General features: G+C 36.5%; 4 protein-coding genes and 1 pseudogene across 14 annotated transcripts in view; 3 read left to right on the plus strand and 2 right to left on the minus strand.

Moving 5' to 3' along the window:
- Nucleotides 1-42,723: 42,723 nt before the first annotated feature.
- LCORL (ligand dependent nuclear receptor corepressor like) lies at nucleotides 42,724-195,144 on the plus strand. Of its 8 annotated transcripts, none has more exons than XM_070613090.1 (8): nucleotides 42,724-44,400; nucleotides 81,340-81,405; nucleotides 91,536-91,615; nucleotides 92,551-92,680; nucleotides 136,049-136,300; nucleotides 157,504-157,597; nucleotides 165,604-170,423; nucleotides 192,354-195,144. In XM_070613090.1, the coding sequence occupies exons 1-8, from the start codon at nucleotides 44,241-44,243 to the stop codon at nucleotides 192,365-192,367; spliced, it is 5,616 nt and encodes a 1,871-aa protein (XP_070469191.1). In that variant the 5' UTR covers nucleotides 42,724-44,240; the 3' UTR covers nucleotides 192,368-195,144. The 8 variants fall into 8 exon arrangements, with proteins under 8 accessions (XP_070469191.1, XP_070469196.1, XP_070469197.1 ...); XM_070613095.1 differs by lacking the exons at nucleotides 165,604-170,423; nucleotides 192,354-195,144 and adding exons at nucleotides 158,930-159,251; nucleotides 159,329-159,557; XM_070613096.1 differs by lacking the exon at nucleotides 165,604-170,423.
- NCAPG (non-SMC condensin I complex subunit G) lies at nucleotides 194,834-233,709 on the minus strand. Of its 3 annotated transcripts, none has more exons than XM_070613102.1 (21): nucleotides 233,358-233,709; nucleotides 232,209-232,412; nucleotides 231,498-231,726; nucleotides 229,646-229,791; nucleotides 229,272-229,356; nucleotides 227,977-228,169; nucleotides 227,346-227,495; nucleotides 222,973-223,113; nucleotides 222,112-222,235; nucleotides 220,816-220,905; nucleotides 220,269-220,382; nucleotides 217,901-218,011; nucleotides 214,937-215,056; nucleotides 209,423-209,641; nucleotides 202,702-202,883; nucleotides 202,246-202,420; nucleotides 199,774-199,935; nucleotides 199,400-199,538; nucleotides 197,712-197,798; nucleotides 196,020-196,095; nucleotides 194,834-195,056 (listed from the first exon to the last, which is right to left on the minus strand). In XM_070613102.1, exons 1-21 carry the CDS (start codon nucleotides 233,466-233,468, stop codon nucleotides 194,933-194,935), a joined length of 2,982 nt encoding a protein of 993 aa, XP_070469203.1. In that variant the 5' UTR covers nucleotides 233,469-233,709; the 3' UTR covers nucleotides 194,834-194,932. The 3 variants fall into 3 exon arrangements, with proteins under 3 accessions (XP_070469203.1, XP_070469202.1, XP_070469204.1); XM_070613101.1 differs by having other exon boundaries at nucleotides 220,269-220,448; XM_070613103.1 differs by having other exon boundaries at nucleotides 220,269-220,448; nucleotides 232,779-233,488.
- On the minus strand, nucleotides 223,603-223,703 carry LOC139082694 (U6 spliceosomal RNA; annotated as a pseudogene).
- An 8,819-nt stretch (nucleotides 233,710-242,528) lies between the features above and the next one.
- FAM184B (family with sequence similarity 184 member B) overlaps nucleotides 242,529-274,564 on the plus strand; it is a 138,830-nt gene continuing 106,794 nt past the window's right edge. The window contains exons 1-3 of one of the 2 annotated variants that reach the window (XM_070613100.1): nucleotides 242,529-242,558; nucleotides 245,151-245,258; nucleotides 249,997-250,097. Coding sequence is in view for 1 of the 2 variants with exons in the window: in XM_070613099.1 (XP_070469200.1) it covers nucleotides 260,274-260,420 (147 nt within the window). In the remaining variant the exon portion in view is untranslated. Of the gene's footprint in view, nucleotides 242,559-245,150; nucleotides 245,259-249,996; nucleotides 250,098-259,522; nucleotides 260,421-274,564 lie in introns of those variants that run through there. The other variant, XM_070613099.1, reaches the window with a different exon arrangement.
- DCAF16 (DDB1 and CUL4 associated factor 16) lies at nucleotides 242,553-245,201 on the plus strand. Its single transcript, XM_008509388.2, has one exon. It carries the CDS (start codon nucleotides 242,826-242,828, stop codon nucleotides 243,474-243,476), a length of 651 nt encoding a protein of 216 aa, XP_008507610.1. The 5' UTR covers nucleotides 242,553-242,825; the 3' UTR covers nucleotides 243,477-245,201.

The following is a 274,564-nucleotide window of genomic DNA, read 5'->3' on the forward strand; positions in this document are numbered from 1 at the left end:
TTTACTCATCCCCTAATATGAGTCAAGCACTGAGCTAGGTGCTAAGGATAAACAGAGGAATTATACCCTGAGATCTCAAAACTCACATCCCAAGAAATGGAGAAGGAGGGTGAGGGATCACAAACATATCACATGCAATTACAATACCTAAGTCGATAGATGACAACAGGCGAGACAGAATAAGAACTGCTCAGGCTAGGAGGCAAAGGAAGGCAGTGTGGACAAGGAGGCATCTAAGCAGAGTCTTAAAGGATGACAATTAACCCTCCAATTCCGCTCCTTGACCGTTCTTCATACGATCTATTACAATATTACCATTTTCTTCTCTTTCCTTTACTCAGCTACTTTTTTCTCCTTAATTTCTCTTATAGACACATTTTTGACTTGCTCACTGTATCAGTCAAGGTGCCACCAGAAAAACAGAACCAGTAGGATATATATAAAGGGATAGAAGGTATATATAGAGAGAGATGAAGATACAGAGAGAAAGATTTATTGCAAGGAATTGGCATATGCAATTGTAGGAGTTGGCTAGGCAAGTCTGAAATCCTTGAGGCAGGCTGTCGGGGAGGAAGGCTGGAAACCCTCCTGCAGGAGCCGATGCTGCAGTCCACAGGTGGAATTCCTTCTTCCTCTGGGAAACCTTAGTTCTGTTCTTAAGGCCTTGCAACTGATTAGATCAGACCTACACAGATTTTATGCCCCATAGTCATTTAGAAAGATGGTAAATGCAAGGCACATTTGTTTAGAAATTAATGAAAGATGAAAACATGGGACTTTTGGACCCCAGAAAACCAAAAAGCAACTTCCATTCCTAACCTTTCCTTCCTTTCTCCTTTAAGTGTACAGAAAAATAATTAAATACTCAAGCCCTGTAATCAACTAGATTTGAAATCTAGGTTATGTAGCCTTTGGCAATTTCATAACCACTGTGAACCTCAGTCTCTTCATCTACAGCATGGGAAAATAATAAACCTTACCTCAGACAGTTGCTGTGAGGATAAAATGAGAAATACATGCAAAAGCACTTAGCACAAAGACAAGTATATTATGAATTTTTTTAAGTTGGCTATTATTATCATTAAGTCCCTACTATGTGGCAGACAGAGCAGGGGATAGGGAGATAAGTAAGATCCTTGACTTTGAGGACCATAAAATCAAATAAGAAATGTCAGACATATAAAAAATTTCAATAAATGTGTAAATTATATAGGAGAGGGGGAAGCAGAGAAAGGAGTAAGTATTCCAGCCTGGGGATAAGAAAGATTTCACAGGGGAAATTCCACATGAGTTGGGCTTCCAAGGACCAGCAGTGCCTTCCTGAGCACAAAAGCAGAGAAGGGCATTGCAGGCGTAAGGAATAGCATGTGTAAAGGACAGAGGCATGGAAGAGCACAGTGTGCCTAGAGGAGAGCAGGAAGTCCTGTGTGAGTGGAGCATGGGGGAGTGTGGAGAGGGGAGGAGGGGTTGGGGAAAGAAGGGGAAGTGGAGAAGTGGGAAGATGGCAAGAAACAAAGCCATATAATGAAGGATGATAGGGCATGCTAAGGAGTTTGGCCTCTATCCTGAAGGAAGTTGGAGGCAGACTTCTCACTCTGCTTTTGGCCACAGAGAAATTGTACTGTAAATTGATAAAGCAGCATTTGTATTTACTTGTCTATAAGCCAGACATAGCAAATGCACACATCCCCGTGGAAACGTTCCTCGCCAGGATCATCATAGCAAATGCACACATCCCCGTGGAAACGTTCCTCGCCAGGATCATCATAGCAAATGCACACATCCCCGTGGAAACATTCCTCGCCAGAATCATCAGTAACTGGGGCAGAGGAGGGACAGGGGGATTACACATACTAAAAACAAGTCAACCATGGCGCCCAACCCAGCCCATCACCTTACATCACCACATGGCTGAGCTTACAGAGGATTTGGGGATGAAGAAAAGTTTCTTAGCTGAAACAAATGGAAATATCCCCAACTATTTCTCTCCCTCCTCTCCAGTCCACACACATCAGTTCTGGATCATCTTACACAGTTGGGTATCCCCGCCTCCTTTCAGCACTTGCTTCTCTTGGCTTCCAGAAAGCTCCATTCTCCTGGTTGTCTTTCCACCTTGCAAGATGCTCCTTCTCAGTCTCGTTTGCTGGCTTTTAATGTTGAGCCCCAGATTTCAATCTTTGGACCTCTTCCCCATCTTCACTCATTCCCTAGGTGCTTTCATGCAAACATATTAAATACCATCAATGTGCTGACAATTTCCAAATTTATATCTTCAGTTCAGACCTCTCCCTTGGACTCCAGACTCTATATCCGATTGCCTGCTCAATATTTCTACTTGAGATGTCAGGCATCTCAAACTTAAGATGGATAAAACTAAACTTTGGTCTTTCAAGCCAAACCTGTTCAGTAAACATAAATCACATGAATTCTTTTAAAACATAAATCATATCACGTGACTCCTCTGCTCAAAACTGTCCGATAGCTCCTCATTTTATTCACCATAAAAGTCAAAGTCCTTAAAACCTCCTACAAAGCCCTAACTGTCTAATTCCCTCCCCTCTACTTGCCTGGCATTGATCTCCTACTACTCTGCGTCTTGGTCATTCCACTTCAGCCACACTAGCATCCTTGTTTTTCCTCAAATATATCAAGCACACGGTAGCCTCAGAGCCTTTGCACCTGCCGTCCCCCAACTAAGGATGTTCTTTCCCGAGATGATTGCAGCTCAGATGTCATTTTCTCAGTGAAGTATTCCCTAAATACCTTATTTAAAAAGCTAATTCTACCATCATCAATACTCTTTCCAGAACCCCCAGCTCCTTCTCTGCTTCATTTTCTCCATAGCACTAGTCACCATCTCATCAGGCATCTCATACACTTTTTACTTGCCAATTTATCATTGTTTTTCTGTCTCCCTTGCCACCACCACCAGAGTGTAACAAAGTATGAGGATTTTTTTTCTGTTTTGCTCGTTGCTGTATCCCTGCTGCATAAACAGAGCCTGGCACAGAGTACGTGCTCAATAAATATTTTTTAAATCACTGAATTAATCTAGGGAGAAAGCACTAGACTCAGAGTTTGAGGACCTAGGTTCAAATCCAGACCCTATGACTTACTTCTTTGTACCGTTGGCCGAATGGTTTATCCTCCTTGGCCTCACTTCCTCATCTGAAAATTAGGGATAATAATCTCTGTTTCACTTGTACGTAGCAAAGATTAATTAAGATTATGTATAAAAACACAATATAGTAGGCACTTAACAAATAATAATATACTCATTTACCTTATTTAATTTTTCTTGCAATTCAAAAAGCCAACCCTGAAATAGGATGAGAACTTCATCCACTGCTAGCAATTCTTAAGCAAAATATAATTTGTAAAACCTAAGTTTAAAAATCTACATTTTAAATATTATTTCCAGACTCCATACTAACTCCTTAAACTTCATAAGAAGTTAGGGTCCAGATAAACTTTGTTAAGTAAAATGAGAGGCTAAAATAACAGGTTGCCTGTTTTATTTTAGATAGTCATTCATACATTTATTTAACAAACATTTATGAAGTACCTGCTATGTGCCAGGCACTGTTCTAGATCCTGAAGATAGAGCAGTTAAGAAGACAAAGTCGGGGGCCAGTCCCGTGGCCGAGTGGTTAAGTTCACAGGCTCCGCTTCGGTGGCCCACGATTTCACCGGTTCGGATCCTGGGTGCGGACCCAGCACTTCTCATCACGCCACGCTCAGGCAGCGTTCCACATAGCACAACCCGAAGGACCTACAACTAGAGTATACAACTACTTGCTGGGGGCCTTCGGGGAGAAGAACAAGGGGGAAAAAAAGAAGATTGGCAACAGATGTTAGCTCAGGTGCCAATCTTAAAAAAAAAAGAAAAAGACAACAAAAGTTGCTGCTTTCATGGCATTCATATTCTAGTGGGGGAGGAAATAAAAAAATATACTAAGATAGCAATTTGCTATAAAGAAAAAACAGTGTGGGGGGGCAGAGAGTGATAGTGAAGACAAAGATGCTATTTTTATAAGATAGTCTGATAAGATGAAGTCAGATCAGAAGCCTGAACGAAATAAGGGACTAAGCCATGGGACTGCCTGGGGAAATAGTGTACCACGCTCAGGAAACCATAAAGGGAGAGGTCCTGGGGTAGAAGCAAGTTTGATGTGTTCAAGGAACAAAAAGGAAGCCAGTGTGGCTGTAGCTGAGTGAAGAAAAAGGAAAATAGACCACAACGAAGGGACAGATTACCTGGGGACCACAGCACGCAAGGAGTTACAGGCAGCGGCTGAGCCACTAGCCGTTAGCCTGTAAGGGATAGGACACATATTTTACAATTACATGACTGATATTTGATTAATATTTTGGCATATTAGACCCAGTTTTTTCCCTAGGAACTTAGTAATGCTTTCTTTTGTTTTTTATTGTGATCGTACTATAAATACAGTCTCAAGTTTTGCTTTTTATACTTAATGAATCACATACTTTGCAGGGATGAAGCATTCTTCAAACATAAATATTTAATGGTTGTATGATGTGTCACTCTGTTGGTGTACTGCAAATTAATCATTCTTCATTTTAGTTTTTTCTCATATTTCACTATTATACATAGTGCTCAGACTTAGATTAAGATGATGGGCCGGGCCAACTTCCCTTCCTATCTGCCCCAAATTTCTAGAAATGAAGGAGAAATATATAAGAAGAAGAGGGGGAAAGGAAGAGGAGAAAGCGGGGATGAAGAAGAAACAGAGAACAATGACAAGGGAGCAAAAAAAGAAAAAAAGAAAGAAAGAATTTTGTTATTTAGATCAGAAGTAAACACATTATCAGTTGATGAGAAATTTGGAGGAATCACTGGAAGATAAAAAGCAAAGGGAACAGATGGACAGATAGAATCACAACACAAATTATACTCAGAAGAATGTTGTGGAAGTCCTACCGGTGTTCCGGGTCAGCTACAATTAGTACAAAGAGCAAGAGAAGACCTTCAGTTCTCATCAGTTGTGAGTTGGGGAACTGCAATCAGAGCAACCATGAAAGCCAGCCCTTCTTCCAGGCCTCTTCACACTGAATAACGAACAGTAGATCCATTCCATTGGCCTATGGAAATGCCTGGGATGGAGAGTCAGGGCAGTGTTCCAGATACCTAGTTCCGCCCAAGCCTCCACACCCATAAGTCCAGCATAACCTATCTGTGTAAACATCTCGCCTTTCATCCATAATCATCAAATTTTGTAACCAAAATTGTCATTTCACACTGAAGCAAAGAGGATTTCTCAAACACAAAAATGAACAAGAGTCTCTAAACACCACAAACAAACTCAAAAAACAGAAGAGAAGGGAAAAGAGTGCTAGAATAAAAGATAAGGATCACTGAAAATTTGTTTGGAGTTAGTGCGGTCCAATCAATTCTGACTCCTAGGGAGCCTGTGTACAACAGAGTGGGACCCTGCTGGGTCTTTTTGCATCATCCTTTTACCTTCCTGTGCTACATCAGACAATGCTCGGCTGCTATTTACAGGGTTTTCATGGCCAATTTTATCGGATGTGGGTGGCCAGGTCCTTCTTCCTAGTCTGTCTTAGTCTGAAGGCTCTGCTGAAAACTGTCCACCATGGGGGACCCTGCTATTATTTGAAATACCCATGGCATAGCTTTCAGCACCAGAGCAACAGGCAGCTGCCACAGTATGACAACCGACAGAAGGGCGGTGTGGTTCCCTGACTGGAAACGAACCTGGGCTGCTTCGATGAAAGCGCCAAATCTTAACCACTAGAACACCAGGGCTGGCTCTGAAAATCTGCTCCTCCATAAAAACAGTGGGCACACTGGCAAATATTGCCTAAATCAACATTTCGGAACTCTGGAAATTAACAAAAAGCTTAAAATAATCCAAGGAGTGTTTAGTAAAGAAAAATGACTGATTCTCACTAAGAACAGTGAGCTTTGTGGTGTTTTAATTTACTCTATCCCCATCCCCTCTCCCCAGCTCCATAGCAGCCTTGAAAACCAACAGCCCTGTAACTATAACACTTGTGAAAAGCAGCAGCCTACAGCCAATGAAAGGGGCAGAACACACTTGGAATCCTCCAACAGTCTCCATTACAAGAAAGTTATCATTATTTGACCTGTCTGGCAGCTCAATGATGTTTTAACTGGGTGTTCAAAGATGGTATATGTCTGTTTGGCATCCATTAATGACAGGACCAAACTCTCACTAGTCTCCTGCAAGTCAGCTTGCCTAGACTCGCCTTTCATGTGCAGATCCAAGGCTGTGCCTCTACCCACCTTGTTCTCTGACTCACACACCAAGCCAACATTTGCCCACCCTAAATCATCATAGGGCCAGGTACCAGGCAACTAGAGACCACTCCTATAGCCCAGAATTATTCAAACTGGCCAATCCTAAACTGTTTATTCTGCCCTACCTTGCCTTTCCCTTAGAAACCCCAATAAAAGTCCCAGCCTAGGGCTTCCTCTCATCCCTGCTTCTGTCTAACCAAACCTGGTATTTCCCCTACGGCCCTACGTGGTGTAGTGTGTCTCTTTTTCTTAAGAAATATAAGTAAAAAATTCTTCCTTCAGTGGCATCGGCCTCTCCACGTCCTCACTCAGTCTGATCCCTATAAATTAAATCCTAGGTATGATTTTAAAACATCTGGAAATCCCCACTCATAGGTCTTGTCTTTGTTTGACCTGGCTCAGAGCTCAATCAGTGTGAACAACCTTTCATCCGAGGCATTTGTTGAAAAACATCAATGGTAATTATTTAACGTCAGAGTATCTGAGTTAAGATTAACAGCTGGGACAGACAAAAAGCTAACTAAAAATCTTAATTTTTTTTTAATTAAGTAATGAGATATCCATGGAAAGCTTTGAGAAAGCTCCAACAGATACCCGGAAATCTAGAAGGCAAAGTGCATACACAGGACTGTGCACATGCCTGGGAAAGACCTGAGAAGGCCCTTCTCTCTGACCTCTGATTGAACTTGAGGCCATGAGCAAGCAGGAAGTGAAGGCTAAAGCAGAGCTGTAACTACCAGGATGTGGAAAGTGTGCCAAACATGCACACAGAACCCTTTGGCAAAGGCTGGGAGGGTTATCAGTTCAAAGCATTCAAGAAAATCTCTCTCTAATCGTCAGCTGACCACTAAGCTAACTGAGCAGAGACTTAGGCGCCACACATGACAAACAATACTAACTTTACAGAATTTGTTCAGGAAAACCACTAAGCAGACAAACTATAACAACAGCATGAGGCCATGGGGAAGGGGGAAAATCTGGCTTCCAAAATTGCCACATTATATTTTTTAAAATGTCCAATTTTGAACAAAACTATAAGACATGAAAAGAAACAGGAAAGTATGGCCATACACAAGAGGGGGGGAAAAAAAGCAGTTAATAAACATTGTTCCTGAGGAAGTCTGAACATTGCACTTACTAAATAAAAATTTTAAATCAGCTTGTGTTGAGGGTCCCCAAGACCACCCTGAAGTTCATGATTCACTAGAAGGGCTCACAGAGCTCAGAAAAGCTGTTATACTCACAATTATGTTTTATTACAGAGAAAAAATACAGATTAAAGTCAGGAATGGAAAAAAGCACAGAAGGCAGCGTCCAAAGAGACAAGGTGTAAGCTTCCAGCTGTCTTCCCCCAGTGGAGTCATCTGGACAGTGCTTAATCCTCCTGACAATGATTGTGACAACATGCACTGAGTATTGCCAATCAGGGAAGCTCACCCAAGGCTTGGAGTATCAGGTTTTTGTGTTTTTATTTTTTGAGGAAGATTAGCCCTGAGCTAACATCTGCTGCCAATCCTCCTCTTTTTGCTAAGGAAGACTGGCCCTGAGCTAACATCCGTGCCCATCTTCCTCTGCTTTATATGTGGGACGCCTACCACAGCATGGCTTGACAAGTGGTGCCATGTCTTCACCCAGGATCCGGGCCGGGAAACCCCAAACCGCCAAAGCAGAATGTGCGCACTTAATGGCTGCACCACCAGGCCAGCCCCAGAGTCTCAAGTTTTTCTTGCGATTAGTCATGTCCTCTCAATAGATGTGGAAAAAGCATTTGACAAAATCATGGTAAAACACTCAACAAACTAGGAATAGAGAGGAACTTCCTCAAACTGATAAAGGAACTCTACCAAAAAAACCCAGAGTTAACCTCACACTTAATGGTAAAAGATTGAGTGTTTCCCCCCTAAGATCAGGAATGAGACAAAGATGTCCAAACTCACCATTTATATTCCACATTGTACTGGAGGTTCTAGCCAGGAATATTAAACAAGAAAAATAAATAAAAGGTATCCAGGTTGGAAAGAAAGAATTAAAGTTATCTCTATTCACAGATCACATGATCTTGTATATACAAAGTCCTAAGGAAGACACAGGCACACACACACAAACTATTAGAACTAATAAACAAGTTCAGCAAGGCTATAGGATACAAGATCAGTATGTGAAAATCACTTAGATTTCTATATACTAGCAATGAACAATCCAAAATGAAATTGAGAAAATAATCCCATTGCGGCCAGCCCAGTGGCATAGTGGTTGGGTTCATGCGCTCCACTTTCACAGCCCGGGGTTTGTCAGTTCAGATCCTGGGTGCAGATGTACACACTACTCGTCAAGCCATGCTGTGGTGTCGTCCCACATATAAAATAGAGGAAGATTGGCACAAGGTTAGCTCAGAGGCAATCTTCTTCAAGCAAAGAGAGAAAGATTAGCAACAGATGTTAGCTCAGGGCAAATCTTCCTCACCACAGAAAAAAGAAAAGAAAAAAGTAAAGAATCCCAATTATAATAGCATTCAAATGAATAGAACGCTTAGGAATAAATTTAACAAAAGAACTGCAAGACCTGTACACTGAAAACTGCAAAACATTGTTGAAAGTACTTAAATAAGATCTAAACAAATGAAAAAACATCACACATCTATGGACTTAGAAGGCTTGGTATTATTAACATTGTAATACTCCCCCATCTTGATCTACACATTTAGTGCAATTCCTATCAAAATCCCAGATGAATTTGCGGAAATTGATAAGCTGATTCTAAAATATGTACGGAAATGCAAGGGACCCAGAAAAGCCGAATCGATCTTGAAAAAGAACAAAGTTGGAAACTTTGCTGATTTTAAAACTTAATACAAATCTCCGGTAATCAAGACAATGTGATACTGACATAAGAATAGATATATAAATCAATGGAATAGAATTGAGAGTCCAGAAAGAAATGCTTCCATTTATGGCCAACCGATTTTTAACAAGGGTGCCCAGACAATTCAATGGTAAAGAATAATTATTCAACAAATGATGCTGGAACAACTGGATATCTGCATGCGAAAGAATGAGGTTGTACCCTACCCTTCATACCATATGTAAAAATCAACTCAAAATGAATATATCTGTAATTTTTTTTAAACTCAGCATATGGACTAAACAGCATAACAGACATGACTCAAGATAAATATGTGAGTTGGAAATTTAAGCCAACTTACGCTCCCAAAACACAGGACAAAGGGACAAGGAAGGAATGTATAAAAGAGACTTCAAGAAATAGTCAACTAGATTCAGAAGTTTAGAACTCATTTAATAGGATCTCTGTAAATAATAGCAGAGATAATGGAGGCAATGAAATAAAAAAATAAAATTCCCCAGAACTAAAGAAAGATATAAATGTTCCAATTCAAAGAGTCTAAACAGATATGAATTTTCAGAATCCCAAGGAAAGGAAAAAATTCCTAAAAACTTCCAAAGGTGCGCAGATTAACAGGTACACTACAAAGGACTGAGATCTAGGTTGGCATCCAAATTTTCATCAATTTTAGATGCCAGACATCAGGGAGAAATATCTTTAAAGTTCCAAGAGGAAGCAGTTACGAGGCTAACCAAAAGAGCATTCATATTATTATAAAATGTTCACTTTTACAAAAGTAGTATACCAAAAATTTCTTAAGGGCATAAAACAAAATAAGAGAATACAATTGGGATTCACTGAAAAATTAAGGAGCACTATCTCATTTCAACATATATGTAGTGACTTCCTAGTACATGCAAGGCAACACTGTAGTAACCAGTGACGTAAAGATGAACAAGATACAGTCCTTTCTCATTATACATGGATTTTGTATTTGCAAATTTGCCTCCTCACTAAAATTTATTTGTAACCCCAAAATCAATACTCACAGGTCTTTCATGTCGTTTGTAAGCACAGACTGGAAAAATTTGAGTCCCCTGCTGTGTACCTTCCCACTGAGGTCAAACAAGAAGACACTCTGCCTTATATCAGCTCTCATACTGTTATCGTATGTCTATTTCATGGTCTGTTTAGCACCACATTTTTCTCATTTTTGTGCCACTTTTTGGGGGGGTTGCTGTTTAAAATGGTCCCCAAGCATAATGCTGTAGGACTGTTGAGTGTTCCTAAGAGTAAGGAGGCCATGATGTGCCTCGTGGGGATGTGTGTTAGATAGACTTTGTTCAGGAAGGAGATATGGTGCTGTTGGCCATGAGATCAATGTTAATGAATCAACAATATGTATTAAATAAGGTACATTTAAATAGAAACACACAGTGAAAACAAAGTTGTGCCTTGATCAGTTGCTGAAAATGTTTGGCCAGAGGTCAACAGGAACCTAACATCGTATTTCCCGTAGGAGCAAATCTTCAATACTGACTAATTCAGTGTTCACAGTGACTTTATAGAAATAACCACCCTAAGTAATGAGAATGGTCTGAATACTCTTTGCCCTCAAGTAGAACACAAATTTTTAAAAATATATATATGATTTTGAGCAAATAAAAAACAACTTAAACTATCTAAAAGCCTGAAAAATAATTCCAACTATATTCTTTAAACCTTACCAGCTGCTTTCCCTCTTCTTTCAATATCAAAAAGGTTCTAAACATAATCTACAGTTCTGGCCTCCTTCAGTGTCTGAGAAGATGGTCAGGAATGCTTATGTGATTACATCAGCTGTCTTTTCTGGTATCAAAGCACATTGTATTTTTTCTTTATTGAAAAGTCACTAGGGGGCCAGACCCATGGACGAGCGGTTAAGTTTGCATGCTCTGCTTCTGTAGCCCTGGGTTTCGCCAGTTAGGATCCTTGGCGTGGACATGGCACGGCTCATGGAGCCATGCTGAAGTAGCATCCCACATAGCACAACCAGAAGCACTTATAACTAGAATATCCAGCTATTACTGGAGGGCTCTGAGGAGAAAAAGAAGAGAGAAAAAAGGAAGATTGGTGACAGATGTTAACTCACGTGCCAATCTAAAAAAAACCATTATAAATTATTTTCTTGGATGCTTTTTGAATTTCTGTAGGACGCTCAGCATATCATTCACTTTATGAGGGGGAAAAGTTCTCTGTGTTTTAATCTTTAGAATAGTCAACCATTTTCATCTTTTTCTATAAATTACCCAAAAATTAACCAGTAAGAAGTGGGAATGCACGAACAAATGAAATTAAAACAAAAGCAAGTACAAGACGCGGTGTGCTTAGTGAAGACAAACTGGGAAAAGATGTGAAATGCTTTGAAAAATTATATTCATGCTAATTCTTATAAAAAATATTTTTTAAATTAAATTTCTTTTTTACGTCCTTAAGAAATAGACAACACACTCATTTTTAAGTAGAAATAACATTTTATTGTAATTATTCTCCCTTATTTGCATATTTGGTAAGACTTGCTTCTGTCAACCACTTATCTGTAGCACTAAGACATGAAAGAGCTAAAACACAAGGATTAATGGGAGTATCATTATAACATATTTTGAAGGCATTTCTATTCTTGCTGACTTTGAACAATAAAGTAACTAAGCTTGCATACTATTTTGCTAATACAGGGAGTGAGAGTTCAAGCATGAGACTGTGGAAAAGAAATTCTAAAATCTTCAACTGTTTTAAAATGTAGCTTACTTAAGTCAATTCCTACTTATTTGTCTCCCCTGGGATAAGTAAGGAGACCATGATTCCCAGTTTGCTACAGGGGCCTGTCCCATATATACCAGCATAATTAATAGCGCTTCTTTCATTGTCAAAAGTGTTGTAGCAATGAGGGACGTGTGGGAAGTGGCATGGAAAAAAGGGGCTGATAGGCTTCCCTTTCCTATTTTATTATTCTTTTGTGTGATTTTCTTCCCTATGGTCTACCATTGCTATTTTCTGGCCCAAGATAACACAGATTTTTTTTTAAACCCCAATTCAAAAGCTACTTCTTTTTATTAAGGAGATAAATGGAAAGATTTTACCATTTCACATAACAATAGCAGAACTCATTTTTTGTTTAATCTGATGTAAAATTATAAGATGAAGTTTTTGTTTTCTGGATCACCTAATCATAAATATTCTAATATCTCATAAGAGCAGTGGTAAAAATGAAGGTAGAAACAGACTTCTGTATCCTGTCTGATCAACAGCTTCATCAAAAGGAAAATTTGGTCATTTGTGTCAATATGAGAATTCCAGGCCCTTGGGTGCAGACTAAAAATAGCACTTTGGACTACAAAGAAACCACAGGCTTCCAAAGCATTAGCCAGCAGGAAGTTGTTTTTTTAAAAAAAAAGAAGAAGAAGAAGAAAAGAAAGAAAAAAGCTATCTCTGCAATGTTGCTTTCCGTTAACTGACTTGCATTTTATTTAAAATAGGAGAATAGTTCCTTCTGGAGAAGTATGCACCAAGGATTCCTTTCCCATGTTAATAATAATAATAATAATGGACATTCTATATGATAGTTGAAGAAAATGCATAACAACAAAAAAGTATTAATTAATTACATTCTTAAATGAGATTAAATCCATCACAATAGCATCTTTACTGCATGGAGAAATAATAGTAATATATGTGTGAGAATGTATTTCTTGAGTCGATGGTTAATTTTTGGTGTAAATTTGGATTCACTAATCTCTTGCAATAAATTTGTAGCCTTTCGAAGACTCTGAAGCCCAACAACTAGAAAACCACAGTCTGTAAGAAAGAACACAGGAATTGGAAAAAATAAGATAGTATCTATCTTACTACATCTAATTGTTATGAGGAACAAATGAGAAAATAGATGTGAAAGCAAGTTGAAACTTAGAAAGTACTATACAAATTATTCAAATTGTTTATTAGTAAAAATGGCATTAACGGTTTAACTAATTAACTGGTTTTGATATGTTTGGCAAAAAAATATTTTTTAAGAAATTAGATCCACTGTGATACAGTCTTCAGATGCTAATGAGAGGCTCTCACTATTTCAAATGAATGAAATTATAAACTGAAAATATAGGGTTAATTAGCACTTCGTAGTACTCTTATGAACCTTGTTCATTTTCTACTTCTATCATGGGTAAAAGTACATGTCTTATCTTCCATTCAAATCATAAGCTTTTTGAGGACAAAGTTCTTGTTTGTTCCATCTTCATAACCTTCATTGAGTCTTTGCACATAGTTGAGAGCATAATAATTATCAGTCACAGGCACTCAATAGAAAATGAAGCAGCTTAGTTTCAAATCCAAGTCTATCTAAGACCAAAAGGCTTGTTCTTTCCTGATACCATCCCAGTACCATAAACTAGTCACTCATTTTGTAAAGCAGTGTTGAGGCTTCTATGGGCAGCAGGTCTTACGCTTATATATAAGATACAGTTGGCTTTAGGTTGGAAATAATTTCAGCTTCCCAAGTTGGGTTTCTGACTCATGTTCTTCTTGCAACCACCACCATTGCTCTCATCTTCTCAATCCTTTGCCTCTTTGGTTCTTCTCCACAAAGAAGAGATATCCAGAGCCCTTTAATCCTATGAGCACAAAGTAGTCTCCTGGCGGCATCTCCCTACCCCTAGACAGGAAAGAAGATGTTGCACTCACACATTCCCTCTGATTAGAATTCAAATTGATAATTAACATTCCAAAAACTTCCAAATATAAATGTTGTTTATCAGCATCCCTATTGATAGTAAACCACTGAAAAACTCCACTGCTTTGAAGTACTGGCTTCCCATCTTGTCCCTGTGTTCCCAGTGCTGACCTCACTGTGGCTGGGTGCGCTCAGGGAACACTGGTGTGTAAAGTCATCAGTTGGGTCTATCTCATTGCTTGCTCATCCTGGCCTTATTTTCTAGCATATGGACTTCTTAGGGAAAACACTGAGAAAAGTAATCTCCAGGGAATCTATTAATAAGCATGGTCCTACACTTTTCCAAAGCATGTTCCTCAGAAAAATAGTCCCCAGAGATGCTCCACCAAAAAAAGAAAGAAGGAAGGAAGGAAGGGAGGGAGGGAGGAAGGAAGGAAAATATTGTTATGGTCAAAAAAAGTGAGAGAAACTGCAAACCTTGCATTAGCTTGCAGATTGACAAGAGATCTCAGCAGCCCTTAATTCCCTAAGGGAAGGAAGGATGTCTCTACTGTGCCCTGAAGGCTAGTATGGTGTCTGGCCTGTGGAAGATGCTTAACAAATATTTGTTGATTGCTTTGTTTCAGGGGTCAAAATTATGCTCAGAGACTGAGTTTGTCTTGGGCAGCAATTTATTTAACACAAGTTCACTGAGAGAATTATAACAATTTCACAAGCCAAGAGCATACAGGATAATGTTTCTCAATAAGCCAATAAAGAAATAACGTACTCCAAACCAATGATAGATTAATCATACTATTGTTCCAGGCAAAGGGAGATAAAAGAAAGAAAGTCCAAATTTACTTGGGTGGACCTTTTCAACAAGTTGGTTCTTGGGAGAGACAGCTTGACCAACTGAGCTGACGTCCTGCTGCCAGCACAAAAGTGAAAAGTCCCCTGTTGCTAGAGCACGTTGCTAGGGAACAACGGTGTCGGTGTTGGCGGGCAAGATGATCTAGGCAGCTGCATGGCTTGCCCAGCTGCCAGTAAGAGTTGCCTTTACCATGGCAGAAGCTAATGCTCCAAGGTCTTTGGCGAACTATTTAGATGAACAAAGGGCCACCTTGCCCAGATGGAACACTCTCGAATGATCCTCACAAACTTGCCATGTTATTGTCTAACTGTCCCCTCACCATAGTTGCTTCCCCACATTTTCTTTTTGAGAGGCCCCCAGCAGGGCCCCTCAGCACCTGAGCTACCGCGTGCTTCTCAACAACCACAGATGAGAAGAAGACATCCTGGCACAGCTTACTGCATTCCTGCATCAAAACACCTTTACTTATAAAAACTCCATTCCTTGATCAAAACAACTTTACTCTTAAAAACAACTTCATTTTTGTCATAAACGAGTGGATTTGAAAAACTCCTATCAAACCGATACACAACATTGATCAAAAAAATGAAGTGCATTTTCAATACTAAATACTCTGAGAACTACAATTTAGAACATTTTTTTTCAGTTTTGCTTCACCCAGAGTTCCCCAAATGTGTCTGAACACAGAATCCTTTTTTCAAAGAAATAGCATTTTGTGGATCACATTCTGGGAAATGTTGACTGGCAGAGTGAATCAAGCAGAAGAAAACCCATTTTGCCCTAAAGGTTAGGGAATATTTTGTTTGAATTCCTCAGAATCTTGACTATCCCTGAAGGCACTTATATTCTTATCCAGTGGTCTGAATAATTCCCATTAGAGAGGGGCGTGCAAAAAGGGAGGAGAGACCTTACTTTTAAATTTTGTTCAGTTTCCTGACATTTTGGGAAAATTAACCAGTTCAATTACAGAATAGTCAGTTCTGTGTTCTCCACTGGTCTATTCTCCTTGGACTGTCTAAATACCAATTTATCATCTTTATCAGATTTTTGAGATTAAATTACAACTCTTTATCCCAATGTCAGCATAATTTCTTAAAGGTTAAGAACAAAAAATTTCTTAAACATTACTCAGTGTCCTAGTTCTACAAGCTTAGAAAGAACTGAGAATCTCCAAAGAATTTTGAATTCAAAAGTCTGTTTTATATTTTTTAAAGCTTTTTGAAACCAAATGTTAAAAAAAAAATTAGTTGCATTTTTTCTAAGATGTTGATAGTGATCTTATGCATATATCAGGTTTGGTTTTGTTTTTTAGCTTACCCAAAGTTTGGTTAGCTCCAGTTGCTCAAAGCAGCCCTACACACTTTTAGCTTTCAAGTGGATAGGTAATCAAGACTATTGGCCCCGCTTTGTACAAAAATTATATTTTAAAAGATGCACAAAGAAAGAAAAAAACCAAACAGAATATCAGTCTAGGTTCCAAGAAGTTCATTACCTTCTAGGGTCATTAGAGATATAAAAGTATAAACTCAAATGTTAAGCAGACCTGGCTCAGCTGAAGCAAATTAGCCAGCAGTCTGACCCTCAGCTGCCTCATTGCAAAATGAGCATCATTATAAAGCTTCCTTCATAGCTTATTGTAAAACTGTTGGAAAAGTACCCAGCAGACAGAAGTCACTCAATGTTAGCTTTTATTATAAACTCAATCCCCTATTTTCCAAAAGTTAAAAATGAGGTCTAAATAGCATAAAGGATATGTGCAAAGCAACACAGCTGGTTAGTACCAGAGCAGGAATTGTAACTCAAGTCTCCCAACACTGGTTCAGTTACCTTTCCACAACATTATAACAATATAAAATAAAAGTGGGAAAAATTAACTTGAAAACTACCTAAAACTCGAGGTTCAAAGGAACTGTAAATTGATAGAATGGTGAGAAACAATTGACTTAAAAGATGAGAAAACACTTGAGTGGATGAAATGGTCATATTCAAAACGTTAGTCAAGATGGTCACACAAGAATACTCTTAAGTCATACTTTGATGAAAAGTGGGAAACACGGAATGATGGAGAGGAGAAGGCAGCTGGTGGGAAAGAGAGATGATAACAGACATTTGAAGGCTCTAAACAAACCACATGCCAAGACTAGCAAACAAGTTTTCCTGCCCACTACACTAAGATTGAGGCAACCTGGAATAATGATTATCAGCGTTCAACGAGGACTCCCTATGTGTCAGGCACTATTCTTAGGTCTACCCCACATATGTCTTTCAGTCCTCACAGGAACCCGATAAAGTAGGTACTATTATAACCTTCACTTCCGGGTGATAAATGGAGCCTCAAAGTGGTTGAATATCTTGCCTACAGCCAAATACTTAATAAGTGACACAGCCAAGTGTTAAAACCCAAGCAGCCTAACATTCAGTCCAGAACTAATTATTATGCTAGAGTGGAAGGGAGAGAGAGGAAAAAGACAAGGGAAATGATGACTTCTGAATGTTTTTTCTCTTTGTAGGTTTAAAATTCAAATGTTGTATTAAAGATAGAGTAGAGATATATTTTGAATATATATAAATATATGTGCATCCATGTAAATCATTACATGCTTGATTTTTCTCAATTTCCTGATAAATTTTAAGGAAACTGTCAAAAGTATTATACAAATTATTTGGGATTTTTTTAAGTCAAAACAACCAAATTATGAGGGGAGAGGCTTCCATGTTTTACAAAAGTTCAATAGACTTTCTGGTACTAAGAATCATTCAAACCCAAAGATTCTGAGTATAATCACAGCTTATTTTTAAGACTAGTGCTTGTCTGACTGCATTTCTAAGTGGCAAAGATCCAACAGTACAAAACCATAAAATAGTACAAGGTGCAAATGAATTGACAGCAAAGGGAATGAGAGATTAATATGTTATATCAAAAGGTTTAACAGGGCTGGAAAACTCACTTTAAGTTGTGTATTAAGATATGTTCACCTTGCCATGCTTAGTAACTATAGTGGTGTGAGCAAGAACATGGCCTCTGGAATCCTACAACCTGTTTTTATCCCAGATCTACAACTTATTTGCCACACGAACCCAGGCATATTACTTCATTTCACTAAGTTTCAGTTTCTTTATATATGTAAAGCAGATAATAATATTATCTATTTCACACAGAGTGCTTATCACAGGACTGCCACATAGTAGGCATTCAAATGAATGTTAGCTCTATGTGGGTTATGTTTTGCTTTGATATTTATCAGTTTTACATGCTACAAATGGCAAATTGAATAAATTATATTTAGTTCACATTCTCTTTGAACGCTTCATGACCCATCTGACCCTTCGTCTTCTCCTTGAACTTCTCTCCTTCCTTCTATATGATCGAACTATATTGTCTTTCCACCCACCTCTGTGATTGCTGTTATTCATCTCTTTTTTCTCCTATTCTGTCACTGTGGGATAGCCCAAAGATTAGCCCTTGGCATTCTTTTCTGTCTTCATATTCTCTCTCCACAGCAAACTCATCCACTGTCATAACTGTCTTAATCACATCTAGGTAGACAGCAACCCACTCTACCTCCAAACTGACTCCGTGCATGCACTCCTTGTACTTATCCAGCTGACTCTGGACATTTCTATGTGACTGTCATGCTATTTACTTTCACTCATCATGACTAAAATGCCAGTCGCTGTCAACTCCGCTGTGGCCTCTGAACATTATCATCCATCTTTCCAAACAAAAGGAACAAACTTTCAACATAAGTAGAAAATGAATTGATTGGAAGTCTATGTGGGCTAGTTCACAGGATTGGTGCAGGGCCAGAGAACCAGCCTCAGAAAACAGGCAGAAACCAAGAGGAGCGGAGACATACCCACAACCCACCCACAGACCCAGGCTGCTGAGGATGCTGTCTTTATGTCATCACCACCAAACACTCTCATGCTGCTAGACTCACAACTCTGCCAGAAAAATATAATCTCTGACCATCAACTGCTCTCTTCCATCACTCCAACAAGAACCAAAGCTCCAGATGGGAACATCTAGACACGCCTAGGTGACATACCAACAATTTAGCTACTGTATGTAGAAGCTTAGAGAGAGACTATCTGCTCCTGCACACACAGTTTTGGCTCCCATGGTAGAAGGTAGTACTCTGCCTTCTTATTTTAGGATGCTTAAAATACAAAGAATATTTGGGTGCTGGGCTGTCAAAAAGCACAAATGTTTCTACACCTTCCTGTAAAACCAGTTGCCCCTCATGACCACATACTGTTTTTTATTGTTGTTGTTTGTTTTGTTTTGCTGAGGAAAATTCATCCTGAGCTAACATCTGTTGTCAATCTTCCTCTTTTTTTTCTTGAGGAAGATTAGCCCTGAGTTAACATCTGTGCCAATCCTCCTCTATTTTGTATGTAGGTTGTCACCACAGCATGGCTGATGAGTGGTGTAGGTCAGAGTCCAGGATCCGAACCCACAAACCCGGGCTGCCAAAGCAGAGCATACCAAACTTAACCACTACATTACAGGGTTGGCCCCCACATATTGTTTTTGTCATCACCCTCAAGTCATTATGTGCTTATCCCATGCTCCCTCATCATCAATCAGGTTTTGGCTACTAAAAACCTTTCCTCATAGTATCTCCTCACCCTAGTCCAGGACCTCATCACCTCATATGGCACTTTTGAAATGATCTTCTCACTAGCCCCTGCCTCTGTGTTCTTTCTTTATGCATTTCTTGTGGACATTTGCTCTTTTAGCACCAATGCTTCACTTTTCTTTTAGATAATTACCTCTCCTGCGTTGCATCTGGGGCTGTTAATCAGGGTGACCTGAACTCCAACCCCCAAAAGCAGATCTACAACCCAAGGTAGATCATCACATGCTTCCTCTTGGAATACAAATACTGACCAGATATAACACAAAGACTGAAGACTGAAAATGGTCAGATCTAAGCTATTTCAGGCAAGGCGTCATGACAATTCTGTAGAGTAATTCCTTTTACTTAGACCCCTGGAGTAGACTTGGTCCTGTGTTTTTCCAAATCAGATTTTCTAGGTTTCCCATCTATGAGTTCCCCTAAAAATGACTTTTGAGCTTAAGTTGCCTTTCTGATAAATAACTCTCTTAAAACACTACTATCAAATCAACTTTTCTGAAATAGCTCTTTAATCATATCACTACTCTATTCAAAAACTTTCAAAAGCTTCCCACAGGACAAAAATGAAACTCTTTTAAATGTTCTCCAAGGCCCTCCACATCATGGTCTCAAACTATCTGTTATGGGTTGAATTGTGCTCCCCTAGAACCCGTCTGTTGAATTCCTAACCTCCCCCAGAACCTTGGAATGTGACCTTGTTTGGAAATAGGGCCATTGCAATGTAATCAGTTAAGATGAAGTCATACTAGAATAGGATAGGCCACTGATAAAATATGATCATTTTCCTTATGAAAAGAACATTTGAAGAGAGACACATAACAGAGGCAGACGATGTGAAGACACAGGGAGAATGCCATCTGCAAGGAATACCAAAGATTTCCAGCAAACCGCCATAAGCTAGGAGAGAGGCACGGCACAGCCTTCAGAAGGAACCAACCCTGCCAACACCTTGATCTCTGACATTTAGTCTCCAAAACTTTACACAATAAATTTCTTTTGTTTAAGCCACCCAAGTTTGTGGTACTTGTTTTGGCAGCCCTAGCAAACTAACTATACACTATCTTTCTAGGTTTAGCCCCCACACTGCCTTACAAAAATAATTTTCTCCACTAGAATAATGAATCACTATACCATTCTCTTTATTTTTATGTACACTTATTTTTCGTAATAAAAAATTTTTTCTCAATCCCAACAAATTTCTTATAGGAACTTAACAAGCTGATTCTAAAATGTATTTGGCCAAACAGAGGCCCAAACAACCTGGAGAAGAAAAATAAACTGTGGGAAATTGCCCTATCAAAGATCAAGGTTTATTATGAAGTTATTTTAATTAATACAGTGTCTTATGAGCAGAGATAAACAAATTGATCAATGGAACAGAATTAGAGTGCCAAAAACAGAACCATGCACGTTTGGAAACTTGATATCTGTCAGAGACAACTCTATAGGTAGGTAATTGGAAGAAGAACAAATTTTCAAAAAATGATGCTGGGACAACTGGTTGTCCATAAGGAAAAAGTAAAAGTAAAACTTAATCCCCACTTTATGCTTTATATAAAAATTAAATTCTAATGGATTAAAAACATCCAGGTGATGATAAAACTTTAAAACTTTCAGAATAAAATATAGGAGACTATTTTACGACCTTGGGATAACAAAGGATTTCTTAAATGAGATACAAACTATTAAGGAAAAGACTTACAAATTCTACTATGATAAGATGAAGAACTTTTTTTAATCCAAAACCACGATAAAGAAAGTGAAAAGACAAACCACAGAATATTTAGGCTAATTATAGCACAAATGACTGACAAATGATTGGTTTCCAGAACACATCAAGAAGTTCTCTAAATCAATAAAAAGTTAAGTAACTCAGTAGAAAAACATCCAAAAGACAATCATTGCACTTGAAAAGGAAAGTTAACAGTCCAGTAAACATGAAAATGCCCTCAACTCCATTAATAACAGAGAAACGTAAACTAAGACCACAAGGAAGCTCATGATATACCAACGAAGTCAACAGAAATTAGGAAATATAACAATAAGTATTGACAAAATGCTGCTAGTGGGATTACAATTTTATACAATTACTTTAGAAAAGAATTTGGCATTATCTTGTAAATTTGAACATGCACATACCTACAACTCAGCAATTTAGCTACTAGGTACACATCCTAGAGGAACCAGGAAAAATACTAAAGAATATTCATAGAAGTATTGCCTCTAATAGGAAAAACAGTGGATGTAACCAAAATGTCCAACGACAGAAGACTGGATAAGTTATAATATGTTGACACATTGGATTATTACACAGCAGTAAAATTGAATGAACTAAAGCTATGTGCAACAATAGGAATAAAACATTAAAAACATAACCTTGAATGGGAAAAAGGCCACAGAAGGCTACCATTGAGCATATTTTATAAAGCTGATAACCAAGCAAAACTGAACAATATCTTGTCTAAGAATATATCCTTATATGGAATTTATTGCTACTCAAACACAAGCAAAGGAAGAATAAACATAAACTTCAGGGTGGAGTCTATCTGGTTGGGATAGCAAAGGAGATGCCCAGAATAACAAAGGAAGAGTCCTAAAGGAACCCAGATAGTTTCAATAGCATTGGTAATATTCTATTTCTTAAATTTATTGGTGGGCTCAAGAGTGTTCATTCTTTGATTATGCATCAAATCTTACGTATATATTCCATAAATCCTCTTTTGTAACTAACATTACATAATAAAAATTTAACAAAAATGTCACTACATTCCGAGATGAGATAGGTTAATATTATGGTTTCATTTCATGCATTGAAATCATTAATATTTATGGGATTTATTTTGATGTATTACAAAGAGGGGATTCTCTATTTTTACTTTTGTTCCCCCAAAGTTAATATATTGGTTTTCTATTGCTGCATAACACATGACCACAAACTTAGTAGCTTAAAACAACATCCATTTCTTAGCTCATGGTTCTGTAGGTCAGAAGTCCAATCATGATGTACTGAGTTCTTTGCTCAGGGTCTCAGGGAGCTGAAATCAAATGGTTGAGTGAGCTGCCTTTCTTTCTGGAGGCTCTGGGGAAGAATCTTCCAAGCTCATTCAGATTTTGGCTGAATTCTGATCCTTGTAGTTGTAGGACTGAGGTCCACATTTACTATCAGCTGGGGACCACTTTTAGCTTATGGAGGCTGCCTATATCTTCAAAGTCAGCAAAGGAGAATCTACTTCACAAGGAATCCCTCTCACACTTCAAATCTCCTTCCAGAATGAGCTTATCCCTCTCAAGGACTCATGTGATCAGGTCAAGCCCTTCTGGATCCTCTCCCTTTTTTTAAGGCCAACTGATTTGGGACCTTAATTACATCTGTAAAATCCCTTCACAGCAGCTCCTAGATTAGTGCTTAACTGAATACCTGGGAGAATGTGTGTGAACACCAGGGGCTGGGAGGTCATGTCGGAATTCTGCTTACCATTGCTATCTAATTATCAAACTTAATTTATTCAATAATTCCTCCCATTGCCACTTAGTTTTTTATGCCATCTTAATTATTTTGTATATGTCTGTATGTACACCAAAATCCTGTTTCTAGGCTATTTATACTTTGATATTGATCAGCCTATCTATTCATGTAGCATTTCCATGCAATAATTTTTCATTATAATATTTATAAGGTAATTTAATATCTGATATGGCAAGTAACTCTCTATTACTTCTCCTTTTCTATATTTTTGGCTGTTTTGATATTTCATGTTTCCCTAAAATTAAAGAAATAAAAATAAATTAAATAATTCCTTTGGAATTTTTATTGTAATTATGTATTTTACAGATTTTGGAAATTAAATTTGATGAAACTGGGAATGTGATTGAAACTGAATTTGGGAACAATTGATATTTGTGCTAATCTGAATGCTTTCCATTGCTGGTGAAAGAAATCTGGTGCAAACTAACTATTAAGTACTTGTAAATCATATTAAACAGCATCTGACGTATGATCAAGGTGTCTGTTTAATACATAAATAAGCTATTATTTTGGTCTCAGTTTAAATATTTTCTCATCAGAGAGGCCTTTCCTGACATTCCACGCTAAAGTAGTTCTCTCATCACTTTCCATTTCATCATCCCTTTTAATATTCATCACAGCCCTATCTCTACTTAGTATTTTCTCATTTATTTGTTTATAGCCTGTCACCACCCATTACAATGAATATAAGTTCTAAGAGCATAAGGAGACTTGTTCTGTATGTGTTAGATATTTGATAAGTGTTGCAAAAAATAAAAACAAAGACATGAGGGTTTACGGAAAGGATGCTGAAGTAGTCACAGAATGAAAGCAATAGTAGTAACATAAGGGGTAAAGTAGCTCTGGAGAGCTCAGCAACTACAATCAGGGACTTGATACCTCCAGGACATTGCTGATTTTAAGTCTCACACTGCTTGCCTCTCTGGGATTCATTGTCTTCTACTACAGATGGATTTCCTCCAAGTGGTAGGAAACACGGCTCCCAGGAGTCCCAGATTTATTCTTGCAGCTCCAAGACCTGAAAGCCAGTGGAATATCTCTCTTAGGTTCAATTTTTTTTAATCCCAAGAAGGTTTCTTAATGCCTCAGTTTGGTTTGAGCACTTAACTTTTGGACCAGCTACTCTAGCAAGGGAAATAAAGTATTACATTTGACTCAGACTTGGTTAGACACCCACCTCTGCATGCCTCACAAATTTCTATCTACTGCAGCCATCTCATCCATGAACATGGTACATCTCTCTACTTATTTAAGTCTTCTTTCTATTATCTCTCAACAGAGTTTTGTAGTTTTCTAGATATTACACTTTCTTGTTAACATTACTCTTAGGTCTATTTATTATTGCTGTTGTGAATTGCATTTTTCTTTCTTCTCCTTTCAGTAATTATTGCTGGTAATATGGAAAACATATTAATTAATTTATATTTTTAATTTATTGGTTATCTTTCTGAACTCTCTTATTTGGAATGCCATAATAAAAATTCTCCTGTTTTCAATACTACAAAATAATGAATGTGCACGTACTGCTATGATTTTGTAAGAATTCTCCCTCAAATACTTAATTTACCCCACCTTCTTACAGTTTTCTATGAATTGTTTGCACATTAACTGTCTGTCAAAATGCCACATATTATAAAGATGAGGCATTGATAAAGAAATTAAACTGACTTTCTCAAGTAAACACTCAAGAACTTACACTTTTACATGAGTGGCATTCTCCCCCAAGGTTATCACCTTGAAAGTCACAGTAAACACTTCTGGGACATATGCCCAGTTCCTGCTCCCCTTCTCTAAGGACTTCTCCCAAACCCATACCCCTTCACCCAAAGTATTCGGCCTTTGTGCTGGGTCAATTTTGTTGCCCAACCATAGTCAGTTAGACCAGAGTTGACAGTGAGACAAGGTGGATTACTGAGCTCTCTTTCCTGGGAATTTGTAATTGAGAAGCTGAGATAAGGAGCACACATCAGTTATCTGCAGGTACTGAGATTATATACTGAGGGCTGGCACTCCATTTTTTGATCAGCTATCTTCTCCTCTTTGCCCCATCATCATGTGCCCGGAAAAGCAGAAAAACTAAAGAGGAAGGGGAAATGAGAATTAAGGATTGAGATATGAAAATGATAATTGACTCTGTCACTCCAGAAGGAGAAAGAAAGAAATAGAGAAAGAGTGAATTTTGATTGCTTGTCAATTCCTGCTTTCGGATTTACAAAACACAGTTCTACTTCTTGTATTTGGATTTCTCCAAGATATCCTTGTTTACTTCAGATAAATTGCCCCTTATGTTAAGCTATTTTGTGTAGGTTTCTGCTGCTTGTGAATAAAGAAATTCTGACTAAGAAAAGGAACTAAATTCCATTCTAATTATTCTTTCATTGTGCAAGACATCTTTGAGATAATTACTCTAAAATTGGCCTCTGAGCTTGGTCATGATCTTCCATTTGATGACATATCTTAATCCCTCAAACAAATTTTAACAACCAAAAGTCTTTCAAAGATGCATAACTTACAAAAGTGTAGACTTAAAGAACACTCACTGAATACTCATTAAATGTTAAGTAATCGGCTTAATTGTTTTATAGTAACAACTTGCTTCTTGAGCGCATATTCCTGAAGTTAGTATACGATTGAGATTGAGAAGATAGGTTCAGGAATTATATTTCCTTTGTTCAATTTCTGGCCCAGTCACTTATTTACTGAGTGATTGTGAGTAAGTTATAGAGTTGCTGTGAGATGTGCATAAGATAATGTATAAAAACACTTAAAACAGACTGTGTCATGTAATAAGGGCTCAATAAATGATAGCTATTATTATTATTACTATTACTACTAATAACACTATTATATTCTTACTATGTGCAATGTGCAAAGCAATGTGATACACACTACAAGGGAATGCCTACTGAATGTTAGAAGGCATTTCAGCCTTTATGAATGCAAAATCTATAAAAAGTTGTTGGAACTCAAGAGGAATAGAAAGTCATGATCTCCTTAATGGTTTGACTGTGTGAATTTGTACTCAGTAATGTTTTAAATAAATCAGTTAAATATAAGTGACTTACATAATATAATAATTTTCTTAGAAGAATCATTTGATGTTGAAAACATCTGACCACCTTTAGGTAAATAACCTTTTAGTGCTCTTGTCAGGAGAAGTGTTTCTCTATTCCTGAATTCCATCTATTCTTATAGTCATTTTCAAATATTTATTGAGCATTTACTATGTGCTATGTTCTAGCTGCTGTGAATAGAGCTATGAAGAAGACAAACAAGGCCCTGCTTACATGTAGCTTGAGTTTTACTATATGAAATCAGGCAATAAACAAATAATGTAATAACTTTCGTTATTGTGTGCTATGAAAAAAATAAAACAAGAAAGTGACTGGGGTGACAGAATACTCAACATGTCCCAGATCTCTGGGGAAGTGACACTGAGTGAGGTCTACTTGATGAGAAGGACCAGCCTAGAGTACTACATGCAGCTCTCAGCAGTGAAATCTCTTTTGGCCATACACTTGGCCAAAGTTTATGTTTATTTTCTTAGTTTTTAATTGCTGACACTTCAAATCTAATTTTTTTTAAAGTAGAATTTGAGTACAGAGTACAGAAAAAACATCTGAATGTGAAAAGCTTGTAGCCAGTTTACACTGACTATTTTTAAAGACATCTACTTTTCTTGTTGCATCTTAAACCTCAAATGTAATGATACAAAACTGGAAGAGGGTAGTAATCAGTCAATGTAATTTCATTTTAACTATTTTGGTATCCAGTATCCTGCCTGGATTGTGGCCAGTTCTGGATGCCCACGATGTGGGGAACTTTGTGTGAACATATCAAGCACAAATCCATCCTCAGTTTTGCTTCCAGAGATTTTGGCATCTGATCCCAGTTCTGGGAGAATCGTTGAGCCTCATAGGAAATCTAGATGGCTCCAGCTCTCTAAGGAAATAGAACTCTTGAATAATAACGTGTACATTTCATAATTGCTGTGAATTTTGAACTGATAAAGCTAAATTGAGCCGTATTTATGAAATTATATTTAATGTGAGAGTCTACTAAAAACTCAGCAAAATAATGAATTCTATTAATCATAGAAGATAGAAGTAATATAAAAAGGCTAAACTGAAAAAGATACAAAGAAACATAAAGTGAATCAGCCCCAGAATTTTTAGGTTGGGTATCTTTTGTGTCCCACTCAACCAGATCCAGCTTTAACTAATATCGCCCCTAAGTCTTATTCTTTAGGTCTCCATTTAAATGTCACTTTGAGGTGCTGTTTCCTGACCACTCTATCCAAAAAAAGGTTATCTACTCCATTCCCCTATTTTCTGCTCTCATTATAATCCCTTTATTTCTTTCAGAACGCTTTCCACTATTTACAATAATGTGCTTGCTATCTGCTTGTTCATTATCTGTCTATACTAGACCATAAGTTCCTAAGGGCCGAGAAGATGACTACTCCATTCTGTTCTGTGCTGTGTATCAAGAACCTTCAGAGCAGTTAGTATGTAGCAGATACTCAATAAATACTGGTCGAATTAGTCAATGAATGCTGTCTTTTCTCCATAATCTGCTCCAACGCCATCAAAATAGTCTATTTTCATCAACTTGTCCTTGCCAACATTCTTACCGCCCACTTCTCACCATCAGCATGATCTTCCAATCTCAGGACAACTGTTAGTTTGGGCTGTTTGTGCACTGCATGAAGACGCTATGCCGAGGGGATAAGGGGACATGAAATCCAGTTTGTGTTCTGTCTCCAGCTGTGAACCTTGGCATGGTGACTGTGTCCACCCAGAGGGAGCATTTTTCCTAATTTACAGAGACTCTATACAGGCTAACATAGGCCTTTTCCTGACTAGATTCATTTCTATGCTTGAGGCCACCCTCAGCTTTATTCTCTGTTATGGGTTGAATTGTGTCCCTCCAAAAAAGATACGTTGAAGTCCTAACCCCTAGCACTTGAAAATGTGAACTTATTCAGAAATAGAGTCATTGCAGATGTAAATAGCTAATTTAAAATGAGGTCATACTGCAGTAGGTAGCCCCTACTCCAAAATGACTGGTGTCCTTGTAAGGAAGGGGCCATGTAAAGACAGGGACACAGGGAGAATGCCATGTGACAACAAAGGCAGAGATTGGAGTGATGCAACTGCAAGCAGGGATCTCCAAAGATTGCCAGAAAGCCACCAGAAGCTAGGAAGAGGCAAGGAAGAATTCTCCTACAGGTTTTGGAAAGAGAATGGCTCTGCCAACACCTTGATTTCTGACTTCTGGCCTCCAGTACTGTGGGATAATACATTCATGTTGTTTTAGGCCACCTAGTTGATGGTACTTTATCATGGCAGCCCCAGGAAACTAATATACATGCCTAGTATCGTCTCACTTTGCCAAGTGAGGTTGATAAAACAGAGAGCAAAAAACTGAGTACCCTGCCTACTGTCAACTTAGCAGGTACCTTTTCTCCTGCTTCATCCTTTTTTCTCCCTAGTTGGATGGAAGTCTATTACTCCAAGGCTAAGAAGTTATAGTTCAATTAAAAGAGGTCCTCTTTACACAACCAGTGATAGCCAACTCGGCGCCAGAGCTTGCACAAAAAACATATTGCGGAATCATTTTTTTTAAGCTTACAAATTTGACTTTATTCAAAGTTCCTTTGCTGCCTACTACATAGAACTACTGTTTCCAAATAAATCCTGAGATTAGATACTAATGGCTGTCACAAATACACTTTGGCAAGTAGTGAATAGCAAGCTTATTCCTAAGATCTAAACTCTTAAGAATAGAAGCTTCCTAAACCTGAAACGTGTCATGACAACATAAACTTTCTTCACCTGTCTCTATGGTCTTTCCGCATCTTTATCATAGGCCCTCTGGGGAAAAAAAAAAGTAACTGGGTGGAAATACAAAGATATTAACGGCGAAAGAAACAATGAGATATATTCAGACTAAAACGTGAATGTAGATCTCATGGGTCATCCACTATACTCCCCATCAGTAGACAGAGCAAGGTATTTAAATAAAGTAAACAAGATGGTGAAGCCAAATCATGCATTTTAGAATGGGTTTGTTACCACTGAGGTATAAACTTGCATTTCATTAACATTACAGAGATTGCTGAAGCACCAAATTCATCATTTTACAATAAGAAACTTTGAGAAAGAAATCAAACCAAGGTTATTAAAGCAGCCATTCAGTTGGCCGTATTTCATGAATGGAATCTATGGTGCTGGCCAAATGGCTTTTTTATTTTTCATCTTTGCCAAAGAGTTTAATTAAATAAGCTATTTTTAATAAAATTTACTAGTTAATAATCATTGCTTTTAAACTTTTTAGAAAAGAAAATCATTGTGCAAATACTTTCGAATTCTAGAAGATTTGCAAACCCAGGCTTAAATTGAAGCCTATAGATGCAGTCCTACAAGAATTGGAAAAAGTCATCTTTGCGGCTGAATTTTTCCATATATTTCAGATCACTCCTTCTTCTTTCAAAGTGAGATAGTTAATAAAAATTTATTTTTTAGAACCTTGACAATATGAAATATTTTCCATTTAAATTCTAAAGCAGCTATACTATGAAATCCTAAAATATTCAGGCAAATTATCCTGCATGGTAGTATTTTTTAATGAAGCAAGCAACTTTAAATTAGCCTTGTATGTATTTTAATGATGAAAATTAACCATATTCACTGATCAACTTCTCTGATCACACTATTTTCATGCATGACTCTGAAACGATCTCAGTTATATGCGAAAAAAAAAGGTAAATACTTTTAAAACTTCCTGATCCTTCCAAGTGCTCCTTTTTTAAAAACTAGTTTCTTTTTATTCATTCATTCATTTACTTATTCATTCAAATATTTCCTGAGTGCTTGCTTTATATAAGACACTGCTAGATGCTATTGCTTTATTATTCCATATACATGGGCTATATTCTTAAATGTATATATCTTTAACAAAAGCCAGGGGTTTGCCTGGAAAGACAAAAAAGTAGTGTTCCTCTCTAAAGGACTTAAGCAAAGCCCTTTCCCTAGATTAATTAATTAATCTAGCGAAAATTATGGCAAGTAACCATAGCCATTGTTGCCTGTGGTACATGGTATGATTAGCTCATGGTTCTTCCTTCCCTCCCCACAATCCTTGCCAAGGTTTATCATGGGCAAAATATATATCCCATCCCACAGACTTTGGACTTGACTGTATGACTTGGTTTTACCAATGCAATGTTAGCTGATATGATGACATGATATAAGGAGAGGCTTTAAATGTTTTATGTTGTCTTGCTTGCCCTCATGCACTTCTGCCATCTTCATGATGAGAACATGCCCCAAGTAGCCACAGATCCTGGAATGAGTCATGCAGAGGAGACACAAACCTGACCTGCAGCCTTGAGCCAAGTCTGCCTAAACTCAGAAAACCCATCGGCCCATCAAGATGGTAGAGGGAAAGAGAGAGAGGGAGAGAAAAAAGGAAAATAAAAAACAGGCTATTCAGTGAGCATAGTCATAACATGCAGACAACTTTTACTGATTATCCATTTTTAGAATGGATCTATAGATAAAGCATGGAAGATTTAAACATGGTTACAGAATAGATTGTAAATGCTATCAAATGATGTGAAAGCACAGATGATGAAAAGTAGAAACTGAAAGGGAAAGAGAGCAAATGGAAAGATAAGGATGCTAAAAATCGTCATCTTGAGAAATGGAGAATCAATATGCTGTCTATGGTCAAGGAAACAAGCAAGAAAAGTATAATATGTATTTTAACGTTTAGTCACTGTATTAGTTCGCTAGGGCTGCTGTAACAAAATACCACAGACTGGGTGGCTTACACAATGGATATTTATTTTCTCACAGCTCTGGAGGCTAGAAGTCTGAGATGAAGGTATCAGCAGAGTTGATTTCATTCTGAGGCCTCCCTCCTTGGCTTGCAGATGGCCGCCTTCTCACGTGTCCTCACCCAGTCTTTTCACTGTGCACTCATTCCTGGTGTCTCTTTGTGTAAATTTCCTCTTGTAAGCACACCAGTCAGATTGGATTAGGGCATGACCTAATAGACTCATTTTAACTTAATCACCTATTTAAGGTCCCTGTCTCCAAATAAGACACGTGCTAAGGTACTGGGGGTTAGGACTTCAACATATGAATTTTGGGTGGACACATAATACAATAACAATACCACAACAAGCACAAATGCATTTAAAAACATGAATTAACATAGTAATATCACTATATTGAGAGGTAGGAGGTGGGGAAATGGATAGTTTGATAATGTATAAAACTGAAGTCAGGAAATAGTGGTAAACATATTATTTAGAGACATGGAGCTAATTCAGGGCTGCCACATACCGTTGTGCAAGTTGTCCAGGGTACAATTGAATATGGCAATCCTGACTGACCACAATAATAACTATTAACATAAACAGTTAAAAAATTTAACTGCTTTTGGGGAACGGGTCTGGGCTGAGGAAGGGTGAGGTAGACTGTTGTTTTTTCATTAAAAAACCACTCGGTACTAATGTATTCTTAAATTGCATGCACCTATTACTTTAATAAAAGAAAATTTAAACTCTAATTTAATTACATAAATAAGTAAATATTTCATTTCTCCTTTGCCTTGTCCTCACCACTGCCCTATTTCCAAAGCTTATTGGCTCTTCAATGGGCTATGGAAGTCTTCTAAATGGTTTCCGTGCCTCCTGTACCCTCCAACCCATCCTACAATGCCTTTAGAGTGTACTGTCTCAAAAAAAATATGACCATGTCACTCCTCTGCTTAAAATATTTCAGTTATCCTGCCACCCTCTGTGTGATGTTCCTTAACATGGAGGATAAGATCTTCCGTGATCTGTCCCTTGCCTCTCTCTCCAGTCTCTTCTTTGATCACTCTATTATTGTCATTTTATGCCCTCCCCAAACTAATTGTTTGAGGTTTTCCCCATTCCTCATGGTGTATTTGCCTTTAGTCTTTCATTATCTGATTGGAATGCTCTTTCCTCTTCTAAACTTCAATATCTCCCCTTCCACCCCAACTCGTTGTCTTCATTGGGCTTACTCTCTTCTTCTCATCCTTTCGTCCAAAGTTATTGGCTTTAGACAGACAGAGCTCATTACAGGACTTGGTTTCCCTCTCTCCTTTTGTGAGCTCTGTTTCTTGGTGTTGGCTTCATTCTCAAACTCCATGTAGTTAGTTGCAAGTTCGTTGTAGCACATTTAGTGGAAAAGAGCAAGGGTATCTCCCAAATCTCATTGTGCCTCATTGGCCATGAATAGGTAATGTGCCCATCCTTGGGCCAACACGATGCCAGGGAGACGCCATGTTCTGATTGGCCAGTCCTGAGTCAGTCTGCAGTCAGGAGATGGAATCAATTCCACAGGAAGCAGATAAATCGAGAATAGGAGAGGGAATGGTCTTCAGGGAAAAATCAAGATAGAATTTCTAAAAAGAAGGTCTACAGATACTGTGCAACAAACACTATAGACAAAACCATGATCACAAGAGCAGATTCTGTGACTTATCACTGGAGACTCAGCACCTAGCACAGCACTTGGCAAACATTAGGTGCCCAAAATGCTGAGTTTTTATGTGTGGGGTACTGCTTTCTGACTACAAGACATATTTTATGATAAAGCATATAAGTTAAATATTGACATTTTAAAATTCAAGCACCCACTTTATACAAATGCAAGTTAAGATATTTCTGTGAAAAATAAACAGTATTTTTAAAGCTGTATATAAATTCTAATCATACTGAATTTGCAAAATAAAATTCTGTCACATTTTTATATATACTGCAGTTTTGTTTGAACTGAGAAAATCATGAAAACTCCATCCCAAAGTAGTTGACATTTTGGAGGGCTTTTTATTATATTTTGCTTTTTAATCTTTCTTAACTTCAAGAGTGCTTGGAAACCAATGCTTTAAAAGAAAATGCTGCTTCAGCAGTAAGTTTTACATAATCCTCAAGGTGCCAAGATAAACCCTTGGATCAAGGGATTCATAAAAGAAAAAGAGCCTGTTTTTTAAACGTACAAAAAAGCACATCTGAAGATTTATTCTCAGAAGTGAGTATGTGCAAACCAGACCTCTTTGAGGCATAAAGGTGTGCTGAAAGGCATTCTATCTTAGCAATCGAGATTCTCCCAACAGCATGATGCAACTATTTCATTAGCTGCATGTGGGTAACTTGATTCTTCTCACTCTCCCTATTCCTTGTAGAACCTAACTGGGCAGCTATTTAATGTTACCAGGCCAAATTCTTTCTTCACTTCTTCTTGCCAAGCAGTACCATAATTGTCATCAAGATGTGATCATCTGTTTCATATAGCTTTAACTCATGCTGAATGAAAGCACCAGTGTGATTTGCCATTTTATTTCAGCTCTTATTCTTGAAAAGTAGAAAATATGTGAACACTTCTTTTTATTCCCTGTTCCAAATCATAAGATTGTGAATAAATTAACATTGTCCTATTTGACACATTGTACTATTTGATTGGAGGAAGAAAGATGACTAGAATGGAAAGAAAAGGTTTTTAAGGGAGGTAATTGATTGGGGGAGGGAGAGAACAAAGAATCTACTTAATAGCCTATAAAAGCTTTCACAGTCCAGAAATATTCTGCCCAATATGGTAGCCTCTATCCACATGTGACTACGAAATGTGGCTAATCTGAATCGAAATGGGCTGCAAGTATAAAATACACATAGAATTTCAAAGACAGTACAGAAAAAAGAATGGAAAATATCTCATTAATAATTTTTATATTGATTATATGTTGAAATGATAATGTTTTAGATGTACTGGATTAAATAAAATATATTCTTAAATTTAATTTCCCTTTGCTTTTTAAATACGGCTACTAGAAAATTTAGAAATTCACATGTGGCTTACATGTGTGTCTCACATTATCTTTCTATTGAACAGAGCTGGTCCACAATTTACATGCCAAGAAGTGAAAATGGTCAGGGATGAGATATAAAGTCATATTTAACAAGCATTCTCAAATGCAATTTTCTGTTTTGAAAGGCTTATTTGGAGGAATATTCATCTCTCTAATAGACATCAGGGTAGAGTAGGTGAATTTTTTTCAATTAAGTGGCTATTTGTTTTTGCCTGTCTGGATATCTATATTCCCTTTTTCTGGTAATAGTGCCTTGGTGTTCCTTTGAGGAAACATCTCTCCTTGATTTTGAGTCCATGTGGTTTGGATGAGGCTGACCCATGATTCCAGAGTCAGTCACGTCACTCGAGCCTGACCAATAGGAATATTCCATTCCCCTGGCCAGAATAATTGGCTCAGGAGATTGGCAAATGTTGTTCAACTGGGAATCAGCTCTGGATTTTAGAGTAACTACTAAAAAACGAGGTGCTGCTAATCTGGGGGATTAAGTGTGTAAGTACTCAGGGCCACCTTGGCCAGCACTTGGGGAGATCTGATCTAAGAATGAAAAGAGCAAAGAGAAAAGCAGTGATAAGAGATAGAAACAGATTATTTTTAAGTAACTGGATTCATTCTGTGACTAAAGTTACCAAGTGGAATTTTTCAGAATTCCAATAAATTCCCTTCTTTGATCAGACAAATTTAAATTTAATCTCTATGCTTCAAAACTAAGAAATCTGACATATAAAGAGATCAACAAATAAGTAAACAACCTGCATTCATACAATTCAATAAATGTTCGCAGAGGTTTGTCTATGTTCAAGTAACTGTTGAGTGCTGGTGGAGGAAGGCAGAAAGTTGTTTGTTATTATTTATTCATTCATCCATCCATCCATCCACCCATTAAGTAAGCACTCATTGAGATCCTTTTCTGTGCCAGGCACTATCTTAGACACTGGAGAAGCAAAGATAAAAACGCAAAGTCACAGACATTGAGGATCTTTCTGTTTTCTAAGTTATCTATGTATAATCATACTAGTTCTTTTTGCTCTCTCCAATATCCTTCCAATTTCCAATTTTCCACAAGTCAAATCTGTTATCTCAGGAAATTCTTTCCTGAATCCCTCCAACATTCTACTCACATTTGGACTTTCTTTCTGTATCTGCTGCCGGCATTCATCTATAACCGCTCTTCCTCACTTTAGGAATTTCTTTGACGTATCTATTAGGTTGGATTCTCTGTTTCTTCAATTACTTGTCCCTTTTGTTATAAGGAAGCACATCCCCCAGTAGCATCCTGAAAAGGAATATATGGGAGGTAAATGTTTTGAGACATTGCAAGCCTGAAAATCTCTACTCTATTCCCATAATTGACTGATGTGACAGATTTTAGAATTCTATGTTTTTAGTTATAATTTTGAAGATGTTGCTCCATTATCATTTCTTGAGAAGTCCAATACTATTCTAATTCCTTATCCATTGTGCATGGTCTACTTTTTCTCTCTAGAAGTTTTTAGAATTTTCTCATTGTTCCTAGGATCCTGAAATTTCATGATTATGTGCCTTGGAGTGAAACCACTAAATCTGGAGGCTCATTTCTGTCAGTTCTGCGAACTTTTCTTTTATATTTCTTTGATAATACCCTTCCCTCAACTTGCTCTATAGTCTCTTTCTGGAACTCATGTTGGTCAGATGTTGGACTTCCTGGATTGATCTTGAAATGTTCTTATCTCTCATTGTTTGTCTCTACATATTTTTGGTTTTTTGATGCAAATTTGAAGACATTATCTGTCTTCATCTATCAACACTTCTATTGAAGTGTTGTCTTAATATCATCTGACATATTTTTAATTTCCAAGAGCTCTTTCTTGATTTCTCACTGTTCTCTGTCTCCATAGCATCTTGTTTCAAAGTAATTCTTGTTTTAATGATGCAATATCTTCTCTTTTCTCTTTGAGGATGTTAATTATAATTAATTGGAAATTTTCTTCTACTCCTTGCATTGTCTTTGTTTTTCTTTGAATTCCTTTTATGTGCTTGTTTTGGTCTCTGTCTTTCAAGTTGGATGTTTTCCTCAAATGTCTAAGGACTGTTAGCAGCCGATGCACATTTATGAGTGAAACTCGTAAACATTTATTATCTTTTGTGTCCATGGGTGGGTCTTATGATTGGTGGTCTTTACTGAAGAGTGAGCCAGCAGAAGGCCAGCTTTTCACTGGGGAGGTCATCAGATGTCAGTATCTATAAGTCTTTCCTGTGAGACTTTCGAGTTTCTCTTGAAAAAAATCTCTAAGTCCCTGCTAACAGGTATGAATCTGGTTATAGATGATCTAGAAGTAAGTAGGGGGAAATTTAGCAAACTTTTACTTCATAATCTGTGTTCAGTCTGCAATTTAACTACTCCCTCTGGCATGCTTGGTGTCTTCAAATCCATAATTTCTCTAGTCCACTTTCTCCAAAGAATACATTTCCGATCTCTTGCAGGAATTGGGATAAAAATGCCTGGCCACATGTGGTGGACAGGGAGTCTAGAGGCGGAAGAGGCGGTTGTCATAGCTCCTTATGCAATCTTTCCACCAATCCCCAGGCTTTTAGCCCTGCCTCTCACCTCTACCTTCTGCTTTGCAATTCTTCTATTTCCTGGGAACAACAGAAAAAAAGAGATTGGGGGAGATCAATAATATTCAAAACAGTTTCTGAGTTTTATATTTAGATTTCTTTTCCTTTCAAGTTTCTAGTTTAGAGCTTAATGAATTTAGTATATAAGAAAAGATCAGGTGATTTTGCCTATTAAATTTGAAAGCCTATAATAGGATAATATTAGACTGTTCTTTACCATTCACTGTTGCATAAGTTATTATTAATTATAATTTAAATCTTATTACTATAATTTAAATTTTCAAATATTATATAATTTTGACAGATTGACTAAGTTAAAACGTACCAAAGCTATAACAACTTCACATTTTTATTTATATCTCTTCTTTATAAAGGTGAATCATTGTATAATTTAACTGCTTCATTCTCTTCTATCTTTATTTCACATTTGTTCTGTAGGTGAATATTAATATGGGCCACTATCATATTTCTCTGTTTAAATGGTAATATTTTAAAATAAACTTCCTCAGTCCACTGGATTTCACTTTAGAGCTTTATTACTGGTCCTTTTTGCCATGAAATGTTGGTATTTTTACTATTTTCATATCAAAATAAATATTTTCTATATGTTTCAACTGAGAACCAAATCCAAGCTATTGTCAATAGCATGGAAAAACAATTTTCAAATTCATAAATTGTTCATATTTATGTTCCCTAAGGTATTTTAGTAAGTAAAGTGAGATGCTTTATTCATATAAGACATTATGGTTTATTTTGTATCAGGAGTTTCAATGTGCAGAAAGGCCAAATGATGTTAATTTCGTGAAATGTAACTCCTGTAAAATGCAAGTGTGCCACCTCCCTTGTCATTGTCTTGACACCAGGGATAAAAAATAAGTTTGGATTTACGAGTAGGGCTTGAGAATGGTGGTCAGGGTAGGGGTGAAGGAAAATATCTTTCATATTTTCTTTTAAAAATTCCAATTTGTTACCCTTTCATTTCAATTCAACAAAAGTCTCTCTGGTACTAACTAAGCATAGAATGCAGGTATACAGAAGCGATGAATACCCAGGCCTTGACTTCACAATCTACAAGGTAGTAGAGTGGAACAATAAGACAAATCCACAAATAATTATAATACATGGAAAAGTATGATAAGACCCACGAAAAAAGTATAAATAAAGTGTTTTACGAGCACAGAAAGGAGTGATCATCCTTCAGTTGGGAAGTATTGAACAAGCTCCATGAGAGTAGAACAGCATGGAAGTGTCAGATGAGGGGGCAGCAGAAACCCCAGTTTGGCTCAATGATGTATTACACACTGGGGGACCATACTTTTGTGTTTGTGTCACTGTCTTTCCCCAAATCATCGGTAGCCCCCTGTAAAAATCATATAAAGTCTCGGTTCCTCAATTTCTGATTCCTTACAAGGCAGCTTCTTTTCTGCTTCCCAGTGTAAAGGAGCAGATAACTTTGGAAAGACAGAGATTCAAATTCTAGTTCCACACTAACTACCTGAACGATGTTGGACGTGTTCACTTCTCTGAGTCAATATATAATTCTTTCTCTGCAATATGGGGATAATAATAACCATGCTTATTGCATAGGGTTATGGTTAAGGTTAAATGAATTAATAATGTATGTAAGTGCTCAACAAGTAATGGCTATTATTGTAGCAAAAAGAGTCATGATTAGGAATCAGGAAATCTGACGTTTAGTCTGGGAATTGCTGCTTATGAGCTATACAACCTACATAAATTGCTTATCCTCCCTCCCTGGGCCTCAATTTCCCTATCTGCAAAGATAGGGGATTGACCTAGGTGATCTGTACTCTCTCTAAACTGTAATAGTCTAGGTGCTACAGATGACATTTTTATTTGACTTTGATACTGAACTATACAATTGGATTAAATTGGATCAAATTGCTATCATTAAGCATATAATACATCGAAATTTTATTAAAAGGCTGAAAATGAAAGTGATAATAATGAATTAGGCTAGGGAGTGATTTCAAGTGGACACAAAAAGAGTAGTGATAGATCAGGTCCGATTATCATCTGCCTAGATGTAAGAGAAAATAGACAGTAAATGGTATTAAATTCAGATACCACGCTCAAATGTGTATGATATTGCTGAAAAAAAAACACACAAAAACTACAAAACACGCTCACCCTAATTTTGGTATTGGTTATCCTGACGTTTAGGGCCTGAGTTTTCCTACTACAGTGAAAATTGTGTCCAACTATAAGATATACAATATGAAGATGGTAACAGGATGTAATAGTAATGTTTTTAAAATACCCAATGGTTGAACTAAACAAAGAACATAAAAAGCAAGAATCTGAGATACCACCATAAGACCAGTGTCAGTGTTGGACCAACTCTCATGCCCATTTTTATGTACACTAAGGACAGTCTTGGAATAGGAAATTGGTAGAGATTACAGTTTAAGAAATGAAATACACCACCATTATATTTCTGCTTCTTCGATTTTTATTCACTCCTGTGAAATTTTATCTTTGTTCCCTAAAAAATGTATAGAAAAGATGATGATATTTGTAAATACATCAAGAAGACTAAATCGTTCATCTGCTTTAATATCCCTAATTATTTAACTGCAATATTGAAATTACATGCATCAGCATGCATATCTGAGGTGATGGTATCCTTTGAGTCCATACTCTCATAAGAAAAAGAATGCTCAGAAATCTTTGGCTCATAAACCCGGATAAATCTAAGATATGTGCATAAAACTTAGCATAATATGATTATGTGGCTGATTGAAAATTTTCTGGAAGGGGGTTATGTTCCATGTCCTAAATAATTGGTTGATCAAATTTGTCTTTGATTTTTAGATCTCTGGTCGCAATGCATTACCGTTCAGAACTAAAGGAAACATAGTAAAGTGTGATCTTTTTAAAGCAGCTAATAAAGTTTACTCAAAAAATGGCTTTTCAGCATTATGAATCATTTTATAGTTAATTAAGGCATCTAACAGCTATACCTAACAATTACAAATATCTACTTCATACAAAAGTGTTTACATTTCATTAAATTATAAAATGCATATTATTCTTGTGTTTCCTGTTGATAATTCATAATTGAATAGGTATTTTATAATCCTACTAGTATACAGGATTGTTTATTTTTGAGGCAAATTAAAAGACTAGCTTTCATTTTCTGTTAGTATCTCCAAAAACATGACTCTAGTCATACCCCTTTGTAATTTTATATTTCTCTACTATGGTAACATGAGCATTTCAAGCTACTCTAATTTATTTGTATGTTTATATCATATTCTCCTAAAATGTACCCCAGATAGGGAATTGACTGCCAAATGGTCATATAAATCAAGAAACTATTAATTTGCCCAGCAGTTTCTATTTATACTTGGTACTGTGTAAGAACTCAATAGATGTGCTTATCAGTTTTAGGTGGATAATAGTGAACTTGGCGCATATTTATAGTGGTTTGAATGAAGTAATGACCCACCTTTCTGATGTTCACACCCTTCTGATCCTTGCCATTTGTTAGTGTCCTCCCACTCAGACTTTGGGCTTCATCATATGATTTGCCTTGGCCAACGGGACAGTAACAAGCAAACAGAACGTAAGCAAAGGCTTGAAGAGCACTTGCACATTAGTGTTTACCCTCTTGTTGTGCTTGACATGCTGCCACTGTGTAAAGAAGCTCTAGCTAGCTTCTGGATGATGAGACACATGAGACACAGCACTCAATCATTCCCATTACCCCAGCAAACAGCGAGCCTAACTCCAGACGAGAGTGAACCCATCCTACATCATGGAGCTTCCAGCATTAGCAATCCCAGCCAAGATCAGCAGAGCCTTGCCAAATCACCAGAAGTGCCCATCTGACCTGTAGACTTTGCAGCAATAACAAATGGTTATTCTTTTAAGCCACTAAGTTATGGATTGGTTGGTTACACAGCAATAAATAAATGATACAATATGTATAGGAAATAGATAGCAGAACAAAAACATCTTTCCAAAGAACATTAACATTTTCATAGCATGTATCTGTCATTATATTAAAATTCCTTAATGGGTAACTAGATTTTCAATGTAGGAGACAATCTTGGATATGACCCTCTTTCTATCCTTGGCTTTATAAACATATCCTAACCATTTGTCAAGTCAATAAATAAATATTAGGCACCAACTAAGTGCCTGGAACAGCACTAGATGCTGAGAATACAAGGATGAATCAGCTAGACTCCTATCTCTATGTTCATTGAGCTTATGCTAAAGTCAAGTTATTGGATTAATATAACATAGTCTGTGATACTTGCCATGGAAAATTCTTTGCTCTTGTAAGTCAAGGTGAGTTCCAAAAATAACTTTATTTGTATATTTCATTATATCTGCCCATGATCTTCCCCTTCTAGAAATTCTAGAGATACAATATTCACTAGTTCTGCATTAATATTTCTATTCTCCCTTTTTTGGGGGAACATGGTACACTTTCCTATCTTCAGTAGACTGCAAAAGTGGCCACAAATTATTTCGTTTCCTCTGTCTACAGTCCTTTACAATGTGACTTGCAGCTCTTCCTTTTAAGAGGTAAAATCTACTTCCCCACATTGGCTTTGGGTTTGGCCATGTGACTTGCTTTAGCCATTGGAACTGGAGCAATTATGACCCAAGCTGAAGCTTAAGAGGTGCTTGTGCATTGGTGCTTGCTCTCTGTGGCTCTTGAGACCCTGTAACTGTCACCATGTGAACAAGCAAGAGCTAGAATTTTGATGGTGAACGACACCCAGCTTGATTGCCCTGTTGTCCCACTGACAGTCGGCTCACCCTCAGAAACAGAGCTGCCTCTCTGACAGGCAACTAATCACAAACACCGGAGTGAGTCTAGCCCAAGCCGGTAGAACTATCCAGCTGAGCCTAACACAAGTTGCCATTCCACAGAATCATGAGCTAAACTAATAGTTGGTGTTTTAAGCTATTACATTTTGAGGTGGTTTGTTATGCCTGCAAAGCACTGTGATATATCACTCCTTTAAAGTTAGGCATGGCCATATGATTCACTCCACCTAAGAAAACATGTCACTTCTAGCAGAAGCCTTTAAGAGCTGGACAGTGATTTAACATCTTTTTCTTGTCCTGATGACTGGTGAGCTACCTGACAGTGAGGCTACGTAAACCCGGGTCCCTGAGTGGACATGGAACACTCTGCTCCACCCTCTCCACATCAACTTTTGGAGGATATGTAGTTTAAGTAAGAAATAAATCTTTGTATTAAACCACCAGGATTTTGGGTTTCTGTCACTGGAGCATAACCTAGCCCATTCTAACTAATGCAGAAATTGGTACCTAGAAGGACAGTTATGACAGAAAAACTAAAATATGTGGCTATGACTTAGAAGCTTGGCGGGGGGTAGCAAGGAAACTGTTGTTGGAGGCTGGAAAGTTGGCGATCCATGCTAGCTGTGGTAAAATATTTGCTAAAACTGTTCCTGTGTGTCTCCTGTTCTTCCCAAGTAAGAATGTTTACCATGGTTATTCTCTCCCTGTCTCACCACCATATGTTGAGTGTGTGTGTGTGTTTAAGTGGGGAGGATAGATATTTTGTCTTTTCAGGTCTCTATAACAAGAGCAGCTTTATTCTGTTCTGATAAGGGGAGTACCAAGCACCACCCAGAGATGCTAGACTTTGAGATTAATGCCATTACTGAATAGAACTTTTGGATTGTCTCACTTGTGATAGGAGTGAATGTATTTTGTAGTGTAAGGACTGTGAACTGTAAAGTGGTGACTAGAAGGATGGATTGCAGTAATCTTTGGTGCTGTTCACGGTAAACTCAGGTTATCTTCCTTATGGGCAAATAGTAGGATTATACTTCCTTGCTCCCTTGAAGATGGGGATGCCCATATGATTTCCTTTTGTCAATAAAATGTGAGTGGAATTGACTTGTATCACTTTCAGGAGGAACCAGCTTGCCATTCATCTTCCTTCTGCCTATCATGCAAGTGGGGAAGTTCCAGAGATTGGAGTGAGCCTCCCTAAGCCATTTGATTGCTTGATGAGAATGTGGAGTGAAGCTCCCTGCCTCCTCCTACCAGAGAAGAACATGCAGATAAGCAGGAAACAAAATTTTTTGTTGCTTTAAGCCACTAAAATTTTTGGATCTTTTGTTACTGCACCATAACCTAGCGCATCCTAACTAATGTAGATTCCTGGAAGCATGATCAGGAAAGCTACAAAGGCTAGTCATCTTAGCAATTATGACTGGAATCAGTAACTGAGACCATCCACTGAAAATTCGCAAACTACCTTCACTAGTGATTTCACTTTCTTCTCCAATTCTGACCATTCTAGAAAAGGTGACTATGAAATTTCAAATTTCTTTTTTTTTATTTGTGAAAATGTAAAACTACATCTTCACTATTGAGAGGTAACAACAAGCAACGAAAGACTTTCTCGTAGGGAAAAAAAAAAAAAAAAGGAAGGTGAATAAGGATAAGCCACAAAGAGGGAGGGCGGAACTGAACTCAGAATTCATAGGAGTTTCCAAGAAGAATCAAAACGTATTTCTCACAGACTTGTGCATACATTTCCAGTAATACACAGTACTTCTCAGCAAACTTTTGAGTGTCTTAGCTTTGGTTGGGCCCTGTGCACATATACAGAAACAGACGCACAACTTCTCTGGTGCAAAAGTAAAAACGTCACTGGAGTTTATATCTAATGAACAGCTTTCTCTCTCTCTAAAGAAGAAATATTTTCTCTATCACAGCGTAGAATTCATTCCATAACATTTGTAAAGTGCTAAATCCAATGCCACGCACTCTACTAGGGTCAGGAAAGTCCAAGATGTCACAGTACAGAAGTCACAATGGGTCGCTGTCCTCCAAGAGTTTCCATTTTGCGAAGCATAAAGTTTCCCCTTTTAAAGTTTTCACCCAGCCACACCCAATCTCCCGTAAATAATTTCCGGTAAAAAGTCCCCGCATCCTTCCCCTAATCCTTACAAATATTCTCACTTTCCGAGATCTCTTCGCCCTGGAAACTGCAATCACTGCGGATCTCTCTCTGGATATTTGGCAGTTTATTTCAGATGCAGCCGAATGACCCGCTTGCTGTTTCCCTGCAGTAGCAAGATGACCGTGACCCCCAAAAGTTTCCAGCACTTAAAGCACACAGCGCAGCCTGAACCCGCAAGGGGCCGACAACTCTTGCGGCTTCCCCCGCCCTTCTATTGCGGAGCCTAGGAAAGCTAGGTCGGAACGCGGGCCACGCACACTCCTGGGCGCAGGGAATTGGAGGCTAAACCCACAGGCAGCGCTGCGCAGAGAAGTCAAAGGCCAGTCTGCAAGTCGAAGCGTGTGAGGAGCACTGAAGAGTGCCCATCCCTGCTATACTACAAGGACCGGCATGCACCGCGCCGCGGCGGCAAGTCCCACTTCGAGACCCCGACGCAACGAAGCCTGGGAAGTGAAGTCTCTGGGCGTCCCGAGTCGCGTCGCGAAGGCAGAAGGGAGGCGTTGCTAGTCCGCTCCATTAGCACGCCGGTTCCTGGCCGGGCTCCGAGCCTCTCGCTCCCGCTCTGGGTTTTCGCGGGCGGCGGGAGCAGTATGGCTCGCTTGAGTAAACTCCGGAGGGAGGGGGGAGAGGGGAGTGGATGGGGAGGCGGGGTCAGCGGAAGCGGCAGGTTGCTTCCTTCTCCTCTCGCTCCCTCCCCGCCTCTCCCTGAGGGAGCGGTGGGAGGGGGAGGGAAGGGCAGAGGGAAGGTAGTGACACGTGTCAATCAACCCCCCTCCGGGGGGCGCGCGCTCCGGGGCTCGCGCCGAGGGCTCGCGCCCCTGCCTCGTGCCTGCGCCGCTCGTATGTAAATGAGGGCGCGTGACGCGGGACGCAGATGGACAAGGGAAGAGAGAGAATGGCCGCTGCCGCCGCCGCTGCTGCCGCCGCCGCCGCCGCCGCCGCTGCTCAGTGCCGGAGCCCTCGGTGCGCGGCGGAGAGGAGAGGATTCCGGCGGGAACTCGACTCTTGGCGCCACCGTCTCATGCACTGTGTAGGTAAGAGAGACACGGGCCGGGGCCCCGGCTCGGCGCAGCGCCGGCTGCCGCAGCCCGAGGAGTTTGGGGCTGAGAGGTTTAGTTGAATCTCCCGTTCGGGTCAGTTCAATGGGCGAGCGAGATGGGAGCGGCGGCGGCGCGGCGGCTCCGGCGCTCGCCTTTTGTCTGGGGGCTCCTCGCCGGCGCAGTCCGCGCTCCTTCCCCTCCTCAGCTCCCGGGCTCCCGGGGAACTGTTAGTTCGGACCCGCTTGCCGAGCCCCCGGGGAAACCGCTCGCTCGCGCGCTCCCCGAAACTCCTCGGCGCCCCTCGCCGCCCGCCGTCCACCCTGTCAGGAGGGAGGAAGCGGCCCGGCGGGTCGGCGCCCGAGCGGAGGGGCGCCGGCGGGCAGGGCCGGCGGGAGGAAGGCGGGCTGGTCCGCGCCCCCGCCGGGCGCACACACACCCCCTTCTCGCCGCCGGGGGCCGGGCCGGCCGACGCGGCGGAGTTCTCGGGGACCCGGGCCCGGGCGACCCCCCGGGCGCTCGCGGGCGGGGGCCGCGGGTGGGCCTGCGGGGGGCGAGGGGCGGCGGGGGCGTCGCCCGAGGGGCGGGGGCGCCCAACTCTGCCCTCTCGCGCTCGGCGGCGGCGCTGTGTGTACCTCTTTAAGAGGGAGCCGCTTGAGCGCTGACGGTTGGGATTTGAAGTTCTTCCTCCCTCTTTGGAAGTCTGGACGGATGGGGGGGTGTTGCTATGGCGACGGCACCCTCCCCCCCCCCCCCGGTCTCCTTGCGGACGCCCCGACGACTCTGGTCCTCTTTTGCTGTCATGTGATGGACCCTTCCCAGCGCACACATGCACATCGCCCTCCCCACCTCCCATCCCGCTCTCCTGCCGTTCCGTCTTCCCCGTTGGTCAGGTCCGAATCATCTTGCTTCAAACTTCTGGGCTCGGGGCTGTCATTCTGCGCGTTGCTCCGGGTGGCAGGAGTGGTGGGAACTCCCCACCTTGCCGCCGTCGCTTTTTTGTCTGAGTGAGACGTGCGCGTGGAGCTGTTAGCCAGCAGGTTGGTTTAGTGGCACCGGAGGGAAAACGCGGGTTCTGGGATGGGGTGTGTTGTGCCTGTTTGTTTTGGAAGGGGGTTATGGGTAGGAGAGTAGGGGAAGAGGTAGAAAGGAAGGTTGCATTGTCTAAGGAGTGGATAAGTGGCACAGCTTGCTCAACTGGCGATTAAATCTTGGCGTTTGGAGTCGAGGAGTAACCTTAGTGCCTTAAGAAAACAACTCTTACCTTGTTTCCATCTGTTCTTGCGCCACCTCGCGCCCCTTCCCCCCGCCCCCAGATTTGTTTGGTTAGCGCCGTAAGATCTTTATTGTTTTTCACTAGTGAAAAGGAGATCGTAGTAGGATAAACTAGTACAACTTCAGCTCAGAGATGTGCACTGCGGAATACGATGGATATAGGAAAACGTACGAGAAGGAAGATTGCTCTGATTAGGGGCATCTAAGTTATATTTAAGCATTTTTCTGTTTTACCCTTAAAAAATATGTTTTGGTTTTGTCTAGGGAAACTTCCTGGGAAACAGCTCTAGTCAAGTATTAATGAGTGATTTTAGTTTTTTAAAAAAGTGTAAAAAAGCCTTACGGTATTCTTCATATAAAATTTTAAGCTGTGTTGCTAGTGTTTCCTGAATACAAAATGGACCCGTTTTTATAATTGCTTATGTAAAGATCTCTTCCACTGACAACCTGTTTAGAAATTGTTGATTTCATTCAGTTAGAATCGGGCAGGAGGACAGCATTGTAACGCTGATTCGCAATATTACTGTTAAGTTTTGCCGAGGCACAAAATGATTTGACGGTTTCTTTGGTCAGTGTTTATGTTTTAGAATATTTGGGCTTCTTTTTTTCTCATCTTCTTGCTTATTTAGATACATTAAATATGGCTCTGTATCACAAAAATATATGTGCTTTTCAAAAATAGATTTTAAAGACAAAATTAATTGGATTTGATGGAAAAAGGGAATTAGAATATCTTTCTGCCGTTCCTACTTGTATACTCAGGTAGGATCGGAAGACGTTGAAAATTGAATAAATACTGTGTGTCTAATATGCAATCTCTACATTATATTTTAAATATATAATTATACTGTATTTGAAAGGGAATTTTTTTCCTGGGCTCTAACTGTATTTAAGAATTGTTTCCCACAGTCCCAGTCCTAGTCAAGAGTCCTAGTAAGACCCATCTCATATTTTGTTTTTGTCATTGTTATTTTTAAATAAACAATAAAACTCTTTAAACAGGATATACACTTGTTGATTGGCTTTTTCCAGTATCCTGTATGTGAAGCACCTTCAGTGTGAATTGGGATTAAATGTAGTTTGTGGTAGTTTGTGTAGTTAGTATGTAAAATGTAGTTTGTGAAGTTACCTTTTGTGGTTAATGTGCTTACACTCAATACTTTACTTTGTAAACATATTTACAAAAAAGCCATGTTCTTTTTTCTTTGCATGAATGCATGTGTGTGAATATATATGTGTATATATATTTCTGTATTGCTTATTGCTTGAAATCATTTTTGTGAAATACTATGCTTTCTATCTTTGAGGAAGAAAGTGATCCAAAAGTCTTATTTAAAAATGAGATATGGAAATTGTAAGCAATGTCTCAGGGTCATACAGCAAATTGGTACTGAGCCAGTAGAGAAGTTTTAAATCTCAGTTCTTAGCCTAAGTCTTTAAAGTAATCTGATTCATTTTTTTATTACTCATATATAATACTCTAATTTTATGGGGGAAAAAGTTGATTTTAGTTGTCGTGACTGCTGGTAGTTAGCTAAGATTTTTAACTCTTGATATGAAAAATGATGTTTACCTTTCTCTATTTGTGGAACTCATCTCTTTAGATTAGATTTGTGACTACTCTGTGATTTACTTTTGGTTTTCCTTTTTAATGATTTAATTGAAGAGTTGTCCTATAAGCTCTGTGTCCCAATTAATAGCTTTATTTACAATGTGGTGCTTTTTATAATTTGATTTTTTTAATAATCATTCTCTACTATGCTATAATTTTGAGTATGCTCATCTAACAAATGTTTGAGTGTTTATTGGATATTGTAAATAGTATCCTAGTACTCAGTATGATATTGAACAAAACACATATAGTCCTGATCTTATGGAATATATAATACAATTAGTATCTGATAAGTCATAAAATTTAAAACAAAGTATAGGGTAAAAGAAATGCATTAGTATATTTTTAAACATTAGCAAGTCTTGTACGGTCTATTAGGATATTTGATCTCAGAGATAGGCCACGTTTTTTGAAGAATAGTGCAAGGACTTCCTGTATACGCTTACCCATATTCACCAGTTGTATTAAATTTTCCTCATTTGCTTTATCGTTCTTGCCTTATATCCATCTGTGTGTGAGTGTGTGTGTGTGTGTGTATGTTTTATTTCTGAACTGTTTGAGTGTGACTTGGAGACATCATACCTCTTTACTTCTAAATCCTTCAGTGTATATTTCATAAAACCAAGGACATGGTCTTACCTAACCACAGTGTAATTATTAAAAGCAGGAGATTTAATATTGACGTAATATTATTATCTAATTTATAATCTATATTCAAATTTTGTCTGTAAGCTTTCCCTGTGCCCCAGGCCGGGATCATGCATTGTATTTGGTCGTCATATCTGTTTAGTGTCTTTTTAATCTAGAACACTTCTTCACCCTTTCTTGTATTTCTTGACCTTGACATTTTTGAAAAGTACAGGACAGTTATTTTGTAGACTGTCCCTCCATTTGAATTTGCCTGTTGTTTTCTCATGATTAGATTGGTTATGCATTTTTGGCAGGAATACCTCTGAAGGGATCTTCTGTTCTTCTTAGTATGTCATATCTTGAGGTTCGTGATGTTGGTTTATTCCAATGTTGGTGATGTTAGCTTTGAAAATATGGTTAAAGTGATATTCTCCTTATTTCTCCCTGACGGTTATTATTTATCCTTTTGTAATTAATGTGTAATTTATGGGAGGATACTTTGAGGAACAGGAAATTTACATAGTCTCATCAAAATTTCACTCACAAGTCTTAACATCCATTTGTGATTCTCTAACTTCATTGTTCCCTCTATAATTAGTAGTTGGTATTCTGTCATAAAGCACTCTTTCCCATCTCCCCATTATTTATTTATTTATTCAGTTATTTCTATCAGTATGAACTGATGGATTCTTATTTTGTTCAATGGTTAAATCCATTACTATCATTATTTTGATTCCCAAATTGTCCCAGGTTTGGTCAATGGGATCCTCATCAAGCTAGTTCCAGTGTTTTTTGACAAATCACACCTCTCCTCAAACTCTCCCACCCCATGATATTTTGAGCACTTCCTTCCTGTCAGATATTCCAGGTTCATCTTGTACTTTACTTGTCCCAGCCCTGACATCAGCCATCCCTCCAAGGAGCCCTTCGTTCTTTTTAGTGGAGAATAAATTTAGGTACCAAAATCTGAACACTAGGTTTCACTATTGTTCTTAAACCCTATTTTTCTGATACAGAAGCTAATAGTCAGTTAACTGATTCACTTAAGGTTGCAACAGTGAAACAAAATGGTGAAGATTTGATTAGAATCTTTCTATAAACTTTCCTACATACTTGTCCAGTGGAAATATAATGGGAGCCGAATATGTAATTTAAAATTTTCTAATAAGCACATTTTATTTAGCCTAATATATTTAAAATATTTTAACATTAATCCATATAAAATTATTAGGTTTACATTCTTTTTTTAATATTAAGTCTTTGAAATCAGGTATTTCATATATATATGCACATCTCAATTTGGACTAGCCACATTTCGGGTGCCTGTAATAGCTACATGTGGCTACCGCGTTGGACAGCACAATTCTGTAGTGTACTGGCTCCAGCCAACTCTTCATAACCATGGTGCCACTTATTTCAAATGTGTTGATAATAAACTATGTTTCCCCAAATCTTTTATTTGGATAGAATAATACAGCAAATAAGAATATAGGCTCTGAAGCTAGACTGCCTGCATTTGAATCTTAGCATTACCACTTACTAGTGTGGACAAGTTACTTAACCTCTCTGTACTTCAGTTTCCTATCTGTAAATTGGAGATAATAAGGTAGTTTGAGAATTAATTGTGTTGATATGTTAATATGTGTCTGCCATATAGAAAGCGTTCCATAAATGTTAGCCATGATTGATATACATAGATTATTAGCAGCTTTGAGCTTTACGTTTTTGCCAGTATATTCCTTCTTGTAGTAATGCTGATGAATAATAGAGACATCATGAGATGTTAGACAAAAGAGTAAGGACTTGAATGGTCTGTATTCTAGGGAATGAATTCATAGAGATTTAAAGTCACGATATTTCACTTAGCCTAATCCTGGCGTTTTATACATGAGGAGATCAAAAGACATTTGATGCCTTCCTAACAGTCTGAGGAATCTTTTGGCTTTGTAGTAACTGAATACAAGAAATTAATTTAAATTCAATTTTAAAAATGTGTATCATACTAGATCATCTTGAAGCTACTCTTTGTTGGTACCTACTCTCTCTTTTACTCTTCCTGGTTATCATGTCTCTGTCTTAGAGCTCTGCACTCTGCAGGTGTTTGTAAAGTGGTCTTTCTTCCAAACTACCTGCCCTGTTTATAATGAGCAGTATCAGTGTCAGAGGATCTTCTCTTTCTCTATTTTTAACCTCTGAGGAAGTTATTGGAGCACTTCATAGAGCTCTAACACTTAGAGATGGGATAGTCCAGGTAAATAAAATTCTAGGTAATCAACTTGACACTTCTTTCTGGTTGCTTCTTCCCTCCTGCTCTTCTGTCTTTCCACTAACTTCTGCCTCATCTTGTTACTATTGCCAGGTAAGTCCCAGATGAGTAGGTTTACTTAGAAATGTGGATTTGATGAGGCCTTGTATGGATGGGTCAACTACCCCCAAACCTTGGCTGTACAACTACTTTTTCAAGCACTAGCAAATTCTTTATCCGATTAAAAAGATGTCAGCTGTGGCACTACCTAATAACATGTGTCAGGCAAATAGAATCTATGATGATAATGAGTAGCTGGGTGGTTAAGACATGTGTCCAGATTTCTCTGTAAAACAGGCATATTGATGAGTTTTGCATGTAAAATTTGAAATTCTTTGTACTCCAGGATTATTTTATACTTGGAAGAGTAAAATTCTGCCATTCTTGGGACTAAGCAGTGGGTGAATTTTGTATTTTTGCAGATGTTAGATATGGCTACAGGCTGGTCTGAGGATATCATAGTTGTCTTTCTGGATGGTGCCGTCTTTTTGTTCCATGCTACTTCCTTTGGCTGGCTGTATGTGTGCACCCTCCCTGCATGGCTGTGCACAGTGATAAGTTGCTGTAATGTGTGCCTCATGTTCCCCTGACTTGTCTGACTTAGTTCTAATCCTAGTCTTCAGTTCTACCACAGTGCAGTCCTGAGAGGAGCAACAAAGCCATGTAGATTTTTGGATATGCAATTTTTTCTTGCTTATCAGTAAATCCAGGCTTTCAGTTATAATATCTTAGATTTTTTGTGTGTGGAGTTCCTTTTTCTTTTTTGATAGTATTCCTTGGAACTTTTTGGTATATACGGCCAGCATTCATGGGTAATGGATAACAGTTGGTTAGAGCACCAAGTTCATAGGTTCAACATTTGGGGGACCTGTGTAATGTTAGAGTCCATACCTAGGGGCTGAATCTATCATGAAGTAGTAATTCTTTCAAAAGTTTCTATTCACCACAGAATGTAGATTAGAGAATGTGAATAGGTCCAGACCAAGCTACTGCCAGCACAGGGAAACAAATTGAGGTAACAGATAATGCTATATTTGTATTTGAAGAATGACACTTTGTTCTTAATTATAGTTAAATAAAAATTTTGTTTTGAGAGTTTTTGTGTTTGCTACAAAACAAAACTTACAGTGAGGAATCACTTTTCTGTATCTCATATCCTTTCTTTTCATATAGTTTCCCCATAATTGGCAGTAATCTTATCTTGCTTACTTATATTTGCTTCTTGTTTTTCTTTTTTCTTTACCTTAATCTGTTGCCAAGTTATTACTTTTCTTTTTTTTTTTTGTTTACAATATCTCATGGATTCAGTTTTTCTGGTGGAGTAATTGGACAGATAACTGATAAGATTCTGGTTTATATCAGTATCTCCGTTGCTGGTTTTACTGTCATTCAGTCTAACTTGTAACCCACATTAAATCATGGTTTGCAGTAGCTGCTTTGATTTTGTAGTTTGCAAAGCAATAGTATCTCCCATTTGTCTTTTTTCATCAAGTAAGAGCTCCTAACCATATTCAGTTAATCATAGTCTACCAGACTGCTTCGTCCCTGTTTGTCTATTTTCTTCTTCAGACAGCCCAACCATTTTCATCTGCTTTTATTTCTCTTTTGTGCGCATTGCTTCAAATTCTTGAGTATCTTGTTAGTCATATCTTCTGCCCTGCATCTTCAGTCACCTTTAAAATTCAGTTGCAACCTACAGTCTTTTCTAAAGTATTTATTGAAAAACAAGTTTGACTTTTCTCCATTAATTCACATTGGCCAATTCTTTTCTGATGGGTATGTGAAGGTGTATATGTAGGAAGTAACTCTGTCTAGTAGTCTTCATATTTAAATAGTAAACCATTTAGGAACAAGGGACTAAGTCTTCACAAAGGGTAGAAAGGACTAAGAATTGAACACAGTTCTGTTCTTAGCCTCTATCATTGTAACCTTCGTCATAAGTCATTTCACCTTTCACAGATGCAAATCTGTCGGACTAGGGTAATATCTGTCCTCAATTGTTCACTACTTTTTGTTTTATGAAAGGTGCTAATACTTATATAGTAATGGCTTCTGTGATAAAGATATAAATTAGGGAATTACCAGCATAAAGATGGTATTTAAATCCATGGAAATGAATGAGATCAGCTAGGGGTGAGGGATAGTATAACTAGAGAGGAATAGACTACTCAGAACCATGCCTTAAGGAATCTTAACATCCCTTGGGTAGAGGAAGAAGAGCCTCAAAGTAAGGCCACTGAACTTTTACACTGAAAAGTAAGGCCATTGTTTGAGTAGGATAACCAGGAAAGAGAAATACTACCAAATCTAAGAGGAGAGAAGTGTTAGAATAAGGAGGGATTGTTACATGTCAGTGAGATGTCAAGTACCGTGAAACAGAGAAGTGTACATTATTTTTGGCAACATGGAGGTTCTAGGTGACCTTGACTAGGTAAATTGCAGCAGTATGGTGGGTGTGGAAGCCATATTGTAGTAGGTTAGAAAGTAATTAAGATGTGTGTAAGCGGAGATAACACTTGTAGTAGACTACTCATTTGAGAAGCTGCATTTTGAGGAAGAACAGATAAATGGAGCAGTAATTAGAAGGATCTGGGGTCTGGGGATATTTGTTTTTTTAGATGGGACATACCATTTACCATACTAAGATGGAGGATACTTTTTTGAATTAATATCCATGATTACTTTATATGTTATTTAGTTAAGCTGAGACTTGATAGCAACAAAATGTTGAGACAGATGAATTAGAGAAATAGAACGGGCCTGGTTTGAATCACTGACTGTAAACTCTAAATTTATTTCTTTTTTTCCTTCAAAAAATGTTGTCCTAATTACAGTCGTCTCTAAGGTATGGTATGTGTGGCATTAGTGTGTTCCACATTTTAAGGGAATGAATTTTTTCCCAGTTAATCTACTGTTGTCAGTCAGTCATCAAATATCTTGACTTCTGCTTTGTGCCACTTGATTGGGGTGTAATTCTCTTTCTTCCTCTACTTGGTTCTGAACTGGAAATAGACTTAGGAATTGGGGATCAAAATATTAGATTTTTAAATGGTAAGATTGTATTGAAGAACTTGGCTTAGAACTGAGGCCAAAATTAGACATCTGACTTTCTACTCCCTGTCTCCCTGAATTGAACTTACCAACCTATCAAAGACAGAGCACTTGGAACTGCAGACCTCCTCTTTTAAGATACAGGGGAGCTCTACTCCAGTGACTTTACCATGCCATTCGCTTATTGGTAGGTATGACCATCTAGGCAGAGTGAGCAAGAGGCTAGGCCGTGCATGAAAAACGACCTTTAAAACATTAATCCGTCCCACTAGGAACAACTATCAGGATGTCGCCAATATTAGTCATTCCTCTTTCCTTTGGGAAGACTGAATAAGGGGTAGAGAAAAGGGCATAAACTTCTTGCAGAATACTTCCCCCAAGAAGGTGAAAAGTGTTGGGAGAGGTAGGATTGGTAGGTTGGGTAAAAAATTTTATTGTCCACACTAGGAATGAATTTAGACTTTGCCTTTAAAGAGCTCACAATTATCAGGGATGTAAGTATTAGAGTTGATATAATATAGTGGAAAGACAGATGAGGGAACAATTGATTTTGATTTGAAGGATCTGAAGTGACTAGGGCTTCAAAGGATTGAGTGAAAGCAGGGGTTGGCAAACTTTTTTTGTAAAGGGCTGGATGGTAAATACCTTAGGCTTTGCGGGCCGTATGGTCTCTGTTGCAGCTACTCAACTCTGCTGTTGTACTGCAAAAGCAGTATATAAATGAATAAGTATAACTGTGTTCCAATAAAAAATTATTCATAAAAATAGGCAGATTTGGCCTACAGGCTGAGTTTGCTGATCCCGGAGTTAAATGATCAGCAGGAGAGTAGGGTGGAGGGAATAGGCAGAGGAATAGTATAAAAACAAAGATGTAGAGTCTAAGTAATGAGATATTCAGAGCTCTTGTGTCATTGGAGTATAGGGTGATAGTAGAAAAATGGGACTGGAAGTATAAATTATGGCCTCTATAAGGAGGAAATTATGAGCCTTTGAAGTTGTTTTTTTTTTAATATGTAATAAGCATGACCAGATAAGTCAGCTTATTTTCATTTTGTTTTTTTTTTTTAAAAAAGGTATTATTTTTTTTTGCTTTGTCTCCCCAAAGCCCCCTGGTACATAGTTGTATATTCTTGGTTGTGGGTCCTCCTGGTTGTGGCATGTGGGACGCTGCCTCAGCGTGGCTCAGCGTGGCTTGATGAGCAGTGCCATGTCCGCGCCCAGGATTCAAACCAACGAAACACTGGGCTGCCTGCAGTGGAGCGCGCAAACTTAACCACTCGGCCATGGGGCCAGCCCCACCTTATTTTCATTTTGAACATTTGCTGTTGGTTCCAGTTTGAGGGGTTTTTTTGTTTGTAATAGTTTTAAGAAGCTCAAGTTGAAGCAGCCCTTTTAAGTAAAAACTGGGAAAATGAGCAGTCTCCACTTTAATATATTAATTAAGATGTTGGATTGCTGAAGTGCTCTCAAATGGCACCCTCCTTTTCTGCTTGTGCTCTGAACAACTTGAAAAATAAAACAAGGAGAAAAATGGAAGCCAGAATATCACTTCTATTACAGACAGAGGCCAGGTTAGAGGAGTAACTTGGTGGGAGAGTCAGGTGATCTGGCATAAGCTAATTTATTGACCCAGTCATAGACATACTAGGGCAGCAGAGCAGAATATGAGCCCTCTGAAGATATGTTCTCCTAAGAGCTCGCTCCCAAGGGGAAAAGGAGCAGAACTGAGCTCTTGTCTACTCAGTTGTTCTTTCCAGAATCACCAATCAGATCAGTCACTTCACTTTCCGAGGGGTGAAGACAGGCTCAGATTGTGCTTATGAAACATTCTTCCTCGTAGAAATAAGGAGCAAGGAAAAGATGTCACTCCTCTAACAATTGAGGCTAATTTTTGCAGAGTTGTATCTGAGGATAAGTGTACAGGAAACAATACAACTGTTATACTGAAAACAAGTCAAACAAACATATTCTGGATATTTTAAAAAAATATTTAATTCTAGTGTTTGAAACAGCCATTCTTGAACTGTCAAAATGGTAGTTTTTTTTTTTTAATGAACTAGATTTTCTATAGGTCTATGTAAGATACTTAAATAAAATGCATGTTTAGCTAGAAAAGAAAGAAAGAAAGATGAGACTTCCTTCTTTATCTGTTTTCAGTTGACTTTTTAAATTTAGAAGAAATTAGTATTGAGGCTGAACTGGTGGCATAGTGGTTAAGTTCACTCACTGCACTTTGGCGGCCTGGGGTTTGCTGGTTCAGATCCCAGGTGCAGACCTACACACCACTCATCAAACCATGCTGTGACAGAGTCCCATATACAAAATAGAGGAAGATTGGCACAGATGTTAGTTCAGGGTCAATCTTCCTCAAGCAAAAAGAGGAAGATTGGCAGCAGACGTTAGCTCAGGGCTAATCTTCCTCACAAAAAAAGAAAAAGAAAAAGAAGTTAGTATCAAACAACAGAGCACTGTTTCTTTAAGTGGAAAAAAGTAGATACTTTGACAAATAGATTATCCTTTTAATTAGCTCTGACTATGGATGCTTATGCAGTTTATTCGTTGGTTTCTCTTTCTTTAAAATGTCATCAGTTGTTCTTCTTTGTCCTTTTCCTCTTCCCTTTTTAAATAATTCAGTTCTAAAACCATCAGGTGGGACCAAACAAGGGTAAATGTCCACACTGGATGGCTTTTGTGGGAGGGGGAGCCATGTTCTCTTGGAGGAGTGGGATGTCACAGCCTGACAGAGGTGAGGAGGGTCCCCATGTGGGTTGATGGAGTTTTGAGGAGTGAAGAGCAATCTACATAGGAGGGCACGCTGATGCAAGGTGTTGGAGCCCGAGCAAGGTCAGTACATAATCTGTGAAGAGCGTGAGGAGGGCATCTACTTGGAGGCGGGGTGGGAGTGGGGTGGAGGTAGAAAGACATCCGAATGAATGGGTAGCCTGGTGTGGGTGTATTGAGGTTCAGGTGGGGTGAGGATAGAGTCCCTGCATGGAGGCATCCCTCTGTAAGATGTCAGAGCTTGAGGGTGGCCCATCCTACTGGAGAGTCAGCTCAATATGGGGTGTTAGAGCCTGAGCAAGATGAGGATGATATTCTGGGATATTCTTGTAGAAGGGGTGCCAGGCCTGAGGAATAGGGGCCTGAACAGGGAATAGAGGCCTGAACCTGAGGAGGTTATACACATGGAGAAGGCATTGGGGGTGTAGGGGCAAAGCGGGGTGAGGACAGCATCCATGTGGGGAATGGGAAGCAGCCACAAAGGCAGATTGGTTACATACAGGGAGATTGGTCAAATAAGTAAATATTAAGGATAATAGGAGCCAGGCCTCTCACTGTCTGAGAAGGAAGTTACAGGTATGGCCCTGGAGAAAACTAGAATGCTCTCTGTAGTGTTGCATTGGAAATGAGATATTGGTGGGAACTCATGGTTTTCATTATATATAGATATAGAAATATAGAAGAAAATGTGTGTGTGTATATACATACACACACATGCCCTATACTGTTTACTGAGAAGGGGCCTAGGAGCAGTGACACCCCAATAGCAGTGAGCATAATGTATCACTGTTAATTTCCTAATTTTAATGGTTGTATTTGTAAGAGAATGCTTTTGTAGCAAATACTTATTAGAGAATTCAAGGGCGATGGGACATCATACAGACCGTTTACTCTTAAATGGTTGGAACAGTAAGTTTGTACCATACTTAAAGCATTTTCTGTAAATTTAAGATTGTTACAAAGTAAAAGTAAATATTTAAAAGCAATGTCATTGTTCTAAATATTACATTCTCTTGAATTAATCACTTTCAGCCCTTAAAACTGCATAGATAGTAATATATAATTGTCTTACAGATTTTTCAACACTAAGAATTGCCCTTTGAAATAATGATAGCTAATTCTACTGAGTGCTTACTACATGTCAAACACTATGCTAATCTTTTATGTGTATTAGTCACATTTAATTTTTGCATGTGAAATGGTACAATTTTTATCTTTATTTTACAGATGAGGAAACTTATTTTCCATCTAGGAAATATGAAGATAGAATTCACATCCAGGTCTATATTACTCTCTTGCTCAAACCTGGTTAAAAGATGAGCAAATCTGATCCTTCCTGGTCAGATAGTTGCGTCTAAAACTTTAGTAGGGTAGTTCTCTGTTTTATTTCAGAACCTTAAATTTCAGGAGTAGGGAAAAGTATTCTGGGTTTGGATCTCCTTGGCCTTTTGTCCCAGGCCCAGAATAAGAGGGAACAGGGGCTTCTGTATTTGAATGCAAATATCAGAGTCAAGAGTTTCCTTGAGATGGTTAATCAGGGAAAAATATCCCCAAATTTCTTTCTTGGTCTTATAATTGGGAATGGGCATGGGAAGAGCATAGTTAGTGGGGCAAGGATTTTCCCTAGTATAGATTGTCAATGTTAAGTTTTAGTCTGGATATAAGGTTACCTTCTATCCCAATTCCAAGAGTGATGGCCATCACATTTCCATCTCTTTTGAACTTTTCCTAAGAATGGTAAATGATCAAATAGAAAATTAGTAATGACAATTTATTCTTTCATTTTTAACTGTCCTTTGCGTTTGTTCCTCTGTACACGTTTAGAGTAAAAGAAAATAGTGCCATAGTAAAATTTATATATTTTTTTACACCCTAATATTATGGCATCCGATTAATCATTACCTGTTTTTTCTCCTTTGTGTTATTACTTCGTCTTTTAATATTTCCATTCTGGCATAGGTATAACTCATAAATGGGGTAGAATTTCCCTATGAGTACATATTGACTTACTTAGGTAACTTATCTTACTAAGTTACCTTACTTAACTAACTTATCTTCACTCTTCTCATCAATCTGAAACCAAGGATCCTTTCATTCTCTGTCCCTCATTTTGCTGACCCTCTCATTCCTTAGAACTATTCTAAAATTACTTATTTTATATCCAAAATAATAGGATTTTTAGTGTTGAAGGAAACATGGCCATCTGCTAAAATCCTTTCGTGCATTTCTTTTCTCCTTCATACCTTTTTTCAGTAAGTATTTATGGGCCAGACATTGTGCTAGAGGTCTCAGATGCAGTAGATTGTCTTTATGGAGCACAGTCTTGTAGGGAAGACAAGTCTGTCTTCCTATGGAGTATGATAAATGCTATAATAGAAACATATACAATATTAAAGTTGTGGTATAAAGGAGAAGAGTAATCAGGTTTCCTTGTATGGGTCCAGGAACAGTCATAGGATGATTGTGGGACATGAGAAAAGAGAAATAGAAGCTGAATCACAGAGGAACTCCTAAGCAGAATATGATAGTAATTATCATTATTTTTAATTATTTTATTTTACTGTGGATTAGGCCTTAAGTGCTTACCCTAGAATTCTTTTGATTTTCACAACAGTCATATAAATGGGAACTATTTTTATCATCTTCACTTTATAGAGAAGGAAGTTAAGTAACTCGTCTTATAGGTAGTGGAAAATCATTGAAGGGTTTTAAGCATGAGAGTGACATAGTTTAATTTGTGGTTTTATAAGATTACTCTGCCAGTAGAATAATAGGAGATCTCAGGACAGGCAAATCAATCAGGGGGATGTCAAGATAGCCCAACCAAGAAATTATGAGGGTCTGAAATAAGAGTATAGTAGAAATGGAGGAGAGGAAAAGAATTCAAAAGATATAAGGCCTTGTAGTCAACAGATTGTAGTTGTTGATGAGCTGTGGGCATACAGAAAAAGGAAGAAGGATAGAGAATCATTTCCAGGCTTCTTTTTAGGGGGCCTGATTGAGTTGTGGGACCATTGTCCAGGATAGGAAATAGAGCAGCATATTTTCATATTTGAGGTAGCAGAGTCAGTGTATGGGCTCATCAGTATTTAGGATCAACACATTAGAGTGTGCTAGTTTGCCCTAAGCCACTTGTTACAGGAGTATGTACAGCAAGACCTCTAAGGAAACCAGTCATAGAGTGGAATTCAGATCTACTCATATAAATTCTGAGCTTTTGTAGTTCAAAGGCTCTTACTTCTGCTACAGGAATGATGTGGCGCCTTTGCATTCTTGTATTCTTAACATTTGAAGGTCCTGGGTGGCTTTGGACTTTGATTATTATCGTGTGTGTTTGGTGTTTTGTTGCTTTACTTTTTCCCCCAAAATTTGATCCCTTATTATGTCAGGAAAATTTAGCCTAGATAGACGGAGTGATTTTATGTTGTATTTTTTGTTTGGTATGTGAGTAATTTTATAATTAATGTAAGTAACGTGGAAGGACTACCTCTAGTCTGTTTTTACTAATTGTGTTGAAGTTGGTAGAGTGAATGTAATGTGGTTCTTTAGGTTTTAGACCCCATAGCTTTGACATATAATGATTCCATCTTTAAACAAGACCTAAAACACTTCGTTGCCCTTCATTTTCTCCCAGTTATTAGCCTGTCTCAATATTTGATTTACTTGATCTCTCTCCACTTACTACCTCTTTCAGGTATCCTAAACATAATGTTTCTAAAACTGAACTCTTGATCTCCCTCTACCAAATATCAAATCTGCTTTTCTGATGTTCTTCATCTCAGTATCCTAGTTTCACAAGTCAGAGACCTGGAATTCATCTTTTGCTTATCCTTCTCCTTTCCTATACCCAGTCCTTCTCCTTTCCTATACCCAGTCCACCAATTAGTATTGATTATGCTTCTAAATATATCTTAAGTCCATCCTTTTCCCTCCATTTCCACTCCAGTCTAAGTCAACCTTACTTCTTTGCCTGGACTACTGCAGAAATTCTTAATGGTTTCCCCTCTTCTGCTCTGATTCTTCTTTAGTTTACTCTCTGCTGCAAACAATATTCTGATGAAGTATTTGCTCTACTCTCAACCCAACAGTGACTTCCTTTTGTATCAGAGACAAAAGCGTGGAAGTATGATATATTCTATTTTTTGGAGGATTATTTATAACATCCCTGCAAGTTGCGATGTGGCAGAAACCATGGGAGTGTAAAAATTGCCTTGAGGCTAGATTGTGAATGGTGGTTTTTAAAAATATACATGTTGTCCTAATTCTGTCTAATACCCTTGTTCTGTTATTTTTGGGGGATTCAACTGGCATTTTTTTTAGCTTGCTTTTAAGTGGAGAGGTTTACAGGAATGCCACTTTCCACATTCCATTCAGTGAATTTACTGTTGTGCAGTTCTCTGTTTTATACCAACTGTACCCAAACCCTGATTACTCTTTCTTTGGGGAAGTCAAAAGTAGCTTTCCAAGGAGAGTATTTGAAAATTTAGGCGTAGTTTGTAAAAATCATGGGAAATTTTAAGTATGTGTAAGAGTAGAAGAAAGCATAATAAATCTCCATATTTCTGTGTCCAGCTTTAACAATATTACCAATTCTGGCCTAATTTTTAATCAGAACAAAACATTTGATATGTTGCTTGTCTGAATGCTGTAATCCTTTCCATGTTCTAATATGAATAAACCCAGATTATACATTTTGTTGCTGTAGTTGTAAATTTATGCCAGAGTTTTGAAAAATATCATGACATTTGTGACGTCTTACTGCTTGTTTTTAAGCCTAATATAAACTATTTTTGGTTGTATGTGGTTTGGTTAAGAGTCAAAAAAGTTGAGTTCTAGACCCCAGAAGCTTACTCTTCCCTTTTTTGATTCTTTCTCTTTTTCTTTCTCCAGCTCCCCTTCCCCTCTCTCCTTCCCTTCCTTCTTTATGCTCTGCATTTTGAATAGCCCTAAAACCAATAAGAAACTGTTGCTGCTTATATTTGGATCTATCTGACATTTTATATTCATCAAGCCAACCAAAGGTACTGTTTATTGATAGACTCATTGCATATGCTGAAGAGCAGTTCATTGTTTTTTAATCTTGGAGAACCACTGAATTAACAGTGATATAGCTAATGTGTCAGAATCCCTCAGAGCATTCATCTTACTTTGTTGTTGAAATAACAACTTACTAAAAATGTTGTCATGTAAGGGTTGTAATATTTGTCAATGGTCATGATAATTTGGTACTTACGTCTTGGGTGTTTATTAAAAATCCACACCAAATTAATTTATGGCTTAGAAACTCTGAATTTTAGGAGATTTAGGTAGAGAAATATGGAGAGATATGTAGCTATAGATATCCAGATATATAGAGATACACACATGTGCATGATTTGTCTTTAGTAATAACAATTGTTATGATTCCAGGAGACTTCTGTGAAATATTTAGTATTTTTAGTTTAATTTTAATGAGTAGTTGAAGAGACTGTCCTTTTGCCATTTGTGTGCTTAAAGTTACACTTATATAAAAAAATATTAGAGATTTTGTAGTAAATTGTGAATTTGGAGTTCCTTTTATTCTAGGTGTCACTTATTAATTGTGTAACCCTTACAAAGTTGCCAGCTGTTCTCTCAAAAGTTGTTACGTTTTGATTTTCAGATCAGTGCTTTTTTTCTTCTTTCTCTGAACTGGACGTCTCTGCAAGATTTGTTGACAGTCTTCTTGACAATTCTTTTTTTTTTTAGCTTCACATCTTCTTTCCTTGGATAATTTTCCTAAACTCAAATGTGATCATATTACTTTCTGTATAAACATCTTCATTGGTTTGCACCAACATTAGAATGAAGTCTGAATTCATAATATGACTTAGAAAGCCTGGCATAACCTGCCACCTCTGTACTGCCTTTACCTTTGTTTGTTGTTCTGCCTTGGGCACTACCATCAAGCAGCTGCATCAGTAGCACAGTAATAGTAGTATAGTAATAATAGCAGCTGACATTTAGTGAATACCTATCAATGCTTGTGCCAGCTATGTGCTTTACACGTATTCTGTCCTTTAATCCTCACAATAATTTTGAGTATTGTAGTTAACACGTTACAGAGGAGTTACACTGCACTCTTTTCAGATTCTAAAGCACAGTGCCTCTGGCCTTTTGCACATTTGTTTTCTCCTTCTAGGTTACCAATAGCTGCTATTCCTTCTTTTTGTAAACTTTTAAGTATAGCTACATAGAGAAAAGTATACAGATCATAAATGTATACTTTGGTGAATAAAGTAAGTATACTCTTGTAACCACCACCAGATCAAGAAATAGAACCCAGAAGTTCCCTCATACCTCCTCCCAAAACTTGAATAGTATTCTGACTTCTTAACGCCTGAGATTATTTTTGCCTATTTTGGGAAACTTTGTTTAAATGGAATTACATAGAATTTATTCCTTTGTGTGTAGCTTCTTTAACTCAATATTTTTGTGAGATTCATTCATGTGGTTGCCTGTAGATACAGTTTATTCATTTTCATTGCTCTCTAATATTCTAATCTGTAAATATGTGGTAACTTACTCATCTATTCTTGTTTTGAAAGATTTGGAGTTGTTTCTAGTTTATGTTATTTAAAACAATGCACTTAACATTCTTATACATTATACATTTTTAATTTTGTTTCAACTCCTGGATTATATTTCAACCTTTTTAGCTAACTAGACTTCACTTTTTCCAGGAAGTCCTTCTTAGCCTCTCCAAGTTTGGACTTGGTACCCTTCTGTGTGTACTGGTATCACTCTCTCCTCTATCATAAACCTTTGTGCTGTATTTCCCACCAAGATCAAAGGGTGTGTGTGTGTCTGTGTGTGTGTGTTTATGGACAAAGGAAAAACCATGTTTTCTCCTTCCCTTTCTTCTTGGTACCCACTGAGTACTTAAGTAGTTGTTAAGTGAATGAATTTTTTCAATACATTTACCTTTTCATTGTTAAAAAATAAAACATAAGCGTAAATCTAATGGAAATTGGGTGATACAGTTAGTTACTCCCTGCTTTTGTTTTATTCTCTTCAGTTAGATGTGCAGTTACCTTAAAATGGATTATTATCAGGTTACATTAAAATTTTTTAATTTTTCAGGCATCTGTGTCGTTCCTTCTGTGCTTTCATTTTATCATAGAGCAATTGTGTAAGATATTTTTGGACATTTTCTCTATAAATCATGGCACATTTAATAACTTTATTTGTGAGAAGTAATATTATTTGTCTTGAGGTTTGGAAATAGCCAAAAGACAGGAATTTTATGAATGAGAAACTGTATCAAAAGTAAGTTGAAATTTTAAGGAACATAGACTCTCCATCCCTGCCCCCATCCCCTTGTGGCTTTAAAAACTGTCCTCTTACATAATTAAGTCACTGAATGCAGGGAGAGTTAAGCCACTTGAGATAAGCCAGGGTTTGTAGTATATTGTGCTTTTGTACCTTAAAAACTGGTTTCTTTTGTAAGTTACTTATCTTGTACTTAATATGTACTTGAGTATTATTTCTTTAATTTGGAAGAGTGTTTTCTTTTTCATTTTTAGCCTTTTTCATCTTGAATTTTTCTTCTCCAAAATTAAAATTTTCATATTTGTTTTAACCACTATGCCCATTACTAACACTGTCCGTGTCCCCAGTTAAATAGTAATGGTAGTATACGTTCTACCATCTTATTTCTCCCACTTTCTCTTAGACTTTAGCTCTCTATTGCTTATTTCAGGCATTTATGTAATGTTTATTGATCTTGTCTGCTGCTTTGTCTTTCTTCCCCGCTAAACTATGACCTTAAGGCAGATGTTTATTAGGAGTTTAACAAACATGTTTTTTGAATATTTGAAGACTTTTAGTCTTCTCTAAAGCATGTCATTTGCCACAAATTCTTATTTTTATATTAGTCATGTTTGTTTTATTTAAAAGCTCTCCTACCTCTTTACTGAAAAATCATTGTAAGTCTAGATGGTCCCTCTCTCCCTTCAGCCAAATCTTCTATTAGCCATGAAATTCAACTACGTTTATTAGGTGAACACTATGTCACATCTTGGGGACAATACAAAGGTAATAATGTTGTCCCTGTTGTCAAGGAGCTAAACACACTGGCCACTTTAGCTGTCTTTCCTCAACCGAAAAAGAAAAGAAAAGAAAAGAAAAGAAAAGAAAAGAAAAGAAATGTGTCAAATTAGGATGTGAACATAACTTGGAGAATGTGGTGCTGGTCACAATGAATTGTGACAAATGACATTGGAAAAGTCTTTGTGGTACGATTTAGACGGTACTTGTATAACAGGTCTGTGTATTTCACACATGAAAAAACTGCTGCTTAATATGGTTAATTTACTCAGCTAGTTGTAAAGCTGGAAGAAAATATTTTAGTTTAGTTTGGAAGAGAGGACACTTGGCAGGTGAACAGAGATAGGGAAAGGGCATTTCAGATAGACAACATGTGCAAAAGCTCAGATGTGTAAACAATGGGTGAGTTGTTTCTTATAAGTGGCATATAGTTCATGATGGAGTGATATACAATAAGGTTGGAGAACAGACACGAGCTACATCAAGGAAGGCTGTGTGTGCTTAGAACATTTATAATTCATCCTTTAGGCAGTAGAGACCCTTGGATGAGTTTTAAGCAGAATTAGTATAGTCTTCTCTTTTAAATGGTGAAAGTTGATTAGAACAATGATTCCAATATCCATTATAAGAACCTTGGTAATCAGAGAGATATTCCAGTAAACTCCACATTTTCTGTACTGCTGAGAATGATAATGATGTTCAATAGAGGTGAATCTTTAAGGTAACAAATTTACTGTTTGGAATTAAAAAACTTTTTTCAATTTATGAACTATATCAGACCTCCAAAATATTTACACAGTTATATAAAATATATCCAAGTGCCCTCCGTCTTAGGAAATAAAACATGACAGTTGAAATTGAAATTCTCATCTATCATTTTCCGGTCCTAGTCCCTTTCCTCCATCTTGGAGGTTTATATTTTTCTCCCACTGTCATTCTTCTATAATACATTCATAGTGTACTTTCTGCAAGTTATTTCAATGAAAGAATCAGATATACTTTATGTACTAGGTACCTTTCATAGAAGTTACTCGAGTTTTTCTGATTATTTTAAATGCTTAACAAACTTTCTATTTAAATTATTATGTTTCTTCCTAAAGCATATTATTACCCCATATTTTGTCTTTATTTGCATATAAAGTTAGTTGTTTGACCTATTAGGTTTGCTTAAAATGAGGCCTTATCAGTGCTATCAGGTGTGAAATTCTGGTATTATAACTTGATAAGACTAACTTACAAACTTATTAAAAGATAAAGAGAAATATTATGGACACAGCCTGATCAGAATGTGTTTCCTGAATTTGTGCCTGTGTACTCAGGTAGGAGTAAAATCTAGTTCACATACCTGAATTGTATGTTTCTAGTTTCTGATAACATTTAGCATTTGTATTGCTTTACAGTTTACTAAGAAATTCCATGTAAATTAATTGCTTCTGGAATATATGTGTTTCATTAAATGTTTGAATACAATAATTAAATCTTCAATGTATGAAGTGTTGATAATATTCCAGATCTTATAGAAGAATTAATTAGTAGTTCAAAGTTGTTGTTTCATTTGTCCAAGATCACATAGCTGGTATGACAGCAAATCTGGGACTGCAGCGTGGATCTTAACTCCATATCCATGATCATTCTATATTTTATGAGAGATCAAAACAGACTCATTTTAGATATAAAAATCAGGGAATGCTAATAGCTCTTAAGGAGAGGATGAGAACAATTTCCCCAACAATGAATAAGAAGTGTTTTATTTCGGAGAGGATGAGAACAATTTCCCCAACAATGAATAAGAAGTGTTTTAATATGGTGAAATAATTATTCTGATATCAAATCAGCTGTGTTTAAGTCTTAAACAGGGCAGCAATTTATCTTGTGCACGTGTCTATTCCTCAGTAATTCCTTATGACTAGTTTGGTTTCCATTTGTTGCGTAAGTGTAAATTAGAGAAAGAGGTGGATAATTAAGGTATTCTGTTGGGTTTTCTCTTTTGGTATCTATTCACATATGTTGACCCAGTTTCCTTAATGCTGAGTTTTGAACCAACCTTGGCACTATTGACGTTTTTGAGCTGGACACTTCTTTGTCATGAGGAGTTTGGGGATTAGGGAGATTTAAGGACCTTGTAATAGAGACACCTTTATTAATAAAGGCACCACAATTCTTAAGTCATAGTAGAAAATATGTCTGCCATATGCTTACAGAAGGAACAGAATAGCAAGTAAGAAACTCTTAAGAAAGAGGCAGTGGTTGCTTAGATTCTAAGAAATAGAAAAAGCTCTAAACTAAGCAAGACACAAATCTGGGTCTTTCTTCTTAGAACAGGGTAGGATGCAAATAAATAAATGGCTGTGAATTTCAGAAAGATACTTGATGTGAAGAAAGATAATTATTAATAACAGGCAGTTTTTAACTTAGAAATTAGGCTGTGTTCTAAAAGTTGTTTTGAGACTGAATGTCTTTGGTCTCAGTGAAATTTTTCCTCATTTATTCAACAAGTGTTTGAGTGCCATACATGGGCCAGACACTAGGGCTAGCATAACAAGCAAGATGACATGGTCCCTTTCTTCTTGAAGCTTAGAAAATTTTGTGGCATTTGTGAAATAAAAATATCAAATAAAGATTTATTTATGTGATTTTTTCCCCCATCACTCCCGTTCCCCCAGTTTAAGTTAGGGCAGAACTCTTGTCTGTTCTTACTTACCAGTATATCCCCAGCTTCTAGAACACCTGGTAGACATGCAAATATTTGTTAAATGAATAATTGATTAGTTGGAAAGAGACATTAAAAAAATTACATGATTAATTAGAATTGTGATAAGTGCTCCAAAGGGAATAATACAGGGTATCATATAATATAAAGCATGTAGCAATGGGTGTAATCTAGTCTAAAGCTAGGTTTGATTAGATGGAGCTTTAAATTGAGGCAGTGATTCTTCTTTTCCTCCAGCTTTATTGAGGTATAATTGACAAATAAAATTGTATATATTTAAAGTATATGTTGTGATGATTTGACATATGTTTACTTTGTGTGGTGATTACCACAATCAGGTTAATGAATACATCTGTCACCTCACATAGTTACCTTTTTTTGTGTGATGAGAAAGCTTAAAATCTGCTCTCCTAGCAAATTTCAAGTACATAACACAATATTACTAACTAGAGTCACCATGCTGTACATTAGCTCCCCAGGGCTTATTCATCTTATGCTCTTTGACTAGCATCTCCCCATCTCCACTACCCTCCAGCCCCTGGTAACCACCATTCTGTTCTACTCTCTGTTTCTATAAGTTTGGCTTTTTCTTTTAGATTCCACATAAAAGTGAGATCATACTGCGTTTGTCTTTTTCTGTCTGACTAATTACACTTATAATGTCTTCTAGATTCATCTGTGTTGTTAGAAATGGCAGGATTTCCTTCTTTCTCATGGCCGAATAATATTCCATTGTCTATATGTATCATGTCTTTATCCACTCATTCATCCGTGAACACTTAAATTATTTGTGTCTTGGCTATTGTAAATAATGCTGCAGTAAACATGCAGGTGCATATATCTCTTTGAGATAGCAATTTCATTTACTTTGGTTATATACCCAGAAGTGGAATTGCTGGTAGTTCTCTATTTAACTTTTTGAGGAACCTTTATAGTGTTTACCATAGTGGCTACACCAATTTAAATTCCCACCAGCAATGCATGAGAGTTCCCTTTTCTTCACGTCCTTGTCAACACTTGTTATTTCTTGTGTTTTTTGATGACAGCCATCCCAACAGGTGTGAGGTGATATCCCATTGTGGTTTTTATTTGCATTTCCCTGATTAGTGATATTGAGCACCTTTTCATGTACCTTTTGACCTTTTGGATGTCTTTTTTGGAAAAATGTTTATTCAGTTCCTCTGCCCATTTTTTAGTCAGATTGTTTTTTGCTCTTGAGTTGTGTGAGTTCTTTATATATTTTGGATATTAACCCCTTATCAGATACATGATTTGCAAATATTTTCCATAGGTTGCCTTTTCATTTTGTTGATTATTTTCTTTGCCATGCAGAAGCTTTTTATTTTAATGTAATCCCACCACATGTTTATTTTTATTTTGTTGCCTGTGTTTTTGGTATCATATCCAAAAAAATCATTTCCAAGACCAATGTCAAGGAGCTTTTTCTCTTTGTTTTCTTCTAGTTTTACAGTTTCAGTGATTCTTAAAACCAAGATTTTAAGAATTTAAATTTAAGAACCAAGATTTTAAGAATGAGTAGGAGTTACCCAGACTTGTTTTGGGGATGGGAATGGGGATTGGAATGTATTGTAGGCTGAAGGAACAGCTTTGTGTGAATGCCTGAGGAGGGATACAATGTGGCATTTTTTAGGGTTTAAGACTTGGCAGGAGTGGGGGCTAGAGGGTAGCGTGGTACCAGATGACATATTGACTTTTCTTCTATTATGTAGTGAAATGCTGAACATTTGTAGTAAGAAACAATAGTATCATTACAATATTAGCAGTTAAAATAGGAAAAAACTTTTAAATGGTAATTTTAAAATATTTTGATTCTGATACTTGATGAAAACCTGTTTTAATTATTAGAAAGTGAGACATGTTCCATCTGTATACTAATGACCTCGAAGTCAGTGTTTCTACCTCCTGATGGTTTTGTTTAATTTATGCCCACATATCTGACTTAGCATATCCAAAAGTAAACTCCTTTTATATCTACCAATCATATAAAACAAAACAAAACAAAAAAAACCACTTCATGGATTTCCTGTCTCAGTGAATGTTTATTCGCTCAATTTCTCAAGCCAGAAATCTTTACTCTTCTCACTCCCGCCTTAAAATTATGAAACTGTGTCACCATTTAATTATTATTTCCATTTAACTGTATTATATCACTCAAAGCCATCCTCCTTCTCTTAGGTAAACTTCTATTGCCTAAATTTATGTTCTGGTTTTTTTCTCTGCTGTATTTCTGCAAGTTTTCTAACCATTCTATCTTTATTCTTTTCCCATTTTAGTCTCTGCCACTTGCTGCTTGAGTGATCTTTTCTGAATGCAAAGCTAATCCTGTCTCTCAACTACGTAAAGGCCTACCATGGCTCATTCTGGCTTTCAGGGTAAAAATTAACTATTTGGCAAGACAATCTAGGCTCTTCAGGATCCATGTGGTGTACATCTCTCCATTCTTTTATATTCCCTTTCTTCACATCACATTCTTTATTTTTGCCATACTTTTTCAATTTCTAGACATGAGTGTTTAAATTTAATTTAATTAAAACTAAATAAAATTTTTAAATCAGTCCCTCACTTCCTATATTGAACAGCACAGATACAGAACCTTTCTGTCATTACACAAAGTTCTGTTGGATGGTGCTATTCTTCAGCATATTAAGCCCTCTTTCCCCTATGTTTTTATGCGTGCTGCTCTCCTTTTCTAAATGTGTAATGTATTCTTCCTTGTTTTGCCTAACTCATTCTTCCATTAAGACTCAGTTTGGGTGTCATCATTTCTGGAAAATCTTCCCTGACACCATGTTTTCTTGACTCCTCCAACCTGAAAGTCTGAATTCTTGCCTTTTGCCTTAATATGTATTGCATTTAAATTCAAGAGTCAGTGTTTAATAGCAAGATTCAAGCAGATACAGAGTATTGAAATTTTGTATAAGTTACAATTTTCTTTGGTATAGTTTTATATTGAGTGTGGTGCATGGTTTTACCATCATGGAAATAAAGATATATTTAAATGGGTTTAATATCTGTACTTACTGAAAAAGCACTTCATTAAATAATTGTGACCTTAAGAAAAGACAATTTATATGTTATGTAGGTCACTGTTGTCAGATTTGCTACTTGAATGATAATTGCATACATTTAATCAGATTTTAAAACATAGAATTGAATCTAGCAACTTAAGAATCTGTCGGAAGGTAAATTAACAGTAAAAAAGCATTGTATCAGATACATTTTCATTATAAAAATATAGTATTAAATTTGTAGCCATCAGGTCAACTTTAATAATTAGCATTACAATAAGTGGAGTAGGGAATGCAGAAAGCCTTAGTATGGTACCTACCCTCAAGTTTATAGTATGGTTATTTATCATCAGCAAGTTTTACCTCTGCTCTATTTTAGTTACCCACTACTCCCTGTATCTCACCATCACTTGATATGCTTCACTTCTGTAAGCTTAAATTCAGATATACTTCTTTTTAACTAGGAGGTAGAGAGATTAGATTCAGCATAAGTTTAGGCCTTCAGAAATGGTATTAATGGGCCAAAAAGAACATAAGAAAGGAAAATGTGATTTTGTTGTTGTTGTTGAGGAAGACTTCAAGTTTGCCCAGGGCTAGTCTTTTGTCCTGGGAAAGAGACAAAGACACATTCTTCTTCTTGTCTATTTGTAATAGATTTGGTGACTGTATTTTCCAAACCCAAGATCTAGATGCATCTTCTAAAAAGAGGTGGGTTTTTTAGTTTGGTTTTTATTTGGTTTGGGGTTGGTTAACCTATCCAGCAATATGAAGTTATCATGGGATTGGTTTAGATGCTAAATACTAGAATGCCACTTTATGGCTTATGGAAACAATAGAGATAATTCTGATTTCAAATATTCAAATTTGAAAGGTGTAATTACCAGAACCCTAGTTTTTTGAACTCAGTTGAATTAAGCTACACTTGGAGTTGGAAAGACTTCATTGATATAGTATAGATACTTAAATTGTCTGGTAAGATATGTGCAGCAGGCATTTAAAGACAAACAGATATTAATGAAGAATGGTTCAATTAGGAGTACTTTCTTAGGAGACCTAGGTTTTGAGTTAGGCAAAAGAAGGGATAAAGAAGAACAAGGAGTAGAGGCCTGTAAAGGCAAAGAAAAAGGAATGAACAGAATATTTTTGAAATAGAGTTGAAACAGGATAAGAACACCTCCCTAGAGTAGAGGATTAACTAGTGGTGAAAGGTTTGGCTGAGTAAAGTAGAGTAAGCTTAAATAAATCATTAATCTTTCATTTTTTAAAATAGTATTTTTTCTAGTTTTTCTTTAATTTCTGCCTATACATATAGAAGTTGATTTCACCTATCAGGGAAGGGAGTAGGGTCATCGGATGAAATCTATAAAGTCTCATATACATATGAATATATCACATTGTCCTTATATTTGCCTTCTCTTCCATTTAGTCTCAAAAGCTTTTTTTTTTTAAGACAGTTTTTCTATGTGAAAGCTTTTGCTTTTAAATCATTGTTTTACCCCTGTACAAAAGGCTCTTTATTTTAGAGGATCATAGGATTTTTAGTATGCCATGAGCATGCGGAAAGCTAAGTTACCTTTCCACATTCACTGATGATTTTGACAGCTAATTTTCAGTCTTGCATCTTTACCCTAAACCCTGACATCATTTGTAGTTGACTTTATTGTTACGGATAACCCATCAAGGTGTCTAGCCTGACAGTTGATTTAGTTCTCAATAATTAGTGAGGATCAAGGCTGCCCCTGCCCCAAAGAGAGAAGTCCAAGGCCTCCTGCCCTACGTACTGACCTATAACATCCTCTGGGAAGCTTAGGACATCCTGACCTGATCTGACCTGATTTCTCTCCAAAGTTATAGGACCCCAGTAACCAGACCCCACCTACACTGATACCATTTTAACGATTTTTTTCATGATCTTTCCTTTGTCTTGTAAAGAAATAACTCACATACCTATGCCTTATAAATTTAGCTCCAACCCTCAACACATTGCAGCTCTTACTGCCCATGGGTCCTGTCCCCATGCCTGCAGCTCTCACTGCCCATGGATCCTGTCCCCAAGCTGCAGCTCTTACTGCCCATGGGTCCTGTCTCTATGCTACTCCATGCTGTTGTCTGAGTAGAAGAGCACTACTGCCAGACCCTCGGTGTCCAAGAAATCTTTCTTTCGACTCCTCGACTCACTGAACCCACATCAATAATGACTTTCACTTTTCTCTGCTTCAGAAACCATCTCTTATGCCATATTTACAAGAAAAATTTTGGTGAAGTTTATTAAGGTATAATTTACAAAGTATAGGTCTATGAGTTCTGACATACAAGCAGTTGGATAACCAGCTTCTCAACAGTAAGATATAGAACAGGAGGCCTGCCTGGTGGTGCAGCGGTTAAGTGCACGTGTTCTGCTTCGGTGGCCCGGAGTTCGCTGGTTCTGATCCTGAGTGCGGGCATGGCACCGCTTGGCACCCCATGCTGTGGTAGGTGTCCCACATATAAAGTAGAGGAAGGTGGGCATGGATGTGAGCTGAGGGCCAGTCTTCCTCAGCAAAAAGAGGGGGATTGACAGCAGATGTTAGCTCAGGGCTAATCTTCCTCAAAAAAAAAAAAAGATATAGAACAGTTCTGTCATCCCTAAAAGTTCTTTTGTGCTCCTTGATAGTTATCTCCTTACCTACACCCAGGCACTAACAACCATTGATCTGTTTTTTGATCCTGTAGTTTTGCTTTTTCCCTCATGTCATATAAGTGGAATCATACAGTATGTACTTTTAAGTCTGGCTTGCTTCACTATACAATATGCATTTGGAATATATCCATGTTGTTGCATGTATCAGTAATTTGTTCCTTTTGCTGTGTGGTATTCTGTTGTCCCATGGTTGGTTTATCCATTCAACTGTTGAAGGACGTTGGGTTGTTTTGAATTTTGGGTAATTGTGAATGAAACTCTAAACACTTGTGTACAGGTTTTTGTATAACTATAGTTTTCATTTATGTTGGATAAATATCTAGGAGTAGGATTGTTGCATCATGTGGTAGTGTGTGTTTAACTTATTGGAAATTGTCATACTGTTTTCCAAAGTTGTTGTCCATTTGGCATTCCTAGCAGCTAATTTATGAGAAATTCAGTTGCTGTGCATCCTTACCAGCATGTGGTATTAGCATTTTCTTTTTAGCCATTCTAATAGGTGTGTAGTGATGTTTCATTGGGATGTTAATTTGCATATCAATGATAAATGATCTTGAACACCTTTTCATGTGCTTATTTGCCATCCTTCTTTTTTTGGTGATGTATCTATTCAAATCTTTCCCTCATTTCTTTGAATTTGTCACAATTTATGGAGATTTTTAATGCAGCCCTGTTTGTAATAACAAAAAAAGTGAGAAGTCACACAGCTCTAAATAGAGAAAAGGATAAACTGTATTTATATGCATGAACTCTATGTTATAGTCAAACTGAATGGACTAGGAATTTTGGTCTTTGATAAGGGTGATCTAAGTAATCTAGATCAGTCTTTCTGCTGAAAACAATGAAAAATCCTGAATTTAAGAAATAATTAAAAAGAACTGAAAAGACAGTTGGGAATACCCAAGCTAATGTTAGAAGTACGTAAAAAATAGGTGGTAAAAAGCTGCTTAAGCCTGACGTCGTTTGTTAATAACATATATTTGTGCTTTTCTGGCTGACTAGGCAAGAGGATCAGAATTCAAGCCCTAGGCCTTGTCCAGGGTAAAGATTCTATACAAGATCTTCTCCACAGTAAGCTGGGACTTCAGAAGGCCATGCCTTCAAGGTAAAGCAACCAGACCCAATCATCCTTCCTCCGTGCAGTCCTGGGAGGTTGCCTGATGATCAGAACAGGAAAAGGAAACAAATAAAGGGAGCAAAATATCTGAGATTGAATTTGTTACACACCGGCCCTCTAGCAGATCCGTAACTTGAGTCAATCAAGGAACCTCAGGCCATGAAATTGGTTTGAAGTGTTTCTATGGTCTGAATGTTTGCATCTCCCCAAAATTGGTATGTTGAAAACCTAATGCCCAGAGTGATGGTATTAGGAGGTAGTGCCTTCAGGAGGATGATTAGGTCATGAGAGTGGAGCCCTCATGAATGGGATTAGTACCCTTATAAAAGAGGCCCAGAGAGCTAACTCTCCCTTCCATTAAGTGAGGACACAGGGAGAAGTTGGCATTCTATAACTCAGAAGAAAACCTTCACCAGAATCTGACCATGCTGGCACCTAATCTTGGCCTTCCAGCCTCTAGAACTCTTCCTCTTAATGTTTGTTGTTTATAAGCCACCCTCTCTCTGGTATTTTGTTATAACAGCCCAAATGGACTAAGACAAGTGTGTATTAGTTTCCTATTGCTGTTGTAATGAACTAACAACACAGATTTAGTGGTTTAAGACAATGTTAATTTGTTATCTTACAGTTCTAGAGGTCAGAAGTCTGAAATGAGCCTCAGTGGGCTAAAATCAAGTTGTTGGCAGGGCTGTGTTCCAGTATGAAGGCTTAGGGGAGAATTCATTTTCTTGCATTCCCTGACTTTTGGAGGCTGCCAGCATTCCATGGTTTGTGGACATCTTCCATCTTCAAAGCCAGCAATGACCAGTTGAGTCTTTCTCAAGATACCATCTCTTGTTCTGACTCTTCTGTCTCTCTCTCCCCAATTTAAAGATCCTTGTGATTGTTTTGGGTCCACTAGGATAATCTTATTTTAAAGTTAACTGATTAGCAACCTTAATTCCTTCTTGCCATGTAACATAATTTATTCATGGGTACTAGATATTACAACATGGACCTCTCTGTGGGGCCATTTGTTATTCTGTCTGCCACAAGATGATTTCTAACTGATAGTGCCTTTAGGTGCCTTCTGGAAGCAAATAATAAGCATTTCTGGGAGAGAACACATCCATCCTAAGCCTTAGGGAATTTTTAATCTTTTGAGGGCAGAAGCTAGTAAGTACTGAACAAAGAAACAAGGCAAGATGAGCAAGAACCATCAGACAGCAGAACAGACCCATACAATGTAAGATATTGGAATTGTCAGATAACTGATTTTTAAAATGACTACTTACCATATTTAAAGAAATGACAGACCTAAATATCTACAAGGAGTGGGGAGCTATTAAAAAGATGGTAAATATTTGACAAAGAACATAAAACTTGTATAAATAAAATTACTATTACTAAAATTAACAAGCTTGAGGATGAACTTCCAACTCTGACCATGAGAAAGTTAAGAGACTTTGGGCTTATCCTGAGTTGTAGACAGCTAGGAAACTGGACTGTATATTTAAAAGAAATTTTAGTTATTGGAAAAGAGGCAGCACAAGACTGTGGTCCCTGAGAAAAAGGAAACTAATGATATAGGCTCTATATTCACGGCAACTTTTTGCCTGGAGGTAATTTCCGGACTGTAGCATTGGCAGGAGGGACCCAAAAAAAGCCCAGTAGTCTTACTGACTTGGGAAGACAGAGATCAGTATTCAGGGTGTTTTAAGTGTCTGGAATTTGTGGCAGCATAGTACCAGAGAGGGGGGAGCTACAGCGAGAAAGAGCACAAGAAACCAGCTTCGTGTGTGCCCTTGAATGTTTGGCTGAAAATCAGTCCATGCATATGTAGGGTGATATTCCACAAGGCCTGATAAATAACTCCTTTAGAAAAGACAGTTACTTGAGCTATAATCCAGACAGTTTTCAGAACTCATACATGGCTAGGACTCATTCAGGTTCCCACCAACTAGTGTAAGAGCAGTCAGGGATTACAAGATTCAGTGGACATCCAAGAAAGCTACCTTAGTAGTGGAAAGGCTTTTCTGCGTCTGCCCTAAAAACCTTTTTTAAAATCTTCAAAATGATCTTCAGGTAACTTAACTTCCTGAATAAACTAAGTATGACACTCTTTAAAGGAAAAAAGTGTTCAGCACTCACAATGTAAAATTTATAATGTCTGGCATCCAAATAAAATTACTAGACATGCAGAAAAGCAAGAAAATGTAGCTCATAATCAGGAGAAGTATCAGTCAATAGAATTAGAACCAGAGATAATAGACTTAGGAGATAAGGATGTTAAAACTGCTATTAAAAATTTCTCAGTATACTCAGAGACTAAAAGAATAACATGAACATCTTAAAGAGGGAAATAGAGAATATAGAAAGGAAACAAATGGTTCATCAGATGGTGCTGGATCAAATAGATATCATTATAGAAAAAAATTAACATCAACCCTAACACACTATTCAGAAAAAATAATCAAAATGGGCCGTAGATCTAAATGTAAAACTTAAGTCTCTAAAGCTTCTAAGAGAAAACCTTTGGAGCCTTGGGGTAGAAAAAAGTTTCTTAAAGCACAAAAACAACCACCATAAATGAAAAAAAAATGAAGACATTGATCTTCATCAAAATTAGCTTATGTTTTTTGAAAGATACTGTTAAGAAAACAAAAAGGCAGGACACAGACTGGGAGGAAATATTCACAACATATATATCATATAAAAGAATTGTATACAGAATATATTTAAAAATAAACCAGAAAAGCTCTTACCACTCAATGATAAGAGGTCAAACGGGCTGGCCCCATGGCCGAGTGGATAAGTTTGTGCACTCCACTTTGGTACCCGGGAGTTTGCTCGTTCAGATCCTGGGCACAGACCTATACACTGCCCATCAAGCCCTGCTGTGGCGGCATCCCACATAGAGGAACTAGAATGACCTACAACTAGGATATACAACTATGTACTGAGGTTTTGGGGAGAAAAAAAAAAGAGGTTAAACAACCTAATTAAGAATTGTACAAAAGATTTGAATAGACAGAGATATATATATATAATATATATATCTATATATACATATTTATATATATAACAGACAGTGAGCACAGGAAAAAATGATCAGCATCACTAATCATCAGGGAAATGCATATTAAGACCACATGAGATATGATAACATCAGAAAGGTTTTTTAGCTATTAGAATGGTTAAAAAGAAAAAAGAAAAGGTAAACAAAAGAAACACACACAATTAATTGACCATACCAAGTCATGTTTGGGGTGTGAAGCCACTATACCTTTCGTACATGGCTGGCAAGAATGTAAAAATGATAGAGTAACTTTTGAAAACAGTTTAATTTCTTAAAAAGCTAAATTTAAACCTACCATAAAACCCAGCCATTTCACTGTTAATTATTTACACAAGAAAACTCAAAACATATATCCACCATCTGTTTTTTTTTTTTTTGAGAAAGATTAGCCCTGAGCTAACTGCTGCCAGTCCTCCTCTTTTTGCTGAGGAAGACTGGCCCTGAGCTAACATCCATGCCCATCTTCCTCTACTTTATATGTTGGATGCATACCACAGCATGGTGTGCCAAGCGGTGCCATGTCCACACCTGGGATCCAAACCAGCGAACCCTTGGCCGCCAAAGCAGAACGTGCGAACTTAATCACTGTGCCACTGGGCTGGCCCCTCCACCAACATCTAAATGGATAAAAAATTGTAGTGTATCCATACAATGAAATATACTGGGAAATAAAATGACAAAGTAATGATACAGGCAACAGTATAGATGAATCTCAGAATCATTCTTCTGAGTGAAAAAGGTCAGGGAAAAACGAAAACAAATTGTGTACTGTAAGATTCTATTTTAGTGAAATTCTAGAAAATGTAAACTAATTGAGAGAGACCAGAAGTATATTAGTGTTTGCCTAGAGTTGTGAGTGGAGGAAGAGATGAATTAAAAACGAGTGTGTGTGTCAGGGGGTTCCAGCCTGGTGGTACAGTGGTTAAGTTTACACGTTCTCCTTCGTTGGCCTGGAGTTTGCCAGTTCAGATCCTGGGTACGCACTGCTTGTCAAGCCATGCTGTGGCAGGCATCCCACATAAAATAGAGGAAGGTGGGCACAGATGTTAGTACAGTGCCAGTCTTCCTCAGCAAAAAGAGGAGGATTGGCAGCAGATGTTAGCTCAGGGCTAGTCTTCCTCAAAAAAAAAAAATGAGTGTGAGGATACTTTGGGAGTGTTGGAAATGTTTGTTACCTTGATTGTGCTATTGGTTTTATGGGTATATGCATATGTCACAACTCTCCAAATTGTATATTTTAAACTTGTATAATTTCTTAACTGCAAACTGGGCAGTGCAAAAGAAAAGGTAAGTGAATTTGAAAAAGAGAACAGAAATTACCCCAAATGAAAAACAGATAGAAAAAAAACTGAGGAAAAAAGTGAACAGAGCCTCAGTGAGTTGGAAATCTATTAAAAGGGTAGGCTATCCCCATATATTTGGAAATTAAGAAATATGCTTCTAAAAACCCTGAATCCAAAAAGAAGTCATAATGGAAATTAGGAAATATTTTGACTGAATGATAAATAAATATGACGTCAAAAGTTGTTGAATGCAGCTTAAAAGAGTATTTAGATGGAAATTGATAGCTTTAAATGCATATGTTAGAAAAGAAGAAAGGCTCAAAGTTAATGAGCTAAACGTCCATTTCAAGAAGTTAAAATAAGAGCAAAATAAACTCAGAATAGCGGGCAAGAAGAAATAAAAGCAGAAGCAGAAATTAATAGATAAGAAAACAAACATAAAATAGAGAAAATCAAGGAATCAAAAAAAATTCTTTTTAAATGTGAAAAAAAGAGAGAGAGAAACTTCTAATGTGGTTGATTGAGGGAAAAAAGAAAACGTAAATAACCAAAGTGAGGAATGAAAAGCAAAAAGGACATGGCTGCTGATGTGGTTGACATTAGATAGATAAAAGCATTTTATGCAAATAAATTAGAAAATATAGTTTAAATGGGTGAGTTCCTGGGAAACTATAACATAAGAAATTAAATACCCTGAGTAGTTCTATGACAGTTAAATAAGTTTGATCAGTAATAAAACTTTAGAATCAACTTTATTCCCAGTTGGCATCCTGGCATGTTCTACTAAATATTCAAGCAAGGCTTACTAAATTTTCTAATTTTTTTCCCAGAGAGTAGAAAAAGAAAACAATTCCACTCATTTTATGAGGGTAGCATAACATTTATATCAAAACTTGACAAAGGAAATTTGCAGACCAGTCTCAGTGTTGAACATAGATGCAGAAATTTTAAAGATACCATCAGGACAGGTAAACCCAGCAAGAAAACTTCATGATAATGTTGGGTTTTCCCAGGAATGGAAGACGATCGGTTTAACCTTGGGTGTAATTCACCATATTAAGATTTAAGAAAGAAAAATGACATGGTCATTTCAATAGATTCAAAATAAATTTGATAAAATTCAATATCCATTCGTGGTAGGCAAAACTCCCTAGTAAGCTAGATATATAAGGAACTTCCTTAATGCGATAAGTGGTATTTATTTTTTAAAATATAGCAGACATTATATTTAATGATGAAACTTTGAATGCTTTCCCATTTAGATTGGGTGTAAGTCAAGGATGTCCACTATCATCACTAATTTTCAACATCATAATGGAAGTCCTAGCCAAGGCAGTAAGGCAAGAACAGGAAAAAAGAAAGCAATAAGGATTGGAAAGGAAGAAAAAAACCCAAACTGCCATTATCTGTAGATGATATATTTATGTATATAGAGAATTTCCAGATAAATTATTATAATTAGAGAGTTTAGCAATTGACTGCTAGATATAAAGTCAAGATACAAACATCAATTGTGTTTCTATAAACCTACAAGAAACAAAACTTTGAAGTAAAGATACCATTTACAGTAACACCAACAGTATCCACTATGAATAAATCTTAACGGGCTATATGTAAGACCTTGGTGTTACCTATTGAGGAGTTGAGAAACCTAATGGAACAAAAAGTATAAGTCCGTGTTTGCTCTCTTCTTTACAGGCTTTAATCTAGAAAATGTGCGTTGTTTAAATTTGGTAGGCTTATATAAAGGAAAGGCTATACATTTTGACTCATATTCCACAGAATAACATCCTAAAATAATTACTTGTAATAATATTTTAGGAGCACATTGATCACAGCAAAAGAGAATTAGATTATCTTAGTAATAGAAAGAGAGTTTGGGCTCATTCAATCTGAGACTTTACCCAGTATGAAAATCTTTTCTGTAGCATTCTTGAAAGCACTCTTTTTGGTGGTAGTTCATTCACTTTTCTGCCTGAAATTTCCACTCATGGAAACTAGTACTAAATCATTTCAGGAAGATTTTATTAAGTACATATGTACCCAGTACCACGATAACCACCTTATTTTGTTAAATCTAAGACATCATCAGTTTGTAAGATGCATCATTTCTTCTTCTACTAAATGAAAAAATGTTGCTACTTTTTTACTATGGCACACTATTGACTTTAATATGTATCTTGATTTCAGAGATGTTAAAATTTTTTTTAAGCATTTTATGATTTTCTTTTTTTCATTCCTTTTTTTTTTTTTTGGTGAGGAAGCTTAGCCCTAAGCTAACATCCACCACCAATCTCCTCTTTTTGCTGAGGAAGATTGGCCCTGAGCTAACATCCATGCACATCTTCCTCTATTTTATACGTTGCATGCCTGCCACAGCATGGCTTGATAAGCGGTGATGGGTCCACACTCGGGATCTGAACCTTCGAAACCCAGGCCACCGAAGCAGAGCACGTGAACTTACCACTACACCATTAGGCCAGCCCCTGAAATACTTTTCTAGAAGTATTTCTACTATTTCACAAAAAAAATACCACTATCATTTTTCAGGTCTGTCATGCTACATTTGTTTTATTTTCATCCCTAATTTAAGCATCCTTAAATTAATTTTTCTTGGTTTCCCCCTTATTTTGCTATCCTGGGTATTTTCCTTTGGATGCCTTGTAGTTTATTAATAAACTACTTAAAATTGAATATGATGCAGACTTCAAAATGAAAATTGTAAAATCTTAAAATTAGTATATCCAGAAAGTAGAACACTCCATAAATTCAGGAAGTAGAGTTTTATTAACTTAAGATTTTCAGTAATTTTTTCCGTTAAAACAAGGAAGTCCATAGCCATGAACAAATTGTTGTGTTTTAATTTTTACAAGTAGGTCTAAATGTTATACTGTATACTTTTCGCAGCAAGACTTTCTCCCCATTAACACTCATTTATTCATTTTTCTAGTTGAGGGTAAAGATGATACTTTTTTTTAAGTTAACATTTTTTGTAATGAATATAAACAGGGTTGTAATACAAATCTTTTCTAATTATTCTTTCCTTCTCTACCAAATGATTACAGAAGAAATCTGCCCATAATATTTTGACCTGGGAATATTTCTAAATGACAGAGGTGTATGCTTGTGTTAGTACTGAATATTTACATTCGACTATTTTAATTTCTTTACAATGGTGTAATTTCTGATAGTCAGTACATGTGTACTCTGTGTATATTGACACCTCAAAGTATGTTAAATTTATAATTTTCTGATTCATATAGAGTTCCTGGTTTTTGATTATTGTAAAATTAAGCTTTTCTAGTGGTTAATATACTCTTCTCTTTTTAATAACACAGGTTTTGAGAGTATTTTAGAAGGGCTTTATGGACCACGGCTACGAAGAGACCTCAGTTTATTTGAAGGTAATGTTTTTTTAAAATTTTAACAAATGTAAAATGTTAATTTACATTTAACAAATTTAAATTTGTTAATTTAACAAATGAAAAATGGTTGTTCTACACTAACTTTATATTAAACATGAATTTGTGATCTTGTTTAATTAGAAAATATTTTTAAATGAATAAATAAAATCCAAATATTATTCCTGTTATTATGTAATGTTATCATAGTCTTTAAAATAAATTTTAGTAGACTTATCAAAGTTGAAAATGAAGCTTGTTTTTGGCTCAATGGTGAAGTTTGATTCTTGTTATTTTATACCTTACGTGTCTTGACTTAAAAAATGAGGATTTAAAGAGGTTTGATTAAATGAGTATCTCCTCTTGCTCATGATACAGTTTCTCACATTGTCACTCTGAGAAATCCCACCATCTGCGTTCAGAGTTTTATATCTATGTATAATACTGTTATTTGTTATAACTTCCTCTTCTAAACGCTCTAGCATAAATCTTGGTGGAAGATTTTGATCTATGATATAATTGCTGTGATACCATAGTTTAGTTTTATTGCTTGCTTGGAAATGTAGAGCACTAAGAGAGAACATTTTTGTAGACATCTAACATTTTATAGTACAGTTCATTAACAAAATGGGTAGCGTTAGTATGGATTTTCTGCTTTCATTTCGATTGAATTATTTCTGAATCTTGTATCTGGTCAGTTTTAATGTGCTAACTCTGTTACCTTCTGTTCTACTCTGATACCTTCCATTCTGCTGAGACCCAAGGTGTCTCTAAAGGTCCTTCTCTCTTCTCTAAAATAAGTCTTTTGAGTTGAGGGAGTGGTAGTGATGGTGGGACTAGTCAGAAGTTTTCTACTCATTCTTTATTAATGTTGAGCAGGATAGGTGAGTTATAAATCATAGAGCTGAAAGTATCTGTGAAAGATCATTTGTCCCAGCCATCCGTCTTCAATCAGATAAATGATATCCATGTAGAACATGACTTTAAGGAGACTCCAAATGTGCCTGTTCTAGTGTTTTATCATTCTTATGGCTAAGATTTTTTTTCTGTATCATCTCTTTAATCATTAATCATTTCTCAGTTACCATAGTTTAATACTGAAGTAAATATTTTTACTTGATATATTTATAAGCAATACTGGCTGATTGTAGTTTCACCAATTTATCTGAGCTTACAAATGAACAAAGGAAGAATCTAAAGAAACAAGAATTTAGCCTATGCTTTATTTTTCTTCAGCCTTGCATTCTTAACCAGCTGTCCTCATTCATACCTGAAGTCAGCATTATACTAACTGCCTTCTCATAACCCGAGTTGCAATTTGTGACTCGACCTCTTGCTTCTCCTACTTTCATTTATTTATTTATATAGTTATATATGTATGTATGCATATATTTATGTTCCTTCAGAAATTAGTTGTTTTTATACAAAGGGTAGAATGTTCTAAGGAAATAAATGCTTGTATTTTATTTTTAGACTAGTATACAAGTAACGCATGTTCATTTTAGGAAATTAAAAACTACAGATAAGCCAGAAAGAAAAAAATTACCCCTGGTCCCATGACCCACAGATAACTGCTGTTAACGTTTTTATATAAATGGAAAATGTATGTTTGTATGTATTTATTCTATTATTAAAGTAGTGTTTACAGTAAGTACAGTATAGTTTTTGTGCCTCCTGTGTGTTTGTTCACTAGTGTATTGTTTGGGTATATGAAGTTCTAGATCATCATTCTTAATGGCTGCACAGTATTTCATGGTGGATCTATTATAATTAATTTAATTAATTAATTAAATACTTCATTGCTATATATCTTATTCCATTTATTCCTTTAATTCAGGTAGATCTTGTACTTTATGTCCTCTTTTGTACTTTTTTTGGGTGGCGGAAGTTATAAAATTAGCTAAGCTTTGGAACTTTTTCTCAAATGTAGGCACATATTTACTTCATTGATCTTTTTTACTCTGAATTTTTTCACTTTTATCCAGGTTTCTTAGGTAAATTCTTTCACCTTTTTCCTGTTTTTTTTTAATTAAAGCAGCTTCTAATCAAAGTTGTAGGCTTAAGAATGATGATCTTATAATAATAAATCTGTATTTGTGCAAGGATGAAGACAGCCATACGCTTTGAAAGAAAATTAAACCGGGGCAATCAATGTGTAGAGCCTTTTGAAAAGGCACGTAGAAGCTATCCATTATAGACATCTCCAGTTTCTTTCTCATCCTCTTCTAAATGAGTCTCCTTTCTTTGTCGTTACCGTTGTTAAAAGTGGTGTGATAGATAGATGCTAGGACTACAAATGTAATTATTTTTCCCTATACAAATCTGTGTATAAGAATCAAATGGATTAGTCTATGTTTTTAGATAAATCATTGGAAAACTGAACCCTTTTATTCACCAAAACTCAGGAACCAAATAAATTGGATAGCAAAGGATTCTTGTATATTACTCTAAATTATTTTTTATTATAAAATTAAATGCATAGTATTTTAGCTACATTTATGTTAAATAGACTTGTTTCAGTTTGCAAAACTGCTGCTGTTTCTGTGGAAAAAGACATTCTCACTTTCATCCTGCTACTCTGAAAATCAAATTTGGTACACAGTGTGTTTTTAAATTTAAGACTTTGTGTCGTATATGTCAGTGTTTTGAGAGGTTTGTATTTTAGTTCTTGAATTTGATTCAGAACCACCTCCAGATTGAGTGGTTTTGAAAGAAGCTTGTGAGTGCTGCTAATTTTCAATTTGTTGGAAACAAAACAAGTCAAAAACAAAAAAAAAAGTCCTAGCTTTTTGTCTTCTTTGGTCTGTTCTCAGGAGCTTTTGTCCTTTTGAGGAAACTGTTATTTCTTTTTGGAGTGAAGTCCAGAGAAGCTTTGAATGTCATAAACTTTGAATTTTTATGTATTCCTAGAAAAGTTCCCCATACTGTATGCATGCCTCTGTTCCTTCTCCATCTCCTCAAAACTCACTTTTCCTGCTATCATGGGACTTTTGAGCAAAAAGTCGCTCTTCTTTTCCACTTTAGTCATTCTTTCCTCATGTCTTATATTGGTAAGCCAATTTCTTTCATCCATTGGATCATCTGATTTACTTACCCTGACTGTATCAGAGTTCTGCAAGCTGTAGCATATGGGCCAAATCTAGCTCGTTGACTGTTTTTGAATGGCCTGTGAGCTAAGAATGGTTTTTACACTTTTAAATAGTTGGGAAAAATCAAAAGAAGATTAATATTTCGTGGTATATGAAAATTACATGAAGTTCAAATTTAATTGGTTAATAAAGTTTTATTGGAAACAGCCCCTCATTTGTTGATATATTGTCTATGGCTGCTTTTGTATTACAGCAGTAGAGTTGAATGGTTGTGACAGAGACCGCATGGTCTGCAGAACCTGAAATATTTACTGTCTGGCTGTTTGCAGAAAAGATTTGGTGATCCCTGACTGAAATTTAATACTTTTGGCTTAATATGCTTTTTTCAACTGTTAACATTATGATGATGGAGACAACAAAACTACTTTTTAATTAGATTTATTGGATGAAATGTTTTGAATGCTTATTTTGTGTTAGGTACTGTGGTTAGCAATGAGGAAAGAAAAATGACTAAGTAGGATCTCTTCCTACTAGGAACTCACAGCCTAGGATTAACTCGGAAGTCTAGTTTTCTAATATGAATTCATGATTATTTATATTAAAACGAGAGAATCTAGTACTATTTTAGAGTTAGTTATGTAAAAAGTATATTAGCTCCTATCAGTGTGTACACAAATACATATCCAAGTCTATTCATCATGGTGTTTATAATACCAAGATTAGAGAAACAGGCTGAATATCCAGCAATAGGACACTGATTAAATAAATTATGGATTATGTTTATCTATTAAAAATTGATTTAGAAGTATATTTGAGAATGGAAAATATTTGTGATAAATAAGCATGTATGTAATATCCTAAATTTTTTAAATGAATAGTATGTTTTAGAGCAGTTTTAAATTTACAGAAAAATGGAGTAGAAAGTGCAGAGAGTTCCCATATACCCCATCTTTCTCCCTCCTTTAGGTTCCCCTATGTTAACATCTTTGGTGGTTGTGGTACATTTGCTACAATTGATGAACCAATATTGATACATTATTAACTAAAGCCCATAGTTTACGTTAGGGTCACTGTGTGTTGTGCAGTTATATGGGTTTTGCCAAATGCACAGTGTCATGTGTCTGCCATTACAGTATCGTACTCAATAGCTTTACTGCCCTAAAAATCCTCTGTATTCCACCTTTTCACCCTTCTCCCATATCTCCAACCCATGTCAAACACTGATCTTTTTACCATCTCTGTAGTTGTTTCTTTTCTAGAATGTCATATAATTGGAACCATACAGTGTGTAGCTTTTTTAGACTCACTTCTTTCACTGAGCAGTATGCATTTAAAGTTCCTTTAAGTCTTTTCATGGCTTCACAGCTCACTTCTTTTTATTTTTGAATAATACTGCCTTGTATGTATGTACCACTGTTTGCTTATCCATTTACCTATTTGAAAGACACCTAGGTCACTTCCCAGTTTTGACAATTATGAATAGAACTGGTATAAACATTTGTGTGCAAGTTTTTGCATGGACATAAATTTTCAACTCATTTGGGTAAATACCTAGGAGCAATTATATGGAAGGACTGTGTTTAGCTTTGTAAGAAACTGCCAGACTGTTTTCACAAGTGGCTGTACTACAGTAGTCTCCCCTTATCCATGGGGGCTACATTCTAAGACCCTCAGTGGATGCCTGAAACTGCGGATAGTACCAAGCCCTATCTGTACTGTGTTTTTTCCTATACATACCTCTGATAAAGTTTAACTTATAAATTAGTGAGAGACTAACAATTACTAATAAAATAGAAAAGTTATAACAATATACTGTAATAAAAGTTACGTGAATGTGGTCTCTCTCAAAATATCTTATTGTGCTTTTCTCACCCTTCTTGGGATGATGTGAGGTGATAAAATGCCTATGTGATGAGATGAAGTGAAGTGAATGACTATTGTGACGTAATGTTAGGCTACTATTAACTTTCTGACAATATGTCATGAGGAGGATCATCTGCCTCTGGACACGGTTGACCACAGGTAAATGAAACTATGGAAAGTGAAATCACAGATAAGGGGGGATTACTGTATTTTGCATTTCCACCAGCAGTTTATTTAAGTTCCTGTTGCTTCACAACCTCACCAGCTTTCGATATGGTCAGTGTTTTGGACTTTAACCATTCTAATAGGTATTTAGTGGTATCTCATTGTCTTAATTTGCAGTTCTTTAATAACATATGATATTGAACATCTTTTCATATGCTTATTTGCTATCTGCAAATCTTCTTGGGTGAGGTGTCTGTTGAGGCAGGTTTTGGTATTTGGGTAATGATGGAACCGTAGAATGAGTGAGGACGTATTTCCTATGCTTCAGTTTCCTGGACCAAATTGTTGAGAAACGATCTGGGCTGGCGCTTTCTGTTTTGGAAAGTGATTAATTACTGATTTAATTTAATTATTAGATATAGTCCTATTATGGTGATCTACTTTTTTCTTGTGTGAGATTTGGTAGATGTGTCTTTCAAGGAATTCATCCATTTCATCTGAAGTTATCAAATTTGTAGGCAACTAATGTTGTTCCTAATATTCTTTTATTGTCTTTGTAATGTTCATAGGATCAGTGGTGATGGCCCATCTTTCATGTCTGATATTAGAAATTTACTTTTTCTCCTTCTTTTTTTTTTTTTGCTTAGCTTGGCTAGAGGTTTATCAGTTTTATTGATCTATAAAGAATCAGGTGATACTAGCTTTTAAAAGGGCATAGAATATAAACTGGAAGGATATGGTGCAAAATGTTAATCATTATCTCTGAATGATGAGATTACAAATAGTTTTTCTTTTCTCCTTTGTACTTTTCCTATATAGTTAATATGTAGTTTCATAATGGAAAATTATGTTTTGAATAACATTGCCCACTGTTGGGTATCTTTCTTCAAAATCAACATAGTTATAACTACTTTTTCATGACTTTCATGAACCATCTGGTTCAATATTCTCTTTTTTTCACTTTTCATTGGGCTTTGTCTTTGGAAACTCCAACTTTATTTCCTATTATTAAAGGGTATTGAAGAGAATAAAAACAATCAAAAGGAGTGTGATTATTTAGAAGAAAATGAAAGTAACGTCTATTGGACTTGTTAGATGTTTTGCCTATGTTTTTTAATTTAATTTTTACTGCAGCCTTAAGATGCAGTTATTATTATCCTCATTTTACAGATGAGGAAATTGAAGTTCAGAGAACTTTACTTGCCCAAGGCCACATCTAGTATGTGGAAAGCCCATGGTTCAATACCAAGGCTCTCTAATTTCAAAATCTGTTATTTTTCTAAGATAGATTACGTAAAATATTTGGAGCTAGACTTTGACCACAAGAATATATATCAATGGTGGAAAGGTTGGTCGTTGACAGTCGTTTACTATCAGTTTTCCTTATGCCATTTCCTTTTATTACTAATGCTATTTCTACAACCAGAGGCTCTCACAATTAGAATATACAACTATGTACTGGGGGGCTTTGGGGAGAAGGAAAAAAAAAAGATTGGCAACAGATGTTAGCGCAGGTGCCAATCTTTAAAAAAAAAAATAATGCTATTTCTATTAGGTATATAACTTGACCCTTTTTGAGCTTATACTCATGTTTTAAAATTTCAAAATGAGAGAGCTTATTTTAAAGAGAAATATCTGATTCATTGTCAAATTTTGTTTGAGAGAGAAAATGAATGTATTTTGGTGTAGCATTTGTTTAATTTTTATGACATGAAGTGATAACCTGGACAGAGGGAGAAATCTGCCCAAGAGTTGATTTTTAAAAATCTGTTTTCCCATATATAAAAAATTGTTCCCACCATCATTTATTTGGAGTCAAAATAAAAAATTGCCATAGAAAGAGTAATTATTAAATATTTGTAAATGAAATCATAAATTTTGAATGCAGCAAAATTTAATGGCATTTATATAATGATTGATTATTTACTGCCATTTATTTAACTATGTAGGTATTTATTTTAATTAACATTTCCTTAGAGAACTTCTGAAATAAATAAAATAAGTGATGATAATCTCAACATGCCCAATTTTATCTTATAACTGGTACTTGTTTTAATTAATTCAAAGTTGTTGTCCCTTGAGTCAACATATTTATCATTGAAACCTCATGAAACCTTACCACCATTTTAAAAAGTACCCTTTTTCCAGGCCTACCAGCTGTTTTTCATAAATCCCAATGCTAGATTCCTTTCATATTCTCTATTCATAAAGTCATAATAAAAAAGCAGCAAGATTTCCTTGACCTATCAAAATTATATGATATTTGGCATATGAGTTAAGTTTTTGCTACAATCTTGGAGTGTAACAAACAGCTCTTCAATCTAGTGCATGCTTATGGGTGATCTGATACTGGACTCCAGGCTGTGGTTGAGGATCACATCTCCTCATGACTCCAGGTCCCACACTGAAAGAGTGCTGGCTGTAAGGGGCAAGTTCTTCCCATGCTGGATAGTAGAAGTTAAGGGAACTGGAGGAACTCACCATGCCTTTTAAAGCCTCAGCTTGGAATGGTATACTGCCGCTTCTCCCATAATCATTCCATTGCTCAACAAGCTCTACCTCCCTAGTAAGAGACCCTGCATGACCCTGCATTCAGGACTGTGAATGTATGATTCTGTTCTAGTGATGGGGTAAAAGGCTAAAATAAATATAAACCTACATAGCTACAGTTCTAGGTTTTTAATTGGATAGATTGCTTAAACTTTTTCTTTTGTCAAGTTGTTTACAAAAAGTGACCAGTTTTCTTAAGCAGATATTAAAATTATCTGTCTTCTGCAAACAAACCTTATTAAATACATGTGTGATGGTACAGACTTTAAAAAATAATGACTGGTGGGGGCCAGCCCACTGGCATAGTGGTTGGGTTTGCCTGCTCTGCTGTGGCAGCCCAGGATTCACAGGTTCAGATCCCCGGCGTGGACCTACACACACCACTCATTAAGCCGTGCTGTGGTGGCAGGTGGCATCCCACATACAAAATAGAGGAAGATTGGCACAGATGTTAGTGACAATCTTCCTCAAGCGAAAAGAGGAGGATTGGCAGTGGATGTTAGCTCAGGGCATATCTTCCTCACCAAAATACTACTACTACTACTAATAATAATAATAATGACTGGTGATTTTACCTTATTAGTAATTAGGCTTTCCATGGTGTTTTGTAGTTTAGAAAGTAGTTTTACATTTTTTCATTTGATCCACAAATAAGTTAGGTGATGAGGAAATTGAAACAAAAACTTTGTGGCTTGGCAAGATTACAACTAGTAAATTCCATCTCATATTTTTGGAGACTTCAGATCCAGTTATCTTTCCATGACCCCATACTGGATCTCGTATGCCTATTACTTACCCTTTCCAGGTTTAGATACATCTTAGGAATATTTCTGGACCACTGCCAAAATCAAAAGGAGGTATCAGTACACTCTTTATACTCTGACAAATTATTTTATCTTCTATTCTGACCAGAATAACTGGATTGATGCAAGAGTATCCTCGGACCTGATCCTCGCTAGTATATATTCATTATCATTTCAAAAAGGATAAACTTATTTTCTGTGTAGTTTAGCAGAAACAAGTATTCAACTTCCTTATGTATTTCAAAAGTATGAGAGAAAATTACTGTGGTACACCAGTACTTTTCAAATTAGTCCCAGTGTAGCTGCCTCAGATGATAATGGTTTTATGTATTTGAGGTTCTGCATTTGAATTTATTTGGGAAAAGAAATCAAGGAGAGTTTCTGCCCACAAAGATTAAGTTTGAAAAATCACTGTCTATACCAGGTATAGTTAGGATGACAGTGTTATTATACCTTCAGAAAATTCCTTCAATAGAAAATGTTTGTTTTCCAGAAACACTCTAATGTTACAATAGTTTTATAAGGAACATTTTTACGGAAAAAAAACCCATGTTTTGTCTTTTGTTTGCCTGCTTTTTACTCTTAACTCTTGCAGCAAAGCCTTTAAACAACACAATGAAAAATCTAATCTGACTTTTTAGCTACAGATTTCTACTTTTTTCTCTCGCTCTCTCTCTCTTTTTTTTTTGGTGAGGAAGATTGGCCCTGAGCTAACATCTGTTGCCAGTCTTCCTCTTTATGCTTGAGGAAGATTGAAATTGAGCTAACATCTGTGCCAATCTTCCTCTATTTTATTGCGGGACATGGCCACAGCATGGCTTGATGAGCAGTGTGTAGGTCTGTACCCAAGATCCAAACCTGTGAAGCCCAGGCTGCCAAAGCAGAGTGAACCACTACTCTACTGAGGAGGCCCCTCTGCATTTTTCTTGGACAGCATTCCATTTTCTCAAATCTGTGGGCTTTTCTGGCACTTTTTTCCATTTCTCTGTTTTGTGTTGTCTTTCACAATGTGCAAAAGTTATTCTTGGGGCTGGCCCCGTGGCATAGTGGTTTAGTTTGATGTGTTCTGCTTCAGTGGCCCAGGTTCATGGGTTCAGATCCCAGGTGCAGACCTACACCGCTCGTCAAGCCATGCTGTGGAAGCAACCCATGTACAAAATAAAGGAGGACTGGCACAGATGCTAGCTTAGGGCCCCTCTTCCTCCAGCAGAAAAAGAGGAAGATTGGCAACAGATTTTAGCTCAGGGCCAGTCTTCCTCACCAAACCCCGCCCCCCCCAAAATCAAAACCAAAACCAGGTTTTTCCTTTCTTCTCCATATCTCCATATTTGTTCTGATTTCTTTCATAGTGAAAATAACAATAAAATTAGTAGATGATGATAAATTGAATCTTTCAGGAGGCTAGGTGATGCTTAAAACCCTATTGTTGGGAAGTTAATTTATAACCAATTCATTGTTCTTGCTAATAGTGCAAAATTACTCTCCTTACAGCCTTCTCTGTTTATTTCTTTCTAAATATCATCAGTTTAATTTTAAAGTTAGGCCTTTTCCCCTACTGTTAGTAGTTAGTTTTTTTTATATGAACCATTGCTGTGGAGAGTGGTAATTTTATTTGTTTTAATAAAGTTAGTGTATTTAATGAATATTTTTCCCTCTTTTAAAGACTGTGAACCAGAAGAGCTGACTGACTGGTCTATGGATGAAAAATGTTCATTTTGTAACCTACAGAGAGAAGCAGTCAGTGTAAGTTTTAGTGCTATGAAATTATTTTTAAACTAATTGCACAATTGTAACACAGTTCTTTTTTGTTTTTTTTAACTTAATTTGTTCTGCAAGTTTGTGACTTACAGTGGAAACTTAAATACTTGATTTTGGTAATAAGAAGAATATTTTGAAGTCTTATGTTAGAAGTCAAACATTTAGCTTAACCTGCAGATAAAAAAATCCCCAAACACTCATCTGTTTTGCTTATTTCACATTTCTTTCTTATAGCTCCCTGACTTATGAAGTTCAGGTCAGATCTGTTTTATATTTAGGTAGACAAGGGTGAGCTTGGAGGCCTAGTTTGATCTAAGACCACCCTACAGTCTGATTTCTTAGGAATCAGTGGTTGGAGGATAATGTGGTAGCACTTTTTAGCCTTTCACTTTCTCTTGAAGTCTTTTGGATATCATAATTATCTCCTATTGTAAATGATTATGTAAGTGTCTATTGTAAACAGGGCATAATCTATGCAAGCAGCATCTTCTTGTATGGTGGGAAGTCCTAATTCCTTATGCACTGTTGTGAGACGGTCTAAGAAGAAATGAGAACTTGAGAACCTGTACCCATTTTGGTCAGATTAGTGGGTGAACATATCTACTTTGTTGTTAAAACTCTCCGAAGGTATTACATTATTGGCATGCTATATAGTGAATTTATTCAGCAGTGTATTTATCTGTTCTTACCCCCTTTTTGACTATAGTTTTGCTGAGGAATAAGGCTAATTTGACCCTCTGTCAGAGCTAAATTTCTTTTTTTCTGACTGCTGTCCCACATTTTATGTTCTCTCTATATAATTTGATATATTTAAAAGGTAGAACAAATGAGCATTTAGAGAATTTATTTTTTTTGCCATTTTAATGGAATCCTATGTTTAAATAAAATGGTTTTTTTATGTTGTTTTCTTATACTTTTAGGATTGTCTACCATCTCTTGATTCTTCACAGTCAACACCAACAGAGGAACTATCATCTCAGGGCCAGTCCAACACTGAAAAGATTGAATGCCAAGCAGAAAGTTACCTAAATGCACTCTTTCGAAAGAAAGGTAATATTGGTATACTTTGTCATTTAAAATTTGCGACAGATCTAAAATGTTTGAATTTTTCTCACACACACGTTTTTTGTATGTCAATCTCTATTTCATTCTTGATTCTTTCTTTCTTTATTCTTAATTTTTCTTCATATTTTAGGGACATTAGGATTCTTAGTCACTGTAGAGCTAGTGTTCTATTTGGCATTCCTTTTCACCATTCTATTTTCAGGTCTCTCCCAGACTTTATCAGACATTCTCCTTGTCTACTATAGGCAGGGGAGGAGATTTTTTTTTATGCTCCTGCTCTTATTTTGCTGCTTTTCTCAAGACTTCAAACGTTCTTTCATGTTCAATAATTGATACATATATATATTATATTGCAAAGCTATCTTTAGAAATGTAACGGTTAAATCATTGATCAGCCAGGTCAGAGTAAATTTGCTGGCTTGGGATTTCAGTTTCTTTGGTAGCTTGAATAGACTTACTTGACATTAAAATGTCAACGTTCCTTTTGCTTCCTATCTGTCTAAACTGTGTAAACTAAATGAGGCTTGTTCCCCTTGTTCCCTTACTTGGTACACATGTATCAGGCAGAATTTGTTTTTATATCTTAGTTACTTGGGAAAAATATAGAAATATAGAACCTTCCATTTTTTGTTCTTGGCCACTTCTGCAGTAGTAGAGTGTCTTAATCTTTCTCAGATAGACCTTTGGAGTAAGTCATGGTTTGGGGGGAATGGGAGGTAGGAGAGGGGATCATACCTCCCAGCTTCCAGAGATTGAGAAAAAGATTACTGTATTCTCATCTACTCCTCTTTGGAATTAAGTAACATTGGGTATTTTCTATTAAATTGGTAACTTCAGGTTTTAATCAATAATGTTGAAAATAGTCGTCACTTTTGGGAAAGGAGGCTTTTTTAGCCTTAAATGTTATGAGTTCTTTTATGTTGAAATATGAGAATCCTCTGATTAGAAGAATCATTAGTATATTAAATGACCTAAAGTTAAGAACTGTATTTTTTTTAAGTGTAGGGAACTGAAAATCTTGTCCTGTGTGTTAACTGAAGTACTTAGTGTTGAGAAATTGGCATTGTCTTTAAAAAACAAATTCGTTTTTCAAATTTTTTGATATGAACTAAAATTAAAAATATTTAACATGCTTCATTTAAGAATTTTATAACATTAATTTAGAAAATTTTATTCTGCCAATATATTTACATTTATAAGAAGAATTATGCTATCAGATTTATATCACTAAGAGAACTGGAGGAAATGTACACATTTATAACATGTACATGTTGTTTCACTCACCTTGGAACTTGTTACTCAGTCTGTTTTTCCTTTGAGTAATTTGTAATGGTAGTAGCTAGAATTATCAATAATAGTGGTCTTTAATTTTTGATAGTATGGAGTTAACCTGTGCTCCATTGCCCTATTAAGAGTAATCAGTAAAAACTTGGTACTATTTCAGCTGATTCAAGCATCTGGTTCTTCAAGAGATCTCCTACCAATGGTTGGGTGAGTGTTCATGGATATTTAGTGACCTCCGTTTGGAGATTTCTTGGTTTTCTTCAAGATCTTTGAAAGATCACTTAGTTTTTAAATGAAAGATTCTTACTAGTATTTTTGCTTTACTTCAGGTCTTACCTTTGTTAATTCCTTTATGTGTAGTCCATCATCACTTTCCAGATTTAATTAATACAAGGATTTTTCTACTTGTTCACTTGGGTTTCTTTTTGTTGTTTGTTTTTGAATTTTCTTTGAATAAAATCATTTTAGAGATTTCTAGTATGGTCTGACTAGGATGAGGCTAGAAAATAATAACAATATCTTTTAAATGGTCTTAACTCCATTATTTATTTAGTTCTATTAACTCTACATTGAAGTAAAGGCAAAAAATGTGTTTTTAAAGACAGGAAATACTTCTCAGTCTTTGGAGTAGCCAATAAAATGTTGATAAAGCATCTTGTTGGTGAAGCTCTTATTTGATTCCTAAAAATTTCCAAGCTCAGCCATTTTTAGAAATTCTGGAAATTAGTAACATTAGTGTAATAAAGTAACAACAGATACTTTAAATCTGTTGCTTAGTTTGAGGAATATATGCATGTTGATCATCTTGCCAAAACATAAGGAAATCTTTTAATATCCTTATTGTAGCTTGTATATTATCTTTCCTGACTGTGGTTTTGGGAAGGATGATAATGATAAATGTAAGCTATTATTATTGAGACCTCACTACTTAGGATAATAATGATTGATGTCATCAATTATGATTGAGCATTAAATTCTTTATATGCCTTATCTCATTCAATCCCAAAACAATGTTAAGAAGTAGGTACTGCTATCACTTTAAACAGGTAGACAATGAAGCAGAGAGAAGTTAGGTAACGTATCTTTTCAGTTCTCTGTTAGGAACATTTGAGTCCTTGGAAGAGTTTAGAAAAGGTGAAAGATGTTCTGTGTGAGGAGCACCTAGATTCTTTTAAGTACTAAGTGGGAAAACCCTTCCTGTTCTCTACTACTTAGCAGCCTAGGATTAGAATTACAGTCATGGACCGCATGTGTGACGGTGGTCCCATAAGATTAGTATCATATAACCTAGGTGTGTAGTAGGCTGTACCATCTAGGTTTGTATAAGTACACTCTATGATGTTTGCACAGGGAGGAACTCACCTAATAATGCGTTTCTCAGAATGCGTCCTCATCATTAAGTGATTGCAAGATTGTTTAAATTGAATTAAGCAGACTAGAGAGGACCTATGAAGAATGCTCTATATTTCTTGTAGGTTTCCATTTTTCCTTTGTATGAACTATGAACAGTTTTAGTGATTGGTTCCCTTATAGTGTTTAATGATAGATAGATCCAAGGAAACATTACTTAAACTAGATACACTTCAGGCAATTTCTTGTAATTAGAAGCTGGTCAGAAATATTCTTTCAGGGTTGAATAAATAGAATCAGGGGGAGGCATTATGTAGTACAGAGTTGAACTTTCACAAGTTTTGTATATTTTTTACTTTAGAAATTTTTCAAAATTGAATTCCTTTTAGAGGTTAACCCTAAAATTGTTTAAAGTCCTGGAGTAGAATGAAAGCTCGATGATAGCAGGGATTTTGTTTTGTTAATTGCAAGATCCTCAGTATCTGGAATGGTACTTGTTACATCTTAGGTCTTCAGTAAATATTTCTTGAATGAATGAATGAGTACCAAGATAAATTGTCTAAATATCTTCCAGTTTCCCTACATACTCAATGGTCTTATTACTTCATTTGTTCCATTCGAAGAAGGAAATTATTTAGCGTGTACATAGAGTTTACCTTTCCCTTCTTTATGCTTAAGTTTATTACTGTGTATAGTTTGCATATCAGTCAGTTTATTTTTGAAATGGGGATAGACATAGGCATATAGATATAAAATGCCTTTTCCAAAGTTATCCCTATGAGATATAAACTAAATTATTTTGACTTTTAGCTTCACATTATCTGATCACCTAGAGCAGTGTTAAATCACTGGCTTACAATTCAGGAAGATGTCTCATCTTTTATTTTTAAATTAAAGAAGGCCTTGACTAAATTGGACAGATAGTATGCACATAGTAGCTGAGTGAATCATACTGCTAAATATATAATAAAATGAAACCTTCCTTCATCAAACTATGTTTTTCTTGCTTTATCTTTTACCCCCCCACTCAGATTTAGCATTCATCTAACTACTATTCTGGTCTTTTCAAAGACCTTCTTGATGTATTTGATGCAGTTAGTCAATTCATACTTCTTGGTGATCTCAAATACTCTGTAGCTGGTATATTCAACACTCTGGTCTCACAGTTACTTGACCTCTAAATTTCCCATGATCTTTTCTTCCATTCCACTCCAGCCACCTTTTCCCAAGATCATCCCTAGACCTTTGCCACCTCCCAAATCTAATTCCAACCATCCCTTACTCTGACTACCATTTTATTCTAATACTCATTCCGATATTTTTTTAACTTCATTGCAACCTCCAGTCTGTTGACCACACCATTTTTCACTTTTGATTGTCTCCTCATGACTTCACTTCTTTCCTTACTCAGCTCAGATACAGTGCTTGATCACTGTGATCATCTTTCATATAAAACCTTAATTCCCTTGCCTCTCTCTTCCTTTGTCATATTTGCTAGTCAGAACCTTATCTGTGTTTTAATCCAATTCCTCATTTATTACACACTTACCCTGGAACAGCTGAACTTTTCTAGAGTAAAATACCCAATCATGCTCACTTCCCAGTTTCCTCTCTTCCGGGTGGTTGTTTTATATCTCTCTCCTCAAACTTCCAACAACTAAAAATCACCCTTCTGTTTTGTGGCACAGTCATCTTCTGATGTAGTATATAATTTATGTATTTCTTTTATTTATTATTGTCTTTCTCCTTCTGGGAGAATATATGCCCCATGGGAAATTGGATTTTTGTATTTTTGTTGACTAATATATCTGAAGCAGCTGACACACAGATGTTTAGTAAATATTTGTTATTGTCTATACTTTTGCCATCTTCCCTTCTCAGCTCTCCTTTTCTTTTCAACCCATGCCAATTAGACTTTCTTTCCTTCTACTCTACTAAAATTGTTTTATCAATTTCATTGGTAATTTCATCTTGTACTGTTCAAAGGAAAGTTATCAGTTCTCGTCTTATTCAACCTTTCAGCATCATTTGATAGCATTGATCACGTCCTTATCCTGGTTTCTAGAAAGTTATATTCTTATAATTTTTTTCCCCTTTCTCACAAATTGCTTCTTTTACTCCTTGCCGATTTTCATCTTCTTGATGAAAATGACTGTTAAATGTTGAAGAGACCTAGGAAGTTAGTCCTCAGCTGTGTTCTCTTTTTGATATACCATCACTTACTTGAGGGCCTCATTTCATCCTATGGCTTCAATTAGGTGTGTGCTGATGACACCTGAATATTGTATCTAATCTTAACCTTTCCTCTAGCTTTACCCTCTTATATCTAACTGCCTACTTGATAGTCTCCACCAGAATATCTAATAGACATCACAGAATGACCTACTTAAACAGAACACTTGATTTTATTCCTCCAAAACCTTTCCCTGCCCCAGCCTTTCACATCTTAATGAAAGATATCCCTCTTGACCTGGTAGGTCAAGGCCCAAAAGCTAGGAGCCGTTCTTGATTTCTCAGTGCCCTTCATTCCCACATCCCACCTATCATCAAGTCCCATTGGCTCTACCTTCGAAATTTATTCTAAATCTGACCAGGCCTTGTTATTTTCATTCCTCTGGCATATACTGTTAAAGAGCCTCCTAACTGGTCTCCTCCTTCTACTTTTCCCTTTTTTACCAATTCATTTTTCTACGCAGAAGGCAAGATGATGTTTTTTAAAAATGTGACTCACAGCTGCAATATGCAAGACCTTTACAATAAATCTTTGGTGAGTCCTTGCAGGTGATAAGCAAGTACCAGTATTCTAAGATGTTCTAGGAATCAGCCAGAAATACTGAAAATATAGATGATTTTAAATTCCTTTCAGAAATGTGTAGTCATTGAATTAATCTTTCAGTGGTTTTGCATAACCCCAATAACTTTGAGGACATGATTTAAATTTGGGGAAGCATGACTCTCTTCCATTTATCATTATATGATTCTTTAGGAGTTTGTCTAAATTATTTCATCTCATATTCTAATTCAGTTGAACAAATATAGTCTGGTAGGTGAGAGGGAAGACTTGATTTTCAGAAGAGAGAGAATTCTGTTTGGGGCCCTACTTTTTGAATTACTGTCCATCCTTGGGTAATATTTCTTTGCTATGCTCTGTCTGTGACATGGCAGATAGTGAAACTAGTCTGTATTCAGATAGATTATTTGTAGCAATCTATCATGCCATTCAAAATAATTCATAATGAGAGCACTAAATAGGAAAAAGCACTTTCTGTGGAATAATGGAAGAACCAATATATGCTATATAACTGTTTGGTATTAACTTATCCTTTTTTAAAAAAAAACCTTTTTATGATATTTTCCTGGTTTTCTTGAGTAAGTCATGAACTCATGAACTGTCATCACCTATATATTCTTTTATAGAATACTTTTAATTTAGTTCTTTCTTTCCCTAAGTATGACTTTCCTTGAAGCAAGACTAGCATGTGGGCTTTATAAAAGATATTTCTCACCCATGATTAGTGAAGGTCATTCATTCAACAAAGATCCATTCAGCCTCCTTCTACGTGCCAGGTACCATTTCAGTGAACAAAAGACCACATCTCTCTCCTCATGGACTTTTATGTTCTAGTGCTGGGAGGCAGACAAGAAACAAATTATATTTGTGGCTGAATGTGTGTGCACATGTGCACACACACACACATCCCTCACATACGTGTGGATATATATGAAAAAAGAGGAAAAAATATATACATGTAGGTGCTGTGGAGATAGATTAGGAGAGGAGCATAGAGAATGCCAGAATAGAGGTGGTGCTCACAATTTTATAAAGGATAGTCAAATGACATTTGAGCAAAGATGTAAAAAAAACTTAAGATGGCAAACTACAGAGATCCTAGGGGAAATACATTTCAAGAGTTAAAAATAATATGAGTTTTGGGGCCAGCCCAGTGGTGTAGTGGTTAAGTTTGTGCACTCTGCTTTGGTGGCCTGGGGTTGCAGGTTCGGATCCCAGGTGCGGACCAAGCACCACTCATCAAACCACGCTGTGGCAGTATCCCCCATATAAAATAGAGGGAGATTGGCACAGATGTTAGCTCAGCAACAATCTTCCTCACCAAAAGAAAGAAAAAAAGATAATATGAGTTTTGAAAAATTACAGATCAGGCATATGGTAGGTGATTGCCACTCCCATTCCTCAGTTTTACAGATTATTTTCCTTTTAAGGCTAACTAAAATTACAGCATTTTAAAGCAGGTAGGAGATTTAGAAATTGTCTCTGTTCCTTTATATACAAAGTGATAACAGTTAAATAACTTGACCAATGATCATGCACTATAATGTGGATAAATAATGAAATAACGAAAGATAATTAGTTATTGCCAGTAGTGCTTAGTAAAATAATCAAATAAGGCATTTTTAAAAAGTTTAATTAATGGATTATAAAGTTGCCCAAGTGAAGTTTGATGATGAGAAAAGAGATGGAGGCTTTGGCTCCTGTTGCTGTTTGGTGGTAAGCAATGTTAAGCCAGAGAACTGGTGAAGTAGGAAACAAGTGAATTAAACACCATGTCTGAATCCGTGGAACTAGCTTTGAACTATCAGCTGAAGCTGTAGAAAAGCAAAGGGATTTTTTTTTAAAAAAACTAAAAATGAATGAACTATTCAGTTCCTGGTCACCCAAGACTTTGCTTGCAGTTTCATCTTTTCATATGAGGAGTCTTTTCATATCATGATCAAATTAATTTGTAACAACTGTCACTTTATCTGCACTATCTAAAATTTCTTTTAAAGATTTCATGTCAGGTATTTGTGACTCCTTTATCTTTGACTAATGATGAACATCAAGTTGAAAGATTTTCTCAGTCATAAACACTTCACTATATGATGTTAGCAGTTAATATTTTCACTCTCAGCTTCGTTAAATCCAGCGTCCTTAGCAAGATGTAAGACTTTTTGCTTTACAGTCAACATTTCCTTTACCTCCTGGAAGTTAAAAAATATGCTAGGTTCTTTCATACTCCATTCATTGTTTGTTGTGAAACTTTTTACGAAGCCTGATTGACCTAGAGTTTCTTTCTATCAAAATTCTTTCATAAATCCTACATCTGGAAGTGTCAAATTCATCAGCATGCCACAGCAGATATATCATCACCAAATATGCCTTAAAGTGTGAAAAATAAAAATCTGTATCATGTGAGCATCTATCTTCTGTTCTCCTTGGTCAGAAGGGAGATAAATTAATTTATTGTTCTTTTAATACTTCTTAGTTTCTGCATGCCTCCTGTACTATAAAGCATTTCTACAAATAGTGTGATTCTCATGTTTAAAAGATGTGTGTTTCGTAATACATAATAATGTATGAGATTGTAGATGTTAAGTGATGTATACTGTACTTTTGGGCTATTTAAGAGATTTTTAAGAATAATTTTGATTTGACAAAATGATTTTTACCTTCCTTTGTCAATTCTAAATATTATTCTGTTGTATTCCCTTAAAAGTGTTGATTTTAGTAGATTTTTAACCCCTTTGAGACAAAGAATATCTTAATAATTTTCATATATTCAGTTCCTTATAAACACTTCTTATTTATTTTTTGAATAGAGTTTTGGTCCAAGACACAAAACAAAAACATCAAAGACACTCTTCAACATGTGATATATATTTGCCGCTCAATTTATATATAATTAAATTATGCACTTTAGGTATAAAATGATGGAAAAATAGAATATTTACAAAACACATCTTCATACACACTACATACATGTGTGTGGTTTTGGAACAACATGGCTCAGCTGCCTAACAAGTTTTAGGATACCATACAGCAGTAAGGTCCAGGAGTACTGCCAAGTGGTCAAGCAAGTACAAGAGGAGCCTACTCAAAAGATGATGCAAAAGCAGTTTCCTGGTCAGCATTCACCTTCTCACTTGCTGTATATTCAGATGTTTTAAAATTTTGCTCTATGAAGTATGTTTCTAAGATGGGTTTGGGTTTTGTTTTGTTTTTGTGAGAACTGATGTTTACACATTCATTCAGTTCCCCTGCCACAAACTGTGTGTGTATGTGTGTGTGTTCGATGCTATGAAAATAGAGGTTTGGTTTTTTCAAATTTCTTGGGAAATCTATGTCTTAGAGATCTCCTTTCTGTTTTTTCTTTTTAAATTTTCAAGTTCTTCACAGTATTTTAAATTGTTTTAATTAAACCACAACATGTGTTAGTTTGTATACTTAAAAACAGTAGTTATTTCTGTAATTGTGTACCTAAAAACAGCAAGTTGTTAGATGACATTAGAGTAAAAACAACTATGACATTTCTCTTGCCTACTGTTTTTTTTTAAAGCATACATATAGATAATTTTCATTGCCCTTTTAAATAATGCATCTAAAACTCTAATCCAGAATTCTTAAAAATATATTTCCTCCTGGTATCTTAGCTGTGTAAGACTTGAAACTGACCGTAGTCTGCCTGCAAATTTAAGACAGCCCAACATACTAATTGGGTAGTTTTAGAATCTCAAGATCAGGACCTTTTAAGGAAAAAAAGAAAACTTTTAATGGTCAGAGAAATTAGCCAAGGACTGAAATATTTCCTGTTTCCAGAATTGAAATAAAAAGGGAGAGGTGGAGTGTGTTTCTGGTCAGTTGTTTTTTTACAGATAATTTCCTCCATTTATTGTAGTTTTATGGATCATAAACTCTAATATAGGAAACACCTGAGTTATAAGCCAGCCACTCTATCAGTCTACCATCTCAACTTATAAAAAGGTGAAGTTCTCTCGTCTTGATTTTGAGTCTGATGTTTTCAGTTTCTTATTCTCACATAAAGATCTTTTTTTAAGTGCAATTTTTGATGTTGTTAAAGATTGGTACCTGAGCTAAGATCTGTTGCCAATCTCCTTTTTTTTTCTTTCTTCTCCCCAAAGCCCCCCAGTACCTAATTGTATATTCTAGTTGTAGGAAGTGGAGTGCATGAACTTAACCACTTGGCCATGGGGCTGGCCCCTAAATGCAATTTTTATAGAAATAGCACTTTGTTAAACATGCTCTAACACATGAAGTTTCCTCTCTATCTCATTTAATATGATATCGTTATAATTCTGTTTCAAAGAGTTACCTTATTGTCTATGGCTCTTTGGAACCTCAGTGCCTGATAATTCTTTCTGAGTTTCTCCTACTAAGGTATAAGGAATCTAGGATTCTGGGAGAGAGTTTGATCAAATACTGTTCCTGTGAAATGTGACAAATTAGTTTTATAAATTACCATCTTACCATTTTTACCTTACGTATAATTATGAACTGTCAGTAACACTTTGCTATTGGCTAGTTGTACATTATATCCACAGCCTGTTCAGATTGTTTTATAAAGTTTATCTGTTAATTAGAACTCAGTGGATTTGTTACTGTACTAAGTAACAATCATCCCTTGCCTTTGTCCGTATGCATTTATATTTTTATGGGTGTGTGTTTTTCCTCCTTGAAGTGTTGTGAGTGAAGTCTTCTAAAATGTTTCTATCCTCAGTAGAAGGGGCAAAGCATAAGTTTTACCATTGAACAGAAATAGATTCAAATCTCACCCCACCATATATTAATTATGTGGTTCTGACGAACTACTTATACCCTTTCTGTGACTTAGTTTTCTCATCTGCAGAAGGGGCATAATAATTGTAGATGCTTATACTCTAGATGTTGTCTACCCTCACCCACCAAAAAAATAGTTTTATTAAAACAGAAGATATTTGTTTAGGTTTTAGTGTTTAGACCTTGATAGGTATGGTATGTATTCAGTAGTAGCTTCTGGTGGAAAAAGAATATGGGCTGAGTCAAACCTAGATGTGCGCTTGCTGTTTGTTTCCATTAAATAGATGTGATGTTGGGCAAATTGCTTAACTTGGTGATTTTCTATCCTTGTGAAGATTACTGTAATTAATATAAATTAATGTAATGAAACATCCAGCTTAGTGCCATATTTATAATAGGTGTCCAGTGAAGAGTAACTCCATAGTGGATTGCAGTAATTTTTTGTTTATATATGAGAACACTAGGCACTGGTATAAAAATGACCTGCTCTAGTCATAGTATGGCACAGTAGCTAAAAGGTCCGGTTTTAGATTATACCTGAGTCGTAGTCCTGGCTTTACTACATGTTTAGCCTTGTATGACCATGGGCAAACTTTTTCACCTCCTTAAGACTACTTTCCTTTTCTATTGAATGGGAATAATTCTAGCTTTCTCAAGAGGATTATTGTGATGCTTAGAAGATATAATGCATCCAAACTCACCAAACTGGATCCATTAATTATGTACAATTTTTTTATACAGCTATTATACCTCAGTAAAGTTGGGTGAGGGAGAAAGGACTCAGTAATCTAAAACTTCTGCTGCTATTATTTATCATTATCATTAATTACTTGGAATCACCCTAAATCAACAAAGGGATTTAGTTCATTTAGGGTTTAGTTCCCAAATTAAATCTTGTAATTGTTAAGCAGATTGTCCTTAGGATTCCATGGATTAATAACTAACATCAAGGTGTAAGGTATGCAGTCTCAAAAGTGAGTAGTTATGCTTCATAACTATCAGCAGTAAATGTACTCTTTGGATGCTTTCAGGGAGTAGAGTTGTCAGATAAATAGAATACAGATTATAATACTCTTTTTGTTTGTTTTATTTTTGTACAAATAAAAAGTCACTTTTGTGCTTCAATTTCTTAGTTGATTAAATTGAAAAACTTTTGCTAAAGTGTGTTGACATATATTCTTATCCTATGTAGAATTCAAGTGAAAAGAAATATTTGAAAAAATTATTTTACAGGGATATACACTAAACAACCTTCAATAAGCTTGTGAGACGCTTTGAAGTAAAATTTTAGTGTAGTTTGCAAAGTTGGCCAATCTTGGTAGCCATTTTTCTGATTCCCTTTATATTCTGAATGCTCAGAGAACCAAAGCTAGCTTTAAAATATTAACTCAATAACAGAGCAAAAATCTTGAATGAACATATTTGTGTAATGAAAGGTCATGTTTTCTAAAGCAAAATATAAATTATTTGGGGACTGTTTATTGTTTTAGATTACTGGTTTACTTCTTTAGGTATGGGTAATGAAGAGTACACTTTATAGTAACTGGAAATGTTAAAATGCTTTTACGTGTATTTAAGACAATTCATTTTTTATTTAAGCCAGCAAGATATTAAGGTAGCCTGCTTTAGTGTTGCAGGTAGAACCATCATACTAGCCAAATATGCTAGTGAGTGTGAGCATATTCTCTAATTATCTAGTAGTATTTGAACTCCAGAGTCCTTTGAGTGTGGTATGGCCTAGTGGCTCTCGACTTTGCACGTATCTCACTCTTTCAACTTAAAATAATCTAAGGGTTCTGCAGAACCATCTGTGAACCCATATTAAATGCTAGCTATTTTTTCATGGGAGTCTTTATCCATCTTTGTTTTTCTTAAAACGCACCCTTTCTTATTGTTCTGACAATACTGATTGATGTTGTTGAGGTTGTTCTTACCACTCTCTTTGGTGGAGTAATGGTCAGTACCTACGTAGACTAGGATGTGTTATCTATCTCTGGCATTGTTGTTTGTTAGAGTTATTGGAGTCCAAAGATGCAGGCCTCACACTGGAAGCTGTAGAGGTAAAACTATGGATAGTACTGGACAAGTCTGTGATTCTACCTGTTACATCCATTTCTTTGATTTAATCAATCCTTGTTAACTCTGTAAACGTTTTAGACTATCATAGAGTGTTCTTTCATTGTTGTTGAGTATTTGTTAGAGCAAAAAATATTTATCATCATGAAGCAGTGCTGTAGAAGAGTGCTCTCCAAAGTCGTGTGTGCGTATTCTCAGGAATTAAATAAGATGATCTGCTGGAATGCAGGAATTTGGTTTACACTGATGTATATCATTAATAAAATAAGACTTCTTCAATAAAGAGAACCGAGACGCCTTATGTAAGTGGTTGCTTCCATGGCTGGGGCTGGAAAAATATAAAATGAGCTTCGAGCACTTTATGGGCCAGAAAGTAAGAAAGTGCTCAAAAAAGGATTAGGAACACATTCATAGGACACAGGAACCAACCTGAAAGAGCTCGTGGCCAAAGCTGGAAGCATTTGAGCAATAAAATAAATAATAGTATAACCCATAGAATAAAATCAATATCCATGTTTTCATACTGATAAATGAAGGAAGGATGGGAGGAAGGAAGGAAGAAAGAAAGAAGGGACAGCTCTTTCTTACAGAAGAATTCCAATTTAAAAAGGTAGACGGGGGGTGGTTGGCCCCATGGCCAAGTGGCTAAAGTTCTGCATGCTCCACTTCAGCGGCCCAGCTTCATGGGTTTGGATCCTGGGTGTAGACCTACTCCATTCATCAGCCATGCTGTGGAGGCATCCCACATATAAAATAGAGGTAGATTGGCACAGATATTAGCTCAAAGCTAGTATTCCTCAAACAAAAAATGAGAAAGATTGGCAACAGATATTTGCTCACGGCAAATCTTCCTCACCAAAAAAAAGTGTAACCAGAATGAGCAGAAATGAAAATCACCCTTAGAGCACCACAGTGACAATTATTGCATCCACCAATGAGTGCTAAAATCAGTGGGCAAAAGTTTGTTAAGAAATAGAGTATTTGCATCTTCTAAATGTCTCTCCCCCAATATATTAATTACCAAGAGAGAAATAGTAATTTTGCAGTTTTAAACCCAGCAGATACCAACTTAACCAAGTAATCAAGGGTAACATTGCCAGTAATAAAACATATCACATCTTATGGGTGCACTCATATGATGCACTAAGAAAGGCACATCACTTCTTTAGTATTCTTGTCAAAAATGCATGGCACTAGTCTCGATTCTCAAACTAATCATGAGAAAGCATCAGGTAATATTGGGGAACATTCCAAATAATTGACAAGTGCTCAGCAAAAATGTGAAGATTATGAAAGACAAGGAAAGACTGAGGAACTTTCACTGATTAGAGAAGACTAAGGAAATATGACAACTAAATGCAATGTGGGATCCTAGATTGGATTCTGGAATAGAAAAAGGATGTTAGTGGACGAACTGATGAATTCCAAATAAAGTATATAGTTTAGTTAATAATATTCTACTGGTGTTAATTTCTGGGTTTTGATACTTGTACTATGGTTATGTAAGATGTTAACATTAGGAAAAAGCTGGAGAAGAATATACAGAAACTCTTTGTACTGCTTTTGATACTTTCCTGGAGTGTAAAATTATTTCAAAATTTAAAATATTTTTTAAAACAAATAAGTTAACCTTTACTACTCTTTGCTGACAGTGGCACTCTTATTCAGGCTTTGTATCAAATGAACTTTGTCATATAAAGAAGACCTAGATCCTAAGAGAAGAGTGAGAGTTCAGTTCCTCAAACAAGGAGGGATTGATATTGGAGCCCTTGTTCTTTGGTTTGCATTCTGAGTGTTGTGATATATTGTAGTTTATATGGCCCAGTTAAATGGATATACATATTCTGCTGTGTAATTTTATCTAAATTAAGTCTGAAAACCAGATAAATGGCTTTAAAAGATTCTATCCATGATAAATTTTCCTCCAAGTATATGCTATGCTTAGAGATGTTGGTTCATAATAAGAATGTGACTATGTAATTTATAAATAATGTACATAGTAATATGTTGTTAATTGATGAGGTGAATGGTGAACAAAATTTGAAGAACTCTGCTCTAAAGATATATTTTAGAAACTGACTAATTCTTCCACAGTCCAGAATTGGTGAGCTGACTTACAAACAATATTTAATTCCTAAGAGATCTAATAAGAAAGTTGTAGTCAAGGGGGAATTAGACTTTTGCTTTAACAAGGCAGGGAGGTTCACAAATACAGTGGTCAGGTTATGACTTTAAAGAAGTAAAAAAAGCGAGTAGCAGGAAGGGTTAAGGAGAGGCAAAACTAGATTTAGGACTGAAAGATGATATCGTGTCCATATCCTTTTTTAGGGAATACCATATAGATAGGTAGCTACATTAAGCTGTGGTAGGCCATGAGTTTGACTAAAACCTCAAGTAGGTTGTAAGAAATGAAACTTGGAAGTACGACTAGAGTGCAGCAAGAGTTACCTTTGATGATGATATGAATTTCTTATAACGTGGTTTTACCCTTACCTATCCCCTTTCCCCCCAAAAAACCCTAAAGATGTTATAAAAGGTAAAGATCCTACAGTTCTTTGTTTTCTATGTTCCTTTGACCTGGCAGATTCCTTATTCTATGTGGGGCAGTTGAGACCAACTCTGTGGAATAAAAAGAAACTTCAGGAAGCCTTTGTCCACTCACGTGTTCCTTGATTTTATCTTTATTCTTTGCATTGTGTGTTCATTAGTGATATAGTAAACCAAAGTGAAAGCAGCATAAGCAGTGTCTAAGTCTTCATTCTTGCCCACTTTTGCACTAGCTAGCTTGTAAGACTTCCAGAAAAAGCAAATCATTTTTCTCTAATAATTCTTTTCAGTGACTGTTCAGTAACCCTTTGTGTAAAGTGTGAGAGACTAAAGGAACATTTTCTCATTCTTGTTTTTCTATGCCCTGTAAATTGAAAGAAAAATAGCTTTTTGCTTAATTATTAATGCAGTCCTTATTCCCTTTGAAGAGTGAAGAGTTGTTTATTTATAAAATTTATTGAGTTACCTCATTGTGGTACCGTGGTAGATCACTGAATAGGTAAGTGAGTGAGATAGTGTTTAGTCTCAAGGAGGACCCTGGCCGTTATATAGTAGGATACTCTGGAGATACAACAGAGAGAGAAGCTCATGTGCTCTTGATTCTCTTGTTGTCTTTAACCTCCTGTGCTCTACTCTCGAATGTTGAAATTGCAGACGAAATGAGCCTCAAGATATTCCTCCAAGAAGTACCTAGTCTTTACATTGTATCCTACCATACAGGATTGTTAATGCCTAGAGAGCAGAAAATAGGTATTCTTTCTCAGTGTCTCTTTTATTACCCTGAGCAAGTATCATAGTTATATTAGAGTTTTAATAATTGGCTTTGAGTAACTTATGACAATTAAAGGTGATCTTTAGTTAAAATATAGCTCTGTGCCTATGTGGCTATCCCATTATCTTCTAAATAACTTTTTTTAGTACTTGTTAATAGTAATTTATTTACATTGTTTAGAGTCTCTTCCATTTAAAATTAAAGATAAAATGAGAAAGCAACATTTGGGAAAGTCTTTTATGGCTCGTGTTCAGTAGGCAAAAAGGAGCCGTAATGTTGGTCTTGTTAGTTGAGTGCTAAGCCTCACTCCTCAGTTTCCTGTGTATCTGTTACTGTAGCGGTTAGATATTCTACATGATCTTGTCATGTCCAGAGAACAATACATTTAAATTCTATACTAGTCTGGAGTAGTCTTTATCAAACTTAACTGATTTAGAATAGAGTTTTTACAACCTTATTTGAGCTTCACTTTATTGTTAAAATATTAGATTTTCTTTGGTAAGGAGTCTCTTTTTAATACTTCCACTTGGTTTTCCATTTCGTTTAGTTTTAAGTTGCATTTCCCTGATATCTAAGAATGTTGAGTGCTTCTTCAAGTTATAGGCAATTTTTATTTCTTCATTTTTAAAGGATCAGTTCAAGTCATTTGTCCATTTTTAATTGGGTTGTTTGCTTTTTATTGGTGATTTGTACATATTCTTTATAAATTCTGGATACAAGTTCTTTATCAGATCATTAGTAATGTTTTGTGTTCATTGAATAGTGCTTTAACCTTGTTTAAGTGCCTTTATACCCCCTAATTCATTCAGTCTTGTGAAGTTGAAGACATAGTTTTGATATCCTCCATATGGTAGCTACAGAAACTAGACACACGGACAAAACCTAGACTAAGAAAATTAAAAAAGGACCTCTAAAAAGTTGAGAGTTGCTTGGCAACTTTACTTTTTTGACATGGATTTTACAAACTGTTGTATATGTTAAATGTTTTGTATAGCAAATTAAGCTCAAAACACATTTTCAAAATGAAATAAAAGTGTATTCATAAGATCATTATTGGATCTATCAAAAGTATTAATTTGTAATATCTAGGTAATTCAGTAGAGGGATGAAATTTGAAGTTGTGAGATAAAAGCTTTTTTTTAGTCCTGCCATGTGTAAATATATAACCTCATTTGAAAATGATATTAAAATTCTAAATATGTGGCAAATTTGTAAATGTGAGGCCCAGGTCAAATGACTCTCCTGGCTGCTTCCATACTAGATATAAAACTAGACTTAGACTTTGTTCCATTTTATCACTCTTTAGTCCTTTTTATTTGAGAAATATGTAGCTAGGCTTATCAATTGATAAATTGATAATATAATGACTGAGGAATTTCCTATTTTTATGGCTTAGCTATACCTCTTAATTGTGAGGACAATAGTGTGTGCTGGTGATTATCTTTTGGTGTTCTAAGTGTCATTAATATCTTTTCCTGGAGAATGATGAGGAAAAGGAAATGAAATCTAAGTCTGTAAGGTTTTCCATTTATTGCCTCTGTCGCAAGAGATTTTTGCTAAAGATGAAATCACTAATAGAAATCAGATTTTTTTAAATTTGAGAGATTCAGTTATCTATGCTCTTCTTACATTCTACTCTTACAAATGCTTTTAAGAGTTAGATACATTACCACTACTTTTTATATTGGGGAATTCTCTTTCCCTGATAATATAGTACAGTGATTGCAGAAGATAACATTTCTTTATTAATAGACCTTTTTTAATGGGATTTTTTTTCCAGTTGTTTGGTATGGTATGGATGCTAGAGCTTGCTTGGTTGAAATATATCTAGCAATGGAAGCGTGTTACAGTGTGCTAGGAAAACAGTTGCAATAGAGTGTTGGCAAAATTTGTCTGAAAACTTTAAAATGGTTAGAATGTTATCCCAGTGCAATGTTAGTTTGACATTAAGGAATAAGCACAAGGAATAGAGACTCAACGTAAAACGAGGATGAATACCTCTGAATTGTTCAAGGCTATTAAAAGGGCGTAAAAAATTTGTCATTTTATAAGTTCTTTAACTTTATATGTGATTATAAAATTTATATAATGAATTATGAAATTATTACAAAGTAATGTAAATTGGCCCAGGCATACTGAGCATTTTGGTTTGTAACATATATTTGTTCAAGTTAATCTACTTAATCTACTGTATATACTTCTGCTGTTGGTAATTGGGAACCTTCTATAATGTATGTAAAGAGAGGTTTGGAGTTGAGGGGAAACCAGAATCTTCTTTTCTAATTAAACTAAGTTATTACATCACCCCTACTAAGAAAAATAGAAAGAAACATTCAGTCATTATGACTCCTGAGACTTGGTGGGGATAGAATTAGAAACACTTGCACAAAAATGGAAAGGAGTGGATCAAATTTTTCTGCCCCACCTGGTAAAATATAGGACTCCCTCTTTATCTGAACTCTCATTACTGAACTCAGGAATTGAATAAATTCGGGTAAATTTTCAAATAAATTCCTCACTATTGAAAACTCAAAAGTCAAATAGATTCAGATACTGTGATATCTCTTGCTACCTGAACTTGACTTTTAAACTATGTGAATTTAAGAATCAAATAGATTTGAATAAGGAGTGATACTGGTAGTACTGTTTTTGTTGGTAAGGCCACATGGTCTGGCAAAAAGAGTACAACAATCTGGGAGATAGGAAACTGGCGTTCTAAGCTCTACCACTCTCTCTGAATTGATTTCTCTGGATTTTTGTTTCCTTTTCTGTCAAACTGTGAAGTTGGATTAGATTTTTCTCTCTCAGCCTGGTAGATCCTGAAGTCTAGTCGTCCTGAAAGTTGGTAAAAAGTCCAGAAGCTATTTTTGACATTTCAAAAAGCCAGGAAAGGTCATATATTTACTTGTAATAAGACTGTAAACGAAACAAAATTCTTTTTGTATTTGGTTCAAATCAGTGTTACTGTTTCTTCATAAAACATGCCAGAGAAAACAACTTACCTATTATGGCATGTCTTTGAATTAAATTAAATAGAGAATTAAATTATAGAAGATTGCAAATCACTATGTTTTGTATTGTCCAAGGTGTATTTCCTAAGGTGTAGGTGATCATAGTTTACTCTTACAAATTAAGAGTAATATGCTTATTTCTGGACAAATCAGAGATCTATCAGTGGCCATATTTTTGTATTACCTCATAATGTGTAGTGGACTTTCCAAGGATTTGCTTCCCAGATTGGTTTTCAGTGACTGTGTACCTATACTTAATTTCGTCTGTTTCTGTTGTTCCTCAACTACAGTTGAACTGTGTTCTAAAAATTTATCAATTAATTCATTTGGAACTCTGAGTAGTATTTTTTCATGGAAATAAATGTTTAGTAATCCTTCTCTAATGTACAGAAAGCTATAATAGTAATTAAAGGTTCATATACTAGTTTGTATTACTATTTCAGCCACATGCTGCCATTGTTGATAGTTTGTTTTCTGAGAATTGAATTCTAAATTTGGAAAAATAAGAATATATTGTATTCTTCTCTCCAGATACTACTTTGATTCCCTCCTTTCTTCTAGCCCTTCTCTCCTATACTTACGAAAGTGGCAGTATATAGTATTTGGTCTCCATTAATGGGTAAAGTACGTAATACCTGGGCATCTATATAAGATCACTTCAAAGTGATATAAATTAAGAAGATGGGGGAAGAGATTGTTTTTTATAAGTTAGGGCTACTTCATTAGTTCTCTGTAAAACTACATATTGAGTGTGTCATTTTGAATGCCACTGGGTGGATAGGCGATAGTTGTTTGGTGAGTGATTAACATGTGTTCACTCTCTGCTTTTTAGAAAGGCATAATACTTTTTTCTGTCCCAGCTTGAGGAGAAAATGAATTTTAAAATGCCTTGATGACACATCTAGTGAATGCTTTTAGTCAATGGAGAAAGACAAGTTACTAATGAGATACTTGCTCAGTAGTAGTCAAGAAGTGTCAAATGGTTGTGCTATGTAGTTGTCAAAATGTGAGTTGAAATTTGGTTTGTAAATAGCTTAATATAGCACCTTTTTTATTTACCCATAATGTGGAATCACTATTGCTCCATAATTCTTCAGATCTGCATTCCTAAATTTCCACTGTTATTTACCTACTAATGGAATGATATAATTTGCATCTAAATTTAGTTGTCTGTAACACATCTTTTTTGAAAAGTGTCAATCATGTTATTCATTAATGAATAAATACAATCTCAAAGCATGTATCAACATCAAAACTAAGCTTTACGAATAGTACAGTGCATCTTGTGATTAACTTTTATTCTGAAGGATCTCTGGTGCCATCTACTGAATAGTTTTTTAAAGGAAGAAAAGTATGAAATCAAATGGATTTTTCACTTAATCTGATTTTTTGTTTTGTTCTTTAAATTAATAGACTTTATTTTTTATAGCAGTTTCAGGTTTACAGAAACACTGAGCAGAAAGTACAGAGAGTTCCCATATGTTCTTCACCACCCCCACTGCCACCCCCTACCCCCAGTTTCCCCTATTATTAACCTCTTTCATTGGTGTGGTACATTTGTTACAGTTGATGAATCAATATTGGTGCATGATTGTTAAATAAAACTCATAGTTTACATTAGGTTCACTGTTTGTGTATTGTATAGCTGTGTGGGTTTAGCCAAATGGATAATTTCATGTATCCACCATTACAATGTCATACACAATAGTTTTGCTGCCCTAAAAATCCCCTGAACTCTACCTATTCATCTCTCCACCCCATGCCCCAACCTGTGTCAAAGACTGACCTTTTATTGTCTCCATAGTTTTGCTTTTTCCAGAATGTCATATAGGTGGAATCATACAGTATATAGCCTTCTTAGATTTGCTTCTTTCGTTTAGCAATATGCATATAAGTTTCCTCTAGTCCTCGTGGTTTGATAGCTCATTTCTTTTTATTACTAGATAATATTCAATCTATGGATGTACCACAGTTTCATTATCCGTTCACGTACTGAGGGACATCTTGGTTGCTTCCAGTTTTTAACAATTATAAATAAAGCTGCTCTAAACATTCACAGGTTTGTGTGGACATAAGTTTTCAACTCATTTTGGTAAATACCTAGGAGTGCAGTTCCTGAATCCCATGGTAAAACTGTTTAGCTTTGTAAAAAACTGCCGGACTGTCTTCAAAAGTGGCTGTACCACTTTGCATTCTCACCTGCAATGAATGAGAATTCCTGTTGCTCCACATCTTCACCAGCATTTATTGTCAGGTTTGGATTTTAGTCATTCTGATAGGTATGTAGTGGTATCTAATTATTGTTTTAACTTGCAATTCCTTAAAAACATATGATATTGAGCATGTTTCCATATACTTATTTGGTATCTGCATCTCTTCTTGGGTGAGATATCTGTTCATATCTTTTGCCCGTTTTTTAATTGGGTTGTTCATTTTCTTGCTGAGTTTTAAGAATTCTTTGTCTAATTTGGACCTAAGACCCCTTTATCAGTTAAGTGTTTTGCAAATATTTCCTCTCAGTCTGTGGCTTGTCTTTTCATTCTCTTAGTCTTTCACAGACCAGTAATTTTTTAATTTTAATGAAGTCTACCTTATTAATTTTTTACATGCATCTTGCTTTTGTCATTTTATCTAAAAAGTCCTTGCCAAACCTTAGGTTGCCAAGATTGTCACCTAGGTTATCTTCTAGTGGTTTTATAGTTTTCTGTTTTATGTGTAGGTGTATGATCTATTTTGAGTTAATTTTTGTGAAAAGTGTAAGGTCTGTGTCTAGATTTTTCTTTTGCATGTGGTTGTTCAATTGTTTCACCATCATTTGTTGAAAGGATTGTCCTTTCTCCATTTGATTTCCTTTGCTCCTTTGTCAAATATCAATTAACTCTATTTGTGTGAGTCTTTCTCTGGGCTCTGTTCTGTTCCATTAATCTATTTGTCTCTTCTCTGTTCACTGTCATACTGTCTTGATTACTGTAGCTATATAGTAAGTCTTGAGGTTGGTAGTGTCAGTTTTCCAATTTGGTCCGTCTTTGCTGTTTTGATAGCTATTCCGTGTCCTTTGCCTTTTCTGTATAGACTTTAGACTCAGTTTGTCAGTATCCACAAGGTAACTTGCAGAGGTTTTCATTAGGATTGCATTGAATCTATAGATCAAGTTAGGAAGAATTGACATGTTAATGATATTGAGTTCCTGTCCACGAACGTGGAATGTCTCTCCATTTATTCAGTTCTTTGATTTCTTTCTTCAGAGTTTTGTAGTTTCCCTCATTTAGCTCTTATACATATTTTGTTAGGTTTATACCTAAATATTTAATTTTTGAGAGTGTGATATAAATGGTATTATGTTTAAATTTCAAATTCCACTTGTTCATTGGTGGTATACAGGAAGACAGTTGACTTTTGTATATTAACCTTCTATCCTTCAACCTTGCTATGATTACTTATTCGTTCCAAAAATTTTTTTCCTGATTTTTTTCAGATTTTCTCCATAGATAATCATGTTGTCTATGAAAAAAGACAATTTTATTTCTTTCTTCCCCATCTGTATACCTGTTGTTTTCTTTTCTTTTGTCTTTATTACAGTACCTAGGGCTTCCATTACATTGTTGAATGCAAGTGGTGAGAGGGGGACAGCCTTGCCCTGTTTCTAATCTTTGGGGGAAAGTATCTAGTTTCTCACTATTAAGTATGACATTAGCTGTAGGTTTTTTGTAGATGTTCTTTATCAAGTTAAGGAAGTTCTGCTCTATTCCTACTTTGCTGAGAGTTTTTATTATGAATGAGTATTGGATTTTGTCAGATGCTTTTTCTGCATCAATTGAGATGATTATATGATTTTTTTTTAGCCTGCTGATGTGATAGATTACCTTAATTGATTATTGAGTGTTGAGTCAGCTTTGCATACCTGAAATAAATCCCACTTGGTCATTGTATATAATTCTTTTTATACATCATTGGATTCAATTTGCTAATGTTTTGTTAAAGATTTTTCCATCTATGGCTGTGAGAGATACAGATCTTTAGTTTTTTTATTGTAATGTCTCTGTCTACCTGTTGTATTAGGGTAGTGCTGACCTTAGAATGAGTTAGTAAGTACTCCCACTGATTTTATTGTCTGAAAGAAATTGTAAAGAATTGGTCTAATTTCTTCCTTATATGCTTGGTGAAACCATCTGGGCTAATGCTTTCGGTTTTGAAAGGTCATTAATTATTGGTTCAGTTTTTTCATAGATATAATAAGCCTACTCAGGTTATCTGTTTCTCCTTATGTGAGTTTTGGTAGGTTGTGTTTTTCAAGGAATTGGTCCATTTCATATAAGTTATCAGATTTGTGAATATAAAATTTTTCCTAATATTTCATTATTATCCTTTTAAAGTCTATGAGATAAATAGTGACGGCTCTTTTTTTTAATTTCTGTATTTGTAATTTGTCTCTTCCCTCTCTTTCTTGGTATCCTGGCAAGGGGTTATCAATTTTATTGATCTTTTCAAAGAACCAGCTAATCCTAATTTTTAAAAAGGCGTAGAATATAAACTGAATTCCTATTCTGAATGTTCCCTGAGACCATCCCCTGAATGGTTTTTTCTAAGGAAGAAAAAATTCTGAAAGCATATCATGGATTTTTTTTCCTTAATCTGATTTTTACTTTAATTGTTGCCATAGGCTTTTTAGAGCTTAGTTAACATTGGAACATAGATAGCAACGAGGTGGTTTTTTTTTTTAAGGATGAGTAACTGCCCCAAGGAGAGTTTTACTGTGGGAATTTAGCCATTTCTACCCTTTCCTATGAGAATTCAACACTAAGTCTCCAGGAATCGTCATGAGATTATGACAGAATTGAAAAATCATTAGCTCTTTTGCTTATTAGTCTACATTTAGACTCATAGAATTTTTTTACAGGGGTAGAGCTGCTCAGAATGGTCCCATAGGAAGTTTAAATATGTTAATATATCATTAAACTTCAAACTTTATTGAAGGTATATCTCATAAGTCACTTTAGTATATTTAAATTATCTAAAGAGATAATAATGAATCTTTACATGAATTATGTCTTTTAAAAATAAAGCATATGAATAATTTGATTTTTAAATGAATTGTTTAAGAAGTATTTATTTTGAAAATTTGTATGATTACAGGTGACCTTTGATATGACAGGAAACTTTATAACCAAGGAAGATTTGGTTTATTTTTTCTGGAAATACAGAAGATTAGAAATATGAAACTCTCATTAAAGAAACAGTGAACAATGCCGGGTTAAAAAGTAAAACTTAGAGAACAAAAATGAATATCTGTATCCAAAAGGAGGAAATCTCCCCAGTAATTTTTAGCCAGAGACTAGTTGTCACAGGGATTAGGAATCTGAATCTACACTAATTAATAAACTAGAATTTAATTTAAAATCATGGGTTGGAAGTAACCCAAGTGTCCATGGACAGGTGAATGAATTAGTAAAATGTGTAATACACATACAATGGAGTATTATTCATCCTTAAAAAGGAAGGAAATTCTAATATATGCTACAGTATGTAGCAACATTACACTTGATGACATTACACTAAGTGAAATAAGCCACTCACAAAAAGACAAATAGTGTATGATTCCACTTTTATGAGGTACTTGGAGTAGTCAAAATGATAGAGATAGAAAGTAGAATTGTAGTTGCCAGGAGTGGAGGGGAATGAAAGGTTATTGTTTAATCGATATAGAGTTTCAGTTTTACAAGGTGAAAATATGTGTAACAACATATTAACATCAAACATGATGACTTATAAAGACAGAGAAGTATCAAATATTAATAGAATTTTTATATCATGATAAAAGATACTGTTCACCAGAAAACCATGCCAATTATGAATATGTATAACAGAATAACATAGCCTGAATATATATCAAGCAGAGTTTACCAAAAGCGCAAGGAGAACATCATAGAGGGAGAGGTTAATATCTTAAAGTCAGACAGACCTTAGTTAAGTCAAAACAGAAGAAACAAAATTTGAACAACATAATTAACAAGTTTCAGCCAATGGACATGTATAGAACCCTGAACCCAGCCATGGTAAAGTTTGTAGCATAAACTTTTTTCTCAAATATGCTTATAATTTTATAAAAACTGACTGTGTTCTCTTCCATTAAGAAATTATCAACAAATAAAAACTGATATCATACAGACCATATTTCTTAAGTAATTAAGATATAATTAAGATGGTGATCAATAACAGGTAACTTTAAATAAATAAATATATGCATTTGGAAATTTTAAGACGTTTCTTTTTTTTTTTAATTCTAAAGCTCTTTTATTTCTTTGGATACTATAGTGAGTTTTCTTTTGCTTCGTTTGGTTTTGTTTATGATGTTTGGCTGTGATCCAAGTATCTACTTTCATTTAGAATTATATTTTTGTATATTGTATTATTTAACAGCCTAAATTCATTCTTACAATAATACAGATTTTCATATGGGGATCGTACAGTTACTATATTATTAATAAAATCATCAAATAAATAAATTTTACTCCCCTGCTATTTAAAAGTTCATTCCTCTCTTTTTTTTTTTAATTTTTATTTTTTCCGGATGTACATCATATTTCAAATTCTGGATACATTACATCATGTTCACCACCCGAACACTAATTATAGTGCATCCCCTCACATGTGACCCTAATCACCCCTTTTGCCCTACCCCCTCCCCCAATGGTAACCACCAGTCCAATCTCCAATGCTATATGGGTATTTTTTTGTCGTTTTTATCTTCTACTTATGAGTGAGATCATATGGTATTTGACTTTCTCCCTCTGACTTATTTTACTCAGCATAATACCCTCAAGGTCCATCCATGTTGTCACAAATGGCCGGATTTTGTCATTTCTTATGGCTGAGTAGTAGTCCATCGTGTATAAATACCACATCTTCTTTATCCATTCGTCCCTTGATGGGCACCTAGGTTGCTTCCATGTCTTGGCTATTGTGTATAATGCCACAGTGAACTTAGGGGTGCAAGTGTCTTTATGCCTTTGTGTTGTCAAGTTCTTAGGATAAATACCCAGCAGTGGAATAGCTGGATCATATGGTAGATCTATCCTTAATTTTCGGAGGATACTCCAAACTGCTTTCCATAGTGGCTGCACCAGTTTGAACTGTCACCAGCAGTGAACAAGGGTTCCCTTCTCTCCACACCCTCTCCAACATTTGTTGTTTCCTGTCTTGTTAATTATAGCCATTCTGACCGGAATGAGGTGATACCTCATTATAGTTTTGATTTGCATTTCCCTGATAGCTAATGACGTTGAGCATCTTTTCATATGCCTGTTGGCCATCTGTATATCTTCTTTGGAGAAATCTCTGTTCAGATCTTTTCCCCATTTTCTAATTGGATTGTTGGTTTTTTTGTTGTTGAGCTGTATGAATTCTTTGTATATTTTGGATATTAACCCCTTATCGGATAGGTGGTTTGCAAATATCTTCTCCCAATTGTTAGGTTATCTTTTCATTTTGTTGATGGTTTCCTTTGCTGTGCAGAAACTTTTTATTTGATGTAGTCCCATTTGTTCATTTTTTCTTTTGTTTCCCTTGCCCAGTCGGACATGGGACTTGAAAATATGCTGCTCAGACCAATGTCATAGAGCGTACTGCCTATGTTTTCTTCTAGAAGTCTCGTGGTTTCGGGTCTTACATTCAAGTCTTTAATCCATTTTGAGGTGATTTTTGTGCATGGTGTAAGGGAATGGTCTACTTTTATTCTTTTGCATGTGGCTGTCCAGTTTTCCCAACACCGTTGATTGAAGGGACCCTTCTTTCTCCATCGTATGCTCTTGGCTCCATGTCGAATATTAGCTGTCCATAAATGTGTGGGTTTACTTCTGGCCTCTCAATTTTGTTCCATTGATGTGTGTCTGTTTTTGTGCCAGTACCATGCTGTTTTGGTTACTATGGCTTTGTAGTATAATTTGAATTCGGGGAGTGTGATACCTCCAGCTTTGTTCTTTTCTCTCAGGAATCCTTTGGGTATTCGGGGTCTTTTGTTGTTCCATATAAATTTTAGGATTCTTTGTTCTATTTCTGTAAAAAATGTTGTTGGAACTTTGATAGGGATTACGTTGAATCTATAGATTGCTTTAGGAAGTATGGACATTTTAACAATGTTAATTCTTCCAATCCAAGAGCACGGAATATCTTTCCATTTCTTTGTGTCTTCTTCGATTTCTTTCAACAGTGTTTTATAGTTTTCAGTGTGCAGATCTTTCACCTCTTTGGTTAAGTTTATTCCTAGGTATTTTATTCTTTTTGTTGCAATGGTAAATGGGATTGTATTCTTAATTTCTCTTTCTGCTACTTCGTTGTTAGTGTATAGAAACGCAACGGATTTTTGTACGTTGGTTTTGTATCCCGCAACTTGACTGTATTCCTTTATTATTTCTAAAAGTTTTTTAGTGGACTCTTTAGGGTTTTCTAGATATAAAATCATGTCGTCTGCAAAGAGTGACAGTTTCACTTCTTCTTTTCCAATGTGGATCCCTTTTATTTCTTTTTCTTGCCTGATAGCTCTGGCTAGGAGTTCCAATACTATGTTAAAAAAGAGTGGTGACAGTGAGCATCCTTGTCTGGTTCCTGTTCTTAGAGGGATAGCTTTCAGTTTTTCTCCATTAAGAATGATATTTGCTGTGGGTTTGTCATATATGGCCTTTATTATGTTGAGGTATTTTCCTTCTATACCCAATTTATTTAGAGTTTTTATCATAAATGGATGCTGTATCTTGTCAAATGCTTTCTCCGTATCTATTGAGATGATCATGTGATTTTTATTCTTCATTTTGTTAATGTGGTGTATCACGTTGATAGATTTGTGGATGTTGAACCATCCCTGCATCCCCGGAATGAAACCCACTTGATCATGATGTATGATCTTTTTAATGTATTGTTGTATTCGATTTGCTAGTATTTTGTTGAGGATTTTTGCATCGATGTTCATCAGTGATATTGGCCTGTAATTTTCTTTTTTAGTGTTGTCCTTGTCTGGTTTTGGTATCAGGATAATGTTTGCTTCGTAGAAGGAGTTAGGAAGCCTCCCCTCCTCTTCAATTTTTTGCAAGAGTTTGAGAAGGATAGGTATTAAGTCTTCTTTGAATGTTTGGTAGAATTCACCAGGGAAGCCATCTAGTCCTGGACTTTTATTTTTGGGGAGGTTTTTGATTGCTGTTTCTATCTCCTTACTGGTGATCGGTCTATTCAAATTTTCTGCATCTTCTTGGTTCAGTTTTGGAAGGTTGCATGTTTCTAAGAATTTATCCATTTCTTCTAGATTATCCAATTTGTTGGTGTATAGCTTTTCATAGTATTCTCTTATTATCTTTTGTATTTCTGACGTGTCCGTTGTAATCTCTCCTCTTTCATTTCTCATTTTATTTATTTGAGCCGTCTCTCTTTTTTTCTTGGTGAGTCTAGCTAAGGGTTTCTCAATTTTGTTTATCTTTTCGAAGAACCAGCTCTTGGTTTCATTAATTTTTTCTATTGTTGTTTTAGTCTCGATTTCATTTATTTCTGCTCGGATTTTTATTGTTTCCTTCCTTCTGCTGATTTTTGGCTTTGTTTGTTGTTCTTTTTCCAGTACCTTTAGGTGCACTTTTAGTCTGTTTTGGATTTTTCTTGTTTGTTGAGATAGGCCTGAATTGCCATAAACTTCCCTCGTAGAACCACTTTTGCTGTATCCCACAGATTTTGGCATGTTGTGTTCTCATTTTCATTTGTCTCCAGGAATTTTTTGGTTTCTTCATTGGCCCAATCATTGTTCAGTAGCGTTTTGTTCAATCTCCGTATTTTCGTGGCTTTTCTGGTTTTCTTTCTGTAGTTAATTTCCAGTTTTATACTTTTGTGGTCAGAAAAGATGCATGGTATTATTTCGATCTTCTTAAATTTATTGAGATTTGTTTTGTGGCCTAATATGTGATCAGTCCTGGAGAATGTTCCATGGGCATTTGAAAAGAATGTGTATTCTGTGGTTTTTGGATGGAATGTTCTGTATATATCTTCTAAGTCCATCTGGTCTAATGTGTCCTTTAAGGCCAGCGTTTCCTTATTGATCTTCTGTTTGGATGATCTATCCATTGGTGTAAGTGGAGTATTAAAGTCCCCTACTATTATTGTGTTACTGTCTATTTCTCCTCTTATGTCTGTTAATAATTGCTTTATATATTTAGGTGCTTCTATGTTGGGTGCGTAGATATTTACAAGTGTTATATTTTCTTGTTGGATTGTTTGTTCCCTTTATCATTATGTAGTGCCCGTCTTTGTCTCTATTACAGTTTTTGATTTAAAGTCTGATATAAGTATTGCTACCCCTACTTTCTTTTCTTTGCCATTTGCATGGAATATCTTTTTCCATCCTTTCACTTTCAGTTTGTGAGTGTCTGTAGGTCTGAGGTGTGTCTCTTGTATCCAGCATATACATGGATCTTGTTATTTTATCCAGTTGGCCACCATATGGCATTTGATTGGAGCATTTAATCCATTGACATTTAAAGTAGCTATTGATAAATAGGTATTTATTGCCATTTTGTCCCTTTTTCTTTTTTTGGGGGGTGTTTTAGTAGTTCTTCTCAGTTCCGTTCTTTTTCTCTTGCTCTCTTCACTTGCGGTTTGATGGTTATCTTTAGTAATATGTTTGATTTCTTTTGTCTTACATGTCTGATTTATTTTGTCTTACTTTTTTTCCTGCTTGTTATAGGCTTCTGATTTGTGGTTACCATGAGGATCCTTTTTAATATACTATGCAAGTAAGTCTATATTGAGTAGATAGACTCTTCAGCTTCCCCTCTTTCTAAAAGGTCTACTTTTTCACTCCTCTCCTCCCACATTATATGCTTTTCACATCATACATAGTCTTTTGTTTAGTGTGTCAATATCCATTACCCTCTTATCATTGAAATAGGTGATTTTAGTGCATTTGTCTTTTAACTTTCATATTACCTTCACAGGTAGTTGATTTGCTGCCTTTACTATACTTTTACCTTACAAGTGATTTTATTGCTGTTTTTTCTTGTTGTTGTTTTGGGTTTTTTTGATAATTTTTTTTCTTTTACTTTATTTGTGGTCATTACTTTCCCACTTAAATAAGTCCCTTCAGCATTTCTTGTATAACTGGTTTCTTGGTGATAAACTCCTTTAATTTTTGCTTATCTGGGAAGCTCTTTATCTCTCCTTCCATTCTGAATGACAGCCTTGATGGATAGAGTATTCTTGGTTGTACGTTTTTTCCTTTTAGCACTTCAAATATGTCGTGCCATTCTCTTCTCGCCTGTAGGGTCTCGGCTGAGAAGTCCGCTGACAGCCTGATAGGCTTCCCTTTATATGTCACTTGTGGCCTTTCTCTTGCTGCTTTTAGGATTCTCTCTTTGTCTTTAATTTTAGACATTTTGATTATAATATGTCTTGGTGTGGGCCTCGTTGGGCTTCTCTTGTTTGGAGCTCTCTGTGCTTCCTGAACTTGGATGTCTGTTTCCTTCCTCAGGTGAGGAAAATTTTCCTCTATTATTTTGACAAATAAATTTTCTGCCCCTTTGTCTCTCTCTTCTCCTTCTGGGACCCCTATAATCCGAATGTTAGCAAGGTTGATATTGTCCCAGAGTTCCCTTACACTGTTCTCATTCTGTCTAATTCTTTTTTCTCTTTTCTGTTCTGCTTGGGTGGCTTCCTCTAGTCTTTCGTCTAGCTCGCTGATCCGTTCTTCTCCTTCCTCTACTCTGCTATTGAGTCCCTCTAGTGAATTTCTCATTTCAAGTATTGTATTCTTCATTTCTGTTTGGTTCTTTTTTATATCTTCCAATTCTTTGCTGATGTGCTCACTGTGTTCATCCATTCTTCTCTGCATATCTGTGAGCGTCCTCATTATATTTTGTTTGAATTCCTTGTCAAGGAGGTCGCTAGTTTCTGTTTCACTTAGTTCTTTTTCTGGTGTTTTGTAGTGTTCCCTTGCTTGAAAAGTATTCCTTTGCCTCCTCATTATGGCTCTTTCTCTGTGCTATTTTCTTTGTACTAGGTGAGTCAGCTATGTCTCCTGATCTTGGAGAAGTGGCCTTATGTATGAGATGCCTTATGAGGCCCAACAGTGTGCTTCCCTCTCGTCATCAGACCATAAGAACCAGGAGTGACCCCTTTGTGGGCTACTTGTGTTCTTCTTCTGTGGCAGGGTTGCTCCCACTGCAGGTACCCAGAGAGTCTGATCTTTCCTTCCCTGGCCAGCTGTTTGTACTTCTGGTTTGGAGGGGCCTCAGCACTGTTAGCTACAAAGTCTGTTGGCACACTCTTATTGCAAGTGTCCTCTTAATTGGGTTGGTACCCATGTAGCTGGTTGCTAGGCTCAGGGGCATACAGTTGTGATAGGCCTGAGGCCAACAAGGCCGATGTCAGTTCTCTTAGAAGTGCAGCTGAGTGGGGCTAGCCCTTGGCATGGAGGCACTCAATTGTTTCAGGGTTTGGAAGATGGGGCTGATCCTGTTTATGGCTATTTGTGAAGCACAAGTCTTCTCCTCCTGATCAGCCTCACCCCCTCTGGACCACATACACTGTCAACACAGTCCTGGTCCGTGCGCACTTCTCAACCCTCTGGAGCGTACCCCAATGCCACACTGCAGGGGCCCCCAGCTCTGCCCCAATGCCCCCCGCAGTTCACCTGGTTCTCACACAGGCCCTGCCCCACAGAGGCAGACACCCTTGCCTGGCTGTAGAGGATCAAGGCACTCAGTCAATGCAGGCTGAAAAGTAGCCTGAGGGCTTGCTGTTAGGTGGGGCCAGTCCCTAGGGCGGGTTGCCTGCCCCTGGCTGAACTGGATTAAATCTGTGCTCTAGTGGGTGTGGCAGACCTCTGGGCTAACTGCCCAAGGGACGCACCTCAATGGCCCCCACCGGTGTCCGGTGTCCGTATCAGCAGGCCTGGACCAGATCAGAACAAGGGCCCCCACCAATGTCTCAGTCTCAGGAGAGGATCTTCCTCTCACCAAGATGCCCCCAGAGACCACCAGTCTTGTTTCACCAAAGGACAGTCAGCCTTCTCTGTGGTGATTTTAGGTTGCTGCAATGAATGAGTTTGTGCATGGGCCCTTTAAGACCCAGATGTTTTCGGCTTTCGGCCGATAGCTTTTCTGGGGTGTCCTTGCTACAGTTAATAGCCAGCAAAGCCAGACAGTAAGACACCCATCTCAGTTGGGCTGAGACCGAAGGATGGTTATAGCAGTATTGCCCCCACTCCGGATCTCACTCCTCCAGGGAGGGCTGCGTACCTTAGGTTGACTCCTACTTGGCCAACTGAGAAGCTCCACTGCTCCCAAAGGTGGCTTTTTTCCTCTCTGGCCGGAGTTACTGCCTCTTCTGCTTTCGTCAGGACTGTCCCTTGTCGTGGGGGTTCTTTTTATCTAGTTTTCAGTTTTCAATCCAGGGTGATTCTTCCCAAAATTGTTGTAACCTGGTTGTGTTTGTGGGAGGAGGCGAGTTCAACGTCTGCTCACAGCACCATCTTGACAAGAACCTAATACATTTCTAAGTAATTCATGGGTAAAGAAGAACTCATAATGGCTATTAGAATATATTTAGTATTGAATGATACTAAAAATACATTTTAAAACTTATGGAACAAGCTGATTTGGTAGAAGGAAATTTATAGCTTAAATTCTTATATTAGAAAGAAAACATTTGGAAATTTCTGAGTGAGCCACACATCTAACTGAAGGAATTTTTTTTTAAACAGTTAATCTTAGGGACCGACCTGGTGTCATAGTGGTTAAGTTCACGCACTTCGCTTCAGCAGCCTGGGCACAGACCTACACACTGCTTACCAAGCCATGCTGTGGCAGTGTCCCACATACAAAATAGAGGAAGATTGCCACAGATGTTAGCTCAGGGACAGTCTTCCTCAAGCAAAGAAAAGGGTGGGGAATGGGCAATGGATGTTAGCTCCAATCTTCCTCACCAAAACAAAAAAAGAAGAAGAAAAAGAAAAAGTTAATCTTGTAGGAGAAAGGCAAACAAAGGAGATAGAAACAAAAATTTGTGAAATAGAATGTAAAGATAAAATAGAGAAGATAGACAAGTTTAAAAGGTCAGCTTTTTGACAAAGGCTGTTAAAGTTAAAATGTCACAATATGCTGGTATCCAAAATTGTACGTGCCAAAATTCTAGATATTTAATGCTTCTAAGATTTTGCTCACTTTTTTAGCTTTTGATCTAGAGAGATTACCCAAATTACTGGTCTTTAATTTTTTTCTCCAGATAGAATTGTTAGGAAATAGCTGTATTGGATTAAAATTAAATAACTAGGCTATCACTCTTTGAGGACTATGTGATAGGCACTGGGTAAGCATTATGTATACATTAGTTCATTTAATCTTTGAAAGAACTCCTTTAGACACTATTGGTAGAATCCCTTTACAGATAGACACATGGCTTATAAAGTAACTTGCCCAAAGTTACACAGCCTGTAATCAGCAGAGCTGGATTTGATTCCAGGTGTATCTGACTACAAAGATATAATTCCAACCATTCTTATATTATTGGCTTCCACTATACTATTTATGATGGGCTAAAAATATCTTAGGTTTTTGTAGGATGATTGTTCTCCAAGTGTGATACATGGAATCCTAGGGTCCCTAAGACTCATTCAAGGAATCTGCCCAAGTTCAAAACTATTTGTTTCTTTATAATTCTAAGGTACTATTTGCCACTTTTGCTGTGTTGACATTTTCACTCATGGTACAAAAGCAATGTTGGTTAAAATTGCTGGCACCTTAGCATGAATCAAGCCAGTGGCAGTAAACTATTACCAAGTGATCCTTGCCTTCTTCAGCACCACACACATTTTAATAAAAAAGAGCCATTACAGTTAAGAATGCCCTTGAGAAAGGAATAGAGTTTTTTAATTTATGAAATTTTAACCTTGGGTTGGGCATTTAAAAAATATTCTGTACAATTAAATGTGAAGTACTCAAAATATTTCTGTTGCATACAAAATTACATTGGTTGGCTTGAGGACAAAAGGCTTTGTTAGAGGCCATAACTCATAATGTAGACGTAACTTCTATTAGTATCTATGTACCACCTTCATAAAGCAGAACTATAGAGAATTCAGAGAAAAGGACAAACATACGGGAATACTAACATGTTACTTTCAGTCCAAGATAGGTGAAGCAGATCTACAATAAGTAAGGATACAGAAGACGTAAAAGAATAGTAAGGGATAGTTTATGGGTATATATTGAACTCTAGCCCCAGATAGTACAATATATACTTTCTTCTCAAGTATACATGGAACATTCACAAAAAATTTTATGTACTAAGTCAAAAAGAAATCCTGAATACATTCCTCCAAGTAGAAACAATACAAAAAAACATTTTTCGTCATAATGCATTAAAGATGGAAATGAATAACAAAAAATTTTTGAAAGTTCTATCCCCCTGCAATGTAAAATTCTTTTAAACAACTTTAGGGTGAAAGAGAGGAAAACAAAATTGTAAAATTTCTTAAAAATACTAATAATGAAAAAGCTACATTTAAGAATCCAGGGGATATAATTAAAACAGTGATTGGAAAAAGATCCACAGCCATTCATATTTTTATGAATAAAAACTAAAAGAATGAGAATGAATTAAATTCCCATCAAAAAACTAAAGTAAATCAGAATAAAGAACAAAGAAGGAAATAGTAAAGATAAAGGCAAAAATTAATGAGGTAGAAGAAAGAAAAACATTTTGACTAAAAAATAAACAGGAAAAAAAAGTTGGTTCTTTGAAAAAGTCAACAAAATAGACAAAACTATTAGTTAACCATTGGTTGGGGACAGGGGAGTGTAGTACAGAGGGAAAAAAACGTAGATATACAGGACATGATAAGGGAGAAATAGCCATTGAAACAGAGAATTTTAAAAATCATAAGATTCTATTTTGTACAACTTAGATGAAATGGATAATTAAACAGGAAAACCAGTTTACGAAAATTGTCTCAGAAGAGATAGACTCCACAACTAGAAGGGCCCACAACTAAAAATACACAACTATGTACCGGGGGGGCTTTGGGGAGAAAAAGGAAAAATAAAATCTTTTTTTTTTTTTATTAATGTTATGATAGATTACAACCTTGTGAGATTTCAGTTGTACATTTTTGTTAGTCATGTTGTGGGTACACCACTTCCCCCTTTGTGCCCTCCCCCCACCCCCCCCTTTCCCTGGTAACCACCGATCAGATCTCCTTGTCAATATACTAACTTCCACCTATGAGTGGAGTCATATAGAGTTCGTCTTTCTCTGACTGGCTTGTTTCGCTTAACATAATACCCTCGAGGTCCATCCACGTTGCTGTGAATGGGCCAATTTTGTCTTTTTTTATGGCTGAGTAGTATTCCATTGTGTATACATACCATATCGTCTTTATCCAATCATCAGTTTCTGGGCGAAAAATAAAATCTTTAAAAAAAAAACAAAAGAAGAGATAGCTAAACAAGACACCCCTCCCCCCGCTTTTTTTAGGAAATAGAAAAAAGTTTCAAGAAAGCTCAACAAAAGCACCAAGCCCAGAAGATGTAAAAGCTGTAATTTACCAAACCTTTTAAGAATCAAATCATCTCAATCCTCCATAAATTTTTCCGGAACATAAAAAAAGAAAGTTCCCAAATTACTTTTAACATGAGTATGATATTGCTCTAGATAAAAATCTCATAGCTCACATACATGACTACAGAACAATCTCACTTTATTTCAATGCAAAAATATCAGACAATTCTACACTGTATTAAGAAGATGATAGATACATCATGGGCAAGTGAGGTTTATTGCAGTAATGTAAGAATAGTTCTGTTTTAGGAATTTACCTTTTAATGTAAGGAAGAACAAAAAATCGAGTTCATCTCCGATGATACTGACCTTTGACAGAATTCAACATGTGTTCCTGATAAAATATTCAGTAAAATAGAAATTGACCAATATTTCTTTAACGTGATAAAACACATATACCCTAGTTTTAAATACAGCCTAACACTTAATGTGGAAATGCTGGCATATTCCCACTAAAATTGGAACAAAACAGGATTGTCCCCTATCTCCACTATTTAGCATTGTGTTGGAGGTTTGGCCTTGTGCAATTAGACAAGAGAAAACTGTGTTAGATTCATAAGAATTGGAAAAGAAGAAAGACAACTAGTTCTGTTTGTAAATGATAATAGAAAACTGAAAGCATTGATAATAAAAGTAACTCAGACAATAAAAGAATTCAGTACGTATCAAGATATAAAATGAATAATCGATGACCTTCATGTACATATAATCAGGTGATATAATGACATTTACACTAGTGAATTAAAGACAAAATACTTTGGAATAAACATACAAGCAACTTCAGTTTTCTGTAATTAATATATAAATTTAACATCCATTTAGGAATTCCCCTACTCCTCTTGGAGCTAGCATATGGAAATACAATTATGTAAGAATAGATCTTAAAAAAGAGCTGGTACTGGCTCTTCCAGTTATTAAAACCTTTGTAATTAAAACTGTGGTATTGTCACCTTAATGGACAAGCAAACTCATTAAGAAATAGACCCACATACCTAGGGAAATTTCTATGTGATGCAGGTGGCATTTCAAATCATAGGGAAAATGGTAGACTGTTTAATAAATGATTTCAGGATAACTGGAAAACCAATTGGAAAAAAATAAAATTAGATCCATTCCTCATAATGTATACTAAAATAAATTTCAAATTGGATAAGAGATTTAAGTGTAAATGTAACCATATACCTACTAGAGGAAAGTCTCAGTGAATTCTCTTGTAACCTAGATGTAGGACAAAGGCTTTCTGTCTATGAATTAAACTCCAGAGGCAATAAAATAAAATACTTACGTTTAAAAGATTCATTTATATTAAAAAAGAAAAAGTAATTTGTCCAGCAAGAAAGCCCAATAGTCAAAAGTTGAAAGACACAGACAAACTTGGAGAAAATACTTACAATGTGTATTACAGAGGGTTAATCTCCCTATTACATAAGGAACTTTTAAAAATTGAGGGGGGAAAAAAAGACCAAACACCCTGTAGAAAAATGGACAAAAGGCATGAGCAGAGTGTTACACACAGAAAAATAAGATATTCAAATGGCCTTTAAACTTATGATAGAACTGCAGATTAAAACAATACTGAGTTACCATTTCTCTTCTGTTAGATTAGCAAAAATTCAAAAGGTTGATATTACTCTGTTAGGGAACTTATGAGGAAAAGTCACTTTCATCCATTGTTGGAAGTACAAAATGATACACTCCCTAAAAAGAGGTATTAGGCAGTATCTATTGAAACTACATATGTATTTACCCTTTGGTCCAGTAATCCCACTTCTTAGGATTTAACTGAAGGTACTTGTTTAACAACATGAACATAGATATGCACAAAATTATTCATTGCAACATTATTTATAGTAGCAAAATATTAGAAATCAGTTACATGCCCATCTATAGGAGGCAGGTTGACTAGTCTATGCTAAAAACACGTAGTGGATTACCATGGAGCTAGAGATTAGAATAAAGAACATCTCTGTGGACTGATAAGAATGATTCTCTAGGTATATATTTTTAAGTGAAAAAAGCAAGAGGAAAAAAAGAGTATACATAGTATGTTAACTTTTAAGAAAGAAGAATATGAATTTATTTCCTTATTTTTACACAAAAAAACAAAAGGATAAACTAGAACTAATGAAATTGGTTACTTTGGGAGTGGTGGGACATAAGTGAAACTTCTCTGAGTCTTGTATAGTTTTGACTTTTGAGACGTTAATTTTGGACATTTTTTTAAAAATAAGATTAACAAGGATGGGGAAGGGAACCCTGTGGTTGAGTACAAACAGGAAAAAAAGTGAATGTAATTATGTATCCTATTGATAATACAGAACACAGGAAAATTAGTTAATTAATTCAAATAACTAACATAGTACTCTGACTGAACTTCTATCGGAATATATTTTAAAGGATAAACATTTTCCAGTAGTGGTAGTGATTTGGCAGCAATCATCAGTCGGTGCTAAAACTGGTAGGTAAATAAAAGATTGTTGGGGAACAGGATAATCACATTAAAGTTTCACCCCACAGATTACTCAATACAAAGGAGAAAAGGTACCTTTACAATGTGACATTTGTTGGATACCACCTTAAAGCAAGTGATCAACAACATCACTAATACTGAGACAAATTGATGTGATACACCAAGGAGGCATATCACCTATGTACTATTCCTGTCAAAAATGTTTAACCTGAACCTAAATCATGAGGAAGCTAACCAAAATTGTGGGAAATGCTATAAAATGAATGGTATGAAAGTCAAGAAAAGGCAGGAGAAAGACTAGGGACACGTGACAGTCAAATACAACATGTGATCCTTGATTGCATCCTGAGATTTGGGAGGGAAAAGCTGTCAAGGGCATAATAGGAAAAATTGGGGATATTTGAATATGGATTGTAGATTAGCACTCACTCCTGATCCTTCTCCTACCCTCCCCCAGGCTTTGGCAACCACTAATCTACTTTCTGTCCCTATAGATTTCCCTGTTTTAGATGTTTCATATGAATGGAATCATATGATGTGCAGCTTTCAGGTAGCATAATATTTTCAAGGTTCATCCTTGTTGTAGCATGCATCAGTTCTTCATTCCTTTTTATGACTGAATAGTACTCTCTTGTTTGGATGTAGCACATTTTATTTATACATTCACCTACTATTGTTCGTTTGGGTTGTTTCCACTTTTTGGCTGTTATGAATAATGCTGTGAATATTCATGCACACATTTTTGTTTGGACATGTTTTCCGTTTTCTTCGGTGTATACCTAGGAGTGGAATTTGTTGGGTCATATGGTAATTCTATGTTTACATTTTCGAAGAGCTGCCAATCATTGTGCATTCCCACCAGCAGTGTATTGAGGGTCCAAAGTTCTCCACATCCTCAATAACACTTATTTGCATTTTTTATTGTAACGCTACTTCTGGGTGTGAAATGGTATCTCATTGTGGTTTTGATTTGCATTTCCTTGTTAAGCATCTTGTCATGTGCTTATTGGCCATTAATAATATCTTTCAAGAAATGTCTACTCAAATCATTTGCCATTTTTTAATTGGGCATTTGTCTTTTTATTGTTGAGTTGTAAGGTTTACTGTGGACACTAGACCCTTATCAGACATATGATTTATAAATATATACTCCCATTGTGTGGACTGTTTTTTTCACTTGATAGTGTCCTTTGAAGCATGAGAGTTTTTAAGTTTGATCGAGTCCAATATATCTATTTTTCTTTTGTTGCTTGTGCTTTTATTGTCAAATCTGAGAAATCATTGCCTAATCCAAGGTCATGAAGATTTACACATATGCATTCTTCTAAGAATTTTTGGTTTTAGCTCCTATATTTAGGTCTTTGATCCATTTTAAGTTAATTATTGTATATGGTATGAAGTGGAAGTCCAGCTTCATTATTTTGCATGTAAATATCCACTTGTCCCCGTACCATTTGTTGAAAAGACTGTTCTTTCCACCACTGAACTGTCTTGGTACTGTCATCAAAGATAAATTGACTATATTTGGGGGCTCAGTTCTGCTCCATTGATCTATATGTCTGTCCTTAGGCCAGCAACACCCAGTTTGATTATTGTACTTTATAGTATCAAAATCAGCAAGTGCTAACCCTCCAATTCAGTTCTTCGTTTTCAAGATTTTTTGGCTATTCTGGATTCCTTACATTTCCCTATGAATTTTAGGGTCAGCTTGTCCATTTCTACAAAAATGCTCTTGCTCTTCTTACCAAGATTTAGCTGATATTCTTTTTTTTCTTTCTGCTTTTTCTCCCCAGATCCCCCAATACATAGTTGTATATTTTAGTTGTGGGTCCTTCTAGTTGTGGTATGTGGGATGCTACCTCAATATAGCCTAATGAGCAGTGCCATGTCTGTGCCCAGGATCTGAACTGCTGAAATGCTGGGCTGCCGAAGTGGAGTGTGCAAACTTAACCACTCGTCCACAGGGCCAGCCCCTAGCTGATATTCTTGAATAGACACATCCTGGAAAGCTTTTGATTATTTCTAGAGTTCTTTTGAATATATTTTGAAGAAGTATAAGAATATACTTCTTATGTAGTGTCAATAAATATATCCTTTCCTCCACTTTCTAGTAACATTTACCTCATATTCCTCTGAGTCCTCACCCTGCAGCCTTATCAAAGACCATGAGGCTTCTATTACAGCTTCTTCAAGACTTTAGGGCTTATGTTAACACTCCCCAAAGCCCTCTGCCTGATTCTAAAGCCACACCTACATTTTAGGTTTTTATTGCAGCAGCATCCCACTAACATGTACCAAAATCTGTGTTACCTATCTGTTACTCTTTAACAAAATCTCCCCAAAATTTAGCAGTTTAAACAACAGGCATTTATTATCTCACATTTTCTCTGAGCCAGGAATCTAAGAGTGGTTCAGCTGGATGTTTCTTGCTCAGTTTGTCACTAGGCTGCAGTCAAGGGGTCAGCTAGGGTTGCAGTCATCAGAGACTTGATTGATCTGGAAGGTCTTAGTTCACTCATTTGGCTGTTTTCAGGAGGCTTCAGTTCCTTTCCTTGTTAGCCTCCCCTTAGAGATGCTCACAGTATGGCTTCCTCCAGCGTGAACCATGAGAGAGAGAGATAGAAGGACCTAGTAGTGGCAAGGGGACAGGGGAGGGAGAGCACTATGTTCAAGATTATCTGGGATAGAAACTGCATTCTTTTATCACCTAATCTCAGAAGTGACATACACTTCTGCACTATGCTATTGGTCATACATAACACCCCTGATACAACATGGAAGGGACTACACAGTAGTATGAAACCAAGAGATGGGAATAATTGAGGACCATCTTGAAACTGGCTACCACAGAGATGCTTGTTGAACTTTTGAACTAGTTAAATTTGAAAAATGATGAGATAGGGCAGAAATAAATTATTTGTTTTCTTAGGCGCAATAGATACCATTTCATGTGGCATCATTCTCTCTTCGAACCAAATATTTATTACTTGCCAGACCTTTGAAAGCCTTTGAGTTTATCATCCCTGGCCTAGATCTTTAGTTCGCTCATTTGATTTTTTGTAGTTATGACAACTTGTGGAAGTAATCTAGAAGGCTCACTAATCTGCAGCTGAGCAGAATTTTCTTTGTCCTTTTCTCTGTCTTTTTTATTTTATTTTATTTTTTTCCAAGTCCTTGGGTCTCACACATAGACTTATCCCCCAGTATAAAGGGACAAAAACTGAGTAAACTGCTTTAAACTTAGCTGTAAACTCAAGCCTAAAGTATAGCCCTAGTCACATGATATGAATACGATTATGTTTCTCTTCTTTTTTGGTAAATTTAATTATTTTGAGTTGATAAGGCGACATTAGTCATTAAATTGCAGGACAGTTAACCAAAATACTCAGAAGTAAATCTAGTATCTCCTTTTAACACATAATGTAAAGCAAGATTAGGTTTGAATAAAGGTGGAAGAGAATGTTCACAAAGCCTTCAAAGATTCCTGGAGGTAACAATTAAGAAATGATATAAATTGGGAATTTTTATGTGCAATGTGGAAATTTCTTGTTTTGATAAATCACTTGAGTTAGGTTACATGTGCTAATACTGTCTATTCTGAACCAAAAAGTGTCACATGGACTTAGAAATTATGTCCTTTGTATTTCCCAGTTAGTTAAAATTTTTATATTAAACTATTAGTCCTTTTTATTATTTGGCATTTTATGATTTAAATAAAATATAACTGCTCAGTCTGCATCTTTTTGTTTCTCTTGTTATTTCCACTGTAACCTAAGACAACAGCTAACATTTAAACTATTAAAATGCCAAGTACAAGAGTTTAATATTTTATCTACAATCTCATATAACCTTAAAATATCCTGTGAGCAAACCCTATTATGATTTCCAATGTTTTGTTATTATTTCCATTTTTATGATCAGAGAAACTAAAACATGGAGGGGATCTGTAACTAGTTCATAAAGATAGCTGAGATTCCAGCCTGTAACTAAGACTTTTACTCTAGTATCCCAAAACAAATAGTACCTCTCTTCCCTACTGGCTTCTAAACAAAGAATACATATGAAGGCTGCAATACTACTTGTTTTTTTTATAGGCCCGTAGTCCGTTCTCACAGATGTTTTTTCAGAATTCAAAATTCTTTGTTTTGAAAGAAATAATATAATGGAGATGTTTATTATGTAACGTCTCCAGCAGATCTGAAACAACACCCTATGGTCGAATGTATTGATATTTCGGCAAGACCATAAATAGATTCATGTCAGCTTAGGTCATATCCTGCTACCAAGTGTGGTGGCGATCATGATGGAGGTAGTTTGTTGCCTTTCCTCACCTTAAAATAGTATGTTTTCAAACCTTGTATTTTAGAGTCCTGGGCCTGTAATGATAGATGCTAGCTGGAGGACTTGCCTTCAGGTCTCTTAGACAAGTGCTCCAACTAATACTGAACCCCAAAACTAAGGAGACTTAACCCTACAGTCTCAGACAGCCCTGGATCAGAGCAGACCTGTTCACGTGATGCTGATCTGCCTGGGTAAGAGTTGAGGCATTTAAGTAACTAGCATCTCTAGAAGTAGGCCCACTTCTAAGAGGAAGAAGTATGGAATGTAATCAAGTATGCTTAGTCATCCTTCCCAGTTTACCAACCTTTCTACCTCTGAAGGAGCAGAGTAAGTAAAAGGATTGGAGTGGGGCTAGCAGTGTGTGTGTGAAACAGCCATCACCACCACCCTCCATACCAAACTCTTTATGTAATAATGTGTTTATAAGTGGTCTGTCCTTATTCCACACCTCCTACTATAAAATCATTCAGTTGTTTTTACCTCTTGTACAAGTTTCAGGCAGAATTCTGCATCACTGCTGACCTTCATTATAGTTGTAGCTGATGAACATATTTTGGGGTCAAGGCTTGATAGAGACTTTCAATAATGGTATTGCCGTTTTTATAAGAGAATCTTAGTGGATGCATGCTGAAATATTCAGGAGTGAAATGTCACAGTTCTACAATTTACTTTCAGTGGTTTTGCAAACAAAAAAATTAAAAAGCAAATGTGGCAGAATATTAACATTTCTTGAATCTTGGTAGAGACTGTCTGTGTCATTGTACTGCTCTTTATTTTTTTTCTTTATGATTGAAATTTCTCAACATAAAAAGTTGAGGAAAGAAAAAGTCCTTGATGACATTCAGGCTATATATGAAATGCACATTTGACAGAACTGAAGAATTTAATGATAATAAACAGTTTTAAAAGTTTAGATGTTTTGTTAAATACTTAATGCAGGTACTTACTATGTATATTGTTAAAAAATGCTTGGTTACTTGTATAAACAATTTGTGTTCACATACTAAGTGTTTTAATATATCTAGTAGAATACATTTGAATTAAAACTCTGAAAATAAGCTGTTCTGCTTCTATGTCTAATTCTTTATCTGTATTTTAGTTTGGGATTGAAAATATTTATTTTTAAGAAATGGTTAAATATGCCAAGTTTGGGGTTGATATATTATCATGATACTAATTAAATCAACAAGGTTTCTATTGCTAAGTCCCACAAACCACTGGCAATTACAGATTGATGCTAAAAGACTTCTGAAATCATTAACTTATAATAAAAATAAGATAAATTTAAATATTGATATTTTGCATTTCCCTTTTTTAATGCTTGTTATATTTATTTCTTCCGTAGATCTTCCTCAGAACTGTGATCCTAACATTCCCCTAGTTGCTCAGGAATTAATGAAAAAGATGATACGTCAGTTTGCAATTGAGTATATTTCAAAAAGTGGTAAAATTCAAGAGAATAGAAATGGTTCAATTGGACCAAGTCTAATATGTAAAAGTATTCAAATGAATCAAGCAGAAAACTCCCTTCAGGAAGAACAGGAAGGCCCCTTAGACCTCACTGTGAATCGAATGCAAGAACAAAATACTCAGCAAGGTAAGATTTTTGTGTGTGTGTGTGTAATATTTAATTTTACGCTTTAATACTCTTAAATATATATAACCTAATATTCATAGAGAAATTTACTTTAGACGTAATATTACTTGTAATTAGCTTATGTAATATGGACTAGAGAGAAGTGCTAATTAATAGCTTTTGTATTTGACTTTGAGAGTAATTCAGCCTCTTTGATAAACAATCTCTTTTCACAATAAATAGATAGTGAGAGAATCACAACAAGCATCTTAAAGGCAAAGTGTACAAGAGATATTTATTATAAAAAATTATTTTTAAAATGTACAGCTGAGAACATTCGTTATGTACTTTCTCTTCAGTTTTTTGCTCTTAGATGAAAAATAAAAACAAATAGATGATTTATCTTCAATTGATGTAACTGGGGAAAGAGAAAAGTTAATATGTGTGATAAATATCATGTAATCATATAATTAACTATATAGAGATATATTTTTTGTAAGAAGTCTTCATGATGAAGGCTTTGTTAGACTTATCTAATGTTTAATTGAAGGAAGAGTCATGATTCACAGAGGAAAGGAAGGAAGGGCCTTTTAATCGCTTTTGGAGGATGCCAAATAAGTGTTTGCTTGGAGGAGAGAGAACAAGCAGCTTTTGTTAACACAAGTTAGGAATAGTGTTGTCAGTCCTTGAAGCCAGAAAAATATCAGCATTAAGTTTGGTTGCACAAGGCAGTATAGTGTTTGAGGCTCTAAAGAAGAGTACACTAGTCAGTGTTTAAAGAAGACAATCTTTTCAGTGCGTAAGACAGATTAAAATTGAAAGGAACTGAAATATGGAAATAATTTTATGTTTTTGCGTCCCTAATTTTAAGTTGTATGAGTTTATTTATATAGAATATCTGAGAAATATTAAGATAATAGGTTATAAGACAGAGGAAGAAATGTCAAAGATGACTACGATATAAGGCTTAAGGAAAAAATATGTCAATACATAGAATTTTGGAAGGTAGAAAACATGGGATTTTTAGAATTTTTTTTATTTTGCTTTTCCATGTTTCACACCCTCTTATATCTCTTCTCCTTTGGGGGAGGCAATTCAGTGTTCTAAAGAGACTAGAATGTAGGCTTTGGTATCTCACAGATGTATGGTTGAAATTCCAGCTCTGCTACTTAAGTTACTTGAACAAGTAATTTTACCTATCGGAACTTTAATTCCCTCATTTGTTATTTGACCATAATAATAACAAACTCATTGGAGCAATGTGTAAGTTAAATATAAGTAGCCAATTCATAAAAGATACTCAAATACTAGTCTCTCTGTACTGTCTACCTCCTGTTGCTTACCACCACAGAAGAGAAGCCTTAGAAGTAGCGTGATGGTGATCTGTGAATATTTGTATGGCTGTTACACTAAAGTAGGACTGAACTTTCCCTGAATGAGCCAATGAATAGAATTAGTTTCATTAGCTAGAAGTTAGATGGAAACAGATTTTAGGTCCATATAAGAAAGAATATTTCTAAGGATTGAACATTTCTTTTAAAGTGGAAAGGGGAAAAGGATTCCCTGTTTGCTTTATCATCAGAGGTATTCAGAAGCATCAGATGAGCGGTTAGAATAGGTGGCATTTTAGAAGTAAATTTTTAGTCCTTACATTCTGTGATTCTATGAAATTAAGTGGTAAGGCAGATCCAAATATATGTAGAAAACAAGAAATGTAAATTATTTAAATTATTATGATATTCTAGGCAAAGTATACAAATATATTTCTGAACATGCTGAGGTTGAAAAGAGTAATGATTGTGGATATAAATTTGTACTTCAAATAGTCATCTTGATGATTTTAATTTGGGGAATGACTGCTTATCATATGTGATTTCAGTGTTCTTACCCTAGAATAGGAATCCTTTAGTCAGGTGGCTTGTAGGGTAGAGAGCAAGGTAATAGATAAGGCTGAAGAAATAGGTAGGGACCAGATTATAAGAAAGCTATGTAGGAAATCTTAAGGATTTTGACTTTTCTTAGGGCCACAGAAAGCTGCTAGATTGCTTTAAGCAGAGTAATAAAATCAGACTTTCTCTTACAAAACTGTTCTGCTGTGGTATAGATTGGTAGGCTCTAACTTTGCCTACTTGCATACTAAATTTAAAAAAATGGAGCACATATCTTTTGATGCATTTGTGTGTGCGTGTGTGTGTGTGTGCACACTAATATCATATATGTACTAATTTTTTCACAGTTCAAAATTTTTAAGGTTGAAATAAAGATAACAGTTTTAAAATGACTTGTTAATCATGATAACTTTACCGCCAGTATCTTATTACACAATATAGACTTTGGGAGAGTTTTATGAATAATGATAGAAGGTATAAATCTGTATTTCAAATGGTTTTCTTAAGAATTAGAAAAAATTTTGGCCTGATTTCCCTGTTTTTCTGTACAGTATAATCAATAAAGTGCTCATACTAGTAGTAGCAGTGTTAGTTCTGCCCTTTGTTTGTTAGTTTGTTATTAGCTAATGCTTACATTTTTCATGTTATTCTCAGGCTATAGTGTTTTTTTATGCTTTTTGGTGACGAACATCAGCCCTGAGCTGTCTGTTCCCAATCTTCCTCTTGTTTGTTTTTTTCTCCCTGAAACCCCAGTGCATAGTTGTATATCCTAGTTGTGGGTCTTTCTAGTTCTTCTGTGTGGGACACTACCAAAGTATAGCTTGATGAGCGGTGCATAGGTCCATGCCCAGGATCTGAACCGGCAAATGCTGGGCTGCCGAAGCCGAGTATGTGAACTTAACCACTCAGCCACAGGGCTGGCCCCAATCTATAATTTCTTAACAGTACCATTTAAGCTGGTTGTTCATTTTGTGAATTACTTTATTCAAATTAGATAATGTAATCATAAATCCAGTAGATAATCTAACCATGAATAATGTAGATAATTCATGGATAGTTTAACCTATAAATCTGTAAAATTCTCAATACCAAATGAGTTTACAGGTAACTTTATATAACCTTAAAGCAACAGATGATTCCTATCTTTTGCAGACTATTTTAAAGAATGGAAAAGAGGGGAAAACTGATATAATCTTGATACCAAAACCAGACAAAGATAGCAAAAGAAGGGAAAGTTGCAAACCAGTCTTACTTAGAAACACAGGTGCAAAAATCCAAAATAAGTATTAGCATATTTAATATAGTGAAATATAAAAACATAATAAATAATGACTAGGGAAGCACAGACAATTCTGCATTTGAGAAATCTTTTTTCACATTATGCAAAAAAAGGAAAGCAATATCATCCTGATAGATACAGAAAAAAATTCTACAAAAACTGACCCTTTTATGATAAAAAATGCTTATCAAACCAAGAATAGATGAGCATTACTGCTATCAGAAACATAATAATCTAATAATTTAAAGTAATGGACAAGACAAAAATGAACACTATCACCAATTTTCAGCATTTTTGTGAGAGGTCCTGACTCATGTAACATGATGAGAAAAAATAGAAGTATGAAAATAAGCAATAGCAATAAGGAAAGAATGAGCAAAATTGTGGTGCTTACAAACAGTATATATGAAGGAATATCTAAGCAAACTTTTAGAATTGATTAAAAAATTCAGAAAAGGTACTACTCACAAGATCAGTATGTATTACTTCATATCAGCAACCACCCAATTAGAAAGTCCAGTTTTTTAAAAAAATCTCATCTACAATAGCAACAAAAGCAGAAAAAAACATTAAAACACCTAAGAATGGAACTGATAAACTGTTTAAGACCTTATGGAGAACATTATAAAACTTTACTGAAGGACGTGGAAGAAGACTCTCAGAGCGAGTGATGACATTTAAATGATCGGAAAGACTCTAAAAGTCAGCAGTTCATCCTTACTGCACTAGCAAGTTCACGGTCATTCTACTCAAAATTCTGATAGGGTTTATTGTGGGAAGGGACTTGCCAACCCTAAAATTTATGAGCAATACTTAATGGACCAAGAATAACAAAGTCAAGGTGGTGAGGACTTGCTCTAAAACATATCAAGACTAATTTGGTGCAATAATTAAAACACAATGCTGTTTGCCATAACGAATTATTAGTTTAGAAAGATTAGTGAGCCCAGAAACTCTCCAAATGTTAGTGGAATCTTGGTACAAGTCAAGATTTCATTATAAATCACTGGGAAGAATGGCCTATTCAATAAATAGGGGCAATTGGTTACCCACATGGAGGGAAAAAAGTAGATGGACTCCTACCTCACACCACTTGCGAAAATAATTCCAGTTGGGTTAAAGGGCTAAATGTAAAAAAGCAAAACTGAAAGTTAGAGAAGATATAGGATTATACCTTAATGAACTGAAAATAAGGAAAAATTTCTTAATATGCAAGAATAACAATCCGTATAACAATTTTATAAATTTGGCTATACTGAAATGCAAAACTAAAGTATTATAAAAGTCACTGAACAGAGGGAAAATTAAAGCCTCAAATTTGGAGACAGTGTTTACAACTGATGTAAATAACAACCTTTCAACTACCAAAACAAAACTACAGCCAATGAGAAAAACACAACTCTTTAGAAAACTAGGCAAAAACAGTTGTCAGAAGATAACAGAATAGCCAAATAAGCAAAGAAAAGAGTGCTCCAAGGAATATCCTGTTATGCCTCCATCATAATATAGGGTTCTTTTATTCTAAAGTATAACAAATGGTAATTCAACCTCTGATTGACAATAAGTACTTGCAAAGAAATCTTTATTTGACAGCTCTGATAATTAAGCTCATATCTCTAAAACATCCACCCTTTGTTTTATATTTTTTCCGTCTGCAACAATATTTCACTAAATAGTACTGTAAATATTTGTCAAAATAATTATATCTCCAAGACTTCTCTTTTCCATGCTAACTTCTAGAAATTTTTTTTCCATCTGAACAATGAGACAGTCTAGTCCTTTTACTTGGTACTATAAATATTTGTTGAAGCTATGATGTTTCTCTAAACCTCTGTTTTCCATGCAAATCTTTTCAGCTTCTTTAATTGTTCTCCATAAGTCTGTTTCTGTACTCCTCATTTTCCTTGCCCCGTCTTCCACAAACTCTAAACTGACTTAAAATATAGTTACTCTGAGGAAAATATTCCCATTTGCCTCTGCATTGTACTTTCTAACCAGGTGTTTCAAATATTAGAGGTTTTTCTTTGTGCACTTTCGTGCCTGCGGATTTATTTAAATATGCTGAGCCTCAGAAATTGCAAGGAAGTCAGTCATGCATTGCTTCTACCAATGATTCTTCTTTGCCCTGGCAGACTAAGTTAAAAAACAGGTAGAAATAACGTTAGCATATCAATTTTCTTTTCTTAATTTCAGTTTTAATCTGGGGCCAAAGTAAACACTTCTTCTAAATTCCAAAGTATAGGAAGAAATTTGCAACTTCTGGACCGTTATCATTATCGTGACAACCATGAAGAATTTGCCACTGCTATACAAAACAAAATCACAAGCGGGCAGAGGTGAAACAGCAGCACTTCACTGGCCTTGTTGGTGTATTTTTCTCCCATGACGTCCAGTGAATATTCTGGTAGAATTCTCATTATCATCAGTTTCTCACTGCACTGTAATTGTTTGCATGTTTATCTCCCCATCATAATCTACTTTTGGGAGCAGGAAGTTGTCTATGCGCTTTCGTATCCCTAGAGCATGTATGATATGTGACATGTTGGATTTATTGGATCAAAAATCTTCATTATTTTCAAATGCTCCTGACAACTAAAAGGAGAATTGAGACTTGATCGTTGGATTTGTGATTTTTTTAGCCATGAAATTTTTTATTTTAAACATTTTGGGTGGAAAATACCCTGAAATATCTTGGTAATTTCTTAAACAATATATGGAACATTAAGTGTCCATGATGAAGATTAATTATTGCACTGCCTTGTAATAACTTGACAGCTTTAGAATTATTTTCCCTTAAGCTAATTGGAAACAGATGAGTAAAAAAAATATTTTATTATTGCTTCACCTTATCAGTAGGCTGAGCTTTAGAAATTACATCTCCTAGTTTGAGTAAGATTTTTTTTTAAACAAATTATGTATGAGACTAATATCAACTAGGCTTCAAGTGAGCATTTGGGAGACTGCATTGAATACACTACATGAATTTCAGTGATGTATTTAGTCGTCAGTAAGTATTCTTTGTTGCTTGTGTCGCCACCACTACTATGATTTCTTAGCCTAGATTAAGGTAGGTGGAGTTGTCAGCTGCGATGTTAAACTGTGATTAAGGGAGCCGTGTATGGTTTTATGATACTATGTTCAACTGTGCTGTTTATAAATGAAGTCTGTTGTTATTCTGTTAGCAAAATACTCAGCAGTTTTAAAAATTCAGTTCAGAAGATATTTCTGTATCTACTAATGAAAGCAATAAAATCATCCATCTTGTTTTTCCATGATGAGCTTTTGTTTTACAAGGCTAAAGACATAGAGAAGAAAATATTATGTTCCATGCTTGAGAAGACGCCATATTTTAGTAAACCTGAAGAATAAAATCTTATATCTAGATGATCTGTGTCCTTTCCAATCTAACCTTCTCGGACTCTAGGGATAGAAGAAACAGGTGATACTTAAAAATTCCAAGTCCAGGCATACCACTCATCTTCTTAAAACCCTTTAATGGCTTTACGTTATCCTTAGGATAAAGTCTAAAATCCTGAACTCACCCAGATCCAGCCTCTCCCGATTTAGCTCGTCTTGTGTCTCTCTTTAATCTTCATACTGGCTTTCTCTCAGTTTCTTGAAGATGTCAACCCTTTGGCCTCACAGCATTCACATGTGTTGTTGCCTCTCTGTAGAAGCCATTCCCTGCTCCTACCAATGTTTTCTAAATAAATCTTACTCATTTTTTTTTTCAGGTCTCATTTTAAACATCAATTCTCTAAGAGAACTTCCCCCACACCTCCTGAATTGGATGCTCACAGACACACACACATTATTAATTCTCACCAAAATTTAGTTTGGGTCTCCTTTTCTATTTTCCCATAGCATCCTGTATTCTTTTGTAGCACTCATCACCGTTGTAATTATTTATTTCCACCATCTTATTTTGTGCTTTCTCTTTGTCAAGCTTTTTTTCCTCCTCTGTTTTTTTCTTTTAGATCGTATTTTTTCCTTTATTTCACTTTTTTGCTTTGCTAATTTTGAAGTTATGTACTCTATTGCTATTCTGTTAGTGGTTACTCTAGCAATTTTTTAATGTGTAATTAACAGTTATTATAAGGAACTTAGAGTCTTTCAACTTGTCACCTCCCCTGACACTTACTGCCATTTTATCAGTGCTTTAGTTCTCTTTTTATGATATCACAATTTAAGCATTTTAACTCTTTGTTTCATATCATCAGGTTTTGTTTAGATTTACATACATAATTACCTTTTCCTTTGCTCACCATTCCTTGCTATATCTCAGATTTTCTTTTGGGATCAGAAATTCCTTTAATAAGGGTCTATTCATAGTAAGCTCTCAGATTTTTTTTTTTTTCTTATTCTGTTTTCTTTTCTTTTTTACTTTTTTTCTTGAAAGATAGCCTAGACTTGTGTGTACCCAGAAAAACTAACGAATTTTTTTTCTCAACACTGCTGCTGTGACAGTGTCTTGGCTTCCATTATTGCTATCACTGCCCAACTAATGGGCTTTCCTTTGTAGGTAGTCTTCACATGCTACTTTTAGCATTTCTCTCTCTCTCAGTCTCTCTGTTTTGTTTATGGTGTTCTGCGGGTTTTCTTGGATATGTTTGGATGTAGATTTCTTTTATTTATTCTGCTTGTGAGTCATATGTTTCCTAAAACTGAGGACAAATATCTTTCATCAATTGTGATATTTTAATCATCTTTTCAAATATATCGTAACTCTCACTTTATCTCCTGTCAAAATCTACTGAGACATATTTTGAATCTTATTCTGTCCTCCATATCTTATATTCTCTTTCATATCTTCCAACTCTTTGTCTCTTTCTTTTGCATCCTGATTTATTTATTTAGAACCGTCTTTAAATTCACTAATTCTCTCTTGAGCTATTCTAATCCCTGTTTAACTTGTATCTTGAGTTTCTAATTTGTTAGTATATTTTTCATTTCCAGAAGTTATTTGTTACTTTTTTGAAATATGGCTGTCAGTGTGCCCCTAATTTTACAAAAGAATCAAATCTAGGTATTAAGAGTGACTGGGAGGATTATTTTAGGTAAGGTGGTCAGGAAGGCCTCCCTGAAGAAGTGAGTTTGAGCAGAGACTTGAATAGTGAGAAGTCCTCCATATGGAGATCTGAAGGCAGGGCGTTCCAGGCAGAAGAAATATCAAAGACAAAGACAAAAATAGTAGAAATCAAAAAAGGCAGGAACAAATCAGGGATGTTTGAGGAACTATATAAAGATTGTCTCAGTCACTTCAAAATCAAGAGACTATTCAGAGTTTTTTCCATAAAGTCAAATTACAGCATGTCAAAAAATATAATTGTTACAGTATATATTAGCTAGATTTTTCTGTTTTGTAAAGAATATCACTAACAAAAAGCCATGCACTTTAAATTCAGAAGTTCCATAAATGTTACCATGTAAGCACACCATCACTTGACTAACTTAATCAGCTGTATGAAGCATAAAAAGAAAGACAGACAGAAGTCAACTTCTTTTGTAGCCATTACATTTTTCCTGGATTTTCATTGTAGTTTGATATAAATTGGCCACTTTATCACCACGTGGTTTCCAAGTGACAGTTTATTGGGTTTTTGTTTTCCTTGTAATTTCTTCATGTTTTTTCCCTCCAAAGAGATAACTTTCATAATATGTATCTTAATATAACTCTGAAGTTATCAGTGTGCCAAAATGGGGTTTTCATGCTTAGGTTGAATAAAGTAAAGCTGATATTACCTCTCTATTTAAACTCCTCTTTGTTTTCTGTTACATGAAGAACAAAATTTAAATTTCTTTCTACGACTTTTTTGGTTTTGCTAAGATCTTGTCCCTGCCTACCTCTCTGGACTTATTCCATTCCCTCTTTTCCTGCTTAGGCTGTGCAGGTAGGTCACACTGTTTCTGACATGTGCAATGCTCACTTCACAGAACCTTCGCTCCTGCTGATTGCTTTGCTTGGCTTACTCTACCTTCAGACCTTCATGTTTCTCTGCCTTGTTCCTTTTTATAATTTATATCTCAACTGGAATACCATCTTAACAATAAGAGACTGATAAATTCCGGTATATAAAAATAACTTGTGTGTGATAGAGAAGAAAGCACCGTTAGAAAAATCAAAAGGCAAATAGCATTCTGTGAAAAACATGTTTGCAATTTATGTTGTAACATAAAGGACTAAACAGGGCTGACTCTGGAGCATAGTGGTTAAGTTTGGTGTGCTCCACTTCAGCAGACTGGGTTCGTGGGTTCAGATCCTGGGCATAGACCTACACCACTCGTTAGCCATGCTGTGGTGTCAACTCACATACAAAATAGAGGAAGATTGGCACAGATATTAGCTCAGGGCGAATCTTCCTCAGCCAAAAAAAAAAAAAAAAGAGGACTAATAGTCATCTGTTGCATTATGAGTTTAAAAAAAATTGAGAAGGGGCTAGCCTGGTAGCTTAGTGGTTAAGTTTTCATGCTCTGCTTCGGAAGCTCTGGATTCATGCATTCTGATTCCGGGCGTGGACCTACATCCTGCTCATCAAGCCATGCTGTGGTGGCGTCCCACATAGAAAATAGAGGAAGAATGGCACAAATGTTAGCTCAGGGCCAATCTTCCTCAAGCAAAAAAAGGAAGAGTGGCAACAGATATTAGCTCAGGGCCAATCCTCCTCACCAAAAAACAAAAAAAATTGGAGAAGTAAAAGATCAACAACCTGACTGAAAAAATGAGCATAATTGTACTGTCAATTCATAGAAGAAGTTTCAAAAGCCTTTAAACATAAGAAAATACACCACTCATATATGATTCACACCTATGAGACTGATAAGAATTCAAATATAAGAATATAACCTGTTTGGTGAGGCTGTGGAGAAACAGGCACTCTCATGCACTACTGAGGGAATACACCTAGTAAGATCCTTATAAAGGGGTATTGACAATATCTGTTAAATTGTATATGCATTTACCCTTTGACCCAGCAATCCCGTTTCAAAGAATCAAGCCTATAATTGCACTTATACCAATGTGGAATGATATATATTCATTGGGGGGCATTATTTATAATAGCAAGGGTTTGGAAATAACCCAAATGGTTAACTAAATAAATTATTGTACACCCACATAGTGGAAGACTGAGCATCTGAAAAAAAGTGGTGAGAAAGATCTCTTTATAATGACATTCCCAGGTTTTATTACTAGGTGATAATTCCAAGATACAGAACAGTATATATTATACATTCTGTGTAAACAAAGCAGGGAAGATAAAAGCTAATGTGTGGTTACCTATAAGGTGATGAAGTAAATGAGGTGGAAGGGACAAGATAGAAGTGCTGTGAATGGACCTTGTTATGTATTTTTATGTAAAATTGTCTATATACTCCAAAGAATAAACATTTTAATAAGTAAAGTAATCCCTAAAATTTGAAAAAAAAATTAACAAATAAGCCTCGTTGCATCAAGTTAGTAACATGTTGACACTGAGAAAAGAATTATGTCAGGTGACTTTACCCAATATTTTGACTGTATGTTCTTAGTGGAATATATTCTAAGGACAAGGAGTGCTTCAAAGAAACCCTAAACTTCCTTTTATTAATATTAGTAATAATATTATCACTTTATTTTGAATCTATAGGATAAATCAAATACATAATCATATTAACGTTGTTAGGAATCCAAGATTTTCAAGGTAAGAGAAGAAGTGAACAAGAGTAAAATCAAAGAGGGAAAAACCCTGTATTGTGTGTGGATTGGAAATGTCAGTGCAAACTCACAGTTTATTTTTCTTTTCAAAAATACACATTTCCTAGTCTGACCACTGAAATATCCTACAAGCAGTGACAATTCAGAGGCATTGGACTGTGGTCTTTAAACATTGTTTTCCTTTAAAAGGAAGCGGGCCTCCTTGGAATCCTGGTCTGTATCAGAAAATGTACAAGATGAGCCTGGAACATCTTGTGCCAACGAGCAAGAAAACTCCAAAGACTAATTTGTCAAAAGAAAACAGGAGCCAGCGTTAAGGGTTCCCCATTAGCCAAATATGAGACCATTTGAGCATCAAAAGGATGAATAATTGCAACTGAAAAATATTAAATGTTTTAAAATCCATTAGTTTATAATAAAAAACAAAAGTGCCAAGCCAGGATGGCCTGGTGATTTAAGTTCTGCACGCTCTGCTTCAGTGGTCCAGGTTTGGTTCCCCGGCGTGGAACCGCACCACTTGTCAGTAGCCCTGCTGTGGCAGCAGTTCACATAGAAGAATTAGAAGGACCTACAACTAGAATATACAAGTAGGTACTGGGGTTTCGGGGAGGGGAAAAATAAACAGTGGAAGATTGGCAACAGATGTTAGCTCAGGGTGACTCTTTCCCTGCAAAAACAAACCAAAAGGGCCCCTCAAAGTCATTAGTTTTCTTTGGAGATATGTAACATGTCAACTCTTCACTGTGAAAATGAGCAATTAAAGGAAATAGTTAAGCATTTACCTTGCTTTTCTTGTACAAATTCTATATCAGGACAACCAAATAGCCTTCATTTAAGGACGATTCTTAAAGAATTCCAGCTAATAAATATGAAAAGCATGATAGACTTAAGATATTACTGTTTTGCACCTCCTAATAAGATAATTGAATCAAACATCATCATCAGAAGATAAAACTATTAGAGGAAAGGTTGCTTGGGGAACTTTACAATGGAGACGTCAGACTGTCACCGTCAGAACACAGTGATCACTGGAGCATCATTGGAAATAGATTTTATGTGCCTCATGATATGTTGCATCACTTGTGAAGTATTTGTGCCAAAATCGTCAAACATGAAGCTAAGCAATTCTTTAGGCCAGTTGATCTCAAGTGTGGGTCAGAAAGCCCTGAGTGTCCTTGAATCTCTTTCAGGGGATACACCGGGTCAAAACTAATAGTAACAACACTAATAATAAGACGTTATCTGCCCTTTTTAATCTCATTCTCTCCACAGTGTGTATGTAGTTGAGTCAGCCAGAGGCTACGTGATATGTAATATCTAAACACATTGAATATGGAAGCCTATATGAGAATCCAGCTATCTCTTATTAAGCTAGACATTATAAAGAGATGACTTTAAAGTAAAAAAATTCTTAGTGTTTAATTTTGAAAATGTTATTTTTCGTTAAAAATGTTTCTATGAACATTAACATTTGTAGAGTTATTGTTATCAATTAAAAATATTTTTAAAACTTCTCAGTTTAATTTATAATATGATAAATATAAATGGATATAACTCACCTAAACAAAAGCTCTTTGGGGGTCTGCAGTAATTTTAAGAGTGAAAAGAGAGTATGAGATCCAAAAGTTTGAGAGCCATTAGCATTAGAACTAATTCCAAGTTTATCATAATTATTGGAAAATGCAAGAATAACGTAAATGACACCACAGGAAAGCAAACAGAAGAAACCATAATATCAGACATTCTCTAGTAGAATTGATGGCTGGCTTCTTCAAAAAGTCCATGTCATTGTTTTAAAAAATGAGGGAAAAGGCTGCTCAAAAGTTTTCTGAGATTTAGGAGACATGACCATCAAATATAACAGAGACAAATTAGCCCCTAATTTGAACATACTAACTGTAAAAAGACATTCTGGACGCACTAGAGGAAGTTTCAGCACAAACCAGGTATTAGACGATAGCAGGGAATTGTTACAGTTACACTGAAAATCTCCATGTGTTTTAAAGATGCACCAGAGTGTAGAAATGACGTGACATCTGGAATTAGCTTTAAAATACCTAAGTAAATAAGAATAAATAGAACAGGTGTGGCATAAATCTAGGTAATTGGTGAAACTGAAGAGGGGATGTAAGGGGGAATCGTTCTATCCTTTTGTATGTTTAAAATTTATCTTAATAAAATTTCTTTTTTAAATAAGAACAAATCACCTTCCCAGCGGCTTTGCCTGGTCATTTATTCCAACATAGTAAACTCTTTCTACTTGCCATTGTCATTGCTCTCTTCTGTCTTACCACCTTGTGAAATTATTTTTTTATTGATTTGTTTATCTTTTCTTTGTCTACCCTACTAGAATGTAAGTTCCATGAGAGCAGGAACATTTTCTATCTTGTTCCCTACTGTTCCTTTGTGCCTACAAAAATGACTGGCATATTTATAGCCACTCAGTAAGTATTAATTGAACGAATGGACTATAAAAGCTATGTGTTGTAGAAGAACTAGAAAATAAATAAGCAAATGAAGAAAATAAAAATTATCCTTTGCTTATCCACCCAGATGTCACTGCTCCCATTAAGTTTGAAAACTTAAGATTGAAATCCTTTCAAATCATTTGCTGGAAAGAATACACACACTCTCTCTGTCCTCCCAGAACTCACTACCGCAAATCATATGTAATTCTCTGTAAATTGTGTTTTTTTAATAATACTTTTAACATCCTTATGTTACTAAATATTTTTCTGCAGAATCATTTTAATAGTTAAATTGATTTACTTAACCACATAGTATTGTATTTTGTGGAAGGATCACATTATATTTAGTTCGGTATCTTTGGATATATAAGTAAACATTCTTGAGCTAAGATTTTGCACTAAATCTTAATTTTTACCTTAGAACAAATTCCTAGAAGTGAAATTGCTGCATCAAAGAGTATGCATAATGCTGTTAGAAGTCAAGGGGTGAGTTAGTAACCAGAAGGAGCGGGGTGGGGGGATGGTGGAGGTAGTGGCTTCTGGGTTGATAGTGGTAATCTAAGTGCTATTTACATAGGAATGTTCAGTTTGTGAAAATTCATTAAACTATGTACTTATGTGCATTTTTCTTATGGATGTCATTTCAATAAAAAGTTTTTTAAAACTCCTATAAGTCATTTTTGGATGGGCATGATAAAGGCTATTAAACGTATGGTCAGCAAAGCTATCCAATATGACATTGGTGTAATAAGTGTACATTCAACTTTTTAAATAAAATGTTTGGTTAAAACTTTAACTTAGAGGATAAAGTAGTGCAATGCGTGGGATAAAAAAGAGAGCTCTTTTTTAAATGTTTTCAAGGTATTGACTTGAAGGCTTTTGAAACTTTGCTTTAGTTCGGTACTTGTAGGAGTAACTGAAGAAAGAAAAAAGAACTAAAATGAAATTCTAATATGGCATTTGGTGGAAGTGCAGAAACTTTGTTGAATTTTACCAGTAATATTTTCCTAGTTAAATGTAGTATTACTAATTTTTACATCCTAAATTTTCTATAAACACTTTACTCTGATTTATATTGTCCCTCCTCGTTATTAATAAATAGTAGATGAATTAATTCTGTGAGATTTCACTTATATATGCACTAAATAAAATACATCAGGAAGGTAATAACCTTCCCTTTTAAAAAAGTGTTTGACTTGCAGAGAGAGGCAAATGAGGGAAAGAAGAACCAATGTTAAGGCTTAATCGATGTCCTACTCTGATGTTATGTTGATTATTTCCCGCATGACTCTGAAAGTTTAACTCAGTGGTTAAAGTAGTAACAATAAAAACAATTTAAAATAAAATTTGGATAAACCCAAGGGAATGTTTTTACGCTTTGGTATTACTTTGTTAATAAGTTTGTGAGTTTTTTCATTAATATATACTCATTATGGCAAACTTGGGGAAAACCGAGAAGTGTATATAGAGAGAGAGATAATATATGTTATGTGTATATATATGTATATATATACATACACACACACACATATATACACATGTATGCAAGTATGTGCCCATACACATATTTTAACTGCTCAAATTGTCGTCAGACATCACCATTGTTGCCATTTGGTATATTTACTTCCAAATTTTATTCTTTATTTTATTTGATTTTTTGGATTTTTTTAGATAGTTACATATCTCTATTCAAGTTTTATATCCTATTTTTTAAAACATCATAATAGCATTCACAGTTTCCTATGTTTTATTAATTTCCTTAATGGATATGTTAAACCTAATTCTCAAGCAAGTGAGAGTACCATAGTTCATACAACCATTTTTTAAATATTTAAGACTCTAAAAATATATAAACCTATTTGTATATTGGATTGCGTCAGGACTAAATGGGTTAAGACATGTAATGCTCCTAGTGTAGTGTTTTGCACATATGTACACTATTGAAAAATATAGTTTTATATATTTGGATTTTAAGTAAGTTACTAATATTTTCTAGAAGTGAGTTGAATATAAATGGTTAATAATTGAAATCGTAGGAATCTCCTAGAGAGTACAGTAAGAAAAAACTAGAAAGAGCCAAAAACTGACTAGAACAATACATTGAGGGGCTAAAGGAAAGACAAGAAGACCCATTTAAGGAGATAGGTAAGAAGTGATCGGACTTAAGGTAGAAAGAGCATTAGGGTATTTATTAAGACTATTAACATAGGTTTGCATTAAACAGTATTAAATGTTAAATAGCAGTGATTTTGATAATCACTAGCAGTGATATTGCTTGTGATTAGCATTTTTATGAAATTTAGTTGGAATATTTTCCCTTTGTCCAGACAACATAAAATTTATGTGATATTTTCTCCTCTCATTAAAATTCACTTGCCTTCATGTACTGAATCTTACTGATAGTTAAATATTTAATGTTGATAGATGATGTGACTTCAAAGATCCTTTAACTCATGTTGGTACTCAAGTATGGACTGAGCTTGGTGATTTGCTTGGTATAGCAGCTGGAGACCAATAACACGTCAGGGGTTAATATGTTTTTAATATATTTAATATTCATATTTAATTAAGTGATCATCAATCTTGACAATATTTCTGAAGAAAAATCTGTATGATTATTAGAACCTAACGAATATAGAAATTGATTATTAAAAACCCTTCTTAGCCTCTTTAACGTAAATGGAGTTTATCTTTATGTGAAACTTTCCCATATAGGTATCAAACTTTTGACTGTGCTGTCATTTTCTCTCTAGCTGAACAAAGTTCATTGATTTCATGACTATTTGTCAGTCTAAATCTGTTATATATACAATGTTCCCTGCTAGTACTTGGTGTTACAGAATTGAGTGAGTCGATGATGAGTCAGTCACTAAGGCTTTGTTGAGGTACTATTGCTTTCTGGCCCTTGCTTGGGAAGTGAGTCTTGTGAGAAAATCAGCCAAGTAATTATATGTAATTATATATAAATCTTAAATAGATATTAGACATAGTTACTAACTCCTCACAATAATGTTGGACTTTAGGTACTAAAGTAGGCAAATTATAACAACATATCATAAACACAGTATAGAATACAAAGGGTGCTGTGGGAGTATGAAAGAAGGGTAGGGAAAAATTAAGAAAACCTTCTTTAAAGGGATGATCCTGAAGGATGTGTAGAAGTTAGCCAGGCTAAGAGCACAGAGCATACTTTGAATGGACAAAGGCTAGATAAGAGATGAGAAAGAACGGTGTCCTTGGAGGAGGTGAGAAACAATTCTATATTATGAGGCTTGCATATGTCTGCTTTAAATAGCTCCTTTATCAGGAATTCGCATGAAAACACAGAACTGAGAACAATTTGTGAATGAAAATTCAAATCTTGATTTTAACAGAAGGTGAATTCTAAGAAAATTATCCCAATAAAATGTTAATACTCAAGATACTGCCCGATTTGGTCATGGTTTCAATTTTTTCAAACACAGTCCATGTTAAAAGTTATCTCTGGTAGCGTCATATATACAACAATTACCTGATCCTGTTGAAAGATTACATTAGCCTCTTTTTAATTCTACACATTTTGCATTAGTTTTTGATCAGAAATAATTAAATTGTGATGTTAATGTCCAGTCTACAACCAGTAAATGGGAATAATTTGTGTTTATTATTAGGAAGATCTTTAAATATACTGAAAAATACAGCATAATAATCATGTTCCTGTCACTCAGAAATAATAATTGTGTTATTTGATTGTACTTGCTTCTGACACGTTTTCTCTAAAGTAACTATTACATCTTTTCATTTGTCCTTGGGAGCAACTACTAATAATACCTATTTATGCATCTATAAGCAAAATAGTTTTGCGTACTTTAACAATTCACATAAATGCATACCAAATGCACTCTTGTTAATTTAATCCTATGACTTGCTTTTCTTTATCATCAGATTAGCAAAAATTAAAAATCTCAACAACACCAAGTGTTGTCAAGGATGTGGGAAAGAAATTTGGTAATGTATACTAAAGTTCAAAATGTACATACCCTACTGTCTAGCACTTTCACTTCTAGGTGTATATCTTAGAGAAATTCTTGTACATAGACACAAGAAAACATTTAGATAGATTTCATTTCAGCGTTGTTTGTAATAGTGAAAAACTAAAACAGCCTAGGAACCTACCAAGAGGTGAATGGTAAATAAATTTCAATCTTTCTCTTTCTCTGTCTTCTACTTATTTTATATTGCCATAGAGAATTTAGCATAGTAAGTGCTTAGTTTTTATCCATCAAGTTAATTAGTACTTTGGAAATATTACATGCAGAATCTAGTTATGATATGATACCTCTTTTGTGAAGGAGTGATGCTGATAGATGTAATCACCATTCAGTTAGATATAAATTATTAACAGGAGCAAGAAAATGCCCTTTATCCCCAGTCCCTCTTCCCAAGTTCTCTTTCCCTTTCTCTTTTGTTTTTTTTTTTAAAGATTTTATTTTTCCTTTTTCTCCCCAAAGCCCCCCCCCCCCAGTACTTAGTTGTATATTTCAGTCGTGAGTCCTTCTAGTTGTGGCATGTGGGACGCCACCTCAGCATGGCCTGATAAGCGGTGCCATGTCTGCACCCAGGATCCGAACTGGCGAAACCCTGGGCCACTGAAGTGGAGTGCTAACTTAACCATTTGGCCACGGGGCCAACCCCTCCCCCTCTCTTATTGTTCTTGCTTTTCTAGTCCAGACAATCCTAGGGGTAACTCCTTTTATTTTTCTAAGCTCGTGAGCTACAGCCTTTGTGATGGAAAGAAGAATCATGATTTCAGCAAAATACATTCGTATAGGTGATAATACTAACAAAAACTGAGATTTTTTCTATAGATAATATCTAAAAATCCTTTACTTATATATTTATGTATTTTGTATTCACTACATAAATGTTCGTTGATTAAAGACTTGTGTGGCAGAAATATGTCGAAGGTGTATATTTTCCATTTTCACTAGATACAGACTATAATGTATTACTTTAGTTAGCAAATCCTTTTAGAACAAAACTTTTGACATGGGCCTAGGTGTGGAGAAGGGGTTATGGAAAAAAGATTAAAGCGTGTCTCACCTGTTTAGAGTTCCTAAAGAAGAGGAATCAGGAGTATAGACGTAATTTAAGTTGCTCTCTTAAATATGGAACAGGGCTTAGGTCTGGCTCATCCTCAAGATTAAAATTAGCTATGACCAGGATTGTGTGTGGCTATCAAACCAGCAGTCAAGGAGTGGTACCAAAAGGACGAGATTACCTTTATTGCTCTAGCTAGGGAGCTACAGCCTAGTTTGCACAGCTAGTGTAAAGGAGAGAGACATGAGGTTCTCTCTACCTCTTTTTCTTTTTTCTGGTTTGTGTAATAATTTTAAATCAACCGTATCAAAAGTCTAGAAAAGTTTAGAATTGCGTATATAAGTTTCGTAGGACACCTTTGACACAAAGGAAAAAGTACTCAGTTTCTGCTTGGGAGGATCTGGATCTTTAAAGATGAATAGGAGTTGGCAAGTTGAAAAGGTGAAAAGAGCATTCTAGGCAGAAGGAACCATGTACTCCAATTTGAGAGATCTGACACCACGTGGTGTGTTTGAGGAACTTCAGGTGGTTAGATAGCAAGTGAGGGTTGAGATGATTTGGGGAAAAAGCATGAGATTGGGCTGGATGGATAAACTGGAGCAAGATCTTCATTGAATAATTAGTTAAGGTACTATATGCCGTATACTTTGTTACCTGTCCAATCTCCCATTTTACCCTTTTAATCTAGGCACTCTAACCTGTAGCCATACTGAATGCCTTCCAGTTCTTCCAAATTCTGTTCAGCAAATATTTGTTGAACACTTATTGTGTGCCAGGCACTGTTCTAGGCAGTGAGGATACAACAGTGAATAAAATAGACATGTCTCTGGCCTCACATAGCTTATAGTCTGGTGGCTAACACTGGTAAGTATATAAGCAACAAGAATACAGCCTGCTAGGTGCTAAATAATATAGGTAAGTGTTGCAGGTCTAGGAGCCTAGAAAATGATGATCAACCAAGTCCAAGTTGTGTCCTGAATGATGGAATGCTGAGTAAGGTTTGGTGAGAATTAGGGCGAGTGTGGGGAGAGAAGGAAGAGAGGCTAAGAGAGGATTAGGAGACGTCTAAGTAGATGAAACTAACTGGGATTGTGAAAGCCCAGAGATGAGAAGCAGCACAGCACTTTCCCAACAGGTTTCCCTGCTCCCCCTCTCCGCTTGCACTTCATTCTCCCCACAGCAGGTTGCGCCTTTAGAAATGTAAATTAAATTGTGTCAGTCTTGTGATCAGAATCCTCCAGTGATTTCCTGTCTCTCTCAAAATAAAATTTAAATTTCTTACCATGGCCTACAAGGCCTACAGCATTTCTGATCTCATCTCACTCAGCCTGGCTTACTCCACTCCAGCCACCCTGGCCTCTTTGCTATTCCTCACGCTTTCCAGTCATGATTGCATATCACAGCCTCTGCACAAACTGTTTTTTCTAGAAGCTTTCCCCCAGATAATCTGCTTAGTTCTGGTACCCTCACTTTGTTCAGGACTCTGTTCAAGTCAAAGAGGCCTGGACTGATAACACTCGAGAAATAGCAGCCTCCTCAGCCCTACCCTCGTTATTCTGTCAGCTTACTGTGCTTTATCCTTCCAGAGTAGCTCTGAGCATCAACCTGAAATATGTTTGGTGGTGGTGGTGGTGTGTGAATTATCTCACTAGATCCTAAGCACCACGAGAATAGGTACTTAGTATGCCCTTTTTTACTGCTGCTCTCCAAATTCCTAAGACAGTGCTTTGCACATAGTAAGCACTCAAATTATTATTGAATTATACATAGTAGGTGATGGTAGGATGTTATGTTTTATTTTTTGTCATCTCTATCTTGCCAGCACACTTAAGTGTTAGGTAAATTTATATGGTAATCATAAACCACAGTTGAATTTTTTTTTAACTTAGTTGAATTTTTGAGTATATTTTTTAAACATTATTTTCTTATAATGATTCCTTTCATATAGCTTAAACTTTCAATTTTTTAGCTATCAGTAAAGACATTCACAGTATTATTTCTTGCTGTGTTTTAAATTCATAGTTTATTCTTTTTGACCTTGAAGGTCATCATATTAGCACGTCTCAATCATTGAAGTTTTATGTCAATTCAGTATAAGAGTAATAAAATAACTGTATTTTAACAACAAATACTTAGGCAGTTGTTTCTAACAGGTTATTTTTCCTAAAATGTTATATTGTTATAAGTTATGTCTTCATCCCATCACAGATACAACCATAATATATTACATAGGCAATAATTCAACTGTTGTACATTTCAATTATTTAAAACAGTGTAATTTTACATTGTGAGTTTTAAAAAAAATGGGTTATACATAGAGTCACACTGTACCTAAAGTGTATGTTCCACATATTGCTAGTCCTGGTAAATGCTAATTATTGTTCCCTTATTCGTCATCATATTTTCTATGCTGTATGATTTGTACAACTTAATATCATTGCTACTTTCCCAAGGCATCATCTGGGCAGCCATGAATAGAAAACAGTCATGGATGAGCAGTCAAATGACTGTTCACTGCAAAACAGGGGGAAAGGTGACCAAGGATTGACTTTAAGCAGATTTTATTTCATAGCCTGTTTGTGTCTTCATATCACTTGCCAATGCTAGCTCCTCCTCTTTTCTTTTTTCCTATGTAGTGCCTTCGCAGTCATGTCCTGTTGCTAAAACCGTGAGATGAGTTGGTAATGGCCACGTGTCAAGTACAATTGTTAATTTTTAGGTCATGAATTAGTAGATCAGCAAAATATGAAATGTTGAAATGTAAAGATTACCTGTCTGTCACAAATATAAAGTTTTTTCTCTTGCAAAAATTATAGGGGATGGAGTGTTAGATCTCTCTACAAAGAAAACCAGCATAAAATCTGAAGAGTCATCCATATGCGATCCTTCTTCTGAAAATTCAGTGGCTGGGTAAGCAATATCTAGGAAATGTAATTTAATATTGATATAGAATTATCTCTGCAGAGAACTCTTAATGCTACTCTGAGTAGATTGACATATATAGTTTTCCTCCGGGAGTTTGTCACTCATAAGTGTGTGTCTCTCATACCTTTCATTTGTCCTTTCTCTTTCTTTTTTATTCTTTCTGTTAAAGAAAAGTTATCAGAACAATCACCAAACTTTAGTTCATGTTACTAAAATGAACTGCCAACTTAATCATAGAATACAAACTAAGAAGCAGGATGAGTAAAGAGAATTTTTAAATTCAATTTTCAAGAGGCAATTTTAAGGGAAATATGTAATTTCACTATTTAATTTTTTTAAACAATCAACAAATTTTAAAAGTACTGTACTTACTAATTCTTATAGCTAGCTTATAGTGTTTACATTTTTTTCGTTGTGCTTTAGGTGTGGTGGCAAACTACTTAATGTATCTAGTAATCACCACAAAAAGTCCTTTCATGCTTTGAAAGCTGTCATTAAATTAATTAAATAAATAATTAGTAGTGAAATGCTGTTCTGTTGGATTTTTGGATTGTTTTTTGTAACTTTTGCATCTTCCCATTAATAAACTGCATAGGAAGCTTTTTTTGTCACATTTAAATCTTAGATGTAGAGTGTAAGTTTTTCAACTGAGGCTGTAGTAGTTTTGGAGTCATAAGGTATCGTAAGCTTTCTATTTGAGAAACTGAAAATTACAATGATACATTTGAAATAGAAATAACATTTATAATATCTAAAATTTACATTATCCAAATATAAATTATCTACCTGTTTCAAATTTTAAGTTTTTGTCTAGAGAAAAATTGGTCTTGTGGAAATATGGGATATTTGTGTTTGGAAATATTCTTGCTGCTACATATTTCCTTTAAAGGGGTTGACTCTTTTATTACTTGTTTAGCGGTAACGTCACGTTTCTACTAACAAAAACTCCTTTAGGATTTGGGTATTTTTTATAATGGAAGTCTAATTGTACAAATAAAAATTATAAGTGTTGCTCTGCAAGCATCTGTCAGAGGAATAGCAACATCATGAGAATATTTTTACAAATACTGAGTTAGGATTTTATGTTCTTGGAAGGTCTGCCCGTTGAGGCCACCGTATGATTGACACATTGTCCTACCAGGACTGTAGCGTTTGCTTTGTTAAGGAGTAACTACTACATCTCACAGACTTAAAAGAGTCATAAGCAGTGATGTTACCTAAGCAAGGAGTATAATAAAGGAGTGGACCCTCCCCTTCCATAGCTGTGTGAGAGTCTCTCATGCATCAGTTTACCATCGTTTCATTCCATCCATCCAGGAGACTACACAGAAACAGAGAGGACTATGTGGAAAGAAGTGCTGAGTTTGCAGATGGTTTGCTCTCAAAAGCTTTGAAAGACATTCAGTCTGGAGCACTGGACATAAATAAAGCAGGCATACTTTATGGCATACCTCAAAAAACTTTACTTCTCCACTTAGAAGCCTTACCAGCAGGGAAGCCTGCATCTTTTAAAAACAAAACTCGAGATTTCAATGATAGTTACTCATATAAAGACAGTAAAGAAACTTGTGCAGTGCTGCAAAAAGTAGCCCTGTGGGCAAGAGCTCAAGCAGAGCGCACAGAAAAAAGTAAACTCAATCTACTTGAAACCTCAGAATTAAAATTCCCAACAGCTTCCAGTTACCTCCATCAGTTAACTCTACAGAAAATGGTTACTCAATTTAAAGAAAAAAATGAAAGCCTACAATATGAAACTTCACATCCTACTGTACAGTTAAAAATTCCTCAACTACGAGTAAGTTCTGTTTCAAAACCACAACCTGATGGTCCTGGTCTGCTGGATGTTATGTATCAAGTTTCCAAAACCTCTCCAGTCCTAGAAGGATCAGCTCTCCAAAAACTGAAAAATATACTCCCTAAACAGAACAAAATAGAATGTTCTGGGCCCGTAACTCACTCAAGTGTTGACTCTTACTTTCTACATGGGGACCTCTCTCCTTTGTGTCTTAATTCTAAAAATGGAACAGTTGATGGAACCTCTGAAAATACTGAAGATGGATTGGATCGAAAAGATAATAAGCAGCCCAGGAAAAAACGTGGCCGTTATCGGCAGTATGATCATGAAATAATGGAAGAGGCTATTGCAATGGTAATGAGTGGAAAAATGAGTGTTTCCAAAGCACAAGGAATTTATGGGGTACCTCACAGCACTTTAGAATACAAGGTAAAAGAAAGATCTGGAACACTGAAGACTCCTCCGAAGAAGAAACTCCGATTACCAGACACTGGGTTATATAATATGACAGATTCAGGGACTGGCAGCTGCAAAAACAGCAGCAAGCCTGTGTAGATTACTTGTTAGGAAAATGTTTGTACGTGCGTATGTGCGTGTGTGTATGTGTGTTTGTGTGTGTGTGTGTATGTGCACAGGTGTGTATTTGTGTGTCTATATACACACACGTGGGAATTACAGATGCTCACTCTGACAGGAGACATGAAATTTTACAGTTCAAAAACCACTTACATGCCTTTTGAAAAAAAGTTTTATTCAGGGTTTTCACTGTGGACAGAATTATATAGTTGCTTACTTAATTCTGATAGTTTGTATTTAATCCTTGTATAAATAGGTGAAAAAGATTCAGGTTTTCTTTAGTAGTCAATAGCATAAAGCGTTGTGGGAAAACAAGTAATTGTCAAGTGAAACATTTTTATAGGTGAAAGACCACCCCAGCCATTCAGTTAAACCATCTTATAATGGAAATATGATATTAATAGTTTTTAAACATTTTTACCTAACATACTTACAGTTACTGTAAGTACGTCAAACAACCAATCAGAGTTTAAATACACAGCTATCTCCATACTAAGAAAAATTAATATATACAGTATTAGGACACTACAGTGCATTCTATGAAATATGAAATGCACTCAAGTGCATCCACCAGGAATAGACAAGAAAACCTTAAATGATATGTATAATGAAATTTAATATTTATCATTTAATAGTTGTTTTAGCAGGAAGTTGGGGTTTATAAGGTATATACTTTTTGAAAAAAACTGACACATTGTTAACCCCAGGAGCTATAAAATCCTTTAATATAAGATGGAATACTAAGAACAAAAAGTAATTTAAATTTAATTATTAAAATAATTTAATTTTGTTTTTCATTTGAAAAATAAGCTAATGTGTAAGATTAGAAAAGAAAGTTGGAATGCAACTTAGAGCATGTTTATAATGTGCACAGAAAAAGCTTGAGAATGATCATTTTGGTTTAAATGTGCTGGTTAGTTGATGTTATGACTACTTTAAATTTTAAGGATTGTGATACACTCCTACTATTGAAAAACCTCAGTGTAACTTTAATATATTTGCTGCTGTGACATTTCAAAACATTTTCAGTTTATCAAAATGAATTACAGATTTCATTTTGGTGGGCGATACATTATCATTTTGCTAATAACCAAATTTGCAGTTTGTTCAGGGTCTTAAATAGATTTACAAATATTTAACACTGAAGCTGTTTTGAACTTTCAGTAATGTAAACTCTACTAATTGGGTAGTTAGAAGCTGGGCAGTGCATTTTAACTTTTACTAGACTCATAAAAGAGACCAGTAATTTTTATATAGCAGTTTTAAAATGTGGTTCAGAGTATCCATGTTGGATTTATGGAGTATGCAGTTTTAGTGGTAAAATGTTATAAAGCATGTGCCTCCATATAAAGATTGGGGATTTGCTTCATATGTTCACAATTCTCCGAGTGCCCCTTTGCTCTGTTAAAAGTCAGGTTCTGATCAGTTTTCTAAGCCAGTTTTCCTAAGTCCAAAAGGAATACTTAAAGCTGAATTTAAAAAATAAGTGCGCCTTGTCAAATACTTGTGTTTTTACACTTGTGTTTGTGTGTATCTAATAATCACATATACATGTAATACTAAAGAGATTTTCAGCTATTACATTGAAAAACTGCTTACATATGTATAAGGAAACTGAAGAGTGGAAAATACACAACCAAGTAGATATTTGGTCTCTTCGATCTATACTGAACCCTCTTCAGCAATTAATGTTACCTGCATACTAGGGTATGAATCCTCTTGCTCTTTTTTTTTTCCCCAAGAAAGTATACATAATAGATTGCAAAACAGCAGATGTCAGGGTCATCTTTCTTTTTAAAGAATTAAGCCATATTTTGTGAGGGCCAGAACTTGGATTATTTAATATATTTCCCCTCCCCGCCCCCCGCGCCCCCAGTGAAAAACAAAGTTAAAGTAAATGTTTCAACACAATTTTATTGACCTCTTTATACAGAATTTTACTTGCAAAAATTTGGGGGCTTGAATGCATTACATAATATTTATATTGTATTGAGCTTTTTTATTCCTCACACTATATTTACATTAATAAATTGATTGAGAAGTTTATAGTAAAGGGATACTTACAGAACACTTTTATATCATTTAAAAGATGACCTGACCAAAAACTTTACAGGATTCATAAATCAGGGATCATTTTGCTATTGACTTCACAGTGCTCAGTAGTTTTATAGGTAATATTATAGTTAATTTGCAGCGTTTTAGTACTTGTATTATTTATTTTTGGTCAGAAATAGTAAATTAAATATTTTTTGATAGTTTGTAGGTAATGATCAACTCATAACTTTTAAAAGAAACAAAGTGTTTCTAATTATTGAGTTAACTTTTGATTATACAAACTTGGAAAGGCAGGGAAATTTATGGCTTCCCCTTCCCCCCAGTGATTCTATTAAGATATTCTTTATGTTAAACTTTCAAAGTACTTTATAAATTTAGTTACCAGTTATTACTTATTAATTGACAATTTTCTGAAAAATCCAGTTTCAGCAGACTTTTAATGAAGGTGAAAGCAACCATTATGTGCTTTCTACTTATTTGAATGTTCCTCAAGTATTTTATATTTTAAAAAAAAAGAAGGAAAAGAAAAAACAGTGCCTCTGTTTTTAGAAAACTACTGCTCAGTAAAGTTGTTTAAACCATTTCTGGTAGCTAATGACAATTTTATATTAAATTGTATACTAACTTTAGTGAGACTGATTTTTTTAGTTGTTTACAGTACAAATACTTGTATTTGTTTTTTAATTGCAGTATTTCCATTGTCGCAGTAATTTAGTAAAACTCTGTGGCTGCCTTGATTTTGACAGATTTTGTTAATATAAACTGATTGTTAGGCAATTAGTTATATTTATGCATAAATCAATTGCACTATAATTCATGAATTATTTATTACAATATTTTCTAATGAATTCATGTATCTGTCTTGTGTTGTAAATGTACTGTAATTCTGTTCCTACTTTGTGTTGTTATATATCTAAATCTGATTGTATGAATTTTAATTGTTCAGTTAATGTGTTTCTAGGTTGTAATTTGTAGTAAAGCACTTCAATGCTTTTGCACTTAAATTTACAACACTGTTGGTGTGTGATTGATTTACTCATTCAGTAAAAGAAAAAAAAGAAAAGAAAAGAAAAAAAACGGCTACACTGACTTCTTTGATTCACTCTAGGAAGCAGTTTTATTAAGATTAATATTAGCAATTGACTTTCTCCAAAGAACTATTTCATCAACAAAACTTTTAATGGGCAGAATGGATAGTAACATGGAAAAAATAGGCAGGATGTTTTGGTTTATAAATCAAATAGGAAAAGGTTAGAAAAATTTTTAGCATTGAAAACAAGGGAGCTATAGAATATGCAATTTTAGAACATTTATATGATCACTTGAGAATATATTCTAGATTAGAGACTTATGTGTATTCAACTATTATTTACTCATATTTAGGTTTTTATTTGAGGTTCTAACATGCAAGAAATGTGGAAAAGAAGAAGTTTGAAGCCAAGTAGGCATATTGTGGGGTTTTATAATTTGAGAATTTAGTTATCTAATATCTGATATGTATATATCAGATATAATCTAACACGTGAATATTGAATTAGTAACTTCGCTAAGCTATTCTTCATAGAGCATTAGATGGAAATTACTGGCCACTGTGATATTTTTGGAATTCCATTAGCAAACTGAATAAAAAACTCTTTTAAACTATAAACTTCCTTGTCAGAAGAGAGAGAAAAATCTTGCAGAGGTTTTCTGAATAGTTAACACTAGTTATTAGTTTCAGTTATTTCTACTTTATACTTGACTTTGCTAACAGAAAAAAGCATTTGAGCATTTCAGATACTGTTATGAAAGTGTATATCAATCTTTAAAATAAAGTGCAATGTATTTTTCTGAGAAACATAAAATCTCTCTTTAAATACTTAGTCACAGATAGGTTATTAGGCCATAACATAACTTTAAAGAAACTGTTAAAGTGCATCTGTCAGAACTTTTTTGGGTTTTCTTTTGCTTATGTGAAAACTATATTTTTAATTTGCTGGAAAAGAGCATAATTTGCTTATATCTTCATTTTTGATAGTTAACATTTCTTCCTGCCTTTGTTCTCTACATGTAGTTTTTTAATTATCTAATAGTGAATCTTGGGAGTCAGTTCCATCATTTTGCACTCCCAGGCATGATAAAATTTACAAAAATATTATTTTCAGAAAAGAAAGGATACTGGGGTTATGTCCTTGTCTTCATGTGTTTAGAGGCAGCAGTGGACTCAAAACATTTGATTGTAATTTCATCTCTCTTCTCACTTTGGTTGATAGCTGCTTTATGTCAAATCACATGCTAGTTTTAGTGAAACATTGGTTGAATCTGGTAAAATTATCTTTTTTTCTAGAAAAATTTTGATCTAATGTTCAAAATTTATTTTGGTGTTTTGGTTACTCAACATAATTTTTTATAAAATGTAGAAAAAATATTGCATACTTATCTGAGAAACAAGCCAGTTTTAGGGAGCAAAATAAAAAAGTTAATTTCACTTTTCATTTTAAAAGAAAAACCCTTTAATTTTTAAAATACATGAATGTAATAACCCTTTATTTAAACAAAATACTATCTTCTGTAGCACTTCATAATCAGCATATCCCAATTCCAACCCTAAATAAAATTTCTGCAAACCAGGAACTACTAACAACAACAAGAAATACAAGAAATCAGTAGTGGGAGGCTATTTTCATGTACAGAGTTTGGTGATATGTTTAATTTGAATAGATACTTTTCTGAAACAGAATTCTTTTAATATATTTTATTCTTCTTGCTGCTGGTATTGGATTAAAAAAATTTTTTGTAGCCTTCTACCTTGGTTGCTAAGTAATCCTGGGTCTTAGTTAAAGTTAGATATATATTAATTTCTGCAGTGGGACATTTTCCAGCATTTGAAATTAAATAATTAGGTAAGTAATGCCTGTAGTTTTGATGTAATTACTTTAGTATTTAAAATCAATTAAAAATAGGTTCTATTTTTAAATAGCTTAAATTTTTAATTTTCTTATTAGGTTAAAATGCCTGCAGCTTAATCTTAGAAAAGACATTCTGTTATTTATATGAAATCTAAATTCCGTAATCATCCTTGGGACTGTGTAGAGCTCTCTCTTATTAATAATTTTGTTTTTACTACCATGAAAAAAAACTTCTAAATAAAGATAAGAGATTTTCTCCTACTTCTTATTTTTATTTGTGCTAGTATGAACTGATAATTATCAAAATAACTTTTAAAAAGCCTACTTTACAAAAATTTTAAGTCCTTCTGAAGCACTTCCCATTAAATATTCTTAATATATACAAAGCAGTAAACATTAGCAATCTGTGAATATAATCATATCTATAATTATCAGCTTTTCTATTGCAAAACTAGAGCTTTACTTTGACTCTAATACATTGTCATAGGGAATTAATTATCATCAGTGCTTCGTTATATTTTTGCTAAACGATAATCAAGATGTCATTATTACAGCTCTCCAGGAGTTAGGACCAGCAATATCAAGATATCTTTTGTTCAAACTCTGTTAAAATTATAACTCCGTATAATATTGGTTTTTTTGCTGTAATTCATTTTTTGTTTGATTTTTATTTTTAGTTCAACTGTTGATCCAAAGTCAGAGGAAGCTACTAAAATGGAAAAAAGAAAATCAGCATTAAGCAAAGTTTTGGAATCTTTGTGCATACATCACCAGCAACAAGTTTTGGCTATGTTGAAATTTCTAGTCCAAGAGCAGAATGCTGCTTCTCTTTGTTGTTGTAATACGTCATATACTGTGTCTTCAGAATCTCAAAAGCCCCTGAGTGAAGATGATTTACTTGGTCTGTTCTGTAGTTGTGAATATAGGCTGGCAGAAAGAGGGTGTTTACAAAATGAAAGAAAAAGCCCTGGTTTTATGCCTCTGCCAGTCTGTATCAAAGATTTACATTGTTTATCTTGCCAAACTGTAACTGTTGAACACATTAAGACAGTAGTGAGTAGAGGAATTGGAAACAGTTATCATTCTCATAGGTGCTGTTCTGGACTCTTACCAAACATTCACTCTACAAAATCAGGCTTTCACACTCCTCTTCCATCAAGGGAAGTATGTGACGTTTCAGTCAGTCTTAAAGACGTTTGTAGATCTCGAAGTCCCTCACCTCCACCATTATCACCTGTACAGACTGAAGGATTTGAAAAATTGAAAGACGTCATCTCAGAGCTTTCAGCCTTAGAAAATAACAGACTTGAAGCAAACATGAACCAACCTCCATCTCTCACACCAGCAGAAGTAAGCAATGACAAGGGTGACCACGAAAGTAAAATACATAAAACTGAGAAATTCGGTAACTCAGATTCTTCACTCTTGGAAGACAGCAATAATTGTACTACAAATCATGAAAAAGGGGAAACTACTGTAATTTTTCAAGATTTAATGGATCGTATTAATGAAAAATTAAAATCAATAGAAACCACAGATATGACAAACCTTATAAAATTATCTAGCAGTGATTGTAATACCGATAATGATTTAAAATTGAGAGATTTAATAACCTCTCTCTTGCATAATGCAAAGGCCAGTGATTACAGTTTTATGGAATTACTTAGTCAACATGATAAAAAGGTAGAAAATAAAATTATTCAGACAAGATTTCGAAAACGTCAAGAAACTTTATTTGCAATGCACAACTCTCCTGATTCACCCATGTTTAGAAGGCAGTCTTTACAGATAAAAAGAGAACTTGCTAGTCTTGATGAAAATTTTATAAGGAAAAAATACACTGAAAAAAATTCAAGGAAATTGATGTGCAATGGTGAGATATCTTCAATGGACAAAGAAGAATTCTATCATTGCCAATCACCTTTACAAAATTCTAGAAGCCTTCAAGAAAACAGTCATGCAGAAACATCGTTTTCACCAGATGATACATTACAATCATTGCAACTACCTCTTCATAGTTTAGAAACTAACTTCGCTTTTGATGCTTTTTCAGAAAGCTTTAAGACAACTTCTCATGAGAAAACGAGCATACGAAAATCACAGGAGAAATCTGCAGCTGGAAAAATTTTTTTGCAAAATCATAAGGAGAACCCAAAATTAGAGACTACTCAAACTCCTTTGAAAAGTGATGTTCCAGGACTTTTGAGTAGGGCTAAACGGAATATTGTGCCTCCAGGGTGGTATTCTATATACGTAACAAATAATTATGTTTTCAAAAACTCCCCTAAGGCCAAAAAAGTTTCTGGATCTACAAAAAAAAAGGATCCAGTGAAAAACATTCAGGTTGAAAGCCCACACAATATAGATCTAAATAAAATTGCAATGAATTCTAATTTACAAGTAGTTGTGGAGCGTTTGGAGGATACAATAAATATGGCCAAAAAGTCTTGGAATAACCAGTCGTTATCAGAAGGATTTAAAGCACCCAAGAAGTTGATAGAAATTGATGGTAAAGATCAAAATCCTGGTAGAAATATGACTCTTACTGTAAGCAGAATGACATGCAAAGAGCAGAGTTTATCAAAAGCTGTTGTAGCATCCAGCAACTTGATTAGAAGCAGTCATATACCTACAATAGATTTGAATAACAAAAAACTTGGTAATTTGAAAAAGTCATCTATTTTAGATACTAGTAGCCTGATTTCCAGTGTTGAAGATGTACCAACAAAATATGAAGCCTTTGAGAGCTCTTTTTCCAACTATTCTAGTCCTATCAAACTTATGTTGTTATCTGAGGTTAAAAGCAGTGAAGGAGTCAAATATACTTTAACTTCAGTTGGTACTTCTGAATCAAATATTGATCTTCCTTCTGAAAAACATCCAACTCATCATGTAATTGAAAAAAAAACAGAAACAAATAAGGATATCTCAAATGGTAACTTGGAAAATTATAGTTCTGGTCTTAATGATTGTGACACTCTACAGGGAGAACTAAAATGTAATTGTGCAAAAGAAACTGCAGAATCCTGTGCAATGTTTATAGATGATATGAATAATGGTAAGACACAAGAAGAACCTAAGGAAAACTCAAGCAGTGCTGTTGATTCATCTTTTAAAAGAAAACCAGGTAGACCTAAGAAAATAGGTCCCCAGGTTGTGAAACAGATTAAGCGGCCAATTGGAAGACCACCAAAACCTAAAACTGATCAAACAGACATCACTATTTGCCAAAATGAGTCCTTCAGTGCTAGAAAGAAAAGCCCAGAATCTCTCATATCAGAAGTAAAAGAAGGTATTTATAAGAAGAGTATTACAGTTACTGTTATTTATGGAAGGTCAAGAAGAACTAAAAGACATGTTTCTGAAGGGAGTGTAAACATAAGCAATGTTATGTCTTTAAACAATAATGTTGCTGATTTTCCAGCTGAATATAGTGGTCTCAGAAATATTAGAGAATACGAAATTGACTCGGGTGAAAGAATTAATGCTGTTTCCAGTTTGACTACTGAAAGTGAGATCTTGGGGTCTGGCTTTGAATATGTCAGACCTATCAAGAACAAATCTGTGATACCTCAACTTTCCAAGAACATCACTCGACCAAATCAGAAGCCTTTGGCAATAATTAGGAAGCCTGGTAGACCTGCAAAAGTGAAAATCTCTGGCATATCTGTGACTATTAATAGAATTTCACCTCAGGAGAGAGAAGTAAGTATTAGCAGCTGCTTACCTCCTTTAGAACAAGAGAATATATTAGAAAAAAAGCTGCCTGAAGAAAAGTATGATCACCAATGCAAGAAGATCGATACAAGGCACACGGAAACTGACATATTTAAGAAGGGATCAAAAAGCATGGTTGCTACTATACCATTGAGACATTCTATTAGGAATAGGAAACCATCTCTGCATTTCTTACATTCATTAGCATCTTCTAGCTCACTAATTTATAGAAATACTCTGCTCCATAAATCATATAAACTCCATTTGCAGAAAGGTAAAAGTCAGAAGGAAAAACATAGGCAGTCAAGGATAAAAATAGCTTCCAAGTGTGCCCCAGGAGCTAGAAATTCAAGGAATGCAAAAAGGTGTTTGGAAGATAAGTTACTACCCATTTCTGAAGTATCCTTGGACCCCATCATTTCATCAAACCCTTTGCTCAGATGGTGGGCTGCTTCTACTTCCAATGATTCCTTATTAGAAGAATTAAACAATAGATTTGAGCAAATAACAAATGCTTGGGTGCAAGTGAGTGGAGATGAAGCTGAAAATTGTGTTCATAAAAGAAGAGAACACATTGACAAGGATAGTTTCAAAATAGCAAACCCTTTGGAAACCTGTCTTTTAGAACTTGAAGTTTCACCTGTAAAAATGCTTTTTCGGAAAAAGTATGATTTAAATGAACTCTGTACCTGGTTTATGCAAACAACAGAAACACAGTCTCTTTCACTAGTTAGAAAAGCAAATGCTCGAAACCCTTTGGAAGTAATAAATACCAGAGGAATTAAATTAAGGACCAAATATTCTGATTTTAGTACCAGCCCCTTCAGAAAGCACTTTAAAAAATTTGCACTATCTTCTCCTTCAAAATCAGCAGGGAAGTTGCATATACTGCATAAAATGGTTAGCTCTCCAATCTTAAATGTGAAGAATAATTTAACACTAGCTAGATTAAAAAGAACTGAGTTTAAGAGGTTGCAGCATGAAAGGTGGAGAAGAGAGGGGAAACTGCTCAACCAAGGAACAGTGGATTGGATCTCCAAAAGGAGGAACTTGAGATTTTTCTGCCAGAACCAATTTTTAAATAAGACTGAGGGGGGAACAAATGCTGACATCCCACGCCAAGGAAAAAACACAGTAGATAATCAGTTTATTTTACCACCTGAGATCAGGGATGACTTTTTGCAACAAAGGGTGGCAATGTCTGACTTCAAAACACATGCTAGATTAGAGAATAAATTTAAGTCAGAAGCAAAGGAGAATGGAACAAATTACAGTCAAAAAGATTTTGAAAAGGGACTAAGACTAGGAAATGTATGTTCAAATAATTGGAGATCAAAAACCTTAAAAGATTGTAGAATATTTTTGAGGAAGATCAACTATCTTGAACACAGAAATACTTTTAAGTTAAATACAATAATTTACTCTCCTGAATCTATTGACAGTGGAAATAATCGTCAGACTCATATAGAAGAATCGAGGCGCTTTACCTTAAGATCCCATTCTGCTAGGCAAAATTCTTTCAAAAAGCAATCTAAAGAAATAGAAAATGCTAAAGCAAATAGTCCTTCAACTGAAAAATTTCCTGACCAACTTGACAATAGTAAATTAAATAAATGTATTAACTATGACAAGAATCCTTCTGATAGTTCCGAAGTTCTTAGCAAATTGAACAAAAGAAAAAGACCACCATGGAAGACCACAGAAATGTCAACAAAAAGACATAAACGACAGTCTTGCAACAGTGGACAAATGGCAAACTATTATTCAAAATCCCAACTAGGTAAGTTTTTCTCTACTTAATTTTAAAGTTTCATTGTAGGTGCCTTGAGTCAAGTATGAGAATAATGGGTGGAAAAGGAACAGTTGGTTTAGTTTTAATTTATTCCCCAAATATTTGGATGACCTCATTTCTTGGCACCTAGTCTGAAACTCATGAAATTAGGTGCTGCTAAATGTACCAGTGCACTTCCCCACACCTTGATGTGTCCAAGGTTTCAAGCAAATTAAAACACATTTGGTAGAGACAGAGAAAGCTTCTAAACATATATCATTAATGTAAAAGTTACATTATCTGCTTTTGCATTTGATAGATCTAATATAAAATAAAACACTCTGACAGGTAAATATGCCCAAGTAACTATGTAAAACTTAACTACTACACTACAAGCTAATATATGTTTTTTGCTTGATAAATTAATAACTTTAGGACCATGTGGAAAGAAGCAAAGAACTGTCTTCTTGCTAAGTTGATAGAGACTATAACATATGTCATAGTCCTAGGCTGTCAGTCTCATGTTCACAGTTAGTTTGTTAGGCCCTTTGGTACTGCTTTGGGAACCACTTTAAGACCCTGCCTATTTAAAGAGTGTGAAGGAACAAGACATTTTTTTCAATAAATCAGCAAACTTGTTTAATAGTTTTTTTCCTATCAGACAGTTGAACTAGATTCCACAGCTGTAAAGATGAGAATTTCTTTCCAGAGATAATCCGTAGCCTAGCAAGGGAGGAAGTCATATGCAGGTAATTTTAAGGTAATAGTAAATTCAGAGAGTAACCAAAATTACTTTAGCAAGCAATTATATGCCTTACTCAGTTATACTGACCTGACATTGATGCCTCAGGGAGACTCTTCCCCTTAGAAGCCAGCAACATAGAATGAGTACCATAGCTGCCAACATAGCCAGTTCCAACTCTGCTTATTGGTAAGTGCTAGACAATTCAGGATAGGTAGGAGTGTGATGGTTCTGACCGATTACTTCCCTGACATGAAAGATTGCCAGGTTACATTTGGAAATATAAGGATAATATCATATGGTTGCATTGTTACACTATATTTTAGAGAAGTTTTTTAGGGGGTTGGAGAGGTGTTGATGGTTTTATTTTTGTACTTTTGTTAAAACTTTTTTAAAAGCAAAGAAAAATATCAGTCTTATTAAAATATTAAAAACAGTAGTTAAACTCGAATTTTAATAGGTTAGATGATTATTATGGCCTGTAAAATTCAATTATTTAACTGAATAACTTTAAAATACCTATTTCAGTAATATGTAATGTGCAGTGATTAAAATTTTAAAGGTGGTGAAATTAGAGTCTCCGTTATGAAAGATGAATGAAATCTAAAAATAATGCCCTGTGTTTCTTGCCCGCAGGATAACTAAAAATAACATTATAACAAATAATATGTCAGGAAAAAAGAGGGAAGAAGCCTGATAGTGATTTAAAAGTCAAAAACTTATAATTCACTTAAAAATATACACACACATTTTTAAAAGATTGTCATGAATGGACAATAAAGTGCAGTGTTTCATTTTTAATTCTTTATACCATCCTCATTTCATGCTCTTAGAGTTTACCAAAGGTAGTTTGCATTAACTTATTTTACAACAGAACCGTATTTTGTCCTTCCAACTTCTTGACCATTGTATCTTCCTAAGGTATAAATATAAAATTTAATATAATTCTTCATTTCACTAAATATGAGATCTCCCTAGAAAAGTAAGATGGAAGATGCCTAATTATTACTTTTTCAAATTTAACTTCAAAATCCTTTTGTGATATTTAAAAAACTTTTAGTATCATATTGAGTTGTTTTTCACCTTTTCTCGTTTTAAAATTGCTAGTACTATTTCCTGCTCTGCTTAAAGTTTTATTTATCTTTTACTGATAACTTTCCTTCTTTATTTTTTAACATTCTTTTTTTAAAAATCAATCAGCAAGGACATTATTTTTACGAAGTTGTACTTATAGCAATATTTGTTATATTTATCTGATTTTTAAATGTTTCTTAAGGTGTTTTTTTTTTTTTCTCATTATTCTTGGTATTCCATACTTTTTTTTTGCCTTTTTGGAAATGATGCTAAAAATTCATTATTTTTTATGTGTGTTTTTCTTCTTCATAGAATAATTAGTGACTGGAGACTTGAGAGAGAGTTTTAACAACAGGACTTTTCTAGAAAAATTCCTAGAGCAATGTATATAATGAATTATAGAGTGTTTCTATTGATGAAAAGCTTTGCTTCTACCACGAATATCTTGTTTTTGTACATTTCAACAGTGCTTGTCTAGATATAGTTTAATACATAGAGTTTTAAGTTTTACATTTTACTACATTTGTACTGCTGTGTATCAACTGTAGACGTGGAAAGGAAGAAGAAGAAATGCAATTCTAGCCTATTCTTAGTTCAACAAGTAATGAATGCCTACCATATGCTTTTAGGCACTGTAGAAGGTTCAGAAAGTTCCCTTTCCATCTAAGTGAGAAAGCAAGACCTACATCATTTATTTATTCAATAAATAGAGTGTCTTTATGTTTAAGTGGGATATTAGATGTGTTCAGGGGATATAATGGCTAAAGTGATGGTTTGTGCTCTCGTGGAGCCTGTCATCTCATGGGGGATGATTGTGAACAGGCAATTCCAGTAGAAAGATGAATGCTGTGATGAGGAGAGATGTGGATTGTAGAAGCACATAGAAGCCAGATTGAACCCATGTTTAGAGAATTAGGCAAGGATTCCTACATAGTCACATCTAAACTGAGACTTGAAGGATGCCAAAGTATTACAAGTCGGGAGAGGAGTATTTCAGGCTAAGCAAACTGCACGGAAAATTTGGGTAGCGAATTGAGCAGGCTTTTTTGGAACACTGAGCAATTTAGTTCATATAGCAGAGGCATAAAATAGAATTAAGGATGGAGCAGGAGTGGATGGAAAAATGGCAAAAGGTAAAGCTACTGAGGGACGCATAGCCCAAATTGTGAGATTCACATCAGTTAATGAAAAAAATGTTTTGAGCCCAATAGTGGCAGCACTGAAGAATAATAGCTGTATTTGAGAGAGATTTATGAAGTAGAATCAATATGTCCTAGAGGGTAGAGGAATAAAGGATAACATCCAGGTTTTTGGCTTGAACATCCGGGTAAATGATAGTAACATTTGCTGGGATATAAAAGAATACTCGGGCTGGCCGATGGTGCAGCGGTTAGGTTGCACATTCTGCTTCAGCAGCCTGGGGTTCGCTGGTTCGGATCCCAGGTGCAGACCTATGCACTGCTTGTCAAGCCACGCTGTGGCAGGTGTCCCACATAAAATAGAGGAAGATGGGCACGAATATTAGCTCAGGGCTAGTCTTCCTTAGCAAAAAGAGGAGGATTGGCAGCAGATGTTAGTTCAGGGCTAATCTTCCTCAAAAAAAAAAACCTCAGTTTTAGACATAGGCAATTTGAAGTACCTAGTGGAATATCCAAGAAAAGGAGCAATTAGTTGATATGGGTCTGTTAAGGAGAGAGGTCTGAGCTGGAGATAAAGATTTGGGAGTCAGCAAATAATTGAAGCCATGAGAGTCGAAGAGATTGCTCAATGTAAAATGGGAAGAGCCTAGGGTCTCAGAGTCCCAAAGATATGAAGAAAGGAAAAGATGTATACAGAAGGAGACTGATGAAGGAGTCAGGAGGTCAGAGGAAAGCCAGGAAAAGTATTTTAAGAAGGGAGAAAACAACAGGTAAACTGTTGGTAAGAGGTCAGTTAAGCCTTAAAACATTTCCATTGAATATAGCACAAGATGTTATTTTAGTGATTTGGGAGAGAGTGGTTCTGATGGGCTAATAGGGCCAGAAATCATGATTGAGTAAATGCAGGAAGAGGAAATGAGGAAAATTAACAGAGAAAACTATGAATGGCTATGATTGAAGAGGAGATAGGGAGGTAGTGAGAGGAAGCCTGGTTGAAGGCAAATTAAAAAAAAAAAAAAAATGTAGATGCCAGTGGGAAGAAGCCAGTAGAAAATGAAAAGTTGAAGATACAAAAATGAGATGGCAAGCAGTAGAAATGAAGTGAAACCCCTGAATTGATTATTGGATATTTTGGGGCATCACTAGAGAGATTGGTCTTGGCCAGAAGAGGCACTTCTCTCTTAAAGCATGAGAATAGTGGGAAAAATACATGGGGATGCGAATCAGTTTATAAGTTCATGGGCAGAATGGTGAGGACATTAGAGTCTATTGTCTATGAATCGAGAGGTAATCTAAGAGTATTATGGTGCGTTTTGAGCAAGGTGGACAAGGCTTGAAAGACTGACTCAAGAAATAACAGGATTGAACAGCTTTGTGGTTTACCTCAGCTGCAAGAATGTAAGTTTGGAGAAAGCTGGGTCCTTAGACTTAACAGTACTTGGGTTCACCAAGTGAGTATAACAGAAAGACAAAGAGATCAAGCCAAGAATTAATTCTGTGAATTGTGAGAAACTTATATGATCCAAGTTTGGTTCTAGAGTGTCTTTTCTAATAGTAGCACACAGCATAGATTTGAGGAGGAGGCAAAAGGGAGTGTGTGAAGGGCCAGTTGTAAGAGATGATTTTTGAAGTGATAATGGCCTAAAATGGAACATGACTATTGAAAATACTGATATAGACCTTTTTAGTATCAGTGTCTTCTGAGATCCCAAAGCAAATGTGTGCCTAATTGATAGATATTTGGATGTAAAAAAAACTGACTGTGTACAGCTCTGGGGAAGTTTGCAGACTAGAATAACCTACTGTGGACTTGGAGCTACTGTAACTCATAGTACTCATCCTGAAATGTTAAATTTTCCCGCAAAAATTCAGAATTCACGTTGACACTTTGAATTGGATTCTGAGATGACTGAAAAAAGTTCAGTTTGTCAGCTTCTCCTGTTTTGTCATCTATCCTCAAAAATGATTGAATACGCGTTTTTTTCCATTCTGAATTCTGGTTTTCACACAGGTGTATAACTGATGGGTGATTTTTAATTAATATATACTTCCTCTACCTGAAACTGAGACTAACGGTGCATCCTCCTCTGCTCCTGCTTATGAACATTTTACCACATTTTTTGAGTCCTAATTCAAAATGTTCTTTTAAATTTGTGTCGTTGAGGCAACACTTGGCACAGAATATCCTTAACATTTTAAAATAAAATTTAGAGTTAGAGTTTCTTCATGTGCTGTTATTCTGCATCATAATTATTATTTAACACAGAAACTATGAAGCATAGACATGATTTTCTAAATTTCGTTTTGATAGAAAAACATTTCCAGATGATTCACAGTTACCTTAATCTAGTTTGCTACACAAGCATTCCAGTGATGTATTCCAAGAAACATCCCATCTATTCCCCCAAGATGTGTGTGCTCTGAGAGTTCTGTGGTCTGTAACACTGGGAAACACTCAGTTCTCTTTTCTGTGCTCATTGAGTCACAGTGCCCCATTAGCATGTTAAGCTGTGTTCTCCACGCTTTATGTATGTCGCAGCTTTTTACACCTCATAGAACACAGTCTGGGGAATGTAACTGGGAAGCTGCTCTACAGAGTTTCCTGCTAGGGTTTCTCTATATTTACTGTGATTTTCCCAGAAAGAATGTAGTGACTGTAAAAATATAAGTTAATTTAGATACTAGATTTGTTCTTGTGGTGCATAAGTTAGAATAATCGAAATTTTAAGTGCTTTATTAACATTCGCCATTAAAGGAACACTGTGGTAAATACCTATACGCTAGAGATGATCTCATTCTGATGAGTCTATTTTGTAAGTTTCATTTTTATGAATTAATTTTATTTCATGTTGAGTTAAGAAAGGAAGAGCTATGGTAGCAGTCACTTGAATAGTGGCTTTACTATCGATATTACAAACCATGAGAAAATATCCTATGAATTTAGGAAAACATGTGAGATCACTGTCTCCTCAAGTCTTAATTAATCCACAGACTTAATTTGGTCAGAACTGGATGAAATGAAGGTAGACATTCTAACTTAAAAGTTAGTGAATTCATTGACATATTCTTCTTTATATGGGCTTCATATTACCACTTTGCTAATTGTCAGTGCCGGAAGTAAAACTATTAAAACTTTGACTCACTTATTTAAAGTATTCTAATGAAATCAGAAATTTTTAATAAAAATCCATTCTGTTTACAATAGAGGTTTTTTCCTGTCATCGTAATTTTCATACGAACTGAGTAAAGAGAAGAGTTTTAGGTTTTGAAGAGCTTCTAACTTGCCATGATACTTTATTAAAATATAAAACAGCTACTTTGATAATCCCTTGTCTTGCTGCTTTTTCTTAGAATTTTTCTTGGATGTTTTATATCCCATTGCTTTGTCAATTATTACTGAGTTTTTCAGGATATTCTGCTTTACTAATTGCCCCACATCTTTCATGGAAAACCATTCAGTTTATTCAACAAATATTGGATACTTTTTCTTTTGATCTACCAGTCATCGTGTTAGACATTAGAGTCACAAAGGAACTGAGGAAATTTATCAAAAAATATTTCAAGTTGTTTTTACTTTGGCAACATAATTAGTATAACTTGAAGAAAGGTAATTTAGTTGATCTCTACACTAATGGATATGGAGTACAGAACTGTCTTCAAACATAAAATTAATTCTCTAAATCTGGGCGTCTGGCCTGTGGCCTGCCTTGTAGGTAGTTTTACTGAAGCGCTCTGTGCTCGTTCGCTTACATGCTGTCTGCTGCTGTTTTTGTACCACAGAAGCTGAATTGGGTGGTTGCAACAGAGATCATAAAGCCCACAAAGCCTGAAATATTTATTGTCTGGCCCTTTGCAGAAGTTTACCAACCCCTGTTTATATCAGTACAATTTTGATGTGATGTGGCTAGAAAAGAAAGTCATTGGATTTGGTTTTATTAGATTAAGATGGTTATATCCAGTCCACCCCTGCACCCCACCCACCCCCTCCCTGTAGTCCGTTCCCTCCTCCCACAGGGTACCATATAGTTGCTTTGTTTTGTCTTATCTCTGTGGGACAAGACCTGTCTTAATCCAGCACAATGGTGCTGGGGGAGCCGTAAGTGCCAGTTTTATTGTTTTGTAAATGTTTATTCTCTCCCTGCAGCTTCCAGACCTGCTTTGTCTATCTGAGGTAAGTTCAAGGGTCACCCTCTTCTCTTCCTTAACCTGCTGCTCCCACCTCTTAGAAAGAGATTGCTTCAGTGTTCTACCCCTGTGTTCTCTCTTTCTTCATTTAGGAATTCACAACGTTTAGTTCAGCTCTCCCAGCCACCGTTTGTTTCCCCCTCGTTTTTCCTGGGCGGTAAACAGTTCTCTGTGTAGTGGACCTGAGCATTCTATGATTATCATAATGTTGAACCTACTGAATTCACCTATTTAATTACAAAAAGAAAAAAAGGCAGAGTAGATGTCTGAATAATTTCATCCTGCCAAGTTTTTTCTTGGTTGCTTTTGTTTCATTTTAAACAAGCCCTTGGCTTCTTTTTCTTCCCCGCCATCCCCCCAACCTGGAAAATTCGTTTGTATACTACTTTGTTTCTGTGTTGTATAAACATAGAAAGCTAGATTTTAAAGACCTGTATCTGTAGACCCCATTAATTTATTCTTTCAAAAATGTTTGTCTCTTCTGTGCCAGGCAGGAGGGTAGACATATGGGATGTAATGGGGGACAAAGCTGGATACCATTCCTGCCCTCATGGTTCAAGTTAATTAGGAGAGGCAGACATTGAGTAGATAATTACACAGACCTTACAAGTTCTTAATTAGTAGGTGATACTATGAGAATTCCTTACAGGGTGATTTTACCAAGTCAAGGAAGTGAGGGAAGACTTCCCTAAGGAAGAGGCCATTGAGCTGAGCTGTGAAGGGTGGGTAGGAATTAACTAGGCCAAGTGGCAGAGAACTGGGAGGGGATGAGTGACTTCCCGGGAAGGAGGAATTGCCTGTGAAAAAACTGACAAGTGGTATTCTTGGCAGCTAAGAGGGTAACACATGACTGTGTGTGTAGAGTCAAGACAGAAAGGAGGAACATGATGTCAGGGGTGAGAAAGATTGAGGAGTAAGTGAGGGATAGACCGTGCAGGTTCTCATAAGCCATGTTTATGTTCTTTGAAGAGCTTCCCATTGAAAATCTCCTAAGAGATTTAAATTGAGAGTGTATGGGGAAGGTATATGACGTCATCAGATTCTCCTTTCTAAAAGATCTCTGTGACTGCATTGTGGAAAAGAGTGAAGGCATAGACCATTATGGTAGTCCGAGTGAGAACTGTGCTACTTTAAAACAGTGATTGACAAATTTCTGTGTGCATCAGAATCAGCGGGAGGGCTTGTTTAAAAAGAGATGGTTGGGCTCCAACCAGTCTGTGTTTTAGTAGGTGGAGTGGGGCCCAAGTGATGCTTATGTTGCTGGTCCAGGAGCACACTTTGAGAACCATTGCTGTGGAGTGTAGAGTGTTGTAGAGATAGGAAAGAAGATTAATTCTCTACTAATATGATCATTCTGTTGTAATTTCCCTCTAAACACTAACTATATCCCACAAATCTTATTCTTCTGTGTTTTCACTTTCATTAAATTAGAAATATTGTCTAATTTCCTCCTGATTTCTTGTTTAACCCATGGATTATTTAGAGGTGTGTTGTTTAGCTTCCAAATATTTGAGGACTTTCCAGATATCTTTCTGTTACTGATTTCTAGTTTAATTCTGTCATGGTTGTAAAATATACTTTGTGTGATGTTAATCCTTTTGAATTTACTGAGATTTGTTTTATCATCCAGAGTCTATCAAGATTTATCTTAATCAATGTTTTGTGTGTTCTTTAAAACACTGTGTATTCTGCTGCTGTTGGGGTGGAGTGTTCTGCAAATGTCAGTTAAGGACATCGATAGATAGTGCTGTTCAACTCTTTGACATCCTTACTGAGGTTCAGTCTGCTTGTTCTATTCTTGAGAGAGGGGGTGTTGAAATCTGCAACTGTGATTCTGGATTTTTCTATTTGTCCTTTCAGTTCTATCAGGTTTGTTTCATGTATTTTAAAACTCTATGATGAAGTGCATACACATTTAGAATTTTTATGCACATTTGATGAAGTGACTCCTTTATCGTATGAAATGAACCTCTTTCTCTCTGGAAATATTCCTTGCTCTGAAATCTATTTTGTCTGATGCGCTGTATCATTCCGGCTTACTTTTCACTAGTGTTAGCGTGGTTTATCTTTTCCCATACTTTTATTTTTAACCTACTTGTGTTTTTATATTTAAACTGGGTTTCTTCTAGGCAACATATAGTTGTTGAGGCTTACTTTTTCATCCAATCTGACAGTCTTCACCTTTTTAATATACCACTTCCATTTAATGTGAATGATATGATTGGGTTTCAATCAGCCAACTTTCTGTCTTCTTTTTTTTTTCTTATTGAGGTATAATTGACGTATATAACATTATATTAGTTTCAGGTGTACAACATAATGATTTGATATTTGTATATATTGCAAAATGATCACCATAATAAGTCTAGTTAACATCCATCACCACACAGTTACAATTTTTTTCTTGTGGTGAGAACTTCTAAGATCTACTCTCTTAGCAACTTTCAAATATGCAATGTAATATTATTAAATCCAGTGACCGTGCTGTGCATTACATCCCCATGACTTACTTATTTTATAACTTGAAGTTTGCACATTTTGACTCCTTTCACCCATTTTGCTCTCCCTCTGGCAACTACCAATCTGTTCTCTGTATCTATGAGCTCTTTTATTTTTAGATTCCACATATAAGTGAAATCTTATGGTGTATGTCTTTCTCTGTCTGACTTATTTCACTTAACGTAAGGCCCTCAAGGTCCATCCACGTTGTTGCAAATGGCCAGATTTCCTTCTTTCTTATGGCTGAATAATATTCCATTGTCTATACATACCACATTTTCTTTATCCATTCATCCATCCATCAGTGGACATTTAGATTGGTTCCATATCTTGGCTATTGTAAATAATGCTGCAGTGAACATGGGGGTACAGATATCTTTTTGAATTAGTGTTTTCATTTTCTTCAGATAAGTACCCAGAAGTGGAATTGCTGGATCATAGGGTAGTTCTATTCTTAATTTTTTAAAGAACTGCCATACTGTTTTCCATAGTGGCTGCACTAATTTCCATTCAAACCAACTGTGCACACGGGTTTCCTTTTCTCCACATCCTCGCCAACACTCGTTATTTCTTATCTTTTTGATAGTAGCCATCCAACTTTCTGTTTTCTGTTTGTCCCATCTGTTATTTACTTCCTTTTTTTCCCTCTTGCCTTCTTTTGGATCAGTTGAGTGTATTTTATTATTAAATTTAGTCTCTTAATTGACTTTTTTTTATAACTACTTCTTGTCAAGGTTACTCTATATATCATTAACTTATCGGAGTCTACCTTCAAGTAATATTATACCACTTCATGTATAGTCTAAGAAATTCATAGCAGTGCATTTCCTTTTCCTCCCTCTGAGCCATTGTGCTATTGTCATATATTTTACTTCTGTAAATGTTATAATCCTCTCAGTATGTTGTTCCTTTTTTTTTTTGGTGAGGAAGATTGTCACTTAGCTAACATCTGTGCCAATCTTCCTCTGTTTTATATGTGGGATGCCACCACAGCATGGCTTGATGAGTGGTGTGTAGGTCCACACCCAGGATCCAAACCTGTGAACCCCAGGCCGCCAAAGCAGAGTGCGCAAATTTAACCACTACGCTACCAGCCTGGCTCCATGTTATACTATTTTTGCTTTACACAGTTATCATTCAGGAGATTGTTAAAGTAGGAAAAGTATTTTCCCCATGAATTTACCATTTCTGGTGCTCTTTCTTCTTTTGTACAGATCCAAATTTCCATCTGATATCATTTTCCTTCTGACTGAATAACTTCCTTTAGCATTTCTTATCTCGTGCAGATTTGCTGTTGATTAATTCACTTAGCCTTGCCTTTTTGTGTCTGAAAACATCTTTATTTCACTTTTTTCGAAAGATATTTTTGCTGGATATGGAACTCAAATTTGACTATATTTTTCTTCTAGTACTTTGAAAATGTTGCTCTGCTGACTTCTAGCTTTCATTGTTTCTAGAGATAAGACTCTGTCATTCTTACACAGGCTTACCTCACTTTACTGCACTTTGCAGATATTGCTTTTTTTTTTTTGCTTGAGGAAGATTGTCCCTGAGCTAACGTCTGTGCCCATCTTTCTCTGTTTTTATATGTGGGATGCCACGACAGCATTGCTTGTTGAGTGGTGTGTAGGTCCGCACCTGGGACCCAGACCCGCAAACCCTGGGCCACCAAAGTGGAGCACACAAACTCAACCACTATGCCACTGGGCTGGCCCTAATATTGCATTTTTTACAAGACCGTCTCCCAGCAAAAAGATGACAACTCACTGAAGGCTCAGATGATGGGTTTTTAGCAAAAGTATTTTTTAAGGTACGAACATTGTTTTTTTAGACCTAATGCTATTTCACACTTAATAGACTACAGTATAGTGTAAACATAACTTTTATATGCATGGGGAAACCATAAAATTTGTGTGACTCACTTTATTGTGATATTTGCTTTACTCCAGTGATCTGGAACCAAACTCACAATATCTCCAGGGTATGCCTGTATTTGCTACTCTGTATGCGAGGTGTCTTTTTTTCCTCTGGATGCTTGTAAGGTTTTCTCTTTATCACTGGTTATCAAAATTTGATTATAAATTGGCATTGTTGCCTCCATGTTTTCTCTGCTTTGAGTTTTATGAACTACTTGGATATGTGAGTTTAGTTTTTATCACATTTGGAAATTTTTCAACCATATTTTCTTTAAATATATTTCTGTCTCTCTCCTCTCTCTTCTTTTGGGATTCCAATCACATGTGTTCTGTTTCACAGATCACTGATACTGTGTTTTTCGTCAGTTTTTTCTCTGTTTCATTTTGGATTGTACTTTTCTGTGTTTTTAAGTTCATTACCCTTTTCTTTGGCATTGTCTAATCTGCTGTTAATAGCAGGATAATTTTCAGTTCATAAATTGTATTTTCACCTCCAGAAGTTGAAGTTTAGTCTTCTTTGTGTCTACCATATTTCTCCTCCTCTTGTTCTTGCTTTCCTCAACTTCTTAAATATAGGAAATAATTTAAAATATCTGCATTAACAACCTTGTGTGCTGATTTTACAATCATTGTTATTTATCAGTTCCTGTTGATTGATTTTTCTCCTCATGGATTTTTCCTGTTTTTTGCTTGCCTGGTAATTTTGGATTGGAAGCTAGAAATTGTAAATTTTATGTTGGATTTTTTTTGTGTGTGCAAATACCTGAAACATTTTTGGGCTCTGTTCTGGGACACCATTAACTTATCAAGAAACATTTTGATTCTTTCAAATCTTGTTTTTTGAGCATTGTTATTAGGCAGAGCCAGATCAGCCTTTAGTCTAGGACAGTGGTTCTCAACTGAGGATGATTTTGCCCTGCAGAGGACATTTGGCAATGTACAGAGACATTTTTGATGGTCACACCTAGAAGGTGGAGGCCAGCGATGCTGCTAAACATTCTACAATGTCTAGTAAGACAGGCCCCCACAACAGAGAATCATCTGGCCCCAAGTGTCGATGGTTGCCAAGGTGGAGAACCCTGCACTAGGGCTAATTTTACCCCACCAGTGAGGCAACAGCAATACCTACCTCAGGAGTCTACTTAATGCCCCATGTCTTAGGAGGTCTTTCCATCCTTGCTGGTGGGAACACAGGTTATATCTAGGTTTCTACATGGCCTTTAGGGATTTCCCACCTGGTCCTTTTCAGTGGTCTTTTCTCAGCCTTGGGAAAACATTCATGCACTGACGAGTATTTATCTACAGACTCGAGGGGGACCCTGTGCACATCCCTGGAGCATGCTCTCTCTGTCTCTGTGCAGCTCTCTCTCCTGTACTCTGCCCCACAGATTCTAGTTGCCTTGGACTCCTTCACCTCCAAACTCTGTCTTCTCGTCTTAGGAAGATTTCCAAGCTCTACTTGGGATCCTCTCCCTATACTGTAGCCTGGAAACTCCCCAGGCAGTAAGCCAGAGCAAATTTTAGGACTTATCTCCTTTGTTTCCCTTCTTTCAGGGATCACTGTCATTCTGTACTTCCTGCCATCCATTGTCTTAACATTATTTCATAAATTTTTTTCTGTTGTCTAAGTTGGTTAAAGGGAGAGGGTAATCTGGTTCCTGTGACTTCATCATGGCCAGAAGCAGAAGTCCCAGATTTATTCTTTTAACAAATATTTATCCAGTTTAAATAAGTTAGGTGCTGGAAATAATGTGCTGAACAAGACCAACAAGAATCTGTACTCTGATCGAGCTTGTATTTTAGTGAGCGGGGGAGAAAATGAAATAGAAAAGGCAGTGGTAAATTCTGTGTTAATGAAATTAGATGACATTAGGAGTTTCTAGGGGGAGCTACTTTAGGTTGAGTACTCAGGAAAACCCTTCCTGAAGAAGGAATGTATAAGCTGTGGGTGGAGTTGAGATGTCTAGGATATCGCTGATGACTGAAACTGAATATGGATGAGAACCCCTAAAGAGAGATCACAGAATAAGAAGAAAAGAAAGCCTGCGACTCAGCCTTGAGAAATTTCAGCATTTATTAGCCAGGTAGAGTAGGATGACATGCAGTGGAAGGAAGAGGCAGAGGAAAGCCAGTATTGTGTTTAGTCTCAAAAAGTCATAAAAAAGTGAGTTTCAAGAAATAGGATCTCTTCCTCTGCTCGGGCTGCCATAACAAAATACCATAGACTGCATGGCTTAAACAGCAGAAACTTATTTTCTCGTAGTTGTGGAGGCTGGAAAGTCCAAGATCAAGGTCTGGAGGGTTCAGTTTCTGGTCAGGGCTCTCCTCCTGGCTGGCAGATGGCCATCTCCCCGTTCTCTGCTGTCTCCTTTTCCTCTCGTAGGGATACCCACCCCGTCAGATTACTGTCCCACCCTGTGACCTCATTTCACATTAATCACCTCCTAAAGGCCCTGGATCTCTTAATATAGGGAGTTAGGGCTTCAACATATAAATCTGAGGGGTACACAGTTCAGACCATAGCAGAGGAAATGGCGAACAGTGTTGAATGTTGTTAGGAAGGCAACAAAGTTGAAAACTAAAGATCATTCATTAGATTTACCAGTTCATTGGTGACTTTAGTAAATGCTGTTTTCATGGAGTGAAAGGCCTGGAAACCGTATTGGAGTAACTTAAGGAATGAGAGGTAGGAAAACAGTGATAGCAAGTATAGTGTAACTCATTAAAATAATCTAGCTCTAACAATGTTAACTTGAGGAACATGAAAGATTGAGTGAAGTCTTGTTTTTTAAGTAATGAGAGACCTTGCACTTGTTGAAACATTATGGTGAGGATCCAGTTGGGAAGAGATGGTCTATTATTTATCTACAACAATATTTAGCTACGACAATGCTACATCACAAACCACCCCAGAACTCATTATCTTACGTTAAATAAGCATTTATTTCACTCATGAATCACTCTGTGATTGGCAGATAAGGCTAGGAGTTTCTTTAGATCTTGGCGGGGCTCCTTCACATGTCTTGGTGTTAGCTGGTTATCAGATGGGACAGCTTAGCCCTGCTACCTCTTGTCTCTCAGCATCCATCCAGCAGGCCAGCCCAGGCATGTTCTCATGGCAAATGCAGAGGTGTAAGAGTGAGCATAAATGCCCAAGCAGTTTCTCAATCTTCAGCTTGCATCATATTTGCTAACAATCCATTGGCCAGAACAAATCACATGAGTGAGGCAGAATGAGGAGACATTCCAAATGATGGGGCAAAGAGAGTGAATACAGGGATGGCTGAAGAATTGGGGCTACTAATGCAATTAATCTGCCATAGATGGTGTATTTTTTTTAAAAAGAGAGGATCATTGATTAAGTTCCTGAGAAGGCAGATGGGAACAGGGTCCCAAAACATTCTAAGTTTGTCAGCTTCTGCAATCTTTTATAGTTAGCTGGTTAGCATTATTTTAGATCAACAACTTGTTAATTGCTTTTAATTTCACATTAATTTAGTACTAAAATTTCCCATTTTATTTTCGTAAAGGAATTTGAATCACATTTATGTATTTATTGGATATTTGAATACCTATTATATTTAAGATACTGCCTTAGGCACAGTTATCAAATTAATTTAATAGACAGGTCTGTTGAGAAATTCAAGGAGTGGCTTTCCGCCCCTACGTGGCCAAGGATCACTTCCAGATTACATCACAGTGCAAGCTGTGTTCATTGATTTCTGAAGAGAATTAGTTTTGTGCCCTTTATCTGACTATAATAATTTCCTTTATTCTATTCAACTACAAATTCAGGTGGATATCCTGTTTCTCGGTAGAAACTCTTCTTTCCATTCTACAAGGTTTCTTATGAATTCCTGATTATTATGGGTTGCTCTAATAATCTTAATATCGCTTACTAGTTAAGCACATACGAAGCACCAGTGTGCTAATTTTTATATTTAAAGAGTCATTTTCCTAAAATTGGTTGTAGTAGCTTGCAAATCTAGGCTTCTAATCCAAGACCATCAGACTTCAGGGTCTTGCTCTTAACCACCAGGTTCTTCTCCTCTTCCAAATAACCACATCAGATAATCTAAAGCAAGTCAGGAAAAAATGTCTGACTTAAAATCGCCCACTTAACAGTCTCCCCAGGCCTTGAAATTTATCACTATTCTACCAAAGGGAAATTTCACTCTTGAGATAATTATCTTTAAAAAGAAAAACAAAAAACCTATACACCCTAACTCCTACAGAGTTTGCCAGCAAGAGAAAGGATTTACTCACACGTTAGACCTCGTGGTCTGCTGGCAGAGCTCGTTGACCGGGCTGGACCCTATGGCTCTGTTACATTTGTCCCCCTTTGAGTCCAGAGATTCAAGATTAAACTGTTGCACTGTTATCTGTCTGCAATTACAGGGACAAACTCATGGTTCACATTGCAGAAACAAGTTATACACATATGTGCCATAGTTTCTCTCCACACTTGTACCTTTTGATTTTAATTTTTGTTAATAGTACTAACATTAACTCACATTTATTGAGTCCTTACTATGTGTCCAGCTAGGCATTTTACAGCATTCCGCATACTAAGTGTTTCATTTGCATAAACTCATTTAATAATCACATTACTCTTAAGAGGTGGCTACTCATTATCTTCACCTTCCAGTTCAATTGAAGCTTCAAGGTTAAGGAACGTGCACTCAGCAGGTGAGTGATTGATTCAGGATCAGAACTCAGGCTCTGCGAAGCCTCCCTCTGTCCCAATTTACTGAAACGCTCATCCTTGGAGACCTCTTTCACATTTTCCCCCCAAGCTCCTCACTGCTGGGATGAATCGTTCCCTTCTCTGTATTCTCTTAGTCTTTCCTTTTACGTGTATCGCATGCTGCTTTTTATTCCGGTAACTTATGAATACTTTTTACCCCACGCCTCCTTACCAAGTTGCAGAACCCTTGAAGGCAAACACCATCACATTCTTTTATATTCATAATAGACTAGATAGGTATTGATTAACAATTGGAGGGAAGAATGAGTGAATTCTAACTTCAGTCACCAGCGGACCTGGCTGATGGACACATGCCAGCTCTCATAGAACTGAAACGCTTTGCATTGTGGCAAGGTCCTCTCTACTGGCCTCCGGGAACCTAGAAACCATCAAGTTTAGAGTCCACTAGACCAGTGACTTCATTTTTGTAACTTCTTACTACATCAAAAACATGGGAATACACTTGTCTGCTTCACGAGGGGTCTCTGAGAGAGTTGTGTGCCTTTAACAACACTGTCCTATTTGGATAGAGTTGTAGAGATGACAGGCTCAGGGATATCGTGGAGCCGTAACAGCTATTATTAGAAGACACCGTTTCTGGAGGTAAATAAACCGGTCAACCAGAATTTGGAGTTAAATAGATGAGTTCAAATTTGATGACTTCAGGTACGTAATAGTAACTGTTCAAATTCCAAATCCCATACGAGAGCTCAGTTTATCCCTGCATGTAGCTGACTCCTTTCTCCCTTTGAAAAGATAAACTTGTGTTCCCAGAAACTCTTAACCTAAGGATTACTCTTATGCTCTCAAAAGCATGTCAGTCTAAACCCTAGTACTCTTTCCTCTTTTATCTTGAGAAATTGAAAGATATGACTAGCAGCTCCTTAATTAGTTAATTATGAGGAACCTTCATACTTTATTTCCTGGATGGGGTTATGGCTTTAGCCCTTCGGGATGTCCTCCTTTCTGAAATCTGTAGACCAGATACTTTTCATATGTTAAGTATTCTGAAGAAATAGATAAATGACTATATTATTGTGAAGGGAGAATCATGACCGAATCACAACCCAAGAGTTAGTATGCAGGAGTCGGTGAGAGATCATAGGCCCCGAAGACTTCAACTTTCTAGTTGTGTGACCTTGGGTGAGTCATTTTCTTCTTTGAGCCCCACTGGGTGGTGGTTAGAGTCGAATGAGGTAATGTAAAAAAGGCTCTTAGCATAGTACGGAGCATGTAGCAATTGTTGCATAAATGGAATTTTCAGGCCCTTGGTCACACTAAAATTTATTGTTTCTTGCAAATTGGCTAACTTACGTTAAAGCTTATTGTCTGACAGAAATGGGCCATGACATATCTCCAAAAAATAAGTAAAACAAGTTAAATTATTGAGCTGGATATATTCAAAATTATTTTTGTTAAAATGAGAATTATCCGTAATCATTAAATCACAAATGATGATTGTTTGGATTTCCAAGACCCACAAAAGATTTTCATCTTCTCCACTTTCCAAATGCACATAATCTATAAACTTCCATTCAGATGGTGGAGAAAGGTTCTGTCTTGGGTGGATGAGATTACTGAAGTACTGAAACAGGCTTCAGTGTGTGGCTCATCGTTTCAGGCGCCTCTTGCCCTCCTTCCTCCCTCGCCCATCTCTGGCTTCCTCGTTTGACAGATGGAGGAGGCCTCACTGAGGACAAAGGCCTCTTCCCACTTCTTGCCCCTTTCACCCTGATACGTGACATTAAACTAAACCTTCGCACTTGTCTATAGTTCTGTGTGATTTTTACAGTGTGTTAATTGGCTCTCCGTAGATCCTCAGAAATGTATAAGGTAAGCAAGGAAGATGTCATTGAATTTTTTTTCTTATAGATGAGGAAAATGAGGCTGAAGGAGGCTAGGGTCACTTGTCCAAGGTCATAAGGCTGATTTTAATATTGTCAGAACTGGACCCCAAGTTTTTACATTCTTTTCCCCAGTTTTTTACTGTTAAGAGTACCACTGTGTACACTATTGGCTGAGTTTTCATTAGAATCTTGGATTTGGATGTATAGAGCCATTTTATCAGATGATTTAAATGCTGCTTCTTCAGCTTTCTAATCATAATGTAAAGCAGAGAAGCCATGAAATAAAAGACTGATAAATTTAATGATATAAAATTTAGAATTGATTCATGACAAAGTCACTATAAGCAGATACAAACAGCTAATGAACTAGGCAGGGTGGGGAAGAGAGTGGGATTGTAAATCATATAGAACAAAGGATTGAATCGTAACCGCATGTCAGTAAGAAAAAGCTTATCTCAATTGGCAAAGAACACAGAAAAGGAAATACAAATGGCTTCTAACATATGGAAATAAGCTTAACCTTCCTCATAAGAGAAATGCAAATTAAACAGTGGCATACCGTTTTTTAACATCATTTTTTCAGAGATCCTTCAGTTTCATCATACGTTATTGGTAAGAGCGTGAGGGAAGACAGACATTCTCGTACATTGTTCAGAGTGTAAAATGGCACCCAGTCTATGAAGGACATTTTGGTAATACCTATCAAAATTGTAAAAGCACTCCTTGACCCAGCTATCCGACTCCTAGACATCAACCCTACAGATGAACTTGCACACATCCGGAAAGAACACAGAGAAGAAGATTCAATACAATGGTACTTTAAGCAAAAGATTGGAATAGCCCAGTCTATCAGTTGAAGACTGGTGAAGTAAATTATGATTATCCATAGAGTAGAATTCTGTGTAGCTGTTAAGAATCAAGTATTCGTTATACAGTTAGGAAACAATCTCCAAAGTATATTTTTAAAAACAACATACAGAACAGTATACAGAACTGTGTAGGGGAAAGGAGATAGTTGAGACACATCTGTGAGCCTATGGCAGTGTGAAGAGACTCTCTGGAAGAACACACAAGAAATGGTAACAGCAGAAGCTCCTAGAAGAGGAATAAGGAGCAGTGAGAGACTCTTCACTGGATAACATTCATTTTACTGTGATTGATTTTTTAATTTTGCAAACATTTTCTCTATTTTTAAGAAATACAAAAGAAAAAAAACACGTTAAAAAGTCCATCAAGGGCCGGCCCCGTGGCCGAGTGATTAGTTCGCGCGCTCCGCTTCAGGAGCCCAGAGTTTCGCTGGTTCGGATCCCAGGCGCGGACATGGTACTGCTCATCAGGCCACGTTGAGGCGGCGTCCCCCATGGCGCAACTAGAAGGACACACAACTAAAAATACACAACTATGTGCTGAGGAGATTTGGGGAGAAAAAAAAAAGATTGGCAACAGTTGTTAGCTCAGGTGCCAATCTTTAAAAAAAAAAAAAGTCCATCAGGAAAAGTTGAGGAGCATTTATTAACCTTTCCCTCGCTCCAGATGTGCATGACACATTCCTCACGATAAACCAACTAGTTTAGTCAAAACTTTTGTTTCCATATCTAAAGGAATATTTGTTAAAGATTCCTCTAGATAGCACATTCTTTGAAAACGTGGACTGTGTCTTCCTTGTCTTTGTATCCCAAAAGTGCTTTCTAGTGGGTACTCAATAAATGTTAAATAATTTGACTGGTATGGAAAATGGAATTGAAAAGTGCTCTGCTAAGTACTAGATTAACTAGACATCCAGGTTCTTAATATTAGTCCACATAATCTGGTTAGGACACTCTAAAAAGGAGCAGTTTTTTCTTTTCCTATACCTTAGTTTCGCTGTGTCTTTAAAAGGGGGGTTGGGGGGAGTCTAGAAAGGCCCCTTCCGGGTCTATTGTCCTAATGCCTCTGGTTCCAGCGCTTCTCAAGATAGCTGTCTTCCTCTATTCTGAGTATTTTGCACACCAACTAGTTCCTAAGTGTATATATTAAACATGTCAGTCTGTTTATTAGTACTAATGTTTACACTGGTATTTTCTTCCCATGCATGTGTAGTTTTGTGCACCCCTGAAGTTTGTATACCCAAATTTGGAGTACACTCCAGAAAAGTAACTTAAAAAAATAGTCTTTAAGGTATTGAAAAGAACAATAATGTCGTTATTGAAGTATTATTCTTTGATGAACACACCTTTATTGATCAAATAGCAAACAGAAAACACAAAATTATCTTTATGACACGATTTGTTGCTCCACGCTGCTGTTTTCTTCTTTTGGAGTTTGATACTTGATATGCTTATCTACCAAGCTATCTTGATTTTAATAGAACTCTTTTTGTAGCTTGCCTTAGAGTTTCTCAGAGATGTACATCGAAATTTATTTTGAAAATACAGATAATAAAACTATAAAGATTAGCAGTCCTTGGAGGAAAGAAAAACATTACTGGTTTATTTGAGCTTTGCTAACTTGAAAAACAAAAAAACTTGAGGTCTTTGAGGCCATCAGTCTAATAATAGTAATCAGTGTAAATATTTTCAAAAATCAGTTAAGATTTCTGCTATGAATGAGAATATTGTATTTTGGATCTCTTTGTCACCTATCAGGCCTTGATTTACTTTAAATATATCCCTATTTATTAGTCACGTCTAGATTTTGGCTTTTTTTTAAACTGATTTACTATTTTTCATGAGTACTCTTTTAAGCTACCTTGTAGTTTGTCATTCTGTTTCATTTCTATTGATAAAAGTTGAAACTACATTATTCAGTGGAACTGGGACTGTTTGCCTGGAGAGAACTCGGTGAGAACGTGATTGCTGTTAAAATATGGTCTAACAGGTTAAACCTCTGGCTTATTGAATGGCAAGTGAGGCAGTTGGTTGAGATTGCAAGGAGGGATCGAGAAAGTGCTATTAAAGTCTGGATGCTGCTGCCATTTATCAACTCTTAACAAGTCACTTAAATACTACACAGCTCCCTTCCCTCTTTACTAACAGGAAGAATCAGACCTGAGGTTGGAGAAAGCTTAGGAATGATGTAGTCCAACCAATCAGTTAAGTGTCAGGTGAGCTAATGTATAGCAAACTATTCAATAATTTATAAACAAGATTCACATCTGAAGATGTGAATTGACTATCATTAACATTATTTAAGACAGTATTACATGTGCATTACATGTGGAGTGGAAAATTGAGTAGCTACTCAATTTTCTGTGATTCTAAACATTCTCAGCAGTAGACAAGGAAAAGAGCAAGGACTGTATAAACCTCAGGCATTTTTGTATTTGACTCTCTGAGACTCCTCATACCATTTATTGTGAGGATAAATATACCAACCTTACTTGGTTGTTGTGAAATTTAAATGAGATGATGCATGTGAATGTGCCTAAAACATGGCAGGCATTCAGCAAAGGTTAATTCCTTCTCGTCTCAACGTGGCTCTGATCCCGGTAGGTTAAAGGACAAGTTAAAAGTGTCGAATCCTGCCAGGCTCAGTAGTTAAATGTCCTTTCCGATGTATACTGATGAAATCCACGTAAGCAGTGAAGGTTTTGTCCAGTGGTATCTGACCTTTCAAGTACTTGGCTTACATATATATCAAGCAAGGAGGCAGAAGCTAAAAAGAAAGAAAAAACCTCGTGTTTTCAGGATAATAAATGCTCTATCTACTTCTCTTTAGAGGTCCACACAATAGAACTACTGAATTTTCTTTTGCAAAAGTGGTAATTTGACATTAAAGTGAAACTAAAATGCTTTACACTTTTTTTTTCCAGCATGCTACAAATGAAAACTGATGAGAAACTGAATTTGTCTGATGGGAATACAGCAAGTTGCCCTTTGAGCCCTATTAAGATGTGCCTTAATCGTCCCATTGAATGGAATCTGAATTTGACAGCAGCATCTGTAGCGAGCTGTACAGTTCATAACCAAAATCTCAAAAGTGAAGACAAATAGATTGCCGTTCTTCTTGCACTATCCTTATTTTGTATGTCAATATTCTTTCTGCTGAATAAGCATTTATCAATTGATCTTGAAATATTTCTAGTCCTGTGATGTCTTTATATTAAATCATTAGCATTAATCATTTTGATTATATTCTTTGTATTTTTTTTACATGTTTTACACCGGACCATTGTGGAATTTTGCAGTACAAATGGATTTTGATGTTCTCTTTTTAGGGGTATTTTGTGAATTTTTTACACCCTAAGTTTATATACGTAATTGTCCCCAGTTTGATTTCTGTGCACAAAGTTTTAATATATAATGCATTGTGATTTAGAAGGCTAGTGTTGTAAAGCTTTGTGATGACCTGACCCATGAACGGTTGTATAACAAACAGGTGGATACCAACTACCTCGAAGCAAATTGGTAAAAGGCAAAGGTATCTCTTAGAAGTGTCTCTCTTTCAAAGTTATATATGTATACAAAAATTGATCATAGTTTATCAAGTAGCATGTTTCCATTCATGAGAATTTGAGCTGATCAGTTCTCTGTATTTTTAAACCTATAAAGTCTGTGGGCTGTAAGAGCAATGGCACTATTGCATGTTTACTCTTCAGCAAATCTGTGCCTCTTGCAGACAAAAAGTTTGGTTTCTGTAAGTTAAGTTTTGAATGCAAAATGGTAAATGGATTTACATCTACTGATTTCATTGTATTTTAGCCATTTGTTTTAAAGTGTAAACGAATAGGGTCTTTTAAAATCGGATAATAATCCTTACCTTTAACTCTAATAGTGCAAAAGCATAGTTTCAGCAATGGCTTATGTGATTGTGTCTAAAATTTGAATAGTAAGAATACTCAAGTTTTGGTGGTTAAATTTATTTTTCCCATACCAGATAAATGCCAAGTGCCAAATTAATTTTCCCATGCTTTGGTATGGTGGTCCATGTAAGTATGTAAGAACACAGCTCTTTCCCTTTGGATAGCCTGGCTAGGGGGTAAATAGGATTTAGTTCATTGTTTTTCTGAACACTTTTCCTTACAGCACATTTTGTGTACCTTTTAAGTCCTTATTTCTCTTTACCACCCCATCCCCCAAAATTATTTTTAAAGCGACAGGGATTTAACAAAAGAAGACTTACATAAGGAATTTGAAGCACAATAAAAGACACAAAGCCAAGAGAATGAAAAGTCATCCATTTTTCATTGTTTTTATATCACAACCATTTCTGCCTTTTCTTTTCACTTAATAAGCATTCTTTGTAACTTTCAGACTCCTTTTATATTTCTGAGTTTTATAAAGCATGTATATGTATGTAAAAAGCAATTTGGTTCTAAAAAGCACAACAATCTTACTTTAGCTCCATCTTAAAACATCATTTTAAATAAATGGTCTCTGGTAAATAAGCTTAAAAAAGCACAATTATTAAAACAGATCCAATGTTAGGACACATCTATTCTCAACAATAAAAAGAAAAGGTTATTATCACAGGGATGAGAAAAAGTGTTTTATTGAGTGTTGCAGAAAGAAAGAGGACTGATTTCATACAGTTTATGTTTCCTAAGTCAGGGAAGTGCCAATTTCAGAAGATAAATGAAATTGACAGTGAAGAAAGAGTGCTCACAAATTAATTAGTATATAGAGGACTTCCTGTCACATTCTTTTCCAACTAGTATTTTTTTTATTATCCATAATATTGTTATGCCAAAAACATAGAAAACAACTCCATGATGAATATGCATATGTGAACATCTCCCTAACCCAGGAAACACCATCACAAACATAAGCAAATTAGGCCTTTCATATGCAAATATTTTAGGAAGAGAAATTACCCATGCAGGTAGCATTATCAAAAATATTTTTAGTGTGAGAATCACAAAACAAATGATCAAAATGGTAACTGCTGAACTTGGATGCTGGGTACTTTGGTTCATTCTAATAGTCCTCCTCCCTTTCTAGCCAGTTTGTGGTGCTTTTGCCTCTGAGATGTCACTTTTTAAATGTGCTCTGAGGCGTTTTCATCTGTGTTGGATCTGCCCCATCTAGGTCAGAAGCTTCCCAAATGCAAGCTACTAGCTAGTTACACTTAAAAGCTGTCCATAATGTCGTGATTTTAAACAGGAGAGTTCATAAGCATCGCGTGGGAAGCCTGTTTTAAAAAGCAAGTTCCTAGGCCCTCCTTAGATTCCAATTAAATCTGTGTGACTGATGCGGACGGTCTGTGGAGCACATTGACAGACGCCATCCTAACGCTTCAATAGGCCAAAGTAATGTGGAATCGCACAGCAGAAAGTCCTACAAGAAATCAGGCTTTTTCTGATTTTGACACAAGGGTAACTTTATTAAAGCAAGAACTGAACACAATTTTAAAGGACTTTTAACAAAGACTCCACCTCCATCATCTCTTCTCCTAACTCATATCTTCATTGAGAAATTGTGCAAGGTTCAGTTTACTTTTTTCTAGTGCTGCTGTTTTGGCTCGTCTTGGTAATCTCATCTTCATTTCTGATTCTGGCTCTGGAACTTCATGATCACTAAAGAGATGTTGAAAATACACCAATTTAAATACAAGCTTTAAAACCACAGTTTATTTATAAATAAAACTTTTTTTGTTTCTGAAAACATTCTATCAGTGTGTAATTGATATTTTGATTCCACTAATTTAAGCTGAAAACTAAAATCTCAAACAAAACCAAAAAACAGACTGGCTATCCAGCAAAGTGAATCATGAAAAAATATCTGTATGGAACCTGGTATTATACAGAAAAAGAAAAAAACAAAAAACAAACTTGTAATGAGGCTTGGACAGGGACCATAACAACTGCCCAAAAGAGATTTGGGGAGAACTCAAGAAGTGAAAAAAAATTAAGTTCTCTTGATTTAAGCAATAAATTCCTAAAACACTAAACAGCAAATTTCCCCAAAAGATATTTTAAATTTAGTCAAAACTTAACCTAAAGTTATATAATGAAAAAATATATATTATAATTTTACCAGTGAATAGATAAATGCAACGCAGCTACAGACTTGCAGCTTCCAACTGGCTTAATTGGCAGAAACCAAAAATAAATACTGTACCACCAATATATCCAAATTATAGGCAGAATTATTTTATCATTGTAAATGTAGAGAACTCAAATCCAAATCTCAAAAGTACGTTAATTCACGATCAGAGGAGTAATACCTACGTGATCATGTAATTAGAAGAATACATGGAAATAGAAAATGAAAGAATATATTAAATCTGACTACCTAATACTAAAGGCCACACCAACTAATAGGAAAAGCATGCAAGCTATACAAAGTCAAATGCTCTTGAGAATGGAATTTTAGACTATATATCCAAGATATAGCTATTTATAGTTTTCACTAATTATCTTTTTATATATTGAGTTTCTTTCACAGTAAAAGCAAACTACAATTTTTTTCTACTTCTAGACAAAAAAAAAAAAAAAATGAAAATAGGCTCTTTACATATTTAGATGTGCATGGCCTACCTTTCAGAGTCAGCCTCAACCTCAGCAGTCTGACATCTTCTGTTCATCCTTGCTGAAGCTGTCACTTTTCTCCGTCCTTAAAGACAGTATAATTCATTATCAAAATTTATCATCGTTTATTGTTTTTAATCTATTTTCTGGGCTACCCAAATCCCTTATTTTCTCTCTTCAGCACATTTCCTCCTAGTTCCCAGCCACTTTGATACCAATTATCAACACCACAGAGAAAAGGAACCCAAGCAAGATTAAAATTTTATTAATTCCTTTTGGCAATTTGATAATAAGCAAAGGAATATATGAAAATTAAGTTATAAGGAAGCAAATTTTAGTTAAATGTATTTGGGGGAAAGGAGCATGTGAAAAACATGTTATATAAAGAAAACTACCACTATTATGGCTATAGCACAAGGTGTATGGAGAAACTAATGAAAATTAAGGTTAGAAAGGTACGTTAAGCCCATAAACAGCTCCTAAAAAAATAGAACTCTAATTAGTAAGGTAATGGCTTCTTAGAAAATATTCAAACATATACATGGCCAATTCAAAAACGTGTTTTAAAACAGTTCCGTATAAAAGCTATAAGCTGGGGTTGCAAAAATTCTACTTGCTAGAAATCTAGAAGGTTAAAAAAGTAAGTTTGGCCTGTGATACACCTCATTTATGATAAGAAATAAAACAGCATATATAAATGAAGTTTGAGCTATTTAAAAAAAACGAGGTGGCGTTCTCATGGTATGTTATCTGCCTAAAAGCAATTTGATCAAAACCAAACTGTTCAGTATGACCATTTGGTTGAAATTTATATACTCCACTTATTCGTGTGAAACTTTTTTTTTCCCCAAACCTTATGTATTTGCTTTTAAACTTCTAATGTACTTATCCTCAAGAAAACATCCAACAATATGGGACTAATCTGGAACAATATTCAGCAATTAGCATTTAAATAATTGATTGGTTACCAAACAATATTATGGCCAGATTCCATTTAGAAAAATCAAATCTGCATAGAAAAGGGCCTCTAGAAACATTTTTGAAGGATTAAAATAATGGTTGGCTCATGGGTGGAATTATTACTGTTCTTTACATTAGTTTGCTTGGATGTATTTTCTGATTCTTCTGTAATAAGCATGCATTGCTTTTGTAATAAGAAAATAATAAAACAATAAAATGACCTTGAATTTCATATTTTTTTTTCCAAGTGATCCCCTAATGGTCAACATTTACTTTATTCCAACAAATCCCCTATTGTTGGATATCCTTTGGGAAATAAATTATGGTGGGAAAATATGAAATAAAATGGGAAAAAGGAAAACAGAAGCTCAGAAAAATACTAGTAGGCTAAAAGGTACAAAAATGCTAAATCATATAAAGGAGAGAACAAAAACAACTGATAATAACATCATTGATCATTTGATAATAAAAATCTTACTTTAACCCAAATAGTCCTTTGCGATATAATCTTTTGCATCATATTTCTTTCAAACAAAAGCACTTGGAATAACACTGATATTACACACAGACATAAAGCAAAACCTAATATCAAATGAAAGAATTAAAAAGAAACTTAAGGATACATAAGAGGTTTAAAAATTTTTATCCCTAAGGAAACAAAGATAAGGAAACTTGCAAAGTATTTCATTGGAAAACGAACTCGAAGAGCTTTCTGAGAAAGCCAGTCAATCCATATACTACCTCTAATAGTCTTCTGCTGCGTAGATTTTGACGCTTGGGTTGCTTTTACATCCTTGAGAGGAGTTAAATATACTTCTTTATTCTTTTCTATTGAAGAAAATAATATAACAATACAAATAAAAAATAGCCTCGTGAAGTATTTTAAATGGTCTTTCAAGTCAATTTTTCACAAAACAGAAATGACAACCAGTCCCATTAACAGCTACAGAAAATTTATCAAAAATCAGTATTTCAAAAACTGTGAACACTGGAAAGTAAGCAAGCAAGCAAAACTCCTAAGATAGTATGTGTGGTCATATGATGAGAAATGTACAATCATGCACTGCATAACAACGTTTCAGTCAACAACAGAGCATATATATGATGGTGGTCCCATTAGATTTACAACAGAGCTGGAAAATTCCTATCGCCTAGTGACGTCATAGCACAATGCGTTACTCACATGTTTGTGATGATACTGATGTACACAAGTGAAAAGGAAACTGCAGGAGAAGAAAGAGAAGAACCCCTGAGAAAATTCACAGTAAAGGGTTTAGCAGAAGCTCAACAAGCTCCTTAAAGTTTGAAAACTTGGACCACAAGCATCAAAAGGTTTTCATTAACAGAGAGGAATGTACATGGTGCATATCTGCTTCCAAGCAAACCACCATGGGCATTTTTCTGAAAAAGGTGACACCTCCTCATGAAGAGCCTCAGGCAGGTCCTTCAGGAGGTGTTCCAGAAGAAGGAATTGTTCTCATAGGAGATAGCAGTTCCATGTGTAGACCTTCCAGTGGGACAAGATGTGGAGGTGGAAGACAGTGATAATGATAATCCTGACTCTTGTAGGTCTAGGCTAAATGTGTATTTGTGTCTTAGTTTTTGACAAAAAACTTTAAAAAGTAAAAAAAAATTTAAAACTAGAAAACACCTTATAGAATAAGGATAGAAAGAAAATATTTTTGTACAGCTGTACTACTGTGTTTTAAGTTAAGTATAACAAGAGTCAAAGTTAAAAAAAGTTTATAAAGAAAAAAGTTACAGTAACTAAAGCTAATTTATTGAAGAAAAATATTTTCCTATAAATTTAGCGTAGCCTAAGTGTACAGCGTTTACAAAGTCTACAGTACTGCACAACAGTGTCCTAGGCCTTCACATTCACTCACCATCTACTCACTGATTCACCCAGAGCAACTTCCAGCCCTGCCAGCTCCAATCATGCTAAGTGCCCTCCATAGGTATACCATTTTTTATCTTTTATATGGTATTTTTACTGTACCTTTTCTATATTTAGATGCTTAGATAGATACTGACCATTGTGCTACAACTGCCTACAGAATTCAGTAGAGTAGCACGGTCTACAGGTTTATAGCCTCAGAGCAAGAGGCTACACCGTATAGCCTAGGTGTATAGTAGGCTATACCATTTAGGTTTGGGTAAGTGTTCTCTATGATGTTTGCACAAGAACAAAATTGCCTAATGATGCATTTCTCAGAACGAATCCCCGTTGCTAAGCAGTGCATGACTGTACACACAAAAACTATAAAAGCTGAATACTTATCAGCAATATACTTTCTCAAGGGGATTAATTAGAAAAATCTTTGATTCATTTCTGAAATCCAACCACATGTTAAAGGAGAAAAAAAAAGTCTCTCAGTGAAGATGAAAAGGACCAAATCTTATAAATATTCAGGTTAGTATGTTGTTACCATCTTCATTTGGAAAAACAGCCATAGTTGTGCTGGCATCCTGTGCTGCTACATCTTGGTCACCATATTCTTTATTTCCTTTTTCTAACTGAATCTTGATTTTCTCCAAAGCTCTCAGACATGTCCTATCTTTTACTTGCTATAATAGAAAACATTATTAACATTTTTTTATATGCAGTACTTTCTAATCTTTTAAAAGAGCAATACACTGATATCATGTTGTTTAAAAACATTCTAAAAATTCTATTAAATTTATGAAGGAAATATTCAAATGAGTAAAGTCACAATATGCTAACATATGTATAATTAAATACATGTAAATTCAACTTTGATAAAAATATATACACATTAAGAGTAATTAGAAACTTCTTTACCTCCAGAATGTCATTCAACAGACCCAGAAGATCTTTAGCAAGATTGTTACTGAGTTCTAAAGAACTCAAGGCTTTTGTATAGACCCGAATTTCTGGTGAACATGGACACGTTAAGATCTCATTGCAAAGTTTTATAGCCAAATTGTCGTGAACTGTTAAGGCCTAGAAAATGAAGAGAAAAATCTTTCTAAATTGAAAATGGCATGATTACAATACAGTCCTACAAACATAACAAACATTTCCAACTAAGTATTTTGCCACAATCCCAAATGCAAAATGTCTAAGACCAAGTTTAACATATTCCTCCCAAAATGAGCTCCCCTTCTTAACTTCTTATAGTGGATGCTGTGGCACAGGGCCCAGATCTGCCCCCTTTATTACTGAAGCATTCATCCTCCACCTACTACAAGTTTTAGAGGCTAAAAGTTCCTGGGCACAGAAGCGATCCAGGTTGAAGACAGTGGACCCTGCCCAAGTTCACACCTCCTCCCCAAGGGTTAGTCCAGTCAATGACTGGTGGATATACAGGTACAATGGCCCAGCCTTGTCTCAATTCTGGACAACTCAAAGGACTAGCTCAGTTCTGGAATTTCCTATGGGGTCAGCTGGGGCCTCAAGACTGCATGACAGTTCAACTTCTTCTCTGCCCCAACCTATTTTCCTCACTCTCCAAGATGTTGACCATGAGAGTACTCCCCAATTAAATGATGTCAGTAGCTTCTTTGAAGTCTCAGGACCTTAGAGTTATCTTGGATTCCTCCATCTCCTTTGCCTCTCAAAGCTCTTACATATCCATAATTTTTGGGCTTTTGTACCCATACTTTTTTTTCTATGTCAATTTCTACTATTCTTTTCTTTCCACTCTTTTACTACTTTCTAATATTTTTTTCTACAATGTTTTCTCACTTAATCATAGAGATTTTTAACTGCTCTCTTCATTCTCTATTCCTCTCACCAATTGAGCTCATGATATTGACCACCAAATTAATCTTCCTAATAAGTAACTTTCATCCCATTAACCCTTTCATTATACCCCTTTCAATATACATCCTGCATAGTCACTCACTGCAAATAAGGCCAACTCCAAATTCCCTACCCTAATGTTCTGCCCTAACAGGCCGATTCAACATTCTTAGCTAGAATGATTTTTTTCCCAAAATTCCCCAACATGACTTGTATAACCAGCTACATTTAATCACTTTTACTAAAAGTCTTTTTCTCCCTACCCAAACCACTCCCCAAATCCCAACACAGCCTAACTGAATTCTACTCAATGAGTTTTAAAATTCGTAATGCTGCACTCATCACCCCTACCACATAGATCATGCCCTCTCTTCTAAAGCACTTAGTAGCTATTATCACTGACCTTTACTATATTTTGCCTTAATATCTTTTGTAATCTTTTTTCCAACAGCATGTAACATAGTGACTGGAATGGAGTATGCCATCACTAAATATTAATTAAAATAGAAGAGAAATACTTTCAACTTAATCAGCAGGCATCTGCAACTAATAATAACACAATTTTCAACAGGTGACAAGTTTGATTAAATGATATTAAAGGATAAAAAACCCAGCTTAAGTTTAATTTGTGAGAAAATTTGCAGTTAACTTATCTTCTGTGAGTGAAAAACAAAAATAAGGGGCCAGCCAAGTGGCATAGTGGTTAAGTTCGTGCACTCCACTTTGGTGGCCCAGAGTTCACATGTTTGGATCCTGGGTGTAGAACTATACTACTCATCAAGCCATACTGTGGTGGTGACCCACATACAAAATAAAGATCGGCATGGATGTTAGCTCAGGGACAATCTTCCTCAAGCAAAAAGAGAAAGATTGAGGAGCCAGCCTGGTGGCACAGCTGTTGAGTTCGCAAGTCCCACTTCAGTGGCCTGGGGTTCACTGGTACAGACCTACACACTGCTTGTCAGGCCATGCTGTGACATGCATTCCACGTATAAAGTAGAGGAAGATGGGTACAGACGTTAGCTCAGGGCCAGTCTTCCTCAGCAAAAAGAGGAGGATTTGTGGTAGATGTTAGCTTAGGACTAATCTTCCTCAAAAAAAATAAAAAGCTTTAGATGAGTTTAATTCTTTGAATTCTCCTTCCTTGTATCAGAAACATAGCAGGTGAGCCAGTATTTGAAGTCTCAATGAGTTCTAGATAACATAGGTGCTATTCAGAATGATTAACAGCAAGCACTAAGTCGGGATGGGGTAGGGAGGGTGATGAATTTTAGATAAGTTCTTTTCAGTAGCAAACTGTTAGCACTGAATACTTCTATTTTTATGTTTTTCTCCATATTTCCCAAAAGATCTTTTTCATACTTTGTGTTATGCACCACCATATAAACCAGAAATCTCAAGATCAAAATGTAGCTTCTCTTTCAAAGAATCTATGAGGAATTATTTTACTGAAACAGTAACGCGCGTGCTAGTCATCATCCTTGCCATACACTCGCTAACATACCCCACCTGATAATCTTGGGAATTCTTGGCCTGAGGATTTAATCCACTTGGTCTGGTCAAATCTACAAGCAACTCAGCAACATTAGTGATATCTACTTCAGCTAAAGGAGAAGAAGCAGGGGCACTGGCCAGTGTTTGCAGAGTTGGAAGAAAGGCTTCTTCAAAACATTCTTGATTAGTCCTATTGAAAAACAATTTGAAAATATGTTGACAAAAAAAAACATAAGATTCTTAAAAAAATGTATTATGTATAAAATTCACCCCATCAAGATACACCACATTTTCATCTAGGAAGAGACAAATAATTCAGGTAGATATAATTTAGGTAAGGTCTTCTCATTTCATCACTTACCACTGAAGAATAAAAGAATACCAACAACAAAGTGATATTATAGATATGACTCATGGGGAGCCTGAATTTAACTTCAAGTCAGATTTTGATTTACTGATATGACTAAGTACCTGCTTGCATAAGCAAACATGGGGAAGAACACGCCTAGGCAATGTCGAAGTCGAACATCCTCTTCAGTCACAGGACTGTACCATAACAAGATAAGACGAGACAGAATCTTGCTGCTGACCAAAAGCCCAGAGAACATCAGCTTGGCTAATCCTTCTGCAGCTCCTGTCCTGAGTTCAGACACCTAATAAAAATGACTTTCATTAAAAGAAAGTTTTTATTTGTATTTCCTTTTTAAGCCTTACATCATAGCCTGACCTATAATATTTTTATATGAGCTATCCCAAAATCACTCATGTTGTTATGAATTGGTTAAAGGCACATAAAAAGATTTTGTTTCCTCCTTTTAGGTTAAGGCTATATGACAAATTATTAGGCTAGCTATGAAAACTTCAATTCCCCTAAAACTGTTTAGAAGAATCAAAAGGCCTTCTAAATGTTGTGAAACCAAAAATTAAAACAATATCTATTAAATGTTTATCATGGTGCTAAAATACAGAAAACCCTCAGTAATGGTCCCTGCCATCAGAGGAAGGTGCCTATAAATGAAAGCTCCAGAGGTGAGAGCGGCAATGTGTCTTAATAATGGGTAAAATGTGAACAGAAGGTGTACAAGTAGAAAAAGGCATTCCTAGAAAGAGTAACCAAACAAACTAAGAGAAAGAAGACACAGTGGTATTCAAATGGACATACAGGTACGAAAGAGTGGTAGTTAAAAATAGTGGTTATTGAGGGGCTGGCCCCGTGGCCGAGTAGTTAAGTTCGCGCGCTCCGCTGCAGGCAGCCCAGTGTTTCGTTGGTTCGAATCCTGGGCGCGGACATGGCACTGCTCATCAGACCACGCTGAGGCAGCGTCCCACATGCCACAACTAGAAGAACCCACAATGAAGAATATACAGCTATGTACCGGGGGGCTTTGGGGAGAAAAAGGAAATAATAAAATCTTTAAAAAAAAAAAAAAATAGTGGTTATTGATACTGAATTAAACTCAAGCCCCTGACACTTCCTAGCTGCATGATCCTGTGCATGCTACTTCTTGGTGACTTGCTTTTTAATTTTTTTTGTGCTGAGGAAGATTCGCCCTGAGCTAACATTTGTGCCAGTCTTCCTCTATCTTGTATGTGGTTTGCCACCACAGCATGGCTGATAAGTGGTGTAGGTCCATGCCCGGGATCCGAACCTGGGCCGCTGAAGAAGAACATGCCAAACTTAACTACTACACCACAGGGCCAGCCACTGTGCCTCACTTCTTTTGTATATAAAAAGGGGATGATAAAAGTACTTAACACAAAAGAGTAACTACCAGGATAAAGAAATCATACATGTAAAGTTCTTGGAAGTGCTATCCACACAGTAAATCCTCAGCAAATGTCAATGATTATTTATTATTATTGATGGAAAGTAAGTTTACTCAGTAATCAGATTATAAAGACTTTGAAAATTAGGTAAAGAAATTCACCCTTAATGAGGCAAGATATGGAGCCATCGAAAATTTTTGAAAGGGAAGGGGAATAAGATTCAATGAGATTTCAGGAAAACTATATTGACAAGTTATAATCTAGGAATGAAAGACAAGTCTAAACTAGGGGCACAGAAGTGTAAACAGTGGAATAAGTAAATATAAGAACTATTTCAAAATTTTTTTCAATACTCAAAAATAAGAAAGATATAGGGGTTGGTAAGTTTAAGTGCTAGGGCACTGGGATGTTTTCCACATACTGACTCATTTAGGGCTCACAACAACTATGAGGGCAGAGACTTTGTTTCACTCAGCACTGTAGTCTCAAGAGTATACAGTGATGGGCATATGATTAGCCCTCAAATATTTGTTGATTGAATTAAAGAACAATTCCAGTGAATAGGCATCATTATTCCCCATTTTACAGATAAGTAAGGCCAAGACAGTAAATGCCTTATTGAAGATTCACACAGAGGCAACCAGAACACAAGTCTACAAGTCTAACTCCAACAGCTGCATGCAACCCTCCTTTTAAAAATTTCTAACTAGGACATACTTTCCTGACAATAGTAATCCATCCAAAAATGAATGGTGGGAATTTGAATTGGGACAGGACTGCAAGTCTCTAAAGCATGTTAAAGATTGTTACTTATGGCCCAGAGGACAAAGAAGTCTAGATTTTTTAGTGGTGATGATAAAAATAAAGTCAAAGTCACAGAATCTAGTTGAGCCAGAAAGAGATTAATGTGTTAAAAAAAAAATTCATTCACATACTGTCAAACAATTTAATGTTCAATAGTTTTCCTACCTATGCAACGTCAGCAAGCCATGGCACTGGACAATTCCCAACAGAAAGTTCGTATATCACTTGGCTAATAATTCAAAATTTAAATACGCAATCTCAGGGTCAGCCCCATGGCCTAGTGGTTAAGTTCAGCAGGCTTTGCTTTGGCGGCCTGGGTTTGATACCCAGGTGCAGACCTACACCACTTGTTGGTGGCCATGCTGTGGCAGTGACCCACATACAAAACAGAGGAAGACTGGCACAGATGTTAGCTGATGGTGAATCTTCCCCAAGCAAAAAGAGGAGGATTGGCAATGGATGTTAGCTCAGGGAGAATCTTCCTCAGCAAAAGATAAAAACAAAACAGTCACTCTCTGCCTTTTGATTGAAGAATTTAATCCATTTACACTTAAGAAATTGCTAATAAGGAAGGACTTCTTTCTGCCATTTTGCAGTCAAAACGTGGTAAGTCAAAAACAGTTACAAGAGACAAAGCACATTAAATATTGACTTTTAAAAGGTCAATTCATCAAAAAGAATCATAAACATATACACAACAAACAAAAGAGCCTCCAAATATATGAACAAACATTGATGGAATTGCAGGGAGAAATAGCTCCACAATAATAATTGAAGACTCCAATTCTCCACTTTCTGTAGTAGACGGAATAACTACACAGATCAATGAGATATAGAGGAATTAAACACTATAATACCAGCCAGACCTACCAAATATACAGAACACACCACCCCAACAATAGCAGAATACACATTCTTCTCAAGTGCACATGGAACATTCTCAAGGATAGACCCCACGTTAGGTCCAAAATAAATCTCAATAAATTTATAAAGCATGAAATCATACAAAGTATCTCCTCCAACGACAATGGAATACACCTAGAGAGCAGTAACAGAAGGAAACTTTAAAATTCACAAATATGTATAAATTAAACAATACACTCTTCTTATACACCAATGGGTCAAAGAAGAAATCAAAAGGGAAATTAGAAAATACTTAGAAATGAATGAAAATGAAAACACAACAAAACTTATGGGGTGCAGCAAAAGTAGTACTCAAAGGGAAATTTATAGCAGTAAATGCTTACATTATGAAAAAAAATCTCAAAGCACAACCTAACTTTACACCTTCGAGAACTAAAAAAAGAAGAGCAAACTAAACCCAAAGAAGAAAGGAAGGAGAAAGAAAATAATAAAGATTAGAGAAGAGGTAAACAAAATAGATAGAAAAAATAGAAAAAAAAAATCAATGAAGCCAAAAGTTGGTTCTTTGAAAAGATGCACACAATTGACAAAGCTTCAACTAGACTGACAAAGAAAACAGAAGATGCAAATAACTAAAATTAGAAATGAAGGTGGGGATATTACAACTGACCCTACAGAAACAAAAAGGATTATAAGAGAATACCATGAACAACTGAACACCAACAAACTATATAACCTAGATGAAATGGACCATTTCCTAGAAAAACACAATTTACCAAAACTTACTCAAAAAGAAATAGAAAATCTAAACAGAGCTATAACAATAAACAGACTGAATAAGTATACAGAAACTTCCCAAAAAGAAAAGCCCAAAACCAGATGTCTTCACTGGCAAATTCTACCAAATATTTAAAAAAGAATTAACACCAATCTTTCTCAAAGCCTTCCAATAAATAGAAAAGGAGGAAACAATTCCCAACACGGTTTATAAGGTCAGCATTACCCTGATACCAGAGCCAGACAAAGGTAATGCCAGAAAACTACAGACTAATTTCCCTTATGGAATACAGATATAAAAGTCTTCAAAATACTAGCAAACCAAACTCAACAACATATTAACAAGACTATATACCATAACCAAGTGGGATTTATCCCAAGAAAGCAAGGGTGATTCAACATAAGAAAATCAAGCAACGCAATGTACCACATCAATGAACAAAGGAAAAAAAACCAAACCCACGATGATTTCAATTGATATAGAAAAAGCATATGACAAAATTAAACATGCTTTCATGGATAAACAAAGAAAACACTCAAAGAATAGAAGGGAACTTCCTCAAAATGATAAAGAGCATTTATGAAGAATCCACATCACACTCAATGCTTAAAGACTGAAAACATTCCCACTAAGATCAGAAACAAGACAAAGATGCCTGTTTTAACCACTGCTGTTCAACAGTGTATTAGAAGTTCTAGCCAGAGCAATTAGACAAGAAAAAGAAATAAAAGACAAACAAATTGGAAAGAATGAATTAAAACCATGTCTTTTCACAGGTGACATGATCCTAGATGGAGAAAACCCCAAGGCTACACAGACACAGACACACACACACACACAAAACTACAGGAGTTAATAAATGAATGCAGCAAAGTTGCAGAACACAAAATCAAATCAACACACAAAAAAACAGTTGAGTTTCTATACAACATCAATGAATAATCAGGAAAGAAAATTAAGAAAATTCCAATTGAGAAAACAATTTCAACCTGGCTCTGTTGTGCAACAGACAGCACATTGGACTTCTAATTCAAAGAAAACAATTCCATTTACAATAGCATCCAAAATAAAATAGCAGGAATAAATTTAACCAAGGAGGTAAAAGACTTTTGCCTTGAAAACTACAAAACATTTCTGAAAGAAATTAAAGATGACCTAAATAAGTGGAAAGACATCCAAGTTCCTCAAAAGATTAAAAATAGAACTACCATATGATCCAGCAATCCCACTTCTTTATATATCCAAAAGAAAGGAAAAATAGGATCCTGAAGAGATATCTGTACTCTCATGCTCACTGAAGCATTATTTACAATAGCCAAGATATGGAAATAACCTAAGTGTCCATCAAAGAATGAATGGATAAATAAGATGTGACACACACACACACAGCAAAATGTTATTCAGACAGAAAAAGGAAGGAAATCCTGCCATTTGCAACACAGATTGAGGACATTATGCTAAGCAAAAGTACGGGAAATCTTAAAAAAAGTCAAACTCATAGAAACAGAGTAGGAAAGTGGTTGCCAGGGACTAGGGGGTGGGGGAAATACAGAGAAATTGATAAAAGGTACAAACTTTCAGTTCTAAGATGAATAAGTTTTATTATACCTCAAAAATAAAATGAGTAAGTTTTGGAGATCTAATGTAAAACATGGTGACTATATTTGACAACACTGTATTGTATAATTGAAATCTGCTAAGAGAGAACTTAAAAGTTCTCAATGAAAAAAAAAGGATAAATATGTGAGGTATTAAATTTGTTAATTAACTAGCTGGGAGGAATCCTAAAAAAGTAGAATTACCATATGACCCAGTAATCCACTCCTAGGTGTATACCCAAAAGAATCGAAAATGGATACTCAAAGAAATACATGTTCATAGCAGCACTATTCACCATAGCCAAAAGGTGGAAACAGCCCAAACATCCTTGAATGGATGAATGGCTAAACAAATTGTGGTATATACACAAAATGGAATATTGTTCTCCCATAAGAGGGAATGAAGTACTGATACAAACTACAACATGGACAAGCCTTAAAAACAAGCTAAGTGAAAGAAAGCAGACATAAAGTCACATACTATCTGATTCCACTTATATGAAAAATCCAGAACAGTTAAACCCAAAGAGACAAAACGCAGATTGATGGTTGTCAGGGGCTGGTGGGAAGAGAAATAGGGAGCAACTGCTTAATGGGTAGTTTCCCTTTGGGATAATAAAATGTTTTAAAAATTAGAGGGGACTGGCCCAGTGGCAGAGTGGTTAAGTTCACAGGCTCCACTTCAACAGCCTAGGATTCACGGGTTTTGAACCCAGGCACAGATTTGCACACTGCTCATCAGTCCATGCTGTGGTGGCATCCCACATACAAAAGAGGAAGACTGGCAAGATGTTAGCCCAGGGCCAATCTTCCTCAACAACAACAACAACAACAACAAAAGTTAGATAGAAATGGTGTTTGCACTATATTGAGAATGTACTAAATGCCAATGACTCGCTCACTTTAAAACTGTTAATGTTACATCAATTTCACCTCAAAAAAATAATCTATAAAAAATTTTAATTAAATGTTCATATATGATATAAAAATGTACTGTAGTTTAAGAGTCCCTTAAGAAAAGAGATCCAATCCCATACCCTATCTTAAACCTTCCACCCACCCAATGTAAAATTATTTCTTAAAGTTTTTTCCCCAAGTCTTAAGTCATAAATCACAAAGAAGAAAAAATGAAAAATATAATAGCAACCTCCCCGAATATTCATTTCAATTTGGTTTACTCTTCAATTCTCTGCACATGCAATTTTATAGCGAGAAACTAGATATATTAGAAGTGAAAGCAGGATTTAATTATAATATTCAAAAGGCAAATTTTTTAAATGTTGGCCAAGTTTAAACTTCAGCCTAAAAAACATAAAGAACATAAACATACACATGCTGAAAATCACATTTCATTAATAATAGGGCTCTGATTATTTCTTACCTCGCTATCTAAGAAATCAGAAAGGAGTTTCAGAATATTCTTGGCTGTCTCTTCAGCTTCTTTTAACTCTTGTTCTTCATTAGTGTTTATTTCTGCACCTTCACTTTGAGGGGCTTTGATTTTTTTAGTTTTAAATGGTTCAATCCCAAATGTCATCAGCTGGTCAAAGATTGCCTTTAAAGCACTTATTTTTATTGTCACATCATCGATTTGCAAAACCTAAATTGAGACATCCCCCACCAAAAAAAGTAGTCAATAAACTTTTAATTCTGTTTATGCCGCATAAAATTAACACATATCTTATTTTCTTAGTCTAATTTTAACAGTGTCAAGTCTACATAAAACATCTTTCAAAAATTAACAAAAGTTTTATTTGTATCATAACATTTAGAGTTATATTTCCTTCAGAAAAAGTTCAAAAATTCATAAAACTAGAGTCAGGCTGAATTATATAATTTGTTCCTTTTATTTAAAAAAGAATGACTATGTTCAACTGTGGTTTTATTTTATCAATTTTTTTAAGATCTAAAAGAACTGTTCAATTATCTTAAAATTGCTCTGGGCCATCTATCAAGACAAAAACATTACATTCTAACCAATGAAAAGCATTCATTAGAACATCAGTGCTCTCCTAGATTATCAATTTTCATTAAAGATAAATTTTCCTCCTATTAGCTCAACAAATTCAGATTTCATTAATAGTGAATTCAGTTTTCAATGAACTGGACCCCTTTTTATAAAAAGAGATGAACCATAAAACACAGCAGTTTGTATGAGTCTATCCTGAGTTAAGAAAACCGAATTCCTACATACCAAATTTCAAAGCCATGAGAAAACAGAGCTGAATATTTCTATTATGAAGAGATTTACTCTATTCTTTAATGCACTTAAATTTTGGTCATTGATAAACTACTTGGCCATACAGCTTAGTCTTCAGCATGAATAAAAATCACCTGTAAGTTCATCAAATTAGAGAATAAAGAAAAGTGGTTCAAAATTACAAAACTTTCAGGAAGGAAATTTCAAGAACATATCTGTCACATATTTTCTTATGGTAAGACCTGCAAATCTCCTGAAGCTGAATGCTTATAAGAATGTACTGTCATGACTGTTCTCTACAAATTCTAAACAAGCTTTGCCCTCTCAGTAGTAACTTGGGTTTCACTGCCCTTCTCAGTCCCTTACTGGGTAGCAATAGCTTTTTCAAAAATCTTTAAGAAAGATTTTAAAATGAAATAATCTCCCTCTCCAGCCTTTCTAGCAAGTGTGTATACAGTTCTTAATTTTTATTAATAAAATGATTTAAAAGCAACTGATTTTTTACTCCCTCAAAAGATAGCTATTTTTCCTTAATCTAAAATCTTCCATTGATAGGCCTGAAAATACCTTTATAAAAATAACGGAATCTATTAGGTGGTTAACTTCTTTTAATCGTGAACCTCTTTGAGGACTTGATAAAAGCTTAAAACCCCACCCTAGAATAACATACAAAGTATAGCAAAATGTCACATATGATTTACTTTTTACTGCATTTGAATCTGATATCATTCACAAACATTTTTAACTTACAAAAATACTATATCTAGTTATTTTTTTCAGGCAAATATTAATACCGAGTCAGAGATCAAAGTTGATTAAACTTAAAATAAAATTTAAAAAGGTAAACTTTAATTTCATGACAAGGCTGCTATTGATTGGTTTGTTTTGAAAGAAGGTAAAATAGTAGAATGGTCTTGATATATACATTCATTTATCTTTCACATCAACTTGATTTTGACAATTCCTTTTCACTACAGAAAATTATATAGGAGCAGTCTCAAGGATCCCATAGTCGTCTCTAAGTAGAGGATGAGTTAATATTAAATAACTTCAGAAAGCTCCAGGACACTCAAGCATTAAATTCACACTGCTTTTCTTCTGTCTGAAATGACCAAAGCACCTATTGCTGATACTATGTCAGCAAAAATTAAAACGATCAAAGTCCACATTTCATCTTTAAAGGTCAAGTGAACTTAAGTATCTTTTGAAAGAGTTCTATGGTGTTTTCTTTGCTGCAGTACTAGAAATTTCCCATAATTATCTACCTCCAATCTCCTCTATCAGAGTTCAAACTTGACTACAACAACACATAACTTTTTAGCAGCATTCACAATGGTATATAGGGCATCTTAAATGAATGTTTTACCTCATTTTTAAAGCCAAAAAGAACTACTTAATAAGCTAGACATAAATGAACCCTTCATTATCAAATGTTCTAGTAAGATTTTTCTTTCACTTAAAAAAAAAGTAATCACCAGAAGTCAAGCTAGCACTTCAAGACTCATCTTCTAGAAAGCCAGGAAAATGAAGTAGAGAACTTACTGTTTTAATTTCTTAGCTAAACCTCTTTGAAAATATAGGATTTCATTTCCTAGGCACCTATGAAGCCAATAAATTTCACAATAGTAAACAAAACTTCCTTTAGAATTACTAGCAGACTCACTGATACCAGTACTTGCTGGTGTAAAAAGCAACAACTCTCTATGACACATGGAGGGTTCATTCTACATCTTAGGGCAAAACCAGATGTATGGCCAAGCAGTATAAATGATTCATCCGGACGAAGTACCAAGATTTTTCCTCCAGTGTGTCTGAGAAAGAAACTTTACACCATTTTAAAGATAATACTGACATTCCAAGCTTCCAAAAGCATCTCACAACAGAAATTTTTCTTTAACACGGATGATAACTATCAACAAAGCAGCATCAGGAATTTCATCATTGCACATTAAATGAATTGATTCGATGCCATGTGCTCCAAAAAAGGAAATTAAAACAAAACTCAATGAAATTCCTGAGGATTGTCTTTTGACAAAAGTACGGTTTTAACTTTCTTCCTCTGATACAAGCCACAGCAGTTTGACTATTTCCAGAACACATGACTGTAAGTTCTCTCCAATTATACGCTTTTTTTCTTCGCAATGTCATATGCAACACTAAAGGACGATTCAAGATAAGGGTTTTGTTTTGGGGGAAAATTCAACTATTGAGTTTAGTCTCTTAAAATAATCTTTTCATGAAAATGATGATCCCTGTTGTCAGATGTTATTTTCAAGTTGAGCACCCCAAGCACTTTCATTTACCTGCTGGCAAGCAATTTGCATTAAAATTCCTTTCAGCTTTTTTATTCCATTACATTTGGTAATACCAGACCCTACATGAATCACACTGTCTTTTTACACAGGGATGTGAAGGGAGGTACATTTTCCAAGTTAAGCTAGGCCCCAATGTTAAAGACCAATGTCCAAAGGAGTTAAAAAGTCAAATGCATTCCACTGGCACACTAGATTCCATCCCCCCTTGTCTACTCAACAGCATTCTAGCAAGTGCCCTCTCTTTCCTATATTATCAATTTTTTCCTTTCAACTAGGTCATTCTCCTTAGTGTACAAACATGTTGTAATTTTATCCCTCCTAAAAATATTAAAACAAAATTTACAAATTGTTTTTACTCCATACCACTCTCTTGCTACCAACCCATTTCTCTGTTACTCCCAACAGAAAATAAAATCTTGAAACAGTAGTCTACAATGGTTGTCTCCAATTCCTCTCCCATAACTCTCTCTTCAGTCCACTCCAATAAGACTTTGCCTTTCATATAACTACTCTCATGAAAGTCACAACACTTGCCTACCTGCCAAAAATGGTGAATTATGAATCTTTATCAATGTCACCAGCAACGGACAGCTGGGTCACTCTAGCCTCTTTAAAACATCATCTTCACTTGCTTTCTAGGACATCACACTCTCCCCTTAATGTTTATTTCAACTTAGTCTTTATTGGTTCCTCTTTATCTCCCTGACCTTTAAATGTTGCTTCAGCCCTAGGGAACTACAAAGTTGAGATCTCTTTTCAGTCTACGCTTATTCCTCAGGTAACATCCAGGCTCTAGGCATTGGATACTATTAGGATAAAGACGTCCAGATTCATCTCCCCAGCCTGGACTTCTCTCCTATCTCCAAACTCATACATAAATACCTATTATTCACTTGTATCTCAAACTTCACACTTACCATGCCCAAAATTGAACTCCTTATCTCATCCATTTGCCATAAAACTTGTTCCTGTTTTCCCCACCACAGGAAATGGCAATTTCATCTTTCCAGTTATTCTGACAGAAATCCTTAGTTATCTTCAATTTCCTTCTCTCATATGCCACATCAGATTCATCAGCAAATTCTATAGACATTATCTACAAACTTAGATGACCACCACTTCTCATGACCCCACTAACCAAAACACTGGCCCAAGCCATCATCATCTCTTCCCTGGATTACTGCAATACCTTTCTTACAAGTATCCCTCCTTCCCTACTGGTACTCCTGCAGTTAATAACTAGGGATCTGCAAACGATGGCTCACGGGCCAAATCCAGTCTGCTGCCTGTTTGTGTACAGAGTCCAAGTTAAGAATAACTGTACATTATTAAATTGTTAAAAAGTAATATTTCACTACATGAGAAAGTTACATGAAATTCGAATTTCAGCGTGCATAAACAAAATTTTATTGAACTACAGCTACACTCAGTCATTCATAGACAATAACCTATGGCTGTTTTCACACTACCACAGCAGAGTTGTAGTTGAGAGACTATATGGCCTGCAAAGTCTAAAATATTTACTCTCTAGCCCTTACAGAAAAGGTTTGCTAACCTCTGGTCTATACCAACATTACAAATATACCCGGTAGATCATAACAATCCTCTACTCAAAATCCTCCAATTCCTCGCCATCCCATTCACTGTGAAGGCCGAGATCTTTACAGTCTGTAAGTCCCTGGAAGACAGAGACGTCCTGCAAACCCTTTCTCCTACTATTCTCCCCTTTGCTCAGTCTGCCCTAGCCACATGTTCTCCTACTCCTTGAACTTGTGAAGCAAAGTCCTACCTCAGGGCCCCTTCCCCTCCTCTTTCATCTCCTCGGAAACCCCTTACCCAGATATCTACATGATTCATTCTCTCACTTCCCTCTGGTATTGGTCCAAATTTCAACTTACCAGTGAGGTCTTTCCTGACCAAACAGCTCCCTCTCCTTATTCCCACTCCTTGTTCCCCTTCTCTGCTTTATTTTTTTCTGACATACTATATATTATTTATTTTTTCATTGTGTTTCCTCTTCTAAAATGTAAGCTCCACTAGGACAGCAACTTTTATCTTGTTTTGTTTTTAATTACCTGTCTTGTTTTGTTTTAAGCCTAGAATAATGCTGGGCATATAATGTGCACTCAATAAATATTTGCTATATGATTTTTAAAATACCTTAAATAATTGGTATTTCATCTTTTTTCTACAAAGAAATTTTAATAAGAAAGAAATCAAAAGATAAAAAAGATCAAGTGCCTAAAAGTCATCCATAATAATCATCTTCAACAATAAGCCCCAGAATAGATTAAATTTAGAGTATTAGCATTATCACCACAGATTCTGAATATTTATTTCAGGAACTACAATCAAGATTTTGTCACAAGATAAATCCTACCTGCAATAGTAACACAAAATGTTTACTTGCAAAATCCCGATTCTGTAGTCCACAGCATCCCAAGCATAAAACAGCCAGATTTCTTACTACAGGATGAACACTTATTATTCCAGGAAGAATCTAAAATGAATTAGAAATTAAAATAATTTTGACCAGTACAACAAATTTACAATAGTATAACAACATGGTCAAAAAAGGGGCCAGCCCAGTGGCATAGTGGTTAAGTTTCCACACTTTGCTTTGGCAGCCCAGGGTTCAGAGGTTCAGATCCCAGGCACGGACCTACACATCACTCATGAAGTCGTGCTTTGGCAGCATCCTACATACAAAATAGAGAAAGACTGCCACAAATTTTAGCTCAGTGACAATCTTCCTCAAGCAAAAAGAGGAAGATTGGCAACAGATGTTAGCTTAGGGTCAATCTTCTCCCCACCCACCCCCAACAAACAAAACAAAACCACATGGTTAAAATGATAGTGTCTGCATGATTTCATAGATCTACTTAATTTCCATATTGTTTAGTAACTCAAGTCAATTTTCAGTTTAAAAAAAGGTTAATATTAAGAGTGAAATTAAGAGTGAAATATAGTCTGATCATGAGATACCTCCCCTCCACCTTCTAAAACTGACTCAATGGCTTCCCTTCATAGGACAAAATAATACTCTTCATATGACATATAAAATACCTCATTGTGTACTCTTTCCGAGTATCATCTTATACCATGCTACCTCTTGCTCTCTGCTTATTCAACTGGTCTGACTTGGATGCCCTCCACTCAGTACTATCCAGTAGAAAAATAATGCAAGCCACGTCATCTTTAATTTTCTAGTAGCCACATTAAAGTAAAAAACAGGTAAAACTAATTTTAATATATTTTATTTTACTCAGTATAACCAAAATATTATCACTGCAACATGTAATCAATATTAAAAATTGAGATAATTTACTTTCTGTTGTTTGTACTGAGTCTTCGAAACCCAACATACTTATACACTTGTAGCACACCTCATTTTGGACTCGTTATTAATAGCCACAGGTTTGGGACCAGCCCAATAGCACAGCAGTTAAGTTCGCATGTTCTGCTTGTCGGCAGCCCTGGGTTCTCCGGTGTGGATCCCAGGTGCGGATCCCAGATGCAGACACAGCACCACTTGGCAAAAAGCCATGCTGTGGTAGGTGTCCCATGTATAAAGTAGAGGAAGATGGGCATGGATGTGGATGTTAGCTCAAGGCCAGTCTTCCTCAGCAAAAAGAGGAGGATTGGCAGTAGTTAGCTTAGGGCTAGTCTTCCTCAAAAAAAAAAAAGAAACAAAGAAAATAGCCACAAGTTTTTAATAGCCATATGTGGCTTAGTGGCTATTGTATTGGAGAAAGCAGGTCTAGAACATTCTTCCCTCTTTTCACATAGTCTACTCAAATATCAGATCAGGGTCACCTTCCATTAACAGATTAAATCCCGCTGTTATAAGTTCACATATGACCATATAGCTCTTTTTTATAACAATTATCACTAGCATAAGCTTCCACTTGTTTATTTGATTGATGTTCCCCTCACTTGACCAGTAGATCTAAGAGGGCAGTCTATATATGTTTTGTATACTCTATCCCTAGCATTCAATATATAGTAGATGTTCAACAAATATTTGTTCAATTAATAATTTATGATTTTTATTTAAAAATAGTAATTTCATAAAACTATTATAACCCTTGTGTCTAAATACCTTATTCATTTACATCCCTCTAGCCTCGTTCAATCTTTAGACATAAATTGTTATTACGTACTTATCACTATGACCATTCAACTTTGTGTTCTTCCTTCGCTCAACACTATCTTCTTCTACATCTTCATATTTCCTACTTCACTTGCATAATTATACCACAATTCACCATTCTTTTACAGTAGGACCAGACAAAGTACACAAGTAGAACTTTAAATCATCACTTTTCACTAAAGACACGTGCTTTACGAAAAATAAAACTAAATTCTAATGGTTTACTAGAATCTAGTTTTAATAAGAAGCTCTAGACTATTGTAAACAATATTTGGTCTTCTTTACTGCATTTAGAAACTCATGGCAATCCAAGGAACTAGATTTTAGATCACATTCATTGGCTGTTTTTGACTAATCCCAAGCAAAAGCAATTTTAAGAGACTCCTGGAAGAGCTTGGATACATTCCAAATTTGCTTTGGATGAGCAGCACTGTTAAAAATACTCTAGAGCTGCACTGTCTAATACTATAGCCACTAATCACATATGGCTACTGAACACTTGAAATGTGACTACTCCAGATTGAGATGTACTGTAAGACTTAGTATGAAGAACAGAATGTAAAATATCTCAATAGTTTTAATACTGAGTAAATGATGAAATTTTAATATTTAGGGTATATCAAATTAAATATATTAAAATTAATTTCACCTGTCTCTTTAATTTTTTAAATGTAGCTACTAGAAAATTTAGTTACATGTAGTTTGCATTATATTTCTATCAAACAATGTTATTCTAGAGTCTTGCAGTATTTACGTCCCTATGTTCAGTAAAATGGAGATTACCTATGAAGGGTTACTTTAGTAAAAAGTGTCCTTTAAATATATAGTAATAAACAAATTGCTCTCACAGGGCTCACAATGTAACCTTCTCATAGTCTTTCTATATAGCAAGATTCCAGTACTTAAATATTCCCAGCGTGTTTCAGTATTTCCTCTTACTATTCAAAGAATGAAGATATTCTGCATCTCTTTGCAGCATAATTTTTTCAAACTTTTTAAAGGAATAATTATAATTTGTATACCAGGTCATTTACATGCATTATCTTAATTTAACCCTCACAATATGAAGGAGGCACTATACATATATTTTTTTACCATTTGGTCATCATTGCATTCTTTGAACCACAAGGAATATATTATAAAATGAGGAAGGAGTGGGCTAAAATAAAGCCTCAAAAGCCACCAACATACCAAAGATTCAATGATGCCATTCATGGTTGCACCTATACCTGTTGAAGGGGACATCTGCTTCAACAGTTCATAGCACAAAATAAGACACTTCTGTAGTGTTTCAGCATCATTCTAAAATGAAACACAAAATATTCAGCATTAGTAAGAATATCTTCTGTCCATCCCTTAAATGTTTGCTTTCTCAGGGCTTTGTCTAAGGCATATTGTCTCTATACATAATCCCTGGGATATCTTATCCAGTCATACAACTCCATTTACTATCTATGAGCTAGCCCAGCTATTTTCTAAGTCTTCATACATACAACTGCTACAAGACATTTCCTCTTGTATGTTCCACAGGCTTCTCAAACTTAAAATGTCCAAAAGGGAACTAACTCATCATTACCCAAATCCCTCCTCCTCCTGCGCTATCTCCATAAATATCACTGCTATCTACCCAGCTGTCCAATCCAAAAGACCTAGGATACATTTTTGACTCACTCTTCTCCCTGCTACTAATTCCTAAACACTTCTCAAATCCATCACATCTTTCAATATTCACCATCATTACCTTTTTCAGGCTGCAATCATCTCAAGCATACATTACTTTAACAGTCTTCTCCCTAGCATGGCTGCCCAGGCTCTTATCATGTTGCAATCCATTCCCTGAATAACAGTGATCTTTCTAAGACATAAATCTCACCCTACCACTTAAAACCCCTTCACCATGATCCTTGGGTAAGGCATGAATTGTTAAATATTGCTTATACAAGGCCTTACGTGACCTGGCCCTTAATTTTCCCCCCAGATTAATCTCTAACCTTTCCCCCTCAACTCTCTAGTCATATGGACCTAAAGTTTTTAAAAACAACAGGCACTCTTTAACTTCTGGGACTTCACATATGTCATTCCACCTGCCTACAACATACCCTTAACAATTCATCGAGGACAACACAGAATGTATTAAAAGCACAAATCTAAAGCTACTTGGCTTGGGTTTGAATCCCGCCTCTACCATATACTATCTGTGTGACTTTGGGCAAGTTACTTACCCCTCATAAAATGAGAATAACACCAACCCTATAAGGTTATAGTGAGAATCACATGAACTCACACTTGTGACATGCTTGAAGCAGGGACTACCACAACAAAAGCATTTCTGTAACTGTTAGCTTATATTATTATTTTTATTCAAATCTCAAGTTAAAACATTTCTTCCTCTGGGGAAGTCAACAACACCCTACCTGGGTTAGATGCCTTTCCATAAAACCCATAGACTTCCCTGACCATGACATTCATTATGCCATGCTGTAATTGTAATGTAATATTTTATACCCCTTAAATAGAACAAACGAACACATAAATGATCAAAGCAAGTCAGTTAAACAGACGATACTAATCATGATAGATCACCTTGGTTAATATTTTCCTAATATTACCTGCAATAATCTCATTTCAGTTTATATTTTCATTTTTCACTTTAAATTTGCTCCTCAAATTTAAAAGCCTACAATGATTTACAGACTTCATCAAACGAAAGAAATAAGCTACTAGCTATGAAAATAAAATTCAGGCATACTCATGGGAAGGTGGAGTGTGGAGTGAGGATATCTGTGGCTGGAGGGCTCAAGGACCTAACTTACAAAACACTCCTGTATAGTCAACTCGTCCCTATCCAGCATTCTCTCTGGCAATACTCTAATCAGCACTTTCAAAACCAAAAGGACAACAATAAATGATGTCTACTACAAAAGGCAAGATTCTAAAAGACCTCCTGAATTAAAGATTTAAATACAGTAATTGATACCATTCTATCTTACGTTAAGACTAGTTTACCAAATACAACTAAGTTAAAAGAAATACTGCTGAAACTAAGCTTTAAATGTTGCTAGATATATGTTTAGTATTTCATTTAAAATAGCAAACCTACTTAACTTTAAAAAGAATATGTGTATAATGGTATGGTTACCATAGAAATTCTTTTCTAAGCAGCAGAAAGGTCACAAGTCTTCCACAAATAAGCGAAAGATGGACAAATGGATGCATTTTCCTTGTCTAAACCATTCAAGACAAAAAACAAAACAAAACAGAAGGAAACCATTGAAAAGCAAGTTTCCTTGGCAAGGAAGAAAAACCTCAGATTCCAGGGATTAGCATGACAAGGGAGCAAACAAAGTCCTAGCTACAATAATTAAACTTAATTAAGGCCTTTAAAAGTCCAAAATAGAAAGGAACAAGAGGAAAAAGATTTTCATATTAATTCATGGTACTGTTAAAAATCCCTCCAAAGTGAATATACTATGGCAGCTTTCTGAGTTAAGAAAGAAAACAAGGCTTAGTTGAGATGATTAATAACAGCTGAAATTTAGTATGAAAAAGTTATCAATACCTTCTCTACGTGGACTTCTTTAATTTCAAGTTGCTCTGTCTCTTTCAAGAGGTTTATTTTGGCATCTTCTAATGCTTTTATTTCTTCTTTTAACTCTGATGCTTGATTAAAATCCTGTAAGGCAATGCAATTTTCCAAAGCTCCTTTTGCCTCAATAAGTTTAACTTTTATTTCAGCCATCTAAGGAAAGATATAAATTCAGTGCGAAAACTGACCAAACAAAAACTATTAATACGAAAATCTGTAACAAACTGAAGAGTATTATGTAACATCTCAAGGACCCAGAAGTTAAGCAGTCAGGCACACACACACACACATATATATATATATATATATATATATACAAAGTTGTAGTCTTCCTGAAACAGAGATCGGCAAATCTTTCAGACTGACACAATCTGGTAATGTTTTAAAGACTCTCACAGTTTAATAGTTCATCAATAATTTGACTTTGTGAGAACAATTTTGAAATATACAGCAAGAGAAAATAAAAAACTTGCACAAATACATTATACTCAAGCATTTCTTTAATTTAGAAGAGATTTACCTTGAGTTCTTTCTTTCTTACATCAGCTGGATCATTATTAACACCAACAGTAACAATGGGCATCCGAATCTCTGAGATAATTTCTGTAACCTGATAAGTGAAGGTATAATTCAGAGTACATGCATTAATATATGCTCTATATGAGAAAATGACATCAAACTGCTACATAAAACTCGTAGTATCCACAATCTCTTGAATAGAGAGGTTACTTTTATACAAGTAAAAATGGCACACATTCTAATTGTTAGACAATTTTAGAAAAAATGACCAAACAATACATCTGACTAAAATCTCTGATTACAGGAAGGTAAATAGGCACACAGACATTGAAGATAAATTCTCTCTCATACAGTGCTTGAAAACACAGAAAAAATGAATATAGTGTCTAATCTTAGGCACCATAACACTAAAATTCTGTACCTCAAATCCTCAACTCCCTTGTTAATCTCTACAGGAGATTAATATAGGAAAATAGAACACTCTTTTATTCCTCCTTTGGATACACAATGTGTAAACAATGACAGCATAACTAAAGACTTTCCTTTCAGAGCCACTGGGACATTGCAGTTGGCCAGTTCAGGAAAAGGCTGCATCCCAAATGAAGGTACTCAAGCAAATGCTGGATAACAACTAACTGGGAATGTTGTAGAAGAGATTTATGCATAAGTATGTATGTACAAGGAGGCGTTGAAAAAAAAACAACTTTTGAATTAACTTGCAACTCTGAGATTCTATGAGTTTATGAAAAGCAATGATACAGATCTGTCTTTTTTGGCTACCCCACAGAAAATAACACTTGGAAATAGTAATATTATAATAATATTTATTTCTGTATTTACCAAGCTCTTTATGAATATTATTTCATTAAACAAGGAAAGGTAAGTTTTATTGTTATTCTTATCTTGCAGACAAGTAAAAAGGCTGAATTGAACAACTTGCCCAAAGTCACAAAGCCAGGAAGTGTCAGAGAGGATTTCAACACAGTTACGTATAACTTGAGACAGCTCCCAAACACTCTAGTGGCCAATACCCACATGTCACCTCTTCTCTAACCTGGTCTCTTTCAAAATGATTCAATACAATGATAGGTATGCTAACAGAAGGAAGAGGATTTTTTAAATGTGTGTGTTTGAGAGATATTTAGATTTAAGAAGAGTAAAAGCTTGATAGACAAAACTAAAAGAAAAGGCAATTAAAGACAAGTAAAGCAAAAGGTACTGAAAAGAAAATAAGACAATCCTCAATGTCATTGACCAAAACCTCTTAACTTTATCAACATTGAAGAAGACTACTTACAATTTCTGTTCTCTTATTATCATCTATAATGATATGGAGCAGTCTCTCAACAAGAAAAGAAATTAGGGATATCGGAGTTGTGGGTAGAGTAAGAATCTCCTGTAAAATAGCCAGCAGTCGTTTCCTGCATTCAAAGAGAACTATTTTAATTTCAATCTGAGAGTAGAAACACATTTTTTTTACATCCTTTTTTTTTCTTTTTATTCAGATGATAGTATACAACCTTGTGAAATTTCAGTTGTACATTACTGTTTGTCAATCGTGCTGTAGGTGCACCACTTCACTATTTGTGCCCACCCCCATACCCCTCCTTTCCCCCGGTAACAACTAATCTGTAGAAACACATTTTATCTCTAACACGTCACCTATTCTGCAGACTTAATTACAATTGTCACAGTTCTTTTTATATTTACCACTATAGGTATAAAAATAGATGTACAGACTTTAGGTCAAAAATTCATGTTCTGCCAAAAAAACAATTTTTATAAATTACCCTACAATATTTCATAAATCAACATGATGAAATGACAAAATACCAGAAGTGAATCAAATCTTTTAGATAGTATTACTAGTCCTCTCTGTAATAAATACAAATAGAGATTTCTAAGCAAATACCTGCAATTTTATTAATTTCTTCTGAAGAAACTGAATTAGGAACTCATATTTCTATATATAAACAGAAAGAGAGAGAGAGAGAGACAGGTTGTATTTCCTCTCATAAATTACATACATAAAAAGAGAAAACCTTTATAGCACTTTAGAGAGCTAGGTTAAATATATTTAATCATATTATAACAAGACAAATTTCAATATAGGAAATTAGAAGAGCAAATTAGAACAAGGGTTAACGCTTAGACATACCTTCCTCCTTCTTCACTGGTATCCAAAGACTTGATAATTAGAATCAATTGTTGACCTATGAACTCTTTTGTCATCAAATTTCCAATATAGGAAAAATCACCTCTCTGTTCATCATTAACAACTGGAATGCTCTGAATATAACTAAAATAAGCAGAATTAATAAAATGTAGAATCTGTTGAGAACATTAAACAATTCCCCCATTAGGTCAGAAAAGGGTCTTTTTCAGTTCATATTAGTCGAAATATATGGATTTTTATACTATGTTATATTAATTTGTTCTAGAGTAAATTCTATGCTATTGTCATGAACTTTCACAAACAAACTTATTGGCTTGAATCAAAAGAATCTGGAAAACGTATTTTCGTTAAAGATTCAACTTTCCTAGGGGAAATTTTCAAAAGGTACATATTTATGTCTCTCAAATTGGTAACTAATTATTTCAACATCACTAGTTTCTCAATTATAAAGGTCTAAATCCTTTCTCCAAAAACCCAATTCTTCAGAAAGACCTAGTCTTCCCTCATCGTCCCTAATTAGCAATTATCCTTTTGTTTAAAAGAACAGTGGTAGTAATAATAACAGCAATTACACAAGAAATCCATTAATACAATGACCTTTTAAAAAATCAGAAAAATATAGATAACTTCATGAATTTGTATTATCCTTGCTTAGGGGCCCTACTAATCTCTGTATGGTTCTTATTTTAATATAGATGCTATTAAACAAGCACCTCCACTACCCTTTTATTCTTACTCTGACTGCCCAAATTAAATCTTTTATAATCCTCACCTAGATAATATTCAATAGCCTACAAGAAGGTCTCTCTTTGTGTGAAGCAAAAAAGCCACTTAAAAGCAGAATTAAGAGTTTAAACTTAGACAACTAGGTTGGAAGTAGTATGAAAAACAACAATCCTGATGAAAAATTATCATTTTTAAAATGTGAACAAAAGCCAAATTATAGAAAATACAGAATTATATATGATGAATAAATTGACTTGTCTTATGAAATGATAACCAAGAGTAAATAAAAGCTCCTAAATTTCTGGCCATGAGATTAGGACCTTCAAGGGCATCAGCTGCCCTTTAGGTTCTACCAGGAAACTAGAACAAAAAACTAGAAGAAAAACTACAAAACTGATAATTATCAAAATCAATAGACTGATTTCTGACATGATAAAAAACTTTTACTCATCTTTGAATCCCTCCCTACTTCTCCACCCCAGCTTTAGCACAACACATAGCATCAAGACTGAAGGCATGTTTTAAAATAAATTCAGGGCCAGTCCCAGTGGCCTAGTGGTTAAGTTTGGCACACTCCACTTCAGCAGCCAGGTTTGGTTCCTGGGTGCAGACCTATGCCACTCATCAGTGGCCATGCTGTGGTAGCAACTCACATATAAAAAGAGGAAGCTTGGCAACAGATCTTAGCTCAGGGAGATTCTTCTTCAGCAAAAAAATAATAAAAAATAAATTCAAAGAGTAGTTGTTTCATTAATAGATTACAAATCCTGACCTGCATAAATACAACTTAAAACAAACCCATCAGTTTTAATTACCACATCATCTCTTTTTAACCATTTTAAAAGATATTTATTATAATGAAGAGACCATTCAAGAAAGCCTTTTTTAAAGCTCTCTGCAAGAATTTATATTTAAGGTAGCTTTCTAAAAATTGTATTAGTGTCCCTTTTTCTTACTCGAATTTGATAAGCTTCATTTAATATCCCTGATTTCTCTCTTTATGCGAATACCTCAGTTTAACAGGAAATTCTTTCATATCAGAGTTCTGAGTCACTAACTCTTCCTGCTACAAAACACGTGAAAATATATTTCTGAGATTATCAGGCAACAATTTTTCCATTTAATTTCGTTTCTGTATCTGAGTAAACCAATCCTATCTAGTGATCTTAAGTATTCTTTCAATAATAATTAAAATATGATTTTTAAAGTTTTCCTCTTTATAAGTGAAAAAACAAGTTGATTAAAGTCACTTATTTCAAAACTCACAGATTGTGACAAAGGAAACATAAGAGAGCCAGAGGAACCAAGCACTTTACATGTCATTTCTCAGTGACTAAGAATTAACCAATCTGTGAAGCAGTCCTTGTAAGGATCCCACTCTATGTTATTTAAATATTTAACATTTCCTCATATTTTCTTGTATTTCCCTATCTCCTAGAAGCATTTATTACTTTTGTATTAATACATATTATTAAACTTGCATCAAATTCATTCCTTTTGGAAACATTTCAACATGCCCTAAACAGTATTATAATGAATACTCTAATTAAATGTTAAAGCCTGAAATAATCACTATTAAAACACTTAGGGGGCTGGCCCCATGGCCTAGTGGTTGAGTTTGGCACGCTCCACTTTGGCAGGTTCAGATCCTAGGCACAGACCTATACCACCTGCCAGCCATGCTGTGGCAGCAACCCACATATAAAATAGAGAAAGACTGACACAGATGTTAGCTCAGGGCTAATCTTCCTCAGCAAAAAAACAAAACAAAACAAACAAAAATAACATTTAGTAGATTCACACGTTTTTCATGATGTTACCATGAGCTCAAGCTATAAGTTTTCATATTGGCTCAAATTTAAGATATTTATCCTGAATTCAATATGTTGCATACAAAATTCAAATGCATTCATAGCTTTGCTCCTTAACTTATATGTGGGATCATTATAAGAAAAAACAGAATACTGTATTTCATACAAAAAGAATTCAGGCCCAAAATTCATATTACATGGAAAAAATGTTTCAAAAAAGCATCAAAAGCATAAAGTTAAAAATGTATACCCCAGTATCTATAAAAATATACATAACCTTTGACTTAGCAATTCCACTTCTGGGAATTAACCCCACAAAATCCCACATGTACATAAAATGCAGAAGAAAGTTTAACACACCTTTATCAGTGAAAACTGGAAAAACCTTAAATGTCCATCAACAGAGGAGTAAATTAGATATTATCACCATGCTATGGTATAAGCTATTACTGAGACTATGATAGATTTATATGCACCAACATACAATGACCTCAGATATAAGTAGTTGGAAAAAACCCAAAACAATATGTATAACATGTCATATTTTTTTTAAAAATTTATGCATTTAATATCTGTATATGTAGTGAAAGAGGGTTGGAAGTCCACACTCCAAACTGTCTAGCTGTTAACTCTAAAGAGATCAATGGGATTGAGAAATTAGATAAGAGGAAATTCCAGTTTTATTCTAAAATCCCACATTTTTATTCTATATACTTCCGTATTTGAATTTTAACAAGAATGCATTCATGTTTTACTTGTGCAATTTTAAAGTGAAATGAGTTAGAAATTAGAATAACTGAAATAATTTAAAGGTATATTTTGAAAAAGCTTCAAAAAACAAAAAGCCAAATAGTAACCGGTTTTGTTGTTGTTGTTGTTGTTTGCTAAGGAAGATTCACCCTAATATTTGTGCCAAACTTCCTCTATTTTGTATGTGGGTTGCTGCCACAGCATGGCCAATGATAAGTGGTACAGGTCAGCACCCGGGAACCGAACCCAGGCCACCAAAGTGGAGTGTGCAGAACTAACCATTAGGCCTCAGGGCTGGCCAGTAACAGTTTCAAGTAACAGTAAAACTGGCCGCAAAGGTCCTACCCTGTCAAGTTGGAAAACTATGGCCCATGAATCAGGTCTGGCCTACTGGTTGTTTTTGTAGATTGCAAGCTAACATTTTTACATTTTTACAGCATATATTTTATATATATAAAAAGTTTTATTATTAATTATATATGTTATATATATAATTATATACAAAATTACATATATATAATTTACCATTTAAATATATATGTACGTAAAATATATATATGTATGTGAAAATATACACAAGAAAAATACACGAAATTCCAATTTTAATATCCATTAAAGTCACTAAAAGTTTTATCGGAAAACAGTCATATTCATTCATTACATATCGTCTTTGGCTGCTTCTGCACTACCACAGGAGTGTTAAGTCATTGTGACAGAAACAGTATGACCACACACTCTCAAATATTTACTATCTGACACTTAGGAAAAGTTTGCCAACCAATTTCAAAGAGTAACATATCATCATTACCAACTTTATGGAGAAATGTTCATATCTTAACAGTTTTAAGGAAATGTCCCCTACACATACTGACCTTGCTCTTTCAGTATACTGACCCCCCACGGGATATTCTTTAGAAAGACACAATATGCATACCCATTTATCCCTGGCTGTTCCAAAAAATGGTTTTTAATGTATTCCCAATCAAGCATGACTTTGAGGGAGGGAGCTGGGAGATTGACATAATACAACAACACAAGTATGGTCCAAACCAAAGGAAAAAATTTTACCTTGATAAATACTCAGCATATACTACAGGCTCTGGCAAAATCTGCTCTAAAAATTCTTCACCTTCATCTCCTTTTGATTTCAAATATTCACAAAGGACACGCCAGTACAAAGCAATTTCAGGAGTTAATGTTTCCAATGAAATCAATTTCCTTCATTTAAAAGGGAGAGAATTAAAAGAAAGCAAGATCTTAATATTAAGTTAAAGATTTGAACTGAGTAGAAAAATGGAAATAAGTAGACAATTTATAACCACCATCCTTTTAATTGCAAAGTCATTAACTTATCCACACAAAAAATGAAAATATTTAGACCAAAAGAAAAAAAAAAAGAATCAGATGAGCAAACATACAATAGGGACACATGTTGTTGGACTTTCCACGGTAGGTTAATGCGAAAATAAAAGTAACAAAATGGAAAAAAAATAAATGCAGCTAAAGTAGTCTCTGATAAAGTAGTGAGTTCTTACACAAGGAGAAAAAAACGTGAAAAAAAGACATCCACCAGAGTAAACAAAACTAAAGAGGAGTAGATAAAAAGTATTGATACAATCTAAAGCAATGGGAGAAGGGATTAATTTTAATTGAAGAAGTTCATCAGTATCACATTCCAAATAATGAATACTGTATATACCTGCCATCATTATTTTTACAGATTTCTGCCAGTTCACTAAGAGGAGTCACCGAAAACAAGGCATTGAGAACAGAGATGGCCACTTCAGAAGAATTTTCCACATCCAACCGATGAAGCAACTCTAATATATTTCCTTCAGTGAAACGTAACCAGCCTTGGAGAAGATGCTTCTGCATTGCTTGTTTCACAGCATCTGTTAAGTTATTTGAAACAGGTGAACAGAGGCTCCCTCTAGCTTCCATTTCCTGTATTTCGTCTGTTTTAATTAACTTCTATCCATCAGTTGTCAACATAAAGTCGATATTTACAATAATAATGGGAAGAGACTAAGAGGCAGAACAAAGCATGCTAAAGAAAAAATAAAAGTACAGTGATATTGCAAAAGTCACTATGATGTTCACTTCCAAATAAAAATGGAAAAGGTCAGAATCAAATACCAACCACTATCACATCCTACAAAAATAGCTACATTCCTTCTCCCCTGGGTTCACTGGGTCTCAGGTGTTAATCCAGACTATATAATACTCATTATTTCACTTGTTACCTGACTCGATCTATTACTATATAATACTCATTATTTCACTTGTTACCTGACTTGATCTATTACTATATAATACTCATTATTTCACTTGTTGCCTGACTTCATCTATTACTCATGATTGCTATTTGCAATAGTGAATCACAGAAGCATGGATCTCTGAACAAATCTTATTCTTAGTTCTTAAAGTTATCCTAGTCATTAATCCTCTGACAATTAATGTTTCCAAACTCAAGGTTCTTGCTACTGCAAAATTAAGCCATCTTAGCCTTCCCCTGGGGATTGGAAATTTAAAATATATCACTCCTGTAAGCAGATTCTCTGGTTTTAACAGAGAAAAAGAAAACAAAAACAAACCTATGAAAATTATACTGGTCTGATCATTCCCAATTGCTGTTCCTGATACAGAACACATTAACAACAAGATACACACAAAGAGGATAGATAGCATTTTCTTTAAAGGAGAAGAGAGGGCTGAAAAAGGGATCTTGCCCTACTTCTGATTTAAATTAGCTCTATAGCCTTAAACTGTAGTTTCTCCAAGTGTAAAACACAGGAAAATTGAAACAAACTCTGCTCCTTCTAAGTACCAAGATCTTTAACCTTAGGAAATGTTTTCCATACAATACACCAAAATAAACATCGACAGACTGTGGGAATGATAGGCTTACCTGACCTACTTTAGGACACTTGTTTCCTAAACCTTTAAAGTCTGACCTCAAAATCGACTAGTTTTGTATATAAAGATATGTCTTACCTGATCTGTCATTAAAACCTTGTTGAAGGAGCATTACTCTCTGAGCAATAGACATAGCTCTCATATGAACCTTTTCAGCTAAAACCTTAAAGAGATAATAATAAAAAGATGGTCACTAAACTCAACATACCTTATATATTTCACAACTAGTTAATACCTCCTTCATCTAAGAAAATTACCCAGAAATCTCCAAAAAGATTAATAGCTGGTAACACATTTAATACAATAAGATTCTACCAAAATTACCTATACTCTCCATCCGTAAAAATTTCAATTGAAGAAATCATAATTATGTGCCAAATATTTTTTAAAAGTATTTTAAGAATATGGCTTCTTGTAAGAATATACCTACACAAGACAGTGGACTTATTTACCTGATAAGCCAGCTTTCTGACAGCCTCTTTCACATCCTTGGTGCGCCCTACAATTTTTGGCAAAGTCTTTGCTGATGGCGTAATACACGATAACACTGCCCGCCTAACTTCTGGATTTGAATCATTTTCAATCAAAGTAGCATATGCTAAAAATAGAGCAATACATTTTAGTACACTAAATATTATTTAACGACAGCCATAAGATAGCCCATATTTTGATATTTAATAATGTACCTGAAATAATAAAGACAGCATTTTTTTAGTTTTACATATTTAATTTTAGCTGAAGATTTTTTTTTACCAACTTCCCTTAAAAATGACAGAATGAGAAATTAGCCAACGGACTGGGCATGTAGGCTGAAACTAAAAACAAATAGCCCTAAAGATCATGGAAAATCCATCAAGATTACGTCTTCGTTATTCTTCAGGATTTAGAAGAAAGTCTAGTGCAGCAGATAGTTTATTTTAAACTGATAGCGCTTTATAAAGGGTTCATTATTTTGATTTTTAATGAGTTCTATAAAGAAATAACTTCTAGTTTTACTCATTAAAACAAAACCCATTTTCTGTATTTAAATATGTATTCACCTCTACTTCTCAAATATTCCCCAGCTTTATAATCAAGTATGTGTTGACTACTAAATGTGTATGTTTTATACAATATTATGTGTATCATTTAACACCAAAAAATATCAACTACCATCAGTTATCAAAACTGATTATAAAGCTAGTAACAGGGACAAACAGAAAAATGAAACAGATAACTGCCTGAAATACACGTAGGCATATATAGAAAAGTGGAAGGCATGTATGGAAAAATGTGCTGATAATTTTGGCATCAGGAATCTCTTTTGAACAAAAGACATCCAAAAGAGAGTGAAACAATAAGCCATTTAAAGTAGGAAGAAATCTAAAATTCATATAACCCAAAGTTTTCATTTCAGAATATATAAAGAATTCCAATATATCACTAAGACAAACCAACAGAAAAATGGGCAGAACACTTTAACAGGCACTATATAGAAGAAATATAATTGGCTGCTAAACATAGGAAAAGATGCATAACGATGACATATATCATATACATAACCCGATTAACAAAAAGTTAAAAATCTGACAGTACAGAACACTGGAGAGGACATGCATCAATGAACACTTTCATGCACTATTAGTGGGAATGTTAACTGGTAAATTGTTTTGTAGAACACTTGTTCCACTTGTACCTTATCTAAGAAAGCTGAATGCGCACATATCCCAAGAAGGCCACCCCTAGGTAAATACCCTAGGAAAACTTTAACCTGTGCACCAGAAGTCTGTATAAGAAAGCTCATAAGAAAAACACTTTTTAAAGAGCAAAATAATGGAAACAACTAGAAGGTCCATCAATATTAGAAATAATAAACTGTGTTACATTCATACAACAGAATGCAATACAACAGTAAGTAAATATATCAACATGGATGAATGTTACAATTAGAAATAATGTTGAGAGCACAGAAAAATATACTATGATCCATATAGCATACAAAATGATAGGCAAAATTTAACATTATTTAGCGATACTCACATGTCGTTAATTGTTTAAACATAGAATAATTAACCCAAAATTCAGGATAATGGTTAACTCTGAGGGATAGTGATGTATGTAATTTGAATAGGATGTAAGATAGAGCATCTTCAGTACCTTGAAACCTATTTTTTTAAGTTAGATGGTGGCTACTTGGGTATTTTTTTAATAATATATATATAAAACCTATACTTCCATATATATATAATTCATAATAAAAAATTTGTCTAATGAGAACTTAACAAAGTCAAGGAGACTGAAAAAGGATTAGGGAGCTACACATACCATTAACCACTGGGCATTCATCATCTTTGGGATCCTGAAGTCGTGAAAGAGCAAGAACTGCCTGTATCCTCACATTTGGAATTTTATCTTTCAATCTAATAAGCATGGCTTCATTAATTTTATCAAACAAATCATCATCAATCTGGGCATTTTCTGGCATACTTCCCAAAAGCTTGTTTATGAGCTGGCACACTCTAAATCTAACCGCATTGCTGTTTGCTTCATGAGACTGAAACAGAAACAAATCAAAATGTATTCAGTCACATATCACTACTAAATAACCACATACCATTTGAATTCTATATGTTTAGCATTCAAGAAGTTACAACAGTAATTCATTCCTTGCAGAGAAACCATAATGCTACCTTGGCCCATATGAATACTAAACACACACAGTCCAGTCAGAAGTATTTGCTAAATTACGAGAGCACATTCCTCTTTGTTGGAACTTCTCTTCCAAAACAGAGAACTCATTTAAAACAAATGTGAGAACTGTTTAGAGAAGACACTAAATATTTAATGCTGGAGTTATTTTAAAAATCCACCTTTTAATCTTCATGACAGTTCTAATATTTCCTATAAAAGGGGGACGTTCACAGACGTTCTCAAATACCAGGTATTTCATTCTCTAAAATACACAAACTTCCAAACCCCTTTTAATATAGTACAATTTTCTACAATACTTCCCCAAAGTTCTAGTTTTCATAATACCTTTAATAGAAAAGTAAATAGGTAATTTAAAAGGCCACCATCTTCCTCTTCCTCATCATCTTCCGTCTCTGATTGGTGAAACGAAGTAACAAACTTCGCTGCAAATTCTATCACCCTCTCCACAGCTGGTTCTCGTTTGTAGATCACCATCGCATATTTAAGGTAATGAACGAACTCCTCATGAAAAACTATTTTATTACCCACCTGAAAGACAAAAGAAACGCTTCGCAAACTGCACGGATAAAATCCTCTTTTCCCAGCATTACCCTAAGACTGCTGAAAGCACTAGCCGTAAACGGCCAAGCTAAAATCATTCTTTAGGAAACTCTCAATTATACAAACCATCAAAGGGGACGTAAATTGGCACGAATTTCTCTCCAGGGAAATGTACTTTTCCCAGGGAGAAAACAAACGTGAATTTGGACAATGAAAAGATTCCTTTGGTGCTTTGTTTCTTCTTTTCAATACCCTTGAATTCTCGATACGCCTTGGTACCGGTTTAAATATGCTTCACAAACAGCCCAAAATCAACAGCGGCTTTTACATTTTACCATATTTAGCCTTACTTACACATCAATTTCCTCTCGACATAACTTCACATCGTATCTCATATCCTCGAGCCCTCTTATATTGGCTTACAATTTTTCTTGGACTTCAAAATCATTTATTTTCCCGAAATTCATTGTCTTTTCACAGCTACACCACCCCCGCGCCCGCCAACCAACCAGTCCTGACACGCCCAGGGAGAGCCGGGTGCTAAGGACGCAGCCGTTCGTCGGTGGTCTGATTCAGCGTCCTAACGGCGGGGCGAGGGGAGAACCATCTGACTGGCGGTCGGCGGTGACCCGGGGACCACGACGACCGCGTCCGGAAGCCCCCCTCGGCGGACACTCGGAGCCCGGCGCTCGGAAACCTTCCCTTCCCCGTTCACCGCCCGATAAAGGATGAACGGTCCGCGCCGGCGGCCGCTGGGATGAAGGGGTGCCCGGGCGACCTCGGCGAGTCCCCAGGCCTCTCCTCCGCTGAACCGGGTCGGGAGGGTTAAGGAGGTTGGAGTCGCGGCGCGCCGAGTCCAGAGGGTCACGGGCGGCCCTGGGGGAGGCTGGCGGGGGCGGCGGGGAGCCGGGGCCGCGGGCCGGCTGCGCTTACCAGGCCGTAGGTGCGGCTCAGCGCCCTCACCAGCTTCGCCTGGTTCTGGTGCGGCTGCTGCGCCAGCTGAAAGGCCTCCTTAATCGGCAGCAGCCTCTTCTCCACCCCCATGGCGCCGGGACCCCGCGGGCACGAGCCCCGTCCGCGTGCGGCCGCCGCAGCCGGACCCACCACCGGCCGAGTCTCCACAGAACCGCCTCAGCCTCCTATCAGCCGGCCGCTGGGCGCCCAGGGCGCGGTTACCGCCCCAGCGTTCAAAAATCTCCCGCGGGCGAAGGAAACACCGCGAGACTGCCGTGGGAGCGCCGTGAGGCCAGAGCGGGAAGAGACGGGTCCACCCACCTCAAGCCCCGCCGTTTGGGCGCATGCGCCTGGGGTGTATCCAGCCTTCGTCTGGGTGGGAAGGGGCGTTTCCAAGAGGAGGGACCGCGGGCTCGCCCGAAAGTGGTGTGAGCAGGGAGGGCGAGCGGAGCGGCGGTGCGACTGTTGGGACAGAGCTGGTGGCGCTAGGCCTAGGTGGGTCTTGCGGCTGGGCGTGAGGCGCGAAAGAAGACAGGATCCTCCATGGGTGAGAACAGGGAGTCTGGTGAGGGGAACAGTCCCTGCTCCGGCTGAAGGGGAGCAGGGATCCCGGGAGGAGGGGCTCCTTGGAGATCCCTCGAGAGGGGGAAGATGGGGCGTGCTGGAGGGCTGCCAGCGGCCCGGCTTCTGCGGAGAAGGGGGACGACCCGAGGCCTCCTGCTGGAGGCGGCCGCTGTCCTGTTAAGCCTTAGGTCCTCGGCTTGTGGCGGGTCTGCAAAGGAGGGGAGCAGTCTGAGGACTGCTGCGCAGCGAGGCGCGATGTAATTAGGCCCAGCTTATTGTAAATGTAGCGGCTTTCGAGGCCTGGTTACTAAGGTGCAGAACGACATGGCCTTCAACCAAGGAGAACACAGAGAATGGAAAAGTGTCTGGTGTAGTGGTTAAGATAAGAAATTTGGAGTGCCTTGGAGCAAGAACTAAGTCTTTAAGCTTTTTTTAAAAACAACGGAATTACATCAGACAAAACGAACATCTCAGTACCCACATACAGCTAAATAGATTACAAAGCCGCCCGTTCAGCCCTTTCCTATTGAATTACCTTCCTTCCCAGCTGTAACGGATTTTCTGAATTTACTGTTAATTTTTGTGTTAACGACATATGAATAAATCTCAGAATAAGTATGCTGGATTGTTTTCATGTCCTAACATATGAGTAATCATATATGCAATTTGCTTTTTCCAATCAGTTTTTTCGAGGTTTGTTCATATTGATACTTTTATATTAATAGCTTACACCTTATGGACTCTTATGTGCTAGGCAGTGTTATAAACTCTTCATTTAATCCTTACAAACAACCCCTGTAAGGTAACTTCTGTCTCCTTTTGAGATGAGGAAACTGAGACACAGGTTGCTGTAGTATTCTATTGTATGAATATGCCGTAATTTATTCATCCATTCTCTTCCTTCGTATTCCTAATTCCTGAAACATTGTAGGTATTCAAATGCTAGTTAAAGTAATGAATATGGTAGCATTTGGGTTGCCAGTAATTTAAAAATTGCAAGATGTCTAATGTCTGGAAAGGCAAGAAGGATAAGTATTTTAGGTTAATCCTGGAGCAAAAGCATAGAGGCCTAAGAATGCATGGAATACATATACAGATAACATTTATAATCTCACTAGAGCTAAAATGTAGAATGCCTGGAAAGCTGTGGTGAAAGAAACCTAGAAAGTGCATTAATTTTTTAACCAAGTATATCCAGAATATTATCATTTCAACATGTAATATCATAACTTTTTTTAACATTTTATTTTTTCCTTTTTCTCCCAAAGCCCTTTGGTACATAATTGTGTATTAGTCGTAGGTCCTTCTACTTGTGGCATGTGGGATGCCGCCTCAGCATGGCTTGGTGAGCTGTGCCGTGTCCATGCCCGGGATTCAAACTGTCGAACCCCGGGCTGCCAAAGCAGAGTGGGGAAACTTAACCGCTGGGCCACGGGGCCAGCCCCTATAACATAAATTATTAATGAGATCATTTACTTTGTTTTTTTCCCTACTAAGTCTTTAAAGTTGGATATTATTTTACACTAGCCATATTTCAGGTGCTCAATAGGCACATGTGGCTAGTGGCTACAGTACTGGGCAGTGCAGAACTATACATTCTTACTTTGAGAACCACCGTATATACCGTTCATTTTTTGTGTAAAGTCAACTGGTAAACTAAAAATTAAAACAAACTAATATTTGGAGGCATTTTTCTTAATCCATGGCCTTTAATTACTCAGCTTTCTTTATGCTTTAGATCTCTGCTACCTTTGTTGCTTTGTTTGTGAAGTTTCTAACAATATTGTTTCCTTTTTTTTTATATGACTGTCTCACCACAAATGAGAGATGACCTCAGACCATTTGTCAGTTACTGAAGGATGAGAGGTCTGGCCACCAGAGGTCAGCCTAAGTATATTTAGATTAGATTTTTTTTTTTTTTTTTTTTTTAGGATTAATAGCATGGGGTTTTTTTCAGTATTTTTTAACATTATAATCTGAAAAACAAGAAAAAAGATACTGGGTTTCAAAATGAAAAGGCAACCTTTGGAATAGGAGAAAATATTTGCAAACCTTGTGGCCCATAAGGAGTTAATATTCAAAATATATAAGGAACTCATACCACTCAAAAAAAACAAATAACCGTATTAGAAAATGAGCAAAGGACCTAAATAAACATTTTTCCAAAGAAGACATACAAATGATCATATGAAAAGATGCTCAACATCCCTAATCATCAGGGAAATGCAAATCAAAACCACAGTAAGATATCACTTCACACCTGTTAGGATGACTGTTATCAAAAAGTCAAGGGGCTGGTCCCATGGCCAAGTGGTTGAGTTCACTTGCTCTACTTTGGCAGCCTAGGGTTCCCTGGGTCACATCCTGGTCCAGACCTACACACCACTCATCGAGCCATGCTGTGGCAGCATCCCACATAGAAGAACTAGAATGATTCACAGCTAGGATATTCAACTGTGTGCTGGGGCTTTGGGGAGAAAAGGGAAAAAAAAGGAAGATTGGCAACAGCTGTTAGCTCAGAGCCAGTCTTCCTCAAAAAAAGAAAAAGTCAAAAGATAAGTGTTGGTGAGGTTGTTCAAAAAAGGGAATCTGTTCATGTTGATGAGAACGTAGATCGATACAGCTATTATAGAAAACAGTATGGAGTTTCCTCAAAAAATATAAAAATATTTACCATATGCTCCAGCAATCTCAGTTCTCTCTGGACATATTTCAAAGGAAATAAAATCACTATCTCAAAGCCACATCTGTACTCCCATGTTTATTGCAGCATTATTCACAAGCCAAGATACGGAAACAGCCTAAGTGTCCATCAGAAGGGTGAATGGTAAAGATGTGGTATACATATATGTGTGTACATATATGTGTGTATACACACACATACACAATGGCATACCATTCGATTTTAATAAAGAAGGAAATCCTAGAATTTGAACAACCTGGAGGATATTCCACTAAGCAAAATAAGCCAGACACAGAAAGACAGGTACTTCATGCTCCTACTTATATGTGGAATCTAAAAAAGTCAACTCAAACTCATGGTAACAAGAAGACGAATGGTCATTACCAATGGCTGGGGGATAGAGGAAATGAGATACTGGTCAAAGGGTATAAACTTTTAGTTATAAGATGAATGAGTTCTGGAGACCTCATGTACAGCATCGTAGCTATAGTTAATAATTATGTCTACTTCAAATTTGCTAAGACAGTAGATCTTAAGTGTTTTTACCACACTCACACAAAAATGGTAACTGAGGTGATGAATATGTTAATTAGCTTGATTGTAGTAATCATTTCATAGTGAATACATATGTCAAAAAACATGACATTGTACATGTTAAATATATAAAACTTCTCAGTCATACCTCAATAAAGCTGATAAAAAAGCTGCTATATTAAACTTAAACATCAGTGTCACTGCCTTAAAGCTTACCTGTGTCTTGACTTTTGCTTTTAGTGCTGTGGGAAAAAAGAACAAATAATAGCAACTATGGGAATAAATCTGTTCTTGGTAAACTTAGTTTACCATAGTTGAAGAAATAACAAAACTAAAGAATTTTTATGGTAGGGCTGTTTAGTTCTGAAATTACAGAAAAATCATTCTTTAAAGGTAAATTATACATGGGAGTGTATAGAGTAGGTGCGATTAATTCACTTTTGATATGGGAAAATTATGCACATGGAATGTAAAGGAGTAACAGTGATGAGTTCACTCGAATTTATACATGCCTTCAAAGAGACTGTCTTATTTCTGCTAAAAAATGTAGAGAGCCTTTTAAAGAGTGCTTTGAGTAACATAGTAACTGAAGTATAGCCAATTAATAATCTTGCTGATGGAATCTGGCATAAATGAAAATAGTAAGGATGTAAGAGGACAGAAGAATTAAAAGCTAACAGCTTCGCCTGTCTCAATTAGTAAAATGAAAACTTATGGTGTGTTTTGAATTTTTTTGTTTTCAGATTGAACTGGGTAATAATATTATAAACTTCAAAGTATTTGCATTCATATTCTTAAAGATGAAGTTATAAGCAGTTCCTCTTATATTGCTTTAATAACATCCTCTTTGTTGATCCTGCTTTAAAAAAATTGTTTCATTTGTCTTTGTCCAACATATTACCAAATTACCTGAATATAATTTGGGAATTTTTATCTGCCTAGAATAAAAATAGCATATGCTTGTACTGTTACTTACAGTAGACCTTTGTAATTCTCCCATTAATTCTTTCAAAAAATTTACTAAGCGCCTAATATGTGCCACACACTGCTGGGAACTGAATTAGTTAAAAGAATGTGTGGAAGCCAGAGAAATATTCTTTAGAGGAATATTACTGACATGAAGCCGTACCATATGGCCTTAAAAGCACATCAGTATGTATTCGAAACTAGAGATGTTTACTGACTTTCATTTTGGAAATCACTCCTACAGAATGGCATAGATGAGATGTTGATATTTTGTTTTTTGCTATTTTCATTTACAGCTATGCCTTTAGTGCATCTGTGTTGCTGTGTATATTTCTAATTTGCTTTCACCACATCTTACCTATCCACTCCTCCATGATGGAAACCTGGAATGCTTCTAATTCCTTACCGTCAAAGATGAAGCTTCAGGGTACATATTGGTCTTATGAAGAATCTCTTTGCAGTAGATTCCCAAGAGTAGAATTGCTGGGTTGTGAGACATGCAAATACTCAGTTTGGCTAAGGAGTGCTGCCAGAATTCCTCCTCAGAAAGGTTACCCCAGTCTGTAAACCCGCCAGTAGTGCTGGTTCCTTAAGGAGTTCCTTCAGCCTCCTCACTAACACTTGGCATTGTCCAGTTTTCTAATTTTTTCTAAACTAACAGAATAACGTGATATAGTTAGTGGCCTGTGGATTTTCTGTCTTGTAAATTGGATTTTTTTTTTTTTGAGGACGATTAGCCCTGAGCTAACTGCTGCCAATCCTCCTCTTTTCACTAAGGAAGACTGGCCCTGAGCTAACATCCATGCCCATCTTCCTCTACTTTATATATGGAACGCCTACCACAGCATGGCGTGCCAAGCAGTGCCATGTCTGCACCCGGGATCCAAACCCGCGAACCCTGGGCCACCAAAGCGGAATGTGCACACTTAACCACTACGCCACCGGGCTGGCCCTAAACTGAATATTTTTGTCCTTTGCCCATTTCTTTACTGAGGTTGCTACCTTTTATTTGTTGTTAATTTGTACTTAACTTTGTTCTTGATGTCTTTAGTTCAACCCAGAAATGATTAATTTTGTTGTGACTAAATTCATCATTTTTTGTTCTTGTGCTTTGTGTTTTTTTATTTAAGAAGTCTTTCCCTGGCCCTAAGTCACAAAGATGTTCTTCTGCATTGTGTTCTATTGACTATATGGTTTTACCACTCTTGTTTAGGTTTTACCATTCTTATTTACCATCATGGGTCCTCCTTTGTATGTGTATATACCTTTTTATAGGTATACAGTTTTATTTTTCTTCATATAATGAGCCAGATTCACCAGTGTTAGGTACTAAATGCATTCATTCCCCCTTGATTTGTGTGCTAACTTTATTGTATACTACATTCCAAACTTTTATATGGCTCTGTTTCTGAGCCTTGTTCTGTTCCATTGGACTACTTGTCTTTTCTTACACTAACTCCCTCGTATTTTAATGTCTGAGACTTTTGTAGTATGTGTTAATATCTTGTAGGCCAAGAATCCCCTTTGCTCTTCTGTTCAAATAGTTGATTTGTCTATATGTGGAATTTTATTGTTTCTATATTAGGATTATATAAATTAATTTAGAAAAGGTTGTTTCAATATTCATTTGTCCCATCCAAGAGCATGGAATGTCTGTTTATTTTAATTCATCTTCTTTCCCTTCTTCATAGAGGTGCTGTATATTATTGATTAGTTCCTAGATCCTTTAGAGGTTTGGTGTTTTGTTTTCCTCTATCATGAAAGGTATTTATGTAATAAATTTTCTAGTTAGTATTGCTGGTCTAGAAGTTAAGAATGCCTGGGTTCAAATCCTGACTCTTTTACTTGGTAGATGTATGACCTTGGGCAGGTCGCTTAAACATCATGTGTAAAATGGGGACAATAAAGGTACCTATCTTACAGGGTCGTCAGGAAAATTTTAGACATGTTTACATCTGTACAGTTCCTAGAATAGTACCTGACAAAGTAGTAAGTGCTATAAAAATAAATTAATGAATAATTCATAGGTTAATCTCAGATCCAGGAACTTTCTTGAGCTCTTTTATTAGCTCTAATAGTTTATATGTTCCTTTTTTTTAACTAGATGACCACATCATCTGTAAATTAATAGTTTTATCTCTTTTCTTCCAGTGCTTACACCTGTCTTTTCTTTTCTTATAACGTGGATTAGGACTTTTGGTATTTTGTCAGTATCAGTTATCAGGATCATCCATACCTAATTTCATTTTTAAAGGGAATATATCTAAAGTTATTCTTTTTGGATAATATTTGCTGAAAATTTTTGGTGGATAACCTTCACCAAGTAGAGAAGGTAACTTTCTCTTCCTAGTTTGGTAAGATTCTTTTGTTTTCTAAAGCATAAATGGGTGTTGATTAGAAGCTAAAAAAGGTTAAATATCCACAGTTGATAAAATTATCTGGTCTTTTTTTTTTTTTTTGCTTTGTTACTGTGGTGTCTTGTAAATTTTCTAAAGTTAAGATAGCCTTGCTTTCCTGGGATAAGTTCTATATGATTATAACATATTCTTTTTTTCTTTAACAAAACTACTAGATTTTGTTAGGTAATCTTTGGAATTTTTGTAAGTGAAAAGAGCCTATACTTTTCTTATTTGGTTCATCTCTAGATTTGGAATTAATATTTTATTATCTTCATAAAAGGAGCTATTTACTTTATTTGCTTTTTGCTTTTTTCTAGAACAAGTTATATAAAATAGGTATTAGTTCCCTTGGAAGTTTGGTGAAACTCACTTATAAAACCATATGGGCCTGCTGTACAAGGTTGTTGCCTTTTCAGTTTCTTTAATACTTCCTGGTCTATTCTAGTCCAAGTTATCTATTTCTTCCTGTGTGAATTTTACTATTTTATATTCTTCTAGAATTTAGCCATATCATCTAGATTTTCACATTTTAGCATATATTTGTCATGGTTTTTTTTAACCTCTTTTTTGTTATTTTTATTTTTATTTTTTGAGGGAGTTTGGCCCTGAACTAACATCTGTTGCCAATCTTCCTCTTTTTTTTTTTTTATTCTCCCCAAAGCCCCAGTACATAGTTGTATATCCTAGTTATAGGTCACTCTGGTTCTTCTATGTGGGATGCCACCACAGCATGGCTTGATGAGTGGTGTGTAGGTCCACACCCGGGATCCAAACCTGTAAACCCCAGGCTGCTGGAGCAGAGCATACAAACTTGACCACTCAGCCATGGAGCTAGCCCCTCTTTTTTGTTATTTTTAAATCTTTTAATAAGTCTCACCAGTTTCGTTTTTCTTATTTATATTTTCAGAAAACCATCTTGTAATTTTATCAGTCTTCTCTAATGTTCTTTCATGTACTATTTTGCTTCTGCTTTTATTATTTCCTTCTTGCTTATTTTGCTTTCGCTGTTTTCCATTATCATGAATTGAATACTGAACTTGTGGATATTTAAACTTCCTCATTTTCCCTATCAATGTATTCAAAGCTATAAATTTCTTTTAGGTACTTATTTGGCCATGTCCCACAAATTTTGCCTTGTAGAGTTTATATTATTATTCACTTTTAATATTTCTTAATATGTTTTATGACTTCCATTTTAATCCATGAGTTATTTAGTTTCCCAACATAGGGTTGCTTTTAACCAACCTTTCATATTACTTTTATTGCATTACAATCAGAGAATTTAGTCTGAATGAAATTGATGTAGATCCCAACAAGCACATCTGAAGGTGAAAAGACGACCGTTGTAGCTCTCTATTTAAGTTTGAGGCATAAGGGATCTGCTTTTACACGTGTAATTTTCTGGGCTAGGACTGCAAACTGAAAAAGAAACTGGCCCAGATATGTACCAACGAAGGACTAAAATGGCCCCAGGCTCTCCTTCCCTATTTTGTGATTGTGGGAGCCATTCCCAATAGAAAAATCTAAGTCTACTTAAGCCTATGAGATAGAGATGGGAAAGCCAAGAAGGCTTCTTGTTCAGCGTCCATGTTCTGGTGTACTCTTTATTATAAAGTTGGACAATAATGTTACCCACTGCTTTCAGGCTTTAATATCATGTCTCTAGTCTTCTCATTCACAGGTTAAGACTACCTTTCCAGATAGTCCAACAACTAAGTCACCAATTTCCAAGGGCATTTGCACCACCTATGGAAAACATCCGATCTGTGCACACCAGATATCCTTGACAACTCATCCCGCCATCCCCCTGCACAAAAGTTGCCGTACCAGCGGACAACGAAGGCGACCACTGAGTTTCTTTTTATCACCAAGTAGATATACTATCCCTGCCAACAAAACAGAGTACACAAAGTGTCTCTTCACAATATCATGACCAGTTGAGACCCTGCTAAGAAAATCAGCTTGCCTAGATGAGCACCCTGTCTCTCCTTGGTTAGCCAGGATTTGAAGGAGAGCTTCTGTCCTGTGCTGCTGGTAAGTGACTGACACTTTTACACACTGAACTGGTCCTGAGAACTGAGATGTCTTCTTTGTAAGTGAAGAATATACAACATAATCTTGAAGAACTGCACAGTGGTGTGAGCCACAAGCATACTGTGTGTGTGTGTAATGGACTGAGAAACAGACAAATTAATCTTGTTGAAAGGATTTTTCATCTTTTGTTTATTTGCCAGTGTTAGCCAGTGTTTTGCTGGCTTAGATTGTTGCCTTTTTCTGGTTCCTTTTGTCTCTTCTCTTCTGATGGGTCCCAGAAATCCCTCTCCTGACCCCTTATCAGAATCAGAAAGTGAGGAAGAAGAGAACGCTAAGTACCTCAATGAGAGTTCTGGGGAAGAGTGGGATTCCTCTGAAGAAGAGGACCCTGTGGTGCCCAACCTAACGCCTCTTGAGAGTCTTGCCTGGCAGGTTAAGTGCCTTTTAAAATACTCTACAACTTGGAAACCTTTAAATCCTAATTCCTGGTTATATCATGCTAAACTCTTGGATCTAAGCACACCGGTCCATATACTTCGAGAGATAGGTCTAAGACTCTCCCATTGTTCCCACTGTGTACCAAAACTGGAACCAATTCCTGAGTGGCCTCCTCTGGCTTCTTGTGGAGTCCCACCTTTTCAAAAGCCCCTTATAAGTCCCAGCCGGCTTTCTAGAGATCATGCCACTCTAAATGGAGCACTGCAATTTGCCACCAAACAGTTAAGCCGAACATTGAGTAGAGCCACTCCCATACCTGAATACCTAAAACAGATCCCTAATTCATGTGTGTCTGGTTGTTGCTGCGGCTGGTTAACTAAAACAGTTAAGGAAACAACCCGCACTGAACCCATCAACACTACTTACTCCTACACTGACTTCCAAAAGGCAGTTAACAAACTCCTAACAGCATCACTATAAAGATCCACCATTTGTTCTGATATCTGTCATGTTGTTACAGGAGTACAAAGTTACACAGCCTGCAGTTGAGAAACTAATGGCTTCTCAACCAAACTATACCCTGTCCTGACAGGCTGCAGTACTGCCAAGTACTGAATATTTACCCAAGAGTCCCATAACTCTCTACAGAAAATGTGCATTGTGAGCATTCCCTTTGACAGACCATGTCAATAAAATGAGAACTTCAATGGAGAATTAGTCAAAGGGACCATATCATAAAAGATAAGTTGACTATTCTCCACACTCAGTTCTCCCCCCAGTTAATTCCGCCTTTCTGAATGGACTCTAACTAAATGTCTAATTATTAATGAGACTGAAAAAGTAGGCCACTACCCCTTTTGTTACCCAACCTTAGAACAGCCATTGTGGAAAGTGGGACGTTAGCTACTCCTAGTAATACCTTTCTGACATTCATTTCTAGGGAGGTAGTTGAAGTAAATTGAATAACTAGACAAAAGAAAATGGCAGGAATATCGATTTATCTCCCAGCTTTTGTATAGACAGGCCTATAGATGACACCCTTTAGGGATTCCTGTTTTTGGGGAAGGGAATATAGTGTCAAACTTAGCCTACACTACTCCAGACCTATCACGGTACCTGCAGTTACAGTATAAACATTTATATCATAGGCTCCCACCCGGGGGTCTCTAGCTAAATTGACGTATAAGATCGTACCTGGGGATTAAACAGACACTTGTTTTGTAGGCAATATGTTTCTTGCATCTTGGCAGCCAAACTTTAGGTAAGAGCAAATAAAACACATTCTAAAAGACCAACAGAGAAGGATTAAGAGAGCATTTATGCACTTTCCACATCCATTGCAAACTTTTTCAGGAACATTTCTAACTTTAAAGAACCTTACTACAGAAAATCTTAGCCTGATACAATCTGAAGTTAAAGAGTTTTTTAGCGTTATTGTTTCTACATAGATTAACGTTAGATTTCCTTCTACCTAAACAAAGAATATGTACCCTTGTAAATGAGTCTTGCTGTGTTTATTTACGTGAGTAAATAAAATGTATGAGACCATTAAATCTTTTCACACACATACAATGAAGAGTGAAGCCTGTGTGTGAGTCTGGTTGACTGACATCTAAAGGGACTCAGAAGACAGATTGTTAAAGATAGAACAATATATCCTTTTCCTTGTTTTAGTTTAACCTTTTCCTATTCTCCATGTTAAGTGCTGTATGCAATGTGGCATCAAAAAATCGAAGCGTTAGCGGAATCACAAATTTTATAAATGTTTAGCAACTTTAAAGAGAGAGAAGAATGTTTATAACTTAATGAGTTATTTCTTCTGAGCTTTAGTTGTCTTAAGAAAAAAAGAGGGAATTGTAGTAGGTAGAAAAAAATATTTGTTAGTGGAAAATTACTCAACTGAAACCATATCATACTGTTAGTGTAACTGAATGTATCAGAAACTGTTCCTATGTAGATGTTCTGTGAAACTGGTTTTTAAAATGTTACGAGAACCTGTTTCTTTTTTTAAGGGGGAGGTGGAACAATGTGGGGAGGTCTAACAATTAAAATATGTTGATGTTTATGTAACCATAATATGTTTCTTTTTCTGTGGGGGGGGGGGTATAAAAGTGCCTTGCTCATGAGCACATTTTTTTCTATTCCCCCCAAAAGGAACCCTTTCCCCAGCTTCGCAGCTGAATAAACCAACAGCTTTGTACGTGCTGAACAGAGTATGGTCATTTGTTCTCAACAAATGAAATAGATCTTGCTTTACTCAAGGTATATTCAACATTCATTAAGTGCTGAATAGAATCCATAGATAATAGTATCTGTATCTATACAGTGTCTCTGATAGGAGGAGCCTTAGCAGCTCTAGAAAAGAAACATTATTGAAGAAAATGCCAAATATTCAGTCAAGACCCAGATTTGAACCTATTTGTTTGTATATGTTAAGTAATTCCAGGTTGCGCAAAATGATCGGTACCTGAATAAACCTTTAAGCCTTTACTATTTGTGTGCCATGGATGTGGGGTTAGGAGTGGATTTACCACTGTCGTACTCCCTACGTGGGCCTTTGGTTAAACGCACTCACCATAATTAGGATAAAGAAGGACAAATTTATTTTCTGTTTAGAGAAATATTTATCAAAGGAGTAAGGGAAACAATTTCTAAACCAATAGACATTAATGTTACCTAAGGTATTGTTCTCTTGGTGCAGATAGGCAGCCTCTTTTTGTTGACGCAGCCCAGATACCTTGAGCCTGGAAGACCATAATCATGTTTTTTAAACCCATCAGCTTCCTCAGAAAAGGAAAAAATCAATACATGGCAGGAGGAAGGCAGATTTTAGGTCACTTTTAGGGGATTATCCTGGTGGGACTCCTATGACAACCATCTATCTAAAAAAATTTCTCTATGATGAAAACAGTATTTTGATATTAGAGTAGATTGTTAAAGCAGTTAAGGACCTTAGAAGTCACTTGGGTTATTTTCTTACTGATACATGAAGGCTCTTACATTTCTAATAGATGATTTTCTGCTTTTGGTTCCAGTATTAGAGAACTCAAGTGTCTTTTGGAGTAGCCCATTAGTTTTAAATATCTCTGTTAGAAGTTTAGTCATTCATCTAATAACATTATGGAGTGACTACTATAATCCAGACATTGGGATTCCAAAATTAAATAAAATAGTATACACAAGAAATTAGTTTTAAGATATACTGAACCAATGTAAATTACCCCAAAGCTTTTGGCCCTCGATACTATCTGTGCTCTCTAGGGTCACATTGAATAAGCCCAATGCCCTTATATATTTGGAAATAGGGCAGCCATCAAACTAGTGGAATTTCACATGGAGAGCACACTCTGACAATTAAACCCAACAAGGGGTAGTCAGCTAAGGGAATAGATAAAATAAATAGGCATTTTATACACAGATTTAAGTTGGATGTGCTAGTTCACAAGGGAATGGCACACAAAGCCGAGGCCCAGAAGTGTTTTGCTCACATGGCTGGGGTATATAGGAAAGCCCAGAAAGTATAGATAACTTCTCAGACTTCGTAAGACAACTTTGTGCAAGCTGCCGGTATTTGAGTCCACCAATGAGCCATATCCATTGGACGTAGGGAAATTGAGGGAGCTACGCTAGCTGATGCTAACCACCAGGTATTTCTTGTGTGTCAATTTGCTGTTACCAAAAGAATAATCTCCATGGTATATCTTTGCCAATTTTAAACAAAGTTTAGTTAATGGCGAACATGTTTGAGTCTGATCATTTTATACAATCTTTCAAGCTCTTCCTTTGAATTGGCAACAGCAGTGGGATTATACAAAAGTTTTGGTAGTGAGACCAAGAAAAGGAAAGGGTAAGGGCACCACCATGACCTGACACTTGCTGGCTACCCAGCTTCTGTTAGCTGTGAGAGCTATTGACTAGCTCTTCTCAATGAGATAAGAAAGGAATGCCTGATTTACAGATAATTTAAAATAATGCAGCAGACAGACAGTACCAGAGTTGTTGCTTCTAAACAGCATGAAGTCAGTTTAAAATGTTTGTGACAGTTTAGGTTTGGATTATAAAAGAGTGAATTGACTGGAGTTTGGACAATTTATTTGGGAAGACGTAGATGACCCTGACACATGATAGGAAAATTCCTGAGATGGAGGCTGGCCCAGTGGCGTAGTGGTTAAGTTCATGCACTCTGCTTCAGCACCCCGAGTTTCGTAGGTTCAGATCCCTAGCACCACTTGTCAATCCATGCTGTGGCAGCATCCCACATAAAATAGAAGAAGATTGGCTCAGATGTTAGCTCAGGGCCAATCTTCCTCACACACAAAAAAGAAAATTCCTGGGACCATTTGGGAAGTGATGCCCTGTTCCCTGGGATAGGACATAATCAGTTAGCATCTAGGAGACTCAGGATCCTGGTCAGTTTAACAAGATTAAAACTGAGTTCCTAGTATACATAGAAACCAAGCTGGTGTGTGGTGTCAAATTAGACTTCAACAGAAACCATATGAAACAGTTTTAGAATAAATGTTGCAGTTTGTAAATTGAGGAGCTGGTAATGTCTTATTTGGGGGGAACTTAATATGTTTATTCTGCTAAGCCCATGCTTAATACTACCCTTCCATCCATAGTGTCAACTGTGGGACTTGACACTCCAATCTATCAACTAGTGTTTTACAATGTATTAATTAGGCAGTGGTCCAGTAGGGGCATCTTCCTTTGGGAGATACCCAAACAATTGGAATAGTCCAAGGCTATAGCCATCTTCCATCAAAAAAGACCCTAGATTGGCTTTATGATTGCACCCTGAGCAACCAGAATGACTTGATAGAGTGGCAGAGCTATGGTGACACAATTAAGGGGCCACCCACTACCTGGAGAAACTGAATTCCTATATTAATTGAAAGCATTAATGTTGGCCACAGTCGATGCATTCCATGGGGACTTATCACAAAGTGGGTTATATGGTATTGGTGCCTGGCTACCTGCTTGGTACTTATGTAGACTTTGCCAGTGGCTTGAATGCTTTGGTCCAGATCCCAGTTTCCTTCTTTAAACCTAATTTTTTTATGTTGGTCTTTCTAGTTATGACGTGCTGTTTCTTTAAATGTAATTGGGTTGTGAGATTTAGCAGATAAAAATACAGGATGCTAAAGTAAATCTGAATTTCAGATAAACAGTGAAATATGGGACATACTTATACCAGAAAGAAGTGATCATCTATCTGAAATTCAGATTTAACTGGCTTCCCATGTTTCATCTTGCAGCCTTATAGTAGCACTGATTAAGCTTGGGTCGTAGTCATGTTGTTCTTCCCAGGGAACAGTCCGGTTCTTTATATTACGTGTTGTTTTCTTACCTCCAAATATTTACGGGGGGAGAAGAAGGCTAACACGTAGTTGACCCGAGGTTAGAGCTGTTGTTGAGAGGTGGAGGAGGAAGCCCAGTTGCAGAAATGAGAGTTTTTATAGGAGACACATTGTATTTGGCTAAAATAATCACATAACCATTAAAACATTTCCAGACATACAAATTTTTTAAATGCTTTCTTAATAATAAGTAGTTTAGGTTCGTTGTTTTGTGTGTTTTAAGTTACTTCTCACTCTCCTTTGCCATGAAGGGAAAGATTGAGTGTATTACTTTTATTTATTTATTTATTTTTTTGATACTTGATAGGTAACAGTTCTAGCAGCCATTCTTCATCACAGAAAAGGTCCACAAATTTGGAACACCTATCTTTTCCTTCCAAAACCCCCAAAAGACTCAAAGACTTGAAGCACAAGTTACCCTGAAAGGTGAGGGTGAGGAGCAAAGTTGAAAACAAGAGGATTATTTGAAAGTTTATTTTTGCCCTCCGTTTGTAGCCAGATGACTATACCTTTTTCTAACCAAAGAGTAGAGGTTTGTTTTCTGGAGAAATTGAACCAAAGTCTGAGGTAGACTTAGAACTGGGATCTGGAGGAGAGTGGTGGTAGTGAGGTGCTATACTGAAAACAGGAAGATTGGGAGAATGGCAGTACTCTGAACATTATGAGCCTTCAGGCACCTTGTCCACCCAGCTACAGAATCTGGCAGCCAGGCTTATACCCAGCCCTGCCTACCACATCCAGAAAGATGAAAATTTTGAAAAAATAGCCTGCCACCTGAGTATTTTTTACAGTGAAACTCAGAGTCCACAAGCCCTGCTTTCAGTCACTTGAAATCACATAAACTGATAGCCAAAGATCACTAGACATCTGATAACCTTCATCAATGAACGATGAAGACCAAAACAAAAGAACCTGAAAAAAATTGGAAATAATGCAGGGAACATAAAACTCCCCAAAGAAGCTACAATATTCTCAGAAACATAGGAGAATATATTCCATCCATGAAATAAGAACAGGATGCTATAAAAATATGAACAATCAAAAAATAAGAATATTGGAAAAATAGGAGAACCAAAGTTAAACCTTCAATAGATGTGTTGGGAGATAAGTTGAAGAAATTTCAGAAAGTAAAACAAAAATGTAGAGAAGGAAAATAGGAAAGAACTAAAAAGAAAATTAGAAGATCAAATGGGATGCAACATCTGGTTAATAGCTCCAAAATGAGAGAACAGAGAAAGAAGATGAGGAGAGAATATGAAATTAAAGAACTTTTCCCAAAAATGTAGGACATGAGTCTTTAAATTAAAAGGATCCATTGAGTGACTGGTGCAATGAATTAAAAAACACACAGAAGTAGATCATGATATTTCAGGATGTCAAAGTTAAAGAAGATCCTGAACGTTTACAAAGGGGAAAAACAAGGGTTACATAAAAAAGATGTTTCCAAGAATGGCATTTAGACTTCTCAGTAGCAGCACTGGATGCTAGAAGACTATGAAAGCCGAGTCTTCAAATTCAAGAGGAAAAATTATTTCCAAACTAGAATTCTGTACCCAGACAACCCAATCAAGTATGGGGCTAAAATAAAGTTTCGACTTTCGTGGTCTCAAAATTTTATCTTACCATGTACCCTTTCTTAGGAGGCTACTGGAGGACGTGGTACAGCAAAACAAAGGAGTAATCTAAATAAGAAGGCTTGGTATCCTGAAAACATAAGATCTCACAAAGGAATGCAGTGAAAGTAAGTCCCAGGATGACTACTGTGTCAAGTAAGTAGGATGGGGGTTTCAGGAAGTAGATTTCTAGGAAACTTGGAACAAAGCATTTGAGTACATGGAAAATGTAGAAAGGAATGAGACAGATGTTGGGACATTAGGGAAAAGGAAAAAGACAAGTACATGGGAAACTAGGTTAATGATAAAATGAAGTAATTAGAAGTACATGAAATATACATTTTTAGATAAGTTTCATTGTATCACAAAAATCTGAAATTTTATCTCTTAAAATGTAATTATTTTGTTACAATTTTAGTAGTCAGATTTTAGAAGTTTGATGTTAAAAATCTAGTAAGATTGTAGTATTGCCAGCAATTAGATTGATCCTTCAGGCATGATACTCCATAACTGCAGTAAATGCTCACCTTCAATAAGATGTGCACTGCAGATTTTTTCAGAAAAAATATTATTCAATAACATGCATAGTCTATAGCAGTAATCTCAACAAGCTTTTCACTTAAATTTTAGCCTTGGTAGAGTCAAAAGCATAAGGAATCATCTACTTCTTTAAAAAGAATATTTTGAAATTTCATATTGTTTTTCATCTTCAATACTGGTTTTGCTATCAAGATACAGTTTTATCCAGTGACAGGTCCATAATATATTTCCATATGATGCTTCAGATTTTTTTCCTATGAGTTACGGTTGAGTTTCTTTTTATACTTTGTTTATACTAATATTATATAATCTCAGAATAAATTTTGATTTAATTGCAAATGATTATGTATGGTGGTATGTTTTTCCTCTGTTATCAAATCTGTTGAGTAAACCATGTCAGGCCAATTTGTCCATCACTCTTTTTTTCAAGTAAGGGATGACATACATAGAGTAAAATACATGAAATGCACTAATCATAGGTGTACTTGATGATCTTTTGCATACATATATACTCATATCAAGATGTATACACTCAAGTTAAAGTACAAAAAAATTTCTGATTTCCTAGCACCCTTTCCCAGTCTATACCTCCCCTAGAAATAACCACTCTTTTCTGAAGGTCCATTAGTTTTGCTTGTTCTCAACTTCACGTGAATGGTATCATGCAGTATGGATAGTCTCATGCTTGGCTTCTTTCATCAATGTAATATCTACAGTTCATCCAAGTGTTTGCATGGATCAGTTCATTTTCTTTGTTATCATAGACTATTCCATAGTATGCATATGCCATAATTTACTTATCCATTCACTTGTTGACAGCATTTGAGTTCTTTCCAATTTTTGTCTATTGCAAATAAAGCTGCAATAAACATTCTTATACCTGTGTTTTTTGTGGGTATGTGCACTCATTCCTCCTGTTATATACCTAGGAGCTGAATTGCTGTGTCATAGGGTAGGTGTATGTTTAGTTATAGTAAAACTGCCAAACACTTTCCAAGGTGATTGTATCATTTTATACTCCCACCAGCAATGTATGAAGGTTTCAGTTGCTCCACATCTTTACAAACACTTGTTATTGTTAGTCTCTAATTTTACCCATTCTAGTGTTCTGTAATGCTATCTCATGGTGGCTTTAATTTACATTTCCATGATTAGCAATATTGAGCACCTTGACATATGTTTCTTGGCCATTCAGATACCTCTTTCAAAAGTGCTCCTTTAAGTCTTTGCCCACTTGTAAATTATGTTATCTTTTTCTTATTGATATGTAGAAGTTCTTTATAGACTCTGTATGCAAGTTGTTTTTCAGATATAACTATTATTTGTCAGTCTATGCCTTGCCTTTTTGCTTCTTAGTGTATTTTAATGAGTAGAAGTTTTTAATTTTGCTAAAATCCATTTTATCATTTTTTTCCTATTATAGTATAGTTTAACAAATCTTTGCCAACCTGAATGTTACGAAGATATTCTTCTATGTTGTTTTTCTTTTTTTAGAAACCTAATAGTGTTAGCTTTCACATTTAAGTCTGTGATCCATCTCAAATTAATTTTGTCTATGATATGATGTAGAAGAGGAGTTGTCTTTATTAAAGTATTCTTATTACAACTACTTTCAAATTTGATTGCCGAGAATAGAACAGAATAGAATATTTTAGTTATCTCATTTTTCCCTAGAACTTCTCCTTTTCTTCACACTGTTTATATTCTTTATTTTATCCAGATAAAGGTGACTTATCATAGATGTGGCTTATATGTTTTTGGAGTTTGTCCTTTTTGTGAAATTTGAGGTAGGAAAGTTGACATTCTGTTTTTAAGTTATCCTCAAAAGACTGAAGAATTCCCAAATTGGACTTTTTCTTGAAAATTAATTATCTAAATGGCATAAAATAACTAAAAATCTAATACAGTTCTTTGTTTAAAATTTTGAATGGTAGTATACCAATTATAAATAATTGAATCTATTATTCTGCCATGTACTGTTATTTAAAATATTTTTATACATTTAAGCTATTCTTCTAGACGATATGTAGCCTGATATTCCTATTATCCATTTGTTTCCCTATTATTATACTACCATAAAGTTCTCAGTATCTATTTCTGTACATGAACTAATAGTTTTCACAATTATTTTCAGCACTTTACTTTTGTAACACATAGACGTTAGTATTTTGGCCTGTTAATAGAATTTCAACACATAAAGCACATTCATTCAGTCATTCAACAAATACTTATTGAGCACCTAGAGAGTGCCAAGAACTATTCTAAGCACTAGGACTTCAGCAATCACCAAAACACAAAAATTCCTGCCTTCGTGGAGCTTACATTAAAGTGAGATTTTTCACTTCAATTTATATCCCAGTGCTTATCTTTATTTAAAGGTGAATATTCAGATATTAACAATGTCTGAATTATTTGCAGTAGATAATTATATGTTCATCAAATTGTGTGCTCCCCTTTTCATAGTGTAGAGTTCTTTCGAGAAATTGCTACCCAGTCAGGAATTATATTTCCCAGACCCCCTATATCTTTGGCAGTGCCTGTAATCCATTCTTGCCAATGGAATGACTACAGAATTGGTGGGTCACTTCCAAGCCAAAGTATTATAGAAATGGGTATACCTTCTCTATGTTCTTTTTTGCCTTTTGCTGGCTGAATGCAGAGTACGAGGTCCTAGGGGATGGTGGAGCACAGGTGGAAAGAGCCAATGATTGATTCATCTTAGACAGGAAGGGATCCAAAGACCAGTAACTCGGACTTGAATGTGAGCAAAAAAATTAAACTTGTTCTGTTAAGCTACTGGAATATGTGGGGTTTATTTTAGCAATTAGCATTACCATATCTAATATGCTTGCCTTTTTAATATTGCAGACATTGTTAATCTGAATAGGTATGATGTTTGAAAACAGAACCATTATCATTGATCTGGTACAATTTCAACGTTGCCAAAAATGATATTAAGGAGACAGTCAGCTATTCAGCCTCCCAAAGGGCCAGGCTAGCTAATGCCTAAGAGCAGATTCTTGCTGAATATTGAGGCCAACACAAATTTGAATGCATTCGTAACAGTTAGTGACTAAAAAATGAGGGGAGGGGAGGGGGCAGTATAAGAAAGTAGGAGTAAGTTTGAGCTCTCTCTGGCCCATGAACCATATTTGCATAGTTATAACATTAAGTGGTTACTATTGGAATTCTGATCAAATAAGGCTGAGGAATGTGGAGGGGATATGCTGTAGGGAAACCATGTCTTTCCTCATTCAGTATGGTAGGAGGCGTAAAATGGGTCAGAAAATAATATACATACTTTATATGCTCATAATAGGAATAGAATTTGTTCCACAGGAGTGGAACCGGTGATTAGAAACAGAGATGAGAGGGAGACTTCACTTTTTCACTTTTGAATATCGTACCATATCAGTTCCCTATTTAAAAATATGTTTTTTAAAATGCAACATTTTATTATTAGCTTGTGAGAATTGACGGGTATCAGGGAAGATTTCTTTACTGAATTTTAGCAAAATTGCAACAAAATCCTTTATGCAAATTGGTGAGAGGCATTGCAAAATTGATAGCATAACTTAGTGAGCATCCTTAATGATATCCTTCCCTTGAACCTATGAAGTTTCAAAGGTTTTCAGTTATAATAGCCATTAAAATCAGGGTTGAAATAAACTGAACTTAGAACTAGACCTCTGAATCACAATGTCCGAAAATGATAGATCAAGATTTTTTTTAAATGTTGAAGCACATTCAATTATATTGCTTCATTTAAAATGCTATATGGGGGCCGGCCCCATGGCCTAGTAGTTAAGTTCGGGGCACTCTGCTTAGGCAGCCTGGGTTTGGTTCCCAGGTATGGACCTACACTTGTCAGCAGCCATGCTGTGTTGATGACCCACATATGAAATAGAGGAAGATTGGCACAGATGTTAGCTCAAGGCAAGTCTTCCTCAACAACAACAACAAAAACCATAATACTGCATCATCATATATTAATAATATATAGTATTCCAAAATTTTTGTCAGATTAGCCAAAAATTATGTCTTTTCTTTAATTCATCAGTTTACTTTCTCTTTTGTGTACATTTTGTAGTGTCTCTAAAATATTAGCACAGTACAATACTGATTTGTAGGTTAAAAAGTACATTATTGGGAATATTTGCTCAAAATGTTTCTGTTGATGGGCTGCTGAGTCAAATTTGGAGATGTCTGCTGCTAACTAATACTAAGTGCTATGGGAGCTCAGAGAGAGCATCTCCGGAGGAGTCAGGTCAGGGCTGCATCCCAAGTGCGATTTGAGTTGAGATGTGAAGTCTGACAGGATTTGAATAGAAGAGAGGATGAGAGAAGGACATTATAAAGCAGGAGGACAGAGCCAACCCACAAGGCTTGTTTGTGCCCCTAAAGCAAATCTCAGTGCGGTGTCTGGTACCATCCACAACAGCATCACTGACGTGACTGTTTAAAATGCCTTACCCAGACCTACAAATCAAAATGTCTGATGTGGGGAGACTAAGTATTCATTTTTATCAGGCTTCTGATAATTTTTATGTTTACCAAAATTTGAGAAGTTCTAACTTCTTATAAATACTCTGGATGATACTTGGATTAGTATTGCAGAGACATCACAGATGATTAAAAAAAAAAAAAGCAGCGGTCAATCACAGAAAGGTAAATTGAGAAACAGCTATGTTGTAATATTCAACCATAGGTCAGCTGTATTACCAATACTTAATTCAGTTAAAAACATTTGAGTTTCCATTGAGTAATGAGGACTCTACTGCTACGTTAAGAGAATTTAAAAAGCTTCAGGTCCATTCCTTTTTTGAGTGTTGGAGAGTTCTATTGTTTAGTTACCTTTGAACTCTAGAAAAAGATTAGAAAGGCAACAGTATTGAGCAGCCAGATTCACTTCCTGCCTGTTTACTCCAAGGCAAAGTCAATCATACTTTGCAAACTGGTTGTTAAATGTTTCAGGTATTGGAAAGACTACGTGTGCCATTAACTGTTCTTAGCCCGTGTACTCAACTCTTCTTTTATTCCTGTGTTTCACACCTAACACACCACTAACAGAATTTTAAAGTGGAAATATGAAAAAATGACTATCAATGCTAGAGTTCCTAGGCTCACACTGCCCACAAACTGTTTCCAAAACAACTTGCGGAGCTCATGGTGATCACATTAATATTTAATATAATATGGCTATAATTTTGCCACAAGACATTTTATTCCAAAATGTCATGTTCCGTGGTGTTACATTGATATACTGTAATCTCAGGGCAGATGTTGCCATTTTGTGACAAGGGGTTTTTGTTTTTATTTTCCCTCCATGGAGATGAGATGGGAGACCTGATACCAAGCCACCTTTAATGAAACCCTGCTACTAGTTAATGTGTATTAGGATTACAATGAAGGCATAGTGCCAATTTAAGCTGTGTTCATTTTTTGCCTTCTTCACTCAAAAAAAGGATACTTGACAGAAAACTTTAGCTCTTAAAAATAAAGTATGACATAGGCGCTACACAGAAATGCAAAGCCATGAGAGCCTATTTTGGGAACGTGCAAACTAGTCTGGAAATTGAGTACGAATAAGGCAGAGTAGGGAAAATAGCCTTCCAGGTAAAGGGCTTAAGTGAAACTCTCAAGAACGTGATCTTGCTTTTAGATGAGTGGTAGATGTATATCAGTAGTAACAGTAACAAGAGAGTTACCCATGCTACTTACCTGACTAGGAAAGAAAATTATTAAGCAATGGCTAAAAGATTACCTTCGTAAATTTCTACTGATGAAATCAGCTAAGGCAGCACTTAGCTATCAGTGTGGTAAATATGAATTATTCAATTGTCTTGGGACAACTGCTTAGCCCCCTGGAAAAATATAAGCCTGAATTCCAACCTCACTCCATATCTCAACATAAATCCCAGCTAGATCAAAAATGTAAACATTAAAAAAAAAAAAAATGAAACCAGAAAAGTGCTAGGAGAAACTAATCTAAGATGGGGACAGCCTTTCTAAGCATGATGCAAAAGCTAGAAAATGCAAGAGAAAAGATCAATAGATTTGCCTACATAAAAATTCAAAATATTCATAGAGAATAAGAAAGCTAAAATAAATAACTAGCTGAGGGAAATGTTTGCAATATGTGACAGGCAAAGTGCTAGAAGCCCCTACAAAGAAAGATCTTGTAATGTGTTTAAAAAAGATTAAAGATGACCATTTCGGTGATACAAACAAACTTTAACACCATGAAGCGGACAGTCTCCATTCAGAGAACTGCAAAATGAGGTGGAAGGCAGGAAGCTTTTATAGGGCAAAAAATAAAGAACACAGAAGAGAAAAATAGAAAATATCTGATTGGCTGGGGCACATAGTCAACCTTGTTTGGAGTGAGAAGGGACAAGGAAATAAGGACAGAGCCCAGAGCTGGCTTGGCATTTGGGGGTTGGCTGACTGGATATACTGCATTTCTGGTCAAGTGGAGCATTTACAGCGACAAAGGCTATCTAAGTTTCCGTTTGCTGATGTGGAACCCCAGGCAGGAGCAGCTTCACGTTGGGCCTAGAAAGTTATTTCAACATAAAGTAGAAAGCCAGGCAAAAACAATGCACAAAAGGTTTAATTCCAGCAACTCACCAATTTGTGGAAAGGTGTTCCAGCAACCCTAGTAATCAAACAAATGGTATAGAGGGAGACACTCTTCCACTACTAAAGTGAAAGATATTTGAAGACCATTAGCAGCTAGTTTTGGCAAGGGTATGGGTAAACATGCATTTTTGTGCACTATTAATGAGAGTATAAATTGGAATGATTTCTGGAGAACAGTATAGTGAAATATATCAACATTCAAAATCTGCTTACTCCTTGAAACTGGTTTATTCTAAGATTTATTCCTATGGAAATACCTGCACAACTGTGCAAAGGGCCATGTACCATGTCGTGTAGGAAGTTATCTTGATGCAACGGTAACGTCCAAATACATTACTAGGCAGGCTATCCCAGATGTCATGGACAGGAAACTTTACAGCCCAAATTAAGATGCTCAAATCACATGGTTTATTGAATCACTTTTAAATAGAAGTCAGTTGGAAAGTATACTGAAGGTTAAGACATTTAGAATACGGTACCAGGGAGGTAGGGGGACCACATTACCTGAATCCTGTGTGACGCTGTGTTGTTATGTCCTGTCTGCTGCACCAGCCTTCACCTCTGATAGGTCAGTTCTCAGGACCACAGTTGAAATTGAGCAAGGGGGCTCAGCAGATAGAGGGTTCCTAGAGCCAATACATGCTTGCTCTCAGAAATGTGCAAGGGCAAGTTTGCCTGGTTAATGGCCTGCTGGAGAGCCATGTGTTTCATCGGTGATTCTGGGGCAGAACATACATGAGGCCAGAATGTGTGTCAACAATGAATTTTGGGGATGATGTAGCTGTTGGCCTAAAGGTGGCATCATCTTTACCTTACAACTTAGCCTTTCCATCTTTTTTCTATCTGTTAGTAACACTCTTACCTGTTCTATCCTTTTTACATATATTCCATTCTATCTTTATCATGGCTTACAGTATACTATGTGTACATAACACATCTTAAGAAATCTATGGCACATGAGTTTCATATTTCATTTTTGTTTTTCCTGTCCTTTAGAACGGAATTGAACATTCTTGTAATACAGCAAACATACATTATAAACATATGTGAAACATTTTGATTAAAATACAAAAAACTAAAAGAATTGTTCAATAGAGGATAAAGTAAATGTTATTATTGTATATAATGGTATACCGGCTGTTAAAAATGGGAATGTAGATCTTTATTGACAAGAAAAAAAGATGTCCATTGGATATTGACTGAATAGAGTTCAAAAACATTATTATAGTATTCCATTTATGTTTTAAAAATACACATATGTACATAACATCTTCTAGGTGTGTACAGAGCGATGTCTAGAAGAACCTTCTCAAAATATTAACAGTAATTTAGCAGTCACCTAAAATGATAAACTAGGAACCCAAAACCCAGGTTTGCTATTCTTATGTAGTGTAATGGACTGCAGTGAAAGTAAGGAATTTAGAATAGGAATATTTCAGCTTCAGACACAACTCTGTTGCTTTTAATTGCCTGACTCGGTACAAATTTTCTGGATCTATTTCCTCATCTATAAAATTGGGTATTGTTACCTGCAGTGTGGAGGGATGAGATTGTGATTTCTGAGACCCTCTGTAGCTTGCTTGCTTTATTTATCAAGATTATTACAACTCTTGGGCGGGCCTGGTGGCAAAGCAGTTAAGTTCCCGCTTCCACTTGGGTGAGCTGGGGTCTGCTGCTTCGTGGATCCCCTGGGTGAACCTACACATCGCTTGTTAAGCCATGCTGTGGCAGGCGTCCCACATATAAAGTAGAGGAAGATGGGCACGGATGTTAGCTTAGGGTTAATCTTCCTCAAAAAAAAGTATACATATATATAAGATTATTAAAATTCTTGATATAATGCAGTTTGTAAAAAAATATATATTTAACCGTGCAAATTACTTTTTATGATGACGCTGTTATTCACACTTCGGGAAAACCTGATCAAGGTGCTATCACTTTCCTAAAAGCCCACTGTTTGAAACCAGAGAAAGCAAGCAACATAGAAATTTGGCCTGCCAACGTCTCCACTCACCAGACAAACTAAAAAGATAAGCTCATAATCCAAAGATTTGTCAGGATTCTGGAACCAGTCGGCTGGTGGCCAGGAGGGTGGACATGTACGATTCACTTCACTTTCACGGGGCTCGGTTTACTTAGACTTTCGGCTCCTCCATTCCTCTTCGCTTCCTCCTTCCCCACACCCGCCACCATCCTTTCTACCTCTCTGATGACATTTTCTCTGCGCTAGTACCGCTCTACTGCTTCCCACACCGCGTTCCGCGCTTTCCCGTCCCAGATTTCGGTCACCAGGTCCTCGGCCGCCCCTTTGGCTTCTTCCCTTTGTTCCGTGATCTCTGGCAATCCTCCCCCAACGTCCGGGCTCCTCCCCAAAATGGGGGAAAGGGTGATCCAATTTGCAGCCCCGGTGGGGGCTCACACTGTGCGCCCCAGTCCCCGCAGCTCCTCGCGTCCCCGCGACTCGCTCTCACCTCCCTGCCCTTCTCTTGGCATCTCGCCCTCAGCGCCGAGCTCCAAAGCTCCAGAGCCTCCGGCTGAGTGCGGCGGTCAAGGTGCCCGGTTCGTCGCCACCCGCTCGCCCCGAAGTACATCACCAGGGGCCCCCCTCCCCAGACCGCGCGCCCCAGCTGCCCGAGGCCGAGGCTGTTTCTTCCTCCTCGGCCTGGGATGCCCAGCACGGGAGGTGTCCGTCGCCGCTGAGTCCGGAGCCTGGCGCCACACACGTGTCCGAGACACCGCGCCCAGCCAGCGCAAACCTCTCCAAGGCCAACGGCTCCACGTAGCGGAAGCTTTACCATTGCGGGCGAAACCCGCACGAGCCGGAAAGCGGCGCGCAAATCGCGAGCAGCACGTGCGGGTCCTCGGCGCCTCGCCGCAGGGTGCGGGTGCCCGCAGAGCCGCGAACCAACGAGCGAGCGCCGGAGGAGGGAGGGTGGGCGCGCGGAGGCCAGGAGGCGGACACCTCGGGGAAGCAGGGGCCACGCGGCGGTGCGGGCAGCGGGACTGCAGTGCCGCCTCTCCCGAGACAGCCCACACGCTCACACGGCCGCGCGCACTCACGTGCACACCGTGGGCAGCGAGAACTCCAGCGAGAGCCCTTGAGCGCTGGACGCGTTTTAGCGATGGCTTCTGCCCTCAACAGCAAAATTCACGCGCCCGGGACTTGCCCGGGCTCCAAAGCTGATGCCCGCGGTGGCGCGGGCTGGAGAATGGACTGCGATCCTGAGATGCACGTGAAAATGTGCAAGAAGATCGCTCAACTCACCAAGGTAAGTTGAGGCGCTGCGGGCCGGCCAGCTGCGCGCCCGGGAAGCTCCGGGCCGGGGAGGGAGTGCGGACGCGCCTAAGGAAAAGCCCAGGCCGAATCCAGGCTGAAACTTTGTCTCAGAGGCCAGCCGGGAAGGGCAGCGATCCTAAATCTTGGTTCCTTGACCTTCTGGAGGCACCATCCTAAAGCAGTTGAGAGAGAGGATCCTTGCCAAGGAAACTCCTCCAGCCTGCGCGCTGAGCAGGTGGTCTGTGCTCCCAGGGTGGGAGTGTGAATGGAGTTGAATCAGTGCTGGGGTGTGTTTGTGTGAGTGTGTTTTCCTTTGCCGGCTCTGCTCCCGTGATCCTGCCTGGAATGTTGTGATTTCATTCATCGCGTACTCCCAGCCTGGGAGGTCATGTGGGCTCTATTTAAACACTTGATTCATTTATTCCTTCATTCAACAAATATTTGAGTCATTTGTTGAGTGCCAGCAGCTTGCGTGGCACGTACTAAACCTGGAAGGCAGCCCTGGGGACTTCCTATCAAACTGGTTGCAGACGTGTGTAGGAGCATAAATAGGGAAGTGCAGGATTCACCATGTAATTATGGGATTACAGAGGACCTTGGGACGTCAGCCAGCACATCTCCCTCTCTCATCCCACGCCCCTGGTGGAACCTCCGCATCTTGCTTATGAAGACCAGCGAGAAGATGCCACCCTGCCCTTGTTATCCCTCTGCGGCTTCCCGATTAGGAGCTCCTTGTCCTAGGCTCCCCTCGGGTGCCTTGTGTGTAGATGGGAAGCAACATCCGTCTCTGTCTTCTATACAGAATTCCCAGTGGGTGAATTTGGCTTGGAATTTCCTTTTGGTCTCATAACAAACTCCTGATACACGCCTGCCAGTGGAGGTGAGGTGCGGGTTCTGTCCAGTACCATATGGGACGTGCTTTCTTCCCTCGCTCTCCCTCCTATCGCTCTCCCATTCCCCATACCCATTTTTTGGTAGGATCACAGGCATTTTCCTCCCTATTTTGCCAGAAGGAAGAGAGCACAGAGACTTGGAACTGGACTCTAGCTTCCTTCTCCAGCCCCTCCTATTAACTTCTCCACGTTCTTTAAACATAAGCCTGTCTCCAAACAGGGATCTCTTTAGTTAAGGATGGGAAAAAGGGAATGGAAATACTCCTTGCAGGCCTTGGCATGTGCTTCTGTCACCACTGAGCTAATCTACATTCATCTAGTGACATAGATCCGAAAAAGTATTGATTCCAGTCGCTAGGCGTAATATAAGACATTATATTCAAAGAATCTAAAATATTTTTGGAGAAACAAGGTTGGAGAGAAAACTAAAAGACACTGCTACATAATCAGCTGCTACATTGGGTATTTCAAATTATGAGTGCCATAGAAGTAGAGACGAAGGATAAGTCGTTATGAGTAAGAACAGTTAGGAGAGATTTTATATAAGAGATGAACCCTGACTTCAGTTTCAGTTTACGGAGTGCCTACTATGTGCCAGGCACTGTGCTGTCTATTGATGGCATAAAACTGAGTAAGACAGGACCCCTGGCTCTGTGTATGGCAGACACATAAACAGATCGTTTCAATATAATGTGGTAATCATTCCACTCATTAATATTTATGGCACACCTATTATGTGCCAAGTACTGAAGATACAACAGTGAAGAAGGCAGACATGATCCCTAGCACGTAGTTGGCAGTGTTTCTCAAAGTATATTCTGCATTAGAAATCTCAGTTGATTCTTATTATGTAGTGCCTCTTTTTACCATTTTTCATGCTAATTGATTGTTAGACATTGTTTATATTGATGTGCCACCTTTCCTTTGGCTACTGTTTGTATGTTACATATTTTCCATCTCTTTATATTTAATCTTTCTGTAAGTTTTATTTTAGTTGTATCTCTGACAGGTGAATTTAATTCATGTGCATTTATTGTGATTTCTAATGTATTTGGGCTTATTCTTCTATCATATTGTGTTTTTTATTTACCATCCTTTTTCATTCTTCCTTTTTCTCCATCCTTGCCGTCTATTGGATTAGTAAAATGCTCTCTATTCCCTCATTTTCCACTGATGGTTTGAGGCCTTTAGTCTTTATTTCTGTTTTTCTCATAATTGTCTTTTCGTTTTCAACATCATATTTAGCTGTAATTTTTTCTAATGAAGTTATCGTGTAATTCTTATTTCCTCCAAAAGAGCTTTGCGTATTTTACGCATTTAACAGCTCTCCGCTTTCCCATCTTGTCATCATTGTCTATAGATTTTTAAGTTTTTAATTTAAAAATGGTTTTTTTAAATTAAGAGAGTTAATTAAATGTACTGGCATTTCACCATTCCTTCTACTCGCTATTTTTTTCTTGACTCCAAAGCCTTCCCTTTGGTTTCGTTTTCTTCTGGCTGAAGTTCATCTTTTAACAGTTCTTTCTGTAGGGGTCTCGGTGAGGGAGGGAATTCTTTGTATATTTGAAAATGTCTTTATTTTGCCCTCACTGTTGGGTGATCATTTATTTGGGTTTAAAATCCTATTGAACAGTTCTTTTCCCTTGGCACAGATGATGCTAGTGTTCCATTGTCTTCTGGTACAGTTGTTGCTGGTAAAAATTCTACTGCCAGTCTAATTTTCATTCTTCCGCAGATAATCTGCCTTTCCTCCTGATAGCTTTTAAGATTTGTGTTTGTTTGTTTATTTTGATGTTCAGCAATTTCACCAGAACTCTCTAGATGTTAGTGTACTTTCTATTGAGGACTCGTGTGCTCTAATTCAATATCAATAATTTCCTAATCAAATATTGTTTCTCTGCCATTGGCTCCATTCTGTTCTCTGGAACTGTCATCAGGTGAGTGAGGAAGCCTCTCCATTTATGTCTTGAAACATTATTTAAAAAAATTTTTGTCTCTGTGTTGCATCCTGGTGAATTTCTTAATCCTGTCTTCCTATTTGTCAATCCTGTAAATAATTTGTCCAGTCCACAGTTTTTCCCATCTATTAAGTTTTAGAATGTCAATAATTATATTTTTTAGTTCTAAGATTGCTGTTCTTATTTCCTTTCTGTCTAATTTTGATAACTTCTTAATTTTTACTGCTTTGTTGAATTGTAACTTACATATCATAAAATCCACCTGTTTCAGTGTACAATTCAACACTTTTTAGTAAACTTGGAGAGTTGTTGCACCATAACCACAATCCAGTTTTAAGACACTTCTATCACCCCGAAGAAATCTGTCCTTTGCACCCATTTGTAGTCAGTCCCTGTTCCCACCTCATTGCCAGGCAACCATTGATCTACTTTCTGTCAGTATATATTTGTCTTTTCCGGACATTCCACATCAATGAAATGATATAGTATGTGGAATTTCTATCTGGTTTTTTTCACTTAGTTGCTAAGTCTTAGCAAATGTTTTTGAGGTCCATTCGTGTTGTAGCGTGTATCATTCATTCATTCCTTTTTATTGCTCCCTAGTATCCCATTGTATAGCTATCCCACATTCTGATTATCCATTCACCAATTGATAGACATTTGGGTTGTTTCCACTTTGGGGCTGTTATGAATAATGCTGCTACAAACATTACATTTCTGTGCAAGTGTTTGTGTAGATACAAATTTTCATTACTCTTGGGTAGATACCCAGGAGTGGAATTATTGGGTTGTATGGTAACTTCATGTTTAACTTTTAAGAAACTGCTAAACTATTTTCCCAAGTGACTGTGCCATCTTCCTTTTCCCAGCCTACTTTTCCAGGAAAATCTGGTACAACCCCATGCCCCCATTTCTGAAATCACGGTGAAGTCCAGTTCTTCCTCACTCCACTTGCACACACCTCCCTCTCTCATTTGCCTCCCGATGATTCCTCTCCTGAAATGTCTTCATCTCTAAGAGTTGAATCCTACTTTTCAGTCTCTTTTCCCCCAAGAAAAATCTTTGAAAAACTTCACTTTTATAATTAATCATGTGTTAATTAATTATTAATGTTTTAGGTATTTTTTTCTTATTTATCTTTTTCTGCAGACATTCATGCAATGCCTGGCACATAATAGACCCTCAGTAAGCTTGTTAAATTTAATTAAAGTTTCCTCCCACAGGTCTGGTTAATATTTCTTTCACGATATTTATCCATCTGATATGATAGTTGATTTTTATATAGTCTGTCCCTTAAAACAAACTCCTTAATTTATTTACAATGCTTTGCACCTGGCAGACACTCAACATGTGTTAGTGTAGTAAATAAATATTCATTGACACAGTGGCCCAAAGTCCAGGATGCACATTCAAACCACCTGAGAGCTTTTAAAAGCACACCAGTGAGACGACGACTAACTGTAATGCGTGATCCTGGACCGGATCCTACACTGGAGAGAAAAAATGCTGTAAGGAGATGGTTGGGTCAATTGACAGATTGAATATGATGATAGAGAAGATAAAAGTATTTGTGTCGCTGTTAAGTTTACTGGAGTTGACAACTATTCTGTGGCTATGCAAGAAATTATCCTTAGTCTGAGGAAATGCACATTGAAATATGTCTTAATTTTAAGAAAGGAAGTATGATATTTTACTCTCAAAGCATTTCATTTTATAAATAAAATAGAGAAAACAAAATATAGAAAGAGAGCAAATGGTAAAAGAAATGGGGCAAAAATGTTAAGAATAGGTGAATCTGGGTAAAGGTTATATGGACGTTCTTTGTACTGTTCTTTTTCTGGCAGTTTTTTCCTAAGTTTGAAATTATTTCCAAATACAAAGTTAAAAACAAACAAAAAGCATCTTAGAAGAAGAGGAGAGAGAGGTGACAGGCTTTGCTCTGTTCTCAAAACCCCTCAAAAACTCCTAATGTTCTCGAAGGATTGAGAACCACCAGGTGAGAGCAACTCAGGTTTAAACAGTAAAGTGGGCACAGAGGAGTTATTTGAACCAACGGGAGGTTCCGAGGCCATTCCCCATTAAAGCCTTTGGGAAGCTGATTAAAGCATCAGGCAGGTTTGTCCAGTGCTGTGCCTGGGCCTGGCCTGTCCCTGGGCCTGTCCGGCCTCTCTCTGCTTTTGCAGCCTCCCAGCAATCTCCAGCTGATTTTTCCTCTTGTAGCAGTCCTCTTCCTCTCACCCAGCAGAGTTGGCATCCCTCTGACCCAGGGATTCCCCAATTCCAACTTTCAAGGACAGATAGAATGTCTGGCTGCAAATGCAGATTTTAATGAAGACCCTTTTAATTAGAACAAGAAAATGAGAGGAAAAGTGTGTGTTCCCTCTCCATGAACCATCCCTTTAACTGAAGGCTGACTCTTGAGAACCCGGACCACAAGCATGGTGACCGTATACCCACAGCACTACCTCTCATCTGGAGCAATTAGAGGAAAAGTACCCAGGAGGCAATGAGCCATCCTCTTAGTGCCAGAAGCTGCCAAGCTAAAAGTACAAGGAGTGAAATAACCCTGCAGGACCCTCTCAGTCACTCTTTGGAAAGGATCTTAGCCAGTCTGTGGGAAGACCCTGCAAAAGCTAAGGGTGAAGCAAGTGCCTGCAACCTCTACATGTCAGTAATACCTTATGATTCCTTAGTGTTTGTGTTCTTGCAAAGCCTTTGAAATACTTACTTGTCCTTTGTGTGCACAGCACTTCTGCATGGCAAGGAGAGGGACACCGTCTCTAATTGAGAGAGGGAAAATCTGAAACTCAGGAGAGGATCAGCATTCTTGCCCAATGTCACATTAGTATGTATTGCCAGAAGCAGAACATCCAGAACCCAGTGATGGGTGTGTGTGCTGGATGATGTTTCTTCCCCGGTCATCTTTCTGTTTCTGTTAACCTCCCTTGATCATCTTTACTACTTTTTCCCATGCAAGGGGAAATGTATCTCTAATTAGTGAGGGTGAGAGCAGGAACTGGGCCTGCAGAGCTCTTTCCTCTTCCTCCCTTTTTTCTCCTGGAGTGACCTGCTCATAGACGCGAACATTCTGCTCTGCCTGCAGAGGGGTAGGTGCAGTGCTTGGAGGAAGAACTACCCTGGCCCAGCGTGTGACTCGGTGGGTAGATAGCAGGAACGCAGCTTGCCAGTGCTATAAGCCACACTCTCTGATATTAATCTTATTGGTAATGTGATATTTTGGTCTCAAAACAGCGTTACACCTTGGTCTTGTATTTCAGTTAGTTCAGTGGGGAAGAGGATTTTGTTTATTGGGCTTTGCTAAAGATCCAGCATACAGATCTTAGGATAAGTCCAATTTTGAGGAATTTGGTGAAGTGTTGTAGTAAAAACTAATTCTGACATTTGGGAACACATCTTAACCTGAGACTGGGGAACCTTTAAATGGCTGTGTAGTACTTATCTGTAGATCCTTTGATCCTTCCACGGGAAGTTCTGGAGGTCAAAGTCACCACTTCCAGCACAGTAGCACAACCAGACCAAGGGAACTGTCTCCCCACGTCCCAGAACCTTACCAAGGTCTATTAAGGCACGTTAGCAGAGACAATGATGTTGGATGTGTGTGGGGATGGGGTAGGGGTTGTTGTTATGGAGAATAGGCCCTGAGTATAAAGTCAGAAATATTAAGGAAAAAGAATTATAATTTCTACTCAAAGTTATCTTTTAAATGAATTTAAACATGGTTTATTTCTAGAGGGATACTTCTTACTCTTATTTATACCAATAAATACAAATGAAAATTAAATGAGAATAAACATGAAGACACCTGGAAAGCTAACGAACAATTTTGGGGTTAAGCTGGGAATGCTCTTCCTCCTGATCCTTACATGGCTGGGCCCAGCTAGATGATAGATGTTAGTTTCGCTTCCCTTCCTGAACTGGAGGAACTTCAGAAGAAGACTGCTGCCCAGTCGTCTAAACCAGCAACAGGAACAAACCCAGCCCTTTCCTGGGACTGAGAGACCAGAGCAGTGTCCTACAGCAGCAGGAGGGCTGCCTGTTGCCACAGGAGTCCTCAGCAACAGGCTGCCGCTTGAGCTCTGTGTTTGCACGGCTTGAGGTGTGGAAGTTTTATTGCACCCACTGACTGCCTTAGCTTCTCTGACAATCCCCTCCTGCTTGCATGAGCTTGCTTGGGGACAGATGCTTAAGCGGTTCTACACCAGTTTGCTTTAGGATGCTAGATTTGAAAACTGCAGATCTGTTTTAACAAGCCCTGTCTGTTGGCATCTTTTAACCTAACGCTGTGATTCATCGTGTAAAGACAGCTATCTCACAGAAACCTTTTTGCTGTAAAACAGTATGAAGTACGCCTTGAGTTGGGGGGTCTTGAACCCCACTAAGATCCTCCACTTTTGCATATGCATTCTGGTCTCTGAACTTGTCCCCAGCCTTCCTCCCATCCTTTCTCCGCACAGCAGCCAGAGTGACATATAATTTTTAAAAATAGAGCTAAACGTAACTACTGTGTTACCTGGGTTTTTTCCTCTTCACTAAGAAGTCTTGAGCTCTCCAACATAATTTTTACTGGTTGTGTTAGTACTCTTAAGGAAACCTTTTTCTTAGCTGTGGAACCTTCAGAACACAAACCTTGAAAACCAACTTGTGAAGCTTTGATGTCATCATCAGGAATAGTATTGCTCCCAGCCTTCTGAGGCAGAATGGGGGGTGAAATTTCCCTGAGGGGATGTGGCCCCACCTACTGAATCCTGAACAGTTACCATAATAGCTTTACCCCTTGAACTCCAGTTTCTCATTTTGTTAAAAATGAGATGGTTCAGTCTTTTACTACTTCGTGCTAATTGTGCGGTTGGCAGATGCTATCTTCTCTTCATAGCAACTGTGGTAAACCAAAAAATGTCCCCCTAAAAGATATCAAATGCCTGGAACCTGTGAATGCTACCTTATTCTGAAAAAGGGTCTTTGCAGATTAAGTTAAGCATATTGAAATAATGTAGTCTTGTATTATCTGAGTGGGCCCTGAATCCGATGACAAGTGTCCTTATTAGAGAAAGGCAGAGGGAGATTTGAGACAGAAAATGAGAAGATACAGTAGAGGTAAAGGCCATGTGAATATGGAGGCAGAGACTGGAGTTAGGCTGCCACAAGCCACGGAACACCTGGAGCCACCAGAAGCTGGAAGAGGTGAAGAACAGATTCTCCCTCGACCCTCAGGAGGGACTCTGGTCCTGCAGTCACCTTGATTTTGAACTTCTGACCTCCAGGACTGAGAGAGAATAAAAATGTGTGATTTGTCATGGCAGCCACAGGAAACGAATCCCCTGGCTTTGTTTCACGGTATCCTCTTCACCATCACCGAAGGATTCTTCCCTCTCAGACCCCTACTGAGGTGCTCTCCTCTGATAACTGTCAGAATCAACTAGGGAGCGTTTTTTTAACAAAAATTCAGACCAGTGAATTGAAACCTTTGGATGGGGCTCAGGCAACTATGCATTTTTAAAACTCCTCTGGTGACTGACTTCAGCCTGACTCTGAAACCACTGCAACAGGTCCTTGGCCTCTGGTCTATATGATAGGTCCTCGTCTGTCACCTGGCCCTGGGCTTACCCCATCTGGTAGCAGAGAGACTGTGTGTTTGCCTTATTTCCTCTGCCTCTCTAGAACCTCTTTAGGCCAGTGCTGCTCACACATTAGTGTTAAACACCAGTGGGCCCACCTGCAGCATTTCTCATTCAATTGGTCAAGGGTGAGGCTTGAGAATCTGTATTTTAAACTAGCTCAGGTGATGCTACAGACCACAGTTTGAGGAAGCCTTTAGGGTGATGAGGGCTCTCTCTTTTGCCTTCCTCACTTTGAGCTTCCAACAGCTTCTAGCATAGTGCCCTGCTTTCGATAATATTCAATAATGTGAGTTGGATTACTCTGCACTGTTAAAACTTTGAGGACAAAGACTTCATCTTATACCTTTTTTATATATCTTTAGTACCTCCATTAGTGCCAGGACATAGGGGCTACCAGCAGGAGACATATTAAAGGGTGGGTGCTCTAGCAAACGCTCATCTATAAGAGATGCTAACACGTTGCTGGGTGCCAGCACATCACAGGATGTGCCAAGGGATGCCAAAATGGCAGAAGCCCCCTTAAGAGAAGTATTGCATGTGCTTCAACAGCCGTTCCCAGTTGGAGGTGCGACTTGAAAGGGCTTTGTGGAGGAATGAGATGAGCAATAAACTGCTTAGTGAAGAAGGGCACCGCTGGTTAACCACCAGGCTTCTCTTTTGCTGAGTAAATATGCAGGTTTGGGGCCAGAGCTGAATTGCTCCAGGCAGTAAAAGAAAGATTAATCTCCCTCAGCAGTTCTCTTCCATCCTTCCCCTCATGTTGTATTCAGTCTCTTAAATAGGCATCAACCAATTACGGGTTTGAAGGACTGACAGATGTTAGCCTGCATAGTTTACCCACATGTCTGGGTCTAGTTTTGCACTCTGCTGGTGATTTTGTTATGATTAGGATTACAAAAGCATTCATGGATGATAGCAGAGTAAGCAACACACAGATAGGATGTTGGAGGCAGGTGGCATGAGGAATGATATAGTCACATTTTGAAGACAAGTTTGTCTAGATCATAGTTTTGTTTAAGCCAAACCAGTTTTAAGAAAGTGAAAAAGCACCTGTTTCTGGTTTTTGTTTGCTTTTCTTCCAGGGTAGTCTGCCCTTGAGAAGCATGCCCCTCGAACATCTGCTTTTCCTTGCACTTGCGAGCTCATTAATGGCATTTTCCCAGAGACCCAGAAATAGCAAATTCCATTAAAAGGCTTATCATTAAACACAATACAGCTCTTTATGTGGGAGAAGGATGGCCTCTGAATAAGAGTCCATTAGGGCTGTGGGCTGGAAAAAATGGGTCAGCTTTCTTTTAAGGGAGAAATTAATACAGCAGGCAGAGCCGGCAATACTGCCAACATTCATCTTGCGAAGCTTTTCCTCTTCACGCTGCCAAAGTGCTTCTGTCCAGACTTGCTATTCCTGTCCTCATTCCCCTGAGCAGGGCCCATTTGTCCTGAGCAAGGCTATCAAATTGTCTGGTGACAGCCTAAATAAACATGAGGGAGGAGATTAGAACTGAGTATAGGGTTATATTTGTGTGTACGCACATGCGCCCACTCTGAATGTAATCTAAACCAGGCCTCAGGAAAGCAAAAGCTAATCAGTAACTCATTCACTGACTTCTCTCCCCTTTGGTGGGTCCTAATATCAGTTCCAGGAGAGGTAGCTCATAGTTGAGTCCTTGAAGTGCATTCCCCAGAGAAGAGCTGATATAGAGAAGCTTGTTTCCAATGTAGGAGGTGAGTGTTCAAAAGGACTGTCCTGTGTCCAGTCTTCTCCTCTGACTTAGGCAAGCTGGAGCCCAGGGCATGATGGGCGCTGGGTAGCTGGTTGACAGGCAGGGAAAGAACTACTGCTGAACAAATGGGAGCTGGGAAATGAACATCTCATTGAGAGTAGCTGGGGATGCAGTGTCCAAAAAGCACAGATGACACAGGAGTGAGTTGGCACATGTCTGAGGTGGGGGAGCTGTTCAGCTGTGTGGGCCAGGGCAGTGAGGAGTTCTAAAAGGTGAATGATTCCGATTTCAGGAGTGTTGGCAATTAGAAGTAGGTGTTCTGTCCAAATTCAGCAAGATCCTCTCCTTGTAGGATATGTAAGATATGAGAAGACTCAACTGTACAGGAGAGAGTTGGCAGAGTGCCAGGTTCTCAGCAAACAATATGGAGAATTTAAAGAGTTTGTGAGACATTCAAGAGGGAGATGTCTTGTAGCCAATGGGTTATATAGTTTTGCTAGTTTTTATGTTTGCATTATTGTTCAGCAAAGAGTCACTCACCCCTACTCCGTACCCCATCCCATGAGCAGAGATTACTTCCTCATCCCATTGGTGATGGGCTTCTCCTTGAGACTTGCTTTGGTCTATGGAATGCTAGAGGATGTGAACACAGGCAGAAGCCTTAAATGTGCTTGTGCGGTTCGGTGATCACCATGAGAAAAGCACGTGCCGAATGGCCACTGCCCCTGTAGCCTGGCCCTAAGGGCGCAGACCTGAATCCAGCTCACAGCCAAGAGCTAAGCCCAGATGATGTGAAACCTGAAACGTAAGGCAGATCCACTCAGCTAAGCTCAGCCTGGATCAGCTCAACCACAGTTAACCTACTTGAGAATAAATGCTTCTTGTTGTAAGTCATTGAGTTTTGGGGTAGTTTGTTATGCGGCATTATTGTGGGCAGTCCCTGACTGAGACAGTAGGGCTGGAGCTCAGAAAAGATATCTCAACTCGAGCATCAGTTTTAGAAATTATCAAGTCATAGGGGATAATTTGTTTATTTGTTCATTTACTCATTCACTCAGCAAATATTTAGTACAAGCTGATTCTGTGCTGGGTACTTCCACTCATTGATATGGAGGAGACTGCACCAGATCCTCATGGAAGTAGATCTCTTGGCAGCTTTCCCACAGGGAATTTGCGAGTGAAAAAAGAAGGCTGTCAAAAATGAACCTTGGGGATTACTAGCCCATGAAAGAGAGCCTGAGAAAAAGCCTTCAGAGAGGTACCAGGAGATACAGGTGAAGATGGTGTTTCAGAAACCAAGAGAGGAGAGCCTTTGAGAGGGAGCATTGACTGGCGGCAGGTGGTGCAAAGGGGGAAGGTGGGTTAAGGCCTGAAAAAAAGTCATTACAGTTGGTCATTGGTGGCCTGGGTCACCATCAGTCAGCTCAGGCTGCCATACCAAAATACTACAGCCTGGGGGACTTAAACAACAGAAATTTGTTTTCCTACAGTTCTGGAGGCTAGAAGTTCAAGGTCAAGGTGCTGGCAGTGTTGGTTTCTGGTCAGGGCTCTTCCTGGCTTGCCAACAGTGCTCTTTCTCTGTGTTCTCATATAGCCGTTCCTCTGTGCACATGTAGAGAGAGAGAAATCTCTGGTGTCTCTTCCTTTTCTTATAAGGACACCAGTCCTATTGGATCAGGGTCCCACTCTTATGACCTCATTTAACCTTAATTACCTCTTTAAAGGCCCTCTCTCCAAATATAATCACATTGGTGGTTAGGGCTTCAACATGTGAATTTCAGAGGAGATACAGTTCAGTTCATAACAGCATCAGAAGACTTTTCTGGTTCCAGCTTTGCTACTGCCTAGATCACCCTCTAAACTGCACCCCTACCCCCTACCCCACGATTCTCTGTTCTGGTCTGTCTGATAGACACAGTGCTCACCTCATCTACCTGCCTCAGGGTTGCTGCAAGGAGAAAGTGAAATAAATTCCTGTGCCTCCAGGGTACACCAGAAGTACAGTGAAGGTTGCAGAAGAGATCCTGGTTAACCACTCTATCAAATTCTGTCCTCTCTTTCTCTACGGGTCCTGGCTGGGTCACCTGTTTATATGCTGGCTTTTCATACCTCCTCCATGCTGCTTCAGATTGCCTTCCACATCAGTCCTCCTTGGTGGAGGGGCTCCCCAGCCGCCTCTGCCCACCACTGCTGGTGTTCTGCCACTTGCCTAGCTCCCTCTCCTGAAGGTGGGGAGATGTCTCTCCCCTACGGCTTTCAGCCATCCTAGTAGGGGCCCTGAAAGGCAGTCGCATGCTTTCAGTTTCATTCCAGTCCCTTCTCTAGGGGAACAAGCTACTTGTTTCTGAGGTTTTTAGGTCAGAGAACGTTTGAGGGCTGCCATCCTGAGCTCGCTTTGTGCTGACAGTCAACCAGGGCCCAGGATGGAGTCCAGGCATTACCTTAGGCTTAGGGCAGAGCATCTTCTGACATTTGGGACCATATAATTCTTTATTGTGAGGGGCTCTCCTGTCCATTGTATGATGTTTAGCAGCATCCCTGGCCTCCACTCACTAGATGCCAGTAGCCCTCACCAGTTGTGACAACTAAAAATGTCTCCAGATGTTACCAGATTTCTCTTGGAGATTGGTGGGAAGGGATTCCAATCAACCCCTGTTGAGAACCAATGACTTAGGGTGAGGTCCTTGTTCGCTCAAGGCTGGAGCAACCTTTGGACATTGACCTTGAAGAGCCTTCAGTTCACTGTCTTCGGACTCAAAGGGAAGTCCCCAAGAGAAAAGGCATTTCTTCCAGGAAGCCCAGCAGGCTCTTATGCAAATATGCACCAATGTGGTGGTTCTTGCTGGGAACTCAGAGTTTCCAAGGAGGACCTAGGGATTAGGCTCCCCTTTTTTCCAGAGATCTTTTAAGATGTTAAGCGCTTGGAAATTAAAAAGACAATTCACACATAACTAGCAGTACCTAACAATGTGAAATGCACTGCCTGTGTCCGGGAGGTGTGTCTTGTTTGTTGGTATATTTGTTGAGACAGACAGAGGGAAAGACAGACAGACAGACAGACAGACTAGTGACAGGCTGGAATGGCTTGGTTGATGTGAGCATCTTGCTGTTCTTGAATTTTCACCTCGCTAGAGCTTTAGTTCCTTATCTGCAAAATGGGCATATTAATCCTCCTCCATGGGGCTGTTGCTAGACTCAGGGGAGAATTTGTATATGAATTATTTGCAAAATGAGCATGTCATGAAATCCTGAGACGTTCAGGGGACACAATATGATGCAGGGAAAGATCCCCAGCTGTGCAGTCAGCCAAGCCTGGATTCCCATCCCGGTCTGCCCCAGACCATCTGGAGCCTTGGACAGTTACCTAGCAGATTCCTTAGATTCCTTACCTGACAGATGTTGGAAGCAGTACCCACCTTGGCGTGTAAAGATGGCAACTAAATGACATAACGAATGGATATCCATAAAACACCACTGAGAACGGCTGAAGTTTCTTGAATTATCGTTAAGATATTTATCTTTTTTTCCCTAAAGATCGGCACCTGAGCTAACATCTGTTGCCAGTCTTCTTTTTCTTTCTTCTTCTCCCCAAAACCCCCCAGTGTATAGATGTATATTCTAGTTGTAGGTTCTCTGATTGTGCTATATGGGACGCCGCCTCAGCATGGCTTGGTGAGTGGTGCCATGTCCACACCCAGGATCTGAACCAGTGAAACCCTGGGCCACCGAAGTGGAGCGCCGAACTTCACCACTGGGCCACAGGGCCAGCCCCTAAGATATTTATCTTTAAGATAGTTATCTTTAAGATCTTAAAGATAATTCAAGAAACACACCCCTCCCAATGCTGCCGGCAAGTTTGCCGCCCGGACACCAGTAGAGGTGGTCCTTGGGCGAGTAAAGGAGTCCAGGCAGTGTCCACCGC

The sequence above is a fragment of the Equus przewalskii genome, chromosome 3 (assembly GCF_037783145.1).
Source record: "Equus przewalskii isolate Varuska chromosome 3, EquPr2, whole genome shotgun sequence".
NCBI classification, from domain to species: domain Eukaryota; kingdom Metazoa; phylum Chordata; class Mammalia; order Perissodactyla; family Equidae; genus Equus; species Equus przewalskii.

Bases quoted from the DNA above. Each gene is read 5' to 3' on its own strand.
- LCORL (XM_070613090.1), top strand. From the start codon at position 44,241: ATGGACAAGGGAAGAGAGAGAATGGCCGCTGCCGCCGCCGCTGCTGCC. The intron at 81,406-91,535 runs GTAATGTTTTTT...CCTCTTTTAAAG, and splicing joins AGACCTCAGTTTATTTGAAG to ACTGTGAACCAGAAGAGCTG. The intron at 157,598-165,603 runs GTAAGCAATATC...TTTTATTTTTAG, and splicing joins TCTGAAAATTCAGTGGCTGG to TTCAACTGTTGATCCAAAGT.
- DCAF16 (XM_008509388.2), top strand. From the start codon at position 242,826: ATGGGTCCCAGAAATCCCTCTCCTGACCCCTTATCAGAATCAGAAAGT.
- NCAPG (XM_070613101.1), bottom strand. From the start codon at position 233,468: ATGGGGGTGGAGAAGAGGCTGCTGCCGATTAAGGAGGCCTTTCAGCTG. The intron at 222,236-222,972 runs GTATGTCTAAGC...CTTTGAATGCAG, and splicing joins ACCAGTGAAGAAGGAGGAAG to GAAACGACTGCTGGCTATTT. The intron at 195,057-196,019 runs GTAGGCCATGCA...ACATCTCTTTAG, and splicing joins GTTGAGGCTGACTCTGAAAG to TGATCATGAAGTTCCAGAGC.